Here is a 283,880-nt window from a genome sequence, read left to right on the forward strand (position 1 = left end):
CATGAGTGCGCTGCCATGGTAACCTATGCTGCAGATATGAAATCACCACCTTCTGACCAATCAGTTCTCCTGGAAATCCGTCACCATTCCTAGAAGACCTCGGAGTGCAAACAGCAAGAGAGTCTCAAGTTTTTGTCTTTATCTGATGACCGTAAGTAAAAAATGGAAATTCTTGGAAGCAAATTTATTACTCGCCTTTCTGCCTGTTTGCTACAAACAATTCAGTCAACTTTATTGTTCTGAAAGCTTTAAGATAGTATGACAGGGCGGCTAAGCCATGCACACCTTAAAGGCTTGACCTTTTTGCCAGTTTGAATTTTTTTTCTATTTATTCTTTACTTGCTCTTAGAACATTAAACAGTGCAGGCTGCAAATGAAAGAATAAGGCTGAGACTGTGGTACGTGCATCCAAACAACTTAATTTAAAGGAATAACTAAATAATCTTCTGTCTTAATAGAACAGCTCTGAGTTTTCAGAATTTTACTACCATACGGCTCTTTTCTTCTCACACACTGCTGCTGTCATGTTTCCATCGGCATTTGCTGCCAGTACACCTGTGCATGTTCGCGAGTGGTCAAATCCTGGCTCTTTCATGTGAGCATACTCATACCTAGACTGATAAACCCCAGGATGACTTATCGAGACGATAGCCACCTAGCCTGATTAGGTTAAGTGAAGCTACATAAGGAAAAGATTGCTTCGTAGAAAAAGGCCCCAGAATTTTAATCCCATTTAGTGTTTCCATGTCACTACTGATTATTTGGGGGGCCTCTTTTACCCATTTTCCACCGGAAGCAGCCCTCAGATGTTTCCTCCTCAGCCCAAATTTCTGTTAGAAACCACAGACTGTATAGAAAATGGTCTGCAAGTGCCTTAAACCTGAATTTGTTTCAGCAGTCACCAGAGGGCGCTACCTGTGGTTTCACAAAGACAGGTCCTGTGAAATCATGGGCATGCTTCAGCTTTAACTTGTTTCTGGTGAAGAGCAGCCATTAGCCTTTTATAAATTTCAAAGACTATATTGGCAAATATGCAAAGAGCTCCAGGCTGATCACACTTGTGTGGGGTTGTGCTGGTCCACCTGGTTTTTCAAGGACTGACCATTGATTATGGATCAGATTAAGATTTATGGGGTTTCCAAACTCTTGAGTCAACATTTTAAGCTGTAAAATGCACAGACTATCACCAAACTGAAGCTGATATTTCAGGATACTTTTACTGTGGTCAGTCCTTAAAAAAAGCAGATGGACCAGCAATAGCAACGGCTGATTTCAGAGTAGCTAAGTCCATCTTTTACACGGTCTAGAAACACTGGAATGAAGGGTACTCACACCAGTGACGATGTGGGCTGGTTCTCAAAGGCAGAAATGGCTTCACGTCAGTGGGAAACAGGTAACAAGTCACTGGCCCATTATTTCCACCGCAAACATTTTCCAAATCATTACAACGACAAAATGGGTCAAAATAACCGCTAAAGAGGAAGAAACCCCCTCACATGCTCGCTTCTGCAGGCCTGAATTTACATGTTCAAAAGGCTTTGCGGGAAAAACAGGAAACTTCCAGATGAAGAAGAAGTGGTGAGTCTGTTTGACGGAAAGTGACTGAAAAAGTGTACACATCTAACAGTGGAAGTGTGTGTGTGTATTCCCTTTAGTTTCCTCTCTAAATAACACACAAACTAAAAAAAAACCAAACAGTGCTAGAGCTCATCATGCTGATAAATGTTATACTCCTTCGCACTGATCACGCCATCTCTGTCGCCGTCGTTCTTGTAGAAGATATCGTCTATAAGCTTCTCGTAGAAAGGGTCGTCGCGCGGCTTCCCCCCTTTTTCATACTCCAGCTTCAAATATTCTTTCACCTGGAAACAGAGAAACACCTCAGAGTAAACTCTGAATTTTAATAACGCCGCCCTCACGCTGTGCCTGACAGGAAACGTATCACATATACAGTGGGGCAAAAAAGTATTTAGTCAGCCACCGATTGTGCAAGTTCCTCCACTTAAAATGATGACAGAGGTCAGTAATTTGCACCAGAGGTACACTTCAACTGTGAGAGACAGAATGTGAAAAAAAAAATCCATGAATTCACATGGTAGGATTTGTAAAGAATTTATTCGTAAATCAGGGTGGAAAATAAGTATTTGGTCACCTCAAACAAGGAAAATCTCTGGCTCTCACAGACCTGTAACGTCTTCTGTAAGAAGCTTTTCTGTCCCCCACTCGTTACCTGTATGAATGGCACCTGTTTGAACTCATCATCTGTATAAAAGACACCTGTCCACAGCCTCAAACAGTCAGACTCCAAACTCCGCCATGGCCAAGACCAAAGAGCTTTTGAAGGACACCAGGAAAAGTATTGTAGACCTGCACCAGACTGGGAAGAGTGAATCTACAATAGGCAAGCAGCTTGGTGTGAAAAAATCAACTGTGGGAGCAATCATCAGAAAATGGAAGACATACAAGACCACTGATAATCTCCCTTGATCTGGGGCTCCACGCAAGATCTCATCCCGTGGGGTCAAAATGATCATGAGAACGGTGAGCAAAGATCCCAGAACCACACGGGGGGACCTGGTGAATGACCTGCAGAGAGCTGGGACCAAAGTAACAAAGGTCACCATCAGTAACACACTACAACGGCAGGGAATCAAATCCCGCAGTGCCAGACGTGTTCCGCTGCTGAAGCCAGTGCATGTCCAGGCCCGTCTGAAGTTTGCCAGAGAGCACATGGATGATACAGCAGAGGATTGGGAGAATGTCATGTGGTCAGATGAAACCAAAGTAGAACTTTTTGGTATAAACTCAACTCGTCGTGTTTGGAGGAAGAAGAATACTGAGTTGCATCCCAAGAACACCATACCTACTGTGAAGCATGGGGGTGGAAACATCATGCTATGGGGCTGTTTTTCTGCCAAGGGGACAGGACGACTGATCCGTGTTAAGGACAGAATGAATGGGGCCATGTATCGTGAGATTTTGAGCCAAAACCTCCTTCCATCAGTGAGAACTTTGAAGATGAAACGAGGCTGGGTCTTCCAACATGACAATGATCCAAAACACACCGCCCGGGCAACAAAGGAGTGGCTCCGTAAGAAGCATTTGAAAGTCCTGGAGTGGCCTAGCCAGTCTCCAGACCTCAACCCCATAGAAAATCTGTGGCGGGAGTTGAAAGTCCGTGTTGCTCGGCGACAGCCCCAAAACATCACTGCTCTCGAGAAGATCTGCATGGAGGAATGGGCCAAAATACCAGCTACTGTGTGTGCAAACCTGGTAAAGACCTATAGTAAACGTTTGACCTCTGTTATTGCCAACAAAGGTTATGTTACAAAGTATTGAGTTGTATTTTTGTTATTGACCAAATACTTATTTTCCACCCTGATTTACGAATAAATTCTTTACAAATCCTACCATGTGGATTCATGGATTTTTTTTTCACATTCTGTCTCTCACAGTTGAAGTGTACCTCTGGTGCAAATTACTGACCTCTGTCATCATTTTAGGTGGGGGAACTTGCACAATCGGTGGCTGACTAAATACTTTTTTGCCCCACTGTATATATATGTTATAGAAACCTCAGCAGCTGGTTCTCCTGTTTTCTTTCAGTATTACCCATCCAGACAACATGCGTGCTAGAAGCTTCTTGGTACTGCAGTTAATAATTTAAAGATAAAATAGAGATAATGAGCATAATATGCAACCTTTATTCTTTATGAGGCGACTATATGTGAAGGAGTGGAAATATGCACTATGATAAACATGCAAGGTACATAATCTCAGGTAGGGCTGGTGAAAACAGGTTGATGTGTTACTGCACTGGCAGGATTATTAGTCAGATTATCAAGTTTGGGATAATTTAAATTTAAACCACGAGATCAGCCTCTGCAGAAGTAAAGACGCGGGTTTATTTTAAGAAAACCATCACTTTCTGTTCCAGAATCACATGACAGGAACAAGATTGTGTTTGTGAGTTTGCATGAAACTGGAGACTGCAGGAGATTAGCCGATTCTAACGTAACGGGACATTTCGCCACAGAATCACATATTTTTACGCTGGACTGTAGATTTATGGCTCTGCATAGACTGTCCTGGTGTGAGAACTCAGCTGGCTGCACTCACCAGCCACTTCATTAGGTACAGTTGTACTTCTTGATCTATCAAATCAATCACAGTTGCATGTAGGCACGTACACATGGGGAAGAAAGGTGATTTCAGTGACTTTTAATGTGGTATGAATGTTTCTGAGTGTTTCAGAAACTGCTGATCTGCTGGGATCTTCCCGTACAGCCATCTCCAAATAACCTTGTTAATGTCTTAATTACTTAATTTTAGGAACAAAGGGTTTTTGGCTGGGTTTTTTTTTTTGGTTGAACCCCAGTTTTTTGCCTTTAATGCCACACGTTTACCCACATACACCAGAGTGGTAGAGTCGTGTGCGAAAAGAGACCAACTAAGCACATTTCATGTAGAGCTGGATCCTGTTTTATTACATAACAATCATGTAGTTTGTTCTCTCAGTTTCATGACTGGTATTACAGAGAAACAAATTTGTAGGAAGGTATTTTCTATGCATGTTTAAGCTGCACGCACACAGATGGGCCAGGTGCTAATTTGTATCTCCTAATAACCCTGATTTTCAGCATAAAACAAGCCCATTCTGCTCGACTGCTTATCTGATTCTTAAGATATGATGACCCTGTTTCCAGGCTCTTGCCTTATTAATGTGCTGCAGTTTTTTGTCTTTTCACTTTTCTATTCAGTCATTTAGGACTGAAGGTGCATTCAGACCTGGAACTGAAGACTAATGTCCGGCTGAATAAGTGGAATTGGGATCATCTGTCATCGGATTACAGAGGACTTATTTTATGATAGAAAGCATGAGCTGAACCAACTGTGTCCTTGCTTTTATTGTAATTACCAGGTTATAAAATAAATTTACCTCTGCCTTTGAGAGACTCTTGTCGTTATCGAGGTCCATCCTTCCAAAAGCCTCCATGGTGCGTGGTCCCTTGGACACAGAGAGGACCTCCACCTCAAAGACCACGGTGGCATTAGGAGGCACCGGACCTGTTTAAAACATCAACATTTTAAATGACCGATGATTCATTATCATTGAAGAAGTTTATCAGATTGGTGGCTCAGCTGCTGATTTCAGATTTTTGTGCTGAGTTGAATAAAACAGCAGATACCGACAGAGAAACATTAATCACTGAGTAACATGGTAGTGACTTTAATCAGTGCAAAATATAAAGGCATGGAAGTACGCAGTAGGTTTGGTGCATTGTTTGTACTATCAAGGAGAATAGGTGTGTGTTTAAAAATGTGATTTGAGAGCAAAACTATAGACGCTGCTCTGAAGCTTAAAGAAAAATATGTGTGTTGAAAATGTGAATCTAAAGGTTTACACAAGCCCCAAGAGACCAGAAGATTTTTTTAAACTGATCTTATGTAAAAATTCATGTACGGCTGCTTACGTCTGTTTTTACCCCATTAAATTACACAATGCAGAAAAAGTCTAAAGTGTCAAAACTGCAGTTCCCCTAATGTCCACTTGAAGCTCCAGCAGTGACTCAGTCTCCATACACTTCTATGTTAAAATGTCCAGACTTTACAGCAGAAACAAACACGTTTACATCCTGATACAAAATCTGCTTTGGTCTCCATAGCTAATTCCCCCTATGTCACAGCTCTGCAACACACAACTGCATCTTCAGCATGAGTAACTATGGACATTACAATCTGTTACAAAAGACACGATGTTAATGAAAGATGTGAGCATGATGGGACCAAGTATACTTGTGGAACTCCAGGATGGTAACTTCAGGCACAGGAAGCCCTGCTACTACCATTTACAGCAATATTAACCCAAACCTTATAACCTCTGGCTCCACCCACTAAATTACATTAAGGCTAAGTTTGTATTATGTGAGCCGTCGCCTCTAATAGTAATTATCTGACAAATAATATGGCTTGTGTTGTAGTACAATCTTCCTCTTCAGTGTTTACAAAGTGAAATTATGTTTGTTTGTTTTTCATCAGTCTGTTTAGTAGCTGTTTGGGAAAAATCATAAGTCCATGTCCATGTTTTTGACCCAAACGTTTTATGGTTACATATTATTCTGCAGTATCTTTAGATTTTCTCACCTTATGCTTTAGATTACAAACCATTTCTCTTTTATTGCCTAATAAAGACACAAAGGTACCTTGGAAAATGACTGCCATTGGTTAAAATCAAACAAGATAAAATATGCTTTATACGAGCAAGAGAGTAAAAGAATATTAGATTGACATGCAGTTAATGTACAGAGAATAACAGAGGGTACAGAGAGAAGAATCGGTGAAGCTCTGTTTCAGTGTCTGTGGGTCATTATAAAGCCAACTAGTGCAGGGGGCAACTAAAACATGCACTCTAAGCAGAAGAAACATTTCTTTCACACCCAAAGGGTGAAATGCAACATCCCAGACTGAACACACCACTATCAGAGGACTGTAGTTAGTATTAATCAAAGAATCAACTATTACTCCTCCAAAAGTTCTCCAACACATACAAAGAAGAAACGAAGAGGAGACCTTTAAAGATCTTTGCATGCTTACAGGACATGCCATGTGGAGAAGAGTAGCAAACACTGCGAGGGATGTGATCTCCCTTCAGTTAAAGGGCTGTAAAAGAAGATAAGACAGCATGAAGGCAGACCTGCAACAATCAACTAATATCACACAAAACAGAGTTGAGAAAACACAGCATATGTATGTATGTAATGAATAATAAAAAAGACAGATGCTGCTGTAGCTCATTTTTGAAGCAAACACTAAGATTTTCTACTGATTTACTTAAACTTAATTTCTTCAACGCTTTCAAATCACTGAAACAAAGTCAACTTGCAGAAACTCAAAGCTCATGGAAAACATTTTTATTTACATCTCAGGACTTTTTAGTTATTTGTTTAAAGAGGTTGTTAGGTATTTTAGTACCATGGTAGCATTTACTGGATATTGTTTTATAGTGACATTATGCAGGAAAACTCTGTCATTCAATAAGGCCCCTTTGTTTTAGTTATTTTTCTCTTTGACCCAAGAATTGATGTGTGAGAATCACAGGCTGGTACAAGGTTGAAATACCACAGAGATCACTCCCTCAGCTACATTAGTTTCTTAATCTTTTAGACGCCTGTTGAAGGCCAAATGGTTTGTTTCAGATTTCACTAATGAAAGAACTCTTCGTTTTGTGCCTTGAAAATATGTCGCTGAGATAATCACAATTGTAGCTGAACTAATAAACTACACAAAGGATGCTTCTTCACCCAAGGGCAGGAAGACGCTCCCTTATCTTGGTCTGTACTGGTTTAAACTGATAATCTGCTGTCTCATGAATTTTACCCTCTATATAAACTGTTGTACTTGTGAATAAAGTTGAGTCAATTTGGGAAGACAATCTAAAGCAGTCTCTGTTTTCTTGTTCTCCCAAGCTGCTCCCGAGCTCGTACTAACACGCTGAATGGCATGCTTGAATATTGCTTGAGAATATATTTGACTGTGTTACAGACTAAGGGACATTCTCTGCTGATAGACGTCCACGCCTCGAAGGAAGTCGATCCACGGATTAGGCCCTGGAAACCGTTTCCTTCAGAGGTGTCCACATTTTTACACAAGTTGTACTTCTCAACCTCTGAAACAGTCATATAAAGGCCTCTATGGGTCTTCACAGTCACTGCTTAATGGATTATTGGACCCAACAGAAGCACACAGACAGAAAATAAAACAGGACCGAGAACTGAGCCCTGGGGAACACCACAACAGGAAATGATAGAAGCAACTTAAAACTCAGACTGCTGATAACCTTTTAAGGCCTTACCTTGAGTATAACTGAGTTTTCATGATAAAAACCTTAAAATCACATCCCCAACCTTGTGGGGAAATACATAATCAGCACACCTACCACCACCTAGATGTTTTTACCTTTGCCCTTTTCTCCAAATGCCAGGGTTGATGGGATGGTTAGTTTTCGCTTCTCTCCAGGACACATGCCCATCATCCCATCATCCAGTCCCTTAATGACTTGTCCCACACCCAAAACGAACCACTGAGGCTGTCCATCTTTGTCTGTACGACTGAAACAGAAATAAAAGCAGAGACAAAGAACATCAACAATCTTTGAATAAGTTTGACTAAACGTGCACTTTAATTTTGGTTGCTTTAAACTTAAAATGAGGAATGTTTCCAATCCCTTTACACTTTAACATACTTAAAGCTTAAATAGAGCTTCAGCATTTTAAACACACATTAAAGAGGACTTTAGGATTAAGTATGCATTCATTACTCACTCCAAATTAACATCGGACTAACACATAACTCTGTTTTCAAAGCACTGACCTGCAGTAAAACTGGGAACCATCTTTGGCGAGGAACCCATCGTAGTGAGCATTGATCAGATCTCCTCTCTTGCTCCTTTGGCTGCACTCCTCTGGTTTAAATAAAACTTCAGTCTCCACTTCTCCGTCCAGCTCCTCTTCAGCGGCCGAAACTGGCCGCAGACTCAGCCCTGCGGACACAAACAGGCACACTGTGCAGCTCAGTAACCTCCACATCATGCCGCTTTGCATTCGTGGCAACTTCTGAAGGTGACGTTTGAACACTGAGGAGGACGTATGAGACGTTGGGCCGGAATACCCTGAGTTATGACTGCCAGGGGATCAACCCGGGTTGGAGAAACTGCGCATGCTTTTCCTGACAGACTATACCGAGGGCATAAATGCTGCTCTCAAAAGGTACTGGAGCTGCAGAATTATTACGTAAATAAAAACAAACAAATAAATAATGTGATGTTAATTCTCCATCCGAAATCTTACATTAAAGCTGTATATTGCTGTATAAAACTACAGAATACGTGCTCATTGCAAAAGTGAGTGTTAGACACTTGATTCCCTGAATTTGCACATTTTGCTTAGTTTGCGCCTTTTTCCCGAATCCACTGAAATTTTGCCTGAAGAAAAGCAATGGCTCCACAGGCTCAATATGTATGATAATAATAATTATTTTATATAATAATTAAAATACTCAAAATCACAATCATTAATTAAAATCTAATTATATAAGTATAATTTTAGTCATAATTGCTAATATGTAATAATCATTATTATTTTGTTATTGTTATTAATATTATTATATTATTATTGCGTACAGCACAATAATAATAAACTGAAATGCACACATCATCATTATTATTATTTTTATTATTAGTAGTAGTAGTAGTAGTGTAAATAACCCTGAATGCCTTTCTTTGCACCTTATTTTGGCACTCATTCCTGTTTTCTACTACCAACTTCCTGTCCGTGTGTAGAAGCTTTTATTTTGATGGGACGATTTCCTGTAAAACAGTTTTTGGCGCAGTTTTCAGCAGCAGTCGCGGGAGTTTAGAAAAGTGATGGCTTAACGGAGCCTATGGTGATTTCTTTTGTCATTAGCAGCCCCCTTGATAGAGGCACAAGGTATGGTTATGATGTAAATAAGGAGACGTTTAGATGTTTTTGTGACAGTCGCTACATTTGTTAAATGTTACGTTGAAACGAACTTCATGTTATAAGGTTTACGATTGTAAGAGTGTGGATTATTTTGCTTACACGCTGTTTCTGTGTATACATCTCCAGCTCTTACGGTGAGATTGATGGTTTACTGCCATTAAACCTTCAAAACGTCATCAGTAAAGTGTCATCCTTCATTCGGGGGGGTTCGCTACAGTAAGAGCTTACCTCCGAGAGCAGCGAGAGAGCTTACCTCCGGGAGCAGCGAGAGAGAGAGAGAGCTTCCTGCGATCGGAACGGCACGGCACGGCACGGAGCAGCAAGCTACAGCAGCGGTCCGGTAACAAGCAATTGCTCTCAAAATGGAAAATATAGAAGGAGGTCAGTTAAACGAAAAGGAACAACGAAAGGAATTGACATGCGAAGCTGATGAAACAGCTAATGAAACGTTCCCAAGGCGATCAGAACGGCCCAGTGTGCCCACGGAGAAAATGCTCTTATATCAAAGAGATGAACAGAATAAAAGAGAGAAGAAACTGCTAACCATTTATGAACATTGGAAAGGCCAGGTCAGAGTATACAGAGAAGACCTGAAAAGTGATTTATCAGATTCACGGTTAGCAGAAATGGCTGATGATATTGAAAGGACAGTAAATGATATGACAAAAGCATACAGTGAATATAGAGAGCGTAATGAACCATCCCATGTCATAAGGCGCAAAATGGACTCTTGTGAATCAGTGACAAAGGACATTATGAAAATCATATCTGAGCGTTTAGCAGCTATAGATGAGTATGATGCAGATAGAGAAAGGCAGCGCCTCCATCAGCTCTTAGCTTATGAACATGCTAAGTCCATATTTGGTACTGCATCACAGTCAAGTTACCAATCTGAAGCAAGCATTGCAGCCAAAAGAATCGATGCTGTTGCAGAATTAGCTGCAAAAGAAGCTCAGTATAAAATCACACAAGAGGAAATAAAACAAAAACAAAAAATAAGAGAAATGGAAGAGAAACACAGGAGGGAATTGGATGCACAAAGGTCTGAACTAGAACGTTTACAAGCAGAAAAGGAAAGGCAAGCAGCACGTGCAAAATTAGAGATTTATGACAAGGAGTTAAAAGTTGATATGGACAGTCAGCTAATGTTACAGAGCAATGGGATGTCTGTTATCAACCAGAGCTTTGCACAACCAGCCTCAGAGCTCTCTACAGGTTCATATCACCCACATGTGGAACAATATGCATCCATCCCTGTCAATAATCCTCTACAACAACTGCACTCACAAATTGTCACTCCATCGCCTCCCACAGACGTATTGCAGCTGGCTAAAGCTATTCAAGACAGCATAGCAGTAAGCAGAATTCCAGTGCCTGTGCCCATTGTGTTCAGCGGAGATCCCATCACCTACATCGAATGGAAGGCTTCCTTCATCTCACTGGTGGGCCACAAAGGTATATCTCCAGCTGAAAAACTGCATTTGTTAAAAAGGTATATCACTGGTCCTGCTCTTAAGTGTCTTGAGGGCACGTTCTACCGCAGTGATGAAGAGGCATACAAAGATGCATGGAAAAGACTTGACCAACGCTATGGTCAGCCATTTGTTGTTCAAAAGGCATTCAGAGACAAACTGTCAAAGTGGCCTAAAATCCACTCAAAAGATGCAGAAGGTCTACGGGCCTTTTCTGATTTTCTCACAACTTGTCTGCAAGCAACACCACATGTAAAGGGCTTAGAGATACTAAGTGACTGTGAGGAAAACCAAAAGTTATTGCAAAAGATTCCAGAATGGCTTGCAACGCGTTGGAACCGTCAAGTCACAGTTGCTCTCATGAAAGGCAAAGATTTTCCCTCTTTCAAGGATTTTGCAGAGTTTGTAGCACTCGAGGCAGAAATTGCATGTAATCCTGTGACTTCTTCATATGCACTCTACTCAAGCAGCTCATCCTTGGAGAAAAGATACGTAAGGGAGACCAAACCAAACAGATCTGTGACTCAAGTCTTCACTACACAAGCCACAGTACAAGGAGAAAAAACTAAGTCAAATGATACAAGGTTAAGGGTGGCCTGCATGTTCTGCAAAGATGAAAGTCATCAGTTGTCAAAGTGCCCAAGCTTCTCAGAGAAGTCACTAGACCACAAACGGACATTTGTGAAGGAAAATAAACTGTGCTACGGGTGCTTAAAGGTGGGCCACAATGCCAGAGACTGTCGTCATCGCCACAAATGTGACACTTGCAAAGGACGACACCCCACCTGTTTGCACAATGAGAGTCACATGGCAAATGAAAGGCCTCAGAGCTCTACAAACGTCGCTTCAACCACAGAAAATGACACCATGGCAGCCACAGCTCTGAATGTTACTAAGGTGGGTCAATCAGGTAGTACCTCCATGATTGTTCCTGTGTGGGTTTCCACTACTCAGAGTCCATCTAAAGAGCAGCTTGTGTACGCTTTATTAGACACACAAAGTGACAACACATTTGTCAGTGAGGAGGTAACTAACCAGTTACAAGCAGCATCCCATCCAGTTAAGCTAAAACTAACCACGATGCTGGGAGTTCACATGACAGTCAAAAGCCAGAGAGTAGCAGGGTTACGTGTGAGAGGTTATAATTCAGATGTTCACATCGACCTTCCACCCTCCTACACAAAGGACTACATCCCATTTAACTATGACAACATACCCACAAATGAAACTGCAAGGCAATGGCCCCATCTGTCAGAGATCGCTGATCAGATACCCCCTCTCCTGAGTTGTGATGTTGGACTACTCATTGGATTTAACTGTCCCAGAACTCTAGCTCCAAAACAGGTTCTACTCGGAAAAGACAATGAGCCATTTGCCATACAGACAGACCTAGGGTGGAGCATTGTTGGTGGCTCATCAGAGTCAAATGAAACTGAAACAAGTCTGTGCCATAGGGTCATGGTAAAGGAAATGCCTGCTGTAACACCAATGGACATGATCAATGTTCTTGAATCAGATTTCAAGGACACAAAGGCATGTGACAAAACGGTCTCACAAGAGGATCTCGTTTTTCTGGAAAAACTTAAGGAAGGGATAAAGAAAAATGAACAAGGATACTGTGAGATGCCTCTTCCATTCAAGCAAAGGCCAAACTTACCAGACAACAAAAGGCTTGCAGAGATCAGACTGGAACACTTAAGGAGAAGGTTGAACAAGGATGAGAACTACAAAAATGATTATGTTGCATACATGAATGACGTAATTGAAAGAGGAGACGTGGAAGAAGTACACAACGAAGGAACACAAGGTGAACAATGGTACATCCCCCATCATGGGATTTACCACCCCAAAAAGCCCACAAAACTGCGTGTCGTATTTGACTGTTCAGCCAAACACAATGGAACAAGTCTCAATGATCATCTCCTCCAAGGGCCAGACTTAATAAACAATCTGACTGGCATTCTCTTGAGATTCCGGCAACATCCTATTGCCTTAATGTGCGATATAGAAAAGATGTTCCACCAGTTTCACGTCAGTGAGAGGGACCGGGACTATCTACGTTTCCTCTGGTGGAAAAACGGTGATACAAGCACACAACCTCAAACATACAGAATGAAGGTACACCTTTTTGGTGCGTCATCATCTCCAGGCTGTGCAAATTATGGACTGAAGTACTTAGCCAAAGAGCACTGCCACTCGCACCCAGCAGGTTCACAGTTCATTGAGAAAGACTTTTATGTCGACGATGGAGTTACGAGCACAAACACAGTGAAAGAAGCAATGCAGTTGGCACAAGAAGCCAGAGAAATCTGCCGCAAAGGTAACCTGCGTCTCCACAAGTTTGTTTCTAACAATCACACTGTTTTGCAAAGTATACCTGTATCAGAGTGTGCTGTAAATATTAACATAAGAGACTTGACATTCAAAGACATGCCACAAGAAAGAGCACTAGGCATCCAGTGGAGCATTGAAAAGGACTGTTTCAAATTTGACAACACACTGAAAGTCCAGCCAGCCACACGCAGAGGTATTCTATCCACTGTCGCGTCAATCTACGACCCACTTGGATTTTTAGCGCCATATGTGCTGAATGGAAAGAAAATCTTGCAAGAAATGTGTCAGCATGGTGTCGGGTGGGACGACCCCATACCTAATGCACTCAAGCCAAGGTGGGTGAGTTGGCAAAGTGACTTTGTAAATCTAGACAAGCTAAACATACCTCGCTGTTACCTGCCTGCTAACTTTGGTGAAACTAAAGAAATAGAGTTGCACCACTTTTCAGATGCAAGCTCAAGTGGTTATGGACAATGTAGCTATCTGAGGGCAAAGAACGCTAAAGGTGAAGTTCACTGCTCTCTGGTAATAGCAAAGGCTCGAGTTTCTCCAACTAAACTGACCACAATCCCCAGACTTGAACTAACAGCAGCTGTAGTTTCAGTCTCAGTCAGCAACATGTTACGGGAAGAACTGTGTTATGGTGCAAAGGAGTACTTCTGGACTGATTCAAAGGTGGTGCTGGGCTACATAAACAATGATGCACGTCGTTTCCACACCTTTGTAGCTAACAGGGTTCAGAGGATCAGGGAAAGTACAAGCCCTCAGCAGTGGTTTTACGTGCCATCAGAACTGAATCCAGCTGACGGTGCTTCGAGAGGTGTAACTGTCAATGAGTTAAATAAGTCTATCTGGTTCACTGGCCCCTCCTTTTTGTGGAAAAATGAACTGCCCACAGCACAACCTGTTGAGCTGGATCTGACCATAGGAGATCCAGAAGTCAGAAAAGTACAGACAATGTTAACTAAAGTCACAGACACTGTAAGTCTTGCTGAATGTCTAAGTAAGTTCTCCTCCTGGTCCAAAGCAATTAAAGCTGTAGCACGTCTCATAAGAAGGGCTAGACACATCAAGTCAAATGCATCAGCTACAGTGAGTGAGCAGAAAAATGCTGAACTTGTGATCATTCGACGTGTACAAAGTCAAGCGTATGAACAGGAAATAAAACAGCTGAAGAAAGGAGAACAGCTCCCACATCATAACAAACTGTTTAAACTGGACATTTTCATGGATACAGATGGTCTCCTCAAGGTGGGAGGGAGACTCCAGCATGCAACGAGTGACACCTTCAAACACCCGATCGTGATCCCAAAAGAACATTGTACAGCCAAACTCATAATATCTCACTGTCATGACAAAGTAAAACACCAAGGAAAGGGATTCACCATAAATGAAATCAGATCCAGTGGCTACTGGATTCCTGGAATGAGTAAAACAGTTGCCTCATTCATCCGACAATGTGTGATCTGCCGCAGACTCCGCAAAGCTCCAGAGGGTCAGAGGATGAGTGACCTACCTCCACATCGCTTAGAGCCCTCTCCTCCCTTCACACACTGCGGCATGGACTGTTTTGGTCCATTTGTGACAACAGAGGGAAGAAAACAACACAAACGGTATGGACTCTTATTTACTTGCTTTTGTTCTCGTGCCATTCACATCGAGTTCTTGGAGGACTTGTCTACTGATGCATTTATTAATGCATTAAGATGTTTCATTTCAATCAGAGGTGCAGTTCGACACATCCAATGTGACCAGGGAACGAACTTTGTTGGTGCTCAGAATGAGTTTAAAGCAGCTAGACTGAGCTAGACACTCAGAGACTAACTACATACTTGACTGAAAAACAATGTGACTTTGTGATGAACGCACCCCATGCTAGTCATGCAGGGGGAGTGTGGGAACGTCAGATAAAGACTGTCAGAAGTGTGCTGAATACCACTCTGTCACTGGCTCACGACAGACTCAATGATGCTTCATTACGGACGTTATTCTATGAAGCCATGGCTATAGTCAATAGCAGACCTCTGACTATAGATAACTTGAACAGCCCCAACAGCCTAGAACCGCTCACGCCCAATCATCTGCTGCACATGAAATCCAATGCACCGTTGCCCCCACCTGGTGCCTTTTCAAATGAGGACCTGTACAGCAAGAAGAGGTGGCGCCGCGTGCAGTTCCTTGCAGAGCAGTTCTGGAGCCGCTGGAGACGAGAATACATTCACAACATCATTTCAAGGCAAAAGTGGCACTCACCAAAGAGGAATCTAAAAGTAGGTGATGTTGTGTTGGAAATGGATGAACTGGCACCCAGAGGGGAATGGAGACTTGCAAGAGTTGTAGAGACTGTCAGTGGAAAAGATGGACTTGTGCGAAGGGTAAAGATCTCACTTGGAGAAAAGAGACTCAATAATAAAGGTCAACGCTCTACTAAACTATCAGTTGTTGAGCGTCCAGTACAAAAACTTGTATTGTTGTTAGAAAGTTCCTAAGGTAACTCCTACATGGGTTATTTTGTTTGGGAAAATTATTCATTTTGGTTCTTATGTAAACCAATTATTCGTAATTTTGGTGGGAGTGTAAATAACCCTGAATGCCTTTCTTTGCACCTTATTTTGGCACTCATTCCTGTTTTCTACTACCAACTTCCTGTCCGTGTGTAGAAGCTTTTATTTTGATGGGACGATTTCCTGTAAAACAGTTTTTGGCGCAGTTTTCAGCAGCAGTCGCGGGAGTTTAGAAAAGTGATGGCTTAACGGAGCCTATGGTGATTTCTTTTGTCATTAGCAGCCCCCTTGATAGAGGCACAAGGTATGGTTATGATGTAAATAAGGAGACGTTTAGATGTTTTTGTGACAGTCGCTACATTTGTTAAATGTTACGTTGAAACGAACTTCATGTTATAAGGTTTACGATTGTAAGAGTGTGGATTATTTTGCTTACACGCTGTTTCTGTGTATACATCTCCAGCTCTTACGGTGAGATTGATGGTTTACTGCCATTAAACCTTCAAAACGTCATCAGTAAAGTGTCATCCTTCATTCGGGGGGGTTCGCTACAAGTAGTATATGCTTTTTTTTACACTGTGCCACAGTGTATCATCTTCTCTTTCAAATCAGCCCTCTGCATCTCCTCCTTCACAACATCCATGAATCTTCTCTTTGAGCTTCCTCTTTTCCTGCCTGGAGTCTCCACATTCTTCCTCCATGCTTCAAACTGCTCAGCCTGATCTGTACCTCTGATGTACTCATTTCTAATCCTGTCCAACCCGCTCAGTCACAGTGAAAACTTTAACATCACTGTCCTCATACTTGTCGTGCTCCACGCTCACATACTTCTTTGCCTCACGTCTGTAGAGGTCTTTTTTCTGCATGAAGTCATACTGCTGCTTGCAGATACTCAACCTTCTTATTAACATAGCTTGAATAACTATTTCCCATAACTTCATGGGAAATACTTGATCCTCTTCTAAGCTGCCCTCATGTCATCAACTTTATCCATCTGTAAGTCAACTTCCCTCTCTCCTGGACACCTTCAAACCTCCACAGATATGTCATCTGGACCAGCTACCTTTCCACTCTTCATCCTCTGCTAAGCTGCCCTCACATCCTCCTCACTAATCTTCTGCACTTCCTGATTCACAAACTGTCTTCCTCTCTCATTTTCTTCATTCACCATCTCCTCAAAGTACTCCTTCCATCATCTCAGCACACTCTCGTCACTCATTAGTAGATTTCTGTTAGGATTAATTACCCTAACCTGCTGCACGTCCTCTCCAGCTTCATATGCCCTGCCAATCACTACAAATCCTTTTCTCGCTCCTTAGCGTCCAGCCTGACCTACAACTCATTATACGCCTTTTCCTTCGAATTCTCTCTTGTACTTTTTCATTCAACCACCAAGTCTCCTTTAATGATAATAACAACTACAAAACCACCATCACCAACAATAATAATAATAATAATGATAATGATACGGAATAATAAGGAATGAATGAATCTAATAACATTCTAATAAACCCGGTAAAAGCAGCGTAATTAAGCCACCTTTTCTCTGTAAACATGTTGTAAAAACATAGTCATATATTGATAGGTCATATATCCGATGGCGCAGTTTTAAAAAAAAAAACACAGAAGAAGAATTGATAGGGTACGTCATAATTACTTAACTGTATTTCCACCAATAAAAAGCTATGGGGCGTGGCTGTTCCGCTCTATATACTTGTGGAAGCCGGTGTCTGTGAGTCATCGCCGCTCGGACAGACAACTTGCTTCGAATCGCTATTCAGAAGCCTCGCAGATTCTCTCGGATTTATTAGGAATCACGAATTTCTCTCTCATTGCCCGACAGGATTGAGATGTTACATTTTAGGTCCTCGACAGTGCTGAAGGAGTTGTTTGAAGCCACCCTCAAGCGTCCCTTTCCCGTCTACCGAGAGAAGACCTGGTTGCCGACAGGCTCCCGCTGCTTCTGCTGCCTCGGCGCCACCTCCGTTGATGCCAGAGCCACATCTGCTCCTCTGAAGCTCCTCAATGCCGCCGCGCACCGCCCGGCTCTCCGCACCGCGCCCCGCGCCGCCTCTCTCCGCTCCTACTGCGTGAAAACCGAAGCCGAGGAGGTAGAGGAGCAGCTGAAGAAGGATGGAGCCGGCGGCGAAGCGAACAGCGACAAGTAGGTTTCAGTAAAATACTTCTAGAAGATCTCCGGGTTGCCCGCTGCCATGCCATGACGTCGCATCTGGCGTCTGTGCGTGACGCGATCGGATGCTGCGACCGCTAACCGACGCGAACACTTTTTAATGACCGCATTAAATGTCCCTTTATTTAAAATGTAAATGTTTACTTATTTTTTAAATGTGATTTTTACAGGTTTAACCCTTCATTTAAGATTTTAAATAAACCGTAATAAATAAAAAAATAAGCTAGCTTGTAGCCTGTGTGGGACATCAGTGGCTCTCGGGCCATGTGCGACGTGTTCGCTCCACCGGCTTCGTTAAAGGTGGCGATAAAAAATGTTCACGTCTTCAAATACTCCGCATCAGGGCACTTCCGCTCTACCGGGATTTTGAGTTGACCACGCCAATCTGTAAGTGTTGTCCTGTTAGCTGCCTGCCCCAGAGGAGATAATACTCAGCGGGGGCCAACAGTTGTGAAAGTGAAACAGCAGCAGGCCGTGAAGCAGAGGGTAAAAAGGTCCACACCGAGGCTTCAGGAGACCGGGTTCAGCTTCTCACTGAGCTACGATCATCCACATGCACGTGTTTTTATTTTAGTTTCGCTCGCTGCGACAAGGAGTGCTGCTGTTCTGGGGAGGAAGCAGAGCAGGTTCTAGTGGTTTCTACTGTGACCTTCACTAAGGAGGTCACATTTGGAGCGTTGCTGCTGCTGCTGCTCCACAGGTTATTTATGTTGAACTTAACAGACTCGATCAACTCCCTGTAGAAAACAAAACAACAAGAACAACAACAACAAAACATGTATTTTAACATAAAACCATTACAGCATTGAATGAAGGACACATTATGCTGTTTATATTTATCCACATCCACTTAATGACGCATTACAATAGTCCTGCCATTTTTTTTCAGTTGATGGGCCTAGTTTTAGCGGACTATATCAAGTAGAAATAAAACCGTATCATTTAAAAATTAGATCTGCATTATGATTTTAGGATGGCTGTGACTCTAATAGGGCACAAAGCCTTCACTTCTGAGTATTGTAGGAAAGAAGAAAAGGTAATTTTAGTCATTTAAAAATGGGAAATACTGTAAAGTTTAAACATATTTCACCTCAAATAAAGTACAAAAGAAATATTTTGTTTAAAAATTGGAATTACTAATGACGTCTCTGCAGTTTTCACTAGTTTGGACTTCCTTGTGTTGCCATATGTTTGACCTTACACAATACCAATGCCACAATTTACAAACTGATGAGAAATGCAGGAATTTTTGGTGTCTTTGGTAAAAATTCACAAGTTTTCCTACTAAGTAGCAGCCCTGCAGCTGTCATCAGATAAAAAAATGAAATCCTAATGATTGAGTCTTTTTTGGGGGGTTAAATCCACATCTGTGGCAGCCTCCAGCTGCCTGCCTGCAGCCACGTCGTTCCTTTTGCAGCGAGCTGGAAAAAATTCATGAGATATTTCCTGACCTCGAAATGAAGACTCACATGGACAGGGTGGCGTCACCACAGAGATGTACGATATTGGTTTTTGCTTTGCTAATGCACATGTTGCACTCCCAAGACACTCTTCACATAATCCCTCAGGGTCAGCAGGTTTCCTGTCTGAAATAATGAAGCTTAATGAAAGCAACACAACATGCAGTTATTGCTCTAGCTTGTAGTCTTTGTTTCTCAGTGCTTTAGATAAGAGTAGGTACAGCTACTGCAGGAAACCCATCAGGGAACCCGTATCTAACACAGGCTGATGTGTTTCCTGGAGTAGCTGGTCAAACCAAGCTGTCATCACATGAAGAGTGGCTGAGATGTGGATATTTTTAGACTTGATGTCAGTATGTGATGGAGACTATCTCAGTATTTTCTATGAAATCAAGTGTGATATGTTTATTAAAACAGTGTGATTAATAAATAAAGCAAAAAAATATAATTATTTGGTAGTGATAAGGTTTTACAGTATATCACAGCATTACTGCATGACTGAGACATTGCAGATGAAATCATCATTATATACAGTCATTAAATATTTGGCACGGGTGCGTTCACACCGAAGGTGAAGCAGGATTTCTCCTTCTGTTATTTGCATGAGTACAGCAGGGTTGCATACCCACGAATATTCAGCCAGTGAGGTAAGGAGGAAAAGCTAAGTCAGGCTGCAGTTGCACATCTTAAAAAGTCCTGTAATCGCACACTTTTCTCTGAAACCTCTTTTATTCCTGTCAATAGAAAACTGAAATTGAACCAATCTGCTCCACCAGTCCTCCGGCTGCATCCGTAAGCCCCGCCCTCAGTGAAATGAAGCCACGAAATGAAGCAAAACAAGTCAAACTGTCTTAAAGTAGATGGCCAGCAGCTGCCTGATCTGAGCCTGTAGCTGCAGAAGCTTCACGTGATGGCAGCATCCATGTAAAACAATGGGTTAAATATTAATTGCATTTACCGGAGGTCTGGTTAGGTGTTACTCTGATTTTTGATGTTGGCAGATATATGAGCACTATGGTGTGTCTACTCTTGTGTGACTGGGTGTCCAGAGGGCAGCCGTCATTGCTAAAGCACTCCTGATGAAGCAGAGCACAGAAAGAAGACTACTCTTCAGCTCTTGTTTCCAGGAAGCTCTTGCATGCACTGGTGAGCAGTCATCCAATTGCAGATGGACTGAGCCATCTGTCCGTGAGGATTTTTACAGGGACAAATGCAGACAAACAAGGTGTTCAAGGCAGTATTCAGCCCTTACCCATCTACTGGTTAAACACCGTCTGGTGGATTTGCTCATTTAGTTCAGCTCATGTTTGCTGCTGACAACTGTAAGACTCGGGCACTTAAACCACTGGACTCTGTGAAATGGGGCTTGTTCATTCAGTCATCTGTGGACCAGTCCAAGGGTTTCAATAGGGCTTGACACTGCTGTCAGTTTTTCTGCTTAAGTTAGCTTTGAGTAAAGTAAAGATTCAGCCTTTATCTACTTCCTGCTGCTTTAAACTACAAGGTGAACCTGGAGTACTTGGAAAAGTGTATGAACAGAGACTTCAGGTGGCTGCTATCCAAACAAACCTGAGACTCCTGCATGTGCAGCCAGCACTGCAGTTCCTCTGATGTCCACTTGAGGCTCCAGCAGTAAATCAGTCCCCACAGACTCCCAATGTTGAAGTGTTTACAGCAGAAGTCCTGATGCTCTCTGTGGAGGTTACTATGTAGTACTATTTGACAGGTTTCTCTGTGGGAAGGATTTAGCTTTACTGCAGTTGTACACAAATACAAATACACACCACCAAATGACAATGGAAATCTGCACGAAACAAAGAGTTAAATATGGTACAATAGGGCTGCTCAATTAATCGAATTTTAATCACGATTACGATCTGGGCTTTCAACGATCATTAAAAATGACTGAGCCGATTATTAGCCCCTCCCTAATTTATCCGCGACACCTTAAAGGCCGGTCCGTGAAAATATTGTCGGGCATAAACCGTCCGTGGCGCAAAAAAGGTTGGAGACCGCTGATTAAGAGGACCCGAGGGAAGCTCGGAAAGCTAAGCAGAAGTTATTTGGAGAGTGACTGCCGTTGGTTGAAAAGAGAGTTTAAAAAAAACTTCAGTGGTGTTGCACACTATTTTATATTATTTTTTTAAAGTCATTGTTAACCCTTTAAAGCCGGTCAGAGCAGCACGCTCCGTTTTGCGTAACTATTTTTAAATCCCTGTAGAACCTGAACCGTGTAAGCTAGCGCAATAATTTGTTTTGCATATGAAACCGGAGGAGTTGTACTTACATCTGATGCCATCAGCTTGTCCTCGGTCACGGTTTCGTTCCACATATAGCTTTGCAAAAATTGCATAAAAAGCGCTTGCAGGAACAAAAACATAATATTCCAGAAACACGCTTCGCCGTTCCTATCAGCTGTTCGTAACACTTCCCACAGTGAAATGATGCACATGCTGTTTTCTTTGCAAATTTGCATCATAGGATTGTTTTTTGTTTTTTCTGCAGTATATAAAAATTGCTGTATCTCCAAAATAAAACTATGAAGACACTCAAAATAAATTTCCTGTTGTTGTAAACTATTTTTTGCAACTTTATTGTATTTAAAGTTTTGAGGGATAAGCCTCTTAAATTTCTCCAAGTAGAAATATATGTAAACAAAACAAAAGCGATTTTCAATTTTTTTTGTAGTTTATTGCACTTTTTTGCAATTTATGTAATTACTATAGACTTAATGCATACATATTATTAAAATATGGGCTATAACAGTTGTATTGATGTTTAGCAACTTGAAATGCTCCCACAAATGGCACTACAGCATGTAAAAAAAAAAAAAAAAGCTCTGGTGGACTTGGTTCTATAGTAGGTCTTAAAGGGTTAAATAAATATCGTCAAATAATCGTGATCTCAATTTCAGTGAAAATAATCGTGATTATCATTTTTGCCATAATCGAGCAGCCCTATGGTACAACCAGAATTTTAAACTCATGATCTAAGATGACTTAAAACATCCAGAAGCAGGTTTAGGTAGAAGTAACTGCTTCCTCCTTTATTGATTAGCATTATCAGTGATATCAGCTCTTAAAGATAAAGTTGAGAGGCTTGTGTCAGTTATGTGAGCTTGATTGAAAGCATCCTTATGTTCAATAATTCAGTCTGGTATGGTAACCTGACTGGGGGAATTAAGAACAAACTGAACAGGATTGTTAGAGCTGCTGGAAAAATTACTGGTTGACAACAAATTTCATTGGTTAAGCTGCATCATCAGGCTGTTTTAAGGAAAGCCCAGCCTATTTTTGATGACCATGAACACCCTCTTCATTCTGAATTTGAATTAATCGCCTCAGGATAATGGTTCAGGACACTTTTAGCTAGTAAAAAGGTGTATAAGGGATCATTTATGCCAATAGCGATAATTAGATGCTGTGATGTATATTGAACACTAATGTTGAAACTCGAGAAACCAATGAGCGGCGTAACAGTGGCTAGATCCATGTCGATGTCCAGTCTGTGGTCACATCCTGTTTAAACCTCTTCTGTGATGGATGCTCTGGTAGATGACTTGAGAATCCCAAGTGGAGATTTATTAGTTTTGATAAATGAATGAATTCAAAAGTTAAATGGGCCTCATCATGACTAATGAACCCACACTGATGTGTGGAGTTTAATTACATGAAGCCGCCCTCGTGTTTTCTGCCGGCTCTGCACAAAATGCCGCCATGTGGCTGCTGCAAGTTTCAGAGCAGAAAGATCTCAGTGCAAACCCCTCCTCCACAGAGTCTGAATGACTGCTCAGCAGCGTGAAATACATCAGAGGGCAGGTTGTGCTTAAGAGTGTCTCAGATTAGCACATGTGAGAGTGGAGACTTTATCTTAGATGCATATCGCATGCAAGTTTCCTTTCGACTGTGTGCTGTTCTTATTGTTGCTGTGCGTGCAGAGGCAGATGTCGGGTCAATAAATCTCTTGAATCATGCATGCCCGACTGACGGCATTTCAGTCGATCTGGGTGTGTTTGCACACGTTTGGCTGTCGTTACCTCGGCTGAATGTGGAGTGTTTACTCTGTGGAGAACAGGAAGAGATGAGAGGAAGGCAGGGAGGAGCGCAGGGTGAATCCTGGGATTTTAAATGGTGATGTGGCTGTTGGCAGAGCTAAATCTAGTCTGTGCAGTGCAAAGTTTTGGTGGCTCATTTATTTATTTCCAGGTTAAATTTGTTGGTGTCTTGAAAAAAATCCAGATGTTTGAATGCTTCTCTGTGCCGAGCTAACTTTTCTCCTCTGCTGCGGTGTCATCCCGGCGTGTGAACGAGCCACAGTGTTGGTTTTATTAATCCAAGAGCCTCCGAGGGCTGGACGGGACCAAAGACGGGAGAATTTCTGGAATTTAGGTCTGATCCAGACACAACCACCAAACCTGTGTGCAGCGGTCACGTAGTTTGGGGGTTTATGTAATTATAGATGCTTCTATTGCAACATTATTTAAGTGGAGACAGTGTACACTGTTTAATGCATTAGCTCAATACAGTGAATAAGGAAAAAGTATAAATGTGCATGGACTTAACCGTTGCACCAGAATATGGCAGCACATACACACAAGGACACACTCACCAGACAGTTTATTAAATGCACCTTGTTAAAACTGAATTTGCCCACTTTTGCCCTCAGATATAATTTCACAATATCACAGCACAAATTCAACAAGTTGCTGGAAACATTGCTCAGGAATTTTGCTGAGCAATGTTGCTGCAGATTCATGATGTCAGCCTGCCATTCCATCACGTCCCAAATATGCTCTATTGGATTGAGCTGTACCAAATATTCCTCTAAAGCTCGTCTTCTCTTCCTTCCAAAACCATTTAAGATAAGATAAGAAGAACTTAATTTATCCCGAGGGAAATTCTTTTGTCATACACATGCACAATGCAGCAAGAGAGACAGGAAGAGAGTAATAAGATATACAATATGTACAATAGAATACAAGTATACAGTAATATGCATTAGGATAGTGCAAAATATAATATCGAATAACTGTAGCAAGTAACAGTATAACTATATCCTGAAAAATAAATAGCTTAGCTATCAGTGCAGGTGATTGTAAAAGTGACATAGTTTTGTGCAAATGGATACAAGAGTAGCAGCATATGATGGGGAGATGAAACAAACATTCAATGAAAAAACTGTTGGGTGATATAGCACGGTCTGAATGGGAACAGAATAGCTTGTTATTAATCTTCAGGAAAATCACCTACAGAGTGAGGAAGAGTTGTATAATTTTATTGCCTCCGGTACAAAGGATTTTCTGTGGCCGTCAGTTCTGCATTTCAGGGCAATGAGTCTTTTGCTGCGTGTGCTCCGATGATCCATCATGGAGGCGTGCATGGGGTGGGAGGGGTTGTCCATGATACAAAGAAGCCTTTTTAGCATTCTCCTCTCGGACACCTCCTCTAGGTTCTCCAGTCTGACACCCAGGACAGAACCAGCCTTTTTAATCAGTTTGTTCAGCCTGTTGGCATCGGCTGTCTTCACCCCACTGCCCCAGCACAGCTGCAAAGAACACAACACTCTCTACCACAGAGTGATAGAACATTGTCAGCATTTTCCTACAAACATTAAAGGACCCGCCAAAATAGGAAAGTAATTTTCAACTGTAGAGAGCATGTTAGACAGGCTGCCATCCGAGACGGCGCCGGAAGTATCAATTTAAACTTTGTCTCTGATACAAACAGTCATATTGTTTATAGTACATCTGTCATCTCATCTCCTCATGAATCATCATCATTGCTGTTTCATTTACATCTATAAAAGGATAGACTCAGTAATGTGGCGTTTTATAAAGAGTAAAGCCGTTTTTCGGATTTACTGTATAAACAAACACACACACCTTTTGTCACTAACGCTTGGCCTGCTTATTTCTATTAGATCCGTCACTAATGTGTAAATGGCTGTATCAACAGCCAAAGATAAGCTCTGTGTTTACACTGGCTTGAAAAGTGAGAATACGGTATAGTGTGGTTTGTGTTAAAGGGCGATTCTGCTGTGTGTCAACGACCCTGAGAGGCTGCAGTTACTTTATATCAGAGCTCGTGTGTAAAGTGCTTTTAGGTGACGATACTGCTTTGGGGACTTAATCATTGCCTCCTTTCTGTCTTTTCTTTCTATCCCAGGAGAAGAAACGCAGGGATTCTCCCGAGTTTGGAGGATTTGCTTTTCTACACAGTGGCCGAAGGTCAAGAGACGATTCCTGCTCACAAATTTCTCACAGTAAGTCCTTCAGATTCAGTTTGGTCACATACATTCAGAGTTATTATGGTGCACTGCAACTGGGTGTTAGGAGACATGTTACTTAATTGAAATAAATAAATTAAAACATAAAAACTAGAAACCTGCTGGTTGGCTGTAAACTTACATTTTTTCACTCCTAGTATTCATGTGAATATTTCATCCAAACAGTTTTGACTTCTGTGTTAAAAATGTGAAAATATTCACCAAAAACGTCTTTGTTTAATTAATTTTAGGCACTGAAAGCCACGGGGCTTCGTTCCGGAGATCCCCGACTGAAGGAGTGCATGGAAACACTGAAAGAAACTCTAAAGAAGACTTCAGATGGCGTTACACTGGACAGGCACCTTTTCAAGAAGTGAGGCTGCTCGTTATGGTGTTATTTATTTTTTATCTCCACCTTTTTCTTCATTTTTTCAAGGAAACTGCACTGACAGCAGCCTCAAAAAGAATTCAGCACATGTTGATGGTCGTGTGTTATTAATAAGCAAATTCAAGTATTTGAATTTCCTTATTATATGAGTACAAAAATATATTCATCAAGTGTGAAGTAGGCAGTTGATTGTGCAGAATTAGTTTAGCTTTTCATTCACAGGGCCTGCTCGATCAGTTATTTAACGCTATCAGTTACTCACTTTAAAGCATTCATTTTTCTTCTTTTTTTTTTTTTTTAAAAAAAAAGGATTTCCTTAAAATTAACATATTTAGCAATATTTTGCTGCAGTGAGTGAAAGCCTTCATTTCATTGTAGCATGAGTGAAGATTACGTTTTCTCCGGCTTTCAGGAGGGGTGAAAGCACACCGCTGTAAATAAGGTGGTGCGCTTGATTTGTAACCCAAAGTGAACAGAATGTGAAATTGTGACTGTTTTCTTTGGTCTTTCTAATTGTCAGCCAGAAATTACTGAACATTTTCTTCATGCTTGCAAGCAGCATTAGAAAAACAAGGGAGTTTTTCATTCTCATTTTCGAGTGAGCTACTGTCACCGATGACATATTACCTACTTCAAAGTAGGAATATATTGAAAGAAGGCGCCAGGAGCAGCAATAACAGTGACACAGCACAAGTAAAATGTGAGCACAAAAGTAGCACAGGCAGTGTTTTCCCTGGAAATTTTAAGTAAAAGTAAAAAATAACTGCTTAACAATAACTGAAATAACTTAACCCTTTAACTCGTCAGGTGCTACACAACATTGTCACATAGTGAAAGTGAAAATATTTTCTATCAGGGACAGTTTATTTTGGGTTGAGCTTTTTCAAATTCAAATCAAATTCAAATTTTATTTGTCACGTACACAGTCATACACAGTACGATATGTAGTGAAATGCTTGGACAACTGCTCGTGACCTAAAGAAAACAAAAAAAGGAAAGGCTATGAATAAGATAGGAAATAAATATGAAAAATTAAAAAGGGTAAATTTAACTAGGAAGGAATAAAATATAAATTAAGGTTAAAAATGAAATAACTGTACAACACAAATTAGAATGAAGGGTAAATTTAACTGGGAAAGAATAAGATAAAATATATAAATTAAAGTTGAAAATAAAATAACTGTACAACAAAATACACAATACACAATATAGAACTATATAAGAATGTATGAAGAAATCTAAATATAAATAAATATATACACAATAACAGCAGCTGTACAAGTATTAACCGGAAATGAAGAATATAGTGACCAGTGTTGTGCAAAACCAAAGTCCAGAAAGTCCAGTGTGTGTGTAAGAACCATATGTGTGGGTCAGTACTGTGTGGTGGTGTGATTGAGAGACCGTATCGCCTGCGGGAAGAAGCTCCTCCTCAGTCTCTCTGTGTTGGTCTTCAGGGAGCGGAATCGCTTTCCTGACCTCAACAGAGAGAACAGTCTGTTGTTGGGATGGCTGAGGTCCTTCACGATCTTCCTGGCCTTGGTCCAGCACCGCCTGCTGTAGATTGAGTGCAGGTCAGGGAGCTCGGAGCGGATGGTGCGCTCAGCTGACCGCACAACCCTCTGTAGAGCTCGTCTGTCCTGCATGGTGCTGTTCCCGAACCAGGTTAAGATGTTTCCCGCCAGGATGCTCTCTATGGTGCACGAGTAAAAGTTCCTGAGCACCTTGGAGGGCAGTTGGAAGTCTCTCAAGCGTCTGAGGTGGTAGAGACGCTGTCGGGCCTTTTTCACCACGGTGTTGATGTGACAGGACCATGACAGGTCCTGCGTGATGTGAACTCCGAGGTATTTGAAGCTGTCCACTCTCTCCACTGGGCACTCGTTGATGACGGGGGTCTGGTAGTTCCTCTCCTGCTTAGTGCTGAAGTCCACTATCAGCTCCTTTGTCTTACTGACGTTTAGAAGGAGGTTGTTCCTCTGGCACCAGTTCTCCAGATTCCTAATCTCCTTCAGGTAGGCCGTCTCGTTGTTATCAGAGATCAGGCCCACCACGACGGTGTCGTCAGCAAACTTGATGATGGTGGTGGAGCTGGTAGTGGCCACACAGTCATATGTGTACAAAGAGTACAGCAGGGGGCTCAGAACACACCCCTGGGGGGCTCCAGTGCTGAGAGTGGTGGAGGCTGAGACATGTCCGCCCATCCTTACTGCCTGTGGTCTGCCAGTTAGGAAGTTGGAGATCCACTGACACATAGATGAGCTGAGTCCCAGATGCTCCAGCTTGGTGGTGAGTGTGGAGGGAATTATGGTGTTAAATGCAGAGCTGTAGTCTATGAAGAGCATTTTAACATAATTCCCCCTTCTAGTGTCCAAGTGAGTGAGTGATGTGTGGAGGAGATGAGAGATGGCATCGTCTGTGGAACGATTTGGACGGTAAGCGAACTGTAGTGGGTCCAGTGTGTCTGGTAGTGAAGAAATGATGAAGTCTCTGACCAGGCGTTCAAAGCACTTCATCACTACTGAGGTGAGGGCTACAGGTACAGAGTTAGTATTTTTTTAAGTACTCATAGTATAAATATATACAGATATGTATTAATGTGCAAATTATGTCTTCCAACAAATTGATGTGTTTCATAAACTTACATTTAATCCATTAAAAATATAGGAATGGGTTTGTGGTTTGTGGAAGCCGCCATGTTCCTCCACTATATTTAAATTCAGTGGCTGGGAAGTATATCAAGGTGGAGGAGGAGAGAGGTCGTAGGCGTTCATGTGCTCGTATAGCTCTTTAATTTCTGCCTGCACTTTCAGACTCAAGATATGAAGCATCTTAACTATGTGTTGTTGGGGAAGGGGTCCCATTCGCCAAAGAAACAAAAGCACAAAGGAAACATAACACCGCCAGCATCTTAATAAAATGTTGTCCTCTTCCTCCTCACCTCAAACTCATCTCCTGAAGTCACGTCACTAACACACAAAACGTGCGATGTATGGAACAGCCCTCGTTTATAAGATTTGGGGGTTTGATTCAAACATAGTTGTCAGTTAAACTGATCCATCCCAGCTGGCGCTGCTGCTTAGCTTTGGTTACTTCCTTCATGGTTTTACAGTGTGTGAAATCTCTCATTCATCAGTGTGTGCGCTCATGTTGGATCAGGCTCCTTCCAGGACAAAATGAGCTGCTGATCAAACTGTTCTGATGAAGCTTCTTCATCAAACACGTCACAAAAGTTTGTCAGACTTCAGGGTTGCAAACTTTACCTCCAGTTGCATGCAGTTCCGATGTTTTAGCATGCTTTCTGTGATTTATTCATCAGGTGTGTCCAGAGCAACATTGTCCTGCTCACTCAGGCCTTCCGCAAGAAGTTCGTCATCCCAGACTTCCAGTCCTTCACCTCCCATATTGATGAGCTGTATGAGAATGCCAAAAATCTCACTGGAGGGCAGGTGTGTCCTTAGATCCATGGATTTTTCTTTCTCTCTGCATCATGGTTATAATTTAGCCATTACCATCAGTCTCTTCTCAGGTGCAGTCGAAAGTTTGGATCAGTCGAGCCTCGAAGGGAAAAATCTGCCCTCAGACGAGTTAAAGGGATCTTTGAGGCCGCTGTGAGCTAGCTGTCACTTTCGCAGAAGAGTGCAGGATTTTCACTGACAGCATATTTCTGTTTGCGTCATCTGTTTGGCGCTCGCTGTGAAAACTTTCAGGCATTCAAAACAAAGTCAGCAAAGTCATAAAAAGGAGAAATATCAGCTAATATCCCTAAATTAAACGGAAAACTAACAATCTAATAGAGGGCTGTTTACTCCAGCAGGGTTGTAGGAGGGAGGATGTTTGACCTGTTAAACTAAAACAATTTTTAAAAAAGCAGAGGCGAAATTAGTGGCTGTGTTTAGTCAGTTTGCAAACATCCATCTATCAGAAATACAGACTCAGCCCGGGTTATAGTGGTCTGTATTTATAAGGTGTCACATCAGATAAATGACCCGTTCCTTGTTCCTTTGAACAAAGAGGAAATAATCACTAACAAAAGAAAGACTTAAATAAAATATCATCCTAAATTTAAACATCAGTATCGATTCACAATTTCAGTCGCTGCTTCCCTAGCTGTGTTTTCCTGTTTGTAAAAGTCTTCTCTGTAGAAAAATGGCGGCTTCTAAGCCAAACTGGTGCTCTGCTAGACCAGATGAAGACTTTCTTTTTATTTGATAAGAATCTGATCTGATGTTTCCAGCTCATGTTTTTATTCCTGGACTCTTCTAGAGTAGTTTTGCATGATTATTAGTTTAAAGCGATCCTTATATATCTTATATTGGGCCTCTGTGCTAACCTGAAACATTTAAGCCAAGAGTAGAAAGAACTATTTAAAACGGACTCTTTAGAGCTTTTAACTCACAGAAACTACAGGTGTTTGCCGTGTTTAATATGAAACTGTTTTTAAAGGGAGCCTTGTTAGTCTGAATAATAAGAGTGCAGGAAGTGAGCCACTGTCATGATGGTAGCTGAAGGTAAATTAGCATGTTGTCCTAATTTAACTTATTTTGAATGACCGAGGGTGGATTCTTCCTTCTGAGGTTTGTTATTGTGTATTACCAGCTCTGTGTGTGTGCTGTGTGCTGAAGCCTGAGCCTCGGCAGACGTCAGCAGTGTAAGGTGACCTGCCTCCTCTCTCACCTGCCTGCCCTCTCTTTCAGGTTGCAGACTACATTCCTCAGCTGGCCAAGTTCAGCCCCGACCTGTGGGCGGTTTCTCTGTGCACGGTGGACGGGCAGAGGTGAGACGCTGGTAGCACATTAATACTTAATGTTCGCTTAATGGTTCTCACACACTGTTGCTGTGTGAAATCGCCATGTTCAGCTATATGCTGGTTAAATAATAACACAATAATGTTCCAGGAGTGAAGTGAGGAACGCTAACAGGACAGTTTTTACGCATTGTTTTTTTATTAAAACCTCAGGAAACCTGGTTAATGATTCTGAGATGGTGCTGTGTTTTACTCTGTCACCTTCATCTTATCTTAAGATTTTTTAAGACCTAAAGAAAGAAGAAGAAACAGAAGTTTCCACAGCAGATCGGTAAATTCTAACTGCTGTTTTTTGATTGGATTTACCTGTTGATATGCAGTCCTGCCCTTAATTGTGGTCACGAGCTGTACAAAGTGACTGAATGAATAAGGTCAAGGATGCAAATACCCGAAATCCTAACATCCTTACTGGAGTCATACTGGGTTAGAATTAGTTGTTAGAGTTGGTGGCACAACCCAAAGAATAGTGATGGTGTTACCTTTGATGTAGTTGCTTCGCAGGCGGGGACTAGGCCTGTGATGGTGATTAAAACACCAGTAAGATGGAGTTAGACTGTTATCAGGTTGCAGTTAAGCAAAGTCAAGTTGGAGTTTCATGCAAACTGTTTTTGATAAAATTAACTTTAAATCAATGAAAATCGCAAATCTGTTGGTGTCTGCAAAATCAGAAATCAGAAATCCACATTATTTATTTACATTTAGATTCCAGCCAGAACCTCAAAGATCTGAAACGGAATTTCTTCCACAAATAGCGACAAAGCTGCTAAAGGACAGCAATTTAACTGCAGAATGACACCGAACGCTCTTACACAGGAACGTAATCAGAAAACAAGCAGCTGAGTCGAGTTCAGTTGCTTGTATATATGCTCATCTCCAAAGAGATGCTGACATGTTGAGCTCATCGCACAGACTGATTTAGATGAATTGCAACTTGTTGGTAATCTGCGTTTATAAAGTCAACAGCAGTTATCTGCAAGTCTTTACCAATCTGTGAGAGAATGGTTGCTAGGAGACAAGTTGCAGCCCACCAGGGCGACCTATGCAATCACCTTTATGCTCAAACACGGTCACCCAGAGGTTAACTCTGTTGGACAATTAATCTTCAATTGGCATAGCTCCCTGCAGCAGGTCATTGACAGCAGAAATAAATCATTACAGTCACCAGGCAACCGCAGAAAAAAAATTAAGGTGTTATATTACATTATACGTTATAGTACCTGTTTTAGTGCAGTAATCTTTGTGAAGGTCTGTGTTTATATTTCAGAGAAGCATTAGATTAACCAGTTTGTTTGTTTTTTAATTATTGTATGGCGGTCCTGGTTCAAGCTGGTTAAAACTGTTGATTCTATCCCACTTGTATTTCCCAGAAAAGACAAAACACGTGTAAAGAAATAACCATTTCTCAGTAACTATGTCAGGAGGCGTTCTGATCACCCTGTTCTCTGATTAGTGCTTGTAAACTTTCATAAAAGTTTGTTTAACAAACCTTGACAGTTGTAAAGATAACGGTTTTGTTTTTACACAGTGTTACTTCAGTTTATCGTGCCTTTCCTACAAATTGTGTCTGTTCTGGCTTCTTCTTGTCTCTAATCACTGAACCCGCAGCCTGCGGCCTGCTCTGATAACGTCCTATCTTTATGTTTTTGTTGCAGACATACGGTGGGAGACACTAAGGTCCCCTTCTGCATGCAGTCTTGTGTGAAGCCTCTGAAGTATGCCGTCGCCGTGCACGACCACAGCACGGAGTACGTGCACAGTTTCATCGGGAAGGAGCCCAGCGGCCTCCGCTTCAACAAGCTCTTCCTGAATGAAGATGGTGAGTTGTCTTGGACTTTTTATTAAACCTTGTCCTCCAAGTAAAGCGATGAAGAGCTAGTGCAGGGTACAGGAAGTTGGTGGAAGACTTAAGTGGTAGATATGATGCGAGGGTCAGATGTTCTTAAATCACAATGAGTCAGAAATCCAGCGAAGCAGCCCCCTCGCCTGGCCACATGTCTTGGCACTCTACCTTTTTGTAGGGTTAAAAACATGCAGGCCTATGTTGACCCCCTGAATAGGTGTTTTTTTAACAAGTCTGTGTTACCTGTTTTTTTTTTTTACATGCCCAAAAAAGCCAGCAAAAGGGGGCGTGTGTTGCTTTTGTGTGTAGGTGTGTGGAAAAACAGTTCAGCTTATTAAACCTCAGTCACATGGCTAATAAAGACTAAGGGCTTCTTTTATCAGGACGTGCGCTTGCATCTCACTGCGATGCTTGATGGGGGAGGCTATCACGGCCTGCCATCGCTGCTCAGCTAGCTGTAGCATTGGTTAGAACGAGTGTGAGAGCTGTGAGTAGTCAGATGCATTGTGGGAGAACACGTGGTTGGGTTGTTCAAAAATGGGCATTTTGAGAGGAAATGCCAGAATCCCCAGGCTGAGGCTCACACTGCAGACATGTCATGGTCACTTCCTGTGTTCTCCCGCCTTCTGCCAGGGCAGCCCTGCAAGGGGATAATGTTGTGTAAGCAGATCACATGACCACAAGGAAATTCAGGTGATGTAAGCGTTCAAGCTCTTTCAGAGATCTGAGGGAGGAAAGTGCTGGATTTATTTTTCACTATGTCCCTGTCCACGCCTCCACACACTCACACAACACTGTAAACACTGCACTCCTCTACAGTAGTAACAACAATAAGTTTTAAACTTGTCCATACATACAGATGGTTCTCACTGGGCTGTGTGATGTACACAGAGTCCTGACGGTTAGAGTTAGATCATCAGCAGCATACCACAGATACAGCAGCAAGTTGCAACACACTTTGTCAGCCCACCAGCACATTCCTGCATTTACAGCTACACAAACATCAACAAGCGGCCAGTTGCCATCAAACAGTCAGGTTGAAAGTTACACTTTAGATACAGTAGGCCGCACTTTTCTTTACACATTACAGCAAAAATCTGCCCTGTGGGTGGTTTTTAGTAGGCCTGGACTGTTTTTTTTCTTAATCTTTGTTAGTCCACTGTATGAACAACAAAAACTTGCTTATAAACACTTAACAGTAGCATTACATATATATACATATATACACAAAACCTACAGAAGTATAGTTCATTTCTTTCTCAGCTCCTTAGACTACATACATCTGTTTTTTTTGCAAGCTACATAGAGACTTGTTCGGTTTTATACTTCAAATCAGATATTGTGACTGTTTCAGCTGCTACAGCCTCCGCTGTGTTTCTCTGTATTATCTTGAGTCAGTGTTTACTGTGTATGCACTTGACCCTCGTGTTCTGATCTGTGTATATGCACAGCTCTCAGGCCGAATGTTTGCACTTTGATCCTTCGTAGCACGCTAACGGAGCTCTCGTTGTTTTGCAGATAAGCCGCACAACCCGATGGTGAATGCTGGCGCTATTGTTTGTACTTCACTCATAAAGGTAAAAGCAGTCACACTTCGTCCTCCTCCTCTGTGTGTTTGTGTTCGTTTACGTCCAGTCTGTGTGTCACTTCCTCTCAAACCTCAGAAAATTCCTTGTAATGTGGGCGTCACTGAGCTGCTTTATCAGTGAGGTAAAATGAGGGGTAATGTAAGGCTGTGGGTCTGGGGGTTAATTAACCTGCTTTTAATGATTTACCTGCCATTTCCTGACTTATTTAACTGATTCTTGTGAAACTCATGATTTTCTTTCCACTGTGTTCTCGTGTTTACGACTGACTCAGTTCGAGGTATTTGTAAGTTACTGCCCTTAGGCGTGTGTCCTGTTGTGGTGATTAAAAGTCTCGTTAATCCCTCCTGAAGGACACTTAGCTGCTCCAGCTCACACGCTTCAACCACACAGACTAAAAATAACCTGCACGGAGAGCAAGCACAGGTTAAAATGCACACCTTCAGATTTTATCTCAGCCTTAACGTAGATTCAGTAAGTTTTCTGTTGAGAGATCAAACCAGCTGCAGCTCACAGTCTGACCCCCCAAACAAAGGAGATATTAAACCTGGCTTAAATGCCAGCTTTGTCATAGGCTTTTCCTCTGGCAGAGTTACATTTAAAAACACTTTAAAGCCTTTCAAGTAGATGTTTGACCCCCCTTTATTGTGTCATGACTCACTTTAACGATCGATTGCTGCAGCTTTTTCTGGAGGTGACCTATTTTTTTCTGTCCCCAGCACTTAGACTTTATCCTGTATGACTAATGAAGTGATTCATCCCAGCTGCATTGATATATTGCCAAAGCTTCAAGGTGTTACTTTTAGTTTTTGTTGGACTTGAGTGGAAGCAGTCCAGAGAAGGAAGCTCTTCAGAGTGATTTGGATCTTTTTGTATTTAAAGGTAGCTCAGGTCTGTGTGTTTTCAGTGACCACATGTTATTGTAACATTGTTCATTTGATCTTTTTTTTCTATTTGTGCTTCTTGTTCATTTTCACCCTGCAGATGAACCGTTTTTAAAGTGACTACACTTTGCCTCGTGATCTGTTAGCTTCACATTAGAGGGACGTTTATCACGCAGCTTTTGCGTCGCGATTGAAAAACAGCAGCTGAGCAAAGGGGAGTGCAGACTCTTAACACTCCTAATTTAAATCAAAGCAGAGGACAAAATTAGTTTAAACAGAGACAGCAGCAGGCTCATTTACAAAAATGCTTTTAGACTAAACGCTGTCTTCTCTCCGGTCCTTTGGTCCCGAACTGAAATAAGGCAGGACTCCACGTTTACGACAAAAATAGTAATCACGTTTATTTACTGAAATTTAAAAAAATGTGTTTTTACAGGGGTATGAATTTTAAATTTAAGTCAAATGAAAACAAATAAACGCAGGGACAAAAGAGGCGGAGAAGGTGAAGTGACACACGGTCATCACATTAGGGAGTTTAGGTGAGTATCTGGGAGACCTGCATGGTAGACGAGCAGAAAGCAAAGAAGAACCGATGGAAAAACCACAGACTTTTTGAACTTTTGAAACAATAAACTTTGCACTGTATTGTAAAATCGTGATTTTAATTAGATTTTGATTAATTGCACTGCAACCCAGAGGCAAAGGCAACTACAGGAAATGTTAATCCCTCTAAACCATTAATAATCTGACCTTTACTTTCTGTAGATGGATGACCAAACATTTGTTCCAACTCTGCTTTATTTGAATTTAATTGCATGACTTTGTGCTTTTAAAGAAAAGGTAGAAAAAGGGAAGAGCTTGGTTTATAACAAAATAAGAGCATCGCAGTAAAAATGAACGAAAAGAAGCTAAAATGAAAACTGAAACATTCGAGAGAGCAGATGCAAGAGTAACAGTCACAAAAATCAGTCATCAGATGGACGAACGCCTGCATGTCATTTTAAATGTTTGAATGATATAAAATAAATCTGCAGATAATCGACTGCTCTGTGTTTCAGTTCAATGACCCTGGTGTTATTGTTGTGTTTCACTCTCTGCTCTTATCAGCTTTGTTTTTAGCTGCAGGAGGAGGTAGAGCAGGAAACCCTGTGATAAAAGCAACCCACAGCTTTTAGCATCAAGAGCTGGATCGTTTTTCTCAGGACCAAAACAAACTGTTTGTTTTGCAGGCAGTTTATCATTCATGTGTCAGAGTCACTAAATGCTTCCTACTGAGCTGGAGTCTGGACATGTTTAGGTTAGCCAAAACACTCTTAAACCAGGGAAAAATAGGCTGCACTGATTCTCAATTAAATTTTGGCAATAAAAGCCTCCACACATTGTATTTTGACACCTCTGTTATGTTTAAACTGTAAAGCACGGACAGAGACACCCATCAGACCCATTAAACTGCTTCAAAAGTTTGAATTTGCACCAAAATCAGGACTAAATTTTTTTTTCTCACTACAGTTTATCCTTACTGTCATGTGACATTACAGCTTTACTAACACCATCAACCCAGTCATGCAAAGCTCTCACACGGGATTTCTTTGAGAAGTCAGAAAGTAATCAGGAATACAAGTAAATAACAATAATTTGGCATCTTAATAAAAAAAAATCTTCTTTACTATTTTCTCTTTTTTTTTTCCTTTCTTTTTTTTAAAATAATAAGTTCAAAAATTTATGGATAACGATAATAATTATATTTTATCACTAAAATACAATTTAGATTAAAGAGCTTTCACATACAGGTGGATTAACAATTACAGAAACATAAAGAATCATTTAGATAATTATAATACTGTTAATTGAGGGCAGCTGTGGGTTCCAGCTTACATTGGGTTTAAGCCACAAATTTATTTATTTTTTTAAAAGTAAAGTGCTGAATATTATGCATAAAAACTGTTTTAAAAAAAGATTAACTTAAACATTTGGAGTCAGAAGTTACCAGACTTGAACAGGAGCATAAACTGTATGGGTGCAGTGCACAGATAGCTGCTAACCGCTGAATAACATTCAAATAAAATCCTCTAATTTCACTCATCTAAACTGCACCATCCTTCCTGGATGGTCTGTTAGTACAATTAACTGCTCAGCCGCCATTTTTATTTGAATTAAAGAGACTCCAAGAGCACAAACACAGGCTGAGGTGAAGCCTGGGAGACGACTTGCTTATATCAGGCTCCGAACATTATTTCTGCTGTAAAGTTGATTTAACGCGGAAGTCTGCAGGGACTGGCTCGCTGCTTGAGTCGGCCTCAAGTGGACGTTAGTGGAACTGCAGATTTTAACGCTTCAACACCGGCTTGGTTGAACTCGCTGCTTCTTGAATCATAAAACTTTTACTGAACATGTCTGGACTCCGGCTCTGCAGGCACGCTCGAGTTAACATTAACCTCACTAAAGTCTGAGCTGATCAGGTTCTGTGTTTTTGAACCACCATGTGATACAAAGAGGACTTCCTTAGACGCTCACAGCCGTCAGACAGGTTCAGTCACAGCTTTCTTACTAATTAATGATGCAGTTTGAAGTCCTCAGGCCTTAAACTCAAACTCAGAACATGTGTCTGTGTCCACATCGGCTCATCAGTGTCTCTTTTTTTTAAATGTGTTGCTTTTGATTTTGATTTTAACTGTAAAGCCGTTGGTGAGGTTGCACAGTTAGCCTTTAACCTTCGGTGGGGAAACCCGCCGTGAGGAGCTTGCCGTGGCAGTATGCCCCCAAACTGTTGTTACATGCTGCTTGAAGGCTACATGTTGTTGCTGTTTTTGTATGTTGCATATTTTGCAGACTTAGGAACTGTGGGAAATAATGACTGCAGCAGCAGGTCAAATGACGTTGGTAATTTTTTCTTCCTTTTCCATATCTATCTCCTCATTCTCTCCCACTTCCCCTGATCCTCTTCCTCTCCCTTCTCTCTATTTTTTTTATTCTCCTCCAATCAGCTCTGTAGAAACTTCATGTAGTGACTCTTTAACATCTCCATCAGTGCCACAGTTTTAAAACTCTACAAGTAAAGTTAAAACTGGTGCTACAGCACTTTAAATGTGCATGTGTGGCCATGTTCTTTTGTTTTGTTTTTCCTTTGCTGTGTTTTCTCTGCGGGACATCAGCGAGCTACAAGCTGTGATGAAGGCCAAACCTCCCTCCCTCTTCACCTCAAATATACACACACTCACACACCTGCACAGTGTTAACTTATAATACACACCTGCCTGCATACACCCACATCTTGCAGACTTACTGTAGAAACATGCACACAGTCAGGAATGTCATACATATTAAAAACAGGTTTGACTGTTTGGATTGGAATCAGTGAGATGTCATGAACACGTCTGCTAAGTCTCCCTTCAAACTTCCCTCTTTGTAATCTATCCGCAAACTGATCGCATTAATAGTTTGTTGAACTCTTGGCAAAGCTCGTGTGATTTTTACACTTTATTTGTAATCAGATCTGTTCATGCCTGCTAATTATGTAAATCTAGTTGGTCAGAATTATCATTTATCATTTTATAAAATCTTTTGTGATGTGCTTTATCCTCTGAGATTTCTCTCTATAAATGAACCGTGCTAACGACTCTTTATTTTGTTTTCTCCGCAGCAAAGTGTAAGCAACGCAGAGAAATTTGACTATGTGAGTATTGGTCAGAGCTCTGACCCACAAGTATTTAAAGTTCATTTATATTTTCTTTGTCAAGGTGTGATTCGTTCATCTAACAACGTCATAACCTGATGTTAAAATGTGAAATAAATCTTCTTGGACACTTTATTAGGTACACCTTTTCAAAGCACAACTCTCTAATCAGCCGGTCTGCTTCGAGCTGATGCATCAATATAGAACAGTAGCTCAAATAACACTTACAGTTACAACCAAAGTATGCAGAAGAGCATCTCTGAGCCTTGAACCAGCTTAACCAGCTCAGCTACTGCAGTGGAAAACCACACCGGGTATAACTTCTGTCAGCTAAGAACAGGAAACTGAGGGTACACTTCACACAGACTCACCAAAACTGGATATACCAGATTGGAAAAATGTTGCCAGGTCTGACGAGATAAGACTCTATTTCTGCTGTGGCAGTCAGACGATAGGGTCAGCTGTGGGATGTGGTAGAATGGGAGATTCACATTATGTATGTACAGCTGATAAATCTGCAGTAACTGTGTGATGCCATCAAGTCAACATGGACAAAAATCTCTTGTTGAATCTATGACATGATAAATAATGGCAGATCTGAAGGTGTACCTAATAAAATGACCAGTGGATGTATAAAAGCGACATTGCTCATTTGTTTCAGACTCCTCATTTTGAAGGGTCAACCTGAGCATTCGCTGCCACCAGTGTTGGTCAAGTTACTTGAAAAAAGTAATCTCGTTACTTTACTGATTACTTATCTTCAAAAGTAATTAATTACTTAGTTACTTAGTTACCTTTTAAAAACACAATTTACAACCTGAAGAGGTGATAAAGCGATAGATCTTTCAGCCCAATTCTACTTTTTCTACATAATCCATCATACAAAATGTAATCAAATGGAAAAGTCTCTTTTTTTTAACTTGTTTTATCAGTTTTAATCTTTTAACTTTATGCATCAAGCAAAAATTTAATTATATGCAACATTCTCTGACTTGAATAAATTAGTTTAACATTTAAACCTATTTTCTGCACATTCCAGCACATAAAATAAAATATTTTTTGTGTTTACACTCAGTCTTTCAAATAGATGCAAGTAAAAAACAGCAGAAAATAAATAAAGTCAAAGACTCAGCGGTCCTGTTGCTCTATTTTCACCTGTAAAGCAGGACTGCGGTAGGCGGAGGTTTACCCTGGTGCAGGTGTGCCGCGGTCAGTTGAAGAATCCGCGAGTGTCTCTGTGAATTTCCCATTACGTCGTTGCGCACTCGGTGCTTGCTTGGAAGTTTAGGGTTTTTTTCGCTGTAAAAAGAAGTTTTCTTCCCACGCACAACGGACGCTAATGTTTTTGTCACTTTTTACGGAATCAAACTCAAAGTAAGGTCAGTACTTCCACGCTTTAAACGCTGCACGCTCATACTCTCTCCCACAATCGATATGTGATCCATTGTTGATCTGCACACAGCTGTTGTCACCAACGGCGCACTCGCTTACGTCACTGTCGTGAGACATTCTCGCAAAAAAACTCACGGTTTTAGTAACGCAGCGTTCCTACGGGAAAGTAACGGTAATCTAATTACCGATTTTGCAATAGTAATCCCTTACTTTACTCGTTACTTGAAAAAAGTAACGCGTTACTGCCCATCTCTGGCTGCCACTGTGTTGGTTTTTCTTGTAGCCATTATTTGAGAGGCTGGTGAGCACCCTCAGCACCCCTCCTCCTCATAAATGTTTTTATTGGTGCAGTCAATGCTCTCGTGTAGGAAAGAGTCAGTACTCGTGAAATCAAACATTGAATTTTCTCTTGAGGTTTAATTATCTGCACCTCTGTGTGTGTTGAATAGGTTTAGAGGGACTCTTGATGTTTTATATGTGCTGTTTAGCTGGCAGCTCTTATCATTTGTAGTGTTTGACCTCCATACATGAACCTCTGGATCATTTTTTCATCTCTACTCTCCTCCTGCTTTCCCTCCAGGTCATGAACTTTCTGAAAAAGATGGCGGGAAATGAGTATGTGGGTTTCAGCAACGCCACGTAAGTCCTCCCTCCACATCGCCTCCTTAAAATCACCCAAGTTTACTTATCCTTGCCCTGCAAACCCCCGAACCGAGCTGACCTAAACACCACCGTAATAACCTTCACAGGCTCATTACAGGAAGCATAAACTGTGAAAAACACCTTAATTAACTGGGATCAAATTAACAAGCACACAGGCCATGTTTTAAATGGCTTATGTTCACGAGAAGTCAGATATAAGCAGGACTGTCTTATAATACCTGCTCAGAACAACAACAATAATAATTAATCGTGTAAAAAAAAAACCTTTTCTTTATACAAAAAGGCTGAAAATTGTTTACAGAAACATCATTTTGGTCCTCAGTGACCCACATCTGTTGTGTGCTGAGGACTTCCACAGGTGCTGATGAGGTTTTAAAGGTTTGCATGATTTATGACGGCTCGTGTTGCAGTGTCATCACATGATTGCGTGAGCTGTGGTTATGTTGTACACATGAAGGCCGAGGTCTGTGAATACCAGCACAGCACTGAAATAACACACACACGCTACCTTCATCTGTAATGGGAGTGCTCTTCTTTGTGTGACAGATTCCAGTCTGAGCGTGAGTCAGGAGACAGGAACTTCGCCATCGGCTACTACCTGAAAGAAAAAAAGGTTTGTCTTTGTGATTCTCCTCTCTGAAAACCTAGAGAGAAATTAGAGTTTAAACTATTCGGGCCTCACGTTTCTGCTTATTTTGCCACTGAAGCTTGAAAGTTTACAGCCAGCAGCTCAGCATGTAATGCTTCTCGCCCCTTAACTACGTTCATGCATAAATGAGAAAAATCTGCATATTTTTGATTCAGCTGATTGTAACCCTCCTGATTTGCCTTTTGGTAGGAGTCAGCTAAGACCCCTGAGACTTTTTTTAAACGTATGAATGGAAAAACTGCAGCATCAGTTTAGAACAGAAAAAACCTGGTGGTGTTGTTCTTATCTAGGACACAGCAGCCTGGTTTTTGCCGGGATCACAGATCAGTAACATAAATACAATCAAACAAGGTGAGCCATGTTCTGGCCGAGCTCCTCGTTTGATTAGCGCGAGTGCTGCAAGTTCAGCTGGACTTTCCCAGAAATAAACTCATCTGCAGATGCAAGACAGCAAGAAAGACGTCAGTCAGTCACCGTGTGTCCAAGTCCATGTGTTTCTGAGGAAAGAACAAGATGAAAAGAGTTTTGGGATTTTTTTTTTTCCTGTGAAGAAAACAACAGTTATTCTTTGAAACAGTAAACCTTTGATCAGGTGGTCTGGTGTAAAACGAGTCTTTAATGGGGCTGACGGCACTCGTAAGCTGTGACGGATCAAAGATGATGGAGAGATGATGGATGCATATTAGAGGAAGTGGAGACTGTGAAACACATATTTAAAGGGTTTCAGCCCTTTGGCTCTTGTACCTGATGCTTTCAAGTCATTTCAGCATGAGAGCATGGTTATTAAATGTTTTTTTTCTCCTCTCTGCAGTGTTTCCCAGAGGGGACAGACATGACCTCTGTACTGGACTTGTACTTTCAAGTGAGTGTAACTTTAGCTTCTTCCAGTATTTATACATTTTTAATGAGAGGATATCATTAGATTGTTTTCCTGCTTCATTGCTGAGCTGCTTCCTGCTATTGATTTTTATCCTCAAGAGTAAAGCTTCCTTACCAGTTGTTTTCACCGCTTCTTTCTGTGTGATACATACATAGCTTCCTGACTACACACAGATGGTTTTACCTCTATATGCTGTTCCAGTATCTCCCAAACCAATCAGATGGATTTATTTCCATCATTTCCACCCTTTACTTTCACTTTTCTGTCACCTCGTTTTGTAAATCAAGGTGCAGTAACAGAGTTATTGTCTCTGCCTCTCCAGCTCTGCTCCATTGAGGTGACATGTGAGAGTGCCAGTGTCATGGCGGCCACCCTGGCCAACGGGGGTATCTGCCCAATCACGGGCGAGCGCGTGCTGAACCCAGAGGCGGTGAGGAACACGCTGAGTCTGATGCACTCCTGTGGCATGTACGACTTCTCAGGGCAGTTTGCTTTCCATGTGAGTGAAACACAACACGGGTTACTGGTGTTTTGATTTATTAACTGTTTGTATTTTCAGAATTTTTAATTAGACTTGGAACGATGATTGTTAAAACTGCAGGAATATGCAATTTATTAAACAGCAGTGCCTAAAAATAGTTCAGAGTGCTTCAACAAGCAGACAGTAGCACTACAGGTGATTTAAAAAAAATATAACAGTGAACAAAAACCTTAAATAAAGCACTGCAGATATTAAACAAAATAAGAGATGATGTCGAGGAGACAAGGCTTCATCAGGTGCAATGATCATCTAAACTGAGAGCAAACAGGGAAAAAAGTTTGAGTGTTTGTCCTTAAAAATGGACATAAGTGTTCTGGAGACATACTCAAGATGTGGATCCAAAATAAATAGTTTATAGCTGATGATATTAAACTAAAAAAACAAATTCATGAAGCTCAGGTGAAGTTTTTTCACACTTGTTTTCTTATGGAGTTTAGCATATTGTGGAGCTAACGTTCTTTTTTGAAGCATGGGTTGTTGTTTTCGGACAGTTTTGTCTTTAAACATTTCTGGTGCAACCAACAATTCAAAATGTAACTAAGCTTCCTCTGGTGATAATCCAGCTCTGCATAAGCATGACATTCAAAATCCATCCCAGTTAAAACTGTTAAACATAATGAGATGTCTTTTGTTACTTTTAAAAAGCACCACAATTGTATTAATACTGTTAATACAGTGTTTACTGTATTAACAACCCTCAACCGAAGGGCCCATGTGATTGGATATCAGATTTTAAAGTCGTGATAGTGTTAGATTATCTGTGTTAGGTAGTTTTAACCATATGAATTCTCACATTAAACCACAGCTAGAGTATCTCAGAGGAAATGATCAATAAACGAGGCACAACGACTTTCATCCTGAGTCGGTGGGAAATGGATTTCTGGACTCTGAAACTGAACAGAAAAACGAAGGCACTGTTGCTTTGGATCTGACACAAAAAATCTAAATAACTCTTAGGGATTTCTGAGAATATTCAGTGTATCGTGAGATTTACCATCGCTGTGTTGATGTACTTTGTCACCGTCGTGCTGCTTCTGCACACACAGCCAGCCTTTCTGTAACTGCTTTGTTTCCCTGCTGCAGGTCGGCCTGCCTGCCAAGTCTGGAGTATCAGGAGGGATCCTGCTGGTTGTGCCCAACGTGATGGGCATCATGTGCTGGTCGCCTCCGCTCGACAAGCTGGGCAACTCGGTCAGAGGGATCCAGTTCTGCACGGTACGTGATGCCCGGAGAATAAACACTCCGCCTCGAGACAATATTGCACCTCCTTGTTTATTAACTTAAATATTTTACAGCAGCAGAAGGAGCAGAATTGCTTTTAGGAGCTGAAAGTGGCCTTTCATTGCAGGGATGCTCTTTCCCATTAGTGTGGTTCATATTCGAATTCGAATGAGCACCCCGGCTACTTTGCATTGAAGTCTAAGCAGCAGTCATTTTAGATCAGACCCAAAACATTAGCAGAGTCTGAACCGCTCAGCGTCACATTAACACACACAAGATGTAAGACTTCACTTTTAATTTTAATTGAATTTTGTTTACGTTTTTGTTTTCTTTTCATTCATCCATCATCTCTTTTGTTTACCTAGTCCAGGGTTGTGGCAGGGCTGGAGTTTCCCACCTCTCACTAGGTGGCAAGACACCATTTTAGCTTTTCTCAGCTGCTTTGTTAGTTTTAGTCTTTCTGTCTTTGTATTTCAGGACCTGGTGGAGCTTTTCAACTTCCACAACTACGACAATCTGAGGCACTTCACCAAGAAGCACGACCCTCGCAGAGAAGGAGGCGACCAGCGGGTAAGGACAAACGCCGCCTCGTCAGGCTCATGTGACAGCACACCTCTCCAGCAGCTTCCTGTAGTCTCAGCTGTTTGCACTGACCTCCATAACTGCACGCACAGTAGCCCCTAAACTGTCCCTGTTCCTCCTTCGGGTGGAAAAGCTGCATAAAGTGAGTGGAGTATATTCGTTTACTGCATATATTTAACATACAAGGAGCCAAATCTTGAGTTAAAAGACACCTGGAGCCAAACTCAGTCTGATCGTTCAGAACATGTCTGGTAGATGATGCAGTGTTTCCCTCACATTTTACATTCAGAGTGCCCAGAACCTTTTTCTGAGGAAACTAAAGTATTTCTTCAGACCGTAGCGTGCACTTCCACAATGGCGAGCACTGGTGAAGCTTTTTTCCGTTACTCTGCTGACGTAGCTGCGGCTTTTTCCATCATGTGACTTTATAAAAACTGGGGTCCAGGGTGCATCCAGGCTTTCGCCATCTCTACTTTCTGTTTAAGCAAGTAAACACAAATGGGTTGAAATGATCAAAAATTAATGTTCTCTTTTTCTGATTAACCACCGTGGTTTTTTTAAAAGCTCTAGCTCGCTTCCTCAGTACGACTAAAGAACTAAACAATAAAATGCCTAAAAAAAATCAAGCAGCGAGCATGTCGGATGATGTGAACCAGGTGTAATAACGGCAGGATTTCGTCAAGTCTAAAAATCTGAAAGAAAACTGTTTTGCTCAGGTGGATGGTCACTTAGTGTCCTAAGTGTGTAGTCCTGAGTCACCTGAGCTACAAATGTAAAAGTGGAAAAAGACGATTTTGTGGACAGATTTGTTTGCTGAGTTACTGACTTACTGCATAATCTGCTGCTGGACTTTAATCACAATCTATTGATTAGATAGAATCTAATCTATTGTATAAAAATACTACTTTTAACGTTTCTATAATGCTATATGTAAAATTTACTTTATTTATTATGCCAGCTCTTTTACTTTGATTCCTTCTGCTAATGCAGGCGCAGAGCTTTATAGCTACTCTGTGTCAGAGTCAGCGTAAATATGCTAACTTATTGTTACATTTTGTTGGTAATAACAACAAAAATGTAAACAATTTTAGTTTTATTAATGCAAAAACGAAGAAGAAGAAAGCGTGGTCTTACTGTGATGAAAATGCCCCGCTGCAGAGTCACATGTGGTTAAAGATTTAAATTAACACCTGCTGTTGAGCTGTGTTTCGGTTACTATAGGGCCTAAAAGTGTTTTATAGCTCTATAAACAAAGATGTCTGACCCCTGGTAGGGATATAAGTTGTCAATATGAGCAAGCAGGTGTGTTGTGTTATTACATTATGCAGTATTTTCGGTATATAGTGCTCCATTAACACTGCTGAATGTGTGGGAAACACTGTGAAAACTGATGGCACTGTGAAAACTGATGGCTCCATTTTACTTCCAAGTGTTGCAGCGATCCACCCAGCACATAAACGCAGGCAGAAACGGAGGTTTGAGACTAATTTATTATCCGTGTCAATAACAGCAGCAGACCTTCGGACCTATGGATTACGAGAGCCTCCAGCAGGAGCTGGCTCTGAAAGCCCCTCTTTGGAAAAAGGTGTCCCCCGCTGAGTCGAACGAGGACAGCTCCACCACTGTAGTCTATAGGATGGACAAAGTCATCGAGTGAAACTTTTAAAACAAACAAACAAACAAACAAAAACAGACGCCCCCACCTCGCCTGATCTCCCAACAACGCGACGGCATCGTCTCCTCACCCTCATATTTATGTATAAATTATGTAGAGGATTATTTATTGCTGGTGAAGCGGTTACTAGGAAACTTGTTTTTGATTTTGTCTGTGCTGGAAAAATGGGATCAGCTTATTATTATTATTATTATTATTATTATTATTATTATTATTATTATTATGAACTCCAAATGACCTCCATTTGCTTCGTTGCCTTAGCGACGTGACAAGGATCTGATGTGTAACGTACGCACTTCGCTCTCGTTTTATCTCAACACACTTTTATCTTTATTTTCTTCTTCATCACGTCAGAGTTTTCTTTTTAACAATGTCGGCTAACGCTGCGTTCACTCTACGACCCAAAACAACAGCTGCTTGAGAGTAAACACTGACTTTAAATTTAGGGGTGTGTTACGAGTGATTAAATGAATATTTTAGCCGTGATTGATATGTTTTATTTTCCTGGTTATTATTATTATTATTTTTTTTTTCCCACTTTTGTGACATTTGGCTCCTCGATTTAAAATATAGATGAAGAACATTAACAAATGTCATTCACAAGTGTTGCGTTATTTTGCAGATCTTTGTGTTTTCTGTTAAAATAATACTTGATTTGTGCCTGCTTCCATTTCTTTGACATTAACTCGACTATGAAACAGACAGAAGTCGTGAGGACTTTCAGCTCGAGTTGAGTTTGTTTGTGTTTGATGATGTGGTTGATACTAACAGAGGGCAGTTTTCTCGCAGTCAGGTGACAAAAGCATTGGGCTGTTTCTTAGGTTTGACTTGTTTGCCTGCAGCTTCCTGACATGCTTCTGAATTCTGAGGAAGGAAAGGCGAGTAAAGTCAGTCGTGTAGGTTCAGTTAAAGTCTCTCGTGGCTTCATACAACCATTAACTCCCTTGCACAGCTCACAAAAGTATGCAAACACGATGTCTCCATGTAGAAATAAATCTGCTAAATGTGAATGCAGCATTTATTTACTACAAAGGTGACGATTCATGTCCCTCACCTGAAATTGCGTCGGAAGTTCTGCGAGCAGATGGAGCTGGCACTTCCAGAAAAAAATCAGACGTACTAACCGTGGATGAACTTAATCTGAGGCTTTTATCTGCTCTAGTCCAGTTACAGGATAAAGTCATCAAATAAAACCCTTTTTCTCAGCCACAGTTCATTTCAGTAATGACCAAAGCGATTATCGAGTCAAACACGAGCCTGCTGGGTGTGCGAGTGAGCTGTTAACCAAAAAAATACAGCATGGCTAGCTTCACACGTGGAGTTGTTTCCATAAGCAGCAGGTCAGTGAGAAACAGCTGAAGGAGAACGGATCACATGTTGGATGTGCCGTCACATGCCATTATTTATGTTTGCATTGAGTTACCGCTGTTGTGCCATGATGCTTTTACTGTGTGAGACTGCAGGAATTTATGAAAGTCAAAGGAAACAATCCGACTAAAAGCCGTCTGTGCACAGCAGTTTCTGCAGAACTCCACCTGCAGATCAGATTATAAGACTCTATCTCACTACACTCTTGCCAGATTCTCATTAATAGACACAAAATAAGTTTCTGTGCACTACAGTTTCATGAGGGACCGGCACTTGTGCAGAAATGTGGCTAAAATCCTGAAACACTGCAGCCCCATCAGCTCACCTGTGCCCGTAACACATCCATGGCTTTTACATGAATCATGTAGCGAGCAACTATTCCCTCCCTCTGACTTCCCGTGTTGTGTTTTACTCTATTACATCAAAGTACCAGAATTACTAGTATTAGTACAATTACTGTTGACCAGAAATACGCTGAGCTCAGCTCGAAAGGTTCCTGCTGAAGTTTTAGTTCTGAACTAACATCCACCTTTCTGATAACCTCTCCGCCTGGCTGTCCAAGTACATTAATGCTCCCAGCAACCCGTCAGGTGCAGGATGAAACATGATTTTTGTGTTTGTGTGGCTTAAACAGCAGTAAGCCACCTGCCACAAACTTGAAGAAATCATGTTAATTAAAACCAGATCCGTTAATCAGCAAAAACAGCTGAGTGCAGGTTTTGGTGGGTCTCTTCAGTAAATCCTGACTGCAGGATGGTTAGTGAGTCTGGCCCTTTCAGTTTTAGAAGCTTTAGTCTGCTGAGGAGCTGCTCTTCTCTATATATGTCACTGAAAACTTTGTTTAAAATAAAAAAATTCATAAATCTGTAGAAAAGAGGTGTTAACCGGTGTGTGTCGATGTTCCAGCTCGAGGAACAACGTTCAGTGTTGTTTGGGAAGTTTTCAGAGTCTTAGTCTCATCAGTTTAGGCAACATTTCTTATTTCTGGATGTTCGTAGCAGCAGGCGTGTGTAGCTATCAGCTGTGCATCTGCACACGAGTGATCTTCAGCTGCAGACCAAAGAGTGTGTTTGAATTTTTACTTCAGACGTTCCGGGTTTATCTCACGAGCTCCTCTGTAAATATAAGTACTTGCACATAAATGTCGCGCCAGCGGATGCCTTAGTTTCTCTGCACCGTGAAGCAGGAGGAGGTGTGTGTTTATTAATCACTGTTGAAACTGAACATGTGTTTGTAGGTTTGAGCTCAGAGCGATGCTGCTGGAGCCGTTACCACCATGTTACTACTGTCATGGCATGTTTTTGTTTTTTTTCCTTTTTTGTTAAACTTCTGCTGGTCATGTGGGTGTTACAGGTGAAACGTATTCAAAAGCCTCAGTCATCATCAGTGTTGCTGGATTATTATAATCTGAAGATTATTATCACATAAAAAAGTTATTTTCTCGTGTAGTGATCAAATGTATGAACGCTTAAATGAACTCCCCCGCATGTGTTGTTGGTTGTGAAGTTCGCTGTTCGACTGATTTTGCTGATTTTAGCTGAATTGTTAGTTATGAAAAATTGACACTGCGTTTAAAATGCAAATTATTATAAAGAGATTTTTAAAAAATATATAATTGCCAAACAATTAGAGAAAATTATGATGTAGCTGCACTTTATTTTTATTTTTTTAGTAAAACTATTGAATGTACAAACTCTTGAGTCACTGGAAAACCGATCTAATGAGGAGGCGATGCGTATGCCGGTTTAGGCTACACAGATCCTGGGTGCTGAGCATACGGAGATAAAAATACTGTGTAGCTTGAACCCGGTTTAACGTACAAAGCTCATTTTATTCCCATTTAAATCAACCATATGTGCAGAGTTTTTCCAGAGTGCGTGACTTTTACGAGCAACCAACCACTCGCTTGTTTTACTTCCCTCACATGTGAGCGAGGCCTTTACCATAACAACAGTTCCTTTTTTTTGTTTTTATGGACGTTTCATTAATCAGTTCACTAAAAAAACTACACTTTTAAGACTAACGTAATTAATTGTTTTAGGACTTGATTAAACGCTGCGCAGCTCGTCGGTTTAACAGGAATAGTTTATTTTCCTGATTCACTCGGTCTTAGCTCGGCATTTCCTTCTCTTGGCCGTGAGCGAAACGAGTCGCTCTCCTCTTCTTTAAAATATTGACTTTTACATCTTTGATGCTCAGTTCATTGGCACAAAAATCTGAATTTGAGAGCCAGAGATAAAAACTAAAGGGACCTGCATTGGGGGGAGACTAAACCGATCCAGCCAATCAGGACTAATTATCAATCGCATCTGTCCTTCTTTGTTTTGGAAGAATAACACATAAACCTTGTGTTTGTGTTATTCAGTGTTGGGTGTAACGCGTTACTAAGTAACACGTTACTGTAATTGAATTACTTTTCCACTGAAAAAGTAGAGTAACTGATTACTGTTCATTTTTAGGTATTTTAATTACAGTTACTTACAATGTACTTGCGTTACATTGTAAAATAATTAAACTCGCTGAATATCATTATTTAATTTCAATAATTTATCTTCTAAAGGGTAAAAATAAACTCTGCCGCTTTAACATCGCTGTAGTGCAGCTGCGCGTCATTTCGCACCAGTTTGCTGCTGCATAGTCGTATTCTAAAGCGGAAGATGTCGGACTCGGCTGAAGCGAGTGGCTGTTTTATGAAATGGACATATTCCCGTCTCTTCACTTTTCTGAAACAAGCAGACAAGAATATTACAGTAATATGTAAAAACTATCGGCTGCTGTTAATAGCACGAGTAATCTACTGAAGCGCCTGACAGGAGAGCACAGACGAACACTTCTGAGTGATTCTTGTTCATCATCCATGGATAACACCGCGGCAACTCCTGCTAAGCAGCAAAACCTGATTTTACTTCAGCAGCACAGAAAGCGTCTGAAGGTCAGCTTAAAAAAATAACTGCAGGCTACATTGTGGAAGAGATGCTACCGCTGCGTACTGTAGTCTCCGTCTTTAAAAGAAGACTAAGAAGTATTTAGTTAAATTACTTATTGAGTAATTAAGTTACTTTTCAGACACAGTAATTAGATAAGTATTTTAAATACAATATTGATTAAGTAATTAGTAATTAATTACTTTTTTAAAGTAACTTACCCAACACTGGTGTTATTCTTCAAAAAAACAAACAAAAAAAACCCCTGATTATTCCAATCAGAATCGTGACAGCGGGGCTTTTGAATGCAGCGTCAGTGGAAATCATCAGATCTGTATTATGAGTCTGTGTAAATCTTTGTTCGGTTTGCACCATGAAAGTAGATAAAATGAAGAACGGCTCGATCCAAACCCGAGTGTTAGAAAATCAAAGATGATTAAATTCTAATGGTGCAAATTTAACAAAAGGACTCGTCTTTGCACAGACCTTCATGTCATGTATGAGTTTGTTTTCTGTTGTCTGCATGATTTTTTTTTTTTTGTCAATTTCCATGAATTTTCATCCTTGTTTGAATCCTTTTCACTGTCTCTCTTTTGTTAATTTGTGTCTTGAACATGTGTGTTATCCCTTTGTAAATTAATAAAAGATTTAAAAGTGATCACTACCATCAAAGTTTGGTGACCTCGGAACTGTGAGGTTAGATTTTTATATAAAGACAAGCAGAAGATAAAATGAGCTGCTTCCTGACCTGAAAATGTGAAACCAAACAGTTCCCAGCTCACAGCTGTCATACTTTTATATGTTTCTGTTTGTGAAGTCTCCATGAGCTGCCTCTTTGTTCTGGACGTGCAGACGTGACAGTAAAAATGGTGTCGATATTATTTTTGTTGCCTTGTTGTTTCTTGTATTAAATGAAATAAAGCATTTGTTTTAAACCGTCTCCCCATCTGAGCTCGCAGCGTTTCTTTAACAGAAAACACCCTTAACTTGAAGATTCATGAAGTCGTCCCTCTTTCTAAGGTTTATAAATCAGGACATAACCTAAGAATTCACCACATTATTCTAGTTATGTAAATATAACCTCACTGCTTCCACTGAAATTATCAGCCAGGTGCTGCTAGTTAAAGCACTTCATTAACTGCTCATCAGGTGTGAGTGGAGCGTTCAGGTGTGTTAACATAATGCCTCAGAGGAAAGATGGCAGTGATCAGAGAAGTACCTGTTGCTGACCATCAATCTGGAAAGGATTGTAAGACCAAATGTTTTTAAATCCATTGTAATACAGCGTGACAAATTATTCATAATTAGTAAACATTCAAGACAGCTGGTTCAGGCTGGCCCAAAAAAGATCTAACAAGCATGGATTATTTGGAAGAGCTGCCAGGAGCGTCGTCTCCCTAATGAGAACGTTGCAGCACAGCTTAGGTTCATAAAGCTGCATCTAAACAAACCAAAAGACTTCTGAAACCGAAGTGGAAATATTTTGTCGACCAAACAGCACGTCAGCACAGGCACCTCATTCCAACAGTCAACCATCAGTACTCCAGTTTTACTGCATTCTGACAGACACGCAAATGCATTTACGGCTCGTCTGCAGGTGTTTTTGTTCACATGGGTTTTAAGGTGCCTGGTTTACCTTTTAGAGAGACATTAGAGAGTTAATGCTTTTATTTTTTTAATTCGATTTGTTTTTCGAATGTCACATGTGTGAGACTCTGTCTTTTGATTATTCTGAATATTCTGCCTTTACGTACTTGCACCTCAGTAGCCATCTTGGTTAATGGCCCCACTTTAAGTTAAGGTTGAAGCTTTGTTTGCTTTTGTAAACATAAGATAAAAACTTGTTCATCCAGGTGATTTAGTTTTACTTTAATTTGTGTTGTTTTGCACGAAAGAACAATTTTTTTGTGCAAAAATAACAAAAAACACCTCATGAGTCCTGTACTTGGGAAGCTTGTCTCCTCAAGCTTATCTTAGTTTGGTGACATGATCAGAAATTTGTAGCTATTTTAAATAGATTATACAAAAAAGACAAAAAGGTTTTTTTTTTGTTATTTCCAAATATTTGTCAGGTTAGGGGTTTTAAGTATATAATTGTTTTATCAAATATAATAAATAAGTGAATAAATAAATGAGTGAAATAAGCTTTAGTTTCCTTTTTATAATCGTCACACACACCAGTCCAGTTTTTATGGTAAGCTAAGCTAAACTTGCGGGGCTCCGTACTAACTACAGCACACACAGTCACACCCATCGATTGATGTGGAAAGAAGTCACAGCCAGCAGCTCCTTCAGAGCACAGAGAAGCTAAACGCTGACCTTTGAGAAGATCGTCCATGTGAGTGCGCAGTGACGTGTCACATGACAGCAAGGAGAAAAATAGTTCTCAGGTGTTTTTGAAGGACCACCATTCCTCATTTTTGTCATGTCACACCACATAGGCGTGTGGCTTTTGGCTCCCTGCCACCAGCAAAACAAACAGATCACAGAATGAGGCTATACTGTACCTTTGGAGAGGTGAATGTTTGGAGGATGTGTTGATGTTGAATTAAGCTTCCTGAAGGTGACAAGCAGCCATCTGTTACTGCATTCATCAGTACTCCAGTTTTGCTGCATTCTAACGTACAAGAAGACATGCAAATATATTTACGCCTCGTCGGCAGGTGTTTTTTGTGCACCTGGTCTGGGTTTTTAGGTGCCTCGTTTACCTTTTAGAGAGACATTAGAGAGTTAACGACTTTCGCACGTGGCTTTGATTTTTGATTAAAGGTCATGTATGTGAGACCCTGTCCCCTGATTATTCTCACCATCTCAAACACAGACTGTATACAAAAGATGGGCATCACCATCAGCTTAATCACTTTTTTAAACTAGGCGTCACGAGTTTTTCAATTCAATTCAATTTTATTTATATAGCACCAAATCACAACAAAAGTCGCCTCAAGGCGCTTCATAGATACAGAGAAAAACCCAACAATCATATGACCCCCTATGAGCAAGCACTTTGGCGACAGTGGGAAGGAAAAACTCCCTTTTAACAGGAAGAAACCTCCGGCAGAACCAGGCTCAGGGAGGGGCGGCCATCTGCTGCGACCGGTTGGGGTGAGAGAAGGAAGACAGGATAGAAGGAAGACAGGATGGGGTAAATCTTAAGTGCTCATTTTGTGGCGACCTGTAAACCAGCGGTCTCCACGGACCGGTTTATGCCCGACAATATTTTTCACAGACCGGCCTTTAATGTGTCGCGGATAAATACAACAACAAAAAACTAGTACCGGTACCGAAAAAAAGAAGATTTATTCATAACACATGTGAAAAGACCCAGGAAAACCGAGTTAACGATCAAAACGATAACAAAATAACGCTGACAACTGATAAAAACCCTGAAAACCACACATTTCACACCTGAGCCTCAACTCTCACGGCCCGGTACCAAACGACTCACAGACTGGTACCAGTCCGAGGCCCGGGGATTGGGGACCGCTGCTGTAAACCACGCAACCTGTCACGCATCACTTTGGTAACTTGCAGACTTCCAGGTTCTGGTTGCCTAAGTAACCCCCCCTCCAACTTATTGGTATCTTTCCATCTCCTTCAATCACTGCGCCCCTTGCCAGCTGTTTCCTTTGTGCATGCCCTTTAAAGAATATTCTTCCTTTACATACTTGCACCTTAGTAGCCATCTTGGTTAATTGCCCCACTTTAAGTTAATGTTGAAGCTTTGTTTGCTTTTGTAAACATAAGATAAAAATGTGTTCATCCAGCTGATTTAGTTTTAATTTCATTTATGTTGTTTTGCACGAAAGAACTTTGGGTTAAAAAAAAAAAGGCCCAAGATAAAATAAAGAAGGATTATTATGGACTGTGAATCATACAAAGCTACTCTGAGAGGTAAATGCTCCTGTCACATTCCAAGCCTAATGTTAGTTAATATTACCTAATTCAATGATGTCGAGTTCAAAAGTACCAATAAAAATATTTACTCGTGCACATTTTTGCCACAAATCAGAAAACTGTATGTGCTCATGTTTATTTTAGCCTCTCTGATACAATTTGCATATTTTCATTGGACTACCAAACGAGGACGAGGTTAGGACAACAAAATCAGAAGATTTCACTCAAAGGCCAATTTGTACAAACCAAGGTTAATTTACTTAACTAAAACTAAAGAAATAAAACTAGATGTGAAACTAGTTTACCCTGTAGAGAAACATTATGACACTGGACAGTTACAGGCTTTGTGCGAGACTGATTATTTTTTGAATCTCAAACACAAATTGTATTGAAAAGATGGTTGTAACCATTAGCATAAACATTTTTTTAAACCAGTCCTCACAAGTGAATGAATGAGTGAAGCGCTGCCTGCAGTAAAACAGAAAAACACTAATTAAAAACAAGAAAATCCACTCTGGAATAAACTGAAGCTAAAGTGAAAGAAAGACTAAAAGTCTAAAAGAAAACTATGAACACTGCAACGACTCTGGTACAAATGAGTACATCTTAAAATAGAAGATTATCTGAAAACAAAACATGATACTGTGGAGCGAAAAGATCAGAATAACAAAATACAGAGATGGTCAAACTCTTAAAAATGTCCATTTTAGGCTGTTTTGATGAATATCTGCAGGTTTTCTGAGTCCCTGTCTCTTTTTTCGATTGTGTAAATCTTTTATTTGGACCAAAACTTTACGTTTCTTCAGCTCTCTCCTCACATAAATAATCCTGTTCAGGAGAAACTCTCCCAGCAACCCTTCTGATAAAGGATTAACAACATTAATTCACAGACTGTAGCTCTGACAATGTGAAATACTAAAAACTGAATGTTAATGATTTGATTTGATTTTTTTCTGTAGAGCCCTCTCCATGTTTGTATTCTTATTTTCTTCACATGTTTTACTTTGAAGTTTTGCTCATAGGAAATGATTCATTCCTGTTTGGTGGTAAGTTATGACCAAACCGTGGATCTGTGATTGAAATAGTTAGTGCTGTTGAATTATAGCATTGTGGTGATTAAATGACTAATTTCTTCCAAAATAATCATAAAAAATAAATGTGTGATTGACTTCCTTTCAGTGCTGCTTGAGATGTGTGGCGTTAGATTAGATGTGTGTGGAGTAATTCCTTCGTGAGTCTTTCAGCTCTTATGCAGCTGCCTGTGTGTTTTGGTTTAATGGTGTGACCCTGAAAACGTCCCGTTTCCGTCCACAGGTCAAGTCTGTCATCAACCTGCTGTTTTCCGCCTACACTGGGGACGTATCAGCCCTGAGGAGGTGAGCAGCTCACACAGCTTTTAATAAGAGAGCAGTTCAGATTTAGTCACGTCTCGCCCCCCCAGTGGAGCTTTTTAATAACATCTACATGAAAGAAAGACTCCTCTGGCTGCACGAGGAAGCACCTTGGTGACCTCAAGTGGCAGAAAAATGAACTTACAGGTGTCCCTGTGGAGTTTTTACATCTGACCTCATGAAAGTCTCATGAAACGTTTGCACTATTTTCAAAAATAGTTTAAAGTGTGGCTCTGCATCCATGTTTGCAGCCTTCTTCACCTGTTAACGATCAATTTTGAGTTAAGGACTTAAAATATTTTTCATCATTTTTTTAATCTACAAGAGTCTGCAAACAAACATGGATGTCGTTTTATGGGCTCGGTCTGGTTGTTAGACTTTTGTTTGGAAAGTCGTGTTTTCAGGCTGTTACAAAGAAGTAAATTTAACCTGATTTCAACAATGAATTCACTTTTACCTGTTGAGTAATTTTATGCTGGTTAGAGGTGTGTAAATGGGGAAAGAAGCACTGTGAGGGCGACTAAGATTTCACCATGGAGATTAAGCCTCACTTATCATTTTAATGTAGCTGTAAAACCTTCTGTAAACCTCTGTGATGCTTCAGCGTTTGTTTGCTTTGAAAACTCAAAGGATCTAAAAATGATGAATGTCAGAGTGACCACGCCCCTCAATTTAACCCTTAAAAAATATTATAAGCTATTAAAATATTTCCCCTCCTGTAAACTTGATATGAAGGTGTTTTGTATCAGGCTGTAAACATGTTTATTTCTGCTGTGAAGTTGCACCTTTTAACATTGGAGTCTGTGGGGGCTGACTCAGTGCTGGAGCCTCTGGTGGCCACTAGAGGAACTGCGGTTTGTGGCTCTAGCCCTGCTTGGTTATTTGAAACTTCTGGAAGAAACAGAAAACAAAAAACTGCTCCAAAACTGGACAGGAAGTCATAAAACAGAAGGAAATCGTGTATCCTAGATCAGCTCTCCATATAAAATGTATTATTGCTGCTTTCTGAAGGTAATTTCCTAGGAAAAGATGTTTCAGGCTGTAACACCAGGATGTTCTTTAACCTCCAGCCTGAGACTGAACTGTGCAGCAGTTAGAGGGGCATACAGAGTTGTTTACTGGTCCTTTGTGTGTGCAGGTTCGCGCTGTCATCCATGGACATGGAGCAGAGGGACTATGACTCGAGGACGGCCCTGCACGTTGCAGCAGCTGAAGGTAACATTCAGCCTGAGGTCAGTCAGTAAGTAGACACAGCTCGCCCTCAAATACTCTTTAAAGTCTGATCCTGTGGTCTGGAGCTGTTTCCATGATGTATATAAATTACATATATGGAAACAGCAAAGTTTCAAGGTAAGAAGTAGACATAAGATACAGACGCTGCAGAAAAATACAGTCTTTAAGAGGAGTTATGCATCAGGAGAGCCAATTAAATTCAAGCATGCACCCTTTTCACAGTATAACAAGGTAAAAGTAATTTGTAACATCTGCCCTGCTTCCATTAGGACACATAGAGGTGGTTCGCTTTCTGCTGGAGGCTTGCAAGGTGAATCCAGTACCCAGAGACAGGTGAGTCTTTACTACCTGTATTTATACTGATTATAATAATGAGCTTTGAAGCAGAATTTCCAGCCTTTGAGAAAAGTCTCAGTGTGGTTAAAAAATAAATAAAATTCATCCTCCAAGCTCAGATTCTGATAGCTGTGGAGAACCAAACATGCCAAAATCATAAATAATATAAATAAATGAAACATTTTAAATAATAATAATCTATTTTTGTATGCTAAATTATTTATTCACCAGTTTACCATCAGTTTATGTGTATTTATTTGTGTAATAATTTCTCTCCTATTATGTAAATGAGGCAGTGTGCCACTGGGTTGGCCACAAAGAAATCTGTTGCTTCATTAAATAATAAATTGTAAATCTGAATCAGAAAGGTTTAAAATATAGAGGCTAGAATTCTATAAATAAATTATTAAATTGAAGCCAAATAGTATTTGTACATTTTTTCCCCTATTTTGCAACATATTGTAGTTTTTTTTGTGTGCGTGTCTTTTTTGCTAGGCTAGGCAAACTCCTTCTAAAATAAATAAATTGAGAAATTGTTGTGAAGGTGAACTCATGCAATATCTAATAAATGCCTACACATATTTGTTATTTATTATTAATTTATCTACTATTAATTTTAGTCCTAATCTTTTGTCCTGTGACAGCTGGGAGAGGCTCCAGCCCCCCTGTGTCCCTGAAATGGATAAGCAGAAGAAAATGGATGGATGGATGAATATTAATCTTGGTTATTAATTTCCTTTAATAGTTTCTTTTAATTCTGGGTGTTTTCGGTCCTCCATACCCACCTGCAGGGTTACATCTCTCTTTTTTTTATCAAACATAAAGTGTATTCTTTAACCTTTTAATTTGTTTTTGCACAGATGGGGAAACACGCCAATGGATGAGGCGGTGCATTTCGGCCACCACGACGTGGTCACCATGCTGCAGCAGTACCACGAGAAATACAGCCCGCCCTCCGATGACGAGCACAAGACTAGCCCTGAGAAGAGCCTGGACAGCCTTCTGTGAGACCTGCTGCAGGTTGCTACGGAGGACCGGAGGAGGAAAAACTTTGTAGCCCAACGCTCAGGCTTCTGTTGAATTATTTAGCTGCTCTGCTGTGATTTGATTTTTGGCCGTAAATGGTTGCTTGTTCACGTCTATCGAAATGTGAGCGTGAGCGGCTTAAACTCATATCTAAAGTGTTTACGGTATTACTCCTGTAATCTCACAGTACTGTAAACCACATTTCTAGGATGTACCTTGTACTAGTTTAGTATTTTGTTCGTTTTACTCTCACTGTACATGTGTTGTAAACTGTGTGGAAATTATGGTGTAAATTATGCGATGTGTAGTTACGGGTGTGCTTGATTTACATTCCTGCCTCTGTGCTCATTTGCGAGGTCACCAGCAGGTTCTCAGAGATTGTACTCCAGAATGTATTTTTCAGTGGAAAAACTTGCAATAGAAACAGTTTGTATTTATTTCAGACTTTCTAAAGATGGAAATTCATTTCAGAGCGTGTGAGACGGACAGAAGATCGTGTGATTTGTTGCATTTTGTAGTTTATTTTGTCAGCATGGTTACATTTGCGTATTTAATTTGGGCGGACTATAATATCAATATAATGTTGATTGGCATACATTTTAGGGCAATGTTTACAGTGACAACCTGATCTGGTTTTGTGCGGTAATTCTCAGACATTATTTTCAGATGTTTTCTTTCCACATGTGGAATATAGTCATTGTTTTTAACCTGTGAAATTTAATTTGCAAATATATAAACATGAACAACACGTACGATAATTATAATCAAAACTACATACTTAAATTTAATGTCCATGTGAGTGTTTTCATGGTGTCAGTTGGAGTTCATGTATTTCATGGAAAAATGCCAAATAAAAAGCTGGAATAGAAACCTCTATATGATTGTGTTTCACACGGTGTGGTTTAGGACGTGGAGTGGGTTGTCGACTAATCTATAGGTTTGTAGTTTGATTCCTGGCTCCTCCAGTCTGAATCTGAAGTGTCTTTGAGTGAGATGCCAAATTCTGAATTTTCATTGATTCAGCTATCAAAGTGTTCGGACAGAGCAGTGATACCCGAACGTCCAGTTCCAACTTGTGCATGTATACTGGGAGTCTTCTTTACACAGAGGAGGTAGTGACAGAGTAACACAGGCTTCTGTACTGGGAACAATGCTTTTTACATGACACTGCATACGTTTTCGTTGCTATGCAGATGACACCAAGCTTTATCTATGACATTAGATGACACAAATTCAATAAACTAAAAACATTTTTTTAGATGACCTCTGAATTCTGAAACACTAAGATTATTGTACTCAACGCTAAAAAAAAATCTCAGAAACAGGGTGTCGAACCACATATTTACACTGGATGTCATCACCTTAATCTCCAGCAAAACTGTGAGGAACCAGGATACATCCTTTAACATAAACATTAACCAAATATTGGAGTGCTTTAAAATTACTTGAAAAACACTGAGCATTAAATATTTTCAAATAATTTTTGATATGATTTATTTATTTTTTTTGAATTCGATTCTTGACTTGTGACCTCTGTAAACAGGATTCTGGTGAGTTTATAATCTTAATCTGTAGTTTAGAAACTTAGTTAATAACTTAAAAGAGTGCGTATTATTTAATGACTTGTGACTGACAAGTTGTCAGTGTCTTCAGTTTGCCAGTCAGGACTAGACAAACATCTGATGCAAATTTTGTTTTCAAAACAAGACCAAGAGGCCATGCGGGTTTTCTCGGCCCTGGAATTCATCCACCCATCAGTTGACTTAACCACTTATTCAATTCAGTGTCAGAGGAGGACCGTGATCCCAGAGCAGCCACAGTAAGAAAAACAGAATGTGAATACAAACTTTGAATTAAAATCTCATACACATTGATTGTTGCTATTTTTACAGTACAGCTTTTCTTTTCCAGCAAAGTGCAGCGTGTGATCAGCAATCCAGCAGATTTTAGCTGAAACTAAACTGATCGACAAAGAGGTTTTCAGGCGATGATGTCTGTAACGAAGCTAAAGTTGGGCAGATGTCCAGCTGAGATCCCCAGGACACGACTGGAGCAGGCGAGTCGACAATAAAAGAGAGGAGTTCACTCAAGCTGGCCTGCAGTGAAACACAGAAGGTTTAGTTTAAGTTAGCTGCAGCAGGAAAGGGATAGGGTTTAAACCTGGAGATACTCAGAAGGTGATGCATGTGATGTGATGCATTCGATGTGTTGTGATTTACTTGCAACAGAGAGAGAACATTTAGGCTACGTTCACACTGCAGGCAAAAGCGCATCAAATCCGACTTTTCTGACCCTATGCGACCCATATCCGATCATGGTATGACAGTTTGAACAGCACAAATCCGATATTTTCAAATCCGATCTAGGTCACTTTCGTATGTGGTACTGAATCCGATACATATGTGTTTTAGAAAACACTGCTGTTTGAAGTTTGTGACATGACTAGTCGCATTAAATCTGTTTTTTACATCACTGACACAAGACAGACACCAATTATCAGCGCCGGAGAAAACATCGCGAACGCTTCCTGGCCATCCAGTGTAGATGTCAGTGAAGCTGTTGGGAAAACAACGTTGGACAAACGTGAACATTTTATTTGTACTGTATAATCTGCAGATTCTGACAGAAATCTGCAACTATCCTTTGAAGCACCGCTCCTCTCTAAAACAGCAATAAGGATCATTATTAGGCCATATGTAAATAACAAAATAACTTTATAACTTAAAGCAAAATTGGGAAACGTAAAGTCCGAAACAAGTCTTTATATTAAGGCCATCAGTCAAACAATACCGTTTGGTCTGGGTCTAAACAGAGCGCGTCGTGTGTGACGTCTTCTTTTACGCATGCGGGCCGCTTTGAGGGCCGTGAACGGTTCACACTAGAGCGTGTTTGCTGTCACATTTTATTTTTAGTGTGAACAACCAGACAAAAAAAAAAAAAAAAAATTGGATTTGATCAAAAAAAAAAATCGGAATTGAGCATTAAGACCTGCAGTGTGAATGTAGCCTTAGTCTCCTTTAAACATATTTTTTTCTTGTGGTCTTTTATGCAAATAAAAGAAATGGCTGTTTGAACACGGCACAAAGCGGGCTCATTAAAGACAACCTGTAAATTTTGAAATTATCACTGGTGGTACAGATACAGTGTTGGTGAGGGAAAATTACTGTGTGATCGTTGGGATCTTCTGTCGTACGTCACTTTTAGTATTCATGTTTTCAACAGGCTACAGCTAAATGGTAAATAAGCTGTTCTTAAACCAGATCTTTAACGAGATCCAGATCCCAACGAATTAAGTCTATTTAAAAGGGCTGCGGGAAAATAAACCTAAAAAGAAATAATAAACCTACACTTGTTTCCAGGTCATTGTCCATTTCCATCATGTGGATCTCATTGGGTGGAGAAGGAGGTGGCGTAGGATCGCTGTACAAAAACAAACAAAAAAAAGATTGTAATAATGAATAAAAATTAAATTCAGACACACTGCAGAAGCATTTTTGTTACTGTTACTTACTTTGATATAAAAGAAGGTATTCTGCGGTGATATCCATCCCCTGAAGGTTCTGATGTTTCTGGGTGGACAGATAGGATTGAGCTCATTACACAGAAAGTAAACTGGATCATCTCAACATTATTTGAAATGGTAAACACTTTATGACAGAGTTTATCTTTATCTTATGACAGAGTACCAGACAAAATTTCTATTCACTGTTTTCTACAGGATTTTTATTTATTTATTTATTTATTTAGTTGTAATTTTCATGGAGGAAGTGATGTGAGAGGTGATACCGGGGGATTTGTAGCGTCCGAAGGCGGTGTCTTTGGGGATGTCGGGGTAAAGATAGACCAGGGGATTTCTGCTTCGCTGGGATGCCAGACTGTAGCGGTAAATGATATCTGGCAGAGGTAACACCGACAGCTCTTTCTTGGTGTATGGCTGTACTGCATGCACATGAGGCTCTACAGGGGGAAAAACACATATCAATACAAAGCAGGACAAACCACTGCAGTCAGCAAACACACAATTTAAGGTAAATATACTTTATAGTGAATACATAATTATAACTATTCTATTTCCTCCAGCAGAGTTATTTAAATTGTCCTCAGTGGGCTCAGTGAAGACAGACTCAGAAACATACCATCGTTGGAGTGGTCGACCCAGCTGAAGGTGACGGCGCCGTCTCTGCTGCTCTCACTGAACCGGATCAGAAAAGTACCGGCCTGTTTTTCCTGCAGCAGGAGGCGTGTCCTCTCCCTGCTCACGAACCCCATGATGGATCTGAAAGTCGCACACAGGAAACGCCACACCCTTCCACATTAGCACATCATCCGTATATGACTGTAATACAACTTTAAGAAATGTTGCTAATCTAAGTTTGGATGTCAGTGTGAAGTCGTACCCATCACGCCAAAGATCCACCAAGTGTTTCTTGATTAAATCGAGGATGCCATCGATCCAGATCCAGGCATTTTCGTTCTGCCTCACAGGAAAACAAAGAGTCAAGCCCCTGTGTGCTTGCTGTCAGACTCAAGGAAACTACAGGAACTTATCTTAAGACCCACCTTGGAGAAGCTGCTCCAGAACACCGTGCCGTCAGGATCATCATCATCTGCAGCAGCACCAACTGTTACATTTAAAAAAACAAACAAACAAACAAACAAACAAACAAACAAACACATTACCATAAAGTGTTTTATAGTATTTATAAATTTTAATATTAGATAGTATAGTACATGTGTAATCATTGCACTATTTGTTTGTTTGTTTTTACCTGTGCACATATTTTTTATTCTTCATGTGCACGTTCAAATGTTTGCACATCAGGGCTAAGCTACTTTGTATTTTGTGCTAAGCCAACTATGTACTCTGCTTTTTACTGTATGCTACAAGCTAATAATGTATTTTCCATGCTAATCTATGCTAACAATCTGCTTTGCATGCTAATTGTATCATTTCAGTAAAAATAATAGTGATTTCCAAAATGCGAAAAACTATTTTTGTACTGGTCAGTACTGATTTTATATAAAAATATACATTTTTTAAACATGCAAGTAAATATTTTTTTTACTTTGATCCTTAGTGATATTGTTTTTCAAAACCAAAAAATATACAGAAACGTCAGGCTTTTAAGACTACACACAATATGTAAGATATATCTTTATATACACAGCTTAATAACTAAAATGAGCTCTAAAATTAACTCCCATCAACAACGCAAATGAAATATAAATGTCTTTTTAAAAAGTAATTGCAAAAAATTAGCTTAGATTTTATTTACTTACCCATAATTTTGTCTCTTAGCATGAAGAGCTGCATTTCATCGAGCCCTCGTTTGCCAACGGTCAAAAACTGCCAGCTCAGCACCTGTGACAGCTGCTTCCAGGTGAGAGGAGGAGGATTCAGGAACAGTGACAGGTCCTAAAGGGAAAAGTCACAGAACCACAATGAAGTTTCCTGACTTGTCTTAACAGATGTTACTAGTGTTTGTTGGCTGTAACAAAATTTTACCCAAGGTTCACTGGTGGACACCATGTTCCACCACATGATGGAGGCCCAGGCATTGGGGACTTGATTCGTGCTGGAGATGACGACCACGGGCAAGGAGCTGGCCTGGACCGACAGCAGAGGAGGAAACCAGTCAATAAAAGTACAAACCCTCCACCACAGCAACCATTTTTAAAGATCAGGACTAGAGAACGCCATCAAAGCTGAAGTTCATGCTGCTTACCTCGATGTTGCACGTTTGTCCTGCGTACTGAAACTCTGTCACAAACTTGATGATGTGCAGCTCTTCAGTGACTACCAGATGGTTCTAAGGGAAAAGAAAGAAAGTAACATGAGTAAGGCAGCAGCTCACGTCTCTAGTATTTACCTCTGCTTACCCTCAAGATTTTCCATCAAGATTTATAGGACTACATACTACTGAAACGTGTACAGTATAGTAATGCTCATAAATGCTCATGTGAAAAAAGACAATTTAAAATAAACTTCTCTTACCGCAGATGAGCTTTTGCTTCTTGATTTTCTTTCCTTGAGCGACTGAAAAAATATAATTTTTTTATAAGAAACTACAAGCTGTACTGTATAAAAGAACATATGAATGCACAATGGTTAAACATAAAGCTTTGTTAACGTTGAGGATTTTCATACCATGTGCCCAAATTCTGCCATCAAGCCTCCATCTGTGTCCTCGTCCAACACCTTACAGTCGTCTCTGTTGAAATCAAAGAGACGGAACCTGCGACAAGTACAAAAAGCATCAGTACTCATTTATTACAGAAATATAAACTTTCATAAATGTATATTTCAGATTTTAGTCTACCTACCCTTTCACTGTCTTGGCTTCTGCAACATCCCTTATTTTGGTGGGGAGAAAAAAGACAAAAGGTTTAAAATTTAAAAAAGGTCTTTTTAAAATAAAAGTTCAAAAAATAAATATTTCCATCTGAACTCTATGCCACTCTTTCAGACCAGCTTTTCTTTCACTTACTTGTCAAATACAGGTTTGACTCTGAACCTGCATTTGAATTCAGGGATGTTTGCCAGGAACCTGAAAAGAGAAAAGACATTTCTTTATGTTTTTTTAGTTTAGCACTGGTTATTTTGGGCCCAGTAAACACGTAAAAAGGTCTAAGTAAGCTCATAAACTGCTTTCAGTCAAAATGTCTCATCTCAAAACGTAGCTGCTAACTCCTGTGCTTGTTAAGAAACAGTTTGTAAGAATAATTAGCAGGTAAAAGGAAAGTATACCTAATGAGGTCCATCTGAGACCTCAGAGAGAAAACTGCAGTCAAAATAAGATGAACGTCAGTTTAATAAAGAAATGTTTTAGTTTTGGGGATCAGACCTGACCCTAAACTGTGTAAAGGCCACAGAAAACTGTGGGCAATATAAAGTTTTCACTGATTTTCACATTTGACCCCGTTTTCCCCCAACATTAAACTGCTAACAAACAGACAGACAAACAAAAGGAACTGATTACATACTCCCATTACATTGAAGCGGTGAGTGACATGAAGTCCCAGCTGACATTTGGGTTTCTCAGACATACACGTGTATAAAGTCAGTGCATGCTTACCTCACTGTGATACTGAACTGCACCCCGGTCTTCAGTATCAGAGGACGCTGTGGAAATTTCTGCACGACGGGCTGTTTCTCCACCACCAGAGCGCTGCAATGCCAGACCACAACAGAACATGTCACTATTCATACTGTTGGTGCATCAGTGTGTGTGTGTCTATACATGTAAAAAAAGAGTGACTCACTTTGTGACTAGTTTTATTAACAAGGACAGCCCAAATTTCTCCATTTCTGGGATTGAAGTAGGGAGGCAGAAGGCAGGGTCAGTGCTGCTGTATTTGCTGTTCTGGTCTTGAAGTTTCTTCAGCTGTTCGCAGACTCCTAGCAGCACTTCGGCGACAGTCGAAAACCTGCACACAGAATAAAACAGGCACAAGTGCTGAGTGTAAAAAGTCAGAGGAAAAACAGATTCTCTTAGACATGCAAAGGTGAGCAGAACAAATGAGCTCTAACCACTTGTCCAGGTGGTCCAGACTGGTGTCATCTTGACTTCCAATGCAGGCCAACTGCTGCCTGCGCTTCCACTCTGGCAGCTCCACATCAGTGAGAGTCGCCACAACCTTTTCTGTCTGCTTTAAAATGTTAACCAACTGATGCAGCACAATCTGCAAGACAAAAAAAGAAAAGATTCATATGTGCGCATAAGAGAGGGAAGAGGTTTCACCATCTGACCAGTGCAGACATGATCTCTCACAGCCCGCAATAAAATCTGAACACAGCAAAATAACAGTTAAGGAAAGGTTACCCACCGTAACCCAAGGTTCTATGAGTATAACTCTGAGAGCTGTCATCTATGTTGCTGTTGGCTGTATCAGCTTATATGACTTATTTGCATTTCAAATGGCAACGTCTGAAAGGGGAAGACTGCTACGCAAAGTTGACTTAGTCCTACTGCCTATAGGTTGCTGGTTTGTTCAACCAATCAGTGCAAGGCATTTCCACCTATGTTTTTGCTCAAAAATATTTCCCCAGAAAAACAATGTTGCATTTAGTCATGATTTGGCAAGCTGCCAACATCAACATGACGCCGTGACAACATTGCTCCATGGTCACAATGCAGTAGTAACGTTACAGTACAGTGTAAATGCGATGTCACATTTATGCTGTAAAAACATTTACAATTACAGTTTTGTAATGTTACTGCGACCTAGTTTTACATTTCATGCTAGGATTAGGTAATTATGTATTATGTAATTTGAAACATGAAGTAGAACAGACCAATAGCAAATAATAGATGTTTCTACTAAACTGCCCCAACCAGTTTGTTTCTAGATTTCTATGCAAACAATCATGAAAGAAATCTATGACATGAACATTTTCTATGAAGCTTTCATAATAATTGCACAAAATATCAAAATGAATGTGGTTTATCCATTTAGACTAGTTGTTGTAGAGACCCACCCTTTGGCACACCCACTCACTTCACCAGATGCACCTTGTTTAGTTCTCTCACCTTTGATTGGGTGTGGTGCTTGTCCTCAATTGCACTCACCTGTCACACATTATATGTCACACATTATATAAGGACTGCATTCACTTTTGGCTCACTCCTTCTTCACTTCCACATGGGGCGGCAGCTGAGGTGAGGTTCTATTTGGGTTTTATTTTATGTCTTGTTTAAGGGAATGAGTAACTTAAATCTGTTTTCCTGTTTTCTTTCGGCTGTGGCAGTCCATGTGTGTCTTTGTTTCCTTCCTTCTTTGCCTTATTTATTTGAGAATAAAAGGAGAACCCGGAGAATAATTCTGAATTAGATGGCTGCTTATTCTTATTCTAACCGGATGAGCCCATGATGCTAATTGCTTAAGCCCTGAACCTTCCTTCCTTCAAAACACTAGTTTACACCACTAATGCCAACATTTCATCAAACATTTACCATATTATTATTATTATTTATCATACCTCCTTTCTTTGTGTTATGGAGACTGCATGTTTCTGACATGCCTGATCAACAATATGTTGGGACTGGGCCATATCAGTGTGCTCCTCCACTGGAAAAGGAAGACAAGACACTTGTGTCAAAAACAACTGAGTGACAAACCAGACCTGCCAATCCTGCCAAGCAACTCCTGGGCTGACAAATGGGACTGAACTAGTGGCCACTTGAGGTTGACTCTGACAGTGAGTCAGAGTCCCCATAGACTCCCATATTAAAATGCCCAAATTTACGCCACAACATCACCTTGTTTTCAGCCTGTTACAAAAAACAGGTTTAATCTTTGCAGATACTTCCCTCCTTCCCTACTTTGAAGGGCATGGCCAGTTTGACAGGTGACAGAGGCATCGGTAACTGTCAGATGTCTGCTGGGCTTCTGCTTAAATAACTTGAGTCACTGCAGTGTTTGTGCCTTTTTAACGATGGGCAAGGGCTGTGTTGAGTTACGGCCTCAGTTTTGATTAGTGAAATTTCTAGGATTTTATTACTAATCACACTGCTAAAATTAATAATTTAATGTCGTCCACACTTCAAAAACCAGTAGGTAATGGCATGGCGACTATGTCCATCTTTTATATACAGTATGTGGTCGTGCTATCGTACCTTTATTTTGCCAGGCCATCAGAATATAGTCCAGTTTTTCATTCAGACCCTCCAGTGTCTTGATTTCCTTCTTGGTCTCCTACATTAGAGTAAAAGTGCATTGGTTTAAAAACCAAGAGGAAAACATTTATCCTTCTTGGAAGGCTGAAAATAAAATCCCAGTAATCTTACCAAAGTCTGTCGCTTCAGTTCATTGACTTTGTCGTCCAACTCTCTCCAGCTTTGTTGCATGCTTGAATTATTGCAACTCTGACAAAAACAAGAAGGTTCTGTCACATGTTTGCAATTATTATCAAATATTTATTTATAATTAAAATTTATATTTACTTTTCCTTTCCTCTGGTTGTGATCACAGTTTCGCTCTAACGTGTTGCCATATTTGCTTTGCTATGACTCACAATGCTACGTTTTCTGTTAGCATGAGCAATTTTTACAGTTCCACCTACTCACTGGTCCGGGAAAATGTATTTCTGCCGTTAATTGTAACTCTCTCTATAAGCAACCCAGGCACATGTTTACAGTTAGTGTGCATCAAAGTTATGATTCTACTAAAATCTTTTCATATCTACTTTTGGTTAACTGCAGTGACCTTGGGACAGACCTGTCTGTGTAAATATGACTTGGGAATGAAACCAGGCTCTTCATTAGAACAGCATTTAACTGACCTGAGGCTGAGAGACCGAAGCCAGAATTTGCTTTTCCTCCTTCAGGCATTCAGACAGAATTAGGGCCAATTTCAGCGGCTCACCCTCGAAATGCCCCTAAGGAGCAGAAAGAACCACGCAAATCATTACTGGAAGTGTATTTTCAAATAATAAAAATTTTTTCTGCACAGAGCATCATATCTGTTCTACCAGCAGGTAGTCCTTCATCCTGGAAAAATCTGGCCCCTGCAGAATATTGTTCTCCTGAACAGAACGATACCACTGCTCTTCTAGAAACACCAGGAGAGCCTGGAAACAGGTTCTGGCTCTGTGCTCGTCCACAGCTGCCGAATCCCTAATGCAGAGAAACAGAAGATTTAACTGCAGGACTGCATCTGTTTGCATGTGCTGAAAAACAATTTACTATTTCACAATCTTACTTACATCATATACTGTACACCTTACTATATTAAGTTAAAGCTCTTTAATCTTAGACCATAACTATTTTCCCTGCTCCTGCATCCAGCCCAGTCTTACCAGTCCTGGTTCTCGATCCAGGTGCTCAGATAGTGGCGAATCTCTTTGGGAAATCTTCTCTCGTACAGCTGGCAGACCCGGCTCTGGAGTGCAGAGTCCAGTTTCAGAAGGGCCTGCCACTGAGCCATCTGCAGTCACAAAGACACAAACCTCTTTTTACGAGTTCAGGGCCTCTGATTGGTCCACAGATGTGATAGGAGTCTTTACCGTTATTTTCCTCCATTTTATTAACAGATATACATCTTACGCTAGAGTCATTTAAGATAAAGTTTTATATAGATTAAAAATCTGTTTTTACGTGTGGCCTGGCCAAGAGGGCAGCCATGACTATAACCATATATAATCATACAAATATGACTGACGCTCACTGAAAATGTGTACAGCCAATCGTCAGATCACATGCAGTAACAAGTGAATAACAAGTGCAGTTTCAAAAGTGATCACACTGACAGTTTTCTTAGTCCTTAAAAGCTGACTTAAACTCCCATGCAGTTATATTTATCTTATTTATCAGCCAAAGGAAATGTCTGTGGACACAGAGAACGTGGAAATCTCAAAATAATTCGAATAAGCACAGCACCAAAGTGAGGTGTGAGTAATGATGAGCTGATTAGTTTTATGTGTTTATGTAATGCAAAGCGCGTGTGGTGGCGTATTGATGTCGCCAGCCATCGGTAAATAATGTAACTGAGCTCACTGGAAAGTTTTACCCCGCTCTTTAATATAATCGGAGGGGATTTCCAAGAAATGCAACAACACCGCAGCAACTTCAAGAACCGAGGATTTTCATTTATTTACATTTGCCTTTTTAATAGCTTTTATCAGACAATTACCTACTTCTAAAAATCAGGATCGCGCACATTTTGGAGGAAAAGTGGGCCATAAGCTGCGCACAAGGCTGCCCGCAATAGAACTAAAATTGTTTCTTTGCGCAGAAATCATGACTTACCTTGGTGGGTGGCTCTTTGTCGGACAGGTGAAAGCAGGACAAAAATCACAAGCGACCTCCAGCCTTCTGATCTGGCTGTTAATTCTTGCCTTAAGAACGAGGACGCGAACTTCCGTTGCACACGCCCACTCACACTCACCACGTGATTCTCCAGAAATCGTCCTGCTGGGTGCGTAAAGCTGGAGGCCGCACAGCTCGACATCCGGCAAGTCACAAAGTAAAGAAAAAATAACAACAGCCAGATGTTGAAACCCTGAAAACAGCTGTTTTCTGTGCAGGTTTCAGCTCAGTTTGGTGGGCTGTTGCACATCAGCGCGCATGAACCCGTTTTTATCCGTTTTTTCCCCACAATACTTTTTCTTTCTGCACATTTCTATTGCACTGCTGTGTCTGCACTGTCTTGTGTCTGTATCGGTCTGTACTGTCTGGTGTCTTTGTTTTGGATTTTTGCACCTTCTTTTCCCCACACTGCTAAATCCCTGTAATCTCTTCCCAGCAACCTTTTTCCTATTTAGAAACAAAATTACCCTCTACAACATGGGTCTCACACTGACAGCCCGGGTGCCACTATATTGATGTGAAGAAATGCAGTTATAATGCATATAATGCAGTTTGGCTCTTGAAGTTACTTTTTTTGTTAGGGAAGATTTGTTTGTTGTTGAGTGCAATGCTAAAATAAGTTATTTAAAAAGCAAAAAATGAGTTAATATGAAGGCAGTATAAGAGAATTATTTGTAAAGAAAACTATTTTCACTAGCAGTCAAAAACTATGTCTGTATTTCTATTGAGTTAAATACAAAAGAAATTACAGCAGAAGTGCTGCCAGATGTCTGGACAGAAAGAGAGTTCCAATGTGTTTATTTGGAAGTTCAATGAAAGGCTTAGAGGGGGGGAAGAAATTCAAACAAACAAAACACTGGGAATATTTGTGGGTGTTTTCTCATTTGTTTGTACTACTTGAACACTAAAATGGTCCTCACATAAGATGACAGTGCCAGCAGTGGCCCACAGCTCATTTAAGTTTGAGAACCCTGCTCTACAATGTAGGCAACAAAAAATAGAGCTATGTTTTATTATCCTTCTTTTTTCTGCTCATGTTCTATTTAACTGATTTAAGCTGAACACATTTATTAGAATTAAAATTTATACTGAAATCAAGTTTATACTATGTTGTTTTATTATTAATACAGCACAAGATTCAGTTGCCTTTGTACAAAAACAGCTGGTAGAAAAGTCCTCCAAAGAGCTACTTTTACTTTCTTACTTTGAGTAAATATCAGAGACAGTACTTTTTAATTTTTTTACTTGAGTAAAGAAGTTGAATCAGTACTTGGATTATGTTTTAAACACTAGCATCTGTACTTCTACTCAAGTACAGAATGTCTTACTTTTGGCACCTGCGTTACTAATCTGAAGATCCAGGGTTTGATCCCTCGGTCCTTCAGTCTGCATGCAGAAGCATCCCTGGACAAGAACAGACACTGAACCCCCATCCATTCACTGAAAAATGCTGTAGCTCCACCTACCACCCCCGCTTCCATGTTACTTTTCTTTAAACTAGAAGTGGCTATATTTGGATGAGAGGATGGGGAGCTGAGCTTTCAGCTCACAAGTTTCCTCCATTACTCACACAGGTGTAACTCACAGAGACAGAGTCCAGAGGTCAAATTCTGGGACTCAAAGGAGTGGAAATGCCGAAAAGACATTTAACACCTCCCTGTGTCTGAACACACCTGTCAGTCAAAGCACCAAGATTTACTTTTTATTTTGGCATTTTTGATCTTCTGTAATACAAAGTTGTACTTTTTAAGTCAACATATTCTTTAAAAAAATGTTCAGCCATGCTGTTGCATAATAACCTGACTGTGGTCAGAGGTTCACACATACAGTAAATAATCTGATTAGGAGTAATGGGGATTCATGAATAACATGGTATAAATAATGATTTATTCTTTATGATAATAATTTCTGAGCAGCAGCAGCAACACTGAGACACCTCAGCCGTGTTTTTTGCTGTTGTTGGTTTTTTTGTTGTTTGTTTTTTTTTTTTTTAACTTCCGCAAGAACCCAAATACAGCCTCACCCTTCAACAATCACCGAGAATCACGTGATTCTCCAGAAACGCCGTAAGTAAAAACCGCCAAGCAGCAGCAGCTGTTACATGCCGACGTCTCACTTCCTACTGCTTTCGAAATAAAAGCACAAAACCTCGGTGCTATTTCAGTGAGGTGGCCAGCAGGGGGCAGGAGAGCTGAGCGACTGTGTGAATGAGTTAGACAAAGGGAATCAAAACACTGCGTGTATTTAACTTTTTTGCCAATAACAAACAGGTAAAAGAGACAGATGCAGACATAAAGTATCAAAATAATGTCAACTACAAAAAACATAAACAAAACATGTTCAGATTGATTTATATACAATTCATTTCTTATAGAAAAACATGACTGAACATGCAAAATATTAAAGGCACAAAACCAGCATGATACAAACTTTTCTTTCATGGACAACAAAGCAAAATATGCTTTAAAAACACATTAACCACAAACTCTGTAAAAACAACACCCTCACGGGAGTCACGATATTGACAAAGGATTCAAAGAAGCTCCAGATGCAGATGTTTTTTTTTTTCTTCCCTCTTTTTACTCTGAATACGGAGAGCTCATCTGTAAACGCAAAAAGAAGAAAAATATTAGCGGCATAACATCGGGACAGATTCAACAAATTCTAAGATTAAGCAAAAAGCAGTCTTCCGTTTCAGCAAGGCTAATCAGAGGCAGTCTTCAATTATTTAATCTCAGCCTGCGATCACAGGTCAACAAGAAATGTAATCTGATTACAGACAGACTGTCGGCAAACACAAAAAACAATTAAACTCCATTTAATCCAAACTTAAAATCCTAAAACATTGACTTCATGAATATTCACATCATGTCATGTGAGACAACTTTCCATCAGTGTGATTGATTACAACACAACAATTCATCAATCACTGATCAGTGTGCCATGTTTCAACAGTGTTTGCAGAAATGTCTCTGCACTGTTCTCAGTCTTTACGCTCAGGAGTTAACGATAATAAAAATGCTTGCTATAAATACAGAAAATATACAAAACCCAGCTTTTCGGCGTTTGCCACTTTGGTCCTAGTCGCAGTAATGTGTAATCTCTAACTTCTGATCTTTTATAGACTACGTTGACTTGAAACAAGCAGAATAATGAATTTACTGTTTTTATTATGAGGTTTCCAGAAGTTTTCCACATTTGACCTTTTTCTATTTTAGCTCTACTGCACAGAGCGATAAGAGTTAAGAGTTATAAGACACATACAGTGTCTTATTCATTTACAATAATAAAATGCATATTATTACCAGTATTATCCACTAAGTACAATAATGTAAACTTACGGTGTCGATGTCGAAGCACAGGTGCTCATTGAGCATGTCAAACTCTCCAGGTGTCATCGGGGGCTCCGGAGACTGACACGACCGCGGGGTGGTGCTCGCGTTGGAGCTGAAATACATTAAAAGAGACATTAAAATACATTTTGCCTGTTTTGAAATTCTGTTTAAGGTTAACTGAGCTCGACTTGACTGAAATATTAACTCACCGCATTTCTGAGATGGGGATCAGGGTTGATGGGATGTAAGGATGCACTGGAAGTTTAACAGAGGTTTATATTAATATTTAATTCGACCTGAGAATTAGCCTGAGAGTTTCCCAGCAAAAACTTGAACACTTCACCTCATAATTAGATCTTACCTTTGCTGGGCTGGCTGTTGTAAAGCCGCCCGAAGGCCTCGTCTTTGGGGATGTCGGGGTAGAGGAACTTGAGTGGGTTTTCGGGGACAACCCCGTCTGAGATTACTTTGTAGTCTCGAATGATGTCGGCGAACGGGAGCGCGCTGAGCCGGTTTTTAGTGTAAGGCTCCACAGAGTTAAACTTCACCTCACCTAGTGTGAAAAGTTACTGTTAGCAAACTTTGTTGTCCACTGTCAGCAAAGCAAGTAAAACCGCACAGATTTTCTATCAACAAAGTTTATTTAACGGTCTTATCATAGTTAAAGGTTTGGTATACATTTGCATTTTATTACCACACGTGGTCTGATGATGTTGGTTTATGGGAAATCTCACCGTTATCGCCGTGCTCCACCCAGGTGAAGGTGATTCCGCCGAGGTGGCTCTCGCTGAAGCGTAACAGGAACGTGCCTGGCTCTTTGTCCTTCAACAAGGCTCGCTCCATCTCTTTACTCACAAATCCCATGATGTAGCTGCGGAGGCGGAGAAAGACAAAAGAAATTTAGGTTTTTGGTTTCAGCCAGTGAGATCTGTTGTCCAATTTCACATTTTAGATCTGCCATTCATACGAAGTTTATCCTAATGCATTTTGAAGCTGCACATTTCTAAGACAGGGTTGTAGTCTGCAGGTGATATCTGGCACCTGCAGACATCCATTGATGCTATTTTTTGGGATAAAGCCTTTATAAAGGCGTCTCAATTTGGCTGACATACACATTTGAACTCATAATAATTTCTGTTGATTCAAACTCTAAAAAGACAAGAAATCCTCCCAAAAAACCCCTTAAAAATTAAAAAACCTCTAACTACTAAAGCAGCAGCATTAACAATAGATGTAAGCATTAATTACCTAATAGAAATGTATATTTATGCCACATTTTGTTTTCATTTAGTTCTGTATTTACATTCCATTTGAGTTTCCATGTATTTGTCCTTTCCATTTCCTTCTATGCAAATGAGGGCTTAAACTTGTCTCTGATTGGTTAACACCAGATGCTGTGCTCACGGCAAGAACGCATATTGATATTAATAAATTTAATGAAAATTTATTTTATTGTAATGTAATATTAAATATATTAATATTTTATAAATGTATCTAACTGTTCTGTCTTTCCCAACTGATGTTGGCAGTTTTGGTCCTTCATATATGTTAATGATAGCGGTTCATGTATCTAATAACCCTTTCATCTTTTTGTGGAGTTGTTTTTGTTTGTTTGTTTGTTTGTTTGTTTTTAGAAACATTTTCTGTTTATGATCTTTCAGCCGGGACACGATGACCTACTTCTCATTCCAGACCGGCAGCAGGTGCTTCTTGATGAGCTCCAGGATCGAGTCGAGCCACATCCAGAAGCTGAACGGCTTCCCTGGAATATTCTCCTGTATGATTGGAAGAAAAGAGAGTGAGAACCTTCTCGGAATTTAAATTGAAATTAGATACGATGTGGGATAAAAATACATGACCAACATTAACAACACGGCAGAAGGTTTTATGACTGCCACTAGATGGCACAATAACACAGAAAATAATGGTACTATGCCGCTCATGCTCATATTATCTAAGACTCACCTTGGAAAACTTGGACCAGGACACTTGATAGTCGCTGCAGGAGGCATGCTGACCTACAGAGACAAAGAGAAACTATCATAAATGGCCGTCCCAGGAAAACAAGGTCAGCAGCTTTTTAGTTATTCTCTGAACTTGTTTTAGAAAATTCTTTAGTGCTGCTGCTCACAGAGTTCAATGTACTAGTGTGACCTTCCCCGTGTGGGCATAAAGTGGTTTTACTACAGTTTCCGAGACAAACAGCATGTTGTCATGAAGCTTTGAGGTACGAGTTCTCATCAACAACAAACCCACCGAATCAAAACGCAGCGCATACGCAACGGCCTTTCATGGTGCCTTTTTCATAGGCTTCAATGGTAATCTGGGAAATTTCAATAAAAGGTAATATATCTTTCCTCCTGGAGCTTATTTATCTCATAGAGCAGGGTCTGTGGAATGATAATGAATATAAAAACCTGGTCATCTCTTCCTGCCTATGTTACATCCCGGTAAAGCAAAATTTTTAACCAAACGGGTAAAGGAAAGGAAAAGGATGTTTAGCTACAATAAAGATGAAAGTACAGAACCAATGTGAGAGAGAGAGAGAGATCTCAGGGTTTGTTTGTTTTTTGCCTTAATTCATTTATATTCATACAATTTACTATTTTCACACAGTGGGATGCTGAGCAGACAGATCAGGAGCAGGCGATATACAGCGGGGTGTAAAACTGTCTGCCCCATTCCTGATGTCCTTGTGTTTTGCATATTTATCACACTTAAATGTTTCAGATTATACAACTAATTTAATATTAGAGAACACAGCACGAGTAAAATATTTAAATGTAAATGATTATTTCATTGATTAAGAGAGAAGTTATCCAAACCCACCTGGCCCTGGTTGAAAAGGTGATTGCCCCTTTTGTTAAATTGTGATTAACCACATCGTTTGGAAAGCAAAGTTTAGCGTCACTAAACAAACTCAGGCCTGATTACTGGCAGACCTGCTGAATCAAGAAATCACTTTAACAGAACCTGTTTGACAAACTGAAACTAAATACCTCAAAAAGCAACTTATAATGAGCAAAATGAAGACTGGAGTGGCCTGCTCAAAGTCCTGACCTGAATCCAATTGAGAAGCTGTGGTTTATGCTGGAAAACCCTCCAATGTGGCTGAACTGCAACAATTCTACAAAGATGAGACAACTTCCTCCACAGTTATTAGGTTTAGGGGGCAATCACTTTTTCACGCAGGGTCATGTAGGTTTGCATCTTTATCCCTTAATAATAAACACCTTCATTTAGAAACTGCATTTTGTGTTTACTTGTGTTATCTTTGTGTATTATTTGAATTTGTTTGATGATCTGAAACATCAAAGTGTTACAAGCATACAGAAAACAGAGCATCAAAGAAGCTTCAGCTTCATTTTTAGCTTCTTTGATTTGTTGGGATCTGATTGGGTTAAAAAAAACAAAACAAAAACAAAAAAACCGCTGTTGTTCATCACCTTTAATGCTACTTTTGGTCTTTTAGAGTGATTTGTTTGACTCATCAGACCAAGCTCCCTGTTGTTTCACGTGAAGTCTGGCTCAACTTGAAGCAAACGTGTTTGCTTTATGCATAAACTTGAGGTTGAGCGAGTAGCGGAAGTGGTCAGCAATATATAAGAACAGCCACGCTGGAAGGGTGATTCACTGGATTTAAATGAGGTAAGGCTTTTCATTTTTATAGACCCTCTGATCGCCCCTCAGAGTTTCTCTGCTATGCTGACTTTGACTTTATAGCTGGACCAGTCTGATACTTGGCTCGAATAACGTTTCTGGTTCTTCCCCTTTTAAACTGAGCGACTTTCTGGAGTCTCTGCACCACCTACATGCTTGAATATCTCTGCTGGCGTGTGGTTTCACAATGACAGAGGTGTCGCTTCACCCTCCATAAACAAGTAAACACTCTCCCACCTCTCTTTAGATGTTTCTGCCTTCAGCTTTAACTTTCTGTCCTAATTAGCTTGTTAGCTTGCAGTTGTCTTCTTAAGTATAATATTTTACTGTTTGCTGTGTTGGAAGATGTTTTTCCAGGTTAACGACTTTAAAGCCACATTTTTTTTTTAAATGTATTTTTTCTTAATCTTCAACCTTTGCGAAAGAACAAAACTAAAAGACAAACATACCAAAGAGCTTTTCTCCCAGCATGGTGAGCTGCTCTTTGTTGAGGCCTCGCCCGGCAAAAGTGGAGAACTGCCAGCTGAGGACCTCAGAGAGCTGGCTCCAGCTGGCCCGAGGAGGGTTCCCAAAGAAAGCCAGGTTCTGTGGAGGAAGATGGAGAAGGTGAGGGAGGCTGTGAAGCATAAAAAATGAAAACAAACATCTCCAAAACAGCTGGAGAACATGAGCTACAGTTACAGAAGAACCAGAGTAAATGGAACATCAGCAGAATTTGTTGTCACGCTCTGGAAGTCAAAGACTTGGAATTTAAGTCAGTTTTCTTCTTGTTTTATTTATGAACTGATGTTAAACTCAGGAGATGGGGGTGAATTGCAAGATTTATTTGTAATTTATGTCATTTTGATGCTGTTAATCGCGCATCTGTTTCGGGAAAACCAATTTTAGAGACTTGAAAAATGCAGAAATGCCCTGTGAAGATCCGCACAACAGAGGTCGACTGAAAAAATAAAATCTGTGTTTCTTTATTTATTATTTTATTTTATTTTAAAGATAATAGAAATGAATTTATAAAAACAAAGGCTTTTAACAAAGATGTCCAGGTGTGTTCAAATAAGTTGAGCTGAAAGTGAGGTTATGTTTGATTCAGCTCAACTTATTTCATTTAAAACTTAAACTTTCAAATGAATGAATTTTCTGTTTTTAGAAGAAGTCCAGTATGGCTCACCCTCGGCTCATCAGTCAGGAGGTTGTACCACATGACGGAGGCCCAGCCTCCAGGCAGCTGGCTCACATTGGAAATCACAACGAGCGGCAGGGAACACGTCTAGAAAATAAAAATAAATATTAGTAAATTATTTTGTAAATGAACAGCAACAAAAACAAGTTTGAAATAGATCTGCTCTGCCGCTGACCTCCAGGTCGATGGTGAGGCCCTGCACCGTGAAGCAGGCCTCAAAACTGAGAGAGTGAAGTTCTTCTGTCACAGAGAGCAGGCCCTGAAAAATAAAACACTGAAACATCAACTGGCGTTCAAAGGCAGATTCATTGAATATGATGCACAAATCCATCTGAAGCAGCATTAATGGTCACTGCGGAGGACAGAAACTGCCAAATCAGGAGCAAATGATGCTATACATCAATTAATATGTCATTAAATACATTAAATATTAATTAAGCCTATACATTAAATAATTTACAAACTATGGCACTGATAGTTTTGCTTCAATATTTACTTACCTTTGTATTAATTCCCTAATTTATCTACTTTCCCATTCAATGTTTACATTTATTTAAATGTATTAGTTACATGATGTATTTCTGAATCAACCATGAAGCATGGGGTTGTGTCATGAAGGGCATCCAAAAGCAGCTGAAAATCAATTTAGGTCATATCTTATAAATGAATAAGACCTATATGGATTTAAAATAATGATTTATTTACTTTAGAAATACAAATAAACACAATACACTGCAAATAATAAAAATATAATAAATAAAATAGAAAATTTTATGGGAAGAAAATACTACAAATAGTACAAAAAATGCAAAAGAATACAATTTTTTTTTAAATCAATTTAGATTATTTTTTAAAAAAAATCCCTACACTTTTTGTGGACTTCATTAAATATGAACTTATTTACAGAGTCTCTTTTATTTGGCAGTTTTCGTCCTCCGTAGCTCATCTACATTTCTTACCTCGTTCCCTTTGGTGCCGTTGATATATTTCTTCTCTTTCAGCTGCTGTAAAACACAAACTCTGAGTGAGATGACTAAACACCATTTTAAATAAATGGTTAAAGGTTCAATGAAAGAACCAGTTAAACAACTGTCAAGATTTGTTAGAGTTTTGTCCTACCAGATGTCTGAACTCCACTGAGAGGCAGCCGTTTGAGTAGTCCTCAATGTCCATAACTTTAGTGTTGTTGGTCAGGATGAAAAACTGACGACTTCTAAGGAGAAAAGGAGAAAAAACTTGATTTTCTTATCAATGTTTACCAGCATCCATCTATAAGATGGACTTAATTCAGAGGATGAAGTGTTTGTGGATTGTTTTAGACAATAACATAAACCATATTTAAAATCTGTATGTAGTTTTCAAAATAAAACACTCCACTTATTTTACTGTAAAGGTTTTTAAATCAGGGCGATTTTAAGAAGGTTCAGCTGCAGACTGTCCTTCCTGCAATGTATAACACCGTATATAATCTGTCAATACATGTATAAATCTAAAACAGAGATCTATAAAAGAAAACCAAGCTGATTACATTTCGCTGTAAATTTTTTTGTTATAATTTGCGGATGAAATCTTTAAAGCCCACATATCTTTATGGATTTTTGAATAACTGACAAGTCAATAAGTTATAACAAAGTCAAGTACATTATGCGAGTGTTTCCTGTCTTCCTATTTCCTATTGCTTTTCCTGTCTGTTCCAGTGCGCGGTATCAGGCTAACACTACCAGAAGGTGGCAGTAAACACCAGCTGTTTAAACAGCAAAAATTGAAGAAGTGCTACTTCTATAAAAGTGAAGTTCAGGCAATTGGTTTTTAATGAACATCGAGTATTTTTGCTTTGTATCCTACTGAGAACCGAGGAAAAAAGCAAGAGAACAAGTAAATCTATCACGGCATGCCTGTATTCATTCACATCTCAGAAAACATTCTCAATCACTCACTTTTCTTTTCTTTTTTAATCCATTTGCTTTCAGTAAACTCCTATAGCTTTTAAGGTGACTTTAACCCAATAATATGTTTTTTCTGCATCTGGTTTTACAGGAAGTTAGAGGCAAAGTTCCCCCGAGGTGCATGTTTGGTTTCCAAGTGCTTTTTCAAACCATATTTACACCTGGTAACGCCAAACAAATAACACGCCAGTGAAGCCATAAAACAGGAAGCTTTAGGGCTGATTTTGGCTTTTAATCTTTAAGTTTTTACCCCCTTACAGACATTTCATTATTTTTTTTCCAGTCTTGAATTTGTATGATGTTAAATCAGAGTGGATATCCCTGTATGAATACCTCAGGCACAGATGCTCCGCCCACCTGCTATTCAAACCTTTTGCTTTCAAGGGGGAGCCTATCAGAAGTTGTCTTAAAGAGGAAGAAGCTAAAACAGGTTATTTCATGTAGAGAATTAAATGAGGGGGTTCTAAGGTCCAGTATTAGATAAAGTAGTATTATTTCACTAAACCATGCCTAACTACTGTATTAGCGAGCAGATTAGGTTGCTTTTAATCTGGTGCTGTTTCCTGTTCTCGGACATTTAGTAGTAGCACGCTTAGACAGTTTGTACTCACACTCTGCCCGGGGGGAGGTCCCTGCAGAAACACACAAGCACAGCACACAACATTTTTACCTTATTTTTATTCAAGCAATGAAGACAGGTTTACTGTGGGGTCCATTTAATAAGAAAATAAATCATCTTACTTGTCAAATGTTGTTTTCACTTTCAGCTGATAATCCACTTCTGGAAGTTTAACCAGGAGTCTGCAAGAAATCAGAATAAACTGAAACAAACTGCAACCCAACAGCAGAAACAAATCCTGAAACAACAAGATGTCACATCACCATACCTGACTTTGGTGGTGAACTGTACTCCAGTCTTAATGATGAGGGGTTTCTGTGGATGTGTGGGCATACATGGCTGCTTCTCCACCACAAATGAACTGTGAAAAAAAACCCACACCTCGATTTACAATTTCACTTTAACACCCCGAGCTTGAGAGAGAACATTCAAACCACAGCTGGCCGTGTTCCTCCTCCGGTAGTTACCACCTTTCGGTTTATTGTCTAATGTGTTGTCAGAAGCTGAAGCAGAGGAGGAAGTCGTGTTTTTCATTTTTCAGAGCACTGAAAGTTGTTCTGCACAAAGATGAATTGGGCTGGGATCCCTTGCACTGCTTATTACACATCTGCATCTCCTCCTCTCCCGTGTGGCATCCCTCAAGGCTCAATCCTGGGACCACCTCTGGTTTCATTATATAGGTTATCTTTCGGCTAATAACTTAACAGCTTCAGTGGTATCTAGTACCATTTCTTTCTTTCTTATCTCAGTGAATGTGTCACTAATTAATTAATTGTCCTTTATCTTACTCCTGGTAAAACTGGGGTTTTTGTGTTAGGCTCTGACAGTTTCTCTAATGAGACCCAACATTAAATCACTACTCTTATTATTATAGATGAAGCTACACAGCTGTCAACAGGTCATTAAAATCATTTCAAGCTGCAGCAGCAAAGAGATATACACAAAAGAGAATCAATAACTGTGATTCAGCATACTCTAAGTAGATTCTGCTACTCAAACTATTGCACTTTTACTTCAATTTTAGTTTTGTTTAATAAATTAAAAGCATCTAAATACTTCTTTTCATAACAGGGTTTAATTTTTTGTGCAGCTAATTTCAGAGGTGGGAAATAACAAAGTAAAAATACTTTGTTATTGTACTTAAGTAGAATTTTTAGTTATTTGTACCTTACTTGAGTATTTGTTAACACTTCATTCATTTCAAATTAAATATTCTTGTTCTGTGTCACCACATTTAAAAAAAATAAAAATCATAGAAATACCCCCACATGCAACACAGATTTCTTTCACAAATGCTAAAGGAATAAAATGTCTTCTGCTGAGCTGTGTTGGTACCTCTTGATGAGATGGTAGATGAGATATTTCACTCTCTCTTCCATCTGAGGCTTTTGCAGGGGTATTGGGTCGCTCTCATAGGTCACCTTCACCACCAGCTCCCCCAGTTTGTCCAGCTGACGCTTGATCTGGAAAAGGCTCTGGGCAGTCAGGGTGAACCTGAGAGAAGCGAAGAATAGGATGAGGGCAGAGAATTTATCTGATCTTTATTTAACAGCATAGTGCCACCTTAAAATCTGTTACCTCTGCCAGTTAGTTACAATATACTCAATTATTTTGCTCGATAGTAAACTACTTAACTGACAACTGACAATTATAGAAGATCGTTTCTGCCACTGAAAAAGAGAAATGGCTGGCAATTAAAAATCGGGGCGATCGTGGCTCAAGAGTTGGGAGTTCGCCTTGTAATCGGAAGGTTGCCGGTTCGAGCCCCGGCTTGGGCAGTCTCGGTCGTCGTGTCCTTGGGCAAGACACTTCACCCGTTGCCTACTGGTGGTGGTCAGAGGGCCCGGTGGCGCCAGTGTCCGGCAGCCTCGCCTCTGTCAGTGCGCCCCAGGGTGGCTGTGGCTACAATGTAGCTTGCCATCACCAGTGTGTGAATGTGTGCTTGAATGGGTGGATGACTGGATATGTAAAGCGCTTTGGGGTCCTTAGGGACTAGTAAAGCGCTATATAAATACAGGCCATTTACCATTTAAAATAAATACAAAAACAAAGCGTTTTTCAGTCACAGAAACAAGCTTCCATAGTAATTATACTAACGAGTTAGCTATATAGTTAACCAAGTAATATTCGTGTCAAGTTGGGCGACATATAGCATATATTTTACAGTATATATCACAGGGTGTCATATGTACTGGGAAATTAATATTCAATCTATAAATAAATATTTATTAGAAATAATGTATACATTTATTTTTTTGTATAATGAATTTACTTCAGTTGGTGTTGGTCCTCCATATATCTATATAAAAGCAGATATACAAATGGTACTTAACTATTACAAATGCAACAGATATACAACCATATGTCCTGTTTACATAATTTATTAATATTATTTTAGCATTTTTGGGCTTCCATACAAAGTACTGGTTATGGACAAATCAAGTGTGTGATCATGTATGAGTTGTATAGTTTTAATGTTTTATTTGGGAACAGAATGGTGTGTATGTGTAAGTTTGGTGATGGAGTTTTTATTATGAATGAATGATGAATTTTTATGAATTATTATGTCTATTTTTATGCTTAAGGACAACAGATGGAAATTAGCCCTTGGCTATAATCTGGTATGTTTACATTCATGTAATTTTTTTTTTTTTACATTTATGTTCATTAACATGCACTGTCCTAAATAAATAAATAAATAGATAAATAAATAAATAATTAGCATTAGCAGTAAGGATTTCTGACTTTTTGTTGGAGGTCATTACCAGCTCTGCAGCTGCTCCAGCCCGGTGAGCAGAGGACCCCCGATGGCAGCAATCTGCTGCCTTCGTTTCCAGTCCTGCAGCTCAGGGTTTAGCTGAGAGGTCATCAGGTCGTCAATCTCTTTGATCACAACGTCCATCTTTGATAAAATCTCCTAACAAAAGCATAAAATACAGTGTTTATGGCTGATCAACACACTGTGAATGAATTTTTTTTATTTGTACACCTGCATATATTTTTGTCACGTTTCAGAGCTTTGCATGTGCGTACCTTCCTTTTAAAGTCAAGCCGGTTTAGCATTTCCTGTAGTCTTGTTACTTCCTGTTTCATCACGTCAGAGTTTCTATCAGTTGATTCTGACACAACCACAAAAACAGTAGTATGAAATAAGAATTCTAAAATAGTAAATGACTTTTTATTTTTACAACTTGTAAAATGGCTCACCTCGAGACTGCAGGGTCTTGTAGCGGAAATCAAAGTCATCTTGCATGTCCTCGATGTATTTCACAGCCTGGTCCATCAACTGGAAACACATTTTTTTGTGTAAAATTCATCAATAAAATTCAGCTTTGTGTTTTCTCCATCCTGTATTGAAGGTGTTTGAGTTACCTGCACGCTGCCCCTGATGATCCCAACTCTGTTGTCCATGTTCTTCTGCCTCTCAAACGCCACAGAGTTCTGCAAAGACTTCTCCAGAGGACCCTGTAAAAAAAAACAAAAAAAAAAACATTTACAACTTTGCATTTCTGAACAGACTGTAATCTGTAATCTTTATTTACTTCTGATTTAACCATATCAACATTAATGACATGACTCTCTCATATGTCTGTTGGTGCTGCTCCCACAGCATCATAACTAAGAGCTGTTGAAATGTTCAATTCAATTTTATTTATATAGCGCCAAAGCACAACAAAAGTCGCCTCAAGGCGCTTTATATTGTACAGTAGATACAGAGAATGTTGCAAATGTTGTGGCTTTGTGATTCAGGGTCATGTGGGGTTCATGTTCAATACAGTGTGTAATGAATGTTTTTTAAAGTTGCTTTTTTGCCATCTTTAGACAAGAAAACATTATTAACTTTGGGAAAATTCAGGGTGCCAGTGCATGAATAAAAAACATGTTACTCACTGGTTTTGGTCTCTGCAAACTGAAGACTTAGTTAAAGACTGGATCTTCATCATGTTTATGTCTTTGAGGCATTTTTTAACCAATTATCTGAGAAATACCACAGTTTATTTTGAGGTAGAGGCTGTCCACAGCTTTGGGGTGAGTGAATATTCACCATAGTATTATAGTATTAGCACGTAGCTGTGTCTGTGTACAGTTCATGGATGCAGCATGGTAATCAAGCTTTCTCAAGTTAGCTGAAAATTTAGTTAATATGTGGACATGTAGCACAGTGGCTACATGCATCTTTTGTATACAGTCGATTTATTGGACATATCGTGTACTGGGACGTGTTGAATATTTTTCTGGCACATTAAATTTTAACATTGCGTGGGTAATATTTTGGGAACAAACAGCCTCTGTGCACAGAGAATCTCTAAATGTTTAAACTCTAGCTATGAGTATCTGCATATAGAAGACCTCTTTCTTCCTCTGAAACCTGAAACCAGACTGAGTTTAAACCTGCAATAACAGATGTGTTGTGCCATCTGATGTGAGCAGAAGCTGCAAAGCATCACTGAAACGTTTTAAGGCGATATAGTAAACTTCTTTATGACTGCTTTAGTTTTTGGTCTTTACAACGTTTTTTTGCACGGATATTAGAAAGAAAAGGTGTTAATGATGTCTGTGTGCTGTGTAGTGCTGGGGAGGTAGTCCAAGGTGAGTTTATTACTCTTTATTGGCTCCAATAACAATAAAGTTATGGTGCATTAAACCCAAACAGTGAGCTAAGTGAAGCAGCAGTCTCTATGGAACAACCCAGCTTAAACAAACACAGTTATCCTGTTCACGGGAGTAGAAACACTTTAGTGATTACCGTAAAAAGCCAAACACTGATTGTTGGGAATAAAGTGAACTGGCTGGTTGGGAGGGTGGGGGTGTGAAATATGTTTTACAGTGTAGTCTTCCTGGTAGTGGCCCAGATTTACCAGCAGAGACTGTAATAAAGGGACTTTCCCTTCACTGAGGCAGACAATGTGACAAACCTGTTCTTGCATGCAGGCACTGGAGAGAATACGGCGCTCTTCCCTGAGACAGGTGGAGATGACTCTGGCCATTACAGCAGGATTGGTGGCGTATTTCAGCTACAGTGACGCAAACAGAGAAAATTTCAGTTATAAAACCCCCTGAGAAAAAACCTTCGAACCAATGATTTCCTAATGATGTGATCATTTGTGTAAGTAGGCTATAAAACCAACCACAGCATGATCAATACTCCCACAGTGTCTGTTTATCTGTGAAGAAGAGATGAAAAGGAAATCCCTGACAGAGCGGAAGCCCTTTAGTTCAATAACAAAGGAATGAAGTTTAACTGGACACAAAACGAGCATTCTCCGTGAACAGCAGCTGAGTAAATAAAGTCAGATATTTGGAGCTCATCCAGGTTCGACTCTTTAAGGGCAAAGAATTTAACCACAACATTTAGTTAAATATTAGAGAACAGATTCGAGCGTGTGAGCCTCATTTATAAACATGTAAAAGTTGCATAATCAAAATTGTAATGATGCAACTTGCACCATGAGGTTAAAAAATAAAATAAAAGAAGCAACATTAAGACAAACCTTGTTAACCTTTAGCAAATAACCCTAACTGAGGATTATTGTCCACTAGAAACCTTAGATTTCTTAAGTAGGGATAGACTTCAGGGCTCAAATTATTATTTTTGTTTTAAATTGCATTCCCTATCTATGAGTGCCACATTTATTTATTTCTCCATTCAATCTATCCATCTACGTTCATTCACTCATTAGCATTTTCTCCTTTTCTTCAAAGATGTATTTATTTCATTATTTTCGTAATACATTCCTTTTTTGCTTTTTTATGAGGCAAATCACAGAGTTATGCAATGACATTAATCATTAAAATAAGAAATTTAAAGTAAGTAAAACAGTAGAATCAATAGAAACATATATTGTATAAATAAATACCCACATTTATTGGTTTTAAAGTCGTTAATGGCCTTTTGATGTTTTTTGGTTTGTTTTTTTTGCATTTGCTAAATATTGATAAGTGGGATTATATATTTTGTTTCTGTGCCTTTAATGACATATTCTTTTTCATGAATTCGGTATTCTAATGATGCCTTTAATGGTATATTCATTCATTTTTTTAAAAATCAACTTATTTTTGATTTTGGCAGTTTGGCACCTCCATACATTCCTGCCAGATGCCTGTATCTTTAAATCTCTTTATTTTTAGACTATATATGGCTAATATATGCGGCAGAAGCCACAAACTTTCCGAAGCTGCATATCGGCCTCTACATACATTCAAATGCTCACTAAGAAAAGTACAAAAAACTTCTTCTGGAGGAAGAGGGAAAGTTTTTGTCTCGCCTTCAGGTGTGACTAATATTTCATCACTAAAATGACAGACTGAGGACGCACAAACGCACACACACACCTACACGCTCAGTCTTATGACAGCGGCAGTGATGCACTGGTATCCTTTCAGAGTTTGTACCGTTCACCAAGCTGACCTACATTATTCAGCAAAAATTCACTATAAATACTTCTCCTGCTGTTATGGGTACTTTACAGTCAAACCCAACACTCCTGACATTTTCCCTCAGCAAGCAGCGAAGGTCAGATTAAAAATGTGCGCCTACCACTGCGAGGGATTTCCCCTCGAAGAAAGACCCTGCGTGAACATGAATGGAAGAGAGATTCAAACATGAGCTAAAATCTCTCCTCTGTTACATGAACACATAACAACAACAACAACAAGCCACAAACACCGTCGACTATCGCACAGGAGTAGCTACTTCCTCTAAGAAGTGTTGACACATAACACATATACATATTCACAGGAAGCAGCGGTATGAGCCTCGAGGGTTCATTCTGCAAGAGGTATCTGTCTTTCTTCCAGAATAAAAGCGAGTGACGACCACAACCAAACTTCCTGAGAAGCTCCTCTGGCAGAATATACATCCTCAAAGGGTTCATCGACAGAGAGAATAACTTAAAGCGTTTATAGACAACAATGAAAGAAAGGAATTCAATGTGCAAAAGCTCTTTACTGACTTCAATTGATTAAAACAGTAGCAGCAAAAACAGGAGCTGCAGCTTTCAGGCAGCACACAAACAGAAAGCTGCACATTTACAGCAATTCCCAACTCGTGAGCACGGCAATTATTTTACTTCCCTTTCACCTCAGGCACATGTACACACCACGAGGCTACTTCTCCAAATTGAGGACGCTTTAATGACAACAGTTCAGGGAGTTCACGGCTGAACGTTTTCTCTGTGTTCAGTTTGTTTGAGGTGTGTGGATAAAAGTGCACAACAATAACAAGAAGCCACGGGCAGAGCAGCACTATAACCTACAAGTACTGAGCAAAGAATCCAACATGACCTCTTTTCTGAGCTGTACAAAGGAAACTCATGTAGAAACACCACAAATATCAACTTAAATGAGAATTAAAGCTGCTTAATCTGGACTGCCATAAATAAACTGCAGCTAATTACGAACTTTGCAAAATTCCCACAACTCCTGAATACTTTTAAGTCTGCAAAGTTCAGCTAGAAACTTCTTCTACAGATTTGCATGCAGTTGAATCCATGCTCACAGTTGTGGCTTCAACAAAAAAAAAAAGAACAAAAAAAAGCCTTTTCTTCGAATGTAATCATGAGAAATGATTAACATGCATATACTTCCTCAAAAACATCCTAAAGCTCCACAGCCTGTGCTGAATCATGTGATTTATGTAAAACTATCAGACTGATCAGGATCATCAGATTTGCTTTAATCAGCACGACACAAACATGAGTCTGATTTTAGATGCTGTGGGGCTCTCTGCTAGTAGCTTGTATTCTTTAGGTCTGATCAGTTGTGCAGAGAGTATAGCTCTGTACACGTCACAGTCCATTCTGCTGCTTATATCAGAAGTGACATCATCAGTAAACATAAGTGACCCGTTCCTGCAGCCATAAATGCCCAGGCCCACACTACCTCCACCATGTTTAACAGATGTTATACGCTTCAAATCAGATTTCTCTCCTTCTCCAAACTTTTATCTTCCCTTCACTCTTGTAAGACTTTATCTTCTTTCAGGACTCCAGAATCCGGCCTGCCTTACCACAGACCTCACCTGGCCGTTAAGTCATCAGTCAACTGTCCAATTACTTTTGAGACTCTAAAAATATAACGTGTGTATAAAAATAGCTGTATCTCCTACACAGTTAATACAGAAATTGTTAAACCCCTTGAATTAAAGCTAAAAGTCTGCACTTCAGTCAGCTCTTAACTGTTTCATTCAAAGTAGTTATTTTTCAGTAGTTTTGAATTAATATTCATTTATATTTTTGGCAGTTTTAATCCACTATGGATAACAGTAATATTAATATTAAATAAGAAACTCAAATTTTTATTTTTGGCAGCCACCATAAATAATGTTAACTAGATAAATCACTATTAATTGAATATCAGCATGTATTATTAATATTTTTTATTTATGTTAACTTTTTGTATTTTTGTCATTTGCAATCTTCCATATAAAAATACCAGTACCTAACTAACCAGCTTTTCCTCCATATGCGATTTGAAACCCATATCTTTGTCATCTTTCTGCCATCACCATGTGCCGAACGGTCTCATTCACTGCTGTGTAAACATGTATGTGACGCTTTAAAAGCACGTGTTGAGCTTTTATCTTTCCACATGATCACGTCGTAGTAAAAATCTCACCTGTTTCTTCTGTAATATGTGTCAATAAAACTGTGTGAGTAGAGCATACACACTTCCTCTATTTACACTACATCTGTCTGTCAAGGCTGCTTTCCAGTATGGGGCACATTAGGGTGACAGTTGTTTTTGTCATCTGTGGAGCACTCAGTAAGTGCATCATGTGAAAAAACAAGCATGTAGCTTCTAGCCTGTCCTAGAAAACAGGAAGTCTAACAAATGTTTGTGTTACAAAGGCAGATCTGAAGTGCTGAGGTCTCAGCTGATAAATTAGATGTCTGGGGGAGAGGTGGACTCACTTGCAGCTGCTGCTGGATTATTTTCATGTTGTGTCGTTGCAGAAAGTTCTGCTCCTGCGAGCGCACCCTCTCCAGCTGGGTCAGCAGGTTGGTGAAGAGCACGCCAGCCATCGACTCGTCGTTCACCGCGGTGTCCCTAAAAGTATACAGAGTGACACATTCAGGAGATTCAGAGCAACAAAACCTGTGAAGAACAAAGAAGTTGCTTTACCACCTACCACAGGCCTTCAAGCTGGCAGTAGTTAAACTGTTACTTAAAAAGCCATCTTTTCCACATATCACTGTCTTAGCTAATTATAGGCCAATCTCCTACCTTCCTTTTATCTCTAAAATTCTTGAAAGAGTAGCTATCAAACAGTTAATAGATTGTTAAATCCAGAATCAAATCTAAAAATCTACTGCTACATACAAGGTCTTGAATAATCAGGCCCCATCTTATCTTAATGACTTTAGAGTACCGTATCACTCCATGAGAGCCCTTCGCTCTTAGACTGCAGTCAGACCAGTTGCAGATGGCTGCCCCTCCCTGTGCCTGGTTTTGCCAGAGTTTTCCTCCTCTTAAAAGGGAGTTTTTCCTTCCCACTGTTGCCAAAGCGCTTGCTCACAGAGGTGAGCAAGTTGTTGGTGTTTACTCTGCATTATTGTAGGGTCTTTACCTTAAAATATAAAGTGCCATCTGGGAACTGCTGTTGTGATTTGTTACTATATAAATAAAACTGAATTGAATAGTTCCTTGCTCAAGAGTCAAAAAAATAGTGGTACTTTTGTCCATCCATCCATTTTCTTCCAATAAAGGGTTGGAAGACAATGGATAGGCTGCGCTCACCTACAACCACCATGGACAGGTGCCAGTCTGTCATAGGGCTAACACAGAGAGACAGACAGCCATTTACACCTATGGGAAATCTAGAATCATCTGTTAACTTAACCCCACTAACTGTATGTCTTCGGACTGTGGTGTGGGAGGAAGTCAGAGTACCCAGACAGAACCCTCACAGACACGGGGAGAACATGTCATGCCCCCAAAAAACCAAAAACTGCAGTTCCTTGAATGATCACTGAAGCCAGACTTCAAGAGTAAGTTTGTCTTCTTGGTTTTTCTCTCTTCTCATGCCGATAATGATTCCGCCACAGCTCTGTACCCTTCATTCCAGTACTTAGGGTGCGAATTCCCCTGCAGTATTCTCGTGAGCAATAGATGTCGCAATTGAGACAAAACTTCCACATTCGCACTGGTATTGTCTCTTCAACCCAGCAGAAGCACAATGGACCATTTTAAAGAAATCGACAGCTGCAGGACCGGCTGACACGACACCAACATGGTGGCTTGCTACAGCAGGTGTGACATCACTTAGGCGTACAGCGCCGTTCGCAAGGGGATGAATGGCGACATAACAGGATCCTTCTACTCCCAAGTTAAAAATCATAGACTGTATTTAAAAAATAAATGTAGCTACCATTACATAACCTATTTATTTCTGATATATGCATTTCTAGACTGAACTTAACCAATAATCTTTGAGGAGAAAAAGGTCTTTTAAGTTTTGAAAACAACAAGAAACATGTACCTTTTCTTTGTATAAGAAAAAAAATAAGAAAACTATGAAAAATTATGTCTTCAATACATTTCTTGGACTTTTTAAATTGTATTTCTTGTGGAATAAAACTCAAAGGTTTGTAGCCTTATGTACATGTTATTTAGTGAAGGAATGGAAGAGCCTTCAGGCAGGTTCTCTCAGATCTGCCCAGCACCGTTGAAAAATGTACTTTAACTCAGACCACAATCATTCCTAAATCCTGCTGAAACCGAAAACTAAAAGCATCCATTTACTCTCCTTTTAGCTAAAAGCAAACACTCTGTGGGTGATAAATGATCACTGTTCTCGTTGATAAGGAAGAAGGTGCAGCTACAGCGGGTTTTTCACTGAAAAGAGCTTCCTGTAGGAAATGAGGTCTATGACGTGAAGTTGTGGGCTGTAAAACCAAGAAGTCATGGTTTTGATCAATCAGCTTCAACTGAACAAAAGTATAAACTCAGCGATTTGAACTCAGCTTTGTCAACATGTTTTTGATGCACAGGTGATCGTTTATGTTTGCACAAACTTTCACTGAGCTTCAGAAGACGTCTGGATCAAAAACTCCTGCTTTTCTGGATTTAAATTTAAAAAGCCTAGACCCATTAAAAATATAGATATCTATACACTTAAAATATTTGATAGACAATATTTCTGTCTTATTTTGCTTCAGAACTATTACATAGGATTATTTCCTTGAATTATTTATTCATCCATTTTAATTTCAAGTTACTCATTTATAAATTATTATTTTTTCATCATTTTGCCTTACTCCATTTTTCCTCAAGTATTTTTCTTAAAGAATATTTATTTAGACATTTATGCTTTATTAAACAAATATAAACGGCTGACATTGTGAGTGTTTATGGAGGTGATTCTTTGCCAGCATATTAACACCAGACTCATATCCTAAATATATTTTCATATACTTATTATTTGGTTATCTTTAGTCTTATGTACAAGGTTATTATAGTCGACTAAAACTAATATAAAATGAATAAAATAAATATTTGAGTTAACTGAAATAAAATAAAAATATGCATTTTATTAACTGAAGATGATAACTCCATGTGACTGAGTCATGGGTTTATTTTGTACTTACATTACAAAAAATAAAACTGATACTAAAACTAAACCATCCCCACCCTTTGGAAGCAAACTACAACTTAAGTTAAAGCACAAATAAAAACTCACTTATATAAACTGCTATATTACAATCATTACAAAGAAAGAAGAATGAAAAGACAGACATATTTGGTAAATAGTAAATAAATAGTTCACAATACTTTGATAAAAAAGAAAAACATTAATATTACATGTTGTGTACTTAATTGCATAATTATTTATGTACTAAGTCATTAATTTGTGTATTTAGTTAATGTTAATTTTGGCAGCTTCAGTCCTCCATACCATGTGGTCTTTCAGCCTATGAAGACAGCTGCCTTTTTTTGTAATACAGACTTTTTTTTCCCCACACTTCTTTGCACATAGATGAAGACTCACCAGTCCTGAGACTCGATCCAGCTGGCCAGCCCCTGCCTGATGTCCATGGGGAAGTTATCGTCATACAGGTAATCCACCTGCTCCAGGAGTCTGATCTCCAGCTGTTGAATCTGCTTCCACTGGCTCATGATGCTGTGCCTTCGGACACCACGCGATGCACACACCCGTTATCACCAAAGAGTGCTCTAAAAACATGAATAACATGTTAAATATTATCTAAAATTACGGATTATTTATTGTATGTAATTATTTGATCGTTTAATGTCGCTTCTCCTCGTGTTTGTTACCTGAGATGTTTCCGCGCTGCCTTCCCGTCAGCTTTCATCTACCATGTGCACTTGTTTCCCTTGCGCTGACTTTCGTTTTTTATATGTGCCTCTCAGATCAGGAAGCGACCTCATTTCCCCTCAGTGGCTGTTCTCAGGTACTCAGAAGGCCCCTCCTCCTCCTGCCAATCACACACTCAGAATGATCCTAAACTTTTAGACAGGTAACAGGTGCAACTAGAAAAGTGATACTGTAAGGTTATATAAAGAAACAGACTAAGTTAGAGAAGTAGCTGAAATGAATGCATCATATTTATCTCAGCTGATTACATAAATCTTTAGATAGGTAATTAATGATCAAAAATTACTTTCAGCTAGATCACAAATTAATGATAAACAGTCTAAATGACCAACCAAACATAATGGATAAACCATAAACTGATGAAATCAGTGACTGTAAACAAACTTTTATATAGTAATTTATGGAAGTTTGTTTGCACCAGTTTTGAGTTATGTATCTTAGAATTTCAAGTTAACAGATAGCAGAAAATATGAATAATTTTTTTTTTTAAATGGTGGAAACAAGCATCTATAGGCAATTGTTGAATTACACTAGCTAGATTAAATTATGAGTTAAAGGTGATAAATTATTTATGACTAGCTGATAAACTGCTTGCTAACAGTTTGCTAACATTAAACCATTATGTTGCTTTTGAAGCTAGCAGTTAAATTGGCATTATGACAAAGTATCAAATTAAATTAAATTACTAGAAATGTTGATAGGTTTTGTTAAAGTTATACCAAGTGGTTAAGCTGTCTAACACTTTTAACTGACAGTTAAAATGGTTAGCTAAACGCAATGGGTGAACCATATACTGTAGCTAACTTTATCTATATTCTTAGGCAACATTTGACATTTAAGATTATTATACCAATAATAAAATAATTTACAAACCTTTTTTAAAAAAAAAAAAAATCAAACAGTTCAAAACACAATTAATGAGCCATAAAGTGTTGAAATGTGTTTTGATTTAGATTCTGCTGCAAAGGCAACTTTTTAAATACCTTGGTTAGTAGCTAAACTAACAAACTAAGAGTAACACAATCGATTAACACCTGTTATATTAATAGCTGAGACTGTTAACTAAATACAGTACAGTACATACAGCACAGCAAAGAAGGACTCATCCAGGCTGGAGAAACTGATCAGGAGGGCTAGCTCTGTGGTCGGCATGAAGCTGGACACTCTGGTGACAGTGGCAGAGAAAAGGACATTAAAGAAACTGATGGACATTATGGACAATGCCAGGCATCCTCTGCACACGGCCATTAACAACCAGAAGAGTCTGTTCAGTGACAGGTTGCTTCTCCCAAAGACAAGAACTAACAGACTTAAAAACTCCTTTGTCCCACACGCCATCAGACTGTTTAACTCCTCTCTGGAGGGGAGAGGGAGGGGAAACAGGAGGACAAAGGAGGGAACAACTAAGCTGTAGTGCCTCTTCACCTCACTGTGCAATACCTTTTGTGCAATACTTTTGTAAATAGTCAACGGTGCAATAGACTCAATACTTGAAATGTGCAATTCACTTGTATTTTTATTTTTATTCCTATTTATTCTATTTATCCCCTTCGTATATTTTATTTATATTGTCTCTGTATTTATATATATGTGTGTGTGTGTGTATAACTCTGTAACTTCTGTCGGTGCTGTGCTTTTTTGGAAATCGAATTTCCCAGAGGAACCCACCCGAGGGATTAATAAAGTTCTATCTTATCTTATCTTATCTTATCTTATAAACCACAGAATGTATATCTTTAAATATATTGCTAATTAAAATCATAAATTAAAATATGTGTACTTTGCTAAAGATACAGTTAGCAGTTGTTCCTGTTAATTTTTCCATATTATGTACTGGGGTATATTTGTCAGGGGCAAAATCTTAGTACATTCATTTTTTTTTTAAATCAATTAACACTTATTTTATTTTCTGTCTTTACCTTAATAAGACATTTATTTTGTCACTCTCTACATTATTGGCTTACATACCATTTATTCACTTTATTCACTTTTAGTCACTTACAGTTATTTATTCACCTTTCAGTCACTTTAATTTTAAAACTGTGTAATTTTAAAACTGTATATTCTGTGTATTTATTATTTCACTCTTATTGCCTGTTCTTATTGTCCTTATCTTCATCGTTATGGTGCCTTGTTGTTTGTTAATTGCCCCTTGGGAATAAATAAAGTCTTCTGATTCTGATTCTGTTTTTAATTTTCCAAATTCTTCCCTGATAAATAAAGTACATCTAATCTTACCTTATAACAAAAAAGCTTATGAAACGTAGAATGACTGATTAGGACAGAACTATACAAAAGAAGTGGCACATTTAAATAGAAAAGTTTAATAAAATTCTTGCTGAATAAAAATATAAATGTAATACAATAAAGAGCAAATAAAAACTCTAACCATTAAATAAACATTTTGTGGTATGACACTTTCTGCATATGTAACAAAATGGCAGAGGGTGGGGAACTTTTAAATACAATTAAAACATTATTTATTATTTATTAATTTGAAGTCATAAAAGTGCCCCGTGTATTTCTTACTGTAGCCCTCCTATCCAGCAGGGGGCGCGTGTTAAACGGAGTGGTGCTGACCGAGTGAGGAGCAGCGCTCAGAGGTGAGAGTTCACTCCGGTAAAAACATGGTTGAACACGGGGATATCCGCGTGGTTCACCGCGGCGGCAGTAAAATAAACTTCAGGGATCCTGTGATAACCCACGACTCCAGGTGAGCGAGTGTTTTAATCTGCCGATGTTTCATATTTAGTGGAAAGGTCTCGCGCGGTTCGTGTCGTTTGTGTTAGCCTCAGAGCTGAGGCTGTTAGCATTAGCTTGAGAAGCTGCTGGATGTTCCTGCTGCTGTTTACAGCATAGTATCAGCAGCTCGTCTCAGCTCCGTGACTCTGACTGAGCCACAGACCAAGACTGAGCTGTGTCCCGGTCCCTACATGTTTGTTTGATGTTTGTTTCCTCATATTTGTATCGCTGCAGGTTCCTTCTGTGCGCCTCCGGAGAGGCTGTGAAGGTGTTCAGCACCTCCACAGAGGAGTGTATCCACGAGCTGCGGGGTCACACCGGGCAGGTGACAGGTGTGCTGCTCAGACCCTCAAACCACTTACAGGTACAGTCACCTCTCCACCTAGAAAAACGACTTTTTTCAAGACGTCTTTATCCAGACACTCGCTGATATTCATTTAATGTTAGAAAATACAGGAAAAGCAGAATAGCTGCTGAAGCCACTTTTTCTTTACGTGTAATTATTTATTTATTAAGTTTAGTTCAATCCCCCAGCTCTGATCAAACAAGAATCAGATCTCTTTTTATTTTTTTATTTATTTACTTACTCATTATCCTCATTACTCACTCTGTTGGTTCAGGCCAGAGGCAAAGTAAGTAAACTCTTGATTTTCTGTTCCTGAAAGAGCCCTAACTTAAACTCTGAGTCAGTTACGATTAGTGGTGCAACGGATCCAAGATCTCACGGTTCGGATCGGATCACGGTTTTAAGTCAGGGATGGGATCAATTTTCGGCTCAGCAAAAAAAGACAAAAATTTAACTCGCCATTTACTTATTTAGGTATTTTTTGCCTATTAAAAAACATTCAACTCAAGACTCATTCCTCGCAGTTATATAAAAACAAATTAAGGTGCAATATAGGGCAGTACAGGTCTTTGTATCTACCACTCCGTGGTAATATAATGAGCGGTCACAACGCTTTCTGTTGCCCTGGAGGTCCACCCATTAGGGCAACAGAAGATGCCTGGGACAGTTCAGGCATAACTTTAGACTTTTCGTGCTCATACATGCTTGGAACGATCTGATCACTGAAGTGGACGCGCAACGGGATATCATAGCGTGGCTCAAGCACGTTCATCATAGTTTAAACCCCCTTGTTTTACACAACGGAATACGGCCTCACGTCTGCAGCTAAACACTCCAATAGCTTTTGTAATAGCTTTAGCCCGGACGGATTGGGCAGCAAATGGCGCAAACTCCTCTGCTCCTCCTGGACTGCTAGCACTGGCCATAACTATGGCTTGACAGACTGACCACGCGTACCATGCACATACTTTTTTTCCTTCTTTTTCGAATCTTCGGATCACGTGTGTGCCAAACCGTGGAGTGGGATCGGTCCGGATTACGGATCAACGGTGATCCGTTGCACCACTAGTTACTAGGGCTGCCACGATTTGTCGACTAGTCACGATTACGTCGACTATCAAAATCGTCGACGACTGATTTAATAGTCGACGTGTCGTTTGAAGCTTTGTAAGATCGCAAAAGACGCAGGAATAATAGCAGGATTTAAGAGTGTAATAACGGACTGAAACAGAAGATGGCAGCACTGCATGTACAAGGATGCCAGCTGCCGTTAAACCCCGAAGAAGAAGAAGCAGCTGTGTCCCAGAATTCATAGCGCGGCCCAGCTTAGTTTCCAACAATGGCGGTAGCTAGTTAGTTTTAATATTACTCTTATTATTCTTTCTGGGTCACAAAATAAACGTTTAACATATTTTCAGGCGAGAATGTAGCTGTGTAAACCTCAAATATCGGCTCAGTTTATCAGGACACCACATATTTTCAAAAGCGCTCCGACGTTTTCGGAGACGTCTGTTACCCACTAGCTCGATAGCTAGCCGGGGGCTAGGTCACTAGCGCTGTGAGAACACCGGACTCCCGGCAAATTGTTTTCAAACCCACCGCCGTCTTTCGCGACTCAGGTTAAATATATATGAGTCACTTAGATAAATTAAAAATGTTGTTGTTTGGCTTCTTTTTTTTTTTAGTATTTTATTTGTTCCTGAGTAAATCGGTTTGGCTGAGATTAAAGTTATAGTTTTTACACAGCTGAATAAACGTCAAGCAGACAGCTGATTATCAGAAGTGTGAGATGCTGGAGAATATACTCCGGTGTCCTGTTATATTTTAGATAGCAAGGAGTTTATTAAACTTTACCAAAACAATCTGCAAATTTCATTAAAATTGAATAAACTATCATCTTGTCTTTATTTTTAGTTAGCACCTTAAAAGCTTAAAGCTGTAAGCTAATGATAGTTATATAAGAGCAGATGCTGCTGGTGCAATAAGCTGTAGTTTTACGTCCAGTGGATGATGATCTGATTAGTCGACTAATCGCATAAATAATCGGTGACTAGTCGACTATCAAAATAATCGTTTGTGGCAGCCCTACTAGTTACCATGGAAATTGAGCCTGGGAACCATTCCTGGTACCTGACTCCTTCCCTCCTGCTCCTCATACACTCACCTGCTGCTTTATTAGGTACACCTTTGGACCACCTTTTGTCTTCAGAGCTACCTTACTTCAAGGCACAGATTCAAAAAGCTGCTGGAAACATGCCTCAGAGATTTTGGTCCATGTTGACACGATAACATACAGATGTGTCTCTTGCAAATCCATGATGGAAATGGCCTGTTCCACCACACCCCTCAGGGATAACTCTGGGTTTACTGAGCTAATGCTGATCAACGTTTCTGGGTCCAAAAAGTTGGCTTTTAAGACTTTGAGTTTGTCCATCCATCCATCTTCATCCGCTTTGTCCGGGGCCGGGTCGCGGGGGCAGCAGCCTAAGCAAAGAGGCCCAGACCTCCCTCTCCCCAGCCACCTCCTCCAGCATATCCGGGGGAATACCAAGGCGTTCCCAGGCCAGCCGAGAGATATAATCTCTCCAGCGTGTCCTGGGTCTGCCCCGGGGCCTCCTCCCGGTGACTTTGAGTTTGTTAAACCTCCTTTTTAGCAGGACCCTATTTTTTTCCCTCACTTATTTTTTAATTGTTTTTATTCTCTGTATTTTTCTTTTTATTATTATTGTTTTTGGGTTGTTTTTTATATATATATATATATATATATATATATATATATATATATATATATATATAAATAAATACAGTTCATTGTTATGTCTCACACTGTGCTTGTGTTGTGCTGCAGATTTACTCTTCATCACTAGATGGCACTCTCAGACTCTGGGACTTCACAGACGGGATTCTTATTAAGGTTGGACGTTGAGTCTTGTTGTTTCTCTCCAGTCTTTTCTGTCACTGTGGATCATCAAACTCCAGCTGCAACACACACTTTCCTATTTTCTCTGTTTATAAAAGTGAAATGAAGGGTTTATTTATTATTAGGCAGCCCTCAAACAGAGTGAGCAGGGCACCTGTGATCAGTCTGCGAACATGCAGATGATGCAGATCCTGTTCATGATAATAAAGGAAATGTGTTCTATCTTCTGTGCTTTGACTGCATAACTGAATTTTCTTGAGCTAACAGAAGTTTTTTGCATTAGTTCTGAAAGATTTCCTCTCGATGTCCTTGTGGGTGATTAATTTAACTAATTATATATATTTTTTGTAAATGAACTCTCATATAAATGAATTGTTTCACCTTAAATTAGCTACAAAACATGGAAATTCAGCAGAAAAAGGAGTAGAGGTGTTTATGATGAGGTTTGTGGGTCCAGTTTAAGAGCCCATGTTTCCAAGATGCATGACAGCTGTGCGGTCTCTTCTAGACTTGTGTCATTGGATACCCAATCTACTCCTTCTACGCCTCTGCCAAACATGAAAACGTCATCTTTATTGTTGCATCCATGCCGAGTGACAAAAGAGCGGGTAAGTGTGACATCAGAGCGCCATTCAGACTCCATTTGTGAAGTTAAAGTTTCTAGAACTCAGTGTGAATCTGTTGCACCACCGTCTGAGGGGTAAAGGAAGAGTCCCCAAACAAGGTTTATTAATAAAGTGTGATATTTATTTAATCGCAGGCTACTGCAGGGTGACCCAAGGGGGAAAATAGCAGAGTGATGCTTCTCAGGGCAAGAAGTCAAATATTAAGAAAAAACTAGCCACGCAGATGCCTGTATGTGTCATACCTCTTCATGTTGAATGTTATTGCTTGTTTTGGAATAGTTTTAATGTGTTGGAGTCACCAGGTCGTCCTCGAACCAGCTTTAATATGTGGGAAGAAGAAGGTTTTTTTAGAGGTCACTGAATGGGAATGTGTGAAAAAGGCTGATTTGTGTTTGCAGAGCGTTTCCAGCTGGTTGCGGTCCATCTGCCACAGAGTGGAGATCAAATGGTGGAGGCTCAAGAACTTTCTGCCGTACTCAGTGGCGTCAACCCCAACCCAGCAGCCATCGCCTTTGGCAGAGGGGTACGTACATGCCGCCACAGCTGATACCAAGAACTGACTACTTCGACTTAATCTGTCAGGAACTTTAGTTTGACAACTGAAGTTTCTCGAGGAAACGGTATTTTAGAGGGGAGTATATGAGAGAAAGCTAATGCTTCTTCACTGCAGATTATTTTAGTGAATTAATGATCAGCTGTTCCCAGTGCGTCCCTCGTCCTCCATTAGCTTTCAGCTCCTTCGTCTTGGACTGCAGCCTGTGTTCTTTGCTAGCCCAGCACCACATGAACCAGTTCTTCCTCTGCTACAGGCTCTGATTGGAGTGACTCTACAGCTAATCACAGAACTATAAAAACAAGGACAACTGTTGCGAGCTGCATCCCAAAGTGTAGAATGATGTTGGAGTCGGTCTGACTGCAGGATTTTTTTGGGGGAAAGGTGCTGGGTGGTACTGAGGCTGGCAGGGAAAGAACAAGGCAGTGAGGAGTGGAGGTTGAGGTAACAGGCTAGCAGCGCTGCAACTTTCAAAATAAGAGCCAGGGATTGTCCACTAGTCAATGTTGTCAGAGAAAATACAAATTATTAAAGGACCAGACTTTGGTGACATGAATGTGCCAAAGAAGTCTGCCTGAGGAAGCAGAAATGTGGAGCTTGTGCACACTTCAGGGTGTTATAAGTCCAAAACTCTTTATCATTGTACTTCACTGTGTTTAGCAGACAACAGTTCAAACATTACTTCAGACTGAAGTGTTTTAAATCCAAATGTGTCTGATGCTTATCGCCTGCTTTAATCTTCACAGGGAGAATTTATTGCTTCAGTGAACGACTTGCAGCTGGAGGTCTATTTCTTCAAGAAGCAGAAGTCGTACAGGTGAGAGTGAAGATGGTCACTGGAGGTGACTTAGATTTTTAAAATTCAGGCTCCTATTATTTATTTCTCCTGTTCCAACGCTGAATGATTATTTTAGAGTTTTGTTTAAGGCTTCAGGCCGCTCTGAATGCTCAGTTTCACACAGGAGAAAAACGTCTCTTATGTGGTCATATCAGTTGTGTTCTGTTTGAGAGGTAGAGCCAATCAGGCGAAAGTACTTCAAGTGTCAGAGATTGTATATTATTTAAACTTTTACAGCTGCTGGGCTAGATGTTAATTTTAAAAGGTTATCGTGTTAGTTTTATTTATTTATTTTTGTCATGGAGAGAAGCAGTGCTGCTGTCACACATGACAAAGGCCATGTTGTGTTGGCTGATGTTCAGTAACACCAAACATCTGTCCTGGTGCTGGTTTTTAGGTTTTTCCTGAAAGAAGACAACAAAAAGGGTGGCTGGAACACATTCACATGCGTCGCCTGTCACCCGAAAGATGACTGCATCGCCACGGGACACGAAGACGGGAAGATCCGCCTGTGGTGAGGGACCTCGACTGAAACAAACGCAGATTATCGATGATCCAGATCTTAAACTTCTGCTGGTCGCTGGTTTTGCGTTGTAAAACTGACATTCCTGCTCATCCTTTTAGGAGAAACTTTAACCACAAGAAGGAGTACACGTACTCCACTCTGCACTGGCACCACAGCGCCGTCAGCTCGCTTTGCTTCACTCCAGAAGGTATTCATAGCTGTATTATAGTTATTACTTAGTTCCCACGATCGTTAGGAAGTCCTTAATAGTCTGAAATTGAAATAACAATTAAAATGGCATCAAAATATCTTATATTATACCTTTTTTGTGGGTATTAAATTTGCAGAAGTTGTGAGAGTCAGTAGAATAATTTTAAAGTTGTTTGCTTAACTTTCTTTGTGCTCCTTTATTTTTAGTAACTTGGATCAAAACAGTAGGGGTGATATTTATTTATTTATTTTTAATCAAATTATCAAAAGCACAATAAGAAAAGGAAAACACATCAACTAAACTCTAAAAAAAGGACTTTCTAAAAGTAAAAATATTGTAATTTTCTTGAAATCATCCATTTTTGCTACAGTTTTTTTACAGAAAGTGTAAACCAACTTACTAACACAGCAAGTTCCACATGTATATATTCTTCCAAGGAACAAGGAAACAAACAGAAATCACTCCTCTGTGTGTTACGGTTTTAGTTATGTATTTATTTTGTATTGTCAGGGACCAACCTGCTGAGTGGAGGTGTGGAGTCTGTGCTCGTCCAGTGGAGGTACAACCAAGAGAGCGAGCGGGACTTCCTGCCCCGCCTGGGTGGCGCCATCACTCACATCACCGTCTCACCTGATGGATCGCTATTCTGTACCTCACACAGTGACAACAGTAAGGAGTCTCAGCCTGCAGGATTTCAATGCAGATACGCACAAATTATTGTCAGTGAAATTCGGTGAACTTGGTCCATTCTTTCAAATCAAGTCGTGCACCTCTCAGATTTCACTAAATTGATTTCAGAGCATTTGAGTCACTCAAATAAAATGCAGTTAAACGGCTCAGGTTCCAAACTCATTTTCTGCTTCAGCGATTTTCTTGTTTATTGAAGGTTTTGTTTCCCTTCCTTATAGAGATCACCATCATCCAGAGTTGCGTTAAAGTGTCTGCTGTCATTCAGGGCCTGGTCAAAGGTGAGTACATACTGTAAGGTGACTTTTGAGCATGATGTATGTATAAATAATAAACACTAGTGTTAATTTAAGATGTGCTTTATTGATCCCTTCATTATAGAATGTAAAAGAAAGGAAGGCAGTGAGACAATAATTCTTTGCTTATTTTCTAACACAACACAAATTTTTAGCATCAGTAACACTGCTGAGGTGTATCTGACACTAAAAGTGATCCTAAAATGTGCGTTTGCAACATGTTTTTGAACCTGCATGAACATGAGCATGACTTTGAAATGCCATTGTTGGAATTTGTCACACAAATTGAAGCAAAATAAAGAATTGTCGCCATAGTGCTGGAAATTAAGTGAAAGAGCTCAGCGAATGACAGTTTCAGAATGATGCCGTAAGGAGTTTAAATATAAAATAAATTCAGGTGTGAAGTGGAAAAGATTTCTGCATCGCTCGGGATCAACATGCGGTTACCACAGTAACTGCGTCAGCTAACGGAGGAATCCAAACAGTGTGATTCAAATTGAAAAGGGCTGTGACGAAACGATACCACATTCGAGTCCATTTGCATAGGTGTATTCCCACACAGAGTGAAGGATTATGGGTACACAGCCTACACAGACATCCTCCACTAAACCAGCAGCATGAATCTCAAAGTGGATAACGCTGCGTGTAGGTGGAGTGGTTGGAACAGGAAAGCTGAGTTCACCATGCAGAGAAAACATGGCACAACAGCACAACCAGCAGACAGTGGAGATGACAGTTAGCAAAACACAAAAACATTCCTTCACCACAGCTAGTGCAATCCCAAATTTTCTCTCAGTTTAACATCTCATTGTCTGCTGGAAAAGTCCGGAAGCTAAGCACGGACATCAGTGTTCCCGACGGTCATAAATAAGGTCACTAAACTCATATTATTTCACATTTCTCACAATGATCGCTGGAACGGTCACACACTCAATGTGGTGGACAGCAGTCAGGTAATGTGCGCATGATGTCACATGAGAAACCACCACACTGAAGAAAAACCACAAGTAGATTTGAAAAACAAAGTGCAAACCAATTAACTTTATCTTCACATAAAACGCAAAAAGAAATAGAAATTTACTTTGTTACCATGATAAAGGTGTTAAAACAAAAGAAGCACCAAAAGAACCCATTTGAACAAATGCACCAAACAGGGAAAACCAGTAACTGTTATTGACTGGTGATGTGAGACTGGAGGAAATGTAGTTTTAAAAAAAAAAATGTACCTTTTGAGTTTCTTTATGCATTCATCACCTGCCAATAATGTGTTTTCATAATTAATGACATAAGTTTGTATCAGAAAGAAATAAAATAATGTCTTAGTATGTGGGGTTAATCCTCCTTAAACCTGTTTTCTTGTTCAGGCGACAGCATCAGGACAGACTTGATGATGGATCCTCGCAGCAAAGCTCTGGTGCTAAACGGGAAACCCGGACATCTGCAGTTTTACTCGCTCCAAAGAGACAAACTGCTGTACAATGTAAGCTCTCAGCAGGTCTCACACACGGGTGGATTTGAAAGTGTGGAAACTAGGTTAACATTGTCTGTTTCTCCCACAGCTGGACATCGTGCAGCAGGAGTACATTCATGAATCGGGCCTACAGCAGTTCGAGGTGGTCAAAGCGGCGTTTGACGCCTCTGGCTCGTGGTTGGCGACGGTGGAGGAAAGACATCAGAAAGCTGCTGAGCTGGAGCTGAACCTGAAGCTGTGGGCTTTCGATGAACAGACGCAGAGGTACAGATGTTACAGCTGTTTGTCTGTGGGCTGCAGGGTCAGTCAAGGTTTCTCTTTCATGTGATGAAAATAGTGTAACAATAACCAACCACACCCCTGTCACATGCAGTTTTGTGCTGAACACGACCATCTCGGCCCCCCACGACGCCCAGATTACCGCCATGTGCTTTTGCCAGCCCACCGACAGCCAGACCACCCTGCTGGTCTCCACCAGCAAAGACGGACACTTCAAAGCCTGGCAGCTCGCTGCTCCAGCCCACACAGAAGGTACAGACGGTAAGCAGTCAACCGAAAAAGCCAACCACCTAAATTCTCATAATATTAACTGTTTAATGGAGGTTTTTAAGTTTCTACCAGTGTGCTTTTCAGAACATCACGTTGAACATGAGGTTTAAACCAAATTAGGCTTGCTTTTCTTTCCCCTTCACACAGTAATTCAGCTTATGTCTGTCTCTCTCTCTTTGTTTCCTCTGACTTGCAGATGAAGGTCCTTCCTGGTTATGTGATTTCGTCAGTGCCTATCACGGCCTGGTGCCCGAATGCTGCAGCTTCTCGGCTGACGGCTCTCTGCTAGCCGTCGCCTTTCAGGAGGTGGTGACCGTGTGGAGCCCCTCCACCTGGGAGCTCCTGACAACCCTGTCGCAGCCGCCGGGAGCTGTCAGGTCAGCGCGTAGACTCATACAGAACGGGTCAAATATCAGCACCGTCACGGTGACCGGTTTAAGCTTGTAGCGTTAGTTAACCCCGTCAAGTCTCCTCATTCCTCTTCAAAGAGCGTAGACACGCACAGAACGGGTCAAATATCAGCACCGTCATGGTGACTGGCTTAAGTTTGTTACAAGTGAATAGTTTGTTACAAGTTATTATCAAAACTTGCACAAGTAAAAAGCCAATAAGAGGAATTCCCCGACACATCTGTGTAAACCTGTTTATCAGGTTTAACTGGTGAAGATGCATCTCTTCAGCTGCTGCCATCAGTCAGACAGATATTTCAAACAGACGCGCTAAAGTTAGAGCTGTAGGCTGACAGACCAGTTGTTGAATTTGCCAAAATTTGAATTTTTTTCAGATTTTTTTGCATTATTATAGATTAAGCCGTTAAATAATGTGTCGTAGTGTCATAGAGGGTTTAATAAAGTATTTAAAAAAATTAACTGAAGAAATGAGATAACCAAGTTAAAGTCCAAAAATGTTTCCTAAAATGTCAAAACCTCAAACTTCACCAGCAGTGACATCGCGCTCTCATTATTTTCCATTAATTTTAAGTTAAAAAATGTCAAATTGAATGTGTGTTGTTTAGTAACGATTCACCAAGATCAGTCACACTCCATGTGGTGTTATAACCACACGTTAAAGATGGAAAAGTGGTCAGCATCACTGGCGGGGCAAATTTCACTGGCTGACCAGCTGTGGTCGCGCCCTCGGGCGAGAGCAGGGGGCATTATCCTCGTAGCTGAGAGGTTTGCTGGACGAGGATTTGTGTCGTGGTGCTTTATTTTCAGTTCAACCATTAAATGACTTTCTCTGAAAGCGGTTTTAGAAATAAGTGCACCATGTGTGCTTGTAACCACGGTGATGACACTTAGGTCAAGGCTTCAAAATCAGGGCTTCACAAATTAGTATGCATCAGCGCTTTGGCTGTGTCCATCTTTTATATACAGTCCAGGTGAGTACGTAGTGTAGAGTTTTTGTTTTAGAATAGAATAGCCCTTTATTGTCACTATACATGTTATTCACAGTGTTTACCGCTTGACAGTAAAACCTGTGCAACTCGAGCAACAGTGGACATTTGGCTAAAACGGGGGATGTGCTCCAACGTTCACTGCCAGCAGCTGTTCTGAATGAGTTAAGCAGGTTTTCCCGACAGAAGTTCAGAGCTTTGTTTCTCAGAGCACCGAAGGATTTTTAACCTTCTGTGCAAAAACGAGCACTGTCGTTTCGTAACACTGCTCAAGTCTCCAAAAATGTTGGCACGTTTCCCCCTCAGCTGACAAGAGGCCCACAGAGGTCACTGAGGACGTGAAACTACTGCTGCTGGTTTCTGTACCACTTTTTTGAAATAATCCCCGAAAAACAGAGTCAGCTTTTAGCACGTTTGTAGGAAAAACAAAAAGAGATGACTTGCATTAAAATGAAGGAAACAGAATGTTAAAATCACTTGAATATTCATTACTGGACATTTATTTTTGTTTCCTCTCACATGAATCTCAGTTTGTCTGAACTTAAAGTGCGTAAAAGCCTCTCTGGCCAAAAAGTCAGTCACCCTCTGACAGCTTTCTTTAAATAAGCACACAGTTTCTGTGTAATTTCAAATTCAGATGTGAAGAGACGGACAGATGTTTAGACAGCTGCCCGTTGCTACCCCTTACATAACCACCACCTATAGATGTCCAGAGCTGAGTCACCAGATCTCAGTCATTAATAATGTTTGCCCTCGCCTGCTGAGGGATAATTATAATTACAACACTTTACCTCATCTGAGTTACTTTAAAAGGAAAACATTTGTTTTTATAATAGGAATGTCTGTTTGTGATTTTCTGTGCTCTTAGCTCTGAGTGGGTCTTTGCATGTTCTCATTTCAAGTTCCTAAGTGCAAAAGCTAATCCTGAGAAGTATGCGTGGTGTGAGGAGCTGGTTGGTTGGGAACTGCACTTCAGATTGTTTAACCACGAGATAAATAAAAAGGACCTTTTTTCCCCTCCATTAGTGATCTTTGTTTTGGGCGACTGAGCTGTTCCAAGTATCTGCTGGGAACCACCGCCAGCAATCTGCTCTGCTGGAACCTCCTCACCTGCTCTTGTAAGACTTCCCCCTATGTACAGACATGCTCTGTGCAACTTAAAAAACTATTTTTATCCCAAAAGTCTGAACAGATTCTAACATATCCTTAAAACTTAGGCTCTCAGATATGAGAGGTCTGTTGACTGGTTAAAAAAATTGCATGTCTCCATCTGTTTTTCCCCTCCATGTCTTCCTCTGTGTCCGATTTGGCAGTGGAGTGGACCACTTCCATGGATGTCAGGCGGCTGGTGGCCGACCCCCTCTCCGAGAACATGGCTGCCTTTTGCTATCAGAGCGGATCCACTGACCGTAAGCTTCAGACCGTCCACGTTAAAACTGCACAAAAGGCATCTGAGAACTCTAACTTGATTGGCTCATAGTGGTGCTGTAACCTCAAGATTGGACCCAACAACGAAGTCCAGTTTAATTTGACTCAAATAAAAAGGCCACTCTGGTTCCTCAGAATCAGAGTGGCCTTTTAATGCAGAGTTTAGACACGAATGAGGAATTTGTCTTTGAGTCGTTGTCCAAAAAACAGTCGTATAGATTGGTGTATATAGTGTATGCATTTCCCTCACAACAGACAGACACACGCACACAATTAGAATGCATACTAGCTACCTGCAGATGTAAGCATGGAAATTAAGAAATCTCGCAGAAAAGAACCAAACTGTGTTTACTCACAGCAGCAAGTCAATATGGAGGACCGAAAGTGCCAAAATAAAAATAAAATTGTAGTAGTACTTACTTTTCAATAATCCCACCAATGAAAAAAAGAAAAGATCAGATATGTTTGGCTTGATTAGTAAATTATTCTGCCACCAAATTCATCAAGAATTGATATTAAAAACTAAATGTTTAAGTAAAATGTGACTTAAACATATATTAAACTGAGGGTTTTATTTCATTTTTAATTAATCCCCGATTCATTTTTACTCATTTATTTGGAAGTTCATTAATTTAATTATGTATATATTCACCAATTAACAATGGGAAACTTAATTAGCAAGTTAATAATTAGCTGTATTTATACAGTCTTAAATAAATGCACAGGCAAAATAAAATTTTAGCCCACATTTAATAAATAAAAAGACTAAATGTGATTTTTTTTTATGTTATTTTTGATGTATTTAATGACAGGTTAATACATAAACCTAATTGGTAACTCATCCAATAATGTGGAAGATAAAGGTGCTGTCCACACACACTTTCTTTTGTGACTTTTTGAATCGTTTTATATCACTGTTTCTCTCTTTCCTGCTTTCAGTGTTTGTGTTCAAGCCCAGCGAGCCTCGGCCACTGTTTTCCCATAAGGCTGTGTGCTCGGGGAAGGTGACTCAGGCCGTCTTCGCTCCCAGGGAGGAGATGCTGGAGAGCTGCGAGGAGAGCAGCCAGTGGCTGAACCGCTCTCAGCTTTACTTCCTCACTCAGCAGATGGTAAACAACATTTCAACTTCTGCTGAAGAAAAACAGAACGAGAAGTCGACATAAATGCTGCTTATGTGCCGGGTCGGCCTGTTTTTTATTGGCAGGGAGAGTCGGTTTAAATCATAAACACTGCTTTTTATTACTGTAATATAAAATATGCAAGTATATTTAAGGAACTCTGTTGGATTTGAGTCTGAAAGAAAAACTCGTGAGAGTTGTGAGTGCTGTAAAGCGAGCGCTGCACCTACAGGTTGTTTGGCGCCTTGCTTTGTTGCTAATTATAAGGTCAGTCAGGTCACTAAAGGCATGGCGTGTCTTGCAGGAATGTCATAGCTCAATAGCTCAGCTCTTTTAGAGCCCCCCCCCCCCCCCCCCCCCCCCAAGCCTGAAGAGTCTCTCTTCTAATTTTAGGACAAAAGATGAGACCTTTACATATGTGACATTCCTACACCTCCATCTGACTGAAGGTACAGGAGCGGCTGTAGATGTGAAAAATTCAGCTTTACAGTCCTCTGAAGGTGCTTTAGAGGTGCTTCCAGTATTTCCAAGGGGGAATAATGAATGTGGCAGGCACAGGTGTTTGAAAGTTAAAGGACAAAAATGGCTCCAGAATGAGTCCCAGCTTTACCGTCCTGAGTTTTGGTGTCTGCTCAAACAGCTGTTTTTTGTTGTTGTTTTTTTTCACTTTCCAAACTGACTGACAATCTGTAGTGTATCTGTGTAAAAGCTTCGTCCCTGCGGGACTGAACCTGAACTAGTTTCCACAGCACTGAGAATCACTCTGGACTTAGTGGAGAGATAAGATACTGGCCGTTTATCCCTCCCGGGTTGCAGATGACCTCGTAACTGATAGTTTTTGTAAACATCCCTATCTAAACTCAAAGTGTCTGCAGTGAAGAATTAGTTTATACAGTCAAACCAAAGGAAAATTATTTGATAAATAGTTTATGAAACGCTTTCATCGTGATAGAAACAAGTACTTTATGCTGACTGTGGACTCTTCCCTGCAGGATCTTATGACATTCACCACCAAAGCCGAGGAGGACAGGCTGCTGGCATCCAGCAAACAGGTGAGCTCCTCCCATTGGTTTTGCACCAAACATTTGGACTTTTATTTGACCTTGTAACACATTTTTCACTTTAAAGTAAGGACCTGCCCACACACTTTGATCTGATTGTTTTTATGTTCAGAGCTTGTGTGAATTAGGGGTCAGTGCAACCACAATAATAGACTTGCTGTTCAGAACTTCCTGTTCCAAGTGCTGGGTGGTGTTTATAAAACAGCAGTGAGCTGGAAAGGTACTGCAGAGGGTCTGAGAAGGTTTTTACAGTAAATATATTCTTTAGGTAAAGTTTACCTGAAATATTTTCTTATAAAACAAGAAACTGAACCAAGGTGCAAAATTAATCAGAGTTATTCTTAATTTTCTGTTTGGAGAAAAGCTCAGAAGAATCAGTGAAAACACAAGGAAGGAAATACTTCGTCTTCAGCCTGTGTGCAGCTGGGTTTAAATGCTTGGTTGGGGCACAGAGGAAGATCTTGAGATTCTGAAATGAGCCGTGGAAGTCTGAAATTTAGGAATGGTCGTTTTGCAGTTTCCCACGCACACATTTTACTTTGGTGGGCCGCTGGGGCTAATTTTAGCATTTATTATTTAAGTAGACACTAGAGAAGAGAGGTCTGACCTCTGGCTGTTGAAAGTTCAGTTGCTCTTACTGTCTCCTATTTTAACCACCAGCGATGACAGTCCTCCTTTTGCTGTGAGGAGCTCCTGCGAGCTCCTACTGAGGTGGAGGACTCAGTAGGATTAAACAATGCTAAAAGTGTGTGGGGTAGGATCTAAATCTGTGGGAAACAGCTAATAAAGAGGCCCGTGCAGTCTCTCCATTAATCTCCACGGTTTACCATGGGGTGACCAGATCCCAACATGTGTGGGGTATGTTAGTAAGACGTGAAGCACGTGTTCGGTTTAAATATGACTGTTACAACTCCCTCACTGAGTAAATATTGTAAGAGGAAGCCAAAGTTCAGTCTTGTGTCTTCTTAATGTTTTCTCTTTTCATCCTAATAAGGTTTAAGTTGTTGAGGAGGACAGAAGATGAATAAGCTGAGTAGTTCCACATAAAGCGGGACACCTGGCCTCACAAAGCCTAAACATGATGGAGATTAACCCTAATCTGGTCACTGGCCACCTGGTAGAGGTTAAATTACCCAGAATGCTGCATACTGGGAATGTTTAGTGGTTTTGAGCTATAGAGAGACCAGAGTTGATACCTGAGAGTGAACAGTGAAGTAAAACATATCAAATAAAAGTCAAACTGTGAGCTGGACTGAGGATTTGTTCCATTTGTTTTCTTCGGGAAGGAACCCGGAGGGTGAAAGAAGTCCATTGTTCTTATCTGAAGTTACAAAACCCTCCAGTGAAAAAGCCATCTGTTGATCCAGCTCCTTTCCCAGCCTCAGATCTGAGAAATGCTCCTCTGCTCTCAGTTTCTCATTAATAACACGTTTCTTGCTTTCCCCTCTCAAGCTTGTGATTGACGACAGCGTAGCCATGACGCCTTTCTATCTGCTGTTGGGGAAAGCAGCAAGACAGCAGCAACAGGAGCATCAGGACTCCGACAGCAGCCTGTGGGCGGAGAGAACGGCGCTGCCGCAGACCTCTGCCTCCATGAAAGAGGTTGGTTGGTTGTCCCTCCAGGGATCCCGTCCCTTTTGTGCTGTACATAACCACAGATGATGGCGTTTTAAGACTTCATTGTTGTTGCTGTTTTTTCCCTTTTTTTCCCAGCTCCTGCAGACCCCAGCTCACGTGCTGCCCTCCACCTCATACCTGTGCTCCATGTTTGTTCAGTCTCTGCTCATCTCTGTCTCAGACGCCAGGTCAGTAATCCAGCTTTTACTGAATAATTGTTGAAGCCGCTGCAGTTGTTTGTTTCCTACTGAGCGTATACACAAGATGTGATCAGACCTAAAAAAGTCAGAATCCATAACTGGTTTAAATTTGTCAGATTTTCGCTCAAGATCATCTTCCCAGGTATCTGCAGACAGCTTCTGGCGTGGCTGCTATTTGTAGATCTCTCAGTGAAACAGAAAACACAAAAAATGCATTCAGCAAGCAGGGAAAAGGTTTTAAAAACGATCCACACATCAGTTTAAAATAAATCAACATCAGACTTAAGTGCAGCACCCAGACTGGAATACAGACTAGACATGATGTAAAAGTGTAAATATTTATAAGAAAGATTCATAATGAAAACCTTTGAGAAAAAAAATGAAAATTTTTTCCTGGCGAAACTTTAAAATGAGATGCCAGGGCTCGGTCTTAAAAGGCGAGAGACTGGGCAATATTAGCATTAAGAGAAGATGATAAAAGATTATTCAAATTAGAGTTTTAGATTTTCAGACTCTTTTAAGCCTCGTTTGGTCTGATGATCTCAATGTGGATTAAGAAAATATAATTGAAACTGAGGCTTCACATGATTCAGCAGCACATGTGAAACTGAGGTCTGTTTATCTCTAAAAATATGCTGAGTCACATTGGTGTTGATAATTTTTTTGGGGGGGGATTTTGGTGTTCTCGTGGCCTCAGGGAGGAAAAGGCACATGCAGAAGAGGAAATGGAGAGCGAGAAAGAGGAAGAGGACTCTGAGGAGGAAATGGAATCCAGCAGGTCCAAACCGGAGCTGGCGGCGGCAGCGGCGACAGAGTCGGACACCCCCGCTCTGACAAAGGCTCAGGCGAGAGAACTGAGGAGGGTGAGGAAGCTGGATCACAGCTGGCTCGCAGGCCTCCTGGACTCCTAACCAGAGCCTGTACGAGGTTTCCACCAGCAGCTCGGACGTTTTCTGTTTTATACCATTAAGTCAAAGTGGGCTTCTTCCACTTTGTCTCCCTGACTGGAAACAAATCTCTGTGCAAACACAAAGCACATATTTGATTACACAATCCTCAAGTCATTATTGGACAAGTTTATGACATCCAAACAATGGAACCCCTCCCAGCTTTTCCTCCGCTGTTGTACAGCGAGCGCGAGTTTCCACCAGTTTTCTTGCCAAAACTCTGGACTGAATTTTTGGTCTGGATTCTTTTCAATCCTCAATTGTTTTGTCATATTCTTTTTTTCTTTTTTGGAAAATAAATATTTGTACCAAACCAGAGTTCTGCTGCTTCTAGGTTTTTTTTCACTAAAGCATAAAAATATTTCCTCTTATCTGTTCTCTCAGCATGTTTTCATGTATACAAAAAGCTGCAGTATCTGCTGTTTTTGAGAAATGTGACATTTCCACTGTTGATGTTCCAGCTGCAGAGAAGCATCCCCGCCATGCTCAGCATGGTGGTTTCACAGCTTAAGTACTCCATAAGTGACACTATGAATAGGTGTTGAGTTGATCTGATTCTCCTGAACTTATGAAGCAACAAGGCACCAAAAAAAGCACAGGATTTTGACCCACGTTTGTGTGCTTCAAAGACCCATAACTATGAAAATATTCACAGTATGAAAGGAAAGTTTTGGCTCCATTAAATATAATGAAGTTGCTGAGAATCCCGACTTCTCTTTAACCATCCAAACGTCGCTGCTGTTTTAGTTTTCGCTCTCCGTTTACGTCCAAAGTTATAGTAGAGCTTTTTTTTGGTTGTTTTTTTAACTTCTAGTGTTTTAGAAGTCGTCCCGTTATAACATGGTTTATCGTCTTCATTATCTAACACACTAATCCAGACGGGTCATTTCATCAGGAAGTAGGATTTATTTATTTATTTTTTGCTTTGTTTTAACTCCATTTTATTTTGGAAAACACTTATCTTTCCGGGGAATCTGGAAATTGTAGCTACAGTTATAACCTTGGCTACACTCAAGTAAATGATGGATTTGGGTTTTTTTGTTTTGGTTTGTTTTGTTTTTTTATATAGTTTCCAAGTTTGCATGACTTTCAGTATCTTCAGAGTTCAAGCTGTTTTCCATTATCAGTATAATGAAGGGTAAAGGTCATATATGTAACTTTGGTTGTATATGCTTGTGAACCACATTCAGTTCTGCTTTCACAAAGGGTCACAATAACTTGTGACCCTTTTAGTGATGTAAAGGTTGAATAGCTGACGCATGGGCACTGCTGTTGTTTTTGATCAATGCCCATATTTTTGTGTGACCTCCAATCTTGAAATGTCTGATTACTGCTGCTATAAGGTTTGTTCGCACTCTTGAGTCCTGAAGTCTTGAGTAAGCTGATTTCAGGCAGAGCTGCTGGTGTTTTTTGGTTTTTTTTCCCCCCCAGGATTAGGGATGACGGTGCAGTTTCACATCAGCATCTTTCAGTTCCTTTCCTGATCAGGTGCTGCTGAAAAATTATCTGTTTCTTTTCACAGTAACTGATCAAACCGGGTCATTCTCATCTAGTCGTAAGCTTTATCCGTCACCTTTATTGACTCATTATAATTGAGGGATTGTAAAGCTGAGCTGGTATCTGTAAAAACACTTTGGCCGCTGTGACCGTGTCATTATAAATTTGACCTAAACTCCAGTACAAATTCAGTGTAATATTAATACTTTTACAGTATAAACCAAATCCAGAAAATCCCATGAAGGCTTTGTAAAATATAAGTGAAATATAATTTAAAAATAGAATGAAATGATTTGCAAATCTCATAAATCTCCTGGAGTGATTCATAATAAAATACAGAAAAGAATTATACAAATCTAAACTGGTAAAATGTACTATTTAAAAACAAAATGAGCTCATTCGTTTTACAGTACTGGAGAATCTTTACCTTGACAGTATAAAGTGCCATGAGGAGACAATTGTGATTCATAAATAACATTTCCTGGAATAGTTCCTGTGCAGGTATAGTGACCGTTAGGAGGAAATCACGGGACATTACCTGGAATCAAATTATGACTTTTTGTTTTTCTGAGCTTAAAAAAATATATTTTTGTTTTAGCTTAACAGATTTTTTTTTTTTTTAATGCTTTAGGAAATAAAACTTTCTGTCTTGCAAAGGGTAATACAAGATACTTGATATTACCCTAATGGCTGTTTGCTAATCTCAAAGCTATCAATAGTTAGCATAACATCAAAAAAAGTTTGGGTGGGAAAATTTTCCTGCAAAACTTCCTGCACAGATACAGTGATTCTTGGGGGAGAATGTTTTTCTTTTCAACCCATTAACATGAGACCTGGTATCACTTCCATGTCTGTTTGCTAATTACAAGTAGTTGGCATAGCAACTGCCGACAGCTTTCCCCCCCATAAAACAAGATAGCTTTCTGGTGGGAAAACGTTCCCTCGGATGTCTCTGCCAGTTACAAAAGTATCCACATTTGGAATGCTAACTGCTGACAGCTGTAAAGCGAAATATTTTGAGAGTAGGAAATTGTTCTTGCACAGGTAGTGATTATTAAAAGGAAGTAATAACATTACCTAGAATCAAATTATATAATCTAATCATTGATGAATCCAGGTGATCATGGAAGAAATGATAGTTTAATATTTGACAAATTTAGTTTTTGTATATATGGTTTTTTGTATATAAATATACACTTAAAATTATTGAAACCTATTCCGTTTCGTTGTGTACCAGCTATTCTGGAAATGAAGCTGTAACTGTAATAAAGGTGTTCAGTGTATAGGTGGATATAGAGTTAAACACCTGATTACTGACTTGTAAAATTGAGCAATGTGAACCTCTAACACTTGCCTTTTTTATCAGCTGTAGGAGCAGGCACTGACGATTTCTTTGCAGATAGAATAAAAGTTTCATTTCTTTCCTGAAAACTTTCTTCAAATAGGTGAACACAGGGTTTGAATAAAACACACCTGTTGTTTAAGGCGTTTTCAAGGAGATAATATTTATGCTGTGCACACTTATCTGGAGACCTAGTTCTTGTCTGTAGACATTGGACTTTCACTAAGGTCAGTGGCCGGTTCTCTCCTAATTGTACAGTGATTAGGTATAATGGTACCAAATAGTGAATAGACAAAGTAATTTGACAGTAAAGATAAAAAAAAACTAAACAAAACATGTTCACATAATACAGTTTAGGCTGGTTCTCAACTCACTGAACGCCCTGTCAGCTGGGATCCTGCACTAACATGACTCCTCATGTTCAAATCTATTAACATAAACCCGTGTTAAACTGGATCAGACTACTTTTGTTGTTTCATGTAGCATATCATTGACTCAATCTCTCAAAAATTCCAAAACATTTCTGGATTTGTCTGGAACCATTAGCTACTTATATTTTCAAAATGTAAAAATTTACCAATGTAGCCATTGTTTCAGTCTTAGGAGGCATTAGAGAATTTTTCATTAGAGAATTTGAATCAAAGGATACATTTCAAGGGAATTGAGGAGGGTCTAATTTACAACTTTTTCGTAGCTTTGTTTCAAGTAAAATCGGAGAGCTTGGATAACTCAAACATGATCCATGCTGCTTTAGTGGTCGAATGACAACTGCAGCTCTGCATAATTCTAGAAAATCTGCTCTCATCTCATCATCATGAAAAGCACAGGGTGTCAGTGGTGGACCTGCCAGTGCTGGTATGATATGGCAAATGGGTTTCAGGCTGCACAGTGCCGAGCAGCGAGGACAGGACGCGCTACAGGACGCTGAGTGATGAGGCCACCCTCATTAAAGTTGAAGCTCGCTAATGTGCCTGAGCCTCAAATGCTCATTTGTTGCTCATGTTGTGCAAATCCAGCTCACTCTTTTGTGTTGAAGTTCAGGTCACCTGGCTCAGTTCAGCACCGGCTGCCTGGAGAAAAAGGAAATTAGCTGCTAACTCTGCTGTGGTATGTGACCTCACACAGTGGCAGCCAAGGCCAAGACTGGCACACACACAAACACGACTTTACAGAGAAGTGATTGTAAAGGTTTTCTTTATTTAAGACATATCATGCACTACAACCAATACAAACCTCCTGATATTCAGGGGAGTGTGATTATTACACAAAAAGGATTTCTTAATGATTTGGTGCTTTTATTCTATCAAACTACAATAACACTGATATATAGAGTTTTATTTATATGTATATGTTTGTAGAAAGAGATGAAAGCAATAAAATACAGATGTGCTCAAATGAAAAGGAACTACAGCTTACAGAAAAAAGAATCACAAAGTGTTGACACTACATATATAAAAATGTAAAAAAAAAAAAAGTTTTCAAACAGCACAACAACAGTATACACTCTGATTTTCTGTTTTCCAATTAAGTTTGTATCGACTCACAGCTAAATATATTTACATTAGAAAATATAGCATTCATGACCATGTGGGATATTCCTGAATCAGCAGACCTGTTCTGAGAGCTGCTTTTGTTCCCGTGCGCAGACTGAATGTGAAGCAGGTGGAACATGAAAATAAAGCTCCTCCATCCTGTTTCACGGGCCCTACAAAATGGCCCTCTGTTCTCCCACACCTGGTGCGGTTAACTCGCCTTCCAACCCAAACACGTCTACCCTCCGCGACTGGAATTGTGGTTAACCTTTTCATCTGCGAGCACCGGCCAGTGTGGCGAGTCTGGTTTCCATTAAGGCGTGTGAAATTTCGGAGGTTCAGAGGTGGAAAGGATACAGGTAAAAATGCAAGGTAAGCAGACAACATGTTATTCCACTTACAACTGAAGGGTTGACTCTACGGGGAACAAAATAGACCTTTGGGGCTTTCAATGCTACGCTCTTTATATAGATATTTCTGTATTATAGTGATTCTGTAAAGGTCTGGAAACATTCATTAAAAAATTAAACTTTTTAATTTGTTTAATCACTTCATGGCAAAAACGGCATGCAGAAGCGCCAAAAATCCCTAAATGGGTACGTTTTCAACCCCGGCTGAATAAAAGTTGAGGGTTTTAGTGCCATAAAGTGATTTCAGATAAGACCTGCTGACTCAGATCCCTGAGTAGCTTTTTGAGGAAACGTGGGAGCGCCTGAGGTAAACCGAGGCTGTTTTTCACAGGAACTCGGGTAGGTTATTTTTCCCTCATGACCATGTGGTAGTAGTGCTGGGTGTTGCAATATGTGCCGTAGTACCCTCCCGCCAAACAACGACATCTGAAGAGAGAACGCATTACTGTGCATGGTGCGGAGGGTTTTGGGTGAAGTCGGGACTTCAGATTTGTGCAAAATCATATTGAACTAATGCCTGATCACGCATTAGGTGTAAAGACAGAAGTCAATCACGTAAAGTGCCTGAGTTATAGACAATCACTGGAAAAAAATCACTCCAGAGAACTCAAAAGACTAAGATGTTCATATGAATCCATGCTAGAGCCGTTCAAGTTTTAAAAAACAAAAAACAAAACTTGTGGAGGTAAGGGTGGTATTCTGAGGGAAAAAAATGAAATAAAATAAATGTAAAAAGAAATTTGGAAAGAAACTTGGATATATCTTCTTTTTATTAAAGTTGTAAATCTATACAACACTGTATATCTTAATATTCTGTAAGAGTTTTAATTTCTCATTAATTTTAGCTTAAAAACATTATAATCAGAATCATTACGACTTTTTCCAGATTTTAAATTTTTTCCAGATCATAAATTTACAATTTCTTTAAGAGAACTAAACTAAACACATTCGAGTCCAATTGTAATCTTCATAAATGTATGACTAAATTCTCAAAAAATATATTTTTCTAGTACACACAATAAATTTATTTTTATTTTAGAGAATATAAAGAATTTTTTCTTTAATGTCAAAATACTGTTTTTTTTTCTGATAAATTTGCAATTTTAAGAGTTTCTTCTCACAAATTTAAAATGTAAATTTTAGAGACTAAAGAGGTAGTTTTGTAATCTCAAAGAATACCTAAATTTCTTTGACTAATTTATTACTTAATCTCAGGAAATCTTGACTTTTCTTCTGCATTTGTGATTATGCAGAAGATTATTATGCAGTTGTAATTTTTTCACATATTTATGACCTCTTTTTTTCTAGACAACTTTCTCAAAAATTGTATTTCCCATAAATTTACAACTTTTTTTTCTCTCTTTTCCTCGTAAGTGATGTCCGTTTTCTGGCACTTTTGTGTTTTTGTATATTCATATTTGTTTTAGTGTGATTTTACAGCTTTTTAGTCTTGGAGTTTCTTTCCACAAAAATTCACCACAATCCTAGAACGGCCCTAACACATCTTCATATAATTGTAAACTACCAGAAAAAAAAGATTAGATACAATCTACAAGTGGGTTCAGATACAGTAAGATTTTCACTGGATGCAAAATATTGTGTATATTTGGAATGCTTAGACAGCCAAAACTGGTTTCCCTCACTTCCTTTTAAGCCATGTATGGACTTTAACTTTGGTAACTGCGAGCTATTGATAAGGGTGCATAGGATGTTTGTGTTTCATATGGCACAACTGCAAGCACACAACACAATACTGATGATACAGTCATTACAAAAACCACCGCCTGCATTTCCTGAATAAACACAGCTAAATGCTCAACACCACACATTAAAGAGACAAGATCCCAGTTTTCTGTTTGGTTAAATAAAAAGTATCCACAACCTGCTCATCACACACACGTATATATATATGTAAGCCAGCACAGAAAGAAGTCTATGAGAGAACAGTGAGCGGATGCAGCGACAGCACCAACGAACCCAAACTGAGAGGCAACCCGAGTGGCGTCCTGACTGTCAGGATCTCAGCTTCCTCTATGAGATTTCTCTCTCATTCTGCCCTTTTTTTGCTGAAGCACCTTTTAGACATCTTTACAGCTACATGCGGGCTGTTAGGTGGAGAGGATTTTACACTGCACTGTCCATGATTTCTCCAACAGCACCCAGAAGCGATGGACCCCTGTTGGACAGCGCATGCATGTGTTAAGGAGCGTGGATCCATAGGTGTATGGCTGAGGCGCTCATCTGACTCCCAGACTGAAAACGCTACAGAAACCCCTGCATTATCTAAACTTTCACTACTTTCTAACACTTTCTACTCTTCTGCTACTGCTAATGGTTAATGGCTACCGATAGCATGTTGTCTACGCTTTACGTTAGCACTCTGCCAGCTACAAGCTAAGATGTTAGTGAGATAAATAAGATGCAGGGCTAGTGTAAGGTTTGAGATGTATGTACCCAGGACAGAGTCTCTTTAATGGGATTAGACAGTGGTAGGAAGTGAAGGATTGTCAACCGCCTCCACCTTCTGCTCCGGCGAACAGCAGAGGAAGAGGCGGTTGCCCAGGCTCCTGAAGGCAAACCGAAAGTACATCATATGGCCCATGGCCACAAAGGAGACGGAGATGATGACCAGAAGGCCAAAGGCCTCTGGGTTTGGGGCCAGAATCACCATGATGAAGTGCAGAAGGTCTAAGAGGTAATTCATGGAATTCTGGACGCCGTTGATCACACCTCGCTCTGACTCGATCACATTCTCCTGGATGAGCTGGGTCACTGTCAGGTCAAAAGACCACAGACCTGCAGGGCAGAGGCAAAGATCAACAGTCAGCTCTAATAATCTTTTTATATCCATAATAAAACCGCTTCAGTACTCAACAGTAGCTCTACTAGGAATAATGAGGCAATATTACTGGCATCAAAGGTTGCAGATACTGCAGAGGTCCTGTGGGACATTCTTACAAGTTATATAACAGTCCAACTTGTCAAGCTGCTTGAGTCACCTGTCTGGAAGTGATAATTTTGAAAATTTGCTATCTGGTCAGAGGAAATGAACATGCCAATAAAGCATGAGCAGCAGTTCCTGAACACTCCAATTTCCTAACGAATAAAATAAACACACCTAAGAAAATGGACATCAGCACTTTGGGGTGCGTGGACCTTTTTTATTACCAGTGTTATGACTATAATGTGCAGTGAGACCTTCCCTGGAGTCCACTTAATAACTGCTTCTGGCCCTACACTGATCATCTCCAGCAGGTGTTTTTATAGAAATTTTGTTTGGAAGACCTATCAAACAACAGTATGACCGACCCTGTTGTTGCACGACTTGAAATACAATAGTGTAGCATAAAAGTACAGTCGAAATAAGAGAGAGATGCAAGTCAAAACTAACAATGTTTTTTAAGCCTTTAAAATTCTCCAAACGTCCACTGACTCCTGATTTCAGACGTATTCTTCTCCATCTGGACTCGGCCACTAATAGCTGGCGTACTAATCCATTTTGGTAAATCTCTGCACCGCATCTAAAATACAGCAAGTATTCCCAGATTGGGAAAAAAAATAAACTACTTCACTCACCAACTCTAGCAGCAATTACGCCAGCAAACAGCAGACTAACAGACATGTAGGACTGCATAGGTGGCAGCTCTTGGGTTGGTGCGGCAGTAGTAGGCATAGTGATGTTTCCACCGGTCAGGCTGTGGACAGCTTCAGGCAGGGTCTTCTCTCCAATCAGATGGGTGTAGAGGTCCTGGAAGGGTGAGACGCTGAGGTCGAAGGGGCTTCCAGGAGCGAAGACTGAGATGACACACAGTATGAGGCAGGAGAGCTGGGCCATGCCGGAGATGAAGCCAGTGCGGATCAGGCCACACTTCTTGCGAACCCAAGTGAAGGCGACGGTGCCGCAGATGCCCGAGATGGCCGAGGCTCCCATCAGCAGACTGAGCACCGAGCCATTGAGGCCCTGTGTGTAGGCGTAGCCTGTGGTGATGCAGTCAAAGCCCAGCACCGTCATGTAAAGAAAGGCCAGTGAAAGGCCGGCGAAGAAGATGTTCTGGTTGTAGTAGGCCACCCAGCCGGCCTTGAAGGTGCGCACGGGTTCAGCCATCTGGTAGCAACAGCTGCGCTGTTTGGGAGAGTCAGACTTGGCAACAACGGAGGTTTCGTTCATAAGTGGCTGAGATGACTCCTCGGGACTCTGGCCATTCTCCAAATCTGTCAAAGGGCAGAATAATGGAGGTTCTCGATTACCAAATCTAAAACACAGTCAGTTTTATTCCCCAACGATACAAACAGATAATGCTGCACTTACCTATTGTAGGGCTGAGCTGTTTGAGCTCCTGCTGCTGCTCCTTCTGTCCAGCTTTCACAGCCAGTGCGGGCGTCTTCTGGTAGACCTTCCACAGCAGTGCGTACTCCACACACATGGAGCACAGGTTCCAGCCAGAGATGAAGCCACAGCCAACAAAATGAGAGCCAAAGGCCATAATCTGGCCCACTAACATGGGAGCCAGGATGTTGGTCAGCTGGTCAATAATCCGCACTGTGGCATTCATATCTGTTTGACAAGGGAGTGGAAGTAGAAGCTAGTTAGTTTAACAGCTAATTTAACACATTGATATAAAAAAGCTGATTATGGTCTTAAAATTCGTGTTTACAGTAATATAAACTAAGAACTAGCACAAGCGGATTGATAAGGGTCAACCAGTTCAAAGTGTTGTGCACCATGTGACCAAATCTTTCTAGCAGCTTGTCACAATCAATGGAAAACTGCAGTGACATAAAAAAAAAGAAAAAGAAATGTGAGCGAGTCAGCATCCGGGGTTCAAAGTCCTCCCAGCTGAACATATGACCTGATAACAGATCATATGAGGCCTACATCTGAAGATAAGCCACCAGTCGATAGCAAACACCTACCTGCCAACTTGCTGCTGTCCTGACCTGCTACAACAACCACCCAGTCTCTCTGGATGGTAATGGACATGGCCGTGCTGGCAAGGTTGGCAATGTTGGCGATGGTGATGACCAGGATGTAGCAAGTTGTCTGAAAATGATAAAAAAAAATGTAACAGTAGTTTTATATTTGGACTGACTTTGTGTGATAAAATGACAAATACTCCCATGAAACATGAAAAACTAAGAATCGGATAGATCTAACTCCCTCATGTCATCGAATTCCATTGTAGTCCAAAAACCTCAGTATTAAGCCACAAAGCTACACAGTTCAGTCCTTTTCGATGAACACATATTTGAGTTATGTTGATTTACACAATCTCCTCAAGACCAACAAACTCAGAGGAAAAAAGGAGACAATTTAGGTTCAACTGGAGCGGCTATCCTTGAACCGAACTGGTGGCCTATGTCACCAGCTATCAGTTACCTGTAAAACAATCTTGAGATCCCTTCCTAGGCAACTGAGCTGCCATTCACACCTCCACCACTGTGACCTTAATGACTCACAAACGTCCTCACACGTCTGGGCGTGTCTTGACAATTTCCAAGATCACAGCCCTATAAGAAGATAAACACCTGCAACTCCTCAGCCTTTCAGATGACATGAAACACCTAAAAGGAGTCCAGCTGCCTTCAACTAAAGCATGATTATTTTATATATTCTAAAATAATATATTATTATTTTAGATTATGATTTTTATTTAACGTTTAACATTTACAAGGTCATCCATAAACCCATCAAGAATTCAGGTTCGAGTTCAGGTTAACATCTTTTTTGGAACACCCAAAAAGAAAAGCCTGCAGTCCCAAGCTTGATGTGTACCTCGTGGCATGTTCTGGTTTATGAAAATCTGCCTATTTAGCATGTGGTTGAATCTAAATCCAATACGGGGTTTGGTTGGAGTGTCAGAGAAAGTACACATGAGTCCACTGTTGCTTTTTAGAGGATAGCTAGAGCCAGCTTTAGCACTGATTCTCCAACTCTTTGGATTTCCAATGAAAGAATTAACACCATTAACTTAATTTCTCGATCTGTTGGACAGCGCAGTCTTAAGCTTTATTTTACCTGTCATCCCTTTAAATCACTGAATTTCACCGATTTTTTTCTGGGCTATGGTCCCCTTTTCCATGTTTCCCATTTAAAATACTGGGACAAAATCTCCCATTAGAAGAGACATTTATGTTTCATCACTGATGGATCTGTATTGATCCATACTGATTTGACCTTTGACTTAAAAAGGAGTTGTTTCTAGGGTGGAGGAGGGGTCCAAAGTAGTCATTCCTGTTCCAGTACAGCTGCACAGTTTAGCCAAGGGAACAGATAAATATATTTTTAAAAAAGATTCAATATGCATGTTTTTATTTATCTAGCTTGCCTAATTTTTGTGCCTTTGTGAAATTTTATCACAGGGTTATACTCTCCATTTTGCAGTCATTTATGGTCATGTTTGTTTCTGCTGTGACGGTTTAAGGGGGGAGGGGCAGTAGGAAATATGAGACGGGAGAACAAAAGATAGAGGCTAGAGCTGACTGAAGGGCAGAAAAAGCTTCCCAGCAAGTGTTCAATCATCTAAAAACATACTGAATAGACACCAACTGACCCCAAATGTCTAAGTCTGATGACAGGGAAGCTAGTCCTGACTAACCTGGGGGGGGGGGGGGGCATCACCCGGAACCACTAAGCAGTCTACCAAGGGGAAACACCACCAGAGTAATTATTAAAGATACGATGAGGCTAAACATAAATTACGTAAGGTTGTGCACTCTGCTACAATCTGCATTAAATGCCAAAATTTACAAAAACAAACACTAGAAAAATGTCAATGTTGGCTACACCACAGTGGATAACAGAGAGACGGCAGTGTGAGCTGAGTGTCAATTGAGAGTATGAAGCCCAACAAGTTCAGATGGAATCTGTCACAGTGATGAACATCTTCAGGAACTTGTCTTCAAAAAGTGGGTCATTTTAACTGGCTGCAAAGCATGGACCAGATCCCTCAACAGAAGGTGTCAAGGGTAAAGGGAACATGAGTTTCTCAACTTTTTCTAACTCTCAAAATCCGACCTGATTAGCTCTTTAAGAATGAAATCAAATGTCAACCGTTCCCACTACGTGTCAAATCAATAACTTCCTGTTGAAAAAAAAATCTATATCATTAGTTAAAATTAAAAATTTCAGCAGAAACTGCACATTTTTCTGAAGCAGACTCTGTTTGTGGGTCTGTGCATGCATTTTCACACAGCTGCTCTGGTCAGTATAGAAACAATAAAAAAACAGAAATGCTTCAGCAGGCCCAGCCACATTTCTCTCTGTGTCATGTGACTGGCCTTGAACAACCTGCTGACTGCACAGCGTTCAGCAAGACACTAAATCTCCTGTTTCACCAGTCTCTCACCACCTCCACCAGCACTCCGACAACAGCCAGCCCTCTGAACTCTCTGACCGCTAGAGAAATAGCCCCATTTTCCCACAGATACTTCAAACACAAAAGAACAACGCTGGAGGGCTTCTGTGTTTCAACCCGACACCCAAACCCGTCTCCTGTGATGAACGGAAACTTGAACAGTTTGCAGTTCTGGATCTCTGGATCGCGGAGATCAGTGAGGGAGCTCCTGTTTAGTCACATAGCTCAACAAGTGTAAAAAAGAAATAACTGAAACACCTGGTCCCCAGTAGCTTTCCTGTTGTAGTATGTATGTACTCGTATGTTAAATCTACTGCAGGCTTGAGAATCTACTTGTTTTCTAACCCCCTTTACTCAAGATTCAAGATTCGTCTTGAAGTGAAATCAAACTTTAGAGAAAGTCATTGCTGACTTTCTCCTGGAAGTGTTTCACTTTTTAACTGTAATGCTTCACATCTGCATTCAGGGAGAAAAACTGAAGTCAGGTACAGATTTAGCTACAGAGAAGTTTATGTGGACACTCTTGGATCAATGCATTAATAAATAAATAAATCTGAGTAATCCTCCACATGACTCCTTCAGAATCAGCTAATTATTTCAATCTTAGTTTATTTAATTGATCCAAAGCAAATCTTTACCAGCACACTTTGAATGTTTTCAGAGTTGCTGAACCTGTATTCAAATTTTTGGATTTTTCCAATATTTTGAGCCCTCATACCTTCATAATCAAATGAGATATACATCTGAAATTTTCAGGGCTGAAAAACTCTGTTAAAACTAAAAATAAGTCAACTTCACAGCCACTCCAAGTGTCACAATCTAAGGAAAAAATCTCATTTTTGTACAGTACTATGAAGGTGATTTACGTCTTAACGTGCCATGGTAACCTGCTCCAGAGCACGTTAAGTTTCAGATGAAAACCAACAGGTATGAAATTAACTCCTACTGACCAATCTTCAGAAAACAGCATCACCATTCCTAAAAGATTTCATTACGAGGAGAATAGGAGCATTTTAATGTCTTTGTGTTTCCCTGATAAATATAGATCTTTTGACGCAACTTTATTTCATTTTGTTTTTTTTATCTGTTGGCAATCAAAACTCTACAACAATTTTATTTTACTTTAATCGTTAACATTTGATCATAACCAGGACACCTCCACTTTAATTGCTGACATCATATCTAATGTGTAAACTACATTTGAATATTGATTTTGTATTTAATCTTTACTCTCAAACCCTTAAATAGTAAATACTCCACAGCAGGGAAAAAAAACCCTCAGCCTCAGCCAGAAAATAATTAAGTGTAATTAAAATTTTTATTTTACTGCTCTGTACACTAAAGATCAGAATAATGGTTTTCTGCATTAACTGTTTCTTTTTAACAACAATGTTGCGTTTTGCTGTTATATTTTAAAAAAAATGTTTTTTAGAGATTTGTGATCACCATTTGATCATAATGTGATAATGTCTCTGACTGGAGTAGGTGACACTCATAGGGATTGCTTTCTCTGGACGAGTCATATGATCATGTGAACGTGCAGGTCTGAGGTGATAACCAGCTTTGTATGATAAACTCTTTCGTAGTACAAGGTGCTGGATTTGCTATGAAACACGTAGCAGCTTATCACCAAAGCTTATCAGCTTTCGCTTCTTCAAGTTACATCCTGAAGAAGACAAAAGCTGCTACGTGATGGTGTAATTTACAAGTACTTCAGTTGTGTAAAATAAAGGCCTTAATTAATTTTTCAGACCTACACGAGCACCAATGGTTTAACGGACATGAGTAGTGCTACCTGATCCAGCTACAGTTTTTAACAGAACTTTAATGTGAATATCATTGGTACTTATAAGAGTTATGATGGATTAGAAAATTGGGATAAAACTCATTTAACAGAGTGAAAACGGACCCACTCCTGTGTACTCTGAGGGCCTAGAAAATATTCATAGTATGAATGTAAGGTTCCCAAGGTTCACTGAACTATGGGAACCTTTCTCGGATTTGACTGATTTTATTCAGAATAAACTTCATGTAAACTCAGTTCAAGTGCCATGTTTTGTCCAACTGCCTCAAGAGCGGCGTTATTTAATTTAAGGAGGAACTGATGACAATAGAAAGAGTTTTGCAAATATGAATACTGCTATGTCTTGAAATTTTAACTTGCTTTGGTGTTAACTTTTGGGTCTTTCCCTTGAAATCATGAGCAGAGAGAAAGAGGAAACTTAAATGAGGAATTATTGATTTCTTATTTATTATAAAAACAGAAGTTCAGTCTGTTAGAGAGAAATTTGTACTCATCAGCAGTCATGTGTACACCGGATTAGATTTGAAAGAAAAAAAGTTTAAATATCTAAATAATTGATTGGTGTACTACAAACTAATTATGTGTATTACTCATTTTCACTTTCACATTTTACTGTTTTTCCGCTGTTAACTGTGTTTGAATTATTTGATATATTGAAGTGAATAGGTGCTTTTAGTTTGCATTAGAATAAATTATCTGATAGGCCTCTTTCTTTTTAAATTTTCTATTAAATTTTTTTTTTACTATTTTTGATGCTTCAGTAAGTATCTGTGGGAGTCCACTTCAGGCTGTGTCCTGATAGTCGTTTGATAAGACAGGTTACACCCACAAATATTTTAGAAACAGGCTCTTTCTACTGCTTTAAAAAAAACCACTAAAGCATTAAATACTCAAGTGTAAATTCTACAGATTTTGTTCATCGATTTGCTTATAATAAGTTTATGATTTCAAGATGATTAACTTGAGTTCAAATGAACATTAAAAAATTCTAGTGGAGCTGTTGCAATCCTCTGTGGATAAGCTGTGCTCACTCCATAAATCACACTGACAGGGGAACTCGCATCAGTGAGTGAAAGTAGGAACGTTTCAACCTCAGCTTAAAGAAAGGAGGTAAAAATGCTTTCAGTGCAAATCCCCACCAAAACAGGTTGAAACAGGACAGGGGATCTTACCAGAATCCATCCATTGTAGAGCTCCGTGAGCTGGTCTTTGAACTGGAAAACAAGCATGAGGAGGACCCCGCACGCGATGACACAACTGTTCTGGACCAGCAGCGAAGTCTGGGCCACTGTGGAAAGACCACGACAGGCATTAGGGACAGAGATCTGATCAGACACAACACATTCATTATGGTGCAAAGAAGCTCATTTCATGTCTTTGCCAAATTCTTCTGTGTAATTATTTTCCAGTTTAACTGTTAAATGTCTGTGTTCAAGGGAATTCATGTTCACAGTCAAACACCTGGTTTTACATCCCAGACTGCAGTAACTATTTACAGTTTTCTTTGTCCTTGGCTGACGGTGTTGACTCAGGGCAAGCTACAGGTCCTGGCCCTTATATGGGCCAAATGTCAGAGGTGTTGTGACATCTGACCAGCAAAAAGAACTGCCAGAAACCCAATTCAAGCCCACCAAACTGAGCCAAAAAGTGCCACACATAACCCAGATTAAACTTACCTTTAAGCCTGGGGTTTTTGTCCACCCAGTCCCCGATGATGGCTCCCAGCAGGAGCACCGAGCCAGCCACCACCAGCCCATACACGGCAGTGAGCAGCAGGCTGTTCCCGTACAGCTCCACCAGGAAAACTGCCACAGCGAAGTTCCACATCCGGTCACCCTGAGGAATTTAAATTCAGATATTCAGATATTTAAAGCTATTTGTAAATAGAGTACTGTGTGGCTAGCTGCAGGTGCAAAAATAAATGAGTTTGCACAGTTGTAATGACATATAAAACAGCAATAACAAAACTAATAACGCATTAGGTTTGATTTAACACTGGATGGCCACAAATAAATATAGTCATCAAGGTGAACATGCATACATTTACTGTGTGATGTCAGTTAGATGGACATGAGCATGGTTATAATACAATGCTGGTTATAAACAGTGTGTGCTCACCCATGTTGACAGAGCGTGGCCCATGTAGATGAGAAATTTGGCCGAGGTGAAGAAGTCTTGGGTGGATTCTGTGGAGAAAACATGTTACAGCTGGTGTTCGATACCCATCTGTGACACTCAGGCTCCTCTCCTGGGAAATATTCAGTAATTTCTCCTGCAACAGAAAAACAACTCACCCATGCACGTCTTTTTAGTTCCAGAGTTATCCATTTTAAAGCTCTTCAGATAGAAACAACCGGCTTGATATGTCTAATATATATTCTCTCTTTTCTGCTAGATCCCCTTTTGTAATGCAAAAGGAGGTCGACTCCGACTACCTCTGCACCTAACTGACACAATAACCGGAAAAAACAAAAGAAGACACGGCGTTTCTCCCTTTTTCTCCTCTCCAAACTTAGCTATCACTGTAGCTGAAGTTGGAAAGAAATGATTTTATAGCCCGAAAGGCCGGGTGGGTCGCAGGGACACGAAACCGGGAGACGAGCTCCTGTCAGCTGGGCTCCTGTGGACTGTCTGCTCGGCTCTGCTCTCCGCAGCTGCTGCTGCTCTGTTTACGACCCGCCTCGAATATACCCCGCGCGGTCACGTGACTGCCCTTTCTTTACCCCTGTGTCAAAACCAGACGCGGTCCTGCCTACGTAAAGAAAAAAAAAAGAAGAAGAAGAAAAAAATGCACTATAGGAGCAGAAAATGGTGTCATTGTTACCTTGTTACAGTTAAACCCTCCGGTTCCTCTCACAAAGGTGAGCTTCGGTTTTAAATGCTCCCCTCCTCCACTTGTTTACCTCCTAGCAACATGCATGATTATTTACTATTATTGTTATTCTTGTTATTCTTGTTATTATTATTATTATTATTATGATGATGATGATGATGATCATTATTATTGAAAAGAAATTCAAGTTTTATACAGACATTTAAGAAAAATAATAAAGATATAAATAAGGAAATTAAACTGTTGGGTAACTATAATGGACACGAAATTGAAATTATTAGCTAATAGCATGCATGACAGTTAAAATTGTTAGCTAAAAAATACATTAACAATGTTTTTATCTTAAATATTTTGAAAGACAATTAAAAAAATGTGAATAGTAATAAATGTGTTGAATATAAGGCTTTCCCTCCTTGCGGGGGTTCTGCAGGTTTCTTCCTGTTAAAAAGGAGTTTTTCCTTCCCACTGTCGCCAACTGTCTGACCATAGGGGGTCGTCTGATTGTTGGGGTTTCTGTCTAATATTGTAGGGTCTTTAGATTATAAAGCAGATTGAGGCCACTGTTGTTCTAAATTGGTGCTATATAAATTAAACTCAATTTAATTTATTGAAAATGGATTACAATGAATATAGAACTGCCTAGCAAGGAAGAGGAAGACCACAGAGGAGGTTCAAAGATGCAGGGGGGTTGTGTCACAGAGGAAGGTGCTAGGGATAGGTTAAGATGGAGGGAGATGATCCGCTGTGGTGACCCCTAAAGAGAACAGCCGAAAGAAAATCAGGAGAATATCAAGGCCTGTTGAAGTTTTAGATTGAAGTGACCACTAACCAATTATCTGCCATTTTTGCTGTGACCATTTGCCAAAACTGGTTGCCAGGGAAAAATCTGTATTCCTCAACCAGTTTCTCTGTGGTTGCTTGAGGTTGCTGAAATTAGTCACAAAGAAGTGCAAATTGCTGCACCACAAAAATCTTTGCAATCGCTTTCTTCTCTAGCAGATTGCAGCAGTCGACCGTAATTTGCATGGAAGACACCGACTGCAAACACTCACCAAAGTCTCTCCAAACATCTATGAAACTGTGAAAAATGCAACAAAAGCACAAACAGAGAAAATCAGTCTTCAAAATAAAAGCACCACCTTTTGAAACATGTCTGGAACACAGAGGCACAACTTTTACTTTGAAGGTGAATGTTTTTTGCACTTTTAAAAGTTTTATTTCAATTTTACTATTAGTTGGAGGGTGTTGTAGACAGTTCTGCATCTTCCATTCAAAGTACAACGAACAGCAACAATCTGCAATCATAAGGATGTTTTTGGAGCAGCACCTTCTGTGTGACTGATAGTACCAACAACCACCAGCAACCACTTGCCAGCTTCTGATCTGATATGGTAGACAACCCCAAAGCATATTTTAATAGATATTAAAATACAGTTAAAATATAGTTGAAAGGATTAGAAATAAAACATACTGGAAAGTTCTGCATCAGCAAAGATGGTGGTGAAAGCGTAAAAGTCAACAAACTGTTTAAGCATGTGTTTTTTTTATATGACATATATGTCATTATAACAATTTTATGTTCTGGTGACCACAATAAAGTTAATTTAGATAACTGAATGAGTGGCAAGACTTGCTTCTACAACACAGATTTTATAAGTTGTTCACAGATCCAGAATCCAATGTGGAAGTCCCTTAAACATGATTTTCTGTTAATGGCCAGCAGAGGGCGACTCCTCTGGTTGTATAGTTCAGCAGTCCCACATGAAGTGGAACATGAAGTTCACTTTGTAAATTGTGTTTTTTATTGGAGTCTGAAAGAAGCATAAACCACAGTTTGCTTCAGCATGTGATTAACAATTCTCTGCACGCATGTAGCTTGTGACATCTGGTTTCAAAACGGGAACATAGTGAAGGTGAAAATGTTCACCCTGGACTTTGCTCAACATTATGATGTCACAATTTCTTTGGCCATCTTTGATATGCAGTCTATGGTATTTAAAGTTACATATTGTATATACAAGGCATTTAAATGCTTTAAAACACTTACATAAATTTTAACTGATGCATTAAAACACCATGACGCATGTGTGACCTACACATTTGTACCGTTTCCAAATATTATTAGTGCTTCATTGAAGTATAAGTATTCTTTTGTGAAAATATGTTAAAAGTTTTAGATCTAGTATGATTCTTTTGCATGCCATTCTTTCTTTTAAATTGAATCAGAGAAAAGCCAAAGACCAAGGGAGAGCAGAGTTATATCAAAGGTTAAAGATTAATGGAGCGTTTTCTGCCCACGTGATACCACATACAAAAGAAACTTTTGGTTATTGCGCTGACCTAGTGGAGCTGTTTACCTCCTGCTTGCTGCTGCAGGTGAGTTTGGAGGTAAAACTTGTGTACATAGTGCACATTCGGATGACTTGCATTCGTGCACTTTGTCAACAGAACAGTATTACAGCTGTAATTACAGCTTGCATGGATGAAGCCTCCTCGGGCCGCAATAAACACTCAGTGAACACCTGCATGTATGTCTCTTTTAACTGCACATTGTATGAACTCTGATCAGCTGAGTGAGACCCTCACTGAAACATCATGACTGCTCTCCAGTGACACAGTTTAGGTTTTTTGAGGGTTTTTTTAGCACACTCCAGTGAATAATACCCACACATACAGCCCTGTATTGTGCTCGGTCCTGTGGGGGCAGGTTCTATGTGGCTTTCATATTATACCACAAAGATCAAGTGCTTTACTTTTGTTGGGTTTGATGCAAATTTAGAGCTGTTGTTTTTATCCATTTGCAACACAAAACTTTGCACAAACTCAACTAAACCTTCCAGTTTTACCACCTCAGCCCTGCGGTGTTACGAAAGCTTAAGCATGAAAACAAAAATGGACTCTGTGAAGCTCCTAATCTGTCTCAAGGTCAAAAACACCCACAAACACACTGAACGCAGTCCATCAAAATGACATGTGACAAAGCAGAGCCTCTTTGCTCTTTGTGGGAGGATCTCATTGCAGTTCTGTTGGTTACTTAAATCCTTGTTGCAAAATTACTCTAAAATCTGACGACCGGTTGCATCACATTCTGGAGTGTAGAAAGAAAAACTGCAGCTTTGTGATGCATAAAAACAAATGCATCTCCAGAATTCTTTATAGGTGAGCATTCACGTCTAATTTGGCACTAAAGTATTGTTTACGATGTCCAAAATGCTTGTGATGTGTTTTAATGATCTTCATCTTCTTCCTTTCATAAATATTATTGCACTGGGTAAAGTAGTATAAGCAGGAGATGGTCACTCATTTCCTGCTTATTTATAGGCATGAGAAAAGTTTATTCAAGGCTGGATTTCCAAGAGAAATCAAAGAGCAGATGCCTGAGTTGGATCTGTCCAAAGGTTGCAAAACTGCTCCAAAGCACAATTCTACATTCAATGATACAGCTTAACCTGAGCAGAAATATAAAACCAGAAATCTACTGTACCAAGCTAAGATGTAATCTGGTTCATGACCTCTTTAAATCTAATATTTGAGTTGTCTGTGATGCAAACTGTTAATTCGTGGTTTTAAAAGTTGCTAACTAGAAGTGGATGGGTTTTTTTTTTAACTTTCTGCAAGCTGTGTAATTTGTTAATAATTTTATTATCTTATCCTTGTTAATACGTGCACCTTCCACTTAGAAGAAATGTGAATAAGATATTAATTTACCAGGTTATCGGTGTCCTGCTTAGGATTATATAAATACAATGCTCTCACTGGACTTTCCACCTTTTTGGAACACCCAATGGAAAAGTTAATAATAGATGAACGGTAGTACTAAAATAATAAACATCACAATTTCCAGTTCCTGAAAATGTGCTTACTTAGCATCTGATAAGAGGTTAAAGGTTTTATACATTTTTTGTATGCTTCATTAAAACTATTGACATTGATCTTCTTGTCATGATCCTGACAAGACACCTGACTTTCATTTGGATATTACTTAGACAAGCACTGTCCACCTAAAATTTGTTTCAGACTAACTCTGCACTTGTATGGAAATAGCACCGCTGCATGTCTGTGGTCTCCTCCCACAGGACAATGTGTCCGCCTGCACCTTAAAACAGCTCGAGGAACATAACAAAAACGTCGTACCTACCACCAGTGTCACCAGCAGCCACTCTGACGCCACACTTTAGTTTTGGACTCAGCATTCATGTTTGTATTTTTTCCTTCTCCATGTTTGTTTTCTTGAGTTGGAAGTCTATGGAGACCTAAGGTATCAGATAACACTAGTACAGTATTGCACAAAGCTGCTGCAGCTCAATGAACTTTAATTGTATAAAAATAAAGACTGAATATAGACAAGGGGGTGAAACGAACCCTTGCAAAGACAAGTCAAAGAGTGAGAGGGCTTTGATATTGATGCAATTAATAAACTGCAAACAGGCCATGATGGAGAGGTATATTTCAGTAACTCAGAGAAGATAAAGCAGTTGGCTACGGCTCCTTGTCTCAGCACATTCCTCAATCAAACTGGACACAGCTCTAACTTTGAGCCTTATCGAAATCTAGCTGGATGACTTTGAAAAATATTAACCTACTAAAAGCTTATTATGGAGGGTGAAACTAATCAGATAGACCAAAACTGTTTTTTGTAGCAGGTTGTAAACTTGTTTATTTCTGCTGTAGAGTTGGGAGTCTATGGGACTTGACTAATTTATGGAGGAAGTCTCAAGTGGCCACTAAAGGAACTACAGTTTTTGGCCCTAGAGCACCACCCTGCATTCCAGAAGACCCAAAGGGGATCCCCCTGAAGACGCCACCCCCCGGGAGGTCCTGTGTTTAAGAATACTTGGTGGTTTTGATGTTGAGTTTTACCATGATAACTGGTAATTACTAACAAATCCACTAATTTACAGACACAAAGAGAATCAGTGCAGCTTCTTTTAGCCCAGGTTCCTTCCAGTAGATTAATCCAGCCCTAAATTTAACTCTTAATGTGTGATCCAAGCAGGTTGGAGGTTGAGTTATTTTAGGACGAAGCTCTGTGAATGCACATGAAAACAAATGCAGTGCATATGCATACTGTGCTGTCTCATTGCATGAGGGAGCAAAACTGACAGCGACAGGTAACATAAGCACGTATTTTGAGCCGGGTGATGACAATAGGAGCTTCAGTTCCTTTGTGATCTTTTACAGAGCGCCCAACCGTCTCAAAGCCTGCACACACTGAGCCGCTACAAACAGATTACCAGCTCCACTATTAGTGGGCCGCTGTGTCAGGTAGCTGTCATCAGCGGTCAGGCGGCTGCTCTGTCATTTTGTGGTCATGTGACCTGCAGGTACGTCTGTCCCTGAAGGGATCCCGGGATGTGCAACAACAAGCTGTGTTTACATCAGCTAAATTTGTACTCCTGGATAAAAATATTTGGATGACCTGCCTCTTGTGGCTCAAAGTTGTCTCACATTTACCAGCCGCAGCTAAAGAAGGGATCCAGGTGCAAGATGGGAAATCTCTTATTCATCTATTCTTTATGCTTCTCCTCTTTTTTTGTGCTCTGTTGCAATGAAGGTGTTAAAGAACAGCTCAGTCGTATTTCAACAAAATCTGATAAAATCCAAATACCCGAGGCATGGCTCTTGAGGTATCAAGGTCACAACACCTGATACAGAAAGATGACCAACCATCTGAGTGACCAAAGAAACAATGGTCGTAATCACCGTTTTGGGAGCACAACAGGGCTGTGGTCGGTTTAGTTTTTGTGGATATAAGGCCAATGAGTTTTATATGTGCCTGACAACTCCACCACAGAAAAATAAACATCTAGGGTCACAGTCTGGCCGGCTGTGGCAACCTGTGGCCGCTGTTCCTGAAATGACAGCCCTCGCTTTCAGGGAATGAGACTGCAAACATCTGACAGCTGTTTCCGATCAATAAGGCATTGCAGCTGAGTGGACAGCGAAGCAACGTGAGGCTTCAGGCAGGTGTGTTTGTCAAGTTTAAAAGGTGCTTGACGGATTTGGCCTAAATGGCCTAAATGTCATTAGGATGAGTCTAGCTAGCTCAGCAGAGCCACAAATTCACCTTTATAGACCGAATGTCAGGTGTGCTGTGGCATCTAGCCCACCCGACATCTGCAGTAACCCAGAGTTTGTGATGTGTGATCTGCATATTTGCTAACTGAAGACGTCCAGATTAGACCCAAGTGTGTCTGCTGTGTGGGGCAGGTTGACATCTGTGGTCCTAATTGAGAGAAAAGTGACAGTCATACCTAGACCTCACTTTCCCCGGGCACATTCTCCAGCTCTTTTAGGACGGTCCAAGCCGGCTGAGAGACATAATCGCTCCTTCATGACCCGGGTCTATTGAAGGGTCTCCTACCAGTAAAAAAAAAATGCCTAAAACACCTCACCTAGGAGGAATCCAGGAGGCATCCTGGACATACATCACCTGAACCACCTCAGTAGGCTCCAAACAAGGCTGACTTTGATAAAAGCCTAGTGAGATGAACATAGATAGACAGCCATGTTTAAGTGAATGGACTTTGGCTTATTTTGAAACTGACTGGTTTTGGTGCACATTAAAATAATGTTAATTAGATAATGCTTCAAGGTAAGTGCCAAAACAAATGCCAGGGGTTTCAGGCTGGCTACCTTTGGAGGTTGAAGAAAGTCTTAAACTTAAGTGGTTTGCTCTTGTAAAAAAAAAAGAAAACAAATAGAAAAAGTTAAAAAAAAAATTCGACCATGCACAAATTAATATCTGTATTTTTTGATACAGATGAATGATTCAGTTGAATGGCTATATCACCGCCCACCAGCAGGAGGCAGTAGAGTTCAAACTGTGTGAACATTCAGCACCCGGAAAAGCTTCATTCTGGTTAGACGCATGAGCTTACTCTGTATGAACCAGGTTTGGTTTTATTAATAAAAACTCTGGACAGTTTTTTCTACGTTTCTTCGCACCATCATGTCTTCAAAAAGCTGCAGCAGTGACGAGCAGTTTGAAGGACAGGCCGCAGTAAAAGAAGAACTGAACAAGAAGGTAGCGTTAGCCCAAACATGCTAATACGGCTAATGTGGCTGTTACAGACCACCGGATGTCTCCCAAATACATAGACTTTTGGTTATTTTCGTTATATATAATTATTCTGCCGCTTCTGTTAGCTTTATGTGTCTTAACAGATTCAGATAGTGTAGTTTTTATCGGTGAAACTTTCCGTGTTACAGATTAAAGAGCAGAAGGTTCTTGTGGACGAGCTCTGCAATCTGAAGAAAAACAGGGTAAGTGGAGGAAGTGGAAAGTCTCAAAATTTATTAGATCACATCATTATTTGTGCAGTTATGATGGGAAACACGCAAATCACATGGGTTACTATGTTGTTAGGCTGGTGCAGTCATGTGTTTTGAAAGTATAAATGTGGATTAATGCAGATTGTTTCCCCCGCAGAAAGTCTACATCCAGCAGAGGAACAGTAACATCTTCTTTGTGGGAGAGAGAAGTCAGACACTCACTTCGTGCAAAAGTAAGATGATGGAAATGTCTCTGGTTGAGAGGTGAAAACTTGGAAGTAAAGATGAACAAAAATTCTAAAAAAAAAAAAAAAAATTGACTGAGAGTTTATTATTTTTGAAAAATGTGATACATTATGTGTCAAACAGGGTAGAAGCAAAAAACAGATTTATCCTGCTTTGTTTATTTTTTAACATCCATCCATCCAATCGTTTTCTGCTGCTATCCAGGATAGTGGGAGACTGGGGGCAGTAATCTAAGCAGAGAAGGCCAGACCTCCCTTCCTTAAACACCTCCACCTGCTAATTTGGAGGAAGACCAATGTGTTTCCAGGCCAGCTGAGAGATGTGATAGCTCCAGTCTGTCCTGTATCTATCCCAGGGCCTCCTCTTTTAGTACATGCCCAGAACATCTCGTCCAGTCCAGAGTTCTTCTGAACAAAACTCCATTAGATTTTCAAGAATATGTCAATCAAACTTCAGGTGTCGTTATCAAGACAAGCTAAAGATTGAAAAGTCACCGGCATCACTGTGGGATTGTTTCTGAGCTGCATTGTTTATTTTAAGTTTATGCATGAGAAATTGCTCAATAAAGGACTTTTTTCAGACGTAGGTTTGAGAAATATTTGCAGTGAGGTAAAAACAAACACTGGAAATGTTGGAAAGTCTTGTTATTCTTGGTTGTCTCAGTGCTTGGCTGTTTTTGTGTGTTCTGTCTTTGCTGGCTTTTCCTGTATTTGCTCATTTTGAATTTGATGCCAGTAAAGTTGGGAACAGGATCCCCCCCTTTTTTTTTTTTTTTTGTTTTGTTAAATAATTAAACAGTCAGCAGCGTGTTTTATGCCATAATAGGCCTACAGTGAAGGCACAATGTTATGGCATCATGTAACTAGTGCATTGTTCTGTTTCCAGAGGAGCTTGATTATATGAAAAAGGAACTTCAGGATATCTGAGGCCACAGCAACGCCGCGATGTGTGGGATCTTCTGTGCGCTGAGTCTGGCGTCCGCTCACTCTCAGTGGAATCAAAGAGTTTATGAACATTTAAAAAGGAGAGGGCCCAATTTGAGCCAGGACCTCGCCATCACAGGCTCAGATCTCAGCTATTGCTGTTTATTCTCTGCTCACGTTCTTCACATGAGAGGTCTCCTCACTGCTCAGCCGCTTCAAGACGCCGCCGGAAACATCCTGCTGTGGAATGGAGAGATTTTCAGTGGCCTGCCGGTGACGCCAGAGGAGAATGACACCACGGTTTTAGCTCAGCGGCTATCATCCTGCAATGCCCCTTCAGAGATTCTCACTGTCCTGTCTGCTATTCGTGGACCATGGGGGTTTGTTTACTACCAGAAGGCAGGAGACTACCTGTGGTTTGGCCGAGATTTCTTTGGTAGGCGGAGCTTATTATGGACATTTGACGCAGAGGCCGGCGAACTGACTCTAACTTCTGTGGCTGCTCACACTTCTGGTCCCAAACAGTGCGTGTGGCAGGAAGTCCCGGCAGCTGGTGTGTTCAGGGTTAACCTCAAGGCGGCAGCAGAAGCTGGCTGTGTGGCATTTGAGGTTTATCCTTGGGCTCATGCAGAAAGTGATGTCAGTAATGACACCATACCTCAGGTGTTGGAGTCCATCCCGAGAGGTTGCAGTGCTGTGATGAACCAGTCAGGTCTTGAACTCTCTTCACCTGTTCCACCTATGAATGTGTCTCTTCCAGAAACATTAAATGATACAGAAATTCACTCAAACTCATGTCTGTCTGTGGAGGATCTGGAGAAGCTGCTGGGCAGTGAGGAGAAAACTGATGAGGTGAATCATCTCATCGACGTTCTCAGCGAGGCAGTGAGGAGACGCGTTCAGTCTCTACCTTTCAGGGCTCTAAACCTCTCTCCTCCTGCTATTGACTGTGCTCGTGTTGCCATACTTTTCTCAGGAGGCATTGATTCAATGATCCTGGCTGCTTTAGCTGACCGTCACGTACCTGCACATGAGCCTGTAGACCTGTTGAATGTGGCCTTTAAACTACAGGAGCCCAAAAAGAAGAACGAGTCCTCGAGAAAGCCCAAAAATAAGCCCATAGATTTAAAAGCTGATCAGGGAAATTCCCAAGTGTTGAGCCCCTTTGACGTTCCTGACAGAATCACTGGAAGAGCTGGGCTCAGGGAACTACAAGAACTTAACCCTGAGAGGAAATGGAACTTTGTGGAGATTAACGTAACGCAGGAGGAGCTGCAGGAAAAGCGCCTGGTGCACGTCTGTCACCTGGTGCATCCGCTGGACACGGTGCTGGACGACAGCATCGGCTGTGCTGTTTGGTTCGCTGCAAGAGGAGTGGGATTCATCGCGGAGGGAAACCACCAGAGGCCATTCACGTCGTCTGCAAAGGTGACAAAGAGCGGAGTTTCTTTTGTAGGAAGGAGGGTGTGAGAGCTCAGTATAACTTTTTTTTAATTTGATGAAACTGTTGTTTGAGGAGGATTCTCAGGAATAAAAGAGTTTGGGTCATAAATGGTGTTAAAGGCCAGTTTAAGATAGATTAGGATTATTGTGAGCTAGAAAAATACAGAGCTGGTGGAAAGCAGAATTATTCCACATTTAACTTTAAAAACTTGTTATCAGAGACGTTTCTGATTTGTGCAGGTCATTTTGACCGGAATCGGAGCAGATGAGCAGCTGGCTGGTTACTCCAGGCACCGAGTCCGGTTTAAGACCTCTGGACACGAAGGCTTGATCCAGGAGCTGGCCATGGAGCTGGGCCGGATCTCCTCCAGGAATTTGGGCAGAGACGACAGAGTGATCGGGGACCATGGAAAGGAAGCTCGGTAGGTCTGCAAGTGAAGCTTGTTTTGTCTGTGTGGTGGGTAAGATGTTTATTTTAATGAATCTGGGGTCTTTATAACATCCCATGTGTATCCTTGATGTCTAACAGATAGGTGGTTTTCCTTCCTGATGTTTAAAAAAAGAAAAAAAAGCACAGCTTTTACTAATTTTTATCATGTTTTTAAAAACATTTTACTGCCACCTGCTGTCAGTAAGCGGAACCACTCAGGGAAAAACTGAAATGAAAACAACTTAAAATAATATTTTTGTTCATGTCTGGTTAAAATTTAAGCAGCATGCCGTTTCTGTTTGAAGGATGTGCCGTCCGTTTCTGTGAATTTTCTACAGGCAGAGATTTTAAACTGAGGTGTCTGTACACTGATAATGAAGCTAAATAGCACACTTTCATAGCTTTAATATAAGGTTGTAAACTGGAATGGGTTTTGAAATTCTGGCCAATACGCAAATTATATTTAAAAAAAAAAAGATTTATTATGATAAAGTCTCAGCTTTTTTTTCCTCTAAGTTTGAGCTCTTTAAATACCCGAAGTGGAATAAATGTCCTCTTATTTGCAGATCAGCTGGTATAAGTTTTATTTGTCAATAAGTGCAAAGAGCACAACAAATTGGATTTTTTAGTGTAAATAAACATTTTTGCCAAATTATGATTCATTTTTTCATTTAATCACATAATTGAACTGAGAGGCATGAACAGTTAATACAGCTCGCCTCCACAGCACTGTGTAAGGTGGCTTAAAAAAAATCACAGTGGGTGTTTTATCTCTTGTTATTCTTAAAAAATTCATGTCACGTATGAAATCATGACTGGTGTACTGGTTGAAACTGCAGCTCAGTGTAGAATTTATTTTGAGCACCGCAGATTAAAGGCGCTCTCCTCTGTGGACTCTGCAGGTTTCCGTACTTGGACGAAGACGTGGTGAGCTACTTGAATTCGCTTCCCGTGTGGCAGAAAGCCGATCTGTCGCTTCCTCGAGGAGTCGGCGAGAAACTCCTCCTGAGGATGACGGCAAGGCGACTGGGCCTCGGTCAATCGGCCGTCCTGCCCAAGAGAGCCATGCAGTTTGGCTCCCGCATCGCAAAGATGGAGAACAGCCGCGAGAAGGCCTCGGACAAATGCACAAGACTCCACATTGTTTAGATTAATAAAATAACATTTATAGAAAAGATTGATCATAAACTTAAAGGTGTATTTACAGTCACACACGATAATTTTCTTCTTGGATCAGTTTAAAAAAAAATAAACGTCCTTTTACACCATGTACGACTCAACGTCCTGAAGTTTTTCTTTGAAGTACAGATCACATTCAACATATGATGGCAAGTTTCCAACATCAAAACGCCCAGAAATTTCCTGAATGTAAACAGGTTTCCTGAAAAAAAAAGAATACAACAGTCTGCCATCATCTAAGCTTGAGTGTCATTTAAGTATATGAAAAATACAAGAACAGATTCAAAATGAAACCCTGATTCCTTCTGAAACACACAAAAAGCGGAAATTATTTATTTGGAGTAAAACTCAGATTTCTCCCAGCTGAAATTACCTCGGAATGAGCCAAGACACAAAGTTTCCGGGAGCGTCTTTCTCTGTGATTGGAGCATCCTGTGGAAATATTAAGCTTCTCGTTAATAATAAAAACATAACTTAATTGTGGAGTGTCGGCTTATTTCGTTTACCTTCTTTTCCTCAAGGAAAGTGTCCAACAGACGAAGACTTCTTTTTGAAAACACGTAGAAACAAGGGCACTGAAAACCAAAAATAGTCAGCTCTGTGTTCTGAGTCCGGGTAGTAAAGTTCCATCTTTCATTTACAGTCTTTAACCCTAAGATCCCTGAGTGTATATTTTACCACATTCTGACCATTTGTGTTGAACTTACTGCTCTCCTGGACTTTGTCTCTGAGGGAAGAGGCTTCTCCTTCATACAGAGGACACGAAGATCAGTGTCTGCCTCCAGGATTCCATATTTCTGGGTTTCTGAACACACAAACATAAAATACAGAACTAACTGGGAAGAAGACGCAAAGCCACGGCTGATGTTGGACACGTGAACAGCTTTATTAACCTCACCCTCGTCTCTGCACTGATACGACAGCACAAGGCAACTGTCTTCCCACTTCGACTGGACATCAGAGAACCTCTCTTTAACTTTCCTGAGGCTGAAATCTTCTTTGAAGAGGGTGTCACTGTTCAGGATGGACAGGGAGAGAGCTACATCTCAGAGCTGTTTACACACTCAAAACTACAGTTTACCATGAGCTAAGGAACACAAACTTACCCTCCGATAACTATGACATGATCTTCTATGTTAAAGTGCTTCACAGCGAGCTGCAGGCAGGCCACGGCGCCCAGTCGTTCCTGGTGAAGGACAAATCAGTCCAGGTAATCAACCAGATCTGAGAAGAAAATCCCTGCCTGACATCGGAATCAACAGCTTACTTAATGTAGAAGAGCTTTAGCATATTTAATGAAACTATGCAAAGGTTTACCTTCATTAGATTACTGTTACTTACTTACTTTCCCGTAAGCACGCTGCATTACTGCGTTACTAAAACCGTGATTTTTTTTGCGAGAGTGTCTCATGACAATGACGTAAGCGAGTGGCAACAGCTGTGTGCAGGAGAGAGTATGACCGTGCAGCGTTTAAAGCGTGGAAGAACGGACCTTACTTTGAGTTTGATTCCGTAAAAAGTGTCAAAAACATTATCGTTCGCTGCTCACTGCATGGGAAGAAAACCCCTAAACGTCCGAGCAAGCACCAAATACGCTGCCGCTGGAATGTGAAATTTACAGAGAAACTGCCAAATTCTTCCACTGACCGCTGCGGCACACCTGCACCAGGGCAAACCTCTGCCTGCCCCACTCCTGCTATACAGGTGAAAATAGAGCAACAGGGCCGCTGAGTCTTTGATTTTATTTATTTTCTGCTGCGTTTTACGTGCATCTATTTGAAAGAGTGAGTGTAAACAAAAAACTATTTAATTTTATATGCTGGAATATGCAGAAAATAGGTTTAAATGTTAAACAAATTTCTTCCAGTCAGAGAATGTTGCATAGCATTTAATGCTTGCTTGATGCATAAAGTTAAAAGATTAAAACTAATAAAACAAGTTTTAAAAAGAGACTTTTTCATTTGATTACATTTTAAATGATGGATTATGCAGAAAAAGTAGAATTGGGCTGAAAGATCTATCGCTTTATTACGTATTTAGGGGATAAATCATGTTTTAAAAAGTAACTAATTACTTTTGAAAATAAGTAATCAGTAAAGTAGCAGGATTACTTTTTTCAAGTAACTTGACCAACACTGCTCAGTGCTGCGGGGCATGTGTAAAAAAATCTTTAGATTACAGGTCAGAGGACGGTATGGAAGCGGAGTGTAAAGGATTACATCATTGCTTGTCGTCTGGTCGCTGAGGATCTGGACATTTGTGAAATTTGTTGCCCATTCTTCAAACGCCCTGAGGTACAGAGTGTTGGTCTGTGGAGATCAGCAGAGGATAAGAGTGGGTCACAGACCTGCACGTTACTGATCATTATCATAATCATTACATCAGAAGAGAAGGTACTCACTACGTGATTGTTGTCACATAGTCAACTATAAATAGATCAACAATCAACAATAACAGAACAACAATGAATCAATGTTATTTCAATGTCAATGTCAGGTTTCATCAGTATTTTAATGTTGTTTCAACATTGATATTTCATTGACATTTCAATCCTGACGATTCTGATGGATCAGATGAAAAATCAACATCAGTTCAATGTCTCCTTGCTGTCTGGGCTGTGCCTAACACTTTATCTCTATCTATTTAACTAACATGTAAAGTGAATCAGGGAACTATCTTTGATGTGTTTGTCCACCAGTGTTGGGAAGGTTACTTTTAAAATGTATTCCACTACAGATTACAGAATACATGCCCCACCTAAATGCACATTACTGTGCATTTAGGTGACCATGATGAGAGAGACAGAGAGAGTCTGGCTCAGATGCTGGCAGTTCTCGCTGCAGTCTACCGGTAGCATCTCCTTTCATGCCAGGATAGACGAATGTCACCGAGCAGTGACTAAGTTTGAGGTAAAAGACTTGCACCCATTTGCCACAGCAGATGCCCCCGATTTACGGTAAGTGAGTGTGTTTAATTGTAGGCAGGGACATTACTGGATATTCTTGTGTAATTGCTACAGAATAATTTATGTTATACTTTGTTATTGCTACAGAAGAATATTTATTTTATTATTTTACATTTACAATTATTTTTCCTGGGGACCCTGTGACACCCCATTAAAGAGCCATAGGCTGGATCTCTTAAGATCTCACTGTTGGGTTTGTAAGGCCATGTTACTCCTAAATTTCTATCTTGTTCAAAGAGAAGCTATAAAACAAAGTTCTAAGCTAATCGACCTTAGTGTTCTCCTTTTTAAAAAAAAAAGAATCGATAAGAGAATCGATAAAGAATCGAATCGTTAAACAGAATCGAAAATGGAATCTAAATGGTGAAAATCTTATCAATACCCATCCCTACTCATATTTTGTATTTTAAATACGTAATGGCGGTACATGTATTCCGTTACTCCCCAACACTGTTGTCCACACATATTCAAACCTGGTTTATCATTTTAACAGTTACGCAGAGTCGGATCAGATTCCTGTGAAATGGAGTCAGTTATTGGACCTAGTTACTGGTTATTTACCACGACATAGATGGTGTCCACGGAGCTGGACACTGTCAGCGCGTGGATCCAGTGTGAGCTCAAAGGGCACCGACCGACGGGCAGCAGCGGCTTGGCTACGTGCGCCAGGTGGGCGAACCTTCCGGTGGTGTCCGCCAACACATCTCTCTGGAGCCTGGTTCCGTACCCGGCGGCGAGAATCACGGCTTTCATTTGAACTCTGTAATCCGAAGGGCTCCCGGCGAGCTGTCAGGTGCTTTACGGGGAAACTCAACGGCACATTAGCGGGTATAAACCGAGAGAGCAAAGTTTGATAACCCGTCCATAGATCAACTTCTGGATATTCTCGCGAGGTTAGCGTCCAACTAATGGCAGGACGCTAGTTTTTTTTTTAAAGAACTTTATTTATAATCAACAGTATAACATACAAGGCACCATCATTAATCCGAATATGTAATATCCTCGGTTGAGCGTTACAACGACAAAAGAGGAAGAAAACAAAACAAAACAAAACAAAAACAAAAAAACAATAAACACAAAGCCAAAAAGAGTTAGAACAAAAAGAGAGAACAGTCATTGAAGGATTTAAAACCAAAGGAAAAAATTTATATGAACAAAAAAGGGCAATCATGATCATTAAATAGGGAGGTTTCTTTTTTAACATAGATTAAACTTGTTAAATAATACAATAAGTTTATGAGCTTTCTTGTTATTCACAAGTTTCAGCGATTTAGCCCAGAGTTTAAAGTCATTCAGCCATCTGTTTATACGTGGTTTAGCTTTAAAATATCTGCATTTGTGAATAAATTTTTTTCCCAGTAACAAAAACGTCCTAATCAACAAGTCAAAATCTGCATTCTCAGCAAGTATTCCAAATTTTATTACTGTCATCATCAAATGTGGTAACTGAATTCTCCTGAACTGTAGCCAGCTCCACATGTCAATCCAGAAGGGGTGCACTGATTCACAGTAGAAAAACAAGTGATCCAGACTTTCAATATCACTGTCACAAAATGTGAAGGCGTTCACATCTAAGTTAAATTTCCGTTTTAAGAATTCATTGGTTGGATAAACCTCATTTATGATTTTAAAGTTAACCTCTTACTTTAGGGGAAAGAGGAAGTGAGATATACTTTCTTCTTATTGCCTTAACCTCCATGGTGGATCCGTACTGTCCCCTCAAACACTGAGACCATCGCTTCCAGTTGCTACTTTCTAAATTAAAAGTAATTCTCCGAGGAATTTCACTGTAAATAAAGATTTGTAGGATTTTAGCTGTTAAACAACAAAGCCGCAAATAATGGAACCATTTCAATTAAAAAACTCAAAAAGTGCTTGCAGTCGTATTGAAGACATATTGCAGTCGTATTATTGAGCTATAGATTGACAGTCAAATTCCATAGATAGTCTAATCACACATAAAGGGCACTGCCAGGGGCAGGAGTTTGGTGTAAAATTGTTTATTTGTGAAATATTGCCAACAAGTGCTGTCTAGCTCAGAGATTTATTCAGAACAGAAACCTTTTTTCTTTACACAAATGTGCCAGCAAATGTACAGAATATCACTGTATTACTAAACTGCTGCACATACCAGTGTGCACATCTGGAAGTAGTCCCATTAGAAACACAACAAACAAGAGTATGTATGTAATGTGGGATGTAACTGTAGGATCCAGTGATAGCAGGATATTTACAGCCAGTACCATCTTATTTTAATTTACCAGTAATCTGTGGTGATAATTATGGCAAAATGTATTTGTAGTTACTGCAGCAATAGACACATTTTATTATTAGTTTGTCTGTTGTTTCATATAAAAGGAATGCATTTTAATGCATATTTATTTACTTTCTAAAAAGTAAACGTCAGTTAATTTCGCTGTTAACAGAAATGCAGGAGTGTTACTGTTTTCCTTTTTTCAACCGCAAAATCTCCTACCTAAACATTTCTTTATCAAGCTGTTTCAAGGAAAACATCAGCCTATGTATCATTATTGGATTTTCAAATATTCACAAAAGTCTTGGAAATCATACAGTCTGGGTTCCTATAAAGAAGATGTGGAAAAATAAATGACCCAAGAGCAAAAATATCTTCTTCCATCATGTTGTTTACTTTTCAGTCTTAGCACCACATGTGACAGAATACAAATTCAAGTCCGTTTGTGTCTCCTGTGAATTCTTCACTGCGGGGCCAGCGGGATGCCCCGGGCGTCGGTCACTTGGCCCTCCTGCAGGTTTTTGACCAGCTGAGCCAGCCAGCGTTTGGTGGTGGTGTCATCCTTCAGCACCTGGGCGAAGGTGCTGTCCTTCAGCTGGTCGGGTAGACACTGACGGAGTGCCTCTCTGGCTCTGAGGAAGGAACAACACAAAACCTCCTTTTAATATCACTTCAAATGAAATTGAACTTCAAACTTGATGAAAACACTCAATGAAAGTGCAGATATATTTTTCCAAATAATTAATGTCAGGTTAGAAAGAAGAGTAAGGCAAAAACAAAAAATCATCAGAATAAACAAAAATATAATATTCCTAAACGATGAACAGCTTCAACATGTAGTGCATTTTTCTGTCTATGTAGTTATTCCCAAGTGTTTCAAGTAAAGCTGCAGCTATTACATCTAATACAACCTGTTACCATGAACTGTTTTTACACACATAAACATCTCATGGTGTAAAAACTACCAGTGTATTTTTGCAATAGCTTCTCCTAGTGGCAAGCTGATTGAAGTCTTCAAACAGCGAAGCCAGTGTTATACAGCAGCGGTCCCCAACCCCCTGGCCTCGGACCGGTATCGGTCCGTGAGTCATTTGGTACCGGGCCGCGAGAGTTGAGGCTCAGGTGTGAAATGTATAGTTTTCAGGGTTTTTATCGGTTTTCAGCGTTATTTTGTTATCGTTTTTATCGTTTACTCGGTTTTCCTTGGTCTTTTCACGTGTGTTATGAATAAATTTTCTTTTTTTTCGGTACCGGTACTAGTTTTATTTTGTTGTATTTATCCGCGACATCTTAAAGGCCGGTCTGTGAAAATATTGTCGGGCATAAACCGGTCCGTGGCGCAAGGTTGCAAGCACACAATAAACTGCAACAGAGTAAAGATGCTGTACCTGAGATTATCTGAAAGGCGAAGGTAGCAGCGGACGACGTGCTTCAGCAGCCGAGCTGATGGTTCTTTGGAGAGCTGCAGCACCATTTTACCCTGAAGATGCAAACATGATGGAGACAACAGCTACAGTTACATCCAGCAAACAAAGATCCCGACCCACACGCCACAAATCAACAAATTATTATTTAAAGAAAGCACTCAAACTACATTTGAGTTAAAGGTCAGTGTGAAAGCCTCAGGAAACTCTTGTTAATGTCTCGATTTATTTGACTTTTTTCCCTCCTAATGATTTCACCAGGTTGCCCACACCTCACAGTTTGAGAACCACCGAACTGGATCAATATTTTTATTCTGACTGAAGATTAAAGTTCAGCTGTGAACACGTGACAGGATTTTACAGCGTGCTGTTTACACATCAAAAGTAATGAATGTGACATGGGGGCATTTTCTTCTGTCCTTGGTACATTTGATCAGCCCCCTGGATTACATAAATCAAATCAGTGGAGTGCAGTAAATATTGTTACTATGCTGCTCTCAACTTCTCAAGGGTTTATTTTTTTAAATTTATTTTATAGGCTCAATCATGTGACATGAACCATGCTGCACGCCACTGCAGCCTGGGCTAATTTGTGATGTCCGTGCCCAGTTGGGTTTTTAAAACACCAAAAAGAAACATAAACAAGAGACTCTAGGGTTCGAACTGCAGTGCAACGAACTGATTCCTTTTGAAAAATCAAGTTTAGTTTTAATATGAAGTTTACGTTCTGAAGTATTTCATTTGCTGATAATGACTGAAAATTAATTGTTAAATTTTTTTTAACTGTGGACCATTTCTGCTTGGACATAATTGACAGCGAAGTAAAGATATGACTTGATGCAGATTTTCTTCTGGTCAGTTTGTAAAAAGCTTTGAACAGACAACTGGTTTTTAAATATCAGTCTGTGCCTGTTTATTCCGAACGGTTAACAAAAGTTTTTAATTCTGTCTGGACTTTTCAACAAATTACAAACAGAAATCAGTGAGACTAAACCATCTTCTTGTAATCGATGATGTGTCACAGAAAGTCTATCTGATCATGTCCATGCATATCTTTACAGCAAACACTTACAAGGATCATTGCCACATGGGAGAAACGCTCATAAGTCTGGCATATGTAAGCCAGCCCTGTGTCATCAAGCAGTATCTTCTGCAGTATGAAGGTAGCAACCTGAAAAAACAAACATGCGTATAAAGATTTCTCACTAGTAGGTGTCAATATTATGCTGCGGGCTATCTGTAAAGGTTCAGACTATTTTAAAAACAGAATAGCTCCGTACCGTCTTAGAGAGCTCACTTCCTGATTCCATAATGCGGAGACAAAGCGGGATGATTTCAGTTGTGAGAAGAAAGTTAATCACTTCTTGTTCATCTGTTTTGACCAAGGCACCTACATTAAGTACAAACAGACATCTTAATACCTGTACACACACACTTTGAATGATAAAAACTCTTTTCATAATACAATGAGAGGAGAGCATACCTATGACTCCAAGGCTGGTGAGGCGCAGGTACTCGAATGGGCGCGTTTTGCTCACAGTGTGCAAAAAGGGATAAAGGAAAAGGGGAATGTGGGCTGCGAGGAAAGCCGACCTGGCAAGATATTAAAAATTAAAAGAAAAATACTTTTAAATCAGTGTAACCACACTCATATCAAACACATATACCGGACCATAAGGCGCACTGTCGATTAACGGGTCTGTTTTCATACATAAGGCACACCAGATTATACGGTGCATCAAGCGAAACAAAACAGTCAGATAAGTCAAACTTTACTCAACTCATTCTTCTTGTTTCCTCCACTTCCGTACCATTGATCCATTAATGTTTAATTCTCTCACAGCTGCTCTTTCACATGTTGTTGCAGTATATTAGTGACTAACCTCATATTGTGGATGGATTATCTCAGTTGTTCTTCTGACTGAAGTTTGGTCTGTTTACAGCATCCTGCCACACGATTGCATTTGTTCTTAACCCTCATGTTAACTTTTATTGAGTGGAAAAAAGTTAGCGTTCATCCTCCAGCTTCACTGGTGGTGGCCAGGGATAGCTCAGTAGGTAGAGTGGTGGCCCCATGATCGGAAAGTCGGGGGTTCAACTCCACTGAACGGCTACCCTGAGGTACCCCTGAGCAAGGTACCGTCCATACACACTGCTCCCCAGGCGCTGCATTGGTGGCTGCCCACTGCTTCACTGGGTGAATGGGAACTATTTCCCTATGGGGACTAACACATACACACACACTGTGTTTTTGTTATGCTAACATAGCTGTGTCGCTAACGATCACAGCAGTGATGTTCGTTGGTTTACTGAAGTTGGACAAGCTGGTATTTAGTGATGTGCACAGCTCGAAGCCGACCGGGAGGTTAAGGCACGATGTGCCTTTTCCCCCCCGGTTGTAGTGGGCCTCGACCTCCTGTTAGCTTCGAGATGGTGGGTAACAGACGTCTCTGAAAACGTCGGAGCACTTTTGCAAATATGTGATGTCTTGATAAACCGAGCAGATATTTGATGTTTACACAGCTACATTCACGCCTGAAAATATCTTAAAAGTTTATTTTGTGACCCAGAAAAAGTAATATTAAAACCAACTAGCTGGCGCCATTGTTAGAAACGAATTGGCTGGGCCACGCTATGAATTCTGGGATAGGTTGGGTAACGAAGGATACACTGACTCGGCCTTCAAATGTGACCTGCGAAGCATACCAGTGCAAGATCTCCGTTTGTGAGATCTTGCAAACCGTTTGTGGGATCTCACAAAACTTCATCTTAATTTTTTTTTCTCCCATGTCCCTTGCAGGGCTCGGTATGGTAGTGATAGCAGAGCTGTATGTTTTAATTCTTTCAGAAATCTCTCAGTCAGAACATCCTATATCATGTTTAGATGGAAACTAGCGAGCTAACTTCCTGCTAACATCTAACTCTGTTAAATTTAATAAATTCTGTTTTCATGGATGCCTCGATGTTAAACTTAATTGTTACACCTGGTAAAGCAGCAACACTGATTATTTTTATTAAAGATGAAAGAATTTAGAAAGTTTTTAACTCTCAGTGTTCGTTTGAATTTGGGACCTGAAGGGGACGGCGTTTTGGACCCAGATACTCAGTCTGTGAGGCTCCTGACTACGGTAGCTGTAATGCTCTGACAATCCATCAAGCGGTGCGGCTTCGTAACTTACTAAGGTCGTACTAAAACATTTTGACAGATTTTTGAGTGCCGTGTACCACATAAAATCGGTTCAGTAAGCACAACCAGAATTCATACATTAGGTGCACCAGATTATAAGGTGCACTGCTGATATTTGAGAAAATTAAAGCATTTTAAGTGCACCTTATAGTGCAGAAAATTAGGTACTTTCATTTAAGGCTTAAAAGCCTTGTTTGTATCAGTGAAAAGAAAAGATGAGGTAAAACAAAAAAAGAAGCATGGTTGTAGTTTAGTTTCCTGAAATTCCTGATTGAAACAGAACAAATGAAGGCAAAGTGGATAAAACTCAATCTGCTCTGTAGTAAAGGTTTTTCTTTAGTATTACACAATTAAAGCTTCCAATTGTCCCCTTACCGTGTCTCTGGGTGTGAGGCAACACATTGCAGGAGTGCCAAGGCGTTGCACACTCTGTTAGACTGATGTGCTGTGAGTGTCGGTGGGTTAATGGATGGATAGATGTTCACTATTTCCTACAAAGAGAAAGGAATGCATCAATGGTGCACAGCAAATGACACTGGGCAAACAGAACTATAGAGATGATGGATTACTCCGTCATCTCTGTGGTATTAACTCACAGGTATTAACTCAACAAGTGGTATAAACTCTAATGGTAGGTAGAGATTAAAAAAACGCTTACAACCATTTCAAGACCTAGTGCCCTGGAAGTCTTATAATTCAGGTCAAGTTTTAAAATATACTAAGAGCTCTTAACAACAAGTACCAATGCAACATATTATATAAATAAAAATAATATAGCAAAACAATTCAGAGTAATGAAGAAGCTCACTTCATGCGAGTGGTCTGTAAGGCCTAGCTGCCATGCAAACATGGCATGACTTGTAGTCCCTGATGGTTGTGCTGAATCTTTGTCAAGCCTATGGCATAGCTTATGTAAGTAGCCATGTTGTCAACATCATTTATGTGTTTGTGCATTATGTGTTAATTAGTGTGTCTTCTGGTGTTTTATATGTGGAGCCAGCCTACAGGAACAAATAAAATGCTGGTACTTTATTACCTCTATATCTTTCTCCAGTAATTTGTTGACATTTGTGAATCCTTATATTGAGGAGATGATGTTATTCTGTCACTGAGAAATTCAAAAACTAAGATGAAATTAACAGTGGGAAATCTATAGCACTGGGTAGGCCAATCACAGTACGTGCTCTGGATGCTGTGTGTATTAAATTTCTAGAAGGGTGCATGTCCAGTTATGCCATAGGGTTAAAGATTCAGGTTTGTGGTTCCGATGTAGATTTGAAGCATAAAAAAATAATAAAAAATCCTGATTTCCAACTGGTAGAGAGGCAACAGATCTTACCTGCAGGAGAGCAGCGATAGTGCCACAGGAATGCCAAAGCATCGGTGCCAGGTCTGGCACAGATTCGCGTTTCTTGCTGAGCTCCAGCAGGGCATTCTCTCTGGTCTCTGGGCTGGACAACTCATTGATCCACTGGTAGATCTTTTCCCGGTCTACCTGAGCCAGGGCTGTGACATTAGATACAGCCTGCAAAAGGCAAAATTAGTTTAAAAAGCATGTCGTCTTGGGTCTGTGTTTGAGAATGGGTGGTCGATGTTTAATGTAAATCAAACAAAAGGATGAGGAAGCTCCATGTTAAGACGGTTCGAGACTTCAAAGCAAAGTAAGGTGAAATTACACTCACCGCTCCCGTTGCAAGCATTCTCCGAAGCTCTTTGTGGCGTCTTTATGTCGTTATAAACAACTAAATTTGATTAAGTGTGGTGAACGTGGTTGCAATGCAAGTAAGTTGGCGTAACTAGCACAAAGCTAGCCCGAGCTGGCTGCTAAATGTCCTGGCCTATGAAGACAAGTACCCGTGTACATTAACATAACTTCAAATTCGCCGAAATAAGGGGAAAGGGAACACTAGCAGTCTAATTTGTGCGCTTTAAACCACACTAATTAGCTCAAAACTAAACGTAATTCATACTAAAACTAAAGCGAGGCTTAGCTTGGCAGACCCGTGGACAGCCTTGATACAAATAACTGAAATATCGCGAGATGAAAATCCTCGGTCATTACTTCCGTTGTAAATTTTCACATTCCCGCCATCATCGCGCAGCTCAGCGACGCGTCGTGTGCTGCTCTGCTGTCAACAGCACCGGAGAGCAGGTGAATGCCGGCAAAACAAACTTTCTGCCTGCTCAGCAGCTACAGAAGCGACACCGGGCTTTTAGAAGTTTGAAGACAAGCTCTCGTCATCGATAGGTAAGTACCTGCTCGGTGTAATCGCAACGCGATACGCTTTCCATCACCAAATTACAGACTAGCAAATTAGCCAGTTAGCTAGCGTCCGTTAGCTTGTTAGCCGAGGTGCTAACGTCGGCCTCCTCCATCCCATTCAGGGGCTGCGGACGGGCATACGACATTATCCGCATCCAAAGGGGCTTTTTTACTTTTGGCTAGCACCTTTTCTTGGAGTTGCCGGTTTGGACAGGTAATTCTGTGGGAGCATCGATGCCTTGAGCTGAGAGGGAACATCCCGTGTTGTTGTGCACGTACCAGTCGTTGGCTACCGCGACTCAGAGTGGCCGTTAGTTTGGCTAGTTTGATGGCAGATGCAAACATGGGCTTTTATTGAAGCTGCTAGCAAAGAAAATCACAAGGCACGAGCTGCCACACGCAGCCAAACAAGCTGTTTTATTTGTCAGAAATGCATTGCGAGCGTGCTGTCCGCTTTTCTGCTGCGAGATGCTGCGCTGACTCCTGTCAGCTTGTTTTGGATGGTTTGTACTTTCTTGTGACTTTGACAACGTGGGTTGCCTGCTCTCGTTATCTGAGCTCAGCCTCGGAAACTTTGAAGTTGCTTTCACCGAGACGACTACAGGTGATATTAGTGTTATTACAAAAAGAGGTGCTATGTTCATTTTAGTGGCTGCTTCTGTTCGTTAAGCTCATTATTTTCCTGCAGTATTTAACTAGAGTAATCAAATTCAGAACTACCTGACCATTGGTTTAAACTGCTCCTGCTGAACACATTCAGTTGTTATAAATATAATGTGCTCAGATTGTGTGACAGCGGATCCAATTTGTCTTTTTTAGGATTAGTTTGAGTCCCAGTCTCCCAAGTGCACCAACGGGATAGAAAGCCATGGCAACTGTAGTGCCCAAACTCTCCAGCGCTGGGGCTGTGAAGATCCGTTTCACCAGTCTGGACCTGGGCACCACCAGGTGGAAAGAAGGGACGTTTGAGATTTTGGAAAAGGACAATAAAGTTAACCTCTGCCTGAGATTCAACTGTGGAGGAGCTTCCAAAACGTTCCAGGTATTTTACTGTTTTTTTGTGTTTTACTGTGTTTACTGTTGTTTATAAGACCCCAAAAAATGTCTTACTTTCACATTGGTCTTTATTATTGTCATTTTTTTGTTAATGTCCTAAGAGGTACTGATTTCGATTTTAGTGGTCCTTTTGATTATGATCTAGCAACCTTTTGCACTTCATCCAGATAGAGTATTGTTTTATCTGGGTCAGCTGGCTCAGAAGGTACTGTGGGTTGCCTGTTATTCTTGGGATTGTTGTGTCAATTCACATGTCAAAATAAGATTCCTTGGGGTGAGTCATGCCACCGCCTTATTTTGGTGTGTAAGAGTGAATGAGTTAGATGAGAGGAACGTTTAAAAAAAAAAAAAAAAAAAAAAATGTAAGAATGCACCAGACTTGCAAATTAAACAGCTGATTTAAAAACAGAGAAAAAGACACTGAACCCTCATAATCCTGCAAGAAACCACACACAAAAATATTAGGGGTGCAATGATACTCGTATCAATATTGAACCGTTCGATACAGTGCTTTCCGTTCGGTACGCATATGTATCGAACAATACAAAAATATTAGGGGTGCAACGATACTCGTATCGATATTGAACCGTTCGATACAGTGCTTTCGTTTCGGTACGCATATGTATCGAACAATACAAAATTTTTAATTTATTTTATCAACTTTTCTTCTGACGATGCTGTCTGTGTTGAGAGCTCAGTGGATCTGCGTTCGACTACTCCGCCTAGGCTGCACTGTCAAGCGCAGATCCACTGAGCGCAGCACAAGCTAGCAAGACAGAAGCTAAGCTCGTTGCAACATGGCAAATTGAACCTCCCCCACCCTCATTCAGATCTGGCGTTTGGAACTATTTTGGTCTTCATGTGAAGTATGACCCTGAAGGTAAGCGCGTCATGGACAAAAGTAAAACAGTATGTCGGATGTGCCACGCAATGCTCAATTACATGGGTGGGAACTACTGCGTTAGCGCAGTTTGCTCGTTAACGTGTTGACGCAGTCCAGCCCCACGCACGGGGCGATCCGCGGTAGCTCGTTAACGGAGATTTGTCATGTTAACGTCATTTCAGATTAACGCTGACAGCACTAGTGGGAACACAACGAATATGACTGCACATTTACTCCGACATCATCCTAGTGCAAAGACAAGTGGAGGCAGACAAAAACAACAAGCACGCATGTTACAAACTTTACCTGAGTCATTTAGACAGCTGTTAGCACATGATTCTCCTTATGGGGACCTGATATGTTTAATATGCTGCTGAGAGTATACCCCAGAAGAAGCGTATAGTATAGCTTTTATTTTGGAAAGCCATTTGTCTGTAATAAACTCTCTTTTCCAAAGATGAGTGATTTCTCGATCAGATAGGTTTATTTTTTTTATTACTTTGTTGTTTCAACAACATTAAATTTAAAAACTACTTCTGAGTTAAAATATATATTTATAATTTTAATAAATGATAAATTAAAAAAGCGCGCATATATAGATAGATAGATAGATAGATAGATTTTTTATTTTTGAGTTGCTTTCTCGGTTGAAAAGACTCCTACTAATGGATGGCTAAATGATGATATTTCTTTTTAAAGCATTACAGGAACAAACTTTTTAAATGGCACCCCATAAATCAGTCTTACATGTCTGATTCATGTCAGTACTAGAAGAATCTAAGCTGTCAGCTTTGAGGCATTATGCAATGAATGAGCAGTAGCTCTGCACTGAAGCCATGAATGAACCGGATTAGAAACATAATCTCACCCATGGCACATACCAGGGTTTGTTCAGCCCTCGGGTCAAGTGTTTTTAATGCATGCCTGTACTTCTTTTAGATGATCCCATATTCCAGAACTAAAATATTTCAGACTGACTGATGTGATTGGGTCTAAAAAGAATAATTAATATTACCCTTCCTCTTATTTTGAAAGTTCAGTTGCTGCTAAAACAGCTAGCTTCCTGTCCTCTTTTTCCCTACTAGTAAACCTCTTGTTTTTGCAGTTCAACTTAACCACTCCTATCTTAGTCCTTATTCTGCTCTGCTGATCTGCTGTGACCTGGTGGGTCACTCTGACCCAAACCTGCATCAGGAGATAAACTGGTTCATGGCTAGTAGGCCATGCAGGACAAGGACCACAGCATCTGCTGCTGTTTAACTCTCCCCTACTAGGAGTAACCTTGGATGCTCTTTTTTTTTTCTTTTTTTTTTTTTTTTAAAGATTAGCCGTTTCTGTAATATTTCAGGCCTGCTTATGGAACAAAATGCCTGGGTTTAAATTGGAAGTTATTGAAGGTGGTCTCTGCCTATGCAAACCACATATTTATTCAAATACTCAGGTGTCAAAACCCATCTTTATGGGCGCAGGGGAGGTTGTCAAATGTTGTTTTGATGGGGAAAGCGTTAAGACAGAGAGGCTGGAGTTTGTCTAAGAGATCAGAAACTCTAACCCATTCACACGAAGTTTGTTATTACTTTCTTTAATAAAGTGTGTGTGCCTTCTCTCGATCCCCTCCTACCAACACAATATAACTGAAGTTTGTAGGAAAGTCTGGAAAACTTGGAGGCGCTAACACTGTAATGAATCTGTCTTGCTCCATTGCTAGGAAAGTCAAAAAAATTGAACCCCCACGACTGTTATAATTTCCAAACAGACATATAAGAGCTTTTCTGTAATAGTCTGGAGCAAGAGAAGTAAAACAAAAAAAACTTTGTCATCACAGTCAAGTGTTCTGAGTCTCTTGTTACGAAGAACCTCACTCCTCAGATAGCATGATATAAGACCTATTGAAGAAAGTAATAGCTGATAGAGTGAGGTTTGTCATATAGAACTAGTTTGTTCAAAGGTATACTTTATCAACAAGTATGATGTGAGGAGAAAGATGATGACGATGATAATGTATATATTACTATTGTATGTAATAGTAATAATCATGAATCCGAATATTTGCTGTTCTTTGCTCTCAGCTGAACCAGAACGTGAAAAATATTAGCCAGAGTGCCAACCGCATCGTCCTGACTCTGAAGGATAACAGTGTCATCACGCTGGACAAGATGCCTCCACCTTTGGTTCAGAAGACTAAAGAATACCTTGAAAAGCTGAAGCAAGGAAAGCCAGGTAATGACACCCCTGCACATTAAAAAACAACAACAAAACAAACAAAACAAAACTGAAAGATTTTTATTTTTTATTTTTTTGGGAATTAATCCTTGTATGCTCTTCCTGCAGAGAATGGTCACTTTTTCTCTGCAGCTTCATGTTAATATATTAATATTTCTTAAGTTGATGCAGAGTTTCAAGTAGGGATGTGCTCGTCTGGCTGACCAGTCGACTAGTTGTTGCTATTGTCACTAGTTGATAACAGATGTACTAGTCATTTAATCTATTTGGTTTACATTTAATTGATACCCAATGTTAGTAACAGGGTTTGTACAGGTGCTTGAAATCCTTATCCTTATAAATGCTTGAATTTTATTTTGTCTTTTCAAAGTTTGAAAGGTACTTGAATTTCAGATGTTGTGCTTAAAAGTGCTTCAAATTGTAAATGTATTTCATTCACCACAAATAACTATCTGATTGAATAGTTTTCTTATCAGATAGAGAAATAAAATTAGTTGCTAAGTGTAAAAACAAAATTTCTCCACCTGGGCTGCCTTGCACCTCTGCATGTCATCAGTTTGCTTGAAGAACAGGATTCATTTGTATCCTATTAAATAAACAAAACATCTGTAGCTGTCCTGAAAACTTATGCAACAGGTTGTTGCGAAGTAAGGTGTGTGTTAGTCTGCTTTTAAATCTATGATCTGAATGCTTTATGCATCATGGCAATGCAGCAGTGTTATTTTTATTTATTTTTTTTATTATTATTTTTTATTATTTTCAGTTCAAGCACATAGATTAACTTGAAGTGATGCTGACTCTACAGTGTAACGGGATCATTTTTATGCTTTTTTTTTTTTTTTTTTTTTTTTTTTTCCCCTGAACTTTTTGTTTATGCTGCAGTTTTAAAATCATCCCTCGGAAGTGCCAACTTCAGTGTGCTCGGGAACAGATCTGTGAAAAATGAGGCTAACCCGTCCGGGGAGAGACAGGTGATCAAGAATGCAATAACAATCTTAACTTAAACACATGTGGACAAACGTACATGTGTTTAACTTAATTCCTCCTGGTGTGTTCAGACGACACTGAGGCGGCAGAGCGCAGAAGGCCGGGAGGACACGACACCGAGAAAACCTCTCGGCAGCCCGAGCAGAGCGGCTTCCACTCCCACTCGCACAGGACTGTCTGAAAACAGGCAGGCTGGGAATTTTTAGACTGTATTACACAGAATAAATTAAATTAATTTATGAATGTTTAATCCTGCCCCATTTGGCATGTGAATTATTCGATGTTTCTGTTTCTCAGGAGCGAGAAGAGAAAGCGACTCCTCACTCCTGATAACGACCTCAGTGAGGATTACCCAAAGGAAAACGACTCCTCGAGGTATAATCAGCACTGAATTGCAGTGCTGTTGGTGACTCATAGGATGACCTTATCTCTGCAGCCTTTTGTCTGAACCACTGCCTGTTTGTTTTTTGCAAATCTTGTGGCGAGATAATTAAAACTGTAACTGGTAATCAGTAGGTCGCTACTTTCATCGGCAAAATACGAACCTTGATTGATAGACTTTATTTTACTGAATTTGAGTAACATTTTTCAGCAACAACAAGGCGACTTCTGACCCCTCCTCCAGGAAGTTTCTTCTGAGCTGCAAAGAAAAGCTGAAGCAGTCAGAGGAGAACAGGAGCTCAGGTAAACCCAGCAGCACCACCTTTTTGTAATCTAGTTGCACAGCATTCTCTATGCAAATTTTTCCCAGACACTGATACACTCATGTGCCTCCTTAACTGTAGCTCCTCTTGGGTCAACTCCCCTTCAGCCATCATCTTTCTACGGCAGCCGATCTGTGACTAAAGACTACAGCCAGAGCCACTCTTTTCTGGACAGGTGAGTTGCTTCATGGCTCAATTAAAATGCAAAGCAGCAGCAGTTTGAACCTAGGATCAAGAATTTAAAAACAGTACTATTTGATACTTATTTAAAGGGAACCTTTTGATTGTTCTTCGAAGATGACTTCTACAGTACCCGCCCTCCATGCTAGCTTTGGCTTTCTGTGATTCTTCTATTTATAGATTATCTCCCACTTTGCTGATACCTGGTAGCTAGTAGCCATCATGTGTTTTGTTTCAAGGTTACAAACAGCTTCTAACTGCATTATCGCCACTATGTGATAGTGCATTATATCCTACCAGGCAAGGGAAAGTGAATACTTTGACATAAAATATAGTCACATAAACTATGATTTTTTTTTTAAAGATCTTAACTGTCTGTATTTTAGTTAATAATTTTTAGATAATTTCAAGATCATTAGAATACTTGTGAGTTGTGTTCCTGTAATTAGAAAGAAATCTAAACCTAGAATTAAAAGTACGTCTCCCAATTTGTCTTGATTGACTTAGATATATATTTATGAAGATCCGAAATGAAATCTTAGATAAGAAAAAATCAGGTCTAAAGATTCTGTCCCAGATCTAATTTCAAAAGTGAATTACTTTCACAAGGTTGAGCCAAGCTTTCCCACCTGCCTGCAGACTTTTCCAAGCTTCCTGCTAGACTGATGGTGGGTGCTTAGAGTGCTGGCTTCAAACCTGGGTAGGTTTTGATTAGTTAAAATCAGATGAAAGGAACCAGTCATCTCCTTGGCCCAGGTGATAACAGGGGAGAACATTTCTATTCATCCAGTGATTGATTTTTAAATCTCCTCAGGCCATCCAGTACTGCACAGACCCCCACAGCCAAAAGGAGCCTCATGCTACCGAACCACTCCACTCCCTTTAAGAAGGTACGACCCTCCTTGGACTACGGTGGCTGGAACAAGCAGAGGCCCTCTACCCTGGCACAGCCTCAGGCTCCACTGCAAGGGTACAGATAAGCCAGCTCCACTTGATATGAAATTAATTTGATCCATGACACCAAATAACAAGGGAAAAATCAAAACAACAAGCAGTTTTTGAAACTTCTGTTATTCATTTAAGATTTTCCAACCTGGGCAACACCTGCTACATGAATGCCATCCTGCAGTCCCTCTTCAGTCTCCCCTCCTTCTCTAATGACATGCTGAGGCAGAGCATCCCATGGAAGAAGTTGCCCATCAATGCCTTGCTCAGGTACTGTATTATATTATTATAGGTTGATAGTAACTGTTGTTTGTTAACAATACTCTGGATTGTTGTCATTTTTAACATAGGTGTTAAATGACACAGGAAGCAGTTTAAATGAACTTTGTTATGATCAGTGTCCTGTCTTCACTCTGTGCAGGCGATTTGCTCACCTCATGGTGAAGAAGGATGTGGCCTGTCCAGAGACGAAGAAAGACCTTTTGAGGAAAGTAAAGAGTGCCATCTCCTCCACAGCGGAGCGTTTCTCTGGAAACATGCAGAATGTAAGTTTCCCACTTAAACTCATGTATATGACCAGGTATGCTTTTCAGTTGAGATTGTGTGCCCACATATGAAAAGGGACAGCAAAACAAATCTTTAAATTGCACCTTTGAAAATTTAAGAATAATAGTGTAGAGAATAACTTTTAGTAGAAGGTTTATGTTTAAAGAGCACAGTTTAGAAATTAAACAGGTAATATAGGTTTGCTTTTCCCAGTGTTTTCTCTAACTTCTTCCTCTTCCTCTAGTCCCAAATTACAGTAAGACTGTTTATTATTAATGTTGAGCTCATTTTGGGCTCAGAATACCTGCTGAAGGACAGTCTGCAATTCTAATTATTATCTAATTAGTAATAATTATCTAATTATTACTCTGTGTGTTTGGACTGAAGATATAATGTATTTGCTCAAAAATTTCTCTGGTGCCACAGCTAAAAATTGAACACAGACTACAATACCAAAAAAAAGGTGTGCATATACAGTAGTGTGTAGCACAGTAAAATACAATACGACACAACAAGTGTCCAGCGAGGTAAAATTATGTGAAAGAGGCTAAAAACAAAAAGGAAAGTGTTTTAAAAGTGATAAATAAGTAAAAATCTAACACAGTAGAACATGTAGAAACATGTGATACAGTACAGAGCTCAGCAATTCAATGATAATGTAATTAAATAAAAGCTGACTATAATGCAATCAAGTGACTTTAGAAAGTGTCTCAATTTCAAAGCGAAAGTAAAGCAAATATGAGATGGCACGCTGGTTCAAATTATGACTTTTGGCTTTCAAAGGAGGATCCCCCCCCCCCCCCCCCCCCCCCCCCCCTTTCCCATCCATTTCTGTTTGAGGCTGCCTGCTCATAGTTTTGTGATAGATGTGCATCATCACAACTCTGTTGTTTTTTTGTTTATAACATTCAATATTTAGTATTTACTGTTATTTACACTTATCTAGGTTGTTGCTTTGATCTCTGTATTGTGGTGTTCTCTTGTTGTTTGTTTCATTTTCTTCTTCTTTTAATAGCTGTTCTAACAAATTTTCTCAGTGTCTCTTACTGCCCCCCCTCCCCTCTGTTTTTCTGTCTTTCTCTCTCCCTTTCTTTCTTTTTGTCTAATAATAATATAGATCAATCAAGTGGACCAACATGGCATTGCCATACTTTCTCCACTTAAAAAAAATAAATCCGTTGAGCATCTTTCTTCAGACAACAATTCTGATTGCTAAAGTACCGACCAGGAGAGGCAAAAAAAACCCCCCAAACTAAAACACACAAAAGTTAAATCTTTCAGGCTTATGGTTTAAAGTGGCTGTGAATAAAATCCTGTTTTAAACCCCTACATGTTTCTTGTTTTTCAGGATGCTCATGAATTCTTGAGTCAGTGCTTGGACCAGCTGAAGGACGACGTGGAGAAGATGAATAAGAGCTTAACGAACGAGGCCGCCTCCTCCTCCTCATCTTCTGTAGTGGGTGAGAATGGTCTGGAGGGAACGTCATCGGCAGTCAAAGCAGAGCCTGGTGATGAGGCAGACACCTCGCGGATCTACACCTGCCCCGTGGCGGTCAACATGGAGTTTGAGGTGCAGCACACCATCACGTGCAAAGGGTGAGGCTGGTCTCCTGCCTATCATTCAAAACTCTCGATGAAGGTGAAAGGTGTTTGATTCCCTCTTTGTTGTGTTGCAGCTGTGGCGAGGTGGTGAACAAGCGAGAACAATTCAATGACTTGTCCATCGACTTGCCGCGAAGAAAGAAGACACTGCCGCTTCGCTCCATCCAGGACTCCCTGGATCTGTTTTTTAGGGTGAGTCACTGGTCCCGTCATCCTGATGCCCCCCATGTTGGATCAAAAATGACCAACAGGGTCAGAGGAGTGCACTTATTAGCTTAGTATGCGCAATGAGGCTCAAGCAGGAAAAAACACTGTAGCATTTTAGTTTGCAGTTTACAAACTGAGAGAGCCTTTGTGAGGAGACACAAAAAATAGAATTTCTTTCGAGACAAGCATCGGCTGGATGTAATTTCATATATAATTAGTTACTTTTTCTTTTTACAGATGGAGGAAATTGAGTATTCGTGTGAAAAGTGCAACGGGAAATCAGCGACTGTTACGCATAAATTCAGTAAACTACCCAGGTATCTACAGTCTGTTTAAACACACACAGTAAAGACACGCAATAAACACTAAAGATACAGCACATATGGAAAACATTGAAAGCATAACCAGCTTATGGAATAAAAAGAATTTAAGTGCCTAAAAACCTTTGTCTTCACAGAGTGCTTATCCTACACCTGAAACGGTACAGCTTTAACGCTCAGCTGTCTCTAAACAGCAAGCTGGGTCAGCAGGTCTTGATCCCACGATACCTGACCCTGCTCCCCCACTGCACCGAATCTACAAGACCCCCCATCAGCCTTGGCTGGAGCCCTCAAGCTGCCTTGTAAGATGGGAGAAAACATTTTAATATGCATACAAATTTAATTCTGTGTAAATACATTAGATGGCTGGAGTGATTTCAGTTTTAAAAGGCCAATTGGCAATGTTTTGACATCTCCTGCAGCCATGATTTTTCATGTTGGTTTAATACCCCAGAGAGGACTACATGTAATAAAGTCAGCATTTAGTTTGCAATTTAAAGGAAAAACATGCAAATATTGCTCCTTTAAGTAAAACTTAACAATCAGCCTAGAAGTAGAGCTCCAATAGCAGCAAGAGTTTTATTTGCCTTTGTTTTTCTCAAAGGTCCAGAACACTTAAAACGTCACAGTTGGTCAACTCGTCCACAGCGCCTCTTCGGTAAGTTCTGCAACACTTGCAGAGGAAAAATGACTTTTGTGCTTTAACAACCTCTTTAAACAATGTGTTATCTGACTGAAGGGTTTTCTGTTTGGGCTTATGAATTTATTTGCTGAACATGTGACTTTGTGTAGTAGGATCGTAGGGAAAACTTCCAACTCCAACTGTACCTCCATCCTTGTGGACTCTGACTGCGAAGAGGGGCCTAACAGGAAGGTGAGCGCGAGCCGCAAGCGACGCCTGAGTATCTGTCTGCCTGACGACGATGATCGCGCTGAAGAGGTGAGCATCTGCTTTTACACTTTAACAAACAGAATCCAGCCTCCTCTGGCGTCTTCTGTTGTGACACAGTTTAATGTGTTTTCAGAGGGGGGCAGCAATCGATTCAACAGACTTCAGTGGCATCAATGATGATGAAATGCTGGCGGCTGTGCTGGAGATTAGTCGCCAAGAGGCCGGGCTCTCTGCACCTCCTCCTCTGGATGATGAGCCGACAAGCAGCCCGGACACCGGGTTTGGGGACACAGATGCACATGACTTGGCCTATCACGCAGATCTGCTAGAAGCAGATAGCAAACAGCCCGCAGGTACTCTAACGGGATATTTAAGCAGAGACAGTATGAGTTTCAAATCTATTGCAAGATTTCTTAACAGCAAAGATGATGGTAGATGTACAGCTTTCAGGGGAAACAAAGTTTTTATTTTAGGAAAACATTTGCAAATTTTAAGAGTGGTTAGATTGGAGTTTTGGTACTTAAATGCAGATGTGTTTATTTATTTATTTTTGTTTGTTTGTTTTGTTCTGCTGACCACTAAAGTTAAAATTAATTAAGATCATGCTGCATATAAATGGCCAGAGGTATTTCGGGAAGGCTGCCAAGTGATCAGACTCACTTCTTGGAGTACTTAAACTTGCAATAGACTTTTTTGTTTTTTTGTTTTTTAATACGGGATCTGCATCAGGTTTTTATTATATGTGACATTTCTAAGAAAGGCTCATTCATGTTTCTTTCCATATTCTCTTGAAAGTACATGCTGCTTAAATTGATTGTGGGTTTCTACATTCACATAAACCCTGGGTTACCAACAAATCCAACAAAAAAACCCAACTTCACGTATCAGGTTTGCTGACTCGAGTATTTGCTGAACTCTTGTAGATGTGCTGGACTCCTTGGACCTGACCATGGATGAAAACAAGGAGAACCAAACTCCAGAGAGTGGTCAGCAGCAGGGGGAGCTGGACTGGGTCCAACAGTACAATCTGGATCAGGAGAGAGAAGAACAGGAGCTGCAGCAGGCTTTGGCACAGAGCCTCCAGGAGCATGTAAGACCAGAGAGAGACTGTGTAGCATTTAACACATCTGCAGCTCAATTGTTTTCGTATTTCAACACAGTGGAGACACTTTGATGCACCTAAATGGAAAAAGTGCTTACTTTCAGCTGCTGAAGAGAGAATGGTTGGAGCCCATCAGAAGGGATGCTACATTTACATCCCTCTGACCCAAATGGACCTTTGTATAATCCAATGTAACACCTGAGTTTGGTGCACCAGTTCTACCAGTGTTAGATGCTCACAACAATTTTTTTTCTAGCTTCCAGTAATGGTGACCTTCCATTTGCTGTTAGATTACAGTAGATCTCTCATTATCCTTAAATATCATTGACTACTCTGAAGTCTTTCACCAACTAACAGACCTGATGCAGGAAAATAAAACTTATGACATCATCTCTACAGGAAGCTCAGGAGATGAGAGAGGACGATGATTTGAAGAGAGCCACTGAGCTCAGCTTGCAAGGTAAGAAATACAATTTACTCCCAGGAATCGTCAGCACACGCTTATTTGACCAACTGTGTTCAGCTGATTTTTGTATTGTGATGGTTGCTGTTGATCCCGCTCAGCTGGCAGCAGTGTGGCGATGTAAATAAGACTGAACGCAGCCACTAAACAAAGAAATTTGACTGGATATTTGCAGATCTGTTTAGTCAGCACAAACAAATGTTTAAAGTGTTCTTTAATCAGACTCTGAGCAATGTGAAAATACTGCACCGGCGTCATCATCTCCTCCTCATTCATCAGAGTTTAACAACTCCCTGCCCGATCTGCTCTGCTCGGATGATGACTCTGGCAACGAGGATGTGCTGGACATGGAGTACACTGAAGCAGAAGCCGAGAACCTGAAGAGAAACGCAGAGGTATATCCAGCTGGCACACAGTGTAAAATGCTGCAGAGCACAAAAAACAGCAAATAGTTTATTCACCTTAAATACAACGGATGTATAATCACTATGCAAAAATAAAAACAGTGTTTTACAAATGTAAACCTTAATAAAGGGTCAGTTTACACACCACAGATAAAGTCTTAGATAATCTGCAGGACACTGAGTTGATTATGAATCAGAACATGGTGAAATACACGCACTGATTAAGAAACTGCAGAATAAGTTAAATAAAGCAGCAGACTGATGATAACTTATTGGTTGTGGCCTGCATTAACCTGCCTATGTATCCTGTAATCCACAGAGTGGGGAGTTGGCCAACTCGTTCAGACTCATCAGTGTGGTCAGTCACATCGGGAGCAGCTCCTCCTCTGGTGAGCACTTGTGTTTGTTTGTGCCTCCGAGTTTAGGTCCTCATGTGTTTTGACAGTGACAAATTATTCAGGAACAATGAAGATGAGTCAAAACTGTGTATGAACACTTTAAGGAACTGCTTTGATGTTTACGCTGCTTTATTTATATCCCTTATTATCTCAAATGTCAATGAAGAAATTGGCAGCCAGAAAAAAAGTTTATTTATATTAAGAATCCTTAAATTATCAGGGAAAACATTGCTGGATGAAACTGTGTGGTCTTTACTTGGTGTGGGTTTGTGGGTCTCTTGCCTTTAGTTTTGTCTTCAGCAGTAAATTTTGTGAGAGCCTCAAATAATGGTCAGCACCTTTCAGCAAAAACATGATCTAGCCTGTCCTGATCTGATATTAGATGATGAATATTAGCTGACCAGGTAAAACAGAATTGAAATCTAAGACATTAGCTAACTTAATGGTTGTAGGTTTTAGGAGGAGCCACTGATAATGTGGCTATAAAAATGTTTTTTGTTTTTTAATCTTTCAGGCCACCAACACAGTGGAATTTAAAAAAAAGAAAAAAGAAAAAGTATCATTGTCCAAACACTTATTTACCTGACTGTATACTAAAGCTAGAACCATAAAGTTAGCTCATGTGTCAGGCAGAGGTTATATTTGTCCAATAACTTTGGATAAATGCTGGTGACATCATCCTTGTCTATACGTGGATGGCGTGGGTGTGCCCTCTGTGTCTGTCGCTGTCGTGACTATAGACTTCAAGAACCAAATGCTTACTCTGTGAACAAATATTGATAGATTGTTCCCCATCTTTATCTTCCCTGTAGGCCATTACATCAGTGACGTGTACGACATGAAGAAACATTCGTGGCTGACCTACAATGACCTGGACGTGTCTCGCACGCAGGAAGCAGCTGTCCAGCGAGACCGTGACCGTAGCGGATACATCTTCTTCTACATGCACAAGTGAGTGTGCAAGTCCTCCTGTCAGCTGGTTATAGATGTCACTGTAATGATGTGAGATGCCCTGCTAATAACACGCTGCTACCTTGTGATCTCTCAGGGATGTGTTCGAGCAGCTATCTGAGATGGAGAGATCTGGAGCCGGAAGCACCTCAGAGGCAGGAAGGAATGTCCTGCAGCCCCTCTGAGCGCAACGTCTTTGGACGCCCACCCACACTCAACCACAGCTGATCCTGTTAGATAAAGCTGCCCTGTGAATCCTCCTATACTACTGATTGCCGTCCCTTTTAGGTAGCCTTCAGGCATTTCCTTTTTCCTCTACAGATCACTAAAGGCCAGGATAAAAATAACACCTGATGATGCCGACACAGGGGCTGACCTGTCAAGACTCTTTCAGATACCAGAAATGCAGTTAAAATGTTCCGTGGATCAATTTTTGCCTCCGTGTTTTTGGGGCTGGAGTCTTTCTTTGCTATAATTTTATCAACGGTTTTGTAAGGTTTAATTTTGTTGTTTCTTTCTTAAAGACTTTTCTTCAGACTTTTACTTCAAACTATCAAACACTGGGCGCTCCTGGTGCTTTGTAGATTGTATGTTTGCAGACCCCTTTATTTCCCATATAAGCAAAATAAAGATATATTCTATGTTGGAGTATAAGCTATTATAGAATTTAGAGGGTTGTTGTATTTAGCGGGTACATTTGGTGCAATATTTGTTACTGGCACAAACTGGTCCATTCAAAACAGCTTTCTGTCCCACAGTGTGGATGTCTTCCCAGTTGCTTTTTGTACTTCATGTGCAACCTGATATTTTTTTGTGTGATTATTTCCATATTTTAGAGGTGTGAAAGAACGTGCATTCATTAATATTTAACTGAGCTTTTCTCAGTTGATCACACTTTGTTGTTTGTTTGGGGTTTTGACCTTGTGCCTCCCAAGAAAAGTTTTATAAATATGTGCATACAAGCTTTACTTTGGAAAGTCGCACAACCTTGTTGTTTTTGAATGTTTGTCAAATCTGAAACAGTGTGCAAGTCAGTTTCTTCTATAAAGCCAACAGATTTTTATATTTATTGCATATAGAAGGGGGTTGGTTTCTCTTAATTAGCCCAAAATATGAGCCAAGGCAAATGGAAGTCATTACTACTTTATAACCAGAGAAGATACAGTACCTGTTGCATAATATCTTTTATTTCAACACCTTTAGAACAAGTGTTAAGCATTTAAAGTGCCCCAGTTATGCTCATTTACATGGTTAAAGTGTAACTGTGGGATTAAACGCCTTATTGTTCAGGGAAGGAACCCGTTATCTGCTTCGTTTTAGTGCCTGTCCCTTCAAGGCACCTGTCTTCTGCTCTGATTGGTCAGTTGATAACATTAATATTCTCAGACTGACTGTTAAAGCTGTAGCCATGTTTGGAAGACGTTTTTACCTGTAAATACAGTCGGAATCACCTGTTGATTCTTTATTTCAAAATGTGCCAAACTCACTGCTACTAGGGCAGTACATCGTGATGTAGATTCGTTATGGACTACAAACAATGCCTTTTAGCAGCTCTGTGTTTTTGTTTTAAAGCAGTTTCACCCTACAAGTATTTATTCAATGATGGAATAAATAAACAGTAGTGAGTGTTGGAGATGCTGGATATTTTCACTTCTGTTTGTCTTCTGGTCTATAACTGTAGGGAGATTTTATTTTATTTTTTAATTTTAAAAAGCATAAAAGGGGCACTTTATGAACCAGTTCCTGTCAGGCATGAAATATGTGGAATATTCTGTTTATTACTGGGCACCGACTGTGTAACTTTTATTCTGTGAAAGGAAAAAAAAAAAAAAAGCTCACTCGTACACATGCTATTATAGACTTAATCTGTACAGCAGATTATTCCCTCAAATTAGCACAACATGGCATTAATTTCAAAAATTAAATCACTGCAGACCAAATTTGACACAACTTCTGTCTTTATATTTGGGGATTTTAGGAAGTGTGCACTGATTAGCCGACTTCCTGTTGCACCACGCTGTGTTAATTCTCCAGGTGTTTTAATGTCTGCATTGATTGACGTTTCTTAAATGCCTCTCCTGAACATGCTGTCCTACACGCAGTGTAAAGAGCATAACATGTATTAGTGAAGTGAGAATGAACAGCTTTTTCTACCCTTCATACACAACCGACTCTTCCTAAAGCAGATTTTAATAAAATATTCCAATGAAAGAACAGACGTTTTTTGGTGTTTGAAACTCTTCAGCAGAGCTCACATCAAGTGTTTTTTCAGGAGGTCAGACTGTTTAGTGACAAGTCATTTTATAATACAGACTGTAGTGGGTGTCTTCAAATAAATATAAGAACCACAACAGTATAGAAGCAGTTTCCACCATCACATAGTGCAATATTTAATCTCAGGCCTGCAGGCAGCAGTCAGGGTCACCTGTCCTGACTGCACCTCTTCATCAGGGGGTCTAGGTGTCGGCCTGTGAGTCTGCTGTACTCGCTCAGGATGTAGTTTTCTCTCTGCTGCATCTGCAAACATGTTACACCTTTAATCAACATCGAACATCCAGACATCACACAGTTTGAAGTTCATAAATTTGGTATTAAAAAAAAAAGAAAAAAAGACTCAGCTCATATAGATCTACCTATGGATGACAGATTAAAGGAAAAAACTGAGTCTTTGTAGATGTGATGATGGAGGCATCTTCTAATGGGTTGTGATCTTGTGACTTGAGCACAAAGTGTATTTCCATTTGAGCTATAGTCTGAGTGGAGGAATGAATTTGGACACAAAGCCACTGTCTCCTTACAAACCTCAGTCCATTCTTCCTCTGTCTCGTGCCTGTAGCCCAGCAGGTGGCAGATCCCGTGCGCAGTGACAACCTGAAACAGGAACAATGAAACAGTTAATCACAGAAAATGGTACTGCTGTGCTTCATTTGGAAGCATTGACGGATTACACGCATGAGGGACAGGATAACTTAAGTTACTGTTTCATACAGTCAGCGCTCCATGCAGATCCAGGGATTCCTCCTGACACTGCTTCATCACAAACTCCACCCCAAGGAAGATATCTCCAAGGTTCAGCTCGTCTCTGTGAAGGGGGCAGGGCAACTTCCCGGGCCTCAGGTCCTTAAATAAACCCCCACAAAACACACAGATATTTGAGTGGAGAAGTTACCCCAACCCTGCAGATTGTGTTCATGTCTTTCCCACAAGATAGCACAGTAGGTCAACTTAACCTCAATTTTAACTAGTTAAGTCTTGAGTAACGCTGCACCCTAGTGGTGAAAGTTAGTTAAATTCTGTAGAGGGTAAATAAAAAGAGGCCCTTTAAGGAAGCTTTCCAAACTGAGTGAAGTGATCAGAGAGATGTACTACTATGCTGAGCCTAGAGTCAAAGTTTTTAGTGCCATGAAGGTTGCTCTCTTTTATTTTATTTTATTTTTTACCTGGCTATATCACCATGGTAATATATGCCAAACAGGTAACCTGGTGCAGACCAGTAAGGTTCACAGTTTTGGTTTAAAATAGATGGAAAGCCACCAATTTCCGTCCCTGAGTGAATATTAAATAACATTAATATTAAAGGAGCTACTAAATACAAATAGATGCCCAAACAGTAAAATAATGTGCATACACTATCTCTCTTTCAAAACTCTTATTCACCTCATGCCGCTTTCCATAGAAGATAATATGGATGATTAGAAAAGGACACTATTAGCCATGATGCAAGCATTGGGCAACAGTTTTGACTGAAAGCCTTTTACACAGCATACGTGTAAGATCTGTAGAAATATTTTGAGCTTAAAAAATACTCTTCAGACTCATCTATGCCTAATGTAGCCATTCACACCAAAGGCATAATTTTACTGTACCAATGCCATTTTTTTCGGCCAAGCTTTACACAGTGGAAAACTGATACTGACACATGGCTGACAGTTACAATGAAATCAAATCAGCCTTCAGCTTTCTAATTGGGGTTGTTTTATTTCCCTTTCAGGATGTGGAGGGCCAGATTAAGATGGTTCACAGCTGCCTGTGACCCCCTGACTGTAGTTTGCCCTACAGCTCTTGATAAGTCCATTCAAAGGCTCTGCTTGCCCATGCTGTTAGATGGTGACGTTGATGAGTCACAGAAGAAGCAGCTGGACGACAAAGGAGGCTTTTTCTGAAGCTCCATTTGGCCTTTGAAACTTTATGAATCTTTTATTGCACACAAAGCAGTGTAATAAATCAAAAACAGAAGAAGACGTCCAGAACACACCCCCACCACCACCAGATCTCCACTAACAGAAGTGTGTTCATTCAAAACGTTTAGCTGCCATGTTTACCTCGTAGAATGGGAAAGACAGGACATCCGTGGGTGTGTTCTTCTTCCTGTAGATGTGATTGATCTGCTGCATCTTCTGGTTGTCCACGCAGATGATACCCAGGTCGAACTTCTGGATGCCCAGTATGTGTCTCAGCGTGACCACGTCCCTGCGCAGCCTGGCGCGCCGAAGAGGCACCACCTTCTGGAGGTTCCTCAAAACTACTCCCATTTTAAACAGCCGACACGAGAAGAGAACACAGCTACGGAAAGATCTCGGTACATAGGTGAAGGTTACCCACTAACCTATCTCCTACCTGGCAGCACTTTATTGTCGGTTGGTGAGCTTCGCCGTTAGCCACAAGCAAACTGTAGTCTCCGAGGTGACACGAATGCAGTCCCCGGGAAGTAGATAGTGTAGTTCTTTTCTGGTTTATACAGCTCTGATAACCTAATTTACATTCATGAAATATATTCTTTCTTTTAAGAGATATGGTCGCTTATCTGTTAACAACCGCCTCATTGGCCATAACGGAACGAATGGTTTAGCATTACTAGCAGAAGGAGGACTGATAAGTTTGTCGGACCGGAACCGGATTTAGAAAAACGTGAGCCAAAAAAGCAACACAAAACAGTAAAAGGTGGGATCTTTTTTGACGCACTTCTTCGGGTATTCCTATAATTCTGTTAACTGGGGAACTTTATGAGCAGCCAAACAAACTTTACTAAGTAATACTTTCATGGTGTTAGCCTGTGCTAGCAGTGTAGCTACGAGTCTGTTTTCGTCTCTCTTTTTTTTTTTTATCAGCTTTTAAGCTTAAATTCTCCTCAGGCCGGAACTGCCTTACTGCTTGTTGCTATTCGAATGCTTAAAAACGTTAACATAAAACGTTATTTGAGCCATGAATACACCCAATCCGTTCGGTAGTGCCCATGGAGGAGCTTTCCAAGTCCCGAGCAGCAGCGTGAAGCCCAGCTTGTTCTCGTCATTTGGGCAGCAGAGCTCCAGCACACAGGCCCCGCAGAGTGTGGGATTTTTCGGTCAGCCGCCCCCTCAAGGAAGCAATATGTTTGGACAAGCCCCGGCCTTTGGACAGCCATCTGCGCAGACTTCAGCGTTTCCACAGCAGTCTGCCCAGGCTTCAGCGTTTGGACAGCCATCTGCGCAGACTTCAGCGTTTCCACAGCAGTCTGCCCAGGCTTCAGCGTTTGGACAGCCATCTGCGCAGGCTTCACCGTTTCCACAGCAGTCCGCCCAGGCTACAGCGTTTGGACAGCCATCTACGCAGGCTTCAGCGTTTGGACAGCCATCTGCCCAGGCTTCAGCGTTTGGACAGCCATCTACGCAGGCTTCAGCGTTTGGACAGCCATCTGCCCAGGCTTCAACGTTTGGACAGCAATCTGCCCAGGCTTCAGCGTTTGGACAGCCATCTGCCCAGGCTTCAACGTTTGGACAGCAATCTGCCCAGGCTTCAGCGTTTGGACAGCCATCTGCCCAGGCTTCAGCGTTTGGACAGCCATCTGCCCAGGCTTCAGCGTTTGGACAGCCATCTGCCCAGGCTTCAGCGTTTGGACAGCCATCTGCCCAGGCTTCAGCGTTTGGACAGCCATCTGCCCAGGCTTCAGCGTTTGGACAGCCGTCATCAGGAGTAAGCAGCACGGGTTTTGGGGGTGGCACAACACCGGCTTTTGGACAGACTGGAGGGCCTGGTCAGAGTTCAATGTTTGGGCAAACGCCTGCTTTTGGGCAGGCTTCGGGATTTGGCAAACAGCCACCAGCAATCGGCCAGCAGCCCTCTGGGTTTGGGAGCCCACTGAGACCCACAGTGAGTCAGCCTCAGCCTCTTGGGTTTGGACAGCCATCATCATCCACCACTGCCACCACCAACGCCAGTCTGCTTGGGCCAGGTCAGAGCAGGAGCTTCGCACCATCTGAATTTAGTTTCAGGCCAGCCAATGAGGCACTTTTCAAACCCATCTTTAGTGCCAGTCCCGAGCCAACCAACCCCCCAACCACTTCACTGTCCAACTCAGCTTTTGGTGGGTCCCAGACAACCTCCAGCACCACCACCACGGCTGGTTTTTCTCTGTTGCCTAAGCCTGGGTCTTTAGGTTTCAGCTTCTCTGAACCAGCCTCAGCCCCCTCTATCTCCTCTCAAAGTAACCCACTAACAACTGACAGCAGTAGTGGTCCAGCTACCACTCTTCAGTTCACCTTCTCCCAACCAGCCACACTCACCAGCTCCAGCACTAAGGCTGCCACCACAGAGCCCACCACCCCGTCGTCTTTTAGCTTTACACCCCAAACCCTCCAGCCTCAGGCATCGCAGCTTTTTGGAGGAACAACTTTTGGTCAGCCCTCAGCTTTTAGTGAAACCAAAACCAAAGAAGAGGCTAGTACAGATGTTAAAGTCCATACTGCCCAAGGGGACATCAACATATTTGCACGGCTTGGCAAAGGCACCAAGCGGAAAGACGATCCACCAATCTCCAGCACCGGCCTTGAGAAATCAGCTGTCCCTGAGGAGGATGTTCCACCTGAAGCAGAGTCACCGAGACATCCCCCAAAGAGGCCGCTGATGAGGTCGCATGCCCCACCAAGAGGATTAATCAGCCGAGCATTGAGCGGTCTTCGTAAGGATGGTGCTAAACCAGTGAGGCGGGAGGCTGCAAACGAACCGGAGAGGGAGGATGTCCAAATTCAGAGTGGTGACCTCTTTGTAACTCCACCTGCTGCCCAGACACTGACCAAAGATGTGCAGGATAAAGCCGAAGAATCAGGTGAGACATAAAAGTCATATATACTATGCATTAGTAATAAATGTTCGAAGGGTCATGACAAAAATCTTTCATCATGCAAAGTACTTCTAAACAATTGAAGACCAGTTTACTCGTCAGTGCTTACAATGACTGTAGTGATTTTTCTCTACAGATTCAGCAAAACCTTCAGAATCAAAGGTCGCAACCACGACCCCAAATAAACGTGGCTCACGCACTGAGAGCATGGACAGCCTGAGCGGCATGTCTCCCACCGACTGCACCTCACTCATGTGCAGGAACGTCCCTTCATCACTCAACAGAAGAGACACGATCGAGAAGCACTTTGCTCGGTTTGGGAAAGTTCACAAGATTATCTGCCGGCCCGCCAAGAACCTCACCATAGTGTACTTCAATGACCACGTGAGTCACCTCTTTGTACCCTCAACATCTTAAGTTAGAGGGTATCAACAAAACTGGCATGCAGTTTAACTTTTCTCTCTCAAGCTTCTACTCTTTTATTGCAAGTATTTTGGAGTTTCCTATTCTACTTTATAGAGTGTAATGTAGATTTTTTTTGTCTTTTCCCATCATCTCTTCCAGGCATCAGCGGCAAAAGCAAAGAAAAAAGGCAAAATGCTGCAAGGAAAAGAGCTTCTCCTCCTGTGGCAGAGAAAGAAGCAGAGTAAATGCAAACATTTCTTTAAAAGCTAGTTTATTTTGGCAAAAATATCCTCTACCACAGAGTGATGGTTCTTCTGTATTAATGTGTAATGTTATGGAGCAGGTCCAGGGGAGAAAGCGGGTAGATCTGGAACTGGAAAGGAGACGTCAGAAGGAGAAGGCCAGGAGGACATGGAGTCAAAAGCGGGTTCTTCTTCACCACTCCGGAGACCCACCCTGAGACCTCCCACACTCAGCAGCACGGTGACCTTCAGCCGCAGGTAACACAGCACCTAATTTTTACTTCACCAATAAAGCTGTCATGTAGTATGAAAAGTTTCCACAACATCATGGCTCTCTCACATGTGTCAGCTCCCCGGTGAAGAAACCTTCCCCCGTAAAGGCTCTGCAGTTTGACACTGAACCTCAAAAAGAGAGCAGCACCAGCCAGAGCTCCGAGCGCCCGGTCCCATCCTCTCTCCTCCCCCTCATCGGGCAGGTGGCTGAGACCGCAGAGGACAAATACCGCCTCCTCGAGCAGAGAGACAAGATCCTGCGTCAAGGCAAAGCCACCTCTCACATCAGCCATTATTAACAGAGCTACAAAAAATAAAATAAAAAGGTGTGAGACATTTAGTGCTAATGTCTTTACAGGCCGGCCAAAGCGGACAGACCTCCACCTTTCCAAGGTATTTGTGGGGACGTGTCCTGACATGTGTCCTGAGAAGGAGAGGTACATGAGAGAAACTCGGAACCAGCTCAGCGCATTCGAAGTCATTCCAAGCACAGAGACGGTAATGTCTTTAATATCAATATTAATATTATTTAAAATATTAAATTTGACCTAGAACTCCATGTTTAGTATTCAGAAGATTCTCTGGAGCACATTTAGATTTAAACGCTTTATTCACTTCATCTGATTGCACTAATTGGACGTTTGGGTGCACAACATTGTAAACATATCTGCTATTCATAAATAATGAATGTGTAAATATCTGTTTAGGCTTGGTGATAAATAATAAAAAATATGTATACACTGGAGAGACACTGCAGACTAGAAATGTCCAACTCACTTAAGTTTGTGGGCCAAAGAAAGCCTCGTATGATGCCCGACAGTCAAACAACTAAATGTTTAAAACTTTTCTTTTAATTTAAACAAAAATTTGCTAAAAACTTTCAAATGTAGTGAACTGTCGATTACAGAACTGATGATGAACCGCCTGAGATACTTTTAAATGTCTTCTTACATGTAATTAAAGTACTGTCATATTTTCACTTTTCACCCAGTGAGGTGATGTTAACATTACCTCAATGGGTAGTGCAGAATGAAAATGTATTGGCCCAGGGCAGCCCCAGGACTCACTGGAAAGGTTATACCTCTTGGCTGGCTTGGGAATGACGTTTTGTCCCCTTCCGATGAGATTAAAGAGGTGGCTGTGGTGAGGGAAGTTTTGGCTTCTCTGCTTAGACTGCTGCCCTGTGACTCAAACGCTGATGGATAGATGGATGAAATGGTTGTCAGTGTTTTTTGTAGCAGGCTGTAACCTGGTCATGCAAGGAAATTAGATTCTTCTTGCTGTAAACAATTTTTTCTCCTTCCGTTTCTGACCAGGTGGATCACAAAGCCGCCATCAAGGAGTACAGCCGCTCATCAGCCGACCAGGAGGAGCCCCTGCCCCACGAGTTGCGTCCTTTGCCGGTGCTCAGCATGACTATGGACTATCTGGTGACGCAGATCATGGATCTGGGCCACGACAACTACCGGGACTGGTACGACTTTGTCTGGAACAGAACCCGCGGCATCCGCAAGGTAGTGCTTCAGATGAGCTGCTCCAGCTATACTTAATTACAACTTCAAAAAAGCTGTTTTGTTTCTGGAGGTTTAGGTGGGTGATTGGTGTGATTTAGTCATTGCTCTGGAGAGACTGATCCTCGTCTCCATCTCTCACTCACAGGACATCATCCAGCAGCACCTCTGCTGCCCACAAACGGTGTCACTGATTGAAAAGTGCACCCGCTTCCACGTGCACTGTGCCCACCACCTCTGCGAGGAGCACATGTCAACGTTCGACCCCAAGATAAACAACGAGAACATGACCAAGTGCCTGCAGAGCCTGAAAGAAATGTACCAGGACCTGGCTACGCGTCACATCTTCTGCCCCCGTGAGCCGGAGTTCCGTCAGTACAGCGTTCTGCTGAAGCTCAACGATGGGGACATCCTGCGGTCAGTCACGGAAACATATACAGAATATACCCATTCGGTGCTCCAGCGAGCATTTCCTCTGTAATTTGTAGCTGCAACTCACACCTGACCCTTAATCTCCACGCAGTGAGGTGCAGCAGTTTCGTGATGAGGTGCGAAACTCCACCGAGGTGAAGTTTGCGGTGCAGGCGTTTGCTGCCGTCAACAGCAACAACTTTGTTCGCTTCTTCAAGCTGGTGAAAGGAGCCTCGTACCTCGCCAGCTGCCTCCTGCACAGATACTTCAACCAGGTCAGAAACTGCCTGGAAATCATGTCTGAATCTTTCTCAATGAGGTTGTTTACGCACTTTTTTCAGGGATGCTTCAATTGTGACACTTTTGGATCACAACCTAAATTTGCTGATTAAATCTTTGTTGCTCTTATTATTATTTTATTTTGTTTGTGTTGTTATTCATCTCCTGCACTGTGCCAGGAAACAATTTAATTATTTGATCTTTTATTCAGCACAAAATGAATGTGCCATACCAGATAATATTTTTATTTCCTGATATACTGTAGTCATCAAGCCTGATGGACTTTTTAATGACTTTTTTTTTAAATGAGTGAGAGAAGGTTAAAACAGAGGATTGCAGTAACAGGATGGCAGCAGGTTGTTATAATGCTTACACTTGTGTTGTAAGCTCGTGCTGTATCTGGAGCGCACGTCAACCAGCTGACGACCACCAAATCCCAGTTAACCAACTTCCTGTCAATGTAATTATTATTCCTGGAACTGTATGATGGCATAATGGTTGTTAGCAGCTGTAGCTTATATCTTAAACAATCCTTAAAAAAATATGATGCTTAACTTCAGCATGGAGATTAATTTAGATCTGGCAGGATATTAATTAAAGGGACAATATTTTAGTTTTTTGTTGGTTGAAAGGGTCAGAACAAATATTGATGTGTTGGAAAAAGATTTGGTGCTCATTAAAATAATACAGTTTTTTGTGCGGGTGTTGAAAACTCCTAAACTTCATGTCTGTGTGCAGGTCAGAGCTAAGGCGCTGAAGACCCTGAACATGGCTCACACTGTGGGTCCCCGCTCAACTTTGTTTCCTGTTAATGACGTCGTGCGGATGCTGATGTTCCGCACCACTGCAGAAGCGACTGACTTCGTCCAGCAGTACGGCCTCAACGTCAACGACGGGTGAGCGTCCATGCCACTGGTTTCTCTCTCAGCTCCTTTCAGTGGAATGCTGTGTTTCTAAGGTCGTATTGCAGACTTATTGCATCGGCAAGACCACCTTAAATAGCCTTTGATTTAATCTCGTTTTTGTGTTTTACGTTTTGTCTGCAGCATGGTCGAGCTGAGTCGAATAGCCTATCAGGAGCCAGAGCTGCCGCTATCCCAGAAGAAGTCTGAAGTGATTCTCGCTAAGAGAACGGTCTTGATTGGGGAGGTGGTAAACGGAGGGCCCCTCCCGAACCCTCCCCAGCACACCCCCGTCTGCAGCTTTGACTCCCAGAACAAATACAGAGGAGAAGGAGGCTTGATCGAGGCCACGCCATCCCAGTTTAAAGGTTAACATGTTTTATTTTCTCCAGTTGTTGCACGCACGTTAGGTTATTCTATTTCTGTAAAACTCAACTAAGAATGATCATTTGATCACATTCAGGAGGCGAGGAAGTGAATTCTTTGATGCCTGTTTTGCCGTTTCAGTTGTTGGTGACAGAATGGAGCTGAAGGCGCCACCCAGTGGCGAGCTGCTGTCTCAGGTCGTACCAGTCAAAGCTCCCGATGTTCCCGCTGCCTTTGGGCCAGCTGCAGCTATTATGGATGAGACGGGAGAGCTCTCGACCCACCCAGCTGAGCCCCAGCTGCTATTCCAGCCTGTCAGACCCCCGTCACCTCCACCCAAACCTCAGCTGGTGTTCAGTGATGAGGTGGGGAAGAGTTCCCAGCTCTTCATAGACATTACTAATTCTCATTTTCAATACAGACCGTTCTCTAGTAACTCTGTGTTTTTATAAGCAATGTAGATATTTTTGCAATTAAATTTAGGATTGCTCACTTAAAATCACTTAGTGTACCTTTAACAGTAAAGATAAAGAATTAATATTTTCCTTCCTTCTCTTAAAAGATGATAAGAACTCATTAAAACATCTTTTCTGTCGCTCGCTGCAGGACATCATGGCTGAGCTGGATGGTGTGGTAGAAGAGGTGGTTGATGCAGCAGTGAGGGAGATGGCTGAGGCCGGCGCCAGCTACGCTTCAGCAGCGCTCAAGTAAGCTTATCATGAAAACCTGTGATTGCAGTGTGTGGGAGGAAGTCCTCCGGTTAACGTGATTGATAACTGGCTGGGTTTTTTTGTTTATTTTTGTTTTGTGCAGGGAGAGCAGCGTGCAGGTGGAGATGATGGTGAGCGAGGTCCTGAGGCAGATGCTACAGGAGGTGTCTGCTGCCGAGATCAAGCTGGAGCATGAGCGCATCGCTGAAGAAAAACGCAAGCTTGAAGAAACCAGGTTGGTCTGCCAGCAGCTGGTTTATAACAGGCGTATCACCGCCCTGGGTTCAGTTAGGAAAAGGGGAAAATATCTTCTACTCTAACAACAGACTCGTGTTTTCCTAAGCCGCAATTGTGACTCTGTCTTAAATATTTTGGGCTGTTTTTGCCACGACTAACCCTGGTCTGTTTTTCCTTTTCTGTCTGTATCAGGAGGCGTCAGGAGCACGAGGCTTTCCTAACTCAGTTCAGCTTCTCTCTCTGCACAGAGGTGATGCACGAAGTGCTAGATGAGACCATAAAGGAGACCGCCGCATCTGAGATCCAGTAAGACTTAAACAGATCTGACCAAATGTGTAACTAAGAAAAATCTGTTATGTTAATTTTTGACCTGAATACAGTCGCTTTCCACGATACACGGTTCAAAATAATCCTTATTTGTCTTTTTTGGGCTTTGGCACAATTTTCAGTTCATCCTATGTCTCAGAGAAGCTCTTTTAGCTCCTGCCATTTAAGCCAACTGTCTTCTGATTGGCTGACCCACAAAGGAGGTGGGCGGGGCTTCTGTTGCAGATTGTGGAGAATAGAAAAACCAGCCCGACACTGAATGTTTGAAGAATTACTTACACACGCACACCAACCTCATTATTTAAGACTTGTTTCATATTTATTATGAGCATCCACTAACTTAACAGTATGCATGTGACAGAGGATGAGGACGAGTGGACATGCAAAACAAAAAGAGGAATGTCGTGACGTTGGAGCTCTTCGAGTGGCAGACATTAACTTAAAAAAATTGTTTTTCAGAGAGGCATTGAATGAGAAAGCAGAGCGGGTGGCTAAATGCACAGAGCAGGTGTGTGTGAGTCTAGTTGAGGAGACTCTGAATGCAGACATCGCTGTGTTGGTTGAAAACCTGCTTGAAGCAGAGCTGCAGCGTATCCACAAGTACATCAAAAGGTAAAAACATGGATAATGAAGGCACACGAGCAAAACAAAACAGCACCAAGAATCCCAGAAACGTCTTTCTGCAGTTTTTAAATATTCTTCTTCCTCATCTACCAGGTGGCGTGACGTGGTGGCTGTTCGCCGTCAGCTGAAGCGACAGATGCGAGGCTTTCCTGCAGCCCCTTGCTGCGTTGACCCTCGCTTCAAACTGAAAGCTCTGGCTCCCAGCGCCCCTGCTCAGCCCTCCATAGCAGATCTGGCTCGTGGTTTGGTCAACCTGGGAAATGCTGGCATGTTGGCGCTCTCCAGCACCAGGTGTGTGTATCTCCTGTCCTCTCCTGTCTCCTGTCAGTGTTGGACGATGAGCACAGTTCCTTTGCTGTAACATGTTTTCTGTCTGTCCAGGTTGTACGATATGAGACGAGGAGCAATCCACCAGATGAGAGTTCACTACTACTTTCAGCAGCTGCTTGAGTAAGTCCTGTTCCTGTGTTTGTTCAGTCAGCAGTCCGTGTCACAAAGTGTCATTTTGACCTGTTTCTGGCGTCGCCCTCAGCGAAACAGTTTGGGCGCCTCTCAACCTCCCGGCGCTGGTGACGGAAAGCATCCCCAACGCACCCGAGCGAATCTTCTGGAAGGCCGTCGTTCTTTTACCCAGCAACCATGAGAGCGTTGCCAGCGTGGCAGACAGGTGCTCTAATGCCCTAAAGATATTCTAGGCCCGGTTTTCTATGAACATTTCACTGATTGTGTCCTGTCTGTTATGATTTCAGGATCCTCTCTGACTGGCTGGAGGTGAAGCTTGGTGGGCATAAGGAGTCAGAGGGCAGGGAGGAGCAGCCAGAGGGCACCCTGCAGACACTGACTGTCACCAACACGCTGCAGGAGAGCGGACAGCGCACTCACAAAGTCCACATTAGCATCAAGGTCAGATCACGCGGGGCATGCAGAAATAGAAATATGATTATTCAGAGCAGAGCTGTGCTAGAATCACAATAGACAGGAGCTTCACGTTAGGTTAAATGTTTTAAGGCTGAAGCTGAAAGGCTTGTGTGAAGAAAAATAACTAGAATTGGCTTAAAGGGTAAAGAAGAAGCAGCTTTTTCAGGGACATAAATCATGTTTTGCTGAGATTAAAAGTACCAGAAGTCCGTTAATGATCAGAAAAAAAAAACGGTTAGGAATTATATTTTAATATTTCTTTCCCCACCCCGCAGGTGTCTCGAGGTCCGCTAAACGAAGACGGCCTGTCAAAAATGGAGGAGAGTTGTGAGCTCCAGGGGACGAGTGCCCTCATCATGCTGCTGCCCGCCCTGCCCACTGTGGAGCCTGATCAGGACGAGCAGGACGTCCCGCTGTTGTCCGCCTTGCTTCAGCTCAAACAGCTACAGCAAGCCAGCGCCTGGCACTGTCCACTGCCACTCGTCATCCTGGTACCAGGGCTAGACGGGGGCGCTGCTGATACACAGAAACTTGTTGAAGGTGAGAAATGGTAGTGAAGACAGCACGAAGAGATTTCTGTAGTAGTTGGTAAATGAGTGTTTTTAAAAAAGCTTCATCTCTTCTAGCTCTGAAGCTGCACACACTGGTGACGGACGGCCTGATATCGGAGTATACGTTCTTCTTCATACCAGAGACCACTAATGATCTGCAGGGATCCAAACAGGTACGCATTTGCTCCTTTGCCATCATGGAGGTTTTTTTTGGTCTTGCTTTTTTTTCGGTCTTGCTTTTTTTTCTTTACTGACCTTCTCCATCTTCTCTCCGTCCTGTCCTGTTGTTTGTCTTCAGATAAACCAGGCCGTGCGCTGGCTGGCTCTCCGTACTCTGCCACCTTTCAGTCTAACCTGTAAGACCCTAGTGGAGCTCATTGAGTCCACCTTAAGTCATGAATTCAGTCCCAGAGTTTACTCCCACCGGTTGGAGCGAGCTACCGCACATCTTCCATCCCAGGATCCAGCTCCTGTCGTTCAGCTTTACAACGCAGTCCTGACTCACGTTGCTGATAAAGTGGCATCTCAGGAGCTCTGCGGGCTCTCATGGCCTCCGGGCGAATTCTGTCTGCCTGACATGAGGGATTTTGTGCCTCATCTGGCCTGGAACTCCTACCAGCACCTGGCCTGGCTGCGGGAAATCATCCTCAGCCTGCAGCTGCCAGAGTGGGAGCAGCTGTCCGCAACAGGTCAGTTTCACACAGAAAGAGATTTATCTTCCACAAAGATATTCAGAGGTTAATAATCCTATTTTATATATTTAATCATCTTATTTCTCTCTTTAGACTCGTGGTCTGAGCTGTGCTCCTCCATCTTTCGCTACGCCGCTAAGATCCCGGTCTCACGTCGCAATCAACCCCTCCTCATGTCTCGACTCGAAAACCTTCTGGAAAGAGTCAAGTTAAAGAGTCGGCGCACCCGAACCCCCGGATACGCTGGAGAAGACGATGTATGTGTGGACTTCAGTTTGATTCCTTGGGATGACGTGCTGGTGATCTGCATTGACCACAAGCTGAAGGACTGGCAGATACCTAAACCACCTGTCTGCCAAGGTGAGGACCATGCTGCTGTAATTAATTAAAACTAAATTTGAGACTAACTAAAACCATATAGAGCACTTAATAAAGTTGCCAAATACAATAAAAATGTAAAGACAATGTCTTAAGTTTTAGTCTTTGTCAGTTTGGTCTAATTTTCTGTGGAAGATCATCTTAAAAAAAATGCCTATTTTCCACTTTGCTATTGATGTTTTTGACCCATAATTCCTATTTATTGTTTGTTTTAAGATGCTGTGACAGAGGATGGAGAGATCCTGGTTTATTTCCCCAAATACTCACTGAAGGGCTTCCAGCCGCCCGAGGAGTGGACGGAGGCCATGAGGCAAACTCACAGAGAGAAGCAGCAAGAGAAGGAGGGGTAAGGAGGCCCAGGAAAACCCCACAGGTTGTCAATGCCTCTGAGACATGCGCATCTTTCTTTTAATCTGACAGCACCTGAATGTGCAACACTATTGTGCAGTGCATGAAGCAAAAACTCATACTCCCCAAAAACAGTCCTACTTAAATGCTCTAAAGCCGGCGTCATGGTGGCATCCTTGGAGCGCCTCCTTTGCTCTTCCTTTGTTCCTAATTCCTCCGGTTTTCTCCCTCCTCAGGGTGAGTGCAGCTGCTTATGCCACACCCACCACGGCGACCCTCAGGCAGAGGTTGTTCCACAGTCTGGTGGAGCCCGTCGAGGCTACGTCAGCCCCGCTGGACATCACCCACACGCCCACGCCACCGGAGCTGCTGGCCCACAAAGTCCTGCAGAGCTTAGAGGAGGAGAAAGCTGAAAGCAAGAGGTATACCTACATCACTGCATGTGATGGTCATGGATTAGGGTGGTGGGGCTCACACAGGTAGGGAGTTTTAGCCCCAGACTAGATTTTTATGACCATAAGGCCATCCCACACCCACCAGTTCAAGTGAACCTCAGTGAACCTCATGGCAGTTTGCAAAATCATCCCAATTTTATTATAATGAGAATTTTCCACTTCTTTTGTGTCCCCTATGAGCAACTTTTCATCTGCTGGGTATCCAGGAGCAAACCATTACACCCTGATTCATTTTCTGCTGCGTTCGTTTCATTTTTGATTCAATATTAATTAAGAAGTCCCTGAAACCCTTGCGCAGATTCAAAAGGTTCTTGTTGACTGAAGATTGTTTTTAGCCATCTCTAGTGGAGCTAAACTTGAGAGCAACTGAATTTGGGCCTGAAAGAAAGAAACAAGAGCATTGTAATCAGAATGAACTCATAATCATCACAAGTCAAAATTGTGATTTTTAAATTGAAGTTTGATTGACTGGGGAGTCCGACAGTAAACACACCCTCTCTGCCTTTCTGCAGGAGCATGGAGCAGCTTCAGTGCTGGGTGGATGGCGACCCTTTGGAGCAATTGACCACCCCGCTTTTCCTCCCATCCTCCACCCTTCTGTCCATGCCCACCACCATAAGGCACACCCCCACAGCCAGGACTCGAGAGGCATCTTTCACACAGGTACGACTGTTTCCCGACACTGAAATAGGTTCGCTGTTTAAGCTGCTACAGATAAAGAAAATCTTTTATCTTTCCAGGAGCCTGATGATCCTTTGGAAAAAGTGACCCGGCGTAAGACTGCTCCTGAATCTTTGACGTGGCGACTGAAGGAGCTGGAACGCCAGATTTTGGCAAGCCAAGAGGAAGAACTGGCCTGCAGGCTAAAGCTGAGCGGCATGCTGAGCATCGTCGATGACTGACAGCACTTGAAGCAAACAGAAGTGTTTGCATCTTCATACCTGTCTGTGACATGATCATCACCTTTTCATCTCAGTGTGGTCGGGTTCACGGACTACAAATAGGAGTGTGGGGTTTTTTTTTTGTTGTTGTTGTTGTTGTTGTTATTTTAAACATGAAAATGTATATTTTTAGCACTGGATTAACTTTGTAACACTGACTCCGGATTTATTGTTGTTTATTAAGAGTGTCTCTGTGTAACTAGCACATTAAACGCTGGGGATTGAACTCCTTTAATCCCACATTATTATTGAATATATAATTGTTGAATAAAAGTGGAATATTTTTCTTGTAAAACCGTTTGTCATTGTTATCATTGCTTTATCACTGTCCAGCTGTGAGCCACATGTGTGTGTTTATCTGAGCAGCTCTATGATTCCACGACCTCACTGTAAACTCCGCCCATTTCCCCTCCCACTCGGTTTGTGATTGGAAAGCCGAGTCTCTGCTCATGTCTCTCCATGTGGAGAACTCCTCGGACGGGCCTCGCATGGCCTCCTGGGAAGTGGAGTCTAAGATGTACTAAACTCGCTGCACTCGCTGCCCTCTCAGGACTACAGTTCCCGTGGAAACACTGGAAGGGGCGGAGCTTCGGGAGCTCTTGCGATGAGATTCATTCACGTATTTTAGCGGAGGGTTTGACTGATCTGACAGCAGCTATGACTGAGGGAACGTGAGTTTTTGGCTTCTTTCATTTAACAACTATGAGATTTTAATTTCAGTGAGAATTTTACCTGAATAAATAGGACGATAATAATAAATAAATCATTCATAGTGCACGTTTTTGTCGTAACTCTAAGAAATGTTTAAGAAAACATTAGTGAAATGTACTTGTTAATGAGCTCAGGAATTATAAAGACTTTTTAGAAAGCTAAAATTTGGGGATGGGATGCGAGAGGTCGGAGCCAGGTCTTACCTGCTCATGAAACAGGTTGACAGTCAAGTGTTTAATAACCTTTGAGCATTTGAAAATGGGGTCTGTATGTAAAATTGCTCTAATTTATAAAAATGAAACAATATTTTGTTAAATCTCTTGAAATCAAGCTGGAAGTCTGCACTTCAGTCACATCTGTAAAAGGCAATCTACAGAAGTGTTTCCTTCTTCAAATACTCTTTCTGCCAGGCACCTGCGGAGGCGAGGGGGGCCGTATAAGACGGAGCCAGCCACAGACCTAAGCCGCTGGAGGCTGACCAATGTGGAGGGCCGGCAGACGTGGCGGTACCTGGAAGATCAGGAGACCGCAGACAGAGAGCAGAGAATGCTGGAGGCCCATTCACTCGGCTTGGACACGGTGGGCTCCTCTCAGTTGTTTCCCATCTTTTACAGCTTTTGAGTTGACTGTTTGGCTCTTACTGGAAACTGGATTTCTCAGAGCGACACAGTAAACTTGAGTATCTTTAAACTTTGTGGATGACCACGGTGGGTAGTAAGATCACTGATTCTCTCCACAGAGTAAGTTCGTGTCCGACTCTCCAGCCGCCCACACTGCTGTGGACGCCGCAGTGAAAGGCATGCACTTCTACAGTCAATTGCAGGCCGAGGACGGTCACTGGGCAGGAGACTATGGAGGGCCTCTCTTCCTGTTGCCAGGTGAGTCTAGTCATCCTCCTTATCCTGATGTCTGTAGTGACCGTGCAAAATAAAGTGAAGTTTCTCATTGCATCATTGGAGATGTTCCCTGTAAAGCACTGCCTTTACAGGGAACAGAGTCTTGTCTTCAACCTCCAGTTGTGAATGTAATGGTAGAAAAATAAAGGTGCAAATTCAGTACACATTAATGTATTTATGGCAGACTAACTGTGAAACCCAGGAAGGTTTGAACCCACCATTTATTTATTTTTGTGTGTGTGTGTGTGTGTGTGTGTGAGGCAACAGTTTTAACCTTTGCACCATCAGTGACGGTGATGCAGAATGAATCAGCAGGAGTACTGACAGGGACTAGAAAGAGAGAGCATCACTTGTATTGGTTTCTCTCCATTGACTCCCTCTTATATTCAGAATTTAGTTTAAAATCCTGCTCCTTACATACAAGGCCCTGAACAGTCAGGACCCATCTTATCTTAAAAACCTCATAGCTCTCAGACTGCAGGCTCACTTGTGGTTCCTGGGATGTTAAGAGTAGAATGGGAGGCAGAGCCTTCAGCTTTCAGGCCCCTCTTCTGTGGATTCAGGAGACAGACAGCCACTCTGCTTTTCAGATTTAAGATTAGGCTTAAACTTTCCTTTATGATAAAGCTTATGCTTCAGGCTGGATCAGCTAACCCTGAATCCATCCTTAGTTACGCTGCAATAGTCCCAAGCTGCTGGGGGATTCCTATATGCACTGAGTGTTTCTTCTTCACCTCTTTATGCACCACTATAACACTGAATCTTTAGCAATTATTAACGCTGGCTCTCTGTGCCATAGTTTGTCTTTTGTCCATCTCCCTCCTCGTTCACACAGATAACTGTCCCTCCCTGAGACTGGTTCTGCAGGTTACCTGTTCAAATGGAGTTTGTCCTTTGTTTTGATTGTTGGTGTTTTCTCTGTATTAGGGTCTTCAATTTAAAATATAAAACTGCTTGAGGTGGCTGTTGTTGTGAATTGATGCTATATAAATAAAACAGGGTGTGAGGGATTTCATGTCTCTGTTCGGGTGCTTCCACAGGTCTCCTGATCACCTGCCATGTAGCTAAGATCTCTCTGCCTGAGGCTTGGAAGAAGGAGATGGTGAGGTACCTGCGCTCAGTCCAGCTCCCTGATGGAGGCTGGGGTCTGTAAGTCAACAGGGTTTTTTTTTTTTAATATTCTTTTAATGTTCATATCACCATACCAACCTTATCACTCATGTGGAACCGATATCAGTAATAACTTGGATTCCAACCTGTTATTACATCAAAACTCTTACCAGATTTAAATAAGAACCAAATACAGAGACAAACAAACAAATAAGAAGCACTGAGACACAAAGACTAACACAAAACACGATGGCAGGAGAAGTAGAAAGACATCAAACACATTTAACAGCACATATAACAGAGAGGCAAGTTTAGTGCTGCTAAACTGCTCTAAAATGATCCCAGGACAGCACGTTTCCAAAGTCAACTTCTCAAGCGCTGATCACAGCAGCAGTGAGCATGTGTGTGTCACTTCTGCAGACATGTTGAAGACAAGTCCACCGTCTTTGGCACAGCGCTGAGTTACACCTCACTTCGGATCCTGGGAGTGGATCCCGATGATCCAGACATGGTTCGTGCCAGGAACAACCTGCACAGCAAAGGTCTGTCATGTTCAGTGTGCGTTTTTCTCCATGGTGTCATGTTTTCAGCTGCAGTGTACCATAGCGCTCTGTGTTTATCTGGTACAGGTGGAGCAGTTGGGATTCCCTCGTGGGGTAAATTCTGGTTGGCCATTTTGAACGTCTACAGCTGGGAGGGAATGAACACGCTCCTGCCTGAGATGTGGTGAGTGGGAGATGATTTCCAGACTCGTGTGCAGCTCTGTGGCCTCTCACAGGTGTGTTACATGAAACAAGAGTTTAACCCTCTGCGGCGTTGTTGGTCATGACTCTGACCCTGACTTGTGGTTTTTCTAAGTAGAATGGAAGTCAGACTGATCATTTTCCCTCAAATATAAATGTTCCAGGATTCCTGACGTGTTTCTGTCTCTTCCAGGCTCTTCCCCACCTGGATGCCGGCCCACCCCTCCACCCTGTGGTGTCACTGTCGGCAGGTCTACCTCCCGATGAGTTACTGTTATGCCGTCAGACTGGCCGCAGACGAAGATCCCCTGGTTCTCAGCCTCAGACAGGTGTGGAGTCCACCGTGTTCCACATGGGGGCGCCATGCTCCAACACAGTACGGCCAAACGTATTCAGTGTTGTGCTTTGCATCCCAGCTGTGGCTTACCTGGTGATGTCATGTGGACATGACATCCTCTTAAAGTTTAGCACAAAAACATTCCTGCTGTTACTGTAATTAAACCTGATCCTCTTTGCCATTAATGATAATTAAAATAATGATAATATTAGTAAATATATCAGCGTTAGTAAAAATAGAGAATGACTGTGAGCATCTGTGGAGTTACCTGCTGTACAGGTAGGCCTGTGTTTTAAAAGGTTTTCTAGGTTGATTCAATTAATCCTCAGGCAGTCAGAAATATTATAATTCTGATCATTTATCAGTACTGATACATATGAGACTTCATCAGAATTGTGAACATCACAGCAGATGCCTTTGTGTGAAAGTAACTGAGAATAAAACAGAAAAACATGAAGGAGATTTTTCTGGCCTGGCTTTTTATAGCAGATAACCTTAAAAAATATTCTGCAATATTCTGTAATTTTGCATAATTTTAAAAAGTTTTAATTTCTTCAGTATTGAACAGCAGAAATTAGGCTTTCTTGTCCGAGGTCCTTTAAGTGAAAAAAAGAAAAAGACAGTGCTGTAAACAACGGTAGACTGTTGGGTAATAAGCGAATGAATAATGCAGAAAACAGAGATTTGAGACGGGAAACTGTTCTTGAAGTAAAGAGAGAGAGAGAGAGAGAGAGAGCTGTGCAGGAAGTGTGATTTTTTTATTGTGGTGGAAGCAAACCAGCAAAACTCAGAGGGAATTCATGACGATGTTTATCAAATGTGAAGCGCAGTTTGATGCTTCTTTTGCTGCTGGCTCGGTGAATTTTGGTTGGAGAGAGACTAAACCTGCAGCTCAGAATCAGCGCAAAAAGATGTAAACACAGAGCAGACCAGACGCATCAGAATCGCTGAGCTCCGACGGCGTGTCCGTCTACGGGCCGTCGGGTGAGAAAGCCGAGAAAGACAAAGCTGATTCTGATGCGTCGGGTCCGCTCCGTGTTTACGTCTTTGTGTGGAATCCGTGTACCTGCTCTCATTTGCTGTTTGGTGGTTGTTGAAATAGTTTTGTGAGCTTTAATCTGAGAATTTGGCGTTTCTGGCAAAACACAGTTATATTTAAAAGTCAATTCAGGATTTAATGAGTCGATATCGCTTTATTCAAGCTACTCACCTCCCTCTTCCACCTGCACTTTCAACTGGACCACGGCCGATCAGAGAGGTCCCGCCCCTGACTGTCTCTGATTGGTTTAGTCCACGATAGGGGCATAACGTGTGTCTGTTGTTGACCACACGAGATTTTTTTTTGTTACCCAAACAGTTGGTCGCACTGGTGTGACCAAAGATTGATTGATTTATTTATTTTTAGTCGCATCACTGAAAAATTTGGTTGCATTTGCGACCAAATTGGTCGCACTCTAGAGCCCTGCCTCTCAGTCCTTCTTTCCTTTTCTTATTTTAGTTTCGCTCTCGCTTTTTATGTTTGTTTTCTTCCTTTTTTTTTTATATCTACCTGTCTGTCTGTCTCTTCCTTGTTCTTATTTTTTAGGCTGAGGTTGGAGTCTAGGAGAATTATGTGAATAGAGTGTGTTCCTGTGCCTGTGTTTTGCCTTTAATTGTTCTCTTCCTCTGTAGTCTGTATGTATATCAATAACATGGGCCTTGTTCTTTGTGCTATAGGAGCTTTACGTGCAGGACTATGCTTTTATAAACTGGCCGGCGCAGAGGAACAACGTGGCAGCATGTGACATGTACACACCTCACAGCACACTCCTCACAGTCGCTTACAGTAAGTCTGACCTGTGAATACCTGCCTCCAGAGCTGCACATTTAAAACAGTTGGGTTGTAATGACTGCTAAGAAAAAATGGACTAACAGATGTTTTGCACAACAGCAAAGCTTTCAGCAGCAGATATGAAGGAAAGAGAAACTGCTGAGTCTGTGTTTCCACAGGCTCCGCTAATTTAGAGACTTATTCCTCATGGAGAACGAAAACAAGACAGAACATCTTCAACCGGTCTTTTACTCGCTAATGAGGGACGGCTTGGTCAGAACCAGGCTGTGGAGCTAAACGCTCCTCACCTGTCTCCAAACCAAGTCCTTCAAAGAGCAGCTCTCCTCACAGCTATTTATTGACAAACTGTTACAATACACATCACAACACAAGCACCTCCCACCGTAAAACCCCCCAATGGTTCTAAAAGACAAGGCACTATGTGTATGTGTGTGCACGTGTATGCATGTCTTTGCATGTGCAAGAACGTGTGTGTGTGTCATGGGGGTGCGTTTGTGTGTCCTCCTGCTCACCAAAACGATCATAAAAGCAGGAAGCTTACAACACAAGAAACAGATCTTTCAGATAAGATGTGCCTAATAAAACCCACGTCAGCCTCCCCCAGCACCAAATTGGCTGGAGAAGTGGTCAGAGACAAAGGAATGTCTTTGATCACACAGTTTAAAACAATGTAGAGATGGTAAGAATAAAAATTACAACATTTAACAATTTACTTTAATAGAAAAGTTTTGTCTGGAGGGTGTTTTACACAGTGAGGATGGTAATAAGTGTTTTCAGTGGGTATTCCCCTCCACTCTCTTCTCTAACCCTGTGACTTTGTTCCTTTTGGCCTGCAGTGGTGTTAAATGTATACGAAGCCCACCACAGTACCACGCTGAGAGGAAAAGCAGTCAAAGAGCTGTATGATCACATCGAGGCCGACGATCGCTACACGAAATGCATCAGCATTGGCCCGGTAACTAATACACAGATACTCGAAGCAAAGAACACAGATTTGTGGAGTTTGAGTTTCTAGGTGCAAAATTTATTTAAATCATCTTATTTAGGCAAGGCAAGTTTATTTATATAGCACAATTCAACAACAAGGTGATTCAAAGTGCTTTACAGAGACATTAAAAACAAAAACAAATAAAAAGCATGATTTAAAATTGTTAAAAAACAAACAAACAAAAAAACAGTATATAAAATCAGAACAGTAGATAAAATCAGTACCGTAGTTAAAATGTAAGTTTGGAAATTTAAGCTTAAAAGTGTGGATTTGGTGCTTTATTCAAATGCAGTTGAGAACAGGTGAGTCTTCAACCTGGATTTAAATAAACTGAGTGTTTCAGCTGATCTGAGGCTTTCTGGGAGTTTGTCCCAGATATAAGGAGCATAAAAGCTGAATGCAGCTTCTCCGTGTCTGGTTCTTCTGACTCTGGGAACTGATAAAAGACCGGATCCAGATGACCTGAGGGATCTGGAAGGTTCATACTGGGTCAGGAGGACACTGATGTATTTTGGTCCTAAACCATTCAGAGGTTTATAGACCAGCATCAGAACTTTAAAGTCTATCCTCTGACGGACAGGCAGCCAGTGTAAAGACCTCAGAGCTGGACTGATGTGGTCCACTTTTTTGGTCTTAGTGAGGACTCGAGCAGTTCTGAATGAGCTGTAGATGTCTGACTTATTTTTTTAGGTAGACCTGTAAAGATGCTGTTACAGTAATCAAGCCTACTAAAGATGAATGCATGGACTAGTTTTTCCAGGTCCTGTTGAGACATCAGATCTTTTATCCTTGAAATATTCTTGAGGTGATAGTAAGCTGACTTTGTTATTGTCTTAATGTGTTTTTGTAAGTTTAGGTCTGCATCCATCACTACACCCAAATTTCTCTCCTGGTTTCTGATTTTTAGGTGTATAGATTGAAGTTCTCTGGTGACCTGTAATCGTTTTTCTTTGGCGCCAAAGACTATTACTTAAGTTTTGTTTTTGTTTAGCTGGAGAAAATTGTTACACAACCAGTCATTAATTTCCTCAATGCATTTACCAAGAGCCTGTACAGGGCCTTGGTCTCCTGGTAACATTGTGATATATATTTGTATGTCATCTGCATAGCTATGATAGTTTATTTTGTTGTTCTTTATAATCTGTGCCAGTGGGAGCATGTAGATGTTAAACAGAAGGGGTCCCAAGATGGAACCTTGGGGAACTCCACATGTGATACTTGTCTGCTCAGATGTGAAGTTACCTATTGATACAAAGTATTTCCTGTTTTCTAAGTATGTTTTGAACCAACAGTGTAAAATAAAAAGAGCAACGTGCAGTTAGATATCTGCTGATGGTTCTCCTCAGATCTCCAAGACTATCAACATGCTGGTTCGCTGGTATGTCGATGGTCCCTCCTCTGCAGCCTTTCAGGAGCACGTGTCCAGGATCCCGGACTACCTCTGGTCAGTCAGCCGATCTTGAACAGTTCAGTAATAAAACAAACCAAACTCCAGCTTCAAGAACAACTTCAACTATGCAACATACAGAAAAAAATCATTTACAAAAGGTGTAAAACTGATAAACTTACTGTAAGTTCTCTGTGTACCAGGTTGGGACTGGATGGAATGAAAATGCAGGTGAGAATTTGTTCTGTCTTTGTTTTACCTCTTTAACATTTGAAGGTGTGTTTCTGAGGATCTCTGCACCTCCAGCTTGCAAAAGAAGAAAGAAGAAACTCTTTACTGAGCCTTTATTAAATCCATATTATTCTCACAGCAGAAAGATGTCATTAAGTGTGAGATATAGAGGAGAATGGTGCATCACCGATGTAGAAAGAAGAATCCATAGAATCAGTTTTGCCGACAGCTAAAGTTCAGGTGGTGCATTAATCCAAAGAATAGCCCAAAATCTACTTGAATGCATAAATTTATTGCCTTCTAAACACATTGTTTTAGTTTACTTGTTTGTTTCTTGCTTTGGGATTAATCCAATCTCTTTTCTGACACAGGGGACGAATGGATCTCAGCTCTGGGACACCTGCTTTGCTGTGCAGGCTTACCTCGAGGTAAGACAAAGATGACCTCTAATGCTTACAGTAATTTCAACCAAAGCACATTCATGCTCATATGTAAAACCCCTCCAACAGCCCTCCATCTGTATTTGACAAGACTGCTTAAAGAAGTTCTGCCATTAATTAATGCTTCAATCTTAAATATGAGCAGCCTATCTCTAATAATTAGCTCTGTTCCACAGGCCTTCAAGCTGGCAGTAGTTAAATCATTACTTAATCATCCATCCCTTGACTGAGCTGTCTTCGCTAATTATAGGCCAATCTCCAACCTTAATTTCATATGGAATTCAAATCCTTGAATTGTCAAACAGCTAACAGATCATCTGCAGAGGAATGGCTTATTTGAAGTTTCACTCAGGTTTCAGAGCTCATCACAGCACAGAAACAGCTTTAGTGAAGGTTACAAATGATCTTCTTATGGCCTCTGACAGTGGACTCATCTCTGTTCTTGTCCTGTTAGACCTCAGTGCAGCATTCGATACTGTTGACCATAATATCCTATTATAGCGATTAGAACATACTGTAAGTATTACAGGTACTGCACTGCAGTGGTTTTTATCATATCTAACTACTAGACTCCAATTTGTTAATGTAAATGGAGAGTCCTCTTCACACACTAAGGTTAGTTATGGAGTTCCACAGGGTTCAGTGCTAGGACCAATTCTGTTTACATTATACATGCTTCCCTTAGGCAGCATCATTAGAAGGCACAGCATACATTTTCACTGCTATGCAGATGACACCCAGCTCTATCTATCCATGAAAACAGAAAACAGACAGCAATGTCTTAAAGATATAACCTGGATGACCTGGATAACTTTTTGCTTCTAAATTTAGGTAAAATGCACGTTATTGTACTCAGACACAGCTGTGTACCCAGAATTGGGCCCTGAGAAACTCCACATATGAAATCAGTGAGTAAAATTTGATGAGAGTCGAACTAGTCAAACACTGAGCCAACACATAGTCCTAAACGGGACGTCACAATCAACTTTGTCAATAAATATTATCTGGTAACAGAAATGTTACCTGTGTAATTTAGTCCGAGATCAAGACGACCTTGACGAGCTGTTTTAGTGCTGTGTTTGACATAAAAACACATCAGGAAAACTACTTTTGTGTGTTGCAGTTTTGTTTTGTTTTTTTCAGGCAGGAGCTCAGGACGACCCAAAACTAGCTGAATGCCTTCGAGACGCCCATCAGTTTCTCACTATCACACAGGTACAGCAAGGAGATGCACTTTATCCACCGAATGGCTTTGATAATGAAAACAAATTTTTTTGTGTTCTTTGCATATTTATGTGGTGTCTGAATAATCTGAAAAACTAGCTTCTGATTGGGATAATTCACCTAAACATTAAAGTTGGAAACCAGAAAGTAGTACACATTGTTTTAGTAGTATATTTTAGTTTTTCTTCCAGAAATCAAAGAATCCTGAATTATAATCTATGGGTGAATTCCCTAACAGCAATGATGATGATAGAAGTAATACCTTTTAGTGAAAAATGTTTTTTTAAAACTTTATTTGGAGAAACGTTTGCAGATACTTAAGTGATTTTAATCCGATTTGACTGGTGATTTAAACATGCAGTTTCTGTGTCCTGATGACCATTGAAATGTAATTGTATGTTTTAAGATAACGGGCCAAATACATGCTGCATGAGCTTCTAAGATGGCCCCAAGTTTCAAGACTTCATCATTTTATTTTGACACTTTAAAAAATGTTTATTTTAAATGGCTGACCAGTTTTTCGCTCTTACAGATCCCGGAGAATCCTCCTCAATATCAGAAGTACTACAGACAGATGAATAAGGTACAGATATTATCACCCTGCAGTCGCTTTTAACCAGTTTATTTATCATTGTTAAATAAATCACTCGAATGTGCTTTGACGAAACATAAACCGTCTTAAATTTAGCTTATGTGTATAAGTAAAGCATGCACTGCATTTCTTTCAGGGAGGTTTCCCCTTCAGTACCCGTGACTGTGGTTGGATTGTGGCCGACTGCACTGCAGAAGGCCTGAAGTCACTGATGCTGCTGCAGGAGCTCCGCCCCTCCATCAGGCAGCCCGTCCCCTCTGAGCGTCTGTGTGATGCCATCAACGTGGTGAGTACAAAAAAGGAGGACTTAGTCAGTAAGCCTTTTTTTTTTTTTTTTTTTGTTTACAGTTCATACTCTCCACATCCTGTTTGTGTTTTATGCCCCACACATCCCAGAGATCTGCAGGTCTGCTGCAGCAGGCTTCTGCTCGTATTTTAAATGAACCAAATAAATACTCAGCTCTTAAACTTGACTGTAATTTCTAATTGATTTTCTAGGTTTAACACTCTAATATTACCTTATGTTGCACATTTGACCTCTAATGCCTATCGTATTTTATGTACAGCACTAACTGAAATAAACGTTGTTGAAATAAATGTGGAGTGTTGAGAAAAATTGAGAATATCTAAGGCTTCCTGTGAAATCTTGCTGCCATTTCATTTTAAACGCAATTGGAGTGCAAACTGAACTGAAGACCCCGCCCCTCGTCATCCTCTTCTTCATCTTTTCACCATGTTTCTGTTTTTGTAGCTGCTGAGCATGAAAAACACAGATGGTGGATTTGCCACATATGAAACTAAGAGAGGAGGGAGACTCCTGGAGCTGCTCAACCCCTCTGAGGTTTTCGGTGAGTGTGTTGCCAACATCTTACTGAAAAAAATGTCTCTGTCTAAAAGAAACTTTGATTTCAAAGAGTCATGTGAGGAGGAGTTCCCGGCAGTTGCTGGGAATGTCTGAGTCCATTAAACTGTAAATATGTAGATATGAAAAAGGGAGGCAATAAATATAAACATGACATTTGGAGAGTGGAAACCTTTGTTTCCATTGCGTACTGAAAATGTGGCAATGACCTTTCCAGTAGCAAAGGGCAGAAAGTCAAAGACTGCCTTATTTTCCATTGAAAATGAGGATGCAGAACATGTTGTAAAATGTTTGTTTTTCACTGTTATTTTGTGCCTTGTCTGTCTTTTTCTTTTATCTCTTACGTTCATACACAAACAGGCGACATCATGATTGATTACACATATGTGGAGTGCACCTCAGCAGTTATGCAGGCTCTGAGGCATTTCCAGAAGGTCTACCCTGATCACCGTGCCGAAGAGATAAGGTATAAACACGTTGTTTAGAGGTATGCTATCTCCTAAAACTGTTTTCACACATGCACTGCAATCCTGAACCCTTGTGTACATGACTCGACAGACGGGTAGGTGACAGCAAAGGCTGGACATTAGCTACACTTACTGCCATCTTTTCTGCTCCCTCTCATAAACCCATTGGAGCAAATGTGTCCACAGTGTGAGATTCTTCTGTAATTGTCCAAAGTATTAGCAGGGCTTAAACTAAAGCTGACCTAATAAAATGAGTATAAAACCAAACTGTCTTTTTCTGAAAATATCTTGAGCATATGTGTTTTCTCAGTTGTCGCTTAAGTTCAGGAGGATCCTCTGAGTTTGCTGTGTCTTCTTCAGGTCGACTCTGAGAGAGGGGCTGGAGTACTGCAGGAAAGTTCAGAGACCTGATGGATCTTGGGAAGGGTGAGGCCAAAATTAGAGATTTATTACTGGATCTCCTTGGTAGATTTTATATATGAGAGCACCCAAATCCAGAACATTAGAGACAAATTTGTAAAAAACACAAACAAAAAAACGAAATAATAACATAGACATGAAGTTTGTCAGGTTTAGTAAAATCAGCTAAGCTCAAGTCATTTATGTGGTTCTTCAAAACCACAAAGGAATTAGATCACCTGAGATTTATTTATTCGGTGTAACCGTGCATTGAACTGAGAAATTACACTTTGGAAGAGAAAAAGTTTCAGTGCTATTGTTACAGAAAAAATTAAAAACACATCAAGTAATGACCAAGTACACTGAAAGACAACAATTTTATTTAAACAGCGCCAAATCACAACAACACCTCAAGGTGCTTTATATTGTAAGGTAGACCCTGCAATAATACATACAGAGAAAAACCCTACAATCGTATGAGCCCCTATGAGAAAGCACTTTGGCGACAGTAGGAAGGAAGAAGTCCCTTTTAACAGGAAGAAACCTCTGGCAGAACCAGGCTTAAGGAGGGGCGTGCATCTACAGTGACCAGTTGAGGTGAGAGAAGGAAGACAGGATAAAAGACATGCTGTGGAAAAGAGCCAGAGATTAATAGCAAGTATGATTCAATGTAGAGAGGTCTACTAACACATATTGAGTAAGGCAACTGAAGAAGAAACATTCATTGCATCATGGGAATCCCCCAGCAGCCTACACCTATTGCAGCATAACCAACGGAGGATTCAGGGTCACCTGATCCAGCCCTAACTATATGATTTAGCAAAAAAGGAAACCTTTAAGCCTAATCTTAGAAGTAGAGATGGTGCATGTCTCCCGAATCCAAACTGGAAGCTGGTTCCATAGAAAAGGGGCCTAAAATGTTACTAATGTAACTCTTTATTCTCCTGGACAGACGGATGCCACAGACTTTCCTAATATTCCTAAGACAAGATGATGAACAACTAACATGAATCAGTAGCATGCAGGTGCAAGTGCATTAAAGTGCATTTGTAAAAAATGCAGCAGGCTAATCCTTATTGAAATGTGAAAGAAAAACTATTACACCAACTTTCAAAGCTGATCAGGTGACAGAACGGTGCAGCTAATGCTTGTGAACAACAGGTGAAACCGATGAGTAGAACATGAAGTTAAAACAGACAAAGGCAGGAAGTAAAATGATATAAAGGTGTGCAAGGAAAGCCCCAACTATACTGTGAAGATGACTTTTACATTCCTGTCTCATTGCTTAGTTCCTGGGGAGTCTGCTTCACGTATGGGATGTGGTTTGGCCTGGAAGCTTTTGCTTGCATGGGTCACGTGTACGAGAATGGGTAAGATGTAATCACTGACTTTTATACACATTCTCCTACGTTTAAACCGCCCATTGTTCTCCAAAACTTGCTGAACAGCAATGACCTTCTGTGACCTCTAGCCTACATATTTCTTTTTGTATCACATTCTTTGTGAGCAGACATGTGTGCGAAGAGGTGCAGAAAGCCTGTCAGTTCCTGCTGGACCGGCAGATGCCAGAGGGAGGGTGGGGGGAGGACTTTGAGTCATGTGAGCAGCGTCGCTACATCCAGAGTGGCTCCGCTCAGATACACAACACCTGCTGGGCTCTGTTAGGGCTGATGGCTGTCAGGTAACAAAGAGCAACTCACCTTTGGGCTACTGACCAATCAGAAAGAGTCAGAATAAAGATGTGATGTGAGCATTGTGTTAATCGGGTTGTTTAGTTTATGTAATGCATGTTGTGTGTCTGCATAACCAGGCATCCTGACAGGAAGTCCATTGAGAGGGGAGTACAGATGCTGATTGACAAGCAGTTGCCCAACGGAGACTGGCCACAGGTGACTCTCTGCCTTTAAAGGGACAGCGCACCCTAAAAATCAAACACAAATGTCTTCACTCTGTAAAGAGACTTAGCTGCTTAGTTTTTCAAAAGCATTGTTTTAGTGCTATTGGCCCAACACAGCGAGTGCCATCTATATGACGACGTTACTACAGCAGATATTTCCAAAACTGGACATGTGTCCCTTTAATCCCTGCATTGATGACCATGTGAAATACAACAGGATTGTTAATGTGTTGTTTTTCTTCTTCCTTTTCAGGAGAATATTGCAGGTGTGTTCAATAAAAGCTGTGCCATCAGCTACACCTCATACAGAAACGTCTTCCCGATCTGGACCCTCGGCCGCTTCTCACGACTTTATCCCACCAGTGGGCTGGCCGGGAAGGTCAAGCTCTGAACAGACTGCATGCCAAAAAACATCAATGTCTCCAACAAAAAATAGAAAAACAACATTTACTGGAACACATAATCTCTGTTTTTAAGTCACACCTGAAATGACTCAATGAACATGCACCATTGATGTGTTTCAGCTGCGAACACGTTTCATTCTTTGAATTACTTCCTGTCCACACAGCCAGAGCTCCTCCTTAAAATCCTTTCTCAGTCTGATCTTAAACATTCATGTACACAAAACAGACTCCTGTCGATGTCGCCTTACATCCCCTTTTACTTGTAGTTTACTCTTTATTTGATCTTAATAATTAAAAAAGAAATACAGAGTTTGGCTTTGTCATCTCTTCCTGAAGTACAAAACATATTGGCAGACGAGGGTGATGAGGAAGAAACAGTAGAGGAAAGACTCACAGAGATTTTTCATTAACAGGTTCTATGCAGTCAGGAGGGTTTCATGATCCCAGCAAAACTCAGTAACACAAAGCACTGCCACCATCACATCTCATGATGTTTTAACATTTATTTACGCTCACAGTCAACTGTTTTCTGCAACAATGCCTGCATCCCCTACTGCAGCACATAGCCGAGGTTATTGATACCAATCCTACCATTATGTTTTCTAGGCTGAAGTCCAGCAGCTTGTGTGGTAAAGAGTTAATTTATTAGAAGAACTGTGTGTCAAGTGTACAAAAAAAAAAAGCCTTGTGTTGTGGCTTGGTGGCTTAGTGGGAGTGTCACTTTTGGGGGAAAAAAAGTGCACTTGGAAACAAACATAACAAAGCTTCACAACTGGTTAATCCAGTGTGATCCATCTTGATATTTGTTCAGAGTCGGAGGCGTGACAACATGCTAAGAAAGCAGGTTTCACTGCATCTTCTTCAACTCTGTAAAAATATAATATCAGTGCCAAACGAGGTTTCAGGTTAACCTTTGTTTGTTACCTGAAAGGACGGACCAAGTATATTTGGAGGTATTTATAACAATGGGCAAAATCCTCTAAAAGCCAAGTTGGTGAATTCAAAAATAATTTTTGTGTAATAATTAATCAGCTGAAAAAAGCCAAAGATAAAAACCCACTCTGATGATGGTTATCAACTTTATATATCAAGTTTCTGCCTCAGGATCTGTGCACGCTTCTTGGTGTATGCTCTGTGTTCCATTAGAGGTATTTAACACCTGTACTGATGTATTTTCTGATGATCTGAGTAGGTGGTGATTTCATACCTGCTGATCTCTAATCTGGAAACTAACCTGAAGCCCAAACCAGGTAACAGGAATTCAGCTTATCCAGGAAACGTCAGGGTAACCCCGGGCTTTATGTACAGAGGTGGTTCACTTCTTACCAGGCTCCTGAATCAATTCTCCTAAAATAGCATTACTGTTTCTGAAAGATGCTTCAGACCTCTGCGAGGAGATTAGGAGCGTCAAGTGTGTGTTTCTCTGATGGGCATAAAATATAAGATTTTTCGCTAAAATTTGAATCATTTTAGCATTTATATACGATCCTGAAACCGGACATCCAATCTGTGCCAACCTCCAACCTCTAATTTGCATGCTTGAATTCTGAAGTTTAAACATAATGTTTACTGTCAAACCCTTAAACAGCACCAAGTCTGCAGCTGAGAGAACATCCGGCTCCATTTTATCACCTCAGTGGTAAAATAATTAACTGGAATTAAAATGTTTATTTTAATGTGCAAATAATGAGATGAATAGTTTGCTTTACTCACCTGAGAATATTTAGCATTTCACTGTCATATTTTTATGGTCTTTCTACATTTTTAATTACCATTTCATCATCGTCATCTGACAATGTGTCTGACTGGAGATGGTGACACGCATAGGGATCATAATCATATGATCATGTCAACACATGGGAAAAACCTAAATTAACTTAGTGAGGTGATAACCACTTTAATTCCAACTGCCAATGTTAGGATTGAACTTATGAATGCAACACCTTTAAAACAGTATTGACTTGAGTATGTAGCCCTGCAAACGAAACAAACAACTATTATAAAAGATAAATTATAAAAAAACTTTCTCTGAAGTTCCTGTTTCTAAGGCTGTACAGATATGATATAACATATATAATCACACCTGTTTTGCATGAGAAAAATGCAGGAACAAACAGCCCTGTCAATCACACTGTTCACTCACAAAGTACTTAAGCATGAAATCGAAGTGCATTTGTGTGTTACTCTGACCCGTGTGCTCTTACATCAACATGTAATTCTGGTTTTGTCAGTATGTGCATGGTCAGTTGCAGACTATAACATTATATTTGACCTTTAAATAGGCGTTCAGCATACTTCAGGTTGAGGTGTGGCTTTACATATAAAAAGTGGCAGGTGACAGGTGAGTCAGTGGATCAAATTGCCAGCACGCAGTAAGTTCAACACTTAATCTCTGCTGATGATCGTAAATGTGTATGTTCAGATATAGTATGAATATGTTGTGTTTTATTTTCTAAACAGGTTTCACTGAACTTACAGTGTGTGAGGTTTAAAGTTTGGAAATGGCTGATAAGGGAAAAGGTAAATATCACAGCTCCCATCATTTGTCTTTTTTTTTTAATATTTCCTATATACCCCCAGAAAAGTCAGTCTATCTACCTCAAATTATAGGAGGACCATCTTCAAGGGGGCAAGGAAAAGGCTGTGGTGGACAAGGTGGTGGCAGTGACTTTAGCTGCAGTACTGGCCTTGGCGGAAAAGGTGGTGACAGCAGCCATGAGTTTGGCTGCACTATTAGCCTTGCCGATTGTGGATTTGGCAGAGAAGGTGTTGGTAGCGGTGGACAAGGTGTTGGCAGCGGTGGACAAGGTGTTGGCAGTGGTGGACAAGGTGTTGGCAGTGGTGGAAATAAAAAGAAATGTGAGCATGAGTATAAGCGCACACACAAGCACATCAGATGCCACAAGAAGGGAAGGATGGTTACGGGGTGAGACTGAATATTACTAATGTGCAGATTTTATCCAAAACAGGAAATATTCAGTATTCAGGTGCAAGTGAAGTGTGACATGTTTGTATAATACATCCTGAAAAAGATCACTGAAATACTGTTATTCATAAGATGTTTTCAAAAGGTTATTCAGCAGGTAGCAGGACAGCAAATGCACACTTTAAGCCAATTTTAAGGATATTTTGAGGTCAAAGGTGAAAAATAAACCCCTCATCCTAACCACTGAGCCAAAAAGAGTTAAAAAACTGAATTTAGAATCAGTGTGAGGAATTCACCAGGTATCATCTGTCTCTTCTCCAGGACTTCAGCAGCTCCTGCAGCAGTGACTCTGACTAGATGAACATTTCTGGAGGGACCTGCATGGAAACATTAGTATCTAATCCTTTACTTAAAAATCGTTTGACAAATATAAGAAAAAATAAGTTAAATATAAATAATGTGTAAAACAGAAGGCTGATTCACATATTTAAAAAAGCTGCGCCTTAAAGCAAAGCCTGCTTCAGTGTCACTTTTGCTTTTAATTGGAACATAATTTTAAAAAAATAACTATATGTTTTAGAACTAAAGTCACCATAAAGACACCTGGAAAGTGTTTACTGAGATCATTTGTCAGAAGCAGGTATATTTTTGAAAATGTGCCAATAAAATTCTGAAATAATAAATATGTAAACTGATTAATCTTCTCTGGTCTGTGTCATTTTTTTGTGCCAAAGTCCTTCTACAGAGCCAAACTTTTTTTGGCCATGAAAAGAATACAGGTTTGAGACAGTTTTACATCAGCGCACCAGGAAACTATCTCTATGTTTTACATATAGTCTATGCAACAACACTGGACATAGCAATAATAACACATCACAAACACAAAGACCATGATTTATTAGTAGTGACACGGTAATTATTTGTTAAGTATTTTATGAAATTGTGTGTATCGATGTGTCCATGCTATTTTTTAGTTTTATGGACATAAACCTGTTTACACAGTCACCAGTGTGGACTTTGCACCGTTATAGAGAAAAAAATACACAGGAAGTTGATGAGTAGTTTATAGTAATTACACTGTGGTGTGGCTTTCTTATGTTTTTATATTTTTGTATACATTGTCTATTTATCCATTCGCTTCCGCTTATCCTTTTTGAGGGTCGCGGAGCGGGTGGAGGCTGTCAGCTGTGGTACGGCGAAAGGCAGGGTATTTTGACCTGTTTAAAATCATTCAAATAAACTTTTTGTCTTATTCACAGTGAATCTTTCCTTTTAGTTAAACTATTCTCTCATATTAACAGGTAACGGGTGAGCAGAGCCATCATTGATGGTGATACAGAAGCCTGTAGCAGGAATACTGACGGGGGCTCCTGAATACTCAGTACCCATCTTATCTTAAAAACCTCATAGTACTGTATCATTCCATTAGAGCACTTCACCCTCAGACTATGGGCTTACTTGTGTGTAACTCATGACTCTAATAAGACAACCTAAAAGTATCGACTAGGTGCCAGGTTTGAGAGGATTAGAATCCGGTTGTTCAGTGATGACACGACGAATCCTACTTCCGGGCCTAAAGTATTCTGCGTTTAATATGGCTTTTGTGTTGTTAACATGTTTAATGTTATGTATTTTCTTCTATTTGATCTCAAAAAGCTCCTAAAACAGTCAGTGATCACTGTTGACCTCCCTCGGCTTTTATTACCGCTAATCATTTATTTAAGCTCAGTTTTTAAAACCTTAGGATGTAACTACAGCCCAGCCCATGCAGCAGTATATGAATGACTAACCTCGTATTGTGGATGGATTATCTCAGTTGTTCTCCTGGCTGAAGTTTGGTCCTTTTACAGCATCCTGCCATGCGATTACATTTGTTCCTGACCACCGAGAACACTCACGTTAACTTTTATCGAGTGGAAAAAAAGTTAGCTTGTTTATATTATGCTAACATAGCTGTGTCGCTAGCGGTCACGTAGCACATCATTATATACCAGCTAGCCCAACTTCAGTAACCCTACAAACGTCACTGCTTTTTAGTTTTCTGTCTTCATTCATTCTTCGACTCTGAGAGAGGGGCTGGAGTACTGCAGGAAAGTTCAGAGACCTGATGGATCTTGGGAAGGGTGAGGCCAAAATTAGAGATTTATTACTGGATCTCCTTGGTAGATTTTATATATGAGAGCACCCAAATCCAGAACATTAGAGACAAATTTGTAAAAAACACAAACAAAAAAACGAAATAATAACATAGACATGAAGTTTGTCAGGTTTAGTAAAATCAGCTAAGCTCAAGTCATTTATGTGGTTCTTCAAAACCACAAAGGAATTAGATCACCTGAGATTTATTTATTCGGTGTAACCGTGCATTGAACTGAGAAATTACACTTTGGAAGAGAAAAAGTTTCAGTGCTATTGTTACAGAAAAAATTAAAAACACATCAAGTAATGACCAAGTACACTGAAAGACAACAATTTTATTTAAACAGCGCCAAATCACAACAACACCTCAAGGTGCTTTATATTGTAAGGTAGACCCTGCAATAATACATACAGAGAAAAACCCTACAATCGTATGAGCCCCTATGAGAAAGCACTTTGGCGACAGTAGGAAGGAAGAAGTCCCTTTTAACAGGAAGAAACCTCTGGCAGAACCAGGCTTAAGGAGGGGCGTGCATCTACAGTGACCAGTTGAGGTGAGAGAAGGAAGACAGGATAAAAGACATGCTGTGGAAAAGAGCCAGAGATTAATAGCAAGTATGATTCAATGTAGAGAGGTCTACTAACACATATTGAGTAAGGCAACTGAAGAAGAAACATTCATTGCATCATGGGAATCCCCCAGCAGCCTACACCTATTGCAGCATAACCAACGGAGGATTCAGGGTCACCTGATCCAGCCCTAACTATATGATTTAGCAAAAAAGGAAACCTTTAAGCCTAATCTTAGAAGTAGAGATGGTGCATGTCTCCCGAATCCAAACTGGAAGCTGGTTCCATAGAAAAGGGGCCTAAAATGTTACTAATGTAACTCTTTATTCTCCTGGACAGACGGATGCCACAGACTTTCCTAATATTCCTAAGACAAGATGATGAACAACTAACATGAATCAGTAGCATGCAGGTGCAAGTGCATTAAAGTGCATTTGTAAAAAATGCAGCAGGCTAATCCTTATTGAAATGTGAAAGAAAAACTATTACACCAACTTTCAAAGCTGATCAGGTGACAGAACGGTGCAGCTAATGCTTGTGAACAACAGGTGAAACCGATGAGTAGAACATGAAGTTAAAACAGACAAAGGCAGGAAGTAAAATGATATAAAGGTGTGCAAGGAAAGCCCCAACTATACTGTGAAGATGACTTTTACATTCCTGTCTCATTGCTTAGTTCCTGGGGAGTCTGCTTCACGTATGGGATGTGGTTTGGCCTGGAAGCTTTTGCTTGCATGGGTCACGTGTACGAGAATGGGTAAGATGTAATCACTGACTTTTATACACATTCTCCTACGTTTAAACCGCCCATTGTTCTCCAAAACTTGCTGAACAGCAATGACCTTCTGTGACCTCTAGCCTACATATTTCTTTTTGTATCACATTCTTTGTGAGCAGACATGTGTGCGAAGAGGTGCAGAAAGCCTGTCAGTTCCTGCTGGACCGGCAGATGCCAGAGGGAGGGTGGGGGGAGGACTTTGAGTCATGTGAGCAGCGTCGCTACATCCAGAGTGGCTCCGCTCAGATACACAACACCTGCTGGGCTCTGTTAGGGCTGATGGCTGTCAGGTAACAAAGAGCAACTCACCTTTGGGCTACTGACCAATCAGAAAGAGTCAGAATAAAGATGTGATGTGAGCATTGTGTTAATCGGGTTGTTTAGTTTATGTAATGCATGTTGTGTGTCTGCATAACCAGGCATCCTGACAGGAAGTCCATTGAGAGGGGAGTACAGATGCTGATTGACAAGCAGTTGCCCAACGGAGACTGGCCACAGGTGACTCTCTGCCTTTAAAGGGACAGCGCACCCTAAAAATCAAACACAAATGTCTTCACTCTGTAAAGAGACTTAGCTGCTTAGTTTTTCAAAAGCATTGTTTTAGCCCAACACAGCGAGTGCCATCTATATGACGACGTTACTACAGCAGATATTTCCAAAACTGGACATGTGTCCCTTTAATCCCTGCATTGATGACCATGTGAAATACAACAGGATTGTTAATGTGTTGTTTTTCTTCTTCCTTTTCAGGAGAAAATTGCAGGTGTGTTCAATAAAAGCTGTGCCATCAGCTACACCTCATACAGAAACGTCTTCCCGATCTGGACCCTCGGCCGCTTCTCACGACTTTATCCCACCAGTGGGCTGGCCGGGAAGGTCAAGCTCTGAACAGACTGCATGCCAAAAAACATCAATGTCTCCAACAAAAAATAGAAAAACAACATTTACTGGAACACATAATCTCTGTTTTTAAGTCACACCTGAAATGACTCAATGAACATGCACCATTGATGTGTTTCAGCTGCGAACACGTTTCATTCTTTGAATTACTTCCTGTCCACACAGCCAGAGCTCCTCCTTAAAATCCTTTCTCAGTCTGATCTTAAACATTCATGTACACAAAACAGACTCCTGTCGATGTCGCCTTACATCCCCTTTTACTTGTAGTTTACTCTTTATTTGATCTTAATAATTAAAAAAGAAATACAGAGTTTGGCTTTGTCATCTCTTCCTGAAGTACACAAAACATATTGGCAGACGAGGGTGATGAGGAAGAAACAGTAGAGGAAAGACTCACAGAGATTTTTCATTAACAGGTTCTATGCAGTCAGGAGGGTTTCATGATCCCAGCAAAACTCAGTAACACAAAGCACTGCCACCATCACATCTCATGATGTTTTAACATTTATTTACGCTCACAGTCAACTGTTTTCTGCAACAATGCCTGCATCCCCTACTGCAGCACATAGCCGAGGTTATTGATACCAATCCTACCATTATGTTTTCTAGGCTGAAGTCCAGCAGCTTGTGTGGTAAAGAGTTAATTTATTAGAAGAACTGTGTGTCAAGTGTACAAAAAAAAAAAGCCTTGTGTTGTGGCTTGGTGGCTTAGTGGGAGTGTCACTTTGGGGGGAAAAAAAGTGCACTTGGAAACAAACATAACAAAGCTTCACAACTGGTTAATCCAGTGTGATCCATCTTGATATTTGTTCAGAGTCGGAGGCGTGACAACATGCTAAGAAAGCAGGTTTCACTGCATCTTCTTCAACTCTGTAAAAATATAATATCAGTGCCAAACGAGGTTTCAGGTTAACCTTTGTTTGTTACCTGAAAGGACGGACCAAGTGTATTTGGAGGTATTTATAACAATGGGCAAAATCCTCTAAAAGCCAAGTTGGTGAATTCAAAAATAATTTTTGTGTAATAATTAATCAGCTGAAAAAAGCCAAAGATAAAAACCCACTCTGATGATGGTTATCAACTTTATATATCAAGTTTCTGCCTCAGGATCTGTGCACGCTTCTTGGTGTATGCTCTGTGTTCCATTAGAGGTATTTAACACCTGTACTGATGTATTTTCTGATGATCTGAGTAGGTGGTGATTTCATACCTGCTGATCTCTAATCTGGAAACTAACCTGAAGCCCAAACCAGGTAACAGGAATTCAGCTTATCCAGGAAACGTCAGGGTAACCCCGGGCTTTATGTACAGAGGTGGTTCACTTCTTACCAGGCTCCTGAATCAATTCTCCTAAAATAGCATTACTGTTTCTGAAAGATGCTTCAGACCTCTGCGAGGAGATTAGGAGCGTCAAGTGTGTGTTTCTCTGATGGGCATAAAATATAAGATTTTTCGCTAAAATTTGAATCATTTTAGCATTTATATACGATCCTGAAACCGGACATCCAATCTGTGCCAACCTCCAACCTCTAATTTGCATGCTTGAATTCTGAAGTTTAAACATAATGTTTACTGTCAAACCCTTAAACAGCACCAAGTCTGCAGCTGAGAGAACATCCGGCTCCATTTTATCACCTCAGTGGTAAAATAATTAACTGGAATTAAAATGTTTATTTTAATGTGCAAATAATGAGATGAATAGTTTGCTTTACTCACCTGAGAATATTTAGCATTTCACTGTCATATTTTTATGGTCTTTCTACATTTTTAATTACCATTTCATCATCGTCATCTGACAATGTGTCTGACTGGAGATGGTGACACGCATAGGGATCATAATCATATGATCATGTCAACACATGGGAAAAACCTAAATTAACTTAGTGAGGTGATAACCACTTTAATTCCAACTGCCAATGTTAGGATTGAACTTATGAATGCAACACCTTTAAAACAGTATTGACTTGAGTATGTAGCCCTGCAAACGAAACAAACAACTATTATAAAAGATAAATTATAAAAAAACTTTCTCTGAAGTTCCTGTTTCTAAGGCTGTACAGATATGATATAACATATATAATCACACCTGTTTTGCATGAGAAAAATGCAGGAACAAACAGCCCTGTCAATCACACTGTTCACTCACAAAGTACTTAAGCATGAAATCGAAGTGCATTTGTGTGTTACTCTGACCCGTGTGCTCTTACATCAACATGTAATTCTGGTTTTGTCAGTATGTGCATGGTCAGTTGCAGACTATAACATTATATTTGACCTTTAAATAGGCGTTCAGCATACTTCAGGTTGAGGTGTGGCTTTACATATAAAAAGTGGCAGGTGACAGGTGAGTCAGTGGATCAAATTGCCAGCACGCAGTAAGTTCAACACTTAATCTCTGCTGATGATCGTAAATGTGTATGTTCAGATATAGTATGAATATGTTGTGTTTTATTTTCTAAACAGGTTTCACTGAACTTACAGTGTGTGAGGTTTAAAGTTTGGAAATGGCTGATAAGGGAAAAGGTAAATATCACAGCTCCCATCATTTGTCTTTTTTTTTTAATATTTCCTATATACCCCCAGAAAAGTCAGTCTATCTACCTCAAATTATAGGAGGACCATCTTCAAGGGGGCAAGGAAAAGGCTGTGGTGGACAAGGTGGTGGCAGTGACTTTAGCTGCAGTACTGGCCTTGGCGGAAAAGGTGGTGACAGCAGCCATGAGTTTGGCTGCACTATTAGCCTTGCCGATTGTGGATTTGGCAGAGAAGGTGTTGGTAGCGGTGGACAAGGTGTTGGCAGCGGTGGACAAGGTGTTGGCAGTGGTGGACAAGGTGTTGGCAGTGGTGGAAATAAAAAGAAATGTGAGCATGAGTATAAGCGCACACACAAGCACATCAGATGCCACAAGAAGGGAAGGATGGTTACGGGGTGAGACTGAATATTACTAATGTGCAGATTTTATCCAAAACAGGAAATATTCAGTATTCAGGTGCAAGTGAAGTGTGACATGTTTGTATAATACATCCTGAAAAAGATCACTGAAATACTGTTATTCATAAGATGTTTTCAAAAGGTTATTCAGCAGGTAGCAGGACAGCAAATGCACACTTTAAGCCAATTTTAAGGATATTTTGAGGTCAAAGGTGAAAAATAAACCCCTCATCCTAACCACTGAGCCAAAAAGAGTTAAAAAACTGAATTTAGAATCAGTGTGAGGAATTCACCAGGTATCATCTGTCTCTTCTCCAGGACTTCAGCAGCTCCTGCAGCAGTGACTCTGACTAGATGAACATTTCTGGAGGGACCTGCATGGAAACATTAGTATCTAATCCTTTACTTAAAAATCGTTTGACAAATATAAGAAAAAATAAGTTAAATATAAATAATGTGTAAAACAGAAGGCTGATTCACATATTTAAAAAAGCTGCGCCTTAAAGCAAAGCCTGCTTCAGTGTCACTTTTGCTTTTAATTGGAACATAATTTTAAAAAAATAACTATATGTTTTAGAACTAAAGTCACCATAAAGACACCTGGAAAGTGTTTACTGAGATCATTTGTCAGAAGCAGGTATATTTTTGAAAATGTGCCAATAAAATTCTGAAATAATAAATATGTAAACTGATTAATCTTCTCTGGTCTGTGTCATTTTTTTGTGCCAAAGTCCTTCTACAGAGCCAAACTTTTTTTGGCCATGAAAAGAATACAGGTTTGAGACAGTTTTACATCAGCGCACCAGGAAACTATCTCTATGTTTTACATATAGTCTATGCAACAACACTGGACATAGCAATAATAACACATCACAAACACAAAGACCATGATTTATTAGTAGTGACACGGTAATTATTTGTTAAGTATTTTATGAAATCTGTGTGTATCGATGTGTCCATGCTATTTTTTAGTTTTATGGACATAAACCTGTTTACACAGTCACCAGTGTGGACTTTGCACCGTTATAGAGAAAAAAATACACAGGAAGTTGATGAGTAGTTTATAGTAATTACACTGTGGTGTGGCTTTCTTATGTTTTTATATTTTTGTATACATTGTCTATTTATCCATTCGCTTCCGCTTATCCTTTTTGAGGGTCGCGGAGCGGGTGGAGGCTGTCAGCTGTGGTACGGCGAAAGGCAGGGTATTTTGACCTGTTTAAAATCATTCAAATAAACTTTTTGTCTTATTCACAGTGAATCTTTCCTTTTAGTTAAACTATTCTCTCATATTAACAGGTAACGGGTGAGCAGAGCCATCATTGATGGTGATACAGAAGCCTGTAGCAGGAATACTGACGGGGGCTCCTGAATACTCAGTACCCATCTTATCTTAAAAACCTCATAGTACTGTATCATTCCATTAGAGCACTTCACCCTCAGACTATGGGCTTACTTGTGTGTAACTCATGACTCTAATAAGACAACCTAAAAGTATCGACTAGGTGCCAGGTTTGAGAGGATTAGAATCCGGTTGTTCAGTGATGACACGACGAATCCTACTTCCGGGCCTAAAGTATTCTGCGTTTAATATGGCTTTTGTGTTGTTAACATGTTTAATGTTATGTATTTTCTTCTATTTGATCTCAAAAAGCTCCTAAAACAGTCAGTGATCACTGTTGACCTCCCTCGGCTTTTATTACCGCTAATCATTTATTTAAGCTCAGTTTTTAAAACCTTAGGATGTAACTACAGCCCAGCCCATGCAGCAGTATATGAATGACTAACCTCGTATTGTGGATGGATTATCTCAGTTGTTCTCCTGGCTGAAGTTTGGTCCTTTTACAGCATCCTGCCATGCGATTACATTTGTTCCTGACCACCGAGAACACTCACGTTAACTTTTATCGAGTGGAAAAAAAGTTAGCTTGTTTATATTATGCTAACATAGCTGTGTCGCTAGCGGTCACGTAGCACATCATTATATACCAGCTAGCCCAACTTCAGTAACCCTACAAACGTCACTGCTTTTTAGTTTTCTGTCTTCATTTATGCTGGAAGTGATAGCAGAGCTGTACGTTTTAATTTGTTTCCAAAACCTCGCAGTCAGGACATGCTATATTGTATTTAGATAGAAGCTAGCGAGCTAACTCCCTGCTAACTTCTAACTCCGTTAAATGTCATAAATTCCGTTTTCATGGATGCCTGGATGCTAAACTCAATTGTTACACCTGGTAGAGCAGAACGCTGATCATTTTATTAAAGATGAAAGACTTTAGACAGTTTTTCAACTCTCAGTAATGCCATGTGATCGTTTGATATATGGACCTGCAGCGGAGTTTAGGTCCAGACACGGCTAGTGACGTCAGACTGAACAACCGGATAGGAACTGAGGTGAATGTGAAATTAAATGTCTGGAGGCAGGAAATGAGCGACAATGGTTATTATTTTGACAAGTGAAAATAAAACAAGATTTCAACAATAACAATAATAATAAGCTAGCATCAGTAAAAGAAAAAAAAAAAAACCCAGTCCTGCTGAGCTCAATATTTCAGTTTCTCCTTCTTTGGTCATTCTTTTTTAATTTAGTTCCCTTTTTGTTTCGGTTTGGTGGTTTAAGTTGTTAGTAGTTGAGACACAAAGACTAACACAAAACACTGTCGGCAGGTCTTCCTCCCGATGAGCTACTGTTACACCGTCAACTGACCGCAGAGGAAGATGCCATGGTTCTCAGCCTCAGACAGGTGTGCAGTCCGCCTTGTACCACAAGAGGCCGCCATGTTCTAACATAGTACGACCAAACATATTCAGTGCTGTACTTTGCATCCCAGCTGTGGCTTACCTCACCTGGCTGTATGTGGACATGACATCATCTTAAAGTTCAGTAAAAAACCACTCACAGACAGTGAACCTCCTGTTGTTACTGTATTTAAACCTGATCATCTTTGCTCTTAATGACGATTTAACTAATAATGATAATGTTAGTAAATATATCAGCATTAGTAAAAATACAGAATAATTGTGATCAGGAGTTACTGCTGTACAGGTAGGCCTGTGTTTTAAAAGGTTTTCCAGGTTAACGACTGGTTTCCAGTTTATTCAACAGAGTCATCAGTGGTTAGAATGAGACTAAAGTTAAATTATACAAAATTCCTTCCCTATTCCTAACTTCCATAAATACTCAGCTCTTAAACTGGACTATAATTTTGAATAAGCAAACCAGCAAAACTCAGAGGGAATTCATGACGATGTTTATCAAATGTGAAGCGCAGTTTGATGCTTCTTTTGCTGCTGGCTCGGTGAATTTTGGTTGGAGAGAGACTAAACCTGCAGCTCAGAATCAGCGCAAAAAGATGTAAACACAGAGCAGACCAGACGCATCAGAATCGCTGAGCTCCGACGGCATATCCGTCTACGGGCCGTCGGGTGAGAAAGCCGAGAAAGACAAAGCTGATTCTGATGCGTCGGGTCCGCTCCGTGTTTACGTCTTTGTGTGGAATCCGTGTACCTGCTCTCATTTGCTGTTTGGTGGTTGTTGAAATAGTTTTGTGAGCTTTAATCGGAGAATTTGGCGTTTCTGGCAAAACACAGTTATATTTAAAAGTCAATTCAGGATTTAATGAGTCGATATCGCTTTATTCAAGCTACTCACCTCCCTCTTCCACCTGCACTTTCAACTGGACCACGGCCGATCAGAGAGGTCCCGCCCCTGACTGTCTCTGATTGGTTTAGTCCACGATAGGGGCATAACGTGTGTCTGTTGTTGACCACACGAGATTTTTTTTTGTTACCCAAACAGTTGGTCGCACTGGTGTGACCAAAGATTTATTTATTTATTTATTTTTAGTCGCATCACTGAAAAATTTGGTTGCATTTGCGACCAAATTGGTCGCACTCTAGAGCCCTGCCTCTCAGTCCTTCTTTCCTTTTCTTATTTTAGTTTCGCTCTCGCTTTTTATGTTTGTTTTCTTCCTTTTTTTTTTATATCTACCTGTCTGTCTGTCTCTTCCTTGTTCTTATTTTTTAGGCTGAGGTTGGAGTCTAGGAGAATTATGTGAATAGAGTGTGTTCCTGTGCCTGTGTTTTGCCTTTAATTGTTCTCTTCCTCTGTAGTCTGTATGTATATCAATAACATGGGCCTTGTTCTTTGTGCTATAGGAGCTTTACGTGCAGGACTATGCTTTTATAAACTGGCCGGCGCAGAGGAACAACGTGGCAGCATGTGACATGTACACACCTCACAGCACACTCCTCACAGTCGCTTACAGTAAGTCTGACCTGTGAATACCTGCCTCCAGAGCTGCACATTTAAAACAGTTGGGTTGTAATGACTGCTAAGAAAAAATGGACTAACAGATGTTTTGCACAACAGCAAAGCTTTCAGCAGCAGATATGAAGGAAAGAGAAACTGCTGAGTCTGTGTTTCCACAGGCTCCGCTAATTTAGAGACTTATTCCTCATGGAGAACGAAAACAAGACAGAACATCTTCAACCGGTCTTTTACTCGCTAATGAGGGACGGCTTGGTCAGAACCAGGCTGTGGAGCTAAACGCTCCTCACCTGTCTCCAAACCAAGTCCTTCAAAGAGCAGCTCTCCTCACAGCTATTTATTGACAAACTGTTACAATACACATCACAACACAAGCACCTCCCACCGTAAAACCCCCCAATGGTTCTAAAAGACAAGGCACTATGTGTATGTGTGTGCACGTGTATGCATGTCTTTGCATGTGCAAGAACGTGTGTGTGTGTCATGGGGGTGCGTTTGTGTGTCCTCCTGCTCACCAAAACGATCATAAAAGCAGGAAGCTTACAACACAAGAAACAGATCTTTCAGATAAGATGTGCCTAATAAAACCCACGTCAGCCTCCCCCAGCACCAAATTGGCTGGAGAAGTGGTCAGAGACAAAGGAATGTCTTTGATCACACAGTTTAAAACAATGTAGAGATGGTAAGAATAAAAATTACAACATTTACCAATTTACTTTAATAGAAAAGTTTTGTCTGGAGGGTGTTTTACACAGTGAGGATGGTAATAAGTGTTTTCAGTGGGTATTCCCCTCCACTCTCTTCTCTAACCCTGTGACTTTGTTCCTTTTGGCCTGCAGTGGTGTTAAATGTATACGAAGCCCACCACAGTACCACGCTGAGAGGAAAAGCAGTCAAAGAGCTGTATGATCACATCGAGGCCGACGATCGCTACACGAAATGCATCAGCATTGGCCCGGTAACTAATACACAGATACTCGAAGCAAAGAACACAGATTTGTGGAGTTTGAGTTTCTAGGTGCAAAATTTATTTAAATCATCTTATTTAGGCAAGGCAAGTTTATTTATATAGCACAATTCAACAACAAGGTGATTCAAAGTGCTTTACAGAGACATTAAAAACAAAAACAAATAAAAAGCATGATTTAAAATTGTTAAAAAACAAACAAACAAAAAAACAGTATATAAAATCAGAACAGTAGATAAAATCAGTACCGTAGTTAAAATGTAAGTTTGGAAATTTAAGCTTAAAAGTGTGGATTTGGTGCTTTATTCAAATGCAGTTGAGAACAGGTGAGTCTTCAACCTGGATTTAAATAAACTGAGTGTTTCAGCTGATCTGAGGCTTTCTGGGAGTTTGTCCCAGATATAAGGAGCATAAAAGCTGAATGCAGCTTCTCCGTGTCTGGTTCTGACTCTGGGAACTGATAAAAGACCGGATCCAGATGACCTGAGGGATCTGGAAGGTTCATACTGGGTCAGGAGGACACTGATGTATTTTGGTCCTAAACCATTCAGAGGTTTATAGACCAGCATCAGAACTTTAAAGTCTATCCTCTGACGGACAGGCAGCCAGTGTAAAGACCTCAGAGCTGGACTGATGTGGTCCACTTTTTTGGTCTTAGTGAGGACTCGAGCAGTTCTGAATGAGCTGTAGATGTCTGACTTATTTTTTTAGGTAGACCTGTAAAGATGCTGTTACAGTAATCAAGCCTACTAAAGATGAATGCATGGACTAGTTTTTCCAGGTCCTGTTGAGACATCAGATCTTTTATCCTTGAAATATTCTTGAGGTGATAGTAAGCTGACTTTGTTATTGTCTTAATGTGTTTTTGTAAGTTTAGGTCTGCATCCATCACTACACCCAAATTTCTCTCCTGGTTTCTGATTTTTAGGTGTATAGATTGAAGTTCTCTGGTGACCTGTAATCGTTTTTCTTTGGCGCCAAAGACTATTACTTAAGTTTTGTTTTTGTTTAGCTGGAGAAAATTGTGGTACAACCAGTCATTGATTTCCTCAATGCATTTACCAAGAGCCTGTACAGGGCCTTGGTCTCCTGGTGACATTGTGATATATATTTGTATGTCATCTGCATAGCTATGATAGTTTATTTTGTTGTTCTTTATAATCTGTGCCAGTGGGAGCATGTAAATGTTAAACAGAAGGGGTCCCAAGATGGAACCTTGGGGAACTCCACATGTGATACTTGTCTGCTCAGATGTGAAGTTACCTATTGATACAAAGTATTTCCTGTTTTCTAAGTATGTTTTGAACCAACAGTGTAAAATAAAAAGAGCAACGTGCAGTTAGATATCTGCTGATGGTTCTCCTCAGATCTCCAAGACTATCAACATGCTGGTTCGCTGGTATGTCGATGGTCCCTCCTCTGCAGCCTTTCAGGAGCACGTGTCCAGGATCCCGGACTACCTCTGGTCAGTCAGCCGATCTTGAACAGTTCAGTAATAAAAACAAACCAAACTCCAGCTTCAAGAACAACTTCAACTATGCAACATACAGAAAAAAATCATTTACAAAAGGTGTAAAACTGATAAACTTACTGTAAGTTCTCTGTGTACCAGGTTGGGACTGGATGGAATGAAAATGCAGGTGAGAATTTGTTCTGTCTTTGTTTTACCTCTTTAACATTTGAAGGTGTGTTTCTGAGGATCTCTGCACCTCCAGCTTGCAAAAGAAGAAAGAAGAAACTCTTTACTGAGCCTTTATTAAATCCATATTATTCTCACAGCAGAAAGATGTCATTAAGTGTGAGATATAGAGGAGAATGGTGCATCACCGATGTAGAAAGAAGAATCCATAGAATCAGTTTTGCCGACAGCTAAAGTTCAGGTGGTGCATTAATCCAAAGAATAGCCCAAAATCTACTTGAATACATAAATTTATTGCCTTCTAAACACATTGTTTTAGTTTACTTGTTTGTTTCTTGCTTTGGGATTAATCCAATCTCTTTTCTGACACAGGGGACGAATGGATCTCAGCTCTGGGACACCTGCTTTGCTGTGCAGGCTTACCTCGAGGTAAGACAAAGATGACCTCTAATGCTTACAGTAATTTCAACCAAAGCACATTCATGCTCATATGTAAAACCCCTCCAACAGCCCTCCATCTGTATTTGACAAGACTGCTTAAAGAAGTGCTGCCATTAATTAATGCTTCAATCTTAAATATGAGCAGCCTATCTCTAATAATTAGCTCTGTTCCACAGGCCTTCAAGCTGGCAGTAGTTAAATCATTACTTAATCATCCATCCCTTGACTGAGCTGTCTTCGCTAATTATAGGCCAATCTCCAACCTTAATTTCATATGGAATTCAAATCCTTGAATTGTCAAACAGCTAACAGATCATCTGCAGAGGAATGGCTTATTTGAAGTTTCACTCAGGTTTCAGAGCTCATCACAGCACAGAAACAGCTTTAGTGAAGGTTACAAATGATCTTCTTATGGCCTCTGACAGTGGACTCATCTCTGTTCTTGTCCTGTTAGACCTCAGTGCAGCATTCGATACTGTTGACCATAATATCCTATTATAGCGATTAGAACATACTGTAGGTATTACAGGTACTGCACTGCAGTGGTTTTTATCATATCTAACTACTAGACTCCAATTTGTTAATGTAAATGGAGAGTCCTCTTCACACACTAAGGTTAGTTATGGAGTTCCACAGGGTTCAGTGCTAGGACCAATTCTGTTTACATTATACATGCTTCCCTTAGGCAGCATCATTAGAAGGCACAGCATACATTTTCACTGCTATGCAGATGACACCCAGCTCTATCTATCCATGAAAACAGAAAACAGACAGCAATGTCTTAAAGATATAACCTGGATGACCTGGATAACTTTTTGCTTCTAAATTTAGGTAAAATGCACGTTATTGTACTCAGACACAGCTGTGTACCCAGAATTGGGCCCTGAGAAACTCCACATATGAAATCAGTGAGTAAAATTTGATGAGAGTCGAACTAGTCAAACACTGAGCCAACACATAGTCCTAAACGGGACGTCACAATCAACTTTGTCAATAAATATTATCTGGTAACAGAAATGTTACCTGTGTAATTTAGTCCGAGATCAAGACGACCTTGACGAGCTGTTTTAGTGCTGTGTTTGACATAAAAACACATCAGGAAAACTACTTTTGTGTGTTGCAGTTTTGTTTTGTTTTTTTCAGGCAGGAGCTCAGGACGACCCAAAACTAGCTGAATGCCTTCGAGACGCCCATCAGTTTCTCACTATCACACAGGTACAGCAAGGAGATGCACTTTATCCACCGAATGGCTTTGATAATGAAAACAAATTTTTTTGTGTTCTTTGCATATTTATGTGGTGTCTGAATAATCTGAAAAACTAGCTTCTGATTGGGATAATTCACCTAAACATTAAAGTTGGAAACCAGAAAGTAGTACACATTGTTTTAGTAGTATATTTTAGTTTTTCTTCCAGAAATCAAAGAATCCTGAATTATAATCTATGGGTGAATTCCCTAACAGCAATGATGATGATAGAAGTAATACCTTTTAGTGAAAAATGTTTTTTTAAAACTTTATTTGGAGAAACGTTTGCAGATACTTAAGTGATTTTAATCCGATTTGACTGGTGATTTAAACATGCAGTTTCTGTGTCCTGATGACCATTGAAATGTAATTGTATGTTTTAAGATAACGGGCCAAATACATGCTGCATGAGCTTCTAAGATGGCCCCAAGTTTCAAGACTTCATCATTTTATTTTGACACTTTAAAAAATGTTTATTTTAAATGGCTGACCAGTTTTTCGCTCTTACAGATCCCGGAGAATCCTCCTCAATATCAGAAGTACTACAGACAGATGAATAAGGTACAGATATTATCACCCTGCAGTCGCTTTTAACCAGTTTATTTATCATTGTTAAATAAATCACTCGAATGTGCTTTGACGAAACATAAACCGTCTTAAATTTAGCTTATGTGTATAAGTAAAGCATGCACTGCATTTCTTTCAGGGAGGTTTCCCCTTCAGTACCCGTGACTGTGGTTGGATTGTGGCCGACTGCACTGCAGAAGGCCTGAAGTCACTGATGCTGCTGCAGGAGCTCCGCCCCTCCATCAGGCAGCCCGTCCCCTCTGAGCGTCTGTGTGATGCCGTCAACGTGGTGAGTACAAAAAAGGAGGACTTAGTCAGTAAGCCTTTTTTTTTTTTTTTTTTTTTTTTTTGTTTACAGTTCATACTCTCCACATCCTGTTTGTGTTTTATGCCCCACACATCCCAGAGATCTGCAGGTCTGCTGCAGCAGGCTTCTGCTCGTATTTTAAATGAACCAAATAAATACTCAGCTCTTAAACTTGACTGTAATTTCTAATTGATTTTCTAGGTTTAACACTCTAATATTACCTTATGTTGCACATTTGACCTCTAATGCCTATCGTATTTTATGTACAGCACTAACTGAAATAAACGTTGTTGAAATAAATGTGGAGTGTTGAGAAAAATTGAGAATATCTAAGGCTTCCTGTGAAATCTTGCTGCCATTTCATTTTAAACGCAATTGGAGTGCAAACTGAACTGAAGACCCCGCCCCTCGTCATCCTCTTCTTCATCTTTTCACCATGTTTCTGTTTTTGTAGCTGCTGAGCATGAAAAACACAGATGGTGGATTTGCCACATATGAAACTAAGAGAGGAGGGAGACTCCTGGAGCTGCTCAACCCCTCTGAGGTTTTCGGTGAGTGTGTTGCCAACATCTTACTGAAAAAAATGTCTCTGTCTAAAAGAAACTTTGATTTCAAAGAGTCATGTGAGGAGGAGTTCCCGGCAGTTGCTGGGAATGTCTGAGTCCCTTAAACTGTAAATATGTAGATATGAAAAAGGGAGGCAATAAATATAAACATGACATTTGGAGAGTGGAAACCTTTGTTTCCATTGCGTACTGAAAATGTGGCAATGACCTTTCCAGTAGCAAAGGGCAGAAAGTCAAAGACTGCCTTATTTTCCATTGAAAATGAGGATGCAGAACATGTTGTGAAATGTTTGTTTTTCACTGTTATTTTGTGCCTTGTCTGTCTTTTTCTTTTATCTCTTACGTTCATACACAAACAGGCGACATCATGATTGATTACACATATGTGGAGTGCACCTCAGCAGTTATGCAGGCTCTGAGGCATTTCCAGAAGGTCTACCCTGATCACCGTGCCGAAGAGATAAGGTATAAACACGTTGTTTAGAGGTATGCTATCTCCTAAAACTGTTTTCACACATGCACTGCAATCCTGAACCCTTGTGTACATGACTCGACAGACGGGTAGGTGACAGCAAAGGCTGGACATTAGCTACACTTACTGCCATCTTTTCTGCTCCCTCTCATAAACCCATTGGAGCAAATGTGTCCACAGTGTGAGATTCTTCTGTAATTGTCCAAAGTATTAGCAGGGCTTAAACTAAAGCTGACCTAATAAAATGAGTATAAAACCAAACTGTCTTTTTCTGAAAATATCTTGAGCATATGTGTTTTCTCAGTTGTCGCTTAAGTTCAGGAGGATCCTCTGAGTTTGCTGTGTCTTCTTCAGGTCGACTCTGAGAGAGGGGCTGGAGTACTGCAGGAAAGTTCAGAGACCTGATGGATCTTGGGAAGGGTGAGGCCAAAATTAGAGATTTATTACTGGATCTCCTTGGTAGATTTTATATATGAGAGCACCCAAATCCAGAACATTAGAGACAAATTTGTAAAAAACACAAACAAAAAAACGAAATAATAACATAGACATGAAGTTTGTCAGGTTTAGTAAAATCAGCTAAGCTCAAGTCATTTATGTGGTTCTTCAAAACCACAAAGGAATTAGATCACCTGAGATTTATTTATTCGGTGTAACCGTGCATTGAACTGAGAAATTACACTTTGGAAGAGAAAAAGTTTCAGTGCTATTGTTACAGAAAAAATTAAAAACACATCAAGTAATGACCAAGTACACTGAAAGACAACAATTTTATTTAAACAGCGCCAAATCACAACAACACCTCAAGGTGCTTTATATTGTAAGGTAGACCCTGCAATAATACATACAGAGAAAAACCCTACAATCGTATGAGCCCCTATGAGAAAGCACTTTGGCGACAGTAGGAAGGAAGAACTCCCTTTTAACAGGAAGAAACCTCTGGCAGAACCAGGCTTAAGGAGGGGCGTGCATCTACAGTGACCAGTTGAGGTGAGAGAAGGAAGACAGGATAAAAGACATGCTGTGGAAAAGAGCCAGAGATTAATAGCAAGTATGATTCAATGTAGAGAGGTCTACTAACACATATTGAGTAAGGCAACTGAAGAAGAAACATTCATTGCATCATGGGAATCCCCCAGCAGCCTACACCTATTGCAGCATAACCAACGGAGGATTCAGGGTCACCTGATCCAGCCCTAACTATATGATTTAGCAAAAAAGGAAACCTTTAAGCCTAATCTTAGAAGTAGAGATGGTGCATGTCTCCCGAATCCAAACTGGAAGCTGGTTCCATAGAAAAGGGGCCTAAAATGTTACTAATGTAACTCTTTATTCTCCTGGACAGACGGATGCCACAGACTTTCCTAATATTCCTAAGACAAGATGATGAACAACTAACATGAATCAGTAGCATGCAGGTGCAAGTGCATTAAAGTGCATTTGTAAAAAATGCAGCAGGCTAATCCTTATTGAAATGTGAAAGAAAAACTATTACACCAACTTTCAAAGCTGATCAGGTGACAGAACGGTGCAGCTAATGCTTGTGAACAACAGGTGAAACCGATGAGTAGAACATGAAGTTAAAACAGACAAAGGCAGGAAGTAAAATGATATAAAGGTGTGCAAGGAAAGCCCCAACTATACTGTGAAGATGACTTTTACATTCCTGTCTCATTGCTTAGTTCCTGGGGAGTCTGCTTCACGTATGGGATGTGGTTTGGCCTGGAAGCTTTTGCTTGCATGGGTCACGTGTACGAGAATGGGTAAGATGTAATCACTGACTTTTATACACATTCTCCTACGTTTAAACCGCCCATTGTTCTCCAAAACTTGCTGAACAGCAATGACCTTCTGTGACCTCTAGCCTACATATTTCTTTTTGTATCACATTCTTTGTGAGCAGACATGTGTGCGAAGAGGTGCAGAAAGCCTGTCAGTTCCTGCTGGACCGGCAGATGCCAGAGGGAGGGTGGGGGGAGGACTTTGAGTCATGTGAGCAGTGTCGCTACATCCAGAGTGGCTCCGCTCAGATACACAACACCTGCTGGGCTCTGTTAGGGCTGATGGCTGTCAGGTAACAAAGAGCAACTCACCTTTGGGCTACTGACCAATCAGAAAGAGTCAGAATAAAGATGTGATGTGAGCATTGTGTTAATCGGGTTGTTTAGTTTATGTAATGCATGTTGTGTGTCTGCATAACCAGGCATCCTGACAGGAAGTCCATTGAGAGGGGAGTACAGATGCTGATTGACAAGCAGTTGCCCAACGGAGACTGGCCACAGGTGACTCTCTGCCTTTAAAGGGACAGCGCACCCTAAAAATCAAACACAAATGTCTTCACTCTGTAAAGAGACTTAGCTGCTTAGTTTTTCAAAAGCATTGTTTTAGTGCTATTGGCCCAACACAGCGAGTGCCATCTATATGACGACGTTACTACAGCAGATATTTCCAAAACTGGACATGTGTCCCTTTAATCCCTGCATTGATGACCATGTGAAATACAACAGGATTGTTAATGTGTTGTTTTTCTTCTTCCTTTTCAGGAGAATATTGCAGGTGTGTTCAATAAAAGCTGTGCCATCAGCTACACCTCATACAGAAACGTCTTCCCGATCTGGACCCTCGGCCGCTTCTCACGACTTTATCCCACCAGTGGGCTGGCCGGGAAGGTCAAGCTCTGAACAGACTGCATGCCAAAAAACATCAATATCTCCAACAAAAAATAGAAAAACAACATTTACTGGAACACATAATCTCTGTTTTTAAGTCACACCTGAAATGACTCAATGAACATGCACCATTGATGTGTTTCAGCTGCGAACACGTTTCATTCTTTGAATTACTTCCTGTCCACACAGCCAGAGCTCCTCCTTAAAATCCTTTCTCAGTCTGATCTTAAACATTCATGTACACAAAACAGACTCCTGTCGATGTCGCCTTACATCCCCTTTTACTTGTAGTTTACTCTTTATTTGATCTTAATAATTAAAAAAGAAATACAGAGTTTGGCTTTGTCATCTCTTCCTGAAGTACACAAAACATATTGGCAGACGAGGGTGATGAGGAAGAAACAGTAGAGGAAAGACTCACAGAGATTTTTCATTAACAGGTTCTATGCAGTCAGGAGGGTTTCATGATCCCAGCAAAACTCAGTAACACAAAGCACTGCCACCATCACATCTCATGATGTTTTAACATTTATTTACGCTCACAGTCAACTGTTTTCTGCAACAATGCCTGCATCCCCTACTGCAGCACATAGCCGAGGTTATTGATACCAATCCTACCATTATGTTTTCTAGGCTGAAGTCCAGCAGCTTGTGTGGTAAAGAGTTAATTTATTAGAAGAACTGTGTGTCAAGTGTACAAAAAAAAAAAGCCTTGTGTTGTGGCTTGGTGGCTTAGTGGGAGTGTCACTTTTGGGGGAAAAAAAGTGCACTTGGAAACAAACATAACAAAGCTTCACAACTGGTTAATCCAGTGTGATCCATCTTGATATTTGTTCAGAGTCGGAGGCGTGACAACATGCTAAGAAAGCAGGTTTCACTGCATCTTCTTCAACTCTGTAAAAATATAATATCAGTGCCAAACGAGGTTTCAGGTTAACCTTTGTTTGTTACCTGAAAGGACGGACCAAGTATATTTGGAGGTATTTATAACAATGGGCAAAATCCTCTAAAAGCCAAGTTGGTGAATTCAAAAATAATTTTTGTGTAATAATTAATCAGCTGAAAAAAGCCAAAGATAAAAACCCACTCTGATGATGGTTATCAACTTTATATATCAAGTTTCTGCCTCAGGATCTGTGCACGCTTCTTGGTGTATGCTCTGTGTTCCATTAGAGGTATTTAACACCTGTACTGATGTATTTTCTGATGATCTGAGTAGGTGGTGATTTCATACCTGCTGATCTCTAATCTGGAAACTAACCTGAAGCCCAAACCAGGTAACAGGAATTCAGCTTATCCAGGAAACGTCAGGGTAACCCCGGGCTTTATGTACAGAGGTGGTTCACTTCTTACCAGGCTCCTGAATCAATTCTCCTAAAATAGCATTACTGTTTCTGAAAGATGCTTCAGACCTCTGCGAGGAGAGTAGGAGCGTCAAGTGTGTGTTTCTCTGATGGGCATAAAATATAAGATTTTTCGCTAAAATTTGAATCATTTTAGCATTTATATACGATCCTGAAACTGGACATCCAATCTGTGCCAACCTCCAACCTCTAATTTGCATGCTTGAATTCTGAAGTTTAAACATAATGTTTACTGTCAAACCCTTAAACAGCACCAAGTCTGCAGCTGAGAGAACATCCGGCTCCATTTTATCACCTCAGTGGTAAAATAATTAACTGGAATTAAAATGTTTATTTTAATGTGCAAATAATGAGATGAATAGTTTGCTTTACTCACCTGAGAATATTTAGCATTTCACTGTCATATTTTTATGGTCTTTCTACATTTTTAATTACCATTTCATCATCGTCATCTGACAATGTGTCTGACTGGAGATGGTGACACGCATAGGGATCATAATCATATGATCATGTCAACACATGGGAAAAACCTAAATTAACTTAGTGAGGTGATAACCACTTTAATTCCAACTGCCAATGTTAGGATTGAACTTATGAATGCAACACCTTTAAAACAGTATTGACTTGAGTATGTAGCCCTGCAAACGAAACAAACAACTATTATAAAAGATAAATTATAAAAAAACTTTCTCTGAAGTTCCTGTTTCTAAGGCTGTACAGATATGATATAACATATATAATCACACCTGTTTTGCATGAGAAAAATGCAGGAACAAACAGCCCTGTCAATCACACTGTTCACTCACAAAGTACTTAAGCATGAAATCGAAGTGCATTTGTGTGTTACTCTGACCCGTGTGCTCTTACATCAACATGTAATTCTGGTTTTGTCAGTATGTGCATGGTCAGTTGCAGACTATAACATTATATTTGACCTTTAAATAGGCGTTCAGCATACTTCAGGTTGAGGTGTGGCTTTACATATAAAAAGTGGCAGGTGACAGGTGAGTCAGTGGATCAAATTGCCAGCACGCAGTAAGTTCAACACTTAATCTCTGCTGATGATCGTAAATGTGTATGTTCAGATATAGTATGAATATGTTGTGTTTTATTTTCTAAACAGGTTTCACTGAACTTACAGTGTGTGAGGTTTAAAGTTTGGAAATGGCTGATAAGGGAAAAGGTAAATATCACAGCTCCCATCATTTGTCTTTTTTTTTTAATATTTCCTATATACCCCCAGAAAAGTCAGTCTATCTACCTCAAATTATAGGAGGACCATCTTCAAGGGGGCAAGGAAAAGGCTGTGGTGGACAAGGTGGTGGCAGTGACTTTAGCTGCAGTACTGGCCTTGGCGGAAAAGGTGGTGACAGCAGCCATGAGTTTGGCTGCACTATTAGCCTTGCCGATTGTGGATTTGGCAGAGAAGGTGTTGGTAGCGGTGGACAAGGTGTTGGCAGCGGTGGACAAGGTGTTGGCAGTGGTGGACAAGGTGTTGGCAGTGGTGGAAATAAAAAGAAATGTGAGCATGAGTATAAGCGCACACACAAGCACATCAGATGCCACAAGAAGGGAAGGATGGTTACGGGGTGAGACTGAATATTACTAATGTGCAGATTTTATCCAAAACAGGAAATATTCAGTATTCAGGTGCAAGTGAAGTGTGACATGTTTGTATAATACATCCTGAAAAAGATCACTGAAATACTGTTATTCATAAGATGTTTTCAAAAGGTTATTCAGCAGGTAGCAGGACAGCAAATGCACACTTTAAGCCAATTTTAAGGATATTTTGAGGTCAAAGGTGAAAAATAAACCCCTCATCCTAACCACTGAGCCAAAAAGAGTTAAAAAACTGAATTTAGAATCAGTGTGAGGAATTCACCAGGTATCATCTGTCTCTTCTCCAGGACTTCAGCAGCTCCTGCAGCAGTGACTCTGACTAGATGAACATTTCTGGAGGGACCTGCATGGAAACATTAGTATCTAATCCTTTACTTAAAAATCGTTTGACAAATATAAGAAAAAATAAGTTAAATATAAATAATGTGTAAAACAGAAGGCTGATTCACATATTTAAAAAAGCTGCGCCTTAAAGCAAAGCCTGCTTCAGTGTCACTTTTGCTTTTAATTGGAACATAATTTTAAAAAAATAACTATATGTTTTAGAACTAAAGTCACCATAAAGACACCTGGAAAGTGTTTACTGAGATCATTTGTCAGAAGCAGGTATATTTTTGAAAATGTGCCAATAAAATTCTGAAATAATAAATATGTAAACTGATTAATCTTCTCTGGTCTGTGTCATTTTTTTGTGCCAAAGTCCTTCTACAGAGCCAAACTTTTTTTGGCCATGAAAAGAATACAGGTTTGAGACAGTTTTACATCAGCGCACCAGGAAACTATCTCTATGTTTTACATATAGTCTATGCAACAACACTGGACATAGCAATAATAACACATCACAAACACAAAGACCATGATTTATTAGTAGTGACACGGTAATTATTTGTTAAGTATTTTATGAAATCTGTGTGTATCGATGTGTCCATGCTATTTTTTAGTTTTATGGACATAAACCTGTTTACACAGTCACCAGTGTGGACTTTGCACCGTTATAGAGAAAAAAATACACAGGAAGTTGATGAGTAGTTTATAGTAATTACACTGTGGTGTGGCTTTCTTATGTTTTTATATTTTTGTATACATTGTCTATTTATCCATTCGCTTCCGCTTATCCTTTTTGAGGGTCGCGGAGCGGGTGGAGGCTGTCAGCTGTGGTACGGCGAAAGGCAGGGTATTTTGACCTGTTTAAAATCATTCAAATAAACTTTTTGTCTTATTCACAGTGAATCTTTCCTTTTAGTTAAACTATTCTCTCATATTAACAGGTAACGGGTGAGCAGAGCCATCATTGATGGTGATACAGAAGCCTGTAGCAGGAATACTGACGGGGGCTCCTGAATACTCAGTACCCATCTTATCTTAAAAACCTCATAGTACTGTATCATTCCATTAGAGCACTTCACCCTCAGACTATGGGCTTACTTGTGTGTAACTCATGACTCTAATAAGACAACCTAAAAGTATCGACTAGGTGCCAGGTTTGAGAGGATTAGAATCCGGTTGTTCAGTGATGACACGACGAATCCTACTTCCGGGCCTAAAGTATTCTGCGTTTAATATGGCTTTTGTGTTGTTAACATGTTTAATGTTATGTATTTTCTTCTATTTGATCTCAAAAAGCTCCTAAAACAGTCAGTGATCACTGTTGACCTCCCTCGGCTTTTATTACCGCTAATCATTTATTTAAGCTCAGTTTTTAAAACCTTAGGATGTAACTACAGCCCAGCCCATGCAACAGTATATGAATGACTAACCTCGTATTGTGGATGGATTATCTCAGTTGTTCTCCTGGCTGAAGTTTGGTCCTTTTACAGCATCCTGCCATGCGATTACATTTGTTCCTGACCACCGAGAACACTCACGTTAACTTTTATCGAGTGGAAAAAAAGTTAGCTTGTTTATATTATGCTAACATAGCTGTGTCGCTAGCGGTCACGTAGCACATCATTATATACCAGCTAGCCCAACTTCAGTAACCCTACAAACGTCACTGCTTTTTAGTTTTCTGTCTTCATTTATGCTGGAAGTGATAGCAGAGCTGTACGTTTTAATTTGTTTCCAAAACCTCGCAGTCAGGACATGCTATATTGTATTTAGATAGAAGCTAGCGAGCTAACTCCCTGCTAACTTCTAACTCCGTTAAATGTCATAAATTCCGTTTTCATGGATGCCTGGATGCTAAACTCAATTGTTACACCTGGTAGAGCAGAACGCTGATCATTTTATTAAAGATGAAAGACTTTAGACAGTTTTTCAACTCTCAGTAATGCCATGTGATCGTTTGATATATGGACCTGCAGCGGAGTTTAGGTCCAGACACGGCTAGTGACGTCAGACTGAACAACCGGATAGGAACTGAGGTGAATGTGAAATTAAATGTCTGGAGGCAGGAAATGAGCGACAATGGTTATTATTTTGACAAGTGAAAATAAAACAAGATTTCAACAATAACAATAATAATAAGCTAGCATCAGTAAAAGAAAAAAAAAAAAACCCAGTCCTGCTGAGCTCAATATTTCAGTTTCTCCTTCTTTGGTCATTCTTTTTTAATTTAGTTCCCTTTTTGTTTCGGTTTGGTGGTTTAAGTTGTTAGTAGTTGAGACACAAAGACTAACACAAAACACTGTCGGCAGGTCTTCCTCCCGATGAGCTACTGTTACACCGTCAACTGACCGCAGAGGAAGATGCCATGGTTCTCAGCCTCAGACAGGTGTGCAGTCCGCCTTGTACCACAAGAGGCCGCCATGTTCTAACACAGTACGACCAAACATATTCAGTGCTGTACTTTGCATCCCAGCTGTGGCTTACCTCACCTGGCTGTATGTGGACATGACATCATCTTAAAGTTCAGTAAAAAACCACTCACAGACAGTGAACCTCCTGTTGTTACTGTATTTAAACCTGATCATCTTTGCTCTTAATGACGATTTAACTAATAATGATAATGTTAGTAAATATATCAGCATTAGTAAAAATACAGAATAATTGTGATCAGGAGTTACTGCTGTACAGGTAGGCCTGTGTTTTAAAAGGTTTTCCAGGTTAACGACTGGTTTCCAGTTTATTCAACAGAGTCATCAGTGGTTAGAATGAGACTAAAGTTAAATTATACAAAATTCCTTCCCTATTCCTAACTTCCATAAATACTCAGCTCTTAAACTGGACTATAATTTTGAATAGTTTCTTACGTCGCTCTTTTTTGGTCAGAGGGCCCGGTGGCGCCAGTGTCCGGCAGCCTCGCCTCTGTCAGTGCGCCCCAGGGCAGCTGTGGCTACAATGTAGCTTGCCATCGCCAGTGTGTGAATGTGTGTGTGAATGGGTGAATGACTGAATGTAGTGTAAAGCGCTTTGGGGTCCTTAGGGACTGAGTAAAGCGCTATACAAATGCAGGCCATGCCATTGACCCTAATGCCTGTCATATTTTATGTATAGCACTTTGAAATAAACGTAATTGGAATAAACGTGGATCATTCTGAAAAATTGAGAATATCTAAGGCTTCTTGCTGCCTTTTCCAATTAAAAGCAATTAGAGTGCAAACCGAACTGAACACCCAGCCCCTCATCATCTTCTTCTTCATCCCTTCATCATTTTTCTGTTTTTATAGCTGCTGAGCATGAGAAACCCAGACACAGTGGATTTACCATATATAAAACTAAGAGAGGTGGATGCCTCCTGGAGCTGCTCAGCCCCTCTGTGGTGTGTTGGGTGAGTGTGTTGCAAACATCTTACTGAAAAAAAACATGTTCTTTGTGTAAAAACATTGATTTCAAAGGTTCATGTGAGGAGGAGTTCCTTGCTGCTGCTGGGAATGTCTGAGTGACTCAAGCTGTAAATACATGGATATGAAAAAGGGAGGCACTAAATATAAACATGACATTTGGAGAGTGAAACCTTTTTCCATTGCGTACTGAAATGTGGCAACAACCTTTCAAGTAGCAAAGGAAAAAGTCAAAGACCGCCTTATTTTCCATTGAAAATGAGGATGCAGAACATGTTGTGAAATGTTTGCTTTACACTGTTACTATGTGCCGTCTCTGTCTTTCTCTTTTATCTCTTACGTGAAGTGTTGTGCACATCACTTGACAGACAACCAGGTGACAGGAAACATAAGGCTGGACATTACATTAGCTACATTACAGGCTACATTAGCCATCTTTGCTGCCCTTTTAGCTCCCTCTCGTAAACCTAGTGCAGCAAATGTGTCCACAGTGTGAGATTCTTCTGTAATTGTCCAAAGTATTAGTACGGCTTGAACTAAACTTAAGCCAACCTAACAAAATAAGTATAAAATCAAACTGTGTTTTTCTGAAAATATCTTGAGCACGCATTCAGGTCAACTCTGAGAGAGGGGCTGGAGTACATCTTCTTGTACTTGTGTCGTGTTTTCTGTAAATAGATCTAGCTGCTGAGGTTTTTAGAAGTACTGTTTTAGTGCTTTGAGCCATCTTTAGTGCAATTTCCATCTACATAATGATGTTACTTCAGCAGATTTCCTGCTTAAAATGCTGTCTCTGTATGATCCTCAAAAAACAAACTGTCCTAGTTGCCTTATATCACCTTTTACTTGTAGTTTACTGTGATCTTAAAAGGACCGTACAAGACTTTGTAGCTGTGGTTTGCATTTTGTATTGTCATCACACAATCTGATTTTTCACTTTTTGGGCACATTCCAGTGTGCGCTGCCCTGGCTCCGGTGCTCTCCTCCACCACCAGCTTCCTCTCCCGCCCCGGCCGCTACTGAAATAGGGAAGGCATGATTAGAAAATGCTCAACAGCTGTGCAAAACCAGCAAACCAACATTTTGAACTCACTGGTCCACTCCTCCCCTGCAGTCGAGCCACCAACCACACCCTGATGCATTTACTCTTCATTTCATTTTAATAATTAAAAAAGAAGTACAGAGTTTGGTTCTTCCTATAAGTAGACAAAACATCTGTAGATGAGGTTGAGGAGGAAGAAAAAGTAGGGGAGAGAGATTGTTTATTAACAGGTTCTATACAGGTTCTATCAAGTGAGGAGGGTTTCAGGATCCCAGCAAACTAAAAACGTGACAAAAAGTCCATGCTGAAATCTGGACACCTTAACTTTTATGGTGATTCACACTTAGTTACAATTAAAAATGCTTGCAGGTAACCTGCACACTAGTCTCCTCTGCCTTTTGAAATGTAAGGATGTGTGGTGGAGGACAAAGATAAGACTGGCCATGGTAACTACTCTTTTATTTCTGCAGGTGAAAAGTGCATGAATAAACAAAATACAAGATGTGCTCAAACACAGGACAGACTAATACGTTTTGGGAAGAAAAACACAATGGATGGCAAAATGCAGGAAGTAAAAGAAGAAGAGAAGACAGAAGAAACAATTCTAAAACAGGAAGCGACCCAAAGATAACAGAACTACACTGAGAAACTGAGTAATGCTAAACAAGTTGACAGGATGGCAAAAAGCAGAAATGAATAGAATAGAATACATAGCACACTTCGAGCTATAGGAGCTTCCTTTGACAGAAACCACGGATCTTTCCTTGTGTTGGATTAAAAAGTGTTCATCCAGACAAATGTGAGACAACAGGCTAGAAACTATGGTGCGACGTGCCCATAGACATCTGACACTTTTGTACCGGTATACAATTTTTTTTAGAGAAACTAAGCAGCAACATCTCTTTGCACTCAGACTGTACCTTCAGGGATACAGTAGTTTTTCATTCAGAAGTCATTTAAAATTTACAGGTTTTTTTTAATGGTTTTTACTCATTTTCTGTCACATACATCCTGTTAAAGTGGTGGGTGTTCACTGAGCATGAGAAAAGGATCAAACCAGGAGGGCAGTATGTACAAGTTTTTATATTCTCTTGGCTCTGTATGATGACACAGATGGGGCATACTGTTATATAGTTGTCTCAGCACACAGTTCAGGCTGAAAACCCAGCAGTTGAAAGCTTCTGTGTATGAGAGGCAACCAATCAGAAGAATGATTTCTTAAGGGGGGAGGAACTAAAAAAAAAACGTTGGGTACACACTGAGGGGTGGTACAAGGACCCTGTATAAGATAAATGAGGATTATTCTGAATTCTGAATTATACAAAGCTACTCTTGCAGAGAGCAGAGGATGTCCTGCGTAATCTAAATGAGCCTACAGTTATTACACCACCACCAGAGAACTTTAAAATAAACAATTTTTCCTCATTGCTTACTCGGATAAGGCCAAATGTTTGTTTTTGGTTTTTAACAATTTGACTCAGTAACATGAAGCACAGCCACCATGACACGGACGTCCCGTGATGTTTTATCCTTTATTCACAGTCACAGTCAACGAGTTCGACTGCTTTCTGCAGCAACGCCCTGCCTCACCTAATACAGCACATAGCTGACGTCATTAAAACCATTCCTGTTATTCCATTATGTGCATGTTTTTTTTCAGGCTGCAGTCCAGTAGCTGGTGTGGTCATGACGAATGTTTTGTTTTATTAATGTGTTTTAATAACTGGGCACATAATGTACAATTGAAAGCCTTGTATTGTGACTCTGTAGCTTAGTGGGTGCTGCTTTTTAAAAAAGAGCGTTCTTGGAAGCAAATGGTGATTCGAAATGTATAAAGAACATAAAAATATATCAGTAAAACATTTATAGAAATAAGATGAGAGATTAAAGTTACTAATATGGTGATTCAGCACATAAAACAGTAAAATGAAAGTTTTAATTCAGGTTACTTCTTTTACCTCTGAGCGCGCTCTCAGTGCAGCTGTTTATTTCTAAGGTGACAGCTGCTCATTAGCGCTCTGAAACTTTAAACTGGATCCATTTAAACTTTAGATTTATTAAACTGTATTTCGGTGTATGCTCTGTGTGCCAGCAGGTGTCTTCCAGGAACAGTGACGCTATTGTCCGAGGATCTGATTGGTCAGCATGTGGTGATTTCTTATCTGTTGATATGTGAAAACTAACCTGAAGCCTGCACCAGGTAGCATGAATTCATCTTACCCAGGTAACTTCAGGTTTAACCTGGGATTTCTGTACTAAAAGGTGAATCACCCTAGTAACATGAGAACCTAATCTGTTCAGTGAGCAGGTTCAATCAGTTCTCCAGAAACAGCATCATCATTCCTGGAAGCTACCTCAGACCTCTATGAGGACAGTAGGAGTGTCAGGTCTTTGTGTTTATTACTGATGAACATCAGTCATAAATAATGATGCAACTGTATTTTTTATTTGTTCTTAGTGTTTTATAAGCATTTATATATGATCCTGAAACAGGACATCTACACTGATTTGCTGAATTATGAATGTAGACTAAGTCCATGTTTGAGTTCTGGTTTGTGAATGTAATCTTTACCCTCAAACCCTTTCAATGCATTTTACTCTTATATTTTTGTGATATTTATATATTTTTTAAATCTCCATTTAATCACCATCATCTGACGACGTCTTTGACTCGAGATGGTGACACTCATTTTCTGTGGAAGAAGAGTCATATGATCATGTGAACATATAGGGGGTCAACTGGGGTATCCCAGCTGACAATATTAGAGTAAGTGAATCTAGATAATGGAAAAATACCGAGGGGATGTTTAACACCGTTCATAGTAGAGCTCTCCATGACAAATGTAAATGAAAGAATTGACAAACAAAAATGGCTAATCATCATAATTTCAACCATAAAATGTTAACAGCTAGACCAGGTCCCTTTATTTATGGATGCAATGCCTTTAAAACAGTTTTGTTTGTGTAGCCATATCAACAAAACAAACAACTCTAAGAAAAAAAACAAAGTTTTCTATGAAGTTCCTTTTCTCTGAACAGATCTGGGTTTTTGTTCCTGGTATCATCACACCTGTTTGGCACGAGAAAAATGCAGGAACAAAGAGCCCTGTTAATCACACTGTTCACTAAGTAACTGAACATCAAATCTAAGCGTATTTTTGTGTTACATTGAACTGTGGGCTCACGTGTGTAATGGGTGTTCAGCATGGGATAGGTTGAGGTGTGGCTTTACATATAAAGAGTGGCAGGTGACAGGCGAGTCAGTGGATCAACTTTCCGGTGAACAGTAAGTTTAACACTGAATCTCTGCTCGTGATAATAAGTATATATGTAATTTGTAATTTTTTTATGTTTGAATATATTGTGTTTTATTTTCTGAACAGATTTTGGTGAACTCAAGGATCTGAATTTTGCAGTTTTGAAATGTTTGGTAAATACACAGCGCTCATCATGTGTGCTTTGCAGATTTGATTTTTCTTTTAGAATTTATATCCTAAAGATTTAATTTATGACTAATTCCAGGGCACGGACATCATGGACATGGCCACCATGGTCACCACGGCCACCACGGCCACCATGGTCACCACGGACATGGTAGTGGCTTTCTTAGTGGACTTCTCAACCTCGCCCTCAGGCATCCCGGAGTTGGTGGTCACCATGGGGGATATAGTGGTGGCTATATGGGATATGGTAATGGATATGGGGGATATGGTAATGGCTATGGGGGATATGGTAATGGCTATGGGGGATATGGTAATGGATATGGGCACCACGGGCTCCATGGACACCATGGACACTATGGGCACCATGGACACCATGGACACCATGGACACCATCATCCTGGATGTTAAGAAGCGTAGGTGCAGACACAGGGGAGGACACGGGCACCTGTTCAGCCACAAGAAGGGGAGGGAATATCATGGGTAAGTCTGAATACTGCAGCAGTAAATATTTTATCCACAACAGGAAGTAGATGTTATTCAGCTGCAAGTGAAGCGTGACATGTTTGTGTAATACATCCTGAAAAAGATCACTGAAATTCTCTGTTATTTATAATATATGTTTGAAAGGTTATCACCATATACAGTGGGGCAAAAAAGTATTTAGTCAGCCACCGATTGTGCAAGTTCCCCCACTTAAAATGATGACAGAGGTCAGTAATTTGCACCAGAGGTACACTTCAACTGTGAGAGACAGAATGTGAAAAAAAATCCATGAATTCACATGGTAGGATTTGTAAAGAATTTATTCGTAAATCAGGGTGGAAAATAAGTATTTGGTCACCTCAAACAAGGAAAATCTCTGGCTCTCACAGACCTGTAACGTCTTCTGTAAGAAGCTTTTCTGTCCCCCACTCGTTACCTGTATGAATGGCACCTGTTTGAACTCATCATCTGTATAAAAGACACCTGTCCACAGCCTCAAACAGTCAGACTCCAAACGCCGCCATGGCCAAGACCAAAGAGCTTTCGAAGGACACCAGGAAAAGTATTGTAGACCTGCACCAGACTGGGAAGAGTGAATCTACAATAGGCAAGCAGCTTGGTGTGAAAAAATCAACTGTGGGAGCAATCATCAGAAAATGGAAGTCATACAAGACCACTGATAATCTCCCTCGATCTGGGGCTCCACGCAAGATCTCATCCCGTGGGGTCAAAATGATCATGAGAACGGTGAGCAAAGATCCCAGAACCATGGGGGTGGAAACATCATGCTATGGGGCTGTTTTTCTGCCAAGGGGACAGGACGACTGATCTGTGTTAAGGACAGAATGAATGGGGCCATGTATCGTGAGATTTTGAGCCAAAACCTCCTTCCATCAGTGAGAACTTTGAAGATGAAACGAGGCCGGGTCTTCCAACATGACAATGATCCAAAACACACCGCCCGGGCAACAAAGGAGTGGCTCCGTAAGAAGCATTTGAAAGTCCTGGAGTGGCCTAGCCAGTCTCCAGACCTCAACCCCATAGAAAATCTGTGGCGGGAGTTGAAAGTCCGCGTTGCTCGGCGACAGCCCCAAAACATCACTGCTCTCGAGAAGATCTGCATGGAGGAATGGGCCAAAATACCAGCTACTGTGTGTGCAAACCTGGTAAAGACCTATAGTAAACGTTTGACCTCTGTTATTGCCAACAAAGGTTATGTTACAAAGTATTGAGTTGTATTTTTGTTATTGACCAAATACTTATTTTCCACCCTGATTTACGAATAAATTCTTTACAAATCCTACCATGTGGATTCATGGATTTTTTTTTTTTTTCACATTCTGTCTCTCACAGTTGAAGTGTACCTCTGGTGCAAATTACTGACCTCTGTCATCATTTTAAGTGGGGGAACTTGCGCAATCGGTGGCTGACTAAATACTTTTTTGCCCCACTGTAGCAGGTCAGCAAATATACACTTTAAGCCAATTTTAAGGATATTTTGAGGTCAAAAGTGAAAAATAAACCCCTCATCCTAACCACTGAGTCAAAATGAGTTTAGAATTTAGAATCAGCATGAGGAATTCACCAAATATTATCTGTCTCTTCTCCAGGACTCCAGCAGCTCCTGCAGCAGTGACTCTGACTAGATGAAGATGTCTGGAGGAACCTGCAAGGACACATTACTATCTTAGCCTTTCCTGTCTCATTTCTTTTAATGTTTACTTAAAAATAACTTTAACAGATGTAAAAATACATTAAACATAAAGAATATGTAAAACAGAATGCTCATTCACATATGAATAAAAACTGGATATCTGGGTTTGTGGAGTATCATTTTGAGCCTTGAGCTTTCCTATGTTTGTTTTTGAATTAGAACATGACAAGAGTGGCTCAACTCTACCTGAGAAACTGGGGAAACTGCATTCTCACGGGGTAGCAACCTGTCAGTCACAAGGCAGCTCTGCCTTAACGCAAAGCCTGCTTCAGTGTCTCTTTGCTCTGGAACATGATTTTCAAAAATAACATTATGTTGTAGAACTAAAACCATCTGGAAATTGTTCACCGAGTTCATAAATCAGAAGCAAGTATATCTGTGAAATTATGCAATTAAATTCTTTTGCACCTCGCTGCCCCCTGCTGGTCATCAAAGAGAATGCAGTTTTTTTTTAGTGTTGGGAAAACAAAATCTAGAGTCTACATTCATCTTTTTGTACACACACTTTGTGTAAACCTATAATCAGCTTCCGCTATATGGTTATCTTGTGTTGAAAAAATAAATATGAAAACTGATTATTCTTTTCTGATCTGTTCAGTTTTTTTGTCTGATGTCCTTTTACAGAGCCAGGACTATTTTGGACATCTCCGTTTGGTACCAGTTAGCTCACCTGCTAAATAATGCCAAACAAAGAGAGCATATAACCCCAATTTTTTTTAGCTTTCTGTCTCCTACAGGATCCAATTTAAACTTTTAGTTTTTGTTCTTAAGTCACTTAACACCCAAGCCCCTTCTTACCTGCCTGAGGTCCTTTCTGTTTATGCTCCAGGAAAAACCATGAGGTCTAGCTCAAAATTAATGCTATCCATCCCACGGACTAATCTCAAATCTCGTGGCGATAGAGCCTTCTCTGTGGCAGGTCCCAGACTTTGGAATAGTCTTCCTCTAAATATTAGACTTGAACAAACACTTGATTAATTTAAATCACTGCTAAAGACATATTTTTATGTCCTGGCTTTTAACACACAGCTTTATGCAGCATCGTCTGTCTGGAAAAGTGCTATATAAATACATTTGACCTTGACCTTGATCAAAAAAATGACAGTTTGAGGCACTTTCACATCAGCAGACCAGCAAATTGTCTCTATGTTTTGAATATAGTCTATGGAACAAGATCGGACATTCCAATTGTAACACAGCACAAACACAAAGGCTGTGATTTGATGATGATGATTCCCTAATTTCCCTCAGGATTAATAAAGTATTCTGATTCTGATGATTTATTAGTAGCTGCACCAGACACAGATCCTATGAAATCCATCATTGTGTTTGCTGGGATTAATTTAACAAATGATGGCATGACATCTTGTGGTGGGAGTTCAGGCTTGCCCCTGATGATGTAAGATGGATTTCATAATAGAGGTGTGGCTTTATAAAACGGCAGGGTCAGCTGAACGCTGTGTCTGTTGATCTGCAGTGCAACACACAGTAAGTCCATTCGTGGATATGTAGGAATAATTACCATGAAATATGTGTTTATGCATCTGGTACTATTTCTAGTTTTATGGACAAAAGTCTGTTTACGAGTGTGAACTTTCCTTCTGATGAGTAGTTTATAGTAATTATACTGTGCTGTGGCTTTCTTATATATTCATTTCATTTGTTCATACATCGTATGATTCTATATTTTAACCAGTTTAAAAACATTTAACTAAACTTTTGTCTTTTTCAAGGTGGATTTTTCTTTTTATCCGTCTTCTCTGAGTTATCATTACAATTAAACTTTTCCCTTACATTAACAGGTAACGGGTGACACCACGTTTTTTGAGTTTCTGGTTTTAGATCAGATCATTTGACATGTTCAGGCATAACAAAGGTAAAGAAATCACTTTTATTTCCTGATTCCTCAGTTGTTTTTGTAAATATTTATTCATTGAATTTTAAGGAGCAAAATGTTATTTTTAAAAGGAGGATGTCAACCTCATCCAGTGCCAGGAGGATGTCCACCAGGCCCTGCCCCACCACCTTCATGTCCACCTCAGCCTGGTCCATTTGGATGCTGTCCAGTGACCTCACCTTGTGGAGAATCTGGAGGTCATGGCCACGTGGTAGGACCCGGCTGCGGATCTACTCATGGACATGGTGATGGGCATGGTCATGGCCACGGTCATGGACACCACGGTCATGGACACCACGGTCATGACCATGGACATCATGGTCACGGGCATGGCCATGGACATCATGGTCACGGGCATGGCCATGGACATCATGGTCACCACCACAAGCATAAACATGGCCACAAGCATGGTCATTGCCACAAGAAAGGAAAAAAGTGTCATGGGGTAAGATATGATTATTTATGCAACAATGTACATTTTGCTATGCTATTAGATCTGCTTTATATTTTCTTTAGTTACTGTAATAAAAAATACTCAACAATATTAGAGGGAGAACCAAAAGACAGTCCAAAGATCACCTATGAGCAGCACTTGATGAGAGTAAGTTTTGTTCTAAGGGGAAGAGACCTCGGGCAGAGTCCCTGTAGCTGCATGTGTCTTCATTTATAATACCAGTGTCAAACCTATGAGTAACTTAATAGGTTTGCTCAAATTCATGATCACACACAGATTTTGACACAAATCTGCGGCTTCCCGGAGCTCCACACAACCTAAGACTTATTGTTTTGGTTTTCATGACTAGTGCTTTAGAGTAAAGGTTATTAAAGCCAGTGTCCCAGCTGTGAACATTTGGGAAGGGAAAGGCTACGAACAGGGTAGAATTCAGGAGTGCAGCACTGCACTACTGAATAGCAGTTCAAACAGAGGTGAGGTATGATGACACTAGCAAGTTTGCGCAATCCTTCCTGAAAACCGATTTTCAGTGAAGCATTTTATCCAAGTGTAACTCACCAAGTATCGACTTTCAACACTGATGTTTTTATAACTTGCTCAGTCTTGTCTGAATTTGTCACAGTTGGTCACACTGAGCCAACAACCTTGATGATCTGATGCCATCACTTTTACAGTAACTCAGAATGGAGGATATAAAACTGAGATTAAATCAGTGTGCTAGATACTTTCAGAGTATTTAAAATATCTTGTGTTTATCCCTCCTGCAGTCCTCCAGCAGCTCCTGCAGCAGTGACTCTGACTAGAAGACTTCTCCATGAAACACATTCCACCTGGAAATCTTCGTGACACATTACAAAAATCATTTTTATGATGTAAAAATCTTGTGTTTACTCAAATATAAACCTGTTTTTGGCCCAAGAAATGCAAACACACTTTTAGATCATGTAAAACACACAGTGAGCCTATAATTGTGACTTTGTATCTATCTCTGTGGTAATAAATTTGAATTTGAGAACAAAGATGTATTTATTTTCTTTATGGCCTCTTTCTCACTTTCATGTGTGTCCTGTTATAGTGGTGGGTACTCATATTAAACATGATCCCTGTGCAGCCCCTGCTGGCCTAATGGTGCATGAGTCTTTGTGTGCTGCATAGGCTTAACTACTGTTTATCTATACTTGAGAAGGTGCAACTAAAATCAGTGTGCAGCTGTGTTAGGAGGACCACTCCTAGATTAGCTTAGGTTATTAGGCTATTTGATTAAGATCTGCTGACTGTGGATGCCATTGAAGCACAGAGAACTCATTGTCATGCTTAAGAAACCAGTTTGAGAGTATAGGGGTTTTGTCATGTGGTGTGTTAACATGGTGGAAGAAGGTGGGCACTCTGTGGTCATAAAGGGATGGCATCAAAGCTCCGGCAGGTTGTGGTGTTTAAATGATGCTCAGCTGGTAGTAGAGCCTCTGGCTCTTTTACAGCAGTCAACGTGCTGACGTGAAGCAGACTTTAAATAAATGTAACAAGCAGAGGGTTGTTCCTAACAGTATCTGAGTTAAATTATGATCATTCAAGTGTTTTTTGTATTATACTAAATCAATCTTAAAAACAGTCAGTCCCCACATTTGTGCCACTTTATATTTGACCTCAGCTGTTCTGCTTCCTCTCTGTGCCTTATCTTTATTTACTCAGGGCAGGTTGGACCTTTGTTCAGTGCTGTTTTTCTCCTAACTGTTACACACCCTGCAGCTCCCAGTACAGCCACTTTAATTCAGTTTTTTATCACAGTTTATGGTTTCTTTTGTGCCATTTAATCTGTGTACTGCATCCTGTGGATGGAAACTTTGTGTCTTAATTCCAATGGGTGGTGCATTTTTTATATCTGATTACAACAAAAAGTGTGTTCAGTGCACAAGTGAGATTAATTTCGCCTTAAGCCTGGAAATATTAATTTCTGTGAGAAAAGAATCATCTTACGTATGAGTTTAGATTTCAGGGAAATGCAGCAGACATGTCTCTCCCAATATTACATGTATTTGTACTTTCTACCCCCAAATGACACGATGAAAGAAGTCAAGGACTACTTCTGAATTGCAACGTGGTGCTTTATTTTCATGATTAAGAAATTTCCATCACAAACCAGTGCAGAATTCAGCAGAAATGTAACGTGTCTCCTTCAATAATAATATGAAACCTGCACCGATGCGCCTGTGTGTTGACTGTGCATAACGTCTGTGCAGATGCTCAGCTTTATAAGCATCAACAGGTGACACCAAGTATTCAAAAGTTTTGCAGGACTGCAAACGATTAAAAAAAAACCTCTAACCACAGGGCAAAATAGATCATGTGGGTCTGTGGGTGTGCACTCTTATAAAATCTAGTTTGCTGACTGTATATTAATGATTGTACACACACACCCATGTAGGTCATAAAACAGAAAATAGTCTGATAGGAGTTCAGACTCAGCCCCTGCTTCAGGTTCAGCTGCACATAAAAAGCAGCAGCAGGTGACGTCTGCATCTGCAGATCTGGTCTCAGCACTCGGTATGTTCACCTGTGATGCACCTGTGATACACCTGTGATACTCTTGTCTTTGTGTTCATTAAAGATTTTAATTTAAAATCTGTGTTTTTATTCTTCAGGACCTGCAGTTTCTCCTGGTAACGCAGCAAAATGTACGGACACAACCAAGGTAAACACGACTCTTTTAGATCGCCCCCTCAATCATCACCTTGAACTTACAGCTGATTCCTCATTTCTCCTTTTTTTTAGGCCCACCTGGTTACCCGAACTATCCTCCGCAGGGGGGTTGCCCTCCGCAGGGGGGTTACCCTCCACAGGGGGGTTACCCTCCACAGGGTTATCCTCCAGGGACTGTCCCACCAACCTGTCCTCCTCAGCACCATGGGCCACATGGAGGACACGGACATGGGCACGGACCTGGTTCTGGTTGTTGTCAAGGCCAAGGATCCTGCCAAGGGCACGGGCACGGACATGGACATGGACATGGACACAAGGACAAGAAAAAGGACAAGAAAAAGGACAAACATAAGCACAAGCACGGTCACAAGCATGGCCACTGTCACAAGAAAGGAAAGGACAGCCACGGGGTAAGACTGATTGCACCGAACCACAAATTCAAAGTGTGACATATAACATAAGAAATTTGTACAACACAACCAAATTGTGGACTTGCAACTCACAGGAAAACACAGAAATGTATTTTTCATAGTGCTTTTGCAAAACTTGCAATACCTGCATGACAGCCTTTTTTAAATGCTAGATAAACTTTGACAAACTGAGCTTCTCGTGAGTTTTGATGAATAACACGACTCATGTTCTCTGTTGTAGTCTTCCAGCAGCTCCTGCAGCAGCGACTCCGACTAGATGGAAAAAACCCGGAAACCTTCATGCTCCTGTCTCATCATTTTGAGCTTTGACACAGTTTTGCTTAAAAAAAAAAAATCAGTCCAGCTTTTGTCAGAAAATAATAATAATCTAAACTTTGATAGATACCAAATGAATCATCTGTCAAGTTACTTTAGATCATTGTGAGCTTTAACAAGCATTATTTTTATCCAGTGTTTGTCAGCAAAGAAATAAAAGTGATTTCAGTGCATGGTCAGTTTTTTTTTAAAAATTAATCTCACCCTGTCTTGTTTTTATACAATATCCCATATCCCTTTGTTTTTTTTTATTGGTTTTGTTTGACCATATAACCAAACTTTATTTACCCAGGTGACTGAACTGATTTGATCAGCCACACCTTGCTCACAGCGGTGTTCCACACCCTGAAACTTCCACTGTTGTGACTCTTATCTCATGATAGCTAGCCGTTTACATGGAAAAGTTCAGACCTGCTGCCTCTTGTTTTTGCATGTAGAAATGTTACTGAAAGGTGCACACTCACTCTGTGGTGAAGATAAATTCATTCTTTATTTAAGCAGAAAAACTGCTTAATGTAAATATAATTTGAAGTTTAACACAAAAAATATTAGCAGAAAAAAAACTAAATTGATTCCACTTCAATGTGCTTATTTTTTTTCTTGTTGCAAAGATAACTGTGTGTACAGTACACCTAGGGGTACTTTGATATTTAAATCATATTTTTAAAGTTGTTCATATAGTTGGTTTGCAACAATATGTCTTTAAAGGAGCCTCAGTAGATAAAACTCAAGCCAATACTAGGAATACTTTATCTCTATCCTCAAAGTTCAATATGTTTCCCACGACAGCGTTGCTCTGAGTGCTCACAGGTTAATAATTAAGGATTTATTATGTCTGGAAAATATACTCAGACTTGTGGGTTTTACTGTGCTTTCTTATGAATAAGGGGCTGACCAATTTTAGCTTTTGTTTATTTTATTTTATTAAATTCACTTGTGTATTGTTGATGGGTTATAATGCGGAAATGTTGGTTTAAACAAACAAATAATGAGTATTTATTTGGTGTTAAGCAAAAAAATCTATGAAGCAGGAATGCACAGACTCAAAACAGGGAAACCAACAGTGATCTGGTGAAGAGCAACAGGTAGGCCAGACTACATGGACACAGGGAGTGAAATACACAGTAAACAACTGATAACAACAGGAGGGAGGAGGGAAAAGGAATCTAGATGCCAAAAAACACCAAATGTTTGGCATAAAACAGCAAATAACCAAACAGCAACTGACACTAAAGAGTTAGAGACAGGAAAGCTCAACATAACTAGAGTGGTAATAAAATCAAAACCAGAGCCAGAAACAAAACCCTGGAACTACGACACATGATATCAGACATGAAAAAATTCACTTAGCTTGTTTAAAGCACACAAAAGCAGACAAAGAGGCAGATTATTGGGTTCCAGCAAAGGAGAGGCAGGTATTACTCACAAAAAATACTTACTTACTTGTGCAAACCCAGCACTTTTGGACAAAGTGACTTTATTAATAAAGAGACCTCATTGATGCGTACGGAAGCGTAGTACGGAAGCGTAGAGCTGCCACCCAGGCAAAAGAAAAATACAAGTGTATCACGTTATAACGTGAAAGGTTTATTGTTCTAACAAGATACTTTTCCTGTTTGTACAATATACTTTTCATGTTTGAACAACATAATATCACGTTATTACAATATACATAATTATCACGTTCGTACAATATATTGTAAACATGAAAAGTATATTGTACAAACAGGAAAAGTGTCTTGTTAGAACAATAAACCTTTCACGTTATAACGTGATACACTTGTATTTTTCTTTTGCCTGGGTGGCAGCTCTACGCTTCCGTACATTCCAGCTGTGGAGAGACTAGCACATCTGTATTTCTTTACTAAAATGTTCTCTGTGTTTTGTTTTTTATGCCACGTGTTTCTCTTAATCTGGGCCTTTGAGTCTGTAATAAATATGTGTGTCGTCTTCACTCGCCAGCAGGTGGCGGTGTGGCACAAATACACCGCGGAGAGACGCTCTGGCGTCACCGACACCCACCAATCAGCGGGAGCTCATCCCCGCTTCCAGGAAGTAAACGTTGAAACTCGAGGCTGTAGAGGTTCTGCTATTGACCCCGCGGCACAGGTCAAAAATCATCATGTCCCTGACGGTCCTGACGTCTGCGTACAGGTACGAGCCTCACCTGGGAGGTGCAGCCGGCTTGTTTTTCCTCTGGCACATTTAAATGACCGTCTCTGCTCATAAACGAGCTATGGACGGCACAAGTAGATACACTAAAGTGACCCAGCAGGTTTGTTCACCAATATAAGGCTGTCAGCTGATTTCCTGCACTCACCTGCTAGGACTGGTTGTGTGTTTGTAGCCGGGGTATCTGCTACCCCGCGGTGTAAGTTGAACCAGTTAATTCAGATCTGCTTATTAACCGTCATCAATGCTCCGTGTGTTTGCTGTTTCCTCCAGACTGAGGTCCCTCTGCAGGCTGCAGCGAATCCAGGCTCACATGGTGAGAAGTTGTAGCAGCAGCATGGTCCACTGCCGCCTCTGATTATTTCACTCACATCAGACATGCGCAGGAACACAGAATCTGCTTCCCTGCTGAGTTTACTACATCTTTCTTCTGGTTTGTGTTGGAAACACTGGGGGTTACTGGAGTAATAAATCATAAATAAATTAGTGAGGGAACTGGATCAATAAGTAATGGCATTGGTATCAATAAAACCTTATCAGTTTTAATCATTAGTCATACCTATCAGTAACCTTCATACATTGACTCTTCCCTCTATTGAAGTGATGATGGCCTTTAGCTTGGCTCGTTTAAAGGGGGGAACCGTAAGTTTGCAGGATAAGCTGGAGGGAAGGTGCAAGAGAAAAATTTGTTTTGATGTCATTGAGTTTAAAAAAGCTTAAACTAGTAATGAGCAACAACACAACACAAACAAGTATCTGCTGGCAAAAACGAGGAGAACCAACTGCTGAAGAGTGTACAGGTTTCAGCCTTCAAAGTAAAAAATAGGGCCAGCAAATGCAAAAGGTGATCACTTTAAATCCCAGCCATCCCCAAATCACATCCAAGCTGAGTTTAAGGTAACGGCAGCAAGTTGAGCTGCACCATGGGTTCACAGCTGTACTGAACTTCTCTAAAATCAGAGCCAAGTACTGCTGTCAGTCTGGGGTCCATAACCTGTTAAGAGGCTGTGCAGCAGAATCTGCAGGGTCGAACCAACTGCGCCGTCCTGATTTGTTTAAATGATTGAGGAGTCCGATCAGAGTAGAGCCACTACTCCTCCACACTATAAGGATTTGAAGAGTGTTGGGCATCAGGGAGCCTCCTGGATCCTGATCCCCAACATTTGGTTGTACTGCTTCCTCATTACCTGGATCAGTGGATGTTGAAATGTGTTTGTCTTTCAGTGTTTTTGAGATATTTCTATAGAGGTTTCCTGTCTCTGCTCTACAGATGTCGAGTCATGCAGAACCGGAGGTTCTCCTGGAGAAGGTGGGCAGAACCGGTGTGATCACCATGAACAGACCCAAAGTCCTGAATGCCCTCAACCTTACCATGATCCGGCAAATCTACCCCCAGCTCAAGGTATGTAGTATCAAAATCTGGTATGTGACGAATTAAAAGAAAAATCTTGACCTTTCCTTGTCCACGCACCACCAGGTCCTGAGCGATCAAAGAGGGGCTCAGTGAGCTGATTTTTGTTGCGATGTTTGAAATTTCCTGTCACCTAAACTCCCAAAACAGAACAGTTACTCCGTTAATACTTACTCTTCTTCCGTAGATGCTAAAGTACCGCAACCACTTCTTTATATCTACAGCATGAACAACTCACAGGGATGAAAAGGAAAAAAGGATGACATGAGGCTATCAGCGGGCTGTGGGATGTCATTATTTCCTTATTATGGAGCAAATATCTCCATGATGTCAGTCTCAAACTGAGAATGTGGGAGCTGGGCAGTTTGGGGACAGTCTGAAAAGCAAAGCTGAGATGGTTTGGACATGTGCAGAGGAGGGATAGTAGATATATTGGACAAATAATGTTTAATAAAGAGCTGAAAGAAAGGAAGAAAAGTGGAAGACTTCAAAGGATATTCATGGATGTAGTGAAGGAGGTGGTCATGTGGGACAGAGGAGGATGGTAGGGAGGCAGATAACACACTGCAGCAACCCCTAAAGGAAGTAACAAAAGAAGAAGTAGTGTTCATCCGTCCGGTAGCATTCCAGAAACTTGGATGAACAAGTACTGAAGAAGCACACTGAGCACAGGTTTTTTTCTTTTCCTTTCATTTTTTACCGATGTGTAGTTCGACATTGTGAAAGATCTGTCAGGTTCACCTGTCCTGAAGATGTTTGGTTGTATTTCTGTACAAAGATCCCTTTTCACACTCTTTAAACCACAGATGTAGCTGCTCATGCAGTCTCTATAACTTAATAACGATAACTTTAAGGCAGGTTTTTGAATAAAGGAAGATTTCCTGTAAACAAAAACTGTGTTTTGCCTTGTTTGGGAATCTAGAAATGGGAAAGCGACAACGAGACGGACATCGTGATCATTAAAGGAGCAGGTGACAAAGCTTTTTGTGCAGGTGGAGACATTAGAGGTAAGCAAGCTGCCTTCAAGGTTCAGGTATCAGTTTCAGATGAGTTTTTATGTTGACCTGTGTGACCGATTACTGTTTTTATCTTATTTTTTTCCCCCTCTCAGCTGTAACAGAGGCCGGGAAGGTCGGAGACTCTCTTGCCCAGGACTTCTTTCGTGAGGAATATATTCTGAACAATACTATTGGTATGTATTTTATTTAATTTTATGTATGTATCTATTTATTTATTTTGTTTAATAAAAATGTTACCTGTCTGTTTTCATTCACTTATCCAAACACTCTGGCAGCTTCACATTGTTCTTATACATTTTATTTCTTCTTTCAAGGATCGTACCAGAAGCCGTATATCGCCCTTATTGATGGCATAACAATGGGAGGGGTGAGTTTGAGTTTTTATCCTGTATTATAAAGTTCAGGATGGATACTGTTTGCCATTACTGGCATGAATTGTAGGCATGAAAAACGTTTTTGTTTTGTTTTTTTTCTCATGAAATGTTATGTGAAAGTCTGCCAGTAGGTGTCAGTGGAGATTTATCTGCTCCTGTTACCTGCTGCCAGTGGCAAGGTGGCCTCTGATTGGATGAAATGTAAAGTGACAAATCATTGTTGCTGCCACTAGTCTTTCCCTCCAGGTGTCAGATTTGGGTGGAATATGAACTGGTACTTTTAGTGTAGTGTCATACATGCAGAGCTGCACACATGCACGGTTCAACTCACCTGGTTACAGGAGATGCTGTGAGGCTTGAATCTCTGATGTGACCTTGATGGTGATGTCACTCCTGAGGTGTCACCGAGGTCACTCACAGCAGCCAGTATCCCATTGGCTCATTAGTCATCACGACCTTGTCTGTGTGCATATGTGTGGGCGTGCTTTGCTACTGTTGTAAGGACCAGTTTAGGTCTGAAACGACTGGTGAAAGGGCATTAAGGCTGCTCTTCACATATTTAGGGGGAAGTTTGATAATTAGGACTTAGTTTTTTCATTAAATTGTTATTAATTACAGTATATTGATGGAGATACCAGGTAGCGAGAGTTCATATTCATGCACCTGTGTTTGCATTTTGAAAGTGTAGTGGTTAACACATTCACCTTACAAGCAGACGATCCAGGTTGGAGGCTGGGAAGTACCTACAGTACAGAAATCCAGTGCTTCTCTGTAAATATAAGTAGCAGTGGATCCTCAAAGTGGAGCAAGGGTTAATTTGGCCTTTGGTGCTTTTTTTTTTAGCCTCTCCCCCAGTAAGCTAGCTTTGTTCTGATCGGCTACCCCTCATAATCGGTAGGTTTAAATAAGGGTGGAGTTTCTTAGTCTGAAATGAAAATATTAAATCTATCTTACATCATACACAGGCAAGACTTAAAATAAACCTTTCAAAACCTTTCAAACTGGTTCTAGCATCCACCAACAGAACAGAAAATAAGGAAAATAACACAACAGACCCACTCTGAGGTGAGGTTAGGGTTAGGGAATGCATTATGTCAGTGATCCCAGTTACATTGGGAGTGAAAACAGATTACAGTCATGGATAACGGGAGACATAGCAAGCAGAGAAAATGTGCTGGTGTTTGTCTTGCCGGTCTTTCCAGAATTTATTCAACAAACCCTCTTTCAGTCAGATTCATCAGACGCTAAACAGCGTTTAATTTTGGATCGAGAACTTTATTGTTGTAATTAACATAAAACCTCATTAGCATGAAAAGAAAAACTGCTAAAGGAGAATTAACAACAAGAATCAAATCACTGGAAAAGCAACGTCGAATAAAACTGTGGGAGCGGAAGACATCTTAGTTTTGTCTGTAACTACAGATGCAAAGTTTCAGTGGACCTTGAGATGGGACTGACTTGCCCAAACTCCTCCTTTTAGCTCTGCTTTGGTCAAAACCATCTGGAAAACATTTGGTTTTGACTTCAACAAGTAGATTCTCAGCCTTTCTGCAGGTTTTTCTACTAAACCCCTTTTTATTTTCTTTTTCTGTGGTGTCCCACAGGGCTCAGACCTGGGTCCCCTCTTATTCATTTTATATCTGCTGTCTTTGGGACAGGAAATTTAATATTAGCACTTATTTGCTGCTGATATCCAGTTTTTCACCTGAGAAATGTTATTAAATGAAGATTTATAGTTTCTGTTGAAGAGCTCAGTAAATCTGCCCTAAATCACCTCAGTAGCTCCAACAGACGGTCCCCTGATTTGCTCATGTCCCTTCACTGGCTCACTAGATTACTTGGTGCCAGTTTAAAATCCTCAGCTTCACATACAGAGCATTGAACAGTCTTTGTCTGAATGTTTTTTTTTCTTTTACCCACTTTCTAAATGTATCATTATCTCAGATTATTTTCTTTAAAGCACTTTTATAAACTACATAAATAAATATTGATTGTGTTGTAGTGAGTATTGGTGTTAATGTATGTTTGGGGGCCTTACACCCCGGAACCTTCAGAGGTTTTTAAGGGTTTTCCCCATCAGAATGTCATGTGGAAAACAGGTTCCTGTATGTGTTGTGGCTAACTGTGGATGTTTCTGAAAGTGGTCAGTAAACGTCCTGAAAGTGGCCCCTGAGTTTCCAAGCATTGTTATCCTGAGGTTATAACACCTTGCTTCCACTTTTATGGAGTACATTTTACAGGAAGATGAATCCCCAGAGCTGTGAACCAGAAATCATCTTGTTTCTTGGCTTGCTCTGTGTTTAGACAGCCACGATGATGATGATGTTTTCCAAGACTGACAGAAGCTGTAATTTGTGTGTCAGAACAACAGCATGAAGTAAAATGCTGGATGGATCTCATGCGTGCTGCATTGTGTGGTTTTTTTGAAGTCAGCTCTGGTCATCAGCCCATCAAAAACTGTGATGTTTGTTGAATCGTGTGATTTCCACACAGAGAAATCACTTCTGTGTGATGAGTTATGTCTCTGGAACTAAAGCGATTTGAAGTCGACCTCTTCAATGTGTCACGTCAGCACTGAGGCGACACTAATGTCAGAGCAAACCATCCTGAGGGTGGTTGCTGTTTAATGCGCATAACTGGATGGAAAGGGGCAGCTCTATATAAGGACAAGTCCAAGAGGCCCCTGATCGCAGATCTGCTCCAAGCTCAGGGCAGAACCCCCACAAAGAACATATTTTCTTATTACATTAGCGATAACAAACCACCAGGGAGTAAAAGGCAGGTCAGATAGCAGTCAGAGACAAACTGTTTGATTATCCCATCACATCTCACGCACATCAGTCAACGCTCACCTTGTTTAAAGTCCACTGAATTAAGCTCTGTGAAATGCTCCTTATTAATCCACCGTGCTTTGTTTGAGCAGACACTGCGTCCCTGTCCTTCTGTGCTTGCACTTTAGATTTCAAACATTTACATAGTGAGAACACTCTGTATTTAAGATGGCTCGTAAAGGGAAATGCTGCCCGTTTGATAGATATTTGCCCAGAGCTGCATGACTCTGATCTCTGTCTCCTTGGAGTAAAGAGTTCCTGTTTACATTTTTCCTGATAGCCTCATGAAAGGAGTGCCTACAAGGTTTTTAATCTCTGTTTTAAGGTTTTCGTTTTCCATCCAGAGCCTGTGTAGTTGTTTTAAAGGGGAATTCTGTGAGTGAGAGCGATGTGGAGAGTAACTCAACTGTTGTGTCCAAACAGACATCTGTCACTTGGTGTGTAAGTGACAGACTTTCCACTCTCACTCACAGTCTCACCTACTGATTTCTGATTATGCAAAGCCAAATTTGTGTAACAACTACGTCATAATAACCCAGATATCCTAAAGAGGGCTTCAGGAATGCCTCCACAATCTTCAGCACTCTAAGCTTCACCAGCCAAGTTGTAAATTTTTAAGTTGTAAACACGCTCGTCTGCTGACAAATTGGCGTTGTTTACAGGAGGATCTGGAGACATGTTCTTATAAGGCTCTATACCAGCGCTTCGCAGTATTCCACTACTTTTATGGTGAAACTCGAGTAATGTGATTAAACGGCCTCTTGTTCCACAGGCTGCTTTCAGCCATCCTTCTTTTTCTCATTTGTCTTTCTCTTTCTTCGTAAAAGAAGTAAGCTTTCCCACAGTTATTTTCAGGTTATGTTATTTCTGCCCTTTGGCTGAATTTGATACCGTGATTTACTCGTATTAAAACCCGTTTTTTTTTTGTTTGTTTTTTTATCCCCATGATAGAACAGAGAAAAACCCGACTCATAGTGGTCAAAACATTTATATTTCTTTTAATTCAATCATCTTACGGAAGAGAGAGACCCCTGCACAGCCCAAACGCCAGTTGCAGGATCTCTAACATTACAAGCTCAACATGTGTCTTATATGGTGTTATTTTGTTACCTCAGACGTCACACACGTCACACGTGACACACACAGTTTCATTACAAACAAACTCCTTCTACTCAGTTCCTCTTTTCTGTGTCTGATTTATTAATATGCCTGTGCACTAAAACTTCCTGTGCAGCTTGGAATAACTTCCCCTTTCTGAGGTCTTTTGCCAGGGCAACCTGTCTGAACTTAGTTTCACTCTGTCTGTTGCTCATACTCTACAAAAAACATGCAGTTTCCTGTCAGCCTGTGACCTAGTCTCAAAGCTGGCCCTCTTTTATACATAAAACAATATAATCAGCAAATAAGCATTAAAATATATATTTAAATCTCAACACTCGGTACATCAATCGTACAGTTCAAGGTCACGTCGCTTTACATGACTCATCTGGTTACTAAAAATAGATGCAGATGAGAGGAGCACTCGCTCATTTGTTGAAATGTAAATTCTATGTATTTTTGTAATTACATTTGTAACAAACATCAACATGGAAACAGTGAAACCAAAGAGCTTCACACAGATTAAGCAAACAAACACAAACCCCAAAGAAAGGAGGCCTGGAGGAGATGAATGGAGAGGTATGAAAAGAATAGGAGGTGGGTCTTTCAGTACGTAAGCCCTCTCCACCTTTTGAGCCCAAAGTTTAAAAGTGTTGTCTTTAGGACCCATAGATACATGCGATGGACAACTCAAGATAAAAGTGAGCAACTGTTGTTGCCATCCAAAAACACATTTATGGCTTTTAAAAACCAGACTGTTTCCACAAAGTAGTCATTCCCATAACATGTAATAAAAGGTGCCAGTTAAAGAGCATAGTTTACACTTGAAGGTTCATATAGCTTCCACAGCTGTAGATGGAAGTAAAAGTTAAACTGCACAGAGTTCTTACGAACACATCACCATGAGAATAGATGCTACAACTGCAAACCGTAACCACTCTTGTTTGGGGCAATCGTGGCTCAAGAGTTGGGAGTTCGCCTTGTAATCGGAAGGTTGCCGGTTCGAGCCCCGGCTTGGACAGTCTCGGTCGTTGTGTCCTTGGGCAAGACACTTCACCCGTTGCCTACTGGTGGTGGTCAGAGGGCCCGGTGGCGCCAGTGTCCGGCAGCCTCGCCTCTGTCAGTGCGCCCCAGGGTGGCTGTGGCTACAATGTAGCTTGCCATCACCAGTGTGTGAATGTGTGTGTGAATGGGTGGATGACTGGATATGTAAAGCGCTTTGGGGTCCTTAGGGACTAGTAAGGCGCTATATAAATACAGGCCATTTACCATTTACCATTTTACATCCGGTATAAAAAAAATAAATAAATAAATTCAAAATTCAAATTTTTATTTGTCACGTACACAGTCATACACAGTACGATATGTAGTGAAATGCTTGGACAACTACTCGTGACCTAAAGAAAACAAAAAAAGGAAAGGCTATGAATAAGATAGGAAATAAATATGCAAAATTAAAAAGGGTAAATTTAACTAGGAAGGAATAAAATATAAATTAAGGTTAAAAATGAAATAACTGTACAACACAAATTAGAATGAAGGGTAAATTTAACTGGGAGAATAAGATAAAATATATAAATTAAAGTTGAAAATAAAATAACTGTACAACAAAATACACAATATAGAACTATATAAGAATGTATGAAGAAATCTAAATATAAATAAATATATACACAATAACAGCAGCTGTACAAGTATTAACTGGAAATGAAGAATATAGTGACCAGTGTTGTGCAAAAACAATGTCCAGAAAGTCCAGTGTGTGTGTAAGAACCATATGTGTGGGTCAGTACTGTGTGGTGGTGTGATTGAGAGACCGTATCGCCTGCGGGAAGAAGCTCCTCCTCAGTCTCTCTGTGTTGATCTAACTAGGATCAGGGAAGGGCAGGGGATACTGGATAAAAGAGACGCTTTGAAACGGAGCCAGAGATTAATAATTACCCACGATTAAATGAAGGATTGTGTATAAACATAGAGAGTTTGGATAAACATCACCACTTTAATGTCTGTGATGCGGAGGAACAGAAACAAGCACTGGAAGTTTAGCTGTATCACATCGATCAAACCATTGTAGGTCCTGAGCAAGTTTGGATCTCACAGGGTTTGCATGTCGGTGTCTCTGATAAAATGCTTGGAAGAAGGTGCAAAATTTCAGCTTACCTGTATATACTTTGAAGACCTGAAAGTTTGAAAATATTCATAGTATGACAGTGAAATTTTGCATGCATAGAAAAAAAAATCAGCTTGACGGGGTCTGGTGGGAACTTTTTAAAATTCAGTATATTTATAATGAATGACCCACTTCTGAGTGGGGCAAAGCCTCACCTCTGGAAAAATTCTCATGTAAATCCATCCTTAACTTTTTTTTTTTGAGAAATGTCATCATGAAATAAATGCAAAGGCCTGTGTCCCCAATGGTGTTTTTTTTTAAAGGTTTTTGGGTTCTGGGTCTTCCAGAGGAGCAACTTCTCTTGGCAGAGGCCTGTTTAGTCTCCAGTGATCAGATATTTTTATTCCCCTGTGGTCGTTTATCTCTCTGCTGTGAGGCGGATCCAGCAGCGCTGCTGTCCAGCTCTGAACTCTTTTGCTGATCGCTGAGATCAAGATAAAGACAGTTTGTCAGCTGTAATCAATCAGCTGCTGTTGTTTTGGCTGTGATTGATCCCTCAGCAGGTAACAACCTTTACTTTGCACTAAACGACAGCATGATTGATCTTTAGTAGTGCTGACTCATAGAGTGCATATACAGTAAGACGATAGCAAGGTGCCAAAAAAAAAAAAAAAAAAAAAACGAATAGAAATCAGTGGGACAATTCTGAAATGTTAAGATGCTGGATGGTGCCGTCAATTGAAAGAGGAAATATCAGCCAGTCATGTTGCTACATTGATTCACAAGGGAATAGTAGGACTGTAACTTGTGCAGGGAAAAAGCTGAAAAACCTTATTTTTCTGTATGTACATGGCTTTAATTTAGTTTATTTCTGTACCACATTTAAAAGAACCTCAGCTGACCAAAATGCTGCACAGGCTGTACAAAATACATACATACATTATACACAAGAGTCATTAAGCAGACTATGAATATACCCAAAAATCCACAATAAAAACCACAAACCTGTAAAAGGTCTCTTAAGTAGGGTGGCGCCAAACCAGCGAGACTCTTTAAAAACATGAACATGTGAAGATGTGACCAATGGCATTTCATTCCTGTCTAAAGACGAGCTGCTGGATTTTGTACAGGCTGCAGTAATAACAGATCCATGCCGACATTCAAAGAATTACATCATATAATTGTCAGGTAAAAAAGGTGTGAAGTTTTGCTTATAGGAAGACTTTGGTGTTGCTACGCTGGTTTCTCTACACCACCAAATTGTTTTTGTACCAATTTGGACGAGAGGTTGGAGTGCCATGTGAATTATGTGAGATTAAATTTATATCTGTTATTCAAACATGATCCTTTATATATAGAATCTTCAGACACTGAAAAAAAGGTTGGCCCTTATTAAACTGTATTGTGACACCAGTTCTGTGGTTTAATTAATAATTACTGGTGGTTAGTTAACAACGAATGTTGGTCTGCGTTACATCGACTCCCCGACACATCACAGGATGTTGGCATCGGTTAAATGTCACACAGATTTAAACTATTTTTATTGATGAAATGCCACGAGTGTAATCATAAAGCCCACATTCATAAAGTCAGGATTGTGGGTTGTATTAATACACTGGTGTAGTGAGAGCAGAAGAACTGTGTACACAGAGTCTGCTACACATTCAAACCCAAACTCATTAAGCCAGATCCCTGAATTTATCAATGGGGGTCTTTTAATTTGGGGAGTCCACTGCTAAAGGTTTCCATCATGATAATGGAGCGAGTGGGTCCTCAAGTTAAATAATCCTGATTTTGAGGGTTTGTGTATCGCTTCCTGTTTTTATATCTTTTTTTTTATTGTTGCTGTCCACATAAATTACAGTTTTGAATGTTGTGGATCGACACATTCTCACACGTCGTGTCATTTTTGGCGTTGGCACTTTGACAGAGCTACTGTGGAAGTACTGGCCGCCAAGAGGTGACGATCCTGACAAAGTCCGCATTAAGACGTTGGAGTGATGGCAGTCGCATTATGCCGTAATCTTTTTAACTTTGGATGTCAGAGCTGGGAGTGATGTCACACCCAACTTGAACATGTTCCAGTAAAGCTTTCTCCGTGCCAAGCTAGAGCCATTCAACAATTCATCAACAAAGTCAGCGTTGGTTTGGCTTCTCCAACTTTTTGAGTAGAATGTCAGATTTTAAGAAGTGATCCAGTTGTAAATTCGGACTGAGACCTCGGGATTTCTGATATCAGAACACTGGACAGCAGACTGGACTCTGTTGTGTTTTGCACTTGATGTTGCTTTTTTAATTGATGAGTTGATGATCAAGCTCAGGTTATAAAACTACCTGGTTAGAGTTGAGAAAAGATTGTAGTTCGGGGTAAAATCCACCCCTGTAAGAGCCATTTACTCCTTCCTTTGTCTAATTACACACATGTCAAATTCACAAAGTGAGTGAGAGGTGAGAACGTTGAAGCCTGAACGTTACAACAGCAAACGCCATAACCCACCACCAACAGACACTCGGCATTGGGATGAACTGAGATACACCAGCAGCTTTTACACAACAAACATTTTTATGTGTTGGGTTTTTTTTGGATTGAACAATGTTCTCTTTGAACGTCTAACACTGTTATTGCAGATATATATTTGACCTTCAAAATAAAAGCTTCCAATTGACAGGTACTTCAGTTATAATGAACAATCAGGTAGTGTAATTTTCCTGCCTATCTGCAGGGCCATATGCATTCAGGTATGCAAGGGGATGTTGTTTCCAAGGCAACCTTATAATATAACACACACACACCTTACTGTGCTGGAAATGTCCTCTGGCCAACACTGCTCATTAGCCTTCACCTCTCTCCCTGCTGGGAGCTGCATGAGTTACACACACACACACACACACACACACACACACACACACACACACACACACACACACACACACACTTTCTTGACAGGTTAACCTGGTTTACTTTTTTCAGCCAATTTTCATCTGAGTCTCCAGCTTTCTGTAGAGGTGACGGTCATTATTGACACTGATCCCTCCTTTTTCTTTTTTTTTTTCTTTTTTTAAATTTTACTCTATTCTATCATATGACTTTTATTTTATTTCTCTAATTATTTTAAAACGTGTTCTCTTATACCTGTAGGGCGTGGGTCTCTCAGTTCACGGACGGTTTCGAGTGGCCACTGAGAAGACGCTGTTTGCGATGCCAGAGACTGCCATTGGTAAGCCTGCGATCTGCCTGATTGAGGGAGTGCTCAGTGGCAAGGGTTGGCCCACATCAGTGGGAGTGTATATCTAGAATATTAATTATGTAGGAGCAATGATTTCAAGCTGGACCCAGTTCACATACAAGGTCTGTCTGCATTTGAAGCTGGGGAGCCAAACACGAGCAGAAGAGTGATTTGCATTCAGTGCAGTTTGCTGATGACCTCATTCCTAAATAAGTGTTGAAAATGAACTGCTAAAATGGGCAGGGTGGAAAAAGTAAGTCCAGCGTTTAAGCCTTTAATCTTCAGCAATGGTACAAATCACAAAAAGACCTTTTCAGACAGTTTGGAAAACAGAAGCTCAGTAATCTAAAAATAGGAATATTTAGTCTTTAGAACTTTTTAAGGCGGTAGATAAGATGATGATGATGTCACCAATTGTTTTTGGGCTGCAGTTTATCTGCTGCCATTTTGTCTTTTTGGAGCCAAAAGTAATTCAACATGGACAAGAGGGTGAAGTGCTGAGCTAACAGCAGAATAAACAAGCGGGGCATATTCGCTGTCACCATCTTGAGCGGTGTGGGTCTGACTGAGAAACTGAGGCCACTGCATGCTCATTGGCCAGCGACTTGTGATTGACAGGTTGTTAGCCAATGAAAATACTCTGGGTAATCGTCCCTTCTGACCATAATTTGCAAAATTAACTTCAAACTTTGTTCACCAACACAGAAATGTTCAAGAGGTCCTGTTCAGGGATTAGAACAGATTATAAGAAGCCTAACAGACAGCAATCAGGTGTGCCACCTGTCAAGCAAAGGAAGCATGAATTATAATTATTTAAAAGGAATCACCCTTGTACATGTTGTTCTACCAGGCGGTAACATGTTGTTTTATGCTCCCTTTAAACGTGGGGGTCTATGAGGAGTGGGTCACTTTTGTAGAGAGCCTCAAGTGGGCATTAGAGGAACTGCAGCGTTTGGTGGCGCTTCTTTTTCTAAGCCAACTAAAAAACTTTAAAATTATTCATAGGAGACTGAAGCGGCAGTGTCATAGTGTATTTTAAATTGGTAGTAGTTCAGGAACCCTTAAATGGGTTGCTGTGGTTGCTTAGTTGGACTTGCTAAATGCAGTAGTGGTAAGTGTGTGGACTCGCTGGACCAGCACATCACTTTCTGTGTGTAAAAAAAGATTGATATAGAAGAGTCGAGCCCACTGAGAGGTGATCCAGCGGTGCAGCTGTCGTCAGTAACAGCTGCTTTTCCCATATATGATTCATCTTTTCCTGGAAGACGTACATGTCAGTGATAGAAAAGCAGGCTGTATGTTGTTCTACTCCTGTTGCTGCCTTCTGACACAGAAACTTGTTTTTTTATCTGAGCCTCCAGGGAGATAGGGAAACAAACACACTGCATCACCCAGAAGGGAAGAGACAAATCCAGGACTTCAAACAGTCACAGAGCAGGAAAGGCCAATGCTCTGCAGGTGGATGTCAGGAGTTTACTAAACTTCTTGACTAAACTTTCTAAAAATATGTTTTAAGAAATGCTACATTAAATTTAGCCACTCTAGCAAAACTGAGAAAACTTGTGTCCTCCTTCTATACATCCATGAACTTTCTCTGTGGTCTTCTTCTTCTCTTCCTGCCTGGCAGCTCCATATTATCCACTATCCTTCCTCTGCACATGTCCAAACCATCTCAGCCCAACCTGAGCTGTCCCTCTGATGTGCTCATTTCTAATCCAGTTCATCCTAGTAACATGTCCTGCACCAGCCTCGCTGGCATAATTCTCCTTTTTGACTCCAGTAGGTGTCAAACAAAATTATCATATTTTATCCAGCATGAACTGAAACTAGTGAAACTTTCAGTTTTCTCATCGACTTGTATACAACCAGAGGCCTTTTCGCCTTCTGCTGGCCATTAGAAAGAGTGAAGGTTTAACATATTCCTACATCCATCTTTTTACAGTCCATCCATCCATCCATCTTCATCCGCTTTATCCGAGGCCGGGTCGCGGGGGCAGCAGCCTAAGCAAAGAGGCCCAGACCTACAGTCTTTGGAAGCAAACATAAAAATCACATCCTTTGAATCCTTCGGCAAAAATCATCTGTCAGTGTGTTAGTTGCTGAAGAGTTGTAGAAGGTCAAATTCTTTAATTATTTCATGCATGTTTAAAGATAATAGATTACAGTGTCCTGATATGGAGCCAGAAAATGATCTGATCCAACTAAAAAGTGCTACATTAACCTGTTAGATCTTTTAAAGCATCATAACTGAATCATGTAGGACATCTTTGTCTGTTGCAGTGTGAGGCAGGTCCTCCAGTGAAAAAGGCCACTGAGACACTAAACTTGTAGGTTCCTCTCTCGCTAATTGTCTCTAGTGGACAGATGGTCATCTGCTGAGGAGATTAGTAACAAATCTGTGACAACAAATGCAGTCGACATTGTACCGTGAACTAGCATGTTGTCAATGAAATCCACTGGGATTACCACAGCTCTGTTGCTGTGAATGCGTATAAGCTGTTTCCAGAGTGATATGACTGTAAAGGTATTTGTTACAGTGGGTTTGTGTTGCTGTGATCGAACAGTTAATGTCGTCAGTGTCTTCATAAAGGTTCTCAGGGTGTTTTGTAACGTTCTGTGCAGGTTTTATTACGTTGGTCCTGGAGTCAGTGGATTAGGAGAGGGCTTTGCAGCGTGGGCACTGCTCTTTTTTTCCGAGTCTGTTCAGGTTCTGATAAATTGATTGTGTGCACTCGCTCCCTCATACGTGCAAACTTCCAAGGACGCTCGAGCCATTCTTCATTTGATACCCACACATACAAACAGAAGCATGTCAGACTTATTATTCTGAAGTACTCTGGGCTCTGACTTTATAATAAATCTTCTGCTGATGTGTAGCGCTGTGGAGTCGGTCTGGTGTCTGGAGAGAGGTGGAGGGTGAAGATTATGTTGTCAGCGGACAGGAAATGAGCGTAGCAGCAAGAAAAAGTAGGAGATTCCCGCCGATGTGCTCTGATATTTGTCTGGGGTTTTGTCAGAGGCTAGGCTAAAGTAAGGAGTGGGAGGAAATGGGCCAGTATTTCAATCGTCCATGCTCAGGATTGGCCATAATGGGGCAAAGATGTTCTACACTGGATGTGATCTGTTTTAAAGTGTCAGTTCTTCATTTGGCGTGCTCTCTTGCACATGAATTGGCACACAGAATAATTTGATTTTAACCTCACCGTTAAGTTTCTTGAGTCTCCTGCTAGCTTTGAATCTCTCCCATCACTTTGGCGAGGACAAGCAGAAAATCTCGCCTAATCCCCTTCCCAGCTGCCATGGTCATAACATTGTCACGATTGTTTTTACTAAAAGCTCTCGACTTGCAGGTCACCGCATGGCCGTTATCAGCACGTCCCCTGGGTAATCAGGAACTTCACACCGCGTGATTTTCCATCAGGGATGAGCTTTTTCTGCCTTTTTCACTGGAATGCAGCTGCCTTATAGACCCCACAAGCTTATTTTAGACCTGATCCTGGGGAGGAATCCTCTCAAGAGCTTCTCGTCTGTGCTGGTTTACTTTAACCAGAGTCGCACTGTGGACTGAATCTTGCTTTTTCCACTGTGGTATTCCAGAGTTAGACGACAGGGTTTCAAACGCTGCAGGAGCTTTAAACTTAGTGCCAGTAAACTCTGAAAATGTTTGAGATGTAGTTCTCATATTAGGGGCACATTTACTGATGTAGAATTAAAGGCTTTGCTGTAACAACAGGATGTGTCCACTTATTAAAATTTTGGAGTCTGGATATGATTGTTAGATGGATAAAATGGTCTGTTGCAGTCTAATTGAATTAATCTCATTAACCTTTAAGTCATCACGACATCCTCCATCTGTGTGAAGGGGAAAAAAATGGTTAGACATGAGGAACAGAGCCGAACTATGAAAAAGTGAGTTCTTTTTGTTACCCCCAAAATTATGATAAACAAGTCATAGCAAAGATAAACAAGCAATAACGAGGCAATAACTGCGTGTTGTCTCAGTCCCAGCAGATCATTGGCAAAAAGGAGAGAAGATGTGTTTCTGTTGTTTTTAAAATGTACTTATCGTATTTTCACGTAACATGACATGTAATCAAAAGCGGGTGAACACGAGGCTCCATATGAACCTGTAAATGCACTGGTTCACAAACATTGAAGCATCACATGGGCGTGATTTAGCTGTAGCTGTCAGTGCCTGAGATTACTTAATTATTCCCCCAGGAAAACTTGTCTTTGTATTAATAGCATCTCTAGCAGTACTTACATCATATCTTTATATCTACACACACAAGCACGCTGTAACCCCTGTTACCCCCCGTGAGGCGGGATTAACAGATTTAACTCGGCCCTGCCAGCCTTCTGAACAACAGCCATAATCTGCCACATTTATAATATTACATTTTCAGCCATAAATCAGGTCAGCTTATCTAATCCCCCCCCTCTCGCCACACTACAGAACCCGCTGTAAGCACTGGACTGTCGCGTCCTGTCAGAAATATTGAAATCAAATGGAAACATTATTGAAAGGACAGAACGAACGGATTAAATCTGCAGATTGTGATGATGATCATTAATTCTCCTAAGCTGCATATTTGGCCTTTTGTAGTGTGCCAGTGGCCTTTTGCTGGAATACCACCATGTGTAAATTGTCTTAGAGTGAGGGGGGATGATATTTTAGGACAAAACCATTGATTATTCTCAGGGAAAAGTCATTATAATAAAAACCCTTGCTTGGCTTGTGTAAGTCACTGATTAATAGGCATGCTGCTTTCATGAAAAACCTGTGCAAACTGTTATTAACTCTGCTTTTCATTTTATTTTGAAAGGGCTTTTCCCTGATGTGGGAGGTGGCTATTTTCTGCCGAGGCTCCAGGGGAAGTTGGGATTGTTTCTTGCCTTGACGGGCTTCCGACTTAAAGGACGGGATGTGCAGAGAGCCGGGGTTGCCACTCACTTTGTGGAGTCTAAGAAGGTACCGTGTGAGCTTTCAGTTCAGGTGTTGGAAGTGCGGGGGTGAGGTCAGAGCTGCACTGGAAAGCCAGATGCTGATTCACTGGAGGCCTCACTCTTGTTTACGGTGCCAGCATTCACCGGCCGGCGCAGAGGCCAGTTGTGTTTTTCTTGCTGTTGGCATGAGGTCAGAGCGGTGGGCGGCAGGTTGTTTATGACTCTAACCTTGGTTTGGGCAGAAACAAACACATCTCACCTCAGTGGAAGTTTACCAACAAGACAAAGGGTTAGATAAGACAGGAGAGAGGACTCGGAGGTAATGAGCTGATGCAAGAAGAGCCAAAATACACAAATTCTGAATCTGAGTAAATAAAACAAAAGGAATCTGCACAGAGTGTTAGCAATGAGCTGACATGAACAAGGAGAAAGAAACAAGATTATCGGTGGGGTCTGATAGTCAAATTTCATTAAGAGGGTAGCTTACCGATTGAAGTGTTAGATTGATTTTTCCATTTTACTTTCAGGTACTGTTTTAGCATCTGTTTTTATTTATAGTTTAGACTTTATTGCATTGATGACTTCCAGATTAAGTATAATCTGAGGTATTTGAGGTCGGCCTGATGAAGGCCTCAGTGTAAGTTCATCAGTGTAGTGAAGGAGGACATTCAGAAGGTTGATGGGACAGAGGAGGATGCTTGGGATAGGATGAGATGGAAGCAGATGACCTGCTGTGAAGCAAAGGGAGCAGCTGAAAGAAGAAACTGAGAGACTGCAGGAAGAGGCGGTGAAGATGAGGGCAGGGCAGGCAATTGCAAAGAAGGAAAAATGGAGAAAGTAAAGACAAAGCAATACACGCAAAAAAATGTCAAAGTCAAACAGGAAGCGATCAAGGACGACTGAGATGGAGAAACTATAAACAGAGTTAACATAACCTAAATTTTTCATTAGTCGGGAATAACAATCCTCACATTCTGTTTATTTATTAGACGATAAAACTATGTTTAGTGAATGTGCTGACACGTCAGACTTCTACACATCATAAACGACAGATCAGCTGCAGACTGACTTTTTCCATTTGCATTAAACAGATCCCAGACCTGCAGAAGGAGCTCGTGGACTTGAAGTCTCCCTCTGCTGAAGATGTCTCCAGAGTGCTAGACTCCTACCAGAGCCAGGTTAGAAGCCAAGAAGCCAGTCATTTACACAAACATGTGGCTTAGACTCTAGCTGTATATTTTCATTACTGCATCTCACTCTTTGTTTCTGCTCTTTGTCCACAGAGCAGTCTGGATGCTGAGAAGCCTTTCATCTTGAAAAAGCACCTCTCTGATATAGACAGGTGGGCCATGACTTTCTTCCTGAAACTAGGTTCAGGAGGTGAGCTGGAGTCTGTTTTTGTTGGTGACAGATAAAGAAAATCTACAGAAACACTGTATTTAGTCAGAAATGTATTCCTGAAATCGGCTTTCAGGGCTCCATATGTACGGTACTCTTATATGCACTCTTTCAGTGCTGGTTTTAATCTCTTTGTGCTCTGTTTTTAAAGACTATCAGCCTTTTATTTATTTTCAGTCTCTTGTCCTTTTAAATCCTGTCAGGCTCTTCAGCGCCAGCAGTGTGGAGGGCATTGTGAAGAACCTGAAGACCGACGGCTCAGAGTTCGCTAAGAAACAAACTGAGGTGCGTTGCTCCTCTGCGGCTCAGTTCAAGTAGAGTGCGGTTCAGCTGCTTCTGTTCCAACAGTCAGCTGTCTTTAAAACATGAACTCTTACAGAGGCTGATGGTGAACACCACCCTCCGATAAACCCACAGACAGAGCTGGAATGAAGCCGGGGTGTTATTTGGCTCCGCTGTGCATTTTGGTAATTAGTAGTTACCTGAGAATGAGTACTTAATGAGGTTAATCACCGTGCCCTGCTGGCTGGAGCTAAAGACACTTTAGTGGGATTTCAGGGTGAATTATCATGGCTTCATTCACTAAAATTCCCTCAAACAGCCTAAAAAGCGATGTCCCACTTCACTCGAGATTAAACGAGTCACATGACCCTCCCTCCCTCACCTACCACACTTCTTAAATCTGTTCACCAGGAAAGTCATGAGCTTGATCTTCTCACCTTCAGCAAGACCAAAGCAAACAAACAAAAAAAAGTTTTTATTAATGAATCTTTATTTACATGTTGAAATAATTGTGATGTGATTTTTGTTTCTGGATGTAAGGATGTTCTCTGAATGCTGTCGTGTGAGAAGGAAGTAGAGTCTGGACATGGGCACGAGGAAAGAGCTTGGGGTTTTTTTGGCATTTCGATGATGAGCTGATGATCTTTTTAAAAGTTTCCTTCTCTCTTTCGGCTGTCACTGACTAAATCCTGGCATTATTGAGAGGTTTATATGTGTATAAGTAACAGCTGGGGCTGTTAGAATCCACAGAAGGAACGATTTGTCTTAGATTGTGACTGTTCTGATATTATGAAGCCAAATCTGAGTAAAACAAACAAACGGTTTCTCTTCCTCTAGACTCTGTCCAAAATGTCTCCCACGTCCCTGAAGATCACCCTCAAGCAGCTGCAGGCGGGCGCAGCTCTGAGCCTGCAGGACGTGCTGGTGATGGAGTATCGACTGAGCCAGGCCTGCATGGTAAAAACCATCATAGTGAAGTCTGAAACCCAAGGTGGTTTCACATTTCAGCTCTGATGATGTGTTTCAGGGAGTGATAAGGCATTGTTTGTGTTGTGTTGCAGAGGGGCTGTGATTTCTATGAAGGCGTTCGAGCCGGTAAGTCACTGCAGTACAGGGGACACAAAAGCAGAAGAGGATGGGTATGAAACTTAGTCTTGTAACTTATTTTTACATAGATTTACCAAACATAATAAACACTGTAGGATCAGTAAACTAAAGTAAAATGAAAATGATAAAGAGATTAAAACGTTACCTGATTTAAACCGTGCCGATCTCCTCTTTGAGGTCGTCTCCTGGTGCATCTCCTCCAGCTCAGCTGAAGGCGCTTAGCTCATGCACATATGCACAAAGGCAAATTATGAGCTTCAGGGGGAGATCTGAAAAATCAGGCTTGCTGGAAGAGGTCCTGAGGTACACACGAAGACAACCTTGAAGGGGAGATCAGCCTTTTTAAAATAAGCTTTGGTTTTTTGGTTCAGATTTAAAGTATATACTGGGACTAGCAAGGATTCTGAGCAGTGATTATTATAATCACGGATCACTCTGCAGAAGTATATGCTCGCCTCTAAAGGTTGTGGGTTAGTTATTGTTCCTCTTAGCATCACTAAACTCGATGTTCTGTGTTTTTAGTGCTAGTTGACAAAGACCAGAATCCCAAGTGGAACCCATCAACACTGGAGGAGGTGTCCAACCAGATGGTGGAGCAGTGTTTTTCCTCCTTGGGTGAGAAGGACCTGACTTTGTGAAGTTGGTCAGCAGCTGCCTCCCAACTTCAAACAACACACCGCTAAGCCTTCTCTAACCGGCCACTTCCTGTCCCCCCCCATCCTTTTATGGAGGAGCGTGCCGCTGTGGATGGAAGCGTGTCAGCCCTTGTTCATAAACCGTGTTATTGCTGTAGAATAAGTAGTAGTTCTGGTGATTCTTTACAGAAAAATCACGACTATGTCTCCACAGCTGAGTTATGCTCACAGGCAGAAGAGGGAGCAGGCAGTTTGGTGCACTGTTGCTCTGCAGTGGAGTCTTTCTGCATAGTTTGTACAGTTGTAATGTTACAGTGCTGCATGTTAAAGGATCAGAACAGCAGTGCTACATTAGCACAAGGACACAGGAGGGGATAATGATCTCACCACTGAGTGCTTCACTACATTTCCTGTGGATGTTTGTTGATGTGACACGGAGCAGTATCATCTGTAGTCCTGCAGCGCGGTCACAGCTTCTGATACAGATCATATATCGTCTCAGCTTCCTGTTTCCTGTTCCCTTTTTTTTTTTCCTCCAATGTTTAATCTCATACAGGCCGCATCATTTAAAACCCCTCAACGCTGGATAACATCGATCATCTTGTTACAGTGCGGTGCTGGGAAACCTTTGATGTTGCTCTGACAAGGTGCAGCTTCCTAAACGTTTTCGCATTGATCAAATTTGTTGGAAAAAGCTCAGTCCACAGAGACCCTAAACAAAGACTGTATATTAAAGATGGGCATACCCACATGACATCATGCACTGGTTTGCACAGTCCTCTTTTTGAAACCTTAATACTGCGCTTTTCTATCAAGTTTACTGCCATTTATAAAGACTTAAAACTAGTGATTTAACCCATGTCTTGTTAAGGAAAATCTTTCGATTTTGTAAATCAATCGTGCAGTTGATTTTTGGGTTTTTTTCCTCATGAACATCTATCTTTAAAAAAAGAAGACATGTTTGTCACCATAGGAGTCGCCCCCTAGTGGGCATTAAAAAAGGTTAAAATGTCAAGGTGCTTCGGCTTAAGTTTTTAACTTCGGAAGCTAAGCCCATCTTCATATACAGTCTATGGCCCCACCTGGCAACCCACTGGACCCAATGGGCCATTCTAACACTGGTCACAGAAGTTGAATCCTCTGATAAGTCAGAGCTGATATGAGTACAGTCCTTCTGGAATCAAGTCTCGCCACTTGTAGGTGAGATATGAGCATTTATTTTGAAGCATTATTTCAATTTTTTTAATGTTAATGGTTACCAAGACTCATCAGTCAAGTCTGATTAACATCTTAAAGCAAAAACCTTTTCCCCCCACTATTAATTACACATTTACTAATATCTTCACTGCTCTGGAATATCCCTAAATTCTCTGGTACTGGAAAAATGGTTTTAATGTTGTGGCAGATCAGTGTAAGTGCTACCTGTAGTTGTTTTTAGGTATAACAGGGAATTAATAAAGTGTTCTAACACAAATCCAAACAATACTTCGAAGACAAACCTATAAATTACTGCTGATATTGAATGTATCTGCATAATTTAGCAAAGCAAATCTGGTTTTAGTCGTCTGAAATGCACGTTTTGTTTTTTCTAATAATTTTCCCGATGTTTGTTCAGAGGAAATCAAATCACTTCCCTCATCATTAGGTCTCTGCAGCTGCATTATTTATGAAACAACCAGAGTCGGATTCAGTGCTGGAACAGAGGGCAATAAAAGAGCTGGTCACATGAAATTCTATGTGTTTTTTACTGGGTGTGTTTAAAGGAACTGATTGTTGAGGATGGTATTTTTTATGACCTAAAATGTTCTTGTGTAACTTTACAAAGTGCCTTAGTTATCAGCATGAGAGCACTAAGCTGCTGCTCAGATATAAACTCTCCAAAGTAAACACGTTTATTTTACGTCAAGTGCTCTGTTCTGTTTGCAGCACTGCCAGGAAATCCTGCTTCGGTAGCACAGGCTGGCACCTGGGAATGATAATGCTTTCCGACTGAATTGTCCCCATCGAGCTGCATAGACTCAAACAATTTTTAAATCAGGCTTCAGATTATTGTTTAAATCCCAGACTGCAGCGTGGGACACCTCATGTCTGTTTTAATCTTCTCTACCTGCCTCACATTCGCACAGTCTGAGCCCATAAATCCTGCCTAAGAAATGAGTATCAAGGCTTTGACTCATTCATCAGTGCAGTCTGCAGCTCATCAAGCAGACAGGACGACCTCCAGTGCTGAGTGTTCGCTCTGGACGGGCAGATGAACTGTGATTTACATCTATTTACATCTTGCTCTTCAGACAAAAGCTGGCCGGAATTCATTTCTGAACATTTGTCCCTCGGCCTGCTGATGGGCGTTTTTGTTTGGCAGGAATTTTAAAGTCATCGTGAACCACAAATATCTCAAAATTGCGTCTCCTCTTATTAAACAGCCACAGAAACACTTCAATGACAGAAGGCATGAGTCTGATTTATTGGCATCAGTTTTACACACACTGTACAGTTTGCAAATCAAAGTCTTAGTGATGCACAAAGTCACTCATTTCAGGTTATTTCATGACAGCTTATTCATGATGCATGTGGTTTTAGTCATCGTTCCCCGGGCTGCTCGTGTTTCGCTAGACTTCTCTACCTATTTTTTATTCTGTGGGTCCCTCAGACTGCTGTAGAAAGCTGGTACATTAGAGAGATTGCACCAATGAGATCATACTGACCTCAGATTTACATGTCCAATGCTGAGCATTAACTAATCAGCTTGGCTGGTGTCAAGTCAGTGGCACATTTTTAAATCACGTTCAAATACTAATTTTAAACAAAACTTGAGAGACGGTGGACAAATTCAGGAATAATGAGAGAAAGACGGGAAAAAAAAGATTTTAAGTAAAGGAGGCGCAACATTATATTTTCATTTTCAGAAACTTGCAGAGCTGTTGGGTCTAGCATCTCATCTGTTTTGTAACAAATCAATGGAGTTCCTTTGTGTTGGGGACTGTGGAGTCCAGCAGGAGTCAAATACAAGAAAAAATTACATTTTAAAGCCACAAAATGCGATTATGTGCACCAATTTTGTATATTTTTGTGTGCACCATCAACACATCATAGCGCTTTTTCTACCTAGAAGCCAGGCTGCAAAGCACAGGGGACCCCTGACTTTTCATAGCATGTATTGTGTGCATACTTGGTTATATTTATTATGTAGTAGGAAATACTTTTTAAAAAAAAATCTTTATTTAAACAGGAAATTAAACATTATAGACAAATGCCCAAGAGGCAGAATTTATTTGTCTTTGAATGATTTTTGATGGTGGGAAAAACCAGAACTCGCAGATAAGATCCACAGAGAAGAGCCTGTAATTGTTTTCTGTTGATTGGAGGAATCCCTCTCTGTGCACCAAGAGCTTCTGGTTTACAAATCCGGTACTGATTGATCATCACTTATGTAGCAGGTTTATCAGAGAAACCCATGTCTTGTATTTTTTTCTGCTAAATTCAGTATAAATATGATAACAATGAGGGCATCCAGGTGTTTCTGGCTATGTCGATGCTGATTTAAAGGTAATTGGCAGTATTAGCTACCCCTGGACCCGGTGTGTTCAGCTATAAGTTCCCTCTTCTTGGGTGTCTCCTTCTTTTACTTTAAGACTGCTTACCCTATTGAAAAATACATTTACTTCATTACATTTACATAAGTTCCTTATGTTTTTAAGAAAAAAACATATCGTCTTGCTTATTCATCTCTCAAAATGGGAAAAAAGTCCCATCTATGGCCATTAAAGTGCTCCATACTGAACTAGTTGTTAATTAAAGATTAATATTTGTAATATTTGAACACTGAACAGCAGAAGGAGCTTCTTTAAACACAAAAAATTGCATCAAGAAAATGATAACGCTTCGCTCCAGCATTGATTTGAACTCAACGACAGGGCACTACAGCCCTTCAGACTCTGCATCTCAGAGAATCTGTCCTTAGTGTGAGTAAAGCCTGTCTGTGGGAACACCTGCTGGTGTCAGATAGCGTAAAATGAGTGACCTTTAAAACCATGAATCACTTTTCCCCAAAAGGAAGCATCACCTGGAAAACACAGATGTTTGGATGAAGACGGATATTCACGCTGGGTCTGAGATTTTCTTTTCTCAATTCTGTGAAAGGTGCAACTCGACGCTTTTCTTTTGTATGACCTGCAGACCCCACATTTATAAATGTGTAAACACGGGAAATGCAGTCAAACCTGACATCAATATTTCTGGCAGTATCTTTAAGAAACAGAATTGGAGGCAGAAATGAAAACTATGACTCAGCCTCCAGCATGAGAACTTTAAAGAAAATGTGCATCTTGACTTGCATTAACAGCTCAAACTCTGGCTATCAGGCCCTCCTCGTGTTTGTGTGTGTGTGTGTGTGTGTTTTTCTAAGCCAGCCTTTCATTCACAGAAAGCAGTTTTTTAGGAAAACAGTCAGATTAGCCTTTTCTCGTGTTTATCAGAAGCAAAACATCCGATTAGCACGACCTCTAATCTCCAGTTTGCTCATAACATGTTTGGAGGGAGATTAATCTGCCCACGCAGGAACATTATGATTAATGTGTTTGATTTTTGGAGTGTTTGGGTTACGTAGCGCACCAATATGGTGCCGCTCATCATCACTGAACTCACAGAAACAATTCAACCTGTGAACTGTGGCTCAGAACTTTGTTTTTAAAGAGGCTGCTGCTCTTCTGTAAAGCTGGCACAGTTTGAAGCACCGAATAGCATCAGATAGCCCTCCCAGTGCAGTGTGGGTGTATTTGCTGCTTTTATTGGTCAGTTTTATGTCAGCACAGACTGGAGACGTGGAGAGAAGGCAAGCGGTGACCATACCCTGCCACTTACTTTTATGGCTTTATTAGCAGTTGGCTCCTGCTATTGTGGTTCATCCTTGCAGTTATTTTATTACTTCAATACTCAAAGCTGTTGTCTCTGCAAACAGCTGTGTGGCAGTTTAAGCGACAGCTCGCAGTAATGACTTCAGTTGAGGGTAAATTCCACCTGTCTGATGCCACTTTGACGCACAACAAACTGACCTGTCAGCATCCACCAAGCTGCCAGTGACCCATTTACAGTTTAGGGGTTGGTTCACATCCACTCCTTTGTATGTAATGTGTTTATCCAAATGGAATGGCTCATAACAATGGGTATGAAACTTAATTTGAAAAGTAAAAACCTCTAATTTCTGAAAATGTATTTGTTTGAAATTATCTTGGGACCTGTCGGATATTAAAGGGACATTTCACCCATAAATGTACATATGGGTGAGACCCCTCTGGCCTGTGATGCTATTCATCTGTTTTAGTGTGAGCTGTCAGCAGCAACATTTATTTCCTGAAATCATGATTCAGTCCTCAAAAGAAAAAATTATTAAGAAAAACAACCTGTGACAATTGACTGTATATAAAAGATGGACGAGGCTTACAGCTGTGAAAAATAAAGGTTATGTGGAAGTGAATTACAGAACTGGTTGTTTAAAGCTCCAAAGAAAAAAAAGGTCAATTCATTTTATTTTTGCACCACCAAATCACAACAACAGTCGCTTCGAGCTGCTTTATATTGTAAGATAAAGACTAAAACATTACAAATAAAAGCCAACAATTAAACAACCCACACTTAGCGAGCACTTGGTGACAGTGGGAAGGACAAACTCCCTTTTTAAAAGGAACCGGCAGTTGATGTCTTTCTGGGTTCAGTCTCTAGTTTCAGGTCTTATTGAACACAGCTTGATATTCAGTTTGTACATTACAGTACCCATTAGAGTCTAACAGGAGACAGCTCATTGGCTAATGATGTATCAATCACAAAAGGTTTTTTTTTTTTTATATTTTTGAGTAACAAAGTCATGATTTCTGGAAACAGACATTAGATGGGAGGGTTTAAAAAAGCATTTCTATATATTCCTCTATATGTAAGAAAAAGCAGACAGAATTGACCAAATTTGGCATCTCACACAAAAACAAACAATGATAGACACCACTATGGCCAGAGGAGTTCAGGAGTGAGCCTTTAAAGCTGGCTCATTGTCATTAAGGACTTGGGCGGTTTAAACCTTATTCCAGATGCACTGGCGCTCTTGTTAGAGATAAAAGGTTAAATGTCATGGCTTTGTGCTTTTTCTTCTTTAGGGCAGGTAGCAATATTTCTCAGGTATACACTGACACGATGTGGACAACCCCCCCAAAAAACAATCGAACAAAAAAAGAAACTAGGCCCTAAAACATTTCCCCCAAACTGCTGCTAGTTTTTTTATTCACTCCTCTTTCTGTTGATGAGCCAAATGTTTCTTGAAAGTGTGTCAATCCTCCTCGTGCCCTGGTTTCTTTGCGCTGGCCGCCTATACGATCCAAGTCCTGTCAAAGTTCCCAAACTGCACGACTTGTGTGCAGAGAATATCCTGGAGGGCAGGAAGCGCATCATTTGTACCCTGGATTTCCTGGACTCGTTTTGAGGACATGTTTGGAAGGAGGGCTGCAGCCAAGCCTGTCTAATTGCAGAGCTTGGAGGATAATGCTCCTCGTGGATCTCCAGGGAGGCCATTAGGAGCCCACAGAGCCTTTTGTCAGACCGGAAGGAGTCACACAGCTGGGTGTGTTTCTGACCTGCTGATACCAGTTTTCAAGTGAGAGCCTTCACCAAATGAAGGGATCTATAAATAAGATCCTCCGTAAGAGGAGAGAATCTTGGCCCCAGGACAACATTAGTGGACGGGGTAGACTTTCACTGGCAAGGAGGAACATTGTGATTCCGGGCATATCTGATAGGATTTCTTATGAGGGCAGCCACGAAGAGCCAGCACCTACTGCGAGGCAGAGAGGGGACAAATAAGGACCGAGGAAGATGATATCTAGCTGAAGACGGTGTGCGTCAGTGAGGCTCCAGCTAAGAAACCAATAATCACAGAAACATAGATCAGAGCACTCTGGTCACTTTGGAGGAGGTTTTTTAGTCTCAGTCCATGTAAATCAAATCCAAAAGTAGCTCAATTACTAACGCCTCATTCATACTCCTCCTCACAAGTAGGTGGAGTGACTCTGAATGATGGTCAGAGCAACTCGTCCCAGCCTCACCTTTCCACTGCGACACACCTCCCCCCGTCATGGCACGTCACATTCAATGTAGGGGATGTCGCTGTAGCGGCGGTCTACCTCCACCCACTGCTGCACGGCCCGGGCCACGATCTCCTCTGATAGCTTCTGGGCGTACTCCAGCAGCACCGGGTTGACCTGAGGGGAGCTCTCTGGTGAACCCATCTCTGAATGAACTAAGTAGGCTTTCTCACCCCTTGTCCCTTTGCTCTTTCCCTCCACCTTCTCCGTGGAGTTTGCATTTTGGGCCACCGAGTCGCTCCTCTTGGATTTGACGCACCCCATACTCTGGAGGATGTAGCATTGATTCAGTTTAGGGTGGGGGGTGTAGGATGGCAGTGAGGAGCCAGAGTTTTTGGTTAGATTTCCAACACCAACATTTCTTTTTTACCTCTGGAGGGGAGCTGTGTTCCTGCTGCAGTCACTGTCATCCACTCCCACTCGTAGCCATGTCTCTGAGCACAACAGGTGCGATGGTCGGGGTGGTGTTACACAGCTGCGGGTGGGGTTTTAGTGGGTTGACCGGCTAGGAGGCCCATCCCTGTGTGGGTCTGACAGTCCGGCAGCTTTCTTGACCAGATCTCACACCTTCCTTGGCTGCAGATAGAGAAGAGACAGAGACAGGATTGTTTAAAGTGATTTATTTTCCACTAGAGTAAAAACAGTCTAAAAATACCAGATGGTGGGGAGCGAGGGGAGGATTGTGGACGAATTTCACAGTGGCTGTGACCCTGGGCTCCAGGGGCTGGTTCGAGGTCAGGGCCTTGAAGTTGGCTCACCTCTGCAGGGTCACTTTTAACCACGCTCCACTCTTCTGCACATCTACTGTGTTACTCATCCACCCTCCTCCTCCTCTTCCTCCTCTACTAACTCGTGTTTTATGACTCAATCCCCCTCGCCCTATTTTGTATAGCATGACACAGGCACGTCTGTCTCTGGCCTGAGTGCCCTGATGCTGTTTTGTTGTAAGCCCGTGTCTCCCATCTGTTCCACTAAGCGAGCCTTGCAGCCTGATTCGCAGTGACAGCTCCTCTATTTTTTTTTTCTAGGACTGGAGGCCTCAGTGCACAGCAAACATGTGCTTCATTCAGAAAGCTGCATGTAGTCTGCACAACACGCAGCACATGAATGATTCATGCAGAGCCGGGGAGTCTCCCTGTGAGTACAACAACATTTGGAGGTTCGGGCAGACATCAACACAGGAAATCCGCATCCACAGCTGATGTTATGTTAATGAGCTTAAATGGCTACAAACAGTTGCCTTAGTATGAAAAACTGAGAGCACCCGTTAGATGTCTGACAGACACATGGGATTTGAATTAAACGTGATTTGAACAGCACAGTGTTGCAGCTTTATCTCTACAAACATGAACATGACTGTGTAGTGGCCCAAAGAAGCTGTACATACTTCTAGAAGAGAGTCTCAGATTTCTCTCCATTCCACTTTAAAACGAAATAATCCAGCGACAGAAGAAGGAGCAATAACCCCAAGGTCGTTCATATAAACAGTAATCCATACATCATATTGTGTCTCTGCGCTTCGCCCCCTTCTGCTTTCCAAACAGCATCCGACGGATCTGAACTTGAACCTTATTGGCTGTAATGTAAAGAGATCAAAATATCTCCACAAGTTCGTGGCGCTGCTCGCCGGTTATTTGTGATGAAGCGCTCCGTGCCAGATTTCCAAATAATCTCCGAGCCTGGAGGGTGCGGGCTCTGCAGACTGTTTCCCCTGATGCCTTCGCGTCGGTCAGTCAACGCAGAGTGCAGCTCCGGGAGAGAAAATCACAAGTCTGGACTGAGCTGAGCACAGCGACGCTTGACGGAGGTTACCGAGCTGCAGCGGGGCTCCAGAGGAGAGAGAACCCAGACGATCCGAACCCACACGGGGCGAGCCTGCCATCTGCCGGCCAAACAAGTGACGAAACGATATGGAGGTTCATTTGTGCAGAATAAACGTGGGGCCCTAACAAAAATCACAAAAACATAAATGAGGGACAAACTGACTTCTATTTTAATTTAAACTGCTCAAAACCCCAAATGAACACTTTTTATTCAGAGTACAGCACCAAGTCAGTTAAACTTCTGGGATACTGATCCTTGGGGCGCCACCAGGGTGGGTCCAGGGAGGGGGCACTGGCCACCTTCCAAAATTTGCTGGCCCTCCCTGGTAAGGCTGTCCTATGTTGGTAGTAATTCTAATAAACGTGAGCACAAAAAGCGGCAGACACCCTACAATGAGTTGAAACTTTAACTTACTATTTATTCCTGCTTAAAACTGATTATTATGGATTTCAGTTAACAGGTGATCTAGACGGGCATCAAAAAGACAACCCCTAAACAGGAATGGTTTCACAAGTGGAGGAAACTGACGTTTTCCCCTCCTCGTCTTTTTTGACTGTTTCCCATTTGGCTAGGATCAGTGTCACTACTGGTAGCATGAGCTGATACCTAGACTCTGCAGAGGTTGCGCAGGTAGCCCAACTCCTTCAGGATGGCACATCAATACGTCCGTATAATCTTAAGAGCATGGATGACTCTAAGGAGAGCTGGATAGAGCCGTAACAGGCCCCTAACCAATCAGCTGAACTGGTATCTGCTCCTTTAGGCATAGAAGATCAGGATGAGCAAAACAGAGATACAGAATGACGTCCAGCTGGCCACTGGTGTGAATGTCTCTGACAAAACAATCAGAAGCAGATTTCATGAAGCCGTGGAGAAGACTATGTTGTCGGTGACATCGTTCAGCATGGCCGATGTGTTCTGGTGATGGGTCAGTGATAGTCTTGGGAGGCATATTCATAGAGGAACGCATAGACATCTACAGGCTAAGCACCAGCATCCTGACTGCTGTTGGGTATCAGGATTAAATCCTTGGACCCATTGTCAGACCCTACACTGGTACACTGGGTCCTGGGTTCCTCCTTGTGCATGACAATGTCCGACCTCATGTGGTGAGAGTATGCAGGCAGTTCCTGGACAATGATAGCATTGACTGGTGCCCACACTAACCTGACCTAAATCCAATAGGACACCTCTGGGACATTATGTTTTGGGACCTTCAGACGGTCCCAGGTTGCACCTCAGATTGTTCAGGAGCTCAGTAATGTCCTGGTCCAGATCTGGGAGGAGATCACATCCACAGACACCATCCACCCTTTCTCATGCCCCTGTGTTGTCATATTTTTTTCACTTTGATTTTTGGGGTGTCTTTGAATTCAGCTGTCTGTGGGTTGATAATTTTCATCACCACCAAACAATGCGATGTAACCTATTACCCAGTCCATATCCATGCAGATATCCAGCATTATTTTTCCTGCATTGAAATCTCTTGTGTGTATAATGAGATGTGAACGTTTTCTTACTTAAAGCTCCATGGTGTAGGGGTGAATAGATTAACCTTACACATAAAATATCTCTGATTCAATTACAGGAGGAGACACAAACTCAGCCTCAGAAGATCACAAGCTAAAACATGTGCCAAATGTCTCATGTGGCTCCATCTGCTGGCGGGTGAATCTATACCTTTTCATGTATCAGATGACCACTATACTGTGGAAATAATTAATTAACGTATCCGTCCTCTTGTCTCTTTCTGAAATGCTTTTCTCGTAAGACTCAAAAATAACTGACAATAATATTTGCAAATAAATAAATAAATAAATAAATAAATCTAAGACTCACCTTCCATCAGTTGCACCAGGTTATTGGAAATCTCTATTTCTTTTTATTTGAGGGCGTTTTTAATCATACTCCACTTTGTGGGCACACACAATTCTCCACCTTGGGAGAAGTGTGGACACCAAATGATGTTGACATGTTAACCTGCAAGAGACCCATGATGGCAGTCTAAAACCTGATTTTAGTTTTAGTTTGTCTTATAGTGTTGACTTTGGTCACAATGCTCAACACTGTCTAGACACGAAGGAACATGAGAACAAAGGACCAAAAAGCTCTGTACTCCCACATAAAGACAGGCTGCCTTAGTAATTTATTGTACACATAAATAGATTAAAACTGCAATAAAACTATTGTTAGATTTACAAAAAAGATGTTGGCTTTATTCATAGCTCTGATTTCTTGACTGGCATGTGGATACACCCCCTATAGGCTGTTGAGAAAATAAACTAACCACTTTATTAGGTATCCCTTGCTAGTACTGTATTGGACCCTCTTGTTGAATCAATTCTTTGTGACATAGATTCGATAAGGTGCTGTAACTTTCCTCAGTTCACGTTGAGATGATAGCATCACACAGCTGCTGCACATCCATGATGTGAATGTCCTCTTCGACCACAAACAAAAATGTTCTGTTGGATTGAAATCTGGTGACTGTGGAGGCCATCTGAGTATAGTCAACTCATTGTCATGTTTACGAAACCAATTTGAGATAATCTGAGCTTTGACACACGGTGGTCAGAAAGGGATTGACATCAGCAATCCCCTATTTGGGTAGGCTGTGGTGTGTAAACGATGTACAGTTTGCATTAAGTGGTCCAAAATGTACCAAGAAAACACCCCAACACCATCAGCCTGAAGCACTGATGCAAGACAGGCTAGATCCAAACTTTCATCGTATAAAAGCCAAAATCTGACCCTGCCATGTGAATCTAAAAGTAGAAATTGAGACATTTTTCCAGTCTTCTATTATCCTCTGCTGATGAGCCTGTGTGAGTTGTTGTCAAAGATTCCTGTGTTAGCTGACAGGAGTAGCACACAGTGCAGGTTTGTTCTGCATACCTTGGTTGCTATGAGAAGTATATGCATTACTGTTACTATTCTATCAGCTTTAGGTTGTCCAGCCATTCTCCTTTGACCTCTGACATCAGCAGGCATTTTGACCCAGAGAAGTGTTGCTCACTGGATATTTTTTTCCCCCTGGGCCATTCTCTAATGGCTAAGTATATTTATCCGAAGCAGTGCCACACAGAACAACTACACAGAACAACTTTAGATGTTACAGAATTTAAAGTACATGCAGTGCATAAAAATTAAAGACATACATTTTCAAATAGCCTTGACACCAGCAATTTATGTTTCTGATGTTAGTGTTAGTAACTGGCCACACGATGGCGCTCTTCTCTCGGGTCGTTCAACCAACTTTGACTATTTTGAAAAGTCCTTGGCCAAGTATTTTCTACATTTTAGTTTATTCTCTTTGGCCCTGATGCCATTACCCAATGCTCTTTTGAGAAATAATATAGTTCCAGATTTTCATGGAAGAGGATTTATTCGATTTTGACAGAAAGCCTGACCTCAACAAAGCAGATGATTTAAGTGCCACTCGATAACTCATGTATATCTCATGCATATATCTTTCTACGTAGCACTTTTAATTCTTATTCTTACTTTTATTTTTTCATGTCTATTTAAGCGCAATTTATGACAGTATGTTTGCACTGAAGCACCGCAGCAATTTCCTAATGTTGTAAACCTGCTCAACATTTGGCAATAAAACCCATTCTAATTCTGATTCTGATAACATTACAACTGTCATTTTTCTTCAGGTGGTAAATTCATTTAGAAATTAACATTTTAATCCAGAATCAGCCGAAAATCCAAAACGCTGCCCTTTCTCAAGGACGCAGAAAGAGATGCGAGCAAAGATATGACTGACTATTGGATATTCTTTAGAGAAGATACGCATTGTAAAGTTTAAGAAAATGAAGAATGCAGCTTCTATCTTTATTCAAGACTTGCATTAAATTATTTGTTTTTGGGTGATATAAAACATTGTCTGAGTGAGATTATCCCGTCCAGCACATGCCCACAGCCACCGTTCCTTTATGGGTTGACAGCGAAAGAAAATTTTTCTGTCAGTCGGTTAAAATTCATTGTTGCCTGTCCAGCCAATCATAGATTTTGACGACACAAAAGAGGCTAAAGTTGGAGTATAAAAAGGTGCGCGCTAATAAACTATGATGCCTATCAGTGTGGGACATTAATCCAACCCCAGTTCAGTCGCGCATCAGCTCCGACACAGTGCAAAGGATTTTTTTTTAAACAAAGCGTATTTTTAAACCAGACTTCACACCTAAGAGACAATGCATCTGTCTCAGATCGTGCTGTATCTGAGCTTGCTGATTGCTTTGGGTCCAGTAGTTCTGAGTGACCAAGAGGCGCACCAGCAGCCTTCCGTCAGCACCCCAGTAGACACGGATCAATGCGCTACCTGCGAGGTCCGGCAGCATATTAAAACCATGCGATTAAACGCGATAAAGTCTCAGATTCTGAGCAAGCTGCGAATGAAGGAAGCTCCCAACATTAGCAGAGAGATCGTGAAGCAGCTCCTGCCCAAAGCGCCGCCGCTGCAGCAGCTTCTGGATCAGTACGACGTGCTGGGAGATGACAACAGGGAAGAAGTCCTGGAGGACGACGACGAGCACGCAACCACAGAGACAATTGTGATGGTGGCAACTGAACGTAAGTGTGAATTTTCTTTATTTTTTGTGTCACTGCGTAAGCGCACTCGAACGTCTCCAAAATAATTTTTTACGCACGTGGTAGAACGCACAGGAGAGTTTATTTTTAGAGAGCAGTCATTTTTTTCCCACCAAGGTTTTGTGTTAAATTGTTGATGCAAAAGATTCAAAACACTTTATGAGACATGGTGTTTGGGCAGAGAGTGCGCCGAGTGATTACGCATGAATTTTACGCAATCATGCGCAAACGCGCCACTTTATTTCTCAGCGATCATGGAATTAATTTTCTTTTCCCATGTCTCCGCAGCTGATTCCGCCGTCCTGGTGGACGGGCAACCAAAGTGCTGCTTTTTCTCAATTACGCAGAAGTTTCAAGCCAGTCGTGTAGTTCGAGCGCAGCTTTGGGTGCATCTGCGTCCCTCAGAAGAAGTGACCACCGTGTTCCTGCAAATCTCCCGGCTTATGCCGGTCACAGACGGGAACAGACACATACGAATCCGCTCCTTGAAGATCGACGTGAATGCCGGGGCCAGCTCTTGGCAAAGTATAGACGTCAAGCAAGTGTTGACTGTGTGGCTGCGGCAGCCGGAGACCAACTGGGGCATCGAGATCAACGCTTTCGATTCGAGGGGAAATGACTTAGCTGTGACCTCCGCAGAGCCGGGAGAGGAGGGTCTGGTGAGCTCAACTTTTACTTGAAATTTAACAGGGAGCTTGTGGTTAGGTTTTCACTTTGAAACGATGAACAATAGATGGAGCTTGGTCTCATATGTCTAGAGCAATAGGCTATCTGTCGCTACTGTCACAATCGGTGCATATCTAGCCATTTCTAAAGCGCCTAGGTTCAGAAAACTGTTAATGCGTCTCTGTACAGAGGGTGAGACTTTAACTTCCAGTGTGCAGAGAGGCTTTGCAGGCTCAGCAGGCGTTTAAACATTCCTGCATTTCACTGCTGGAAGAAGGAATCAGGATATAAAAGACTTTTGAAAGCTGTTAATCAACACAGACTCCATGTAGGCGCACACCTGCATTTGGACAAGCGCCCGGTCCACAATAACCTCAAATCTTATTGCTTGATTACATAAAAGTTCACCTGCTCCACATTCCTTTAAGTATTCAGTGTGGCTGTGCAAATCAGAGTAATTGCTGGCACATACACACACAGAGCTACTATCAATGACAAACATACATCACAGAGCTCTAATAATGGCACCCGGCACTGGGGCAATTAGAATAACTAGACAGCTGTGGCTAACCAACCATCAGATGATTTAATTTCTGCATAACTCAAAGTTTCATAATATTATCGTGCCATGTTTGAAAACTGACAGCCGCAGGGCAGCGGATTAAAAGATGAAAAGCTGAATGCTGTCACCCGCCTCCACCTGCAAACCTGTTATTATCAGATTGTTCACACACACTCTCTTGTTTCAGCAACCGTTCATGGAGGTGAAGATTTCAGAGGGCCCCAGGCGTGCCCGGAGAGACTCGGGCCTGGACTGCGATGAGAACTCTCCAGAGTCCCGGTGCTGTCGCTACCCACTCACTGTGGACTTCGAGGACTTTGGCTGGGACTGGATTATTGCACCAAAACGCTACAAGGCCAACTATTGCTCTGGGGAGTGTGAGTACATGCACTTACAGAAGTACCCACACACCCACCTGGTGAACAAAGCCAACCCCAGAGGGACTGCAGGTCCCTGCTGTACCCCAACAAAGATGTCGCCAATCAACATGCTCTACTTTAACCGCAAAGAGCAAATCATCTATGGCAAGATCCCCGACATGGTGGTGGACCGTTGTGGATGCTCCTGAGTTGGGATGGAGAGAGAAAGGGGGCGGGGGCGAAGGGGCCGAAGCGCCGTCCAGCATCCTACTTTAAGACTGTTTGATACCACCAATCCACCAGTTCCAGTGCTTTCCTGCAGAACACGGTGCAATAGAATCAGAGTAGAAGCCACAAACAGCCCGACCTTCCTGCAGGGCAACGCTTTCATAGTTCTCACTTTTCTTTCCTCCAGTGAAATCTTAGCCATAGAGGCTTGAAGCCAGGTGGATGCAAGAATGCAAACACACACACACACACACACACACACACACACACACACACACACACACACACACACACACACACACACACACACACACACACGCACACACACATGCACACACACAAATATAACACATGCTGGACCTTGAAGTGAATGTAGCCAGAAATGATCACAGTTTTCCAAAACAGTGTTATTATTCTTTGTTTTTTAAATGATCTGTGCTCTGTCCATTTATAACAACATGCCGTCCGTTTATACACCACTCCACTTGTAGCTGATATACAAGCTATCACACTTGATGCTCTGTGTTTGTGATAATCATTTTTTTAGTTTTGTTTTCAGAGTGAAACCAGGAATCCTCAAGGACTTTTTGAAAGGGCTCGGAAAAAAACACAGCTGGAGACTCTTTAGGGTGATATTTCACACTGGTAGAACATGTTTTAGTACCCCTAAGTGTCCCCAAGAGTCAATAAAAAGTTAAACTACACAAAAGACTAACTAATCTGGAGATTAATCTCTCTTTTATTGCTCAAAGTTTCCCCCATAATGATGTGGTGGTTAATCTCTCTTCAGAGCCTATGGATACAAACATGTTCCACCAGTCTGAAGTACCACTTTAGGTCTTGTCAGGTCCTCACTTATTCTGTCATACATACATGCAACAATATATCCAACTGAGAGATCATTCTCCCTCAGTCGCAATTGTCAGTATCCAACCAAACAGCCCAACCTGCCCGATACACTTGAATTATTCTGATTGTAAATTCACATGACTGGACAGAAGGACTTGAACTGAAGGCACGATGAATGCAGCCTCCAAATGAAAGTGTGTTTAAGACAGAAAACGATGTGAATGTCGAAATCATGTTTAGACTCTGTCTTACAAACACAGTTTGCACTATGGCACACCAATAGAAAGAATTGGTTGCTACAAAAAAAAGTTGTAAAAACTGATTTTGATATGTTTGCTAATTTGTATTGTATTCATATGGCATTTGTTTCCAGTAGGAGTTGCCTTTCTGAACCATTGTTGGTAAATATGTAAAACTGCAACCTAGCAAGATAAATGTTGTAATGCAGCAACTCTATATACTTGTTTTAACAAATAAAATTTCTAGCTTGTTTGAAGAGTTCTGTTTCTTTGATTAGCTGACATCTCGACGAAGCTCATTTTCAGTCATAAACCTCAATAGAATTTGTTATTAGAGCTGCTTCAGAGAAAGCTTTGCGGTCACGTTTCAGTATCACAACACAACAACCTGAACCTCAATATCGCAGTCCCCCTCCTGTCACACTCCAGCAGCTGAGAATCTTTATGTCTTCAGCACATGGTGCAAGCTGATACAGCCAGTGCGTGACTGTGTGTGTGTGTGTGTGCAAAAAACAAATTCCAGCACTTGTCCTCCCTCCATCTACCGGACTACACCTGCACAATCCCGTCACCGCCCGTTTTTCTTATGCACGGCTCAGCCCAATTTCCCTGACTCTGCTTTTTTTTCCCCATGAAGGGATGTTGAAAGTGTTGTAGTCTAATGAGAGGATGTGAACTCTGGTGCGCTCTGACAGCATGACCTATTCTACTGACAGCCTCATTGAGGCCTGACTTCCGCCCGGTAGAGGGCGAATTGAGCGCCACCCGTGAGAGCCACTTCCTTTCCTGCTGAGAGCTGGAAAACTGCCATGAAGATCAGCCACAGCGCAGAGCCGAGCCTGGGCAGAGTGGATCCACAGAGCGTCTTTGCTCTCTAAGGGGGAGATTACAGATTCTGAATTCCTGTGGCCAGTGGAAAGATCTGTACTTCCAATATTTATATATTATTGCTAATTTAACCGTTTGTGGGCAGAACCATTTAAAAAAAGTGTACCATTTACCGTAGTTTAACTATCCTCCTACACTACTGCTCTTTACATGTAAGACATGGACACAAGAATTTTATAACTTTCCAAAAGTTAAACTTCACAATATTACACAGATACCAAAATTTATTTTGCAATTCTTCTTAAATTATGATCTAATTTAAGTATCCAAAATTCTTACAGATACGTGCAACAGAACACATTATGCTGTAATTATTTTTAGATTAATGACTACATTTGGAGTTCTTTAAATGAAAGGAAATACAATTAATACAGTGAGTTTGTTTTAGGCATGAATACTTTAGCGGAACAGACAGATTACTGTTATGAGTGTGTTTTGCATTTCTGAGTACAGGTGAATACAGGTGTGTCTTGACATTAATGGGATATGCTTTGGTGTGGCTTGGGCACAGAAATATTTGAAAAGCAGAATATGAGTATCCTAATCTCCCGTTTTTTCATTATAAACTACACATTACTATTATAGGCACACTATAGATATTGTATGGGCATTATAGAGCTCCTCAAACTCCCCCTACTACATTATAAGCATAAGTTAGTATTTTAAGTGCAGGCTGTAATACCTCGCTTAAATGGCATTTTAGAAGTTAACATACAATCTTGTTTTCTTTGAAGACATTGTTCCCTGTTCCTGTTGCCCTGTTTACTTTTAACATTAGTTTTTCAAGATGTTTTGTCCATTATTAGTGTAACTGAATAAAAAAAAAACATAAAATTAAAGAAATGATCTATTTTATATATTAGTTATCTGTTCAGTATTTAATTAAATCACAAGAAGTTCATAAATAAAGATTCCCTAGCTATCTCAAAATTAAGAAAAAATCCTGGGTGAAATATAAAATCTTAATGATAGCCATTTTAGAAGTTATTAAATTAAAAACTCAAAAAAATATTATAAATAGGTATAAATAATGTTTCATTGTCTTTTATGATTTTACAGTTGTAAAACTGCTCAGGTTGTGGGTTTGGGCACATAAAACTTAGTAACATCCTGCAGCCACATGAGCTGCTCTGATTCAGTAATGACTGCCTATCTTTTTCATTCATAAGCTGCTTGTTTCGGGCAGACAGCAGCTGCTCTTCCACAGTGTTCACTGCAGTGTGTTGTTTGTGAACAGGAGCTGGGAAACATTTCCACTGAGCATCATTACATCTGTCAGGAGTCCGACCCTGGAGGACCGTATCCGCCAGCAACATTCCACCTCTGACAGATGAGGAAGTGAGAGTGAGAACGGGAAGAAGGATGTTCAGGGGTGAAAGAGTAGTCCAAGGCAGCTGGAGACCCCGTTATTGGATAGGATTCCTGTTGCGTAAATTTAATAGAAATTGAATGGATTAAACATACTCTTTGTTAAGTGTGCATTCACAAATAGCCATTAATAACATATCATAAGGTTGCTTGATGATTTTTTAGTAATTATATGAAAATGCGTACTTAAGGGAATCAAGTAATGATTATGGAAATCAAATAGATTTACCAAAACTAGAGGTGATTGAATTTAAATTTTTTGTTTTAAATTTATTCTTTTTTTTCTTTTTCTTTTTTACTCTTTTCAGTTTAGCTTTTCATTGGTTAAAATGGTTTCAGTTGAGTTTTTATTAGTTTCTATGTTAGTGTTTGTTTTTCTGATATGAAGTTAACAACATTACAACAACACAATAAACCTAAACCCTAGGTACGTCATGTAGACAGTCTCAATAAACATATTCAGCAGAACATCTTCAGGCTGGTTTGTTGACAAA

General features: G+C 40.7%; 18 protein-coding genes and 1 long non-coding RNA gene across 23 annotated transcripts; 11 read left to right on the forward strand and 8 right to left on the reverse strand.

Annotated features, from left to right (window-relative positions):
* Positions 1–1,700: 1,700 nt before the first annotated feature.
* fkbp7 (FKBP prolyl isomerase 7) lies at positions 1,701–8,600 on the reverse strand. Its single transcript, XM_085374459.1, has 4 exons — positions 8,371–8,600; positions 7,957–8,108; positions 4,940–5,067; positions 1,701–1,862 (listed from the first exon to the last, which is right to left on the reverse strand). Exons 1-4 carry the CDS (start codon positions 8,598–8,600, stop codon positions 1,701–1,703), a joined length of 672 nt encoding a protein of 223 aa, XP_085230585.1.
* An 8,982-nt stretch (positions 8,601–17,582) lies between these two features.
* glsb (glutaminase b) lies at positions 17,583–58,816 on the forward strand. Of its 3 annotated transcripts, XM_085374953.1 has the most exons (18): positions 17,583–17,992; positions 25,644–25,740; positions 25,995–26,116; positions 29,448–29,577; positions 30,826–30,905; positions 32,588–32,751; positions 34,294–34,352; positions 38,886–38,918; positions 40,891–40,949; positions 41,520–41,586; positions 42,434–42,484; positions 42,825–43,001; positions 44,127–44,258; positions 44,742–44,834; positions 56,022–56,083; positions 57,237–57,313; positions 57,601–57,664; positions 58,528–58,816. In XM_085374953.1, the coding sequence occupies exons 1-18, from the start codon at positions 17,679–17,681 to the stop codon at positions 58,673–58,675; spliced, it is 1,929 nt and encodes a 642-aa protein (XP_085231079.1). In that variant the 5' UTR covers positions 17,583–17,678; the 3' UTR covers positions 58,676–58,816. The 3 variants fall into 3 exon arrangements, with proteins under 3 accessions (XP_085231079.1, XP_085231077.1, XP_085231078.1); XM_085374951.1 differs by lacking the exons at positions 56,022–56,083; positions 57,237–57,313; positions 57,601–57,664; positions 58,528–58,816 and adding an exon at positions 46,357–47,069; XM_085374952.1 differs by lacking the exons at positions 56,022–56,083; positions 57,237–57,313; positions 57,601–57,664; positions 58,528–58,816 and adding an exon at positions 46,357–46,418 and having other exon boundaries at positions 44,742–44,988.
* A 1,413-nt stretch (positions 58,817–60,229) lies between these two features.
* Positions 60,230–70,541, reverse strand: LOC146616551 (signal transducer and activator of transcription 1-like). Its single transcript, XM_085374248.1, has 24 exons — positions 70,441–70,541; positions 69,492–69,619; positions 69,165–69,309; positions 68,976–69,071; positions 68,482–68,559; positions 68,311–68,389; positions 67,674–67,762; positions 66,225–66,376; positions 65,957–66,121; positions 65,770–65,862; positions 65,182–65,241; positions 65,018–65,047; positions 64,842–64,929; positions 64,689–64,730; positions 64,420–64,503; positions 64,200–64,301; positions 63,974–64,109; positions 63,254–63,315; positions 63,091–63,167; positions 62,830–62,969; positions 62,480–62,650; positions 62,205–62,262; positions 62,041–62,113; positions 60,230–60,789 (listed from the first exon to the last, which is right to left on the reverse strand). Exons 2-24 carry the CDS (start codon positions 69,617–69,619, stop codon positions 60,640–60,642), a joined length of 2,298 nt encoding a protein of 765 aa, XP_085230374.1. The 5' UTR covers positions 70,441–70,541; the 3' UTR covers positions 60,230–60,639.
* Positions 70,542–73,043: 2,502 nt separating this feature from the next.
* Positions 73,044–93,559, reverse strand: LOC146616552 (signal transducer and activator of transcription 4-like). Its single transcript, XM_085374249.1, has 24 exons — positions 93,517–93,559; positions 93,230–93,414; positions 90,153–90,288; positions 86,157–86,255; positions 84,613–84,705; positions 84,448–84,526; positions 84,274–84,359; positions 84,006–84,157; positions 82,576–82,734; positions 81,509–81,601; positions 81,363–81,422; positions 81,233–81,253; positions 79,795–79,888; positions 79,635–79,679; positions 78,851–78,934; positions 78,664–78,762; positions 77,945–78,080; positions 75,801–75,853; positions 75,516–75,610; positions 74,570–74,706; positions 74,197–74,388; positions 74,045–74,090; positions 73,842–73,947; positions 73,044–73,103 (listed from the first exon to the last, which is right to left on the reverse strand). The coding sequence occupies exons 2-24, from the start codon at positions 93,355–93,357 to the stop codon at positions 73,080–73,082; spliced, it is 2,217 nt and encodes a 738-aa protein (XP_085230375.1). The 5' UTR covers positions 93,358–93,414; positions 93,517–93,559; the 3' UTR covers positions 73,044–73,079.
* A 2,638-nt stretch (positions 93,560–96,197) lies between these two features.
* On the forward strand, positions 96,198–113,336 carry wdr75 (WD repeat domain 75). Its single transcript, XM_085374155.1, has 21 exons — positions 96,198–96,290; positions 96,554–96,683; positions 99,514–99,579; positions 100,094–100,193; positions 100,610–100,734; positions 101,511–101,581; positions 102,000–102,116; positions 102,227–102,315; positions 102,829–102,987; positions 103,227–103,286; positions 104,666–104,781; positions 104,861–105,036; positions 105,146–105,312; positions 105,518–105,698; positions 107,744–107,835; positions 108,031–108,126; positions 109,085–109,254; positions 110,256–110,315; positions 111,777–111,926; positions 112,038–112,129; positions 112,839–113,336. Exons 1-21 carry the CDS (start codon positions 96,205–96,207, stop codon positions 113,050–113,052), a joined length of 2,517 nt encoding a protein of 838 aa, XP_085230281.1. The 5' UTR covers positions 96,198–96,204; the 3' UTR covers positions 113,053–113,336.
* A 5,783-nt stretch (positions 113,337–119,119) lies between these two features.
* slc40a1 (solute carrier family 40 member 1) lies at positions 119,120–129,674 on the reverse strand. Its single transcript, XM_085373881.1, has 8 exons — positions 129,323–129,674; positions 129,147–129,214; positions 128,705–128,864; positions 128,201–128,316; positions 122,784–122,910; positions 122,179–122,424; positions 121,446–122,081; positions 119,120–120,665 (listed from the first exon to the last, which is right to left on the reverse strand). Exons 1-8 carry the CDS (start codon positions 129,354–129,356, stop codon positions 120,349–120,351), a joined length of 1,704 nt encoding a protein of 567 aa, XP_085230007.1. The 5' UTR covers positions 129,357–129,674; the 3' UTR covers positions 119,120–120,348.
* A 3,267-nt stretch (positions 129,675–132,941) lies between these two features.
* On the forward strand, positions 132,942–138,331 carry asdurf (ASNSD1 upstream open reading frame). Its single transcript, XM_085374566.1, has 5 exons — positions 132,942–133,020; positions 134,533–136,888; positions 137,074–137,127; positions 137,294–137,369; positions 138,268–138,331. The coding sequence occupies exons 2-5, from the start codon at positions 136,814–136,816 to the stop codon at positions 138,306–138,308; spliced, it is 246 nt and encodes an 81-aa protein (XP_085230692.1). The 5' UTR covers positions 132,942–133,020; positions 134,533–136,813; the 3' UTR covers positions 138,309–138,331.
* On the forward strand, positions 138,327–141,441 carry asnsd1 (asparagine synthetase domain containing 1). Its single transcript, XM_085374563.1, has 3 exons — positions 138,327–139,733; positions 139,989–140,170; positions 141,081–141,441. Exons 1-3 carry the CDS (start codon positions 138,327–138,329, stop codon positions 141,325–141,327), a joined length of 1,836 nt encoding a protein of 611 aa, XP_085230689.1. The 3' UTR covers positions 141,328–141,441.
* Positions 141,076–145,191, reverse strand: LOC146616557 (uncharacterized). The gene is made up of 8 exons (XM_085374565.1): positions 144,884–145,191; positions 143,577–143,666; positions 142,464–142,543; positions 142,256–142,371; positions 142,065–142,162; positions 141,864–141,932; positions 141,731–141,789; positions 141,076–141,559 (listed from the first exon to the last, which is right to left on the reverse strand). The coding sequence occupies exons 1-8, from the start codon at positions 145,073–145,075 to the stop codon at positions 141,439–141,441; spliced, it is 825 nt and encodes a 274-aa protein (XP_085230691.1). The 5' UTR covers positions 145,076–145,191; the 3' UTR covers positions 141,076–141,438.
* Positions 145,192–146,316: 1,125 nt separating this feature from the next.
* Positions 146,317–153,208, reverse strand: cnot9 (CCR4-NOT transcription complex subunit 9). Of its 2 annotated transcripts, XM_085374074.1 has the most exons (8): positions 152,870–153,208; positions 152,527–152,712; positions 151,563–151,678; positions 149,484–149,593; positions 149,281–149,390; positions 149,073–149,171; positions 147,965–148,056; positions 146,317–147,208 (listed from the first exon to the last, which is right to left on the reverse strand). In XM_085374074.1, the coding sequence occupies exons 1-8, from the start codon at positions 152,885–152,887 to the stop codon at positions 147,040–147,042; spliced, it is 900 nt and encodes a 299-aa protein (XP_085230200.1). In that variant the 5' UTR covers positions 152,888–153,208; the 3' UTR covers positions 146,317–147,039. The 2 variants fall into 2 exon arrangements, with proteins under 2 accessions (XP_085230200.1, XP_085230199.1); XM_085374073.1 differs by having other exon boundaries at positions 149,281–149,593.
* A 102-nt stretch (positions 153,209–153,310) lies between these two features.
* On the forward strand, positions 153,311–168,609 carry usp37 (ubiquitin specific peptidase 37). Its single transcript, XM_085374013.1, has 24 exons — positions 153,311–153,435; positions 154,270–154,492; positions 157,459–157,609; positions 158,495–158,583; positions 158,671–158,786; positions 158,897–158,974; positions 159,192–159,283; positions 159,385–159,478; positions 160,298–160,453; positions 160,567–160,698; positions 160,850–160,973; positions 162,323–162,570; positions 162,651–162,768; positions 163,021–163,100; positions 163,241–163,405; positions 163,708–163,761; positions 163,896–164,043; positions 164,129–164,348; positions 164,919–165,085; positions 165,497–165,557; positions 165,840–165,955; positions 166,284–166,353; positions 167,175–167,313; positions 167,411–168,609. Exons 2-24 carry the CDS (start codon positions 154,319–154,321, stop codon positions 167,496–167,498), a joined length of 2,880 nt encoding a protein of 959 aa, XP_085230139.1. The 5' UTR covers positions 153,311–153,435; positions 154,270–154,318; the 3' UTR covers positions 167,499–168,609.
* A 1,034-nt stretch (positions 168,610–169,643) lies between these two features.
* Positions 169,644–172,020, reverse strand: ybey (ybeY metalloendoribonuclease). The gene is made up of 4 exons (XM_085374732.1): positions 171,636–172,020; positions 170,302–170,433; positions 170,116–170,184; positions 169,644–169,830 (listed from the first exon to the last, which is right to left on the reverse strand). Exons 1-4 carry the CDS (start codon positions 171,843–171,845, stop codon positions 169,735–169,737), a joined length of 507 nt encoding a protein of 168 aa, XP_085230858.1. The 5' UTR covers positions 171,846–172,020; the 3' UTR covers positions 169,644–169,734.
* Positions 172,021–172,233: 213 nt separating this feature from the next.
* Positions 172,234–185,222, forward strand: mcm3ap (minichromosome maintenance complex component 3 associated protein). Its single transcript, XM_085374558.1, has 28 exons — positions 172,234–174,394; positions 174,546–174,793; positions 174,974–175,055; positions 175,158–175,314; positions 175,406–175,596; positions 175,688–175,827; positions 176,646–176,843; positions 176,989–177,257; positions 177,364–177,526; positions 178,269–178,426; positions 178,577–178,800; positions 178,940–179,163; positions 179,405–179,505; positions 179,612–179,743; positions 179,938–180,051; positions 180,532–180,684; positions 180,790–180,987; positions 181,078–181,146; positions 181,229–181,363; positions 181,446–181,599; positions 181,890–182,154; positions 182,241–182,338; positions 182,464–182,854; positions 182,951–183,217; positions 183,452–183,581; positions 183,820–184,005; positions 184,551–184,701; positions 184,779–185,222. Exons 1-28 carry the CDS (start codon positions 172,516–172,518, stop codon positions 184,938–184,940), a joined length of 6,639 nt encoding a protein of 2,212 aa, XP_085230684.1. The 5' UTR covers positions 172,234–172,515; the 3' UTR covers positions 184,941–185,222.
* A 403-nt stretch (positions 185,223–185,625) lies between these two features.
* On the forward strand, positions 185,626–199,485 carry LOC146616562 (lanosterol synthase-like). Its single transcript, XM_085374077.1, has 22 exons — positions 185,626–185,650; positions 186,101–186,269; positions 186,430–186,568; positions 187,627–187,735; positions 188,117–188,238; positions 188,326–188,422; positions 188,633–188,768; positions 190,493–190,601; positions 191,444–191,562; positions 192,942–193,039; positions 193,186–193,213; positions 193,585–193,641; positions 194,797–194,868; positions 195,410–195,460; positions 195,606–195,755; positions 196,221–196,317; positions 196,692–196,797; positions 197,159–197,224; positions 198,487–198,567; positions 198,708–198,878; positions 199,008–199,086; positions 199,348–199,485. The coding sequence occupies exons 1-22, from the start codon at positions 185,637–185,639 to the stop codon at positions 199,483–199,485; spliced, it is 2,208 nt and encodes a 735-aa protein (XP_085230203.1). The 5' UTR covers positions 185,626–185,636.
* Positions 199,486–205,837: 6,352 nt separating this feature from the next.
* LOC146616563 (lanosterol synthase-like) lies at positions 205,838–222,959 on the forward strand. The gene is made up of 20 exons (XM_085374316.1): positions 205,838–205,890; positions 206,031–206,201; positions 206,331–206,409; positions 206,662–206,787; positions 209,425–209,673; positions 213,902–214,010; positions 214,853–214,971; positions 216,348–216,445; positions 216,593–216,620; positions 216,992–217,048; positions 218,204–218,275; positions 218,817–218,867; positions 219,013–219,162; positions 219,635–219,731; positions 220,106–220,211; positions 220,573–220,638; positions 221,901–221,981; positions 222,122–222,292; positions 222,422–222,500; positions 222,762–222,959. Exons 1-20 carry the CDS (start codon positions 205,838–205,840, stop codon positions 222,897–222,899), a joined length of 2,100 nt encoding a protein of 699 aa, XP_085230442.1. The 3' UTR covers positions 222,900–222,959.
* A 15,390-nt stretch (positions 222,960–238,349) lies between these two features.
* On the forward strand, positions 238,350–239,639 carry LOC146616564 (uncharacterized). Its single transcript, XR_014906967.1, has 2 exons — positions 238,350–238,620; positions 239,397–239,639. It is a non-coding gene; the product is annotated as an uncharacterized LOC146616564 (long non-coding RNA).
* A 4,500-nt stretch (positions 239,640–244,139) lies between these two features.
* hibch (3-hydroxyisobutyryl-CoA hydrolase) lies at positions 244,140–266,440 on the forward strand. Its single transcript, XM_085374052.1, has 14 exons — positions 244,140–244,226; positions 244,518–244,560; positions 245,515–245,646; positions 246,578–246,662; positions 246,767–246,847; positions 246,989–247,041; positions 256,227–256,305; positions 261,141–261,286; positions 262,353–262,439; positions 262,545–262,603; positions 262,863–262,944; positions 263,779–263,898; positions 264,003–264,036; positions 264,571–266,440. Exons 1-14 carry the CDS (start codon positions 244,195–244,197, stop codon positions 264,684–264,686), a joined length of 1,149 nt encoding a protein of 382 aa, XP_085230178.1. The 5' UTR covers positions 244,140–244,194; the 3' UTR covers positions 264,687–266,440.
* A 3,747-nt stretch (positions 266,441–270,187) lies between these two features.
* akap19 (A-kinase anchoring protein 19) lies at positions 270,188–273,534 on the reverse strand. Of its 2 annotated transcripts, XM_085374800.1 has the most exons (3): positions 273,195–273,534; positions 271,769–272,383; positions 270,188–271,500 (listed from the first exon to the last, which is right to left on the reverse strand). In XM_085374800.1, the coding sequence occupies exon 2, from the start codon at positions 272,069–272,071 to the stop codon at positions 271,796–271,798; it is 276 nt and encodes a 91-aa protein (XP_085230926.1). In that variant the 5' UTR covers positions 272,072–272,383; positions 273,195–273,534; the 3' UTR covers positions 270,188–271,500; positions 271,769–271,795. The 2 variants fall into 2 exon arrangements, with proteins under 2 accessions (XP_085230926.1, XP_085230925.1); XM_085374799.1 differs by having other exon boundaries at positions 270,188–272,383.
* Positions 273,535–277,723: 4,189 nt separating this feature from the next.
* Positions 277,724–281,370, forward strand: mstnb (myostatin b). Its single transcript, XM_085375160.1, has 3 exons — positions 277,724–278,209; positions 278,516–278,886; positions 279,643–281,370. Exons 1-3 carry the CDS (start codon positions 277,831–277,833, stop codon positions 280,021–280,023), a joined length of 1,131 nt encoding a protein of 376 aa, XP_085231286.1. The 5' UTR covers positions 277,724–277,830; the 3' UTR covers positions 280,024–281,370.
* The last annotated feature ends 2,510 nt before the right edge of the window (positions 281,371–283,880 follow it).

This window comes from Diplotaxodon limnothrissa, linkage group LG16, assembly GCF_057381915.1.
Source record: "Diplotaxodon limnothrissa isolate DT_005_m linkage group LG16, D_limnothrissa_male_GT1.1, whole genome shotgun sequence".
Taxonomy (NCBI): Eukaryota; Metazoa; Chordata; class Actinopteri; order Cichliformes; family Cichlidae; genus Diplotaxodon; species Diplotaxodon limnothrissa.

Bases quoted from the DNA above. Each gene is read 5' to 3' on its own strand.
- fkbp7 (XM_085374459.1), bottom strand. From the start codon at position 8,600: ATGCAAAGCGGCATGATGTGGAGGTTACTGAGCTGCACAGTGTGCCTG. The intron at 8,109-8,370 runs GTCAGTGCTTTG...TTTCTGTTTCAG, and splicing joins GGTTCCCAGTTTTACTGCAG to TCGTACAGACAAAGATGGAC. The intron at 1,863-4,939 runs GTAAATTTATTT...CTCTGTTTCCAG, and splicing joins AGAGTCTCTCAAAGGCAGAG to GTGAAAGAATATTTGAAGCT.
- glsb (XM_085374953.1), top strand. From the start codon at position 17,679: ATGTTACATTTTAGGTCCTCGACAGTGCTGAAGGAGTTGTTTGAAGCC. The intron at 29,578-30,825 runs GTGTGTCCTTAG...CCTCTCTTTCAG, and splicing joins AAAATCTCACTGGAGGGCAG to GTTGCAGACTACATTCCTCA. The intron at 34,353-38,885 runs GTAAAAGCAGTC...TTTTCTCCGCAG, and splicing joins TTTGTACTTCACTCATAAAG to CAAAGTGTAAGCAACGCAGA.
- LOC146616551 (XM_085374248.1), bottom strand. From the start codon at position 69,619: ATGGCTCAGTGGCAGGCCCTTCTGAAACTGGACTCTGCACTCCAGAGC. The intron at 68,560-68,975 runs GTCAGTTAAATG...TGTTTTTGTCAG, and splicing joins CTTCGGTCTCTCAGCCTCAG to AGTTGCAATAATTCAAGCAT. The intron at 67,763-68,310 runs GTACGATAGCAC...TTCCTTTTCCAG, and splicing joins GATGGCCTGGCAAAATAAAG to TGGAGGAGCACACTGATATG.
- LOC146616552 (XM_085374249.1), bottom strand. From the start codon at position 93,357: ATGAGCCAGTGGAAGCAGATTCAACAGCTGGAGATCAGACTCCTGGAG. The intron at 84,527-84,612 runs GTAACTCAAACA...ATGTGTTTCCAG, and splicing joins TCATCAGGGGCAGCGTGCAG to TTGATGGACCAGGCTGTGAA. The intron at 75,854-77,944 runs GTATGTTTGTCT...TTGTCTCTGTAG, and splicing joins GCTGGGAGAAAAGCTCTTTG to GTCAGCATGCCTCCTGCAGC.
- wdr75 (XM_085374155.1), top strand. From the start codon at position 96,205: ATGGTTGAACACGGGGATATCCGCGTGGTTCACCGCGGCGGCAGTAAA. The intron at 101,582-101,999 runs GTGAGAGTGAAG...GCTGGTTTTTAG, and splicing joins AAGAAGCAGAAGTCGTACAG to GTTTTTCCTGAAAGAAGACA. The intron at 110,316-111,776 runs GTGAGCTCCTCC...TCCCCTCTCAAG, and splicing joins TGCTGGCATCCAGCAAACAG to CTTGTGATTGACGACAGCGT.
- slc40a1 (XM_085373881.1), bottom strand. From the start codon at position 129,356: ATGGATAACTCTGGAACTAAAAAGACGTGCATGG. The intron at 122,425-122,783 runs GTAGGTGTTTGC...CTTGTCAAACAG, and splicing joins GGACAGCAGCAAGTTGGCAG to ATATGAATGCCACAGTGCGG. The intron at 122,082-122,178 runs GTAAGTGCAGCA...GCCCTTTGACAG, and splicing joins ACAGCTCAGCCCTACAATAG to ATTTGGAGAATGGCCAGAGT.
- asdurf (XM_085374566.1), top strand. From the start codon at position 136,814: ATGTCTTCAAAAAGCTGCAGCAGTGACGAGCAGTTTGAAGGACAGGCC. The intron at 137,128-137,293 runs GTAAGTGGAGGA...TTTCCCCCGCAG, and splicing joins GCAATCTGAAGAAAAACAGG to AAAGTCTACATCCAGCAGAG. The intron at 137,370-138,267 runs GTAAGATGATGG...TTCTGTTTCCAG, and splicing joins GACACTCACTTCGTGCAAAA to AGGAGCTTGATTATATGAAA.
- asnsd1 (XM_085374563.1), top strand. From the start codon at position 138,327: ATGTGTGGGATCTTCTGTGCGCTGAGTCTGGCGTCCGCTCACTCTCAG. The intron at 139,734-139,988 runs GTGACAAAGAGC...TGATTTGTGCAG, and splicing joins CATTCACGTCGTCTGCAAAG to GTCATTTTGACCGGAATCGG. The intron at 140,171-141,080 runs GTAGGTCTGCAA...TGGACTCTGCAG, and splicing joins GACCATGGAAAGGAAGCTCG to GTTTCCGTACTTGGACGAAG.
- LOC146616557 (XM_085374565.1), bottom strand. From the start codon at position 145,075: ATGAAAGCCGTGATTCTCGCCGCCGGGTACGGAACCAGGCTCCAGAGA. The intron at 142,372-142,463 runs GTAAGTTTGTGT...CATCCTGAACAG, and splicing joins CATGTCATAGTTATCGGAGG to TGACACCCTCTTCAAAGAAG. The intron at 142,163-142,255 runs GTGAGGTTAATA...TTGTGTGTTCAG, and splicing joins GTATCAGTGCAGAGACGAGG to AAACCCAGAAATATGGAATC.
- cnot9 (XM_085374073.1), bottom strand. The intron at 149,594-151,562 runs GTAAGGGGACAA...ATATCTTGCCAG, and splicing joins GCCTCACACCCAGAGACACG to GTCGGCTTTCCTCGCAGCCC. The intron at 148,057-149,072 runs GTAAGTGTTTGC...TTGCATCTTCAG, and splicing joins CCCATGTGGCAATGATCCTT to GGTAAAATGGTGCTGCAGCT.
- usp37 (XM_085374013.1), top strand. From the start codon at position 154,319: ATGGCAACTGTAGTGCCCAAACTCTCCAGCGCTGGGGCTGTGAAGATC. The intron at 154,493-157,458 runs GTATTTTACTGT...CTTTGCTCTCAG, and splicing joins GAGCTTCCAAAACGTTCCAG to CTGAACCAGAACGTGAAAAA. The intron at 167,314-167,410 runs GTGAGTGTGCAA...GTGATCTCTCAG, and splicing joins ATCTTCTTCTACATGCACAA to GGATGTGTTCGAGCAGCTAT.
- ybey (XM_085374732.1), bottom strand. From the start codon at position 171,845: ATGGGAGTAGTTTTGAGGAACCTCCAGAAGGTGGTGCCTCTTCGGCGC. The intron at 170,434-171,635 runs GTAAACATGGCA...GGTTTATTTAAG, and splicing joins TGTCTTTCCCATTCTACGAG to GACCTGAGGCCCGGGAAGTT. The intron at 170,185-170,301 runs GTATGAAACAGT...TTCCTGTTTCAG, and splicing joins ATCTGCATGGAGCGCTGACT to GTTGTCACTGCGCACGGGAT.
- mcm3ap (XM_085374558.1), top strand. From the start codon at position 172,516: ATGAATACACCCAATCCGTTCGGTAGTGCCCATGGAGGAGCTTTCCAA. The intron at 179,744-179,937 runs GTTGGTCTGCCA...TGTCTGTATCAG, and splicing joins CGCAAGCTTGAAGAAACCAG to GAGGCGTCAGGAGCACGAGG. The intron at 180,685-180,789 runs GTAAAAACATGG...CTCATCTACCAG, and splicing joins ATCCACAAGTACATCAAAAG to GTGGCGTGACGTGGTGGCTG.
- LOC146616562 (XM_085374077.1), top strand. The intron at 188,423-188,632 runs GTGAGTGGGAGA...TGTCTCTTCCAG, and splicing joins ACGCTCCTGCCTGAGATGTG to GCTCTTCCCCACCTGGATGC. The intron at 196,318-196,691 runs GTGAGTGTGTTG...ATACACAAACAG, and splicing joins CAACCCCTCTGAGGTTTTCG to GCGACATCATGATTGATTAC.
- LOC146616563 (XM_085374316.1), top strand. From the start codon at position 205,838: ATGTGGTTTGGCCTGGAAGCTTTTGCTTGCATGGGTCACGTGTACGAG. The intron at 218,276-218,816 runs GTACAGCAAGGA...TCGCTCTTACAG, and splicing joins AGTTTCTCACTATCACACAG to ATCCCGGAGAATCCTCCTCA. The intron at 219,732-220,105 runs GTGAGTGTGTTG...ATACACAAACAG, and splicing joins CAACCCCTCTGAGGTTTTCG to GCGACATCATGATTGATTAC.
- hibch (XM_085374052.1), top strand. From the start codon at position 244,195: ATGTCCCTGACGGTCCTGACGTCTGCGTACAG. The intron at 261,287-262,352 runs GTACCGTGTGAG...TGCATTAAACAG, and splicing joins ACTTTGTGGAGTCTAAGAAG to ATCCCAGACCTGCAGAAGGA. The intron at 263,899-264,002 runs GTAAAAACCATC...GTTGTGTTGCAG, and splicing joins GACTGAGCCAGGCCTGCATG to AGGGGCTGTGATTTCTATGA.
- akap19 (XM_085374800.1), bottom strand. From the start codon at position 272,071: ATGGGGTGCGTCAAATCCAAGAGGAGCGACTCGGTGGCCCAAAATGCA.
- mstnb (XM_085375160.1), top strand. From the start codon at position 277,831: ATGCATCTGTCTCAGATCGTGCTGTATCTGAGCTTGCTGATTGCTTTG. The intron at 278,210-278,515 runs GTAAGTGTGAAT...ATGTCTCCGCAG, and splicing joins TGTGATGGTGGCAACTGAAC to CTGATTCCGCCGTCCTGGTG. The intron at 278,887-279,642 runs GTGAGCTCAACT...CTCTTGTTTCAG, and splicing joins AGCCGGGAGAGGAGGGTCTG to CAACCGTTCATGGAGGTGAA.